Genomic DNA, 288,358 nt, shown 5'->3' on the forward strand with positions numbered 1-288,358 from the left:
ATAAATGTTTAGAGAGACTAAATGATACAGTAGCGAGAACTCTGGGTTTAGAGACAGGAAGACCTGAGTTCAAATTTGGCCTCAGATGCTTACTAGCATGTGGCCCTGAGCAAATCACTTAACTTTATTTGCCTCAGTTTCATCATCTGTAAAATGAGCAAGAGAAGGAAACATCAAACCATTCCATTATCTTTGTCAAGAAAATTCCAAATGAGGTCATGAAAAGTTGCATATGAGTAAACAAGAAGTCATTATTCTCCTCATTTTCTCTCCCCAATTTCTGAAAGTTATTATGAGTATTAAATGAGCTAAATTTTGTAAAGCGCTTGATATAGTGACTGGAACATAGCACGTACTGTATAAATGCTAGATATTATTATCACTCCTTCCCCTGTTCTCTGCTGTTTTAATAGAAATTGTAGCCTACCTAATTTCCATCCATCATTTTTCCTTATGTTTCTCTCATGCATTTTATAATTAATAATTTGTGCATGTGAATTAGACCACAGTGGCACTATAAGGCTAAAAATATTCTTTCGTATTTATATTTATCTCCCCTCTCATTGCATAATAGCATTGGATAAAGAAGACATTCAGGATACTTAAAGAAACTGAAATAAACATCTTTTGAAATGAAGTATGTGTTCACTCCTGACTTCAATATAACTTTCAAAATTTTTTTGTTCTTTTTCAAACTTTAATTCATTCAGACATTCTATTTTTGGTGAAATTGGTCTTATTGCCTTTTCTGAGGCACCAGACTTTCTTTCCAATGACAACTAGGAAAGTATAGACCCGTAAGGTAAAAATAGAGAGAATGAAGAAAAGAAAGAGCATTGCTGTTGCCAGGTTTAGTGGATAATGGTAAATTTGGAGAACAACAAACTGAAATTTCTATTGAAATGTTAACTCAGTGCTTTCTTACCCATGGGGCTTTGGGTAAGTCATTTCACTTGTCATGAATTCAGTTTCCTGAGGTATAAAATGGCAGGGTTAGCCAACATCAGAGATTCTTAAGATGACATCTATAAACTACTTTTTATTTGTTATTGTAGTTGTATGTTTTGATAATATTTTTTCATGGATTTCAAAAAATTATTCTAAGGAGTCTATAGAATTTACCAGACTAACAAATGATTACACAGAAACCAGTTCTGAATCCCTGACTTGTTTGATTTCCAAGGTTCCTTTCTGGTTTAGTTACTATAATTTCTTGTTCATTTTTATTCCTTTTAAGAGAATTCTACTTTTCTTTCTAAGATTCAGTTAAGTTTCAAGTCAAAATGTGAACAAATCTATATAACAGAATATTATGTAGCATTTTGTACCAAGGCTGTGAATTCTTGTCAATCTGATACCCATTGCTATCATACAGAACAAAAGAAAATTGCTCAAATAAGGTAATATTTATAAAGCATTTAGCTCAGTGATTGGCACAATGTAGATACTTAAGAAATGCTGTTTATCTTTCCTTTTCTTCTTTCCCCCAGGGAAAGGGATATAAATTAAAAAACCAGTAGTTCAGACAGTATTGGCAGTTTGAAAGACCCATTATTTCTATTTTTCTTCTGCCAAATTATCTTACATACCTGCGGCTAAAGAAATATTCTTAAATATCTTGTTCACCATTATTCTGCTTTAAATGTAATGTATGGTTTTGAAGATTTTCTATAATTTAATTCTAATATATCAATTCTTATCTCCCTTGATTCTGCCAAAGTCAACTTCAAACCCAAGCAAATATTTTTTTTCCTTCACAGAATCAGTTAATCGAAAGAACCCTGCACTTTGAGCTGTAATTAGTAAAAAGTTCAAGAGGCAAAAATTTGGGTAATTAATCATTGTATTAATTATGGCAAGAAAATAATAAAAGGATGGTCATTTGGCTCTCTTTTATGAATTAGATTATGGCTGCCTATTGATACTTATATGACCTCAGAAGAGATGGCAATAAACTCTGCAGGTTAACAATGAAAGAATATCATAACAAGAGAAAGATATATTCTAATGAAAGGCTGGGGGACATGATTCTGATCACTCAGACAGAAATGACTAGAACACAATGAGCTTGCTGTCACCTAGACTGAAATATCCTTATCTTTTGATAAGATCTAAACTTTCCCAATTGTATGGGCTCTGGACAAGATTGAAGAGAATCTTAAATTTAATCTCGTTATCAATCCTATTCTTTAGGGGCTGATTTGGTCTGGTAGAGAATGAAAATATAAGAAAGACAAAATTCTTGCTCAATGGTTATTAATAGAAGAAAGAAATAATCATTTCTCTCAGAATCAAGAGATTAAGGTTTGTTTTTTGAATCAACTAGTTATGGGACAGAATTTAACATGTGATTTTATTTTCTCATTTTAAAATTGATTTTGATAATTATCATTGTAGTTCCTATTGCCTATGGTTTTGTGAAAAATAATTCTATAATTTTCATTGCTCTAAAATATCAATTATTATCATTTTCTATGTTTTGTGCCATTATTAATGTTTCTTGTTGGTGCCTTCTCTATCTCCTTTGAAGAAAAATCATCTTATTCTTAATCATTAAGTGAGTTCTTTCCTCTAGAATTCATCTTGGGTTTTCGTTATACTGTAGACTTTGGAGATCATATCAGTTCAGAAATGCTCAATTATTTTCTCTATGTATATGTCTCCTAAATCTGAATCTCTAATCATAAAATCTTCTGAATTCTAATCACACATTACCAAGTGCCTGCTGGACATTGCCCAACACTGTTGTATTATTATTTTAACCAAAGCATATCCTCCAAAATTCAATGCATTTTCCTAAGACTCATACCTCCTTTAAATTCCACTATTTTTGGGTAATATAGTAATATATAAATTGTAAGAGTAGAGTAATAACCTAGCACCAAAAATCCCTTTCTTTTTCTTTGCACCCTACCTTAATCCCATTCCCATTAATCTGCATATTCTCCTATATCCTGCCACGAGTAGGGTTCCCTTAAAAATCCTTCTCTTATGCCTTCCCCTTTTCCTATTCGCTTGTTTATATATTTAAAAGACTTTTTTATCCTTGTAGATATACATGTATTGTTCCTTCTTTAACCCCTTCCTGAGGAGAATACAGTTCCAGAACTAGCAACCCTCCTCCCCCATCCAATTCCTTTGTATATGGTCTTTCTCTCAGTTGCAGAAAATGTTGTCAATATGAATATTTTGTGGCTTATTTTTCCCAAAATTTAGAGAATTATATTTCTCTTAGTTCTCTCAGTTCTCTCTTAATATTAGTTGCAAGCCTGAGAAGCAAATAAGCAGAATTTTAAAACAATTAAGTCATGTTCACTTTCCATATTCTGACATAGAGAAAAAAATGTCCATTGATTTTGCCTTTTAGAATCATATCATACTCAGCTTCTACCCCAATATGTCTTTTAAACTACCTAATTACTGATGATTATCTTAGGCATATGATTTATATTTCCATGTATAAAAAGTAAACAGCTTTTGGTTACTATTTTGAATCTTATTTTTTGCTCATTTTTAAAATTTTATTTTATTATTCATTTGTCTCCTATAATTTCTCTGGCTTCCCCTTAACTAATTCTAATTTTCAAGAAATCATTTCTTACATTAAGATTCTGCATTTCCTTTTCTACTTGATTGACTTTTTTTCATAATCTTGTTTTTGTTGTATTCTCTTATTTTTAAAAAAAATCTCTCATTTGATTTTTTAAGTTTATTTTTAAGCTCCTCTATGAATTCTTTTGGGGCAAGTGACCATTTGATGATACTCTTTAATATTACTCTTTTTGTTTAAATATCATTCTTTGAAGCTGAACCCCAGTCTTCTCAATACTCAAAGTAACTTTGTATAGCTGGACTTTTTCTCCTTTGACTACACAGTTTAATGAGAGTTTGTTCATTCAATCAAGTCTAGTCTTAGTGTGTGTGTGGGGGGGGTGGGTGGGTATCTTTCCTCTGATCATCCTTCAATTTTCTCTTCTGGACTATAATTAAAACCAAGAACTCCACTCTCCTGTAAGTACCCATAGTCGGCCATGTTTCAGACCCACTACTTCTGGGCTCACCAGGTATGTGTGGTTTCTTCTCAAACAGGGCTGCATCTCAGCAACAGAGCTGGGTTTGGAGTCCCTTATCAGCAAAGATTCCATCAATCTATTCCTTTCAGACTCCAAGCCCCCACATTGTCTAAGAGGACAATACGAGTGGGGCTAAGGTTATCTCCCAATCCAGTTAGCCCCAGAGCTCACAATTTGCTTTTTCTGTGGAGCAAGGCTGGAGGTGTTTACACTTCATCATAAGGCAAACCTCTGTCTTTGGATTTCTCTTTGGATCTTCTCCTGTTGTGCCAGGCAGACCACTATTCTGCCTCAGCTCTTTTCTTCTTTCTTTTTTATTACTACATGTTTGCCCCAAGACACTACTTTTTCTTGTTTGTGTGGGAAATTTAGAGAACTTGGAATTCTCTGACCTATTCCATCATATTCCCAGAATCCTCTCCAGTGGATTACTATTGTTCCTGAAACAGTTGCTGTTAAGCTGTTTGTAACCATTTGTAGTATGGTGATTAAGACTGATTAGGTTGTACCCCAAGGTCTTCTAATACTCCAAGTGAATTCTATCCTATTCTTGCCCCAACAGCTTAGTCCTTTCCTAGGAATGGTTTGCCCACTGAGGTCTTCTCTCACCATGGATGTTGTCTCCTGACTTTAAAGGTCTGCCCCTAAGAATAATCTTCACTTCCTTGCCTTAATATCCCATCTCTTTTGCCAGGCAACAGAACTTCTCTTTGAGCTCTTTTGCTAAATTTTTTAATACATTATATATTTTGTTTTTAAACATAGTACAAACTTCTTTTGGAACTGATAGGAAAATGTGGCCGCAGAAAATAGTGTTAAAAAGAATATTTGGGTTTTTTCCCCTGATATACAGAGGATCAAATATCATATTACTATTAATTAATGAAAATACTACTTTCAAACCTGAGACATCAAATGACCAGGAATTAAAAAGAATTAATTCATGTTCACTTTCACACATGGATAAATTCCCAAGATTAGTGGTATTAAGGCATTAACTTTGAAATAAATAATATGCTGTCTAGATGATTATAAACAATTTAAAAGCACTCAATAGATTATAGGAAAAAACAAGTATAAAGCACTGATTAAAATGGAACACAGAACATCACTCACATGTTACATATCTCCCTAATATAACTTGGCAACCTATCTTCTGTTCATTTGTTAGGAAAGCAAAAGACAATTTTAAACAACCATATATTATTAAGTATATTTCCTTAATCTATAGCATAATGTCACTTTATTCTGTGAAGAATCATTTGTCAATGGCATATGAAGAAAACACAGACTTAAATAATAGTTATATAATTTAATAACAAATAGGAAAAAGAATACAATTAAAGAGGAAGCAAGAAATTCTACATCTTGAGCCAGAGCTGAGAAGAGGTTGGAGTTTAATTTAAAGTCTTCCAGAAAATGTGACTGGATATTTTTAGGTAGTCAACCAACATCAAATAAATGCCATGCCTCTGAATTCTAAACTGATGGCTCAGCTGGGATTAAAAGAACTGGGAGGGTATGTATATTTTAGCTATTTAGAAATGACTTAGGAGGGGATTTAAATTTTGTCCAAGAGAAAAGAAACATGGGATTATATTTTTGGATATGAAGACTAGAGATTCTGCTAAATATATGGCAACTGACAAAAAGTCTTCTTCTAGCCAACATAACTGGAAGCCAGGCACAAATTGTCCCTAAGACCAAAGTTCCAATTAGCTGTCATGACAGATCTATGAAAAGAAGAGAATGTTTGAAACAGAATTCCTGATTGTCATACAATTTACGATTTTCCTGGATTTATTTTTCTTTATCTATCCTCAGACATGACCAGTCAGCAATATCAGGTTTATATTAATAAATGATCTATCAATCTAATATTGTCAAGGATAGTTACAAAAATAGTATTTTGTTTTAGTCATTTACATAGACTAGTTAGCTTACATTTCTTTTGTGTTCAAGGTCATGTATTTAAAGTCACACAAGCAAAGAAAGTCATAATTTTGTGAAGTGACCTGATAAACCAAGCACATTTTTAAAATATTCTGACATTTCTTAAATCTGGTAGAAATCTTTTCCCCTAGGACACAAATATAAGTTGCAGAAAAGCAGCCTGATCTAGTGGATGGAGAGATGCATTTGAAGTTAGGAAGATCTGGGCCCAAGGCATACCTCTTACACTTATTAATTGTGCAACCATGGGTAAATCAACAACTCTTAATCTTGAGTCTATTATTTTTAACACACGCACACACACACACACACACACGCACACAGCATTTAAGAAGTCCTGCTCTAAGACTTATCAACTAAATTAGAGATAGACCATCACCTATATGGATGCACCATCATATATGTATGACCTACGGAAGTTTTTTTTTTTTTTTTTTTTTTCTGTTACTGCCCTGGCTTTTCAGTGCTTCAGTATGTCAAAAATAATAGTCCTAGTTTCTAGAAGACTTGTATAATAGAATTCAAATGATAATAATAAGTAAATTGATGAACACATGGAGTAACATGTCTATGTTATTTCCTAACACCAGTCTATGTGTCTAGAACTAGGCTATCTTAATTTAGAGAGTAATCATTAAAATGTCAACAACCCAAAGAATTGGAAATTGAGTTGATGCCCATCAATTGGAAAATGGTTGAACAAGTTGTGGTATATGAATGTAAAAGAATGCTATAGTACTATTAAAAATGCTGAGCAAGTGAATTTCAGAAAAACCTGAAAAGATTACATGTTGAGTGAAGTGAGTAGAACCAGAACACCGTACATACTAACAATAATACTTTGTAATCATCAACTCTGATATTTTTAGTTTGTACATTATACATTTTAAACACATTTTCATAGTAGTCATGTGAAATATGTGTATGTCATTGTGAAATAAAAATCAAAAACAAAAGGGAAAAACAACTAGAAAGAAAAAAACAAACAAAAAAGTCAAGTTACTTTGTTGCATTGAAGAAGAAATGCATTTCCATATTTCACACTAATGAAATCATAGATTATGATAATTGTAGAACCCATAGTTTCCTTCAGATCTCAGCTTAAGGATCATTTCCTTCACAAATTTTATTTTTCCTGCTCCCCTCCAAACTACAATGACTTATTTTTACATATGTCTGTTCATATGTAATATATGTGTGTGTGCATGTGTGTATATATGTATGTATATATGTTTAAATATTTATAGGTTTTATTTTATTTTCCTCCTAAATAATGTGTCTTTTAGGACAGTCAAATAATCCAAATCAGCAAGTATTTAAGTACTTATTGTGTGCCAGGCACTGTATTAAATCTTAAATATATAATGACAGGGAAAGACAGTCCTTGTTCTCAACTAACTCACAATCTAGTGATATTGACAAGATGAAATTAATTATATAAACAAGATTCATACAGGACAACTTAGAGATAATCAAAAGAGAGAAGGCTCTAATATCAGAGAAAATAGGACAAGACTTCTTGTGGAAGATGATATTTTAGTTGGGACCTGAATGAAGCCAGAGAAGCTAGGAGGTAGAGATGGGGGGATACTATTATAGTCATGAGAATCAGCCAGACCAAAAAAAATATTTGAGTTGAAAGATGGAGTATTTTTTGTAACTAATAACAATTAGTCAGTTGATAACCATTTATTAGTTCTTCTCCTATTAAAAGACAGCTGTTTGGCTCAGTGGATAGAGTACTGGATCTAGAGTTAAGAAGATCTGGGTCAAATATGATCACATTTATTAGCTGTGTGATCCTAGGCAGATCATTTAACCCTATTTGCCTTAATCTTCTGGAGAAGGAAATAGCAAATCACCCCATTATCTTTGCCAAGAAAACACAATGGGCAGTTATTAGTATGCTAAGGTCCATAGGGACACAAAAAGTTAGATATGACTGAATTATAGTAACAATTAGGTTCAATAAGAACTGTGTTAAATGTGCTAGTAATGATTTATTTTCCTATTTTCTCTTTCTTGATAGGATATGACACCTTTGTGATATAAAAGGTACTTAATAATTGGTTATAGCATGAATGAAAAATACCAGAAGATAAGAAAGAGCAGAAAGTACTATTTTGATGGATCATGGGAGCAGAGAAAGAGAGAGAGACAGACAAACAGACAGACAGAGACAGAGATATAGACAGAGAGAGAGAGAAGAGAAAGACACAGAGAAAGAGACAAAGAGAGAGGTAGGGACAGAGAAAGAAACATAAAGTCAGAGACTGAGGCCAAGAGACAGACAGACAGAGATAGAAAAACAGAGCTAGAGACAGAGTTAAGGAGTAGTAGCTGAAGATCATGTTTGCAGTGACAAACATGAAGAAAATTGCACAAATTCTGGGCAAATCACCTCTTTGGGCTTCAGTTCCTCCATTACAAAATGCCATTGTTGAACTATAACAATAGCTACCTAAAAACTCCCAGCTTTAAGAGTCCACAAATGAGAATAAAAAGAAAAGGGGAGGTGGATGAAATTCCTATAATTAAATATGTTAATGACAAGTGCTATCTTACTTTAGGACTTCTTGGTTGTTGTTTTATTCAAGAAAAGAAACTGTTAGGTTCTCTCATTCAAAATGCAAAACTGACATTTTTGAAGCACCCCCATAGAAACTGAAAGTGGGCAAATTTATTTTGAAATCTGTGAGCAAGAAAGAGTGATGGTATCAGTGAAATTAATTCAATTAAATAAACATTCATTAAAATTACAGTAATAATATATTCAAGAAAAGCACAAAGTTATTTTAAGTATTTTAGGAAATTTGTACTTTTAATCTATAGGAGAAAAAGCAAAAATGTCATTACATTTAATCTCTGATTATTCCATGAGATTTGGGTGAAAAAAGTAAAGGACTGAGAAACAGGAGACCTGGATTCTTTGTCTAGCTCTGAAATGAAACTATCCTGGTGACTTTAGACAAGTGTTTGAAATTTCCAGATCTTTAATTGCAAATCTTCATTTTTAAATGAATGTGTTGAAGTCAATTTCTTCTAGTGTCCTTTCCACAGTTCAATCTTTGTATATTTGGTTTAATTGCATGTTCAAATAATAATTATTTGTATTTATGGAAGACTTTAAATTTACAAAATATTTTCCTTATAACAACTCTAAAAAGTAAGTAAAAGATATATTTTCATTTTTAGATAAGGAAATTGAAATGGCCCAGCTTTTTGGCCAAGACCACACAGCTAGCAAGAGCTTCAGTTGGGGCATTATCTGATTCTTTCTGTCTAAGTTGAGTTCTCATTCTATTTTATATGAAATTTAACTCAGCTTGAACTTCAATCTTTAAATAAATATTTTATAAGTGAGAATATGTACTTTTAAGTGTTAGAAAACAAATGCATAAAGTTTAGGAAATACAGGGATATCTACCATCATGCAATTTACACTCTTTGTGGGAACTTAAGTCATGTACACAAATCCATAGTATGTACATGGATTTAGGAGAAATGTAAAGTATTGTGTGATATCTGAGGGATGACAATATTGCCAACTAAGCAAATGAAGGTTCATCAAATGGAAATTGAATTGCATTTTACAAGATTTATAATGGGGAGGTATAATGAACTATAAGAAGAAAAGTAAAATGGTGGAAATGTTGAGAGATTAGTTTTTGGTAGATTATGGAGTTTGAGCTGGGTTAGATAAATGAAGAAAGACTCAGTATCTAGGATAAAGCCAGGTTTTATAGGGCCTTTAATTCAAGGCTAAGGTATTTGAATTTTACTCTGATAAGAAGATATCACTAAAGAATCTTTAATCAAATGAAGGCCAGTAGAGTTGAATCATATTCTACACTGAGAGGTGTATGGTATAATAAAAGTGGAGATGTAGGGAAAAGCAGGTTATGAAATACTTTCATCCAAACCACATGGTGTATTTCTTTGATTCTGGGAGTAAAAGTAAAAGAGATTTACTTTTTGTTCAGTCATTCAATCATATCTGATTCTTTATGAACCATAGCACACCAAGGTCTTATTTCCTTTACTTTCTTTCAAAGTCTGTCTAAGTTCATGTTCATGTTTCCATGATATTGGCATTTACCAAGTCAGAAATGGGACAGCCAAAGCTTTACTTCAGGAAAATCATTTTGTTCGCAAAGTGGAGGAGGTTTGGAGCAAGGAGAGATTTGAGGCAAAAAGACAGTCATGAAGATTTGTAACAGATAGCAACTGGTTGAGTGAAGAGGAGATATAAACAAAAAGTGTGATTTACAAAAGTATAAATGGCAAGATCTTACAATAAATTGGATATGTGTGATAAATGAAGACAAAGAACTGAAGATTACAACAAGGTTTTGGATAGGGATGCCTAAATGGTATGGCTCTTGATAGTAATAGGGAGTTTCAGAGGAAGGACAAAATGAGTTCAGTTTTGGTCATGGTGAGTTATAAATGTCAGGAGAATATCCAATTTGATATACTGCTCAGAAACTGGGGATAATGAAAGCATAATATCTTTCTTTTCCTCCATTAATTTTTATCTTCTTAGTCACTAAAGGAGATTAAATGTTGTTTCTAATTTCATGTCCTAAAAACTGAGGATGAAATGTCTGTTTTAATGAAACACTGCAACCAAGCAACCAAAATGTATTACAGTTTTAATATATTAATAATACAACATTTGTGTACTTAAAATATTGTATAAGAACACAATACACATTTACATTCTGGTCTCATTTTAAAGATGAAAAGACTGAGGCCCCAAGTGGCTTCAGTAAATATATATAACTTGCTACCATTACTGGGAGAGCTGAAAACAAATCACAGGTCTTTTAAAGATCAATGTCCAGTTGGTTCATACAGTAAAAGGTTGTTTGTTTTTTTTCACCAGAAATAATTATTCTAAATTAAAAGTGATCCATTTCACACTTTCCAGGATAAAATTGGTTTGAATTTAGAGGATCAATGTGAGATTTTAATGAGATTCTGTTTCATTCATAAAACCAAAGTTGGTATTTCTGGAAATGATTCTTTTCTAACCACCTACTGCCTAATGTAACTGGCAGAAAGACAACCATTATGGTTGCCAAAAATCTCTCCACAATTTATCATTCTTGAATAATTTACTTGATTATTTTTTTTCAAAATATATTAACTCATGTAATTAAACCCTACTTTGCCACTGTATTCTCCAAGGACAAGAAGAGATTACTGATAGACTTTCAAAATGCCAGCCAACTGAATTCTGTATTAATTATCTGCCCTCCTCTTACATATTTGTTTCAGGTTTATGTTATATTTTGAGGCTATTAAGACAAATAATTTATTACCATAATGTTAAAAATTTGGAAGATGTATTCCTTTTTACAAATTAGTCTTTTTTTTCTTTTTATTATTAAGCTTTTTATTTACAAAGCATATGAATGGATAATTTTTCCCATATTTTCCCCTCCTTCTCCCCCACCCCCTTCCCTAATTGGCAGATAGTCCCATACATGTTAAAAATGTTGAAACACATGTTAGATTCAATATGTATATACCTATTTATACATTTATCTTGTTGCATGAGAAAAATCAGATCAAGAAGGAAGAAAAAGAAAAATTGAGAAAGAAAACAAAATGCAAGCAAATAACAGAGAGAGTAAGAATGCCATGTTGTGTTCTATACTCTGTTCCCATGGTTCTCTTTCTGGGTGTCGATGGCTCTCTTTATCACTGCACAAGTGGAATTGGTTTAAATCACCTCATTGTTGAAGAGAACCACATCTGTCAGAAATGATCATTGTATAGTCTTGCTGTTGCTGTGAATAATGATCTCCTGATTCTACTCACTTCACTTACCATCAGGTCATGTAAGTCTCTCCAGGCCTCTCTGAAATCATCCTATTGGTCGTTTCTTACAGAACAATAATATTCCATACAAGCTAGTCTTTTTAAATGGATTTTTCAGTAATAGCATTGTTGTTCTCTCCCTTTTTTGATGGCCTCCTAAATCAGGTAATGATGAAAAATCTCTGGTTTGTTCATTTGAAACAAAAGCATAAATGAAAAGCAAGTAAACATTTCCAGGTCAAGGTAAAATGGAATAATGGTCAGCAATGTCTAACTCACTATTGGAAGTATTTAGCTTGCCATTCTCCTACAAAAAAATGCTCACCTTTTACTAGAGTTCTTGTAAGTCCACTGTTGTTGTTCAGTCATTCACTCATGTCTCATTCTTTGTGACTCATCGATTATACTGTGCATGGAGTTTTTTTTTTTTTTTTTTTTTTTTAAAGATACTACAGTGGTTTGCCTTTTCTTTTCCAGTGCACTAAGGCAGGGATTAAGTGACTTGTCAAGGATCACACAACTAGTAAATGTCTTAAGATTGATTTGAACTTAAGTCTTCCTGACTTCTGTCTTGGGATTCTGTCCAACAAGTCATCTAGCTTCCTTTGTAAATCCATTAATCATACGCTAATACTTATCCTACTTTTAACATATTACTTTTTTTCCCCAGACCTCTTGCTAAATGACCTCCTTTCTTCAGAATATGTTTCAAGATTCATTAGGATTATGCTAATTGGAAAACAATGCAATTAACATTGTCCTAAAGCTGTTTTCATATGGTAGGTTTTTTTTTCCTTGATGAAAGACTAATTCAACATTACAAAAAATCCATAATATAATTGGCATGGTTATTTCTTCCACTGATGTATTTCAAAACTCCTCTTATATCTTGATCTTCTTAAGTTGGCATGACAAAATAAATAAAGAACAATTTTAAAATATCAGTGTCTGGTACCTTTCTGCTTCCACCTTTCTGTTGATGATCTTCTCTCATCATAATAAGACGGATTCATAGATGAAAGTGATAGTCCAGTAGAGGATATTATTTTTATCCTATATAATGAGGCAATAGAGTAGAACTTGGTTCTCAACTAATAAATGTGTCAAGATATGTACTATGAGTCCCACTCAGTATGCCATGAAACTTTGAATGCTATGGTAGATTTCAAAAAAAATTATGGGTAATTTTACTTAATATAAATTATCCTTATCCCAAAGACATATAATGGTAGAATATTCTAAAGATCTAAAGATAAGGGGAAATTGCCTATTAATAAACACAAAGAATATTAAAACATGTTATACATAGAACTTACAAAAATATCTTTTATTGAAAAAAAAACTACATATTTGAATTATACTTCCTCACAGTGTGGACCACTTAAATATTTATTGTGCCATAGTTCCTCGGGGCAAAGAGTATGACATTGTAATCAAAAACAAAACTGAAAATGACTGACACTACACTTCATTTGAGATGACAAAACAATAAAGATATGAGGAAATTGGTCTTCCATAAATCTGATCACACAAAGGAAGGAGAGAAAGGTGTTCCTTTAAATAGTTACTTTAGAAATACTTTTAACTACAAGAATTTTCTAAACAGGGTAAACTCAGTGCAAATATAGATGTGAGGGAGCGACAGGGGAGAAGTAACCTCATTGATGAGACAATTAGAATTAACACAGAAATGGTTTGCAGTAAGTATTGTCTCTGGCTGGGAACTTGATGCTAACAAAAAGATAAAGAGAAATGAAGATCATTTGATACTACTTCCAAGAATGAGAAAGTGTTTATAAGAAGAAATCTACAAATCAGAAGTAGGGAAGAAAAAGCAACTGCAGAACAACTCGTATCACCATGTAATAAGAGCTCCCAGCAATTTTTGTCTAATAGTGAATTCTTATCCCAAAAGGTCGTTGGTTTTGTCAAACACTAGATTACTAGTCCCTACTACTATAACAAAAGAAAATAACTTGTGTCTTTTGGTATAATAGGGCATTGAATTTGACATTAGGTACAGACTTTGATTTCTAACTTTTTAAAATGGTTTCACACTGGTTGGAAAATCTCTGGTATTGAGCCAGTTCAGGCTGTCCTATTATTCTATTACTTGCTAATCTACTTTGTCACTAGGAAAAAATATATGAGTAAACACATCTGTCTCATTTCACAATGCCCAGAATAGGATCTTGAGTATAATAAACATTCAATAAATATTTGTCAATGAATTTTCTCCATCTATAAAATAACAAAAGTCTAAAGACGATACTATTTAAATGCTTCTACTCATCATTTCAGCCATCACCCAAAAAGAATAACTATAAAATACACTGAAATGCTCAGAAAGTAAAGGAATAAATGCACCTGTAATACGTAATATTATGTTCTGTCAGATTCAACTTCCTTTTGCTTCATAAACTATAATTAAATGTTTGTAAATAATAGATAGTGAAATAAAAATGAATAGAGATAACTTTTAATACATGATGAGATTAATATCATTGTGAGGACTGATTTAAAATGTCATTTCCTTTCATCACTATGACATTCATTAAACACAATGCATGAAAACTTTAAAATAACATTGATACTTAAAGAATTTCAGCATATATAAGAGGCAAGTTGGGGGTGATAGAAGAGAAGATTCTATAGATAACAAAGAATTTTATGGTAACTTGTTTAGATAATTGATTAAAACATAACCACACTAGGTTATTCACAAATGGTTTCACATTATGGAAGAAAGATCATCAGTTATTTATAAAGGGAAGCTCCTGAGTAGGTGATGCTGGAAACAGAGAATGTGTTCCAACATCATAAAATGGTGGAGGGAAGGCTTTAGAACTTTATATAGAGAAATATTTTATATGCAGATAAATTACATTTTTAGAGAAATACAAATTTAAAAGAATATTTTTATACATCTTAGCAAACCTCCTATTTAAAATTAGGTTATATTAATAACTTCCAAAAATACCAACAAAATCTTAAATATAGTTTTTCCTTTACTACATCAATAGGTCAATGATTTCAAAATAGGAATTCTCTGAATGCTATCTTTTCCTGATTACATTTTGTCTTCTGTTAAATCCTGCATAAGAAGGTCAACCAACAAACTAGAATGAGGTGGCAAAGTTCCTCTAATTCTCTGGGTATTATTTTGACATGAATGTAGCACTCATGATATCTAACTATTAGCCATCATTGTCACTACTTGATTACCCTGTCCTTTTTTCTTATCAGAGATCTTTTTGCTGATAGCTGCTTAACCACTTTTTGCAAGCCCTGTTTAGTAGATCATGGGTTGTAGTCAGATAGTATTTGATAAGATTCTCTATTAATTTTTAAGTGACTCACAATGTAACCACCCTAGAAATCTTTGTAATACTTGTTATATCATCATATAATATAACAAGAAGAATATTAATATTTAAAATATGAGTTTTTGTTTCAGGGAAAAACTCAAAGTCATTGAACAGAGCTGCATAATTATTCCAATGCTGCCCAGTCATTTCTATACTTCCATTCAATTCTGATTCAAGTATATTGTTGATTTTCCATGACTGCCCAAGAAATACAAATTAATAGACAAACTATATAATAGCTGCCTAATTACATATCATTATAGGACAATGGGAAAAATTTATCTGTTATCATTTCCTTTTTTGTAGATGTTTAAGTAAAACTAGATCTGTTTCAACCTTATCTTGATATATGGTGTTAGGTGTGGATCAGTGCCTACTTTCTGCCATACTTGTTTCCAATTTTCCCAGCAGTTTTTGTTATAGTGAATTCTTATCCCAAAAGTTGGGGTCTTTGGTTTTGTAAAATTCTAGACAGTCATACTATAGTCATTAACTATTTTGTGCTGTGGACCTAACCTTTTCTACCGATCAACTACCCTATTTCTTAGATAGTAACAAATGGTTTTGATTACCACTATTTTATAAAATAGTTTTAGATCTAATACAGCTAGACAACCATCACTTGAATTTTTTTTTCATTAATTCCCTTGAAATTCTTGACCTTTTTTTTTCCCAGATGAATTTTGTTATTATTTTTTCTAGGTCAGTAAAATAATTTCTTGGGAGTGTGATTGTTAAAGCACTAAATAAATAGATTAGATTAGGTAGTATTGTAATTTTTATTATATTCATTTGACCTATCCAAAAACACTTGATAATTTTTCCAATTGTGTAGATCTGACTTTATTTGTGTGGAAAGCATTTTACAGTTTTGCTTATATAGTTCCTGAGTTTCCCTTGGCAGATAGATTCCCAAGTATTTTATACTACTGACAGTTATTTTAAATGAAATTTCTCTTTGTATCATTTGCTGTTAGATTTTGTTGGTGAGATATAGAAATGCTGAGGATTTCTGTGGATTTATTTTGTATCCTATAACTTTGCTGAACTTGTGGATTATTTCTAATAGTTTTTTTAGTTCAATCTGTAGGATTCTATATGTATACCATCATGTTAAGTCTGGACTAACTCCCTGGAGGCCTAAGGATCAGCCAGAATCAGGATAAATTAAAGTCCTTGGTCTCTAGGGGGATAAGTGAAGGAGACAGACAAACTGCCACAAGGCTCACCATCAACTTCTCTCCTCCTTGTCCTGCTCCAAAGTGAAGTCTGGCTAGTCTCACACTACCCTCTAATCCTTGCCTACAATTATCTTAATGCCAAACATTGAGCCAGCATCAACTGTGAGAAGGGCTATTTTTCCAAACATATGCTAATAGAGTCATTATCTCACATTGAACAGGTAATTAGTCTTGAGGGCTCAGTTGTCTGATTCAAGTACACCTTTTCAGAGTTTCAGCCCTCTGTACCATCATATCATCTGCAAAGAGTGATAATTTGGTTTCCATATTACCTACCCTAATTCCTCTAATATTTTTTTCTTCTCTTTTTGCCAAAGCTAGAATTTCTAATGCAATATTGAATAGTAATGGTGACAGTGTGCAATCTTGTTTCATCCTTGATCATATTGGGAATAGTTCCAGTTTATGCCCATTATATTAGATGTTTGCTGATGGTTTTATGTTATGGGCTAGAACTCTGGACTTGAAACAAAGGATCCTTATAAGGTACTAAGTCAATAGAATTAATAGAGACAATAGTTATCTAATTTAACATGATACTTAACAGTTCTCTAGTTCAGTATATATACTTAGTACTTACTATAGTTCTACAAGATTCACACCTTTGATAAGAGAGCATATAAGCTCGGACAACCTCAGTCAGAATCAGAACTAGGGAAGACAGACAAATGGTGGCAGGCTGTCCTCCAATTCTGCCCTAAAACCAAAATTCAGAAAACTCCAGAAAAACTAGCCAAGCCCCAAGTGAAGGAGATAGACAATAAAGAATTTGGACTTTAAGCCCTAGCTACTTGTGTGGTGATTACTGAACTGAAATGAAGGCTATTCCCAGAGACCCCAAGAAAACTCAACAGAGAACATTACATTTTAGACAGAATATTACAGTTTTAAATAGAAGCTACTGACTATTTTAAGGAAAAGTCCATTTATTCTTATACTCTCAAGTGTTTTTATTAGGAATGGATGTTGGATTTTATCAAATCCTTTTTCTGTATCTATTGATATGATCATATGTTTTTTGTTAGTTTGGTTATTGATATAGTCAATTATGCTAATATTTTTCCTAATACTGAACCAGCTTTGCATTCCTTGTATAAATCCTAGTTGGTCATGGTGTATCATTCTGGAGATTGCTTTCTATAATCTTTTTGCTAATATTTTATTTAAGATTTTTACATCAATATTCATTACGGAAATTGATCTATAATTTTCTTTCCCTGTTTTTATCCTACCTGGTAGGAGTCTTCTTTTGCTAATTTTTCAGTAGTTTACATAGTATTGGAGTTAATTGCTCCTTAAATGTTTGGTAGAATTCACATGTAACTCCATCTGGCCCTGGAGGTTTTTTCTTAGGGAGCTGATTAATAGTTTGCTCTATTTCTTTTTCTAAAATGGGACAATTTAAGCAATACATTTCCTCTTCTGTTAATCTGAGCAATCTATATTTTTTAGGTTTTCCCCCATTTCACTTAGGCTATCAAATTTAGTGGCATAAAGTTGGGCAAAACAACTCTTATTATTACTCTATTTTCCTCTTCATTGCTGGAAAGTTCTTCCTTTTCATTTTTGAGACTAACAACTTGATTTTCTTCTATCGTTTTTCTAATCAAATTAACTAAAGGTTTATCTATTTTGTTCATTTTTTATAAAACCAACTTTTAGTTTTATTTATTAATTCAATCAATACATTTTTAACTTTGAATTTTATTAATCTCTCCTTTTATTTTTAGTATTTTAAATTTGGTATTTGGGGTTTTAATTTGTTCTTTTTCTAGCTTTTTTATTGCAAGCCCAATTTATTGATGTTCTCTTTCACTATTTTATCCAAATAGGCCTCTAGAGATATAAAATTTCCCTTTATTACCACTTTTGCTGCATCCCACAAATTTTGGTATGTTGTCTCATTATTGTCATTCTCGTGGATGAAATTGTATCTATGATTTGCTGTTTCACTCATTCATTCTTTAGGATGAGATCATTTAGTTATCAATTAATTTATGTCTATTTTCCCTTCCCTTTAATTGAATGTCATTTTTGATTGCATTGTGATCTGAAAAAAATGCATTTACTATTTCTGCCTTTCAACATTTGATTTTGAGGTTCTTATACCCGAAAATTTGTTTAATTTTTGTATTGGTTCCATGAATTGCCAAGAAGAACGTGTACTCCTTTCTGTCTCTATTTAATTTTCTCCAAAGATCTATCATACTTAACTTTTTTAGTATTCTATTTACCTCCTTAACTTCTTTGTTATTTATTTTAGGATTAGATTTATCTAGTTCTGAGAGAGCAAGTTTGAGAACTCCCACTATTACAGTTTTGCTATATATTTCTTCTCGAAGCTCTCTTAGCTTCTCCTTTAGGAGTTTAGATGCTCATCACTTTAGATGATGCATTTCTCTTTAGTATTGATATTGCTTTATTATTGATGGTACCCTTTAGCAAGATATAGTTTCCTTCCTTATTTCTTTTAATTAGTTCAATTTTTGCTTTTCCTTGCTCTGGGATTAGGATGGCTACCCCTGCTTTTTTTTTTTTTTTTAATTTACCTGAAGCACAATAGATTCTGCTCCAGCCTTTTATCTTTACTCTATATGCATCATTCTGCTTTAAACATGTTTCTTGTAAAGAACATATAGTAGGATTCTGGCTTTTAATCCAGTCTGCTATTCACTTTCACTTTATGGGAGAGTTCACCCCATACACATTTATAGTCAAACTACTTATTCTTTATTTCCCACTATCTTATTGGCCTAAATTATACTTTTCTCTTTTCTTTTCCCCTTTCTCTTCTTCCCAGTATTTTATTTGTGAGCACCACTGCCTGAAGCAGCCTTTCTCTTTTATAGCCCCTCCTTTTTACAGCTTCTCCCCCTTTCTTATACCTTTCCCTTACTGTTTCTGTTTTCCCTTCTATATCCTAACCCTTCACTTTTCCTCTGGTGGGAGAAGTTTTTCTATGACACCAAATATGTCTAATAGTGTCTCTTTGAGCCAAATCTGATAAGAGTAAGCTTCACATAATGTTCATCCCCCTCTTTATTTTCATCAATTATAATAAGTTTTCTTTGCCTCTTCATGAGATGTAATTTCCCTTATTTTACTTCCACTTTCCCCTTTTCTCAGTACAATCCCTTTTCCAACCTCTAGTTCCTTTTTTGTATTATAATCATAAAATTAAATTATGTGTGAAATCTCTATGTATGCCCATAACAGAGACACAATTCTCAAGAGGTCTTTGCTTTTTACCTTTTTATGATTCTCTTGAGTTCTATATTTGGAGATCAATTTTTTTATTCAGCTCTGGCTCTAATCTTTTCATCAGAAATAAATGGAAGCCACCTGTTTCATTGCGTGACCATCTTCTTTCCTGAAAGAAAATGCTCATTTTAGCAGGGTAGTTTATTCTTGGCTGCACTCCAAGTTCCTTTGCTTTTCAGAATATCAGATTCCAAGCCCTTGGATCTTTGATCTTTAAGGTGGAACCTAGTAGGTTTTGGGTAATCTTTATTGTGACTCCTCAGTATTTGAATTGTTGTTTGTTTTTTTTTTCCTGGCTGCTTATATTTCTTCCTTGCTCTGATCATTCTGAAATTTAGCCATGATATTCCTTGGAGTTTTAATTTGGGGGTCACTTTCAAGAGATGTTTGGTGAATTCTTTCAATAACTATTTACCTTCTGATTCTAGGACATCAGGGCAGTTTTCCTTGGTGATTTTCTGAAAGATAATATGTAGCCTCTTTTTTCATCTTGGTTTTCAGGAAGTTCAATAATCCTTGGATTGTCTGTCCTAGAACTATTTTCCAGGTATGTTGTTTTCCCAAGTAGGTATTTTACATTTCCTTCTATTTTTTTTGTTTTTTTTTTTATTTTGCTTGACTGATTCTTGATGTCTCATTGAGTCATTCATTTCAGTTTGATTTTTAGTGAATTATTTTCTTCATTTACTTTTTTAGGGGTTTTTTTGTATTTGTCAAATTGAATTTTTAAATGAGTTGCTTTGTTCTATCATTTTTTTTTCTATTTTTCTACTGCCCTGGGTCTGTGTGCTGCCTACACTTGGTGGCTTGCACTTGGCGTGCTTCCCTCCATGCCCACTTGAAACAGACCTTTTTGGGAGATCTTTGAAATTATCTTCTGCTGATAATTTGTTACACTCCCTATATTTGTAGGTCCAGCCAGTCCATAACTAATTCAGAGGCTGGATTTGCTAGTTAGTCTGGAGGTTGTGGGAAGAAGTCAGAAAGAAAAGGTTGTCCTTTTCACCATCTTGGCTCCTTCCCTAACTCTGTTATAGTCTTGAATGCAGAATTTCTCTATCAAACTATTACTCTTTGTTTCTATTACCCTCACCTGTCCCTGTTTTTAGTTTTCTTTCTTGCATTATCTTCTGTCATTAGAATGTGAGCTATTTGAGGAACTGTTTTATTGCTTATTTTTATATTCATAATGATTAATGAAGTTTCTAGAATATGATGATTACTTAACAAATGCATGTAGACTTAGATGAATAATGTACTAAATGTACAAGAATAAAAACAATATAAAAGTTATCCTCATTGTCAAGGATAAAGAACTGGCAGAAAAAGAGTATAAACATTAAATGTTGATTGAGCCCATCGCTAGCAATTTGGGTTCCAACTCTTCTACTAAGTAGTTATAAGTGTTTGGACAAATCATTTCTGTTTTCTTGTTCTCTTTTTCATTAAGTATAAAACAAATAAATTGGACTACAAGGCTTCTAACATTCTAACATTCTAGTCTACCTTTTTTTTCCCTGTAGCTATCAGAGGAAATATAATCATGATTCTATATTTTTAAGTGGAAAGTAAAAATAATGTGGATAGAGAATGCATGAGATTTGAAGGAACAAAGATTATTGAAGAGTGATTATGAACAATAGTAGATTGGCTGAGTGGGAGAAGATATTATTGAGTTCAGGGAATACTTGTATTCCTGAAAACTGGAGTAGCTTCATTCATGCAAATTATGATTTGTGAAATTCTGAAAAATCTGCCTGTTGTAAATTTTTCTCTTCCACTGACCTGTACTGGTCACTGGAAAATATTTGGGGTAGGATATTTTGAGTGAGCCACTTGTCAGATTGTTTCCCTTTTAAAAAATACTTGCCAAGGATCATTTTAAAAGGGAAACAATATAAGATTTTCAAGCTATAATGGATAAAAAAAATAAATATTAGTAACGAATGAGACTTTTACTACTCTTTTGGGTAAGACAAAATGCAACAAATGATTTTGAATGGTATTAACATAAATTGAAATATTAAATTGTAATTTGTTATGTTTTGCTATTATATTTTCTGTAATCATTATGTAAATAGTATTAAACAAATAACAACTTAGTTCTGTTTGCTAATTAATACAAATATATCCCACATCTATGAGTAGAATCAAGTTATAAGAGCTCTTCTCTGTTTACCTTCTGGAAAAATCTAAGATAAATATGCTTGTTATTTCTTGAGCATGTTTCTTCTAACAGCCTAATAGAACATCACTCTTTTGAGACCAAAGTGTAAACAGAGTAACTTGTTTTAATACATAGTTTTGGAAACTCCTTTCTTCATTTAGTGAAATATCATCCAAAGTACAGTCAAACTAGTAGGTTTGAATGCTGTCTCTAGTAGTAATCAAGATGGGTTATGTCCCAAGATGTTTCGCTAGACTATAGAATCTCATTTAAAAGAATCTTAGTGGCATTGCCCTTTCATTTAACACTTGAAGATAGAGAGATTAAAAAAATGTAAATCACCTTTCCAAAAGCCATAAGAACTAAGTACTAGCAGAGCTTCAACCCAGGCATCCTGACACCTACTCTAATGATCTTTCTGTAGTTATTGACCATTTACTTATGGCATAACCTGAGCTTTTCTCCACTTTTCAAGAAGGAGGTAGGAAGACAAAATGTAGAAAAAAGCAATAACCAGCTTGCTACTCCTGTGTATTCAACTTAACAGCCTATTACATAATTTGTCTAGGTTGCTTTGCAAACACAATGAAGTATTGGTGGTGGACAGTGTCACTGCTTAAATTTTTGCTGCACATATTAGTAACCAAAAAATGTAAAGATGATCCGGAGAATATTAAAGCTGAGAAGGCTTTTAGAATTTATTTCATTCAATCCCCTAATAATATATTTTAGGAATTCATGAGAAAGAGCAGGAGTGAACAAAAAAGGCAATATTTGCAACTAGCTGACAGTAGATGGAGCATAAAAATCTTTTTTATAGGTTGCTGTACTTGGAGACAGAAAAAATATGGGTTCAAGTCCCATCTGTGCTATTAGCTGCAACATCCTGTACCAATCAGTTATGTTCTAGGAGTTGTCTTCTTATCTATTAAATTGAGGAGATTGAACTTTATTTTGACACTGATCCTGCAAAAAACATGAAAAGAAAACAGGCAGAGAGCAGAAGAATTAAAAGGAAGTGTTGTCATAAAAATTCAGAGAGGAGAGAGTATGTAGGAAGATAGGATGTTCAAGTCAAGAGGAACAAAGACTAGGGGATAAAAAGGTCACCAATTGGGCCAATTAAGATACTGGGGAAGACAGACAGAGACAGAGAGACAAAAATAAAGAGAGAAGAGAGGGAGGGAGACACAGAGTCACATAGGAACACATAGAGACACATAGAAAGAGAAAGAAGAGAAAAACAGAGATAGAACAATTTTACATGAATAATCAATTTTGAAGACACATTTCAAATGCCAGAGAGAAATAAAGAGATAAAGGAAATGAAGGTACATGTTTTTCTTAAGAATATGTATAGGAAAAGTAGGAGCGCAACCAATATTAAGCAGCTTGGAGAGTAGTTGACTAAACTAGAGATTTTTAGGGATGGGGAGGTTTGAGAAGATTTTCAAATAGAAGGCAATGAATAATTAGATAGGAAGGGCTTTCTAGCTACAGGGGGTCAGGGACTCCTGGGGGCAGAAAGGAGTGCTTTTCATCAGGTCCCTAAAAGGATTTGTGAAAATAGCTGCACAAAACCCCTGTAGTTTAATAGAGCCCTACTTAAAAAAGAAAATTAAAAGCCAAGTAATGTGCTAGAAAACAGGAGAAGATTCTGACCATAGAAAGTTACTGTGGTGAAAAGAAAAATCAAAACACAAAACTCAGAAGATAACAAAGTCAAAGCACCTACATTTAAAGTTTCCAAGAAAAAACAAGAATTGGGTTCAATCCATGGAAGATATCTAAAGGGATTTTGAAAATCAAGTAAGAGAGAGAGAGAGAGAGAAGAAAAATTGAAAAAAATAATTGAGAGTGGTATAAAAGGAAATATAAAAAGCTAATGAGGAGTAGAATGCTTTAAAAGGAAAAAATAGCCAATTGGGAAAGGGGGTTCAAAAACTCACTGAAAAATTAATTTCTTAAAAGTTAAAATTGAGCAAATGGAAGCTAATGACTTTATGAAAAATCAAGATACAATAAAGAACCAAAAATAGTGTTAAAAGATCTCATTAAAAAAAACACTAACCTAGAAAATAAATCAAGTAAAGATAGCTTAAAAATTATTAATCTACCTGAAAGACATGATCAAAAAGAAATCCTTGATATCATCTTTCAAAAAGTTATCAGGGAAATTGTCTTGATATTCTAAAACCAGAGGGTAAAATAGAAATGTAAAGAATACCCTGATCACCTCCTGAAATAGATCCCCAAATGAAAACTCCCAGGTATTATAACCAAATTCCAGAATTCCCAGGTTAAGAAGACATTACAGGCATCCAGAAGGAAATAATTCAAGTACAACAAAGCCACAGTCAGGAAAATACAAGATTTAGCAGCTTCTACATTAAAGGAGTGGGCTTGGAATATGATATTCCAGACCAAGAATCACCTACCCATCAAAACTAAGTATTATCCTTAGAAGAAAAAAGTGGATATTCAATGAAATACAGGATTTTCAAACATTTGTGATGAAAAGACCAGAACTGAATGGAAATTTGGATTTTCAAATACAGAACTCTGGAGAAGCATAAGTAGGTAATAATGAAAGTAATATTATAAGAGACTTAAATGGGTTTATCTGTTTATATTCCTACATGGGAGAATGCTACTTTTAATTTATTAGAAATATTAATAGTAATTATTATTAGAACTTTCTCATAATTACCAAAAATGATTGTTAAATTGGCTAGGGAAGGAAAAGAACCTATACGTACAAAAAATGTTTGTAACAACTCTCTTTTTAAGGTAAAGAATTGGAAATTAGGGAATGCTTATCAATTGGAAAATAGCTAAATAAATTGTGGTACATGATTGTCATGCAATATTGTTATTCTATAGGAAGTGCTGAGCAGAATGCTCTTGGGGAAATAAAATCTGGAAAGTCCTCCATGAACTCAAGAAAAGTGAAATGTACTGTATGTATAATGATAGCTATGTCCTACAGAGATGTGGGCTCTGCACACCGGAGAATCTATCATGAAGAACCTTTAGCAGTGTTGGCTACTCTGTCCTAGTTGCAAGCTAGTATAGTAGAAGATTAGCTGTAAAATATCCAGCACAATCAAAATAAAAAAAGGCAAATAGTGAGTCCCTATACCCCAGAACATTGGGATATGGCTACACCCACCCAACATGGGAAGTTAGTCAGCACTGACTTAACACAGTTACTGTTGCCTGTAGAGAAAGCTTGGACAAACTCTCCTTTACCCTCAAAAGCAAATCTCAATCTTTAAAAAAATGAGCAAAAAGAAAAAAGAACTCTGATCATAGAAAGGTTTTGTAGAGAAAGAGAACAGATTTCAAACCTTGAGGACACTAAAAGAAGATCATTTCCAGACAAAGCCCCAAAGGGTGAATGAATTGGTCCCCATCTCACAGGGATTGTAAATTCAAAAAGGATCTTAAATGAGAGTTAGAAGAAAAAAGGGGAAAGAAAATGAGAACTTTGCAAGAGGGTTTGGAAAAGGAAATATAAATTATCTTAAGAAAACTCCTTACAAAATAGATTCAGTGAAATGGAAAAAAAGTTATATAATTCCTTATAAAATAGATTTAACAAAATGGAAAAAGGAAACAATTTCTTGAAAAAGAATTTGTGAAATTAAAAAAAAGAACTTCTTGCAAAGCAGAATTTGTAAAACAGAAAATAAAAATTCAGAGAATAAAACAATTTATTTAAAAATTGAATTGGCCAAATGGAAAAGTGTAATGCTCTGGCTAGCTCTCTGGAGGTCCTCTGAATGGGCCTTGGTTTCAGCAGAATAATCACCATGAAAATAGTCAAGAATAAAGTCCAAATTCTTTATTATCTCCTTCACAGTCTGTCTCCTTCACCTGGGGCCAGGCTAGCTTTCTGGGGAACCTTCAGATGGGCCTCGATCTTAGTGGAGAAGTGAAGAAGGACAGGCCAGCCGCTACAAGGGTCTCTGTTTTCAAGCCTCTTCCATTCCTCCTCTAGGTCTGACTCTGACCTATTAAATACTCATTTACAATTAAGTCCATTCATCATACTGAGTATAAGCCAATCATTATATCACTAGGGAGCCATTATTTGTTCTAAGATTAAATCAATCATATCAAACTAGAGGATTATTATTCACCATGCTAAACTAGATAACCACTATATTATCCATTCCACTGAGTTAACACCTTGCTGTAAGAATCCTTGTCTCAAGTATATTTCTCCAGAGTTCTGGTCCATTACAGAAAAGGAGTTGAAAAGGTAACTGAAGAAAATAATTTGCTAAAAATTAGAACTGTGCAAATGGAAATGAGAGACTCAATGTGACATCAAGAATCAATCAAACAAAACAAAACAAAAAAAAATAGAAGAAAATATAAATTTCTCATTGGAAAAACAAGTGACCTGAAAATAGATCTAAGAGAAACAACCTAAGGATTATTGGACTTCCTGAAAACCATGATGACAAAAAGAGTCTAGACATTATAGTTCAGGAAATCACCAAGGAAAACCCCTGATACCCTATAAAACAGAAGGCAAGATAGCTATGGAAAGAATTCACCAATAACCTCCTGAAAGAGACCCAAAATGAAAACTACAAGGAATATCATAGCTAAATTTGAGGATTATTGGACTAAAGTAAAATATTGTAAGCAACATGAAAGAATTCAAATACCAAGGAGCCACAATCAAGATTACTAAGGATCTAGCATTTTCTAACTTAAAGGATGAAATGACCTGGAATCTGATATTCCAAAAGGAAAAGGAATTTGGATTGAAGCCAAGAATCAACTATCCAGCTAAACTGAGAATTATTTTTCAGGGAAGAAGATGGACATTGAATGATACAGGTAAATTTTATTTATTTTTTAATGAAAAGAACAGAGATGAATAAAAAATTGATGTCCTAATACAGAAATCAAGAAAACATAAAAAGGTAAAAAGGAAAGAATTCTGTATCTCTGTTATGTATATACTTAGAGACTGCAGATATAATTTGATAAGATAAAAAAGAAATTAGATGTGGAAAAGGAATTGTACTGGAAAAAGAGGAAATTGGAGGTAAAATGAGGGAAATTATATTTCATGAAGAGGCAAAGAAAGCTTAATATAATTCAGGGAAAGAAGGGAGGGGGATGAACATTGTGTGAATCTTACTCTTATCAAATAGAGTATATTAGACATATTTGCTTTCATGGAGAAACTTGTCTTACCTTATAGGGAAATTAGACTTCTCAGGAAGGCTGAGATGGCCGTAGGGGAAAAGAAGAGCCAAACCACACAAGTTAGGAGGTACCTTTGCTGGGCTGGAGGGTCTTATACCTCACCAGGGCTCCCCCACTATTAGTGACACTGTACCTTTACCCTTACTTTAAATGTATCATGCTGCTTTAAATGTGTTTCTTGTAAACAATATATTGTAGGAGTCTGGCCTTTAATCTAATCTGCTATTCATTTTCATTTTATGGGAGTGTTCATCCCCTTCACATTCACAATTAAAATGACTAATTCTGTATTTTCTGACATCTTATTTACTCCAAGTTTTGCTTTTCTCTTATAGGGAAATAGGAAAGGAAACATCTGCACACAATAGAAAGTTTTTTATTTTGTCCTGAAAAAGCTGTATAAAGCTAGCACAGGAACAGTGTGCTATAATTATGTAAGAACATTAGGTATGTAAGACTGGGGGAATTTTGAATAAATGCACTTCAGTTTGGTATCTTTATGAGTTCCACCCCTTCACTTCTCACCCATGATCAGTATTCAGGCTGGTACTGAGCAAGTCCAGACTTGGTAAAAGGTAAAAGGCTGGAACAGAATCTCTTATGCTTCAGGTGAAGTAAAAAAACAAAAACAAAAACAAACAAACAAACAAACAAAACAAAACAAAACAAAAAAAAAAAAAAAAAAGCAGGGGTAGCAATCCTGATCTCAGATCAAGAAAAAGCAAAAATAGACTTAAAAGAGATAAGGAAGGAAATTATATCTTGCTTAAGAGTGCCATAGATAATGAAGTAACATCAAGACTAAACATATATGTGCCTAGTACTAGAGCATTCAAATTCTTAGAAGAGAAGTTAAGAGAGTTGCAAGAAGAAATAAAACAAAACTATACTAGTGGGGAATTTCAGAACCACAAAATAAATAAGAAAAAAGTCAAAGAGATAAATAGAATTTTAGAAAAGTTAGCTATGATAGATCATTGGAAAAAGTTGAATGGAGAGAGAAAGAAGTACACTTTTCTCAGCTGTTCATGGAATTTATATAAAAATTGATCATGCATTAGGGCATAAGGATTTCAAAATCAAATGCATAAAGGCAGAAATAGTAAATTCATTTTATAAAATCCATGATTCAATAAAAGGCCAGGTGAAAATAGACCAAAAATTAATTAGAAACTAAATAATCTAATACTGAAGAATGAATGGGTAAAACAAATCATAGACACAATCAATAACTAGTGTAAACCACATATTCCCCTCTATCTTATTCCTTCCATATCTGTTTTTATATGTGTTCCCATCTTATAATATAATCATAGAGAAACACTAATTCACTTACTATTGGATGATTAACAGATTTAAATAATGATGTTTTGGGCCTCTTTTTCCAGATCTGTTCTTCTATTTGTTGTTTATTTTCACCTGTGTCATGAATCGATAAAAATGGCTAAGCATCATTAAATATAACTCTATTTTTATAAAAAAGCATTATGGCATATTTGATAAGGGGAATGAATGATAGATTCAGGAATACTTGGTTTGGAATTCTATACTTAATAATAATGTAACATCATCCAGAAACATAGCCTCATCGGTTACTTTTTTGCTCATTTGCAAAATCATTCTATTATTTTTCATCTTTCCTTTTTGAACAGGATCAATGATATGATGGAATGATATATTGATATATGCATAAATTAGAACTGAATGAGGCTAAGTATCACAAAGTCATAAACCCTAATATCTCTTCCAGAGTCATTGAAATCCAGTGACAAGACAAATCAGAACAAGTGGGAATATCCCCAAATGGAATGGATGCTTTGGGCATCTTTGCTTTCTACCCAAGCTCTAAGTGCTCCACAACCGGGCCTGCCTTTAGATTCTTCATTCCTCATTCCACCGAAAATAAAGGGTATTGGTTTAAACTATCCAGATTTGCTGAAGAGGGGAAAGTATTCCTATATTTTATAGGATGAAGAGTTTTAATATGCATGTGGTATGAAACTAGAATCTTCTAGTCCATCAACAAGTTTGAAGCCTATTAGTTATCCTCGAATTAGTTTAGCTTATCTGCCAAGAAAGTTTCAAATAGTATGGCCACTGTCCATGTTTAAGCCCCTTGGACCATGTTAGATCAAGTGAAGAACAAAGGGATCAAAAGTCCTGAAAAGAGCTTGCAAGTCCTTACACCAGTGGTGCTATTCTTTCCTGTACAATTCATATACCAGAACATGTCTCGTGCTTTGGAGAAGATCAGACAAGTTGCTATAAAGTACTTTGTGGACAAAGTGCTATTTAAATATAAGGTATTTTATTATGATCATTAGAATATTTGGTAATAGGGGGGCGGAGCCAAGATGGTGGAGAAGACACACGCGACTTTCTAAGCTCTTCTCTTACCCTCTTTATCAATATTAATCAGCCCAAAATAGTCTTGACCCTTGTAAAGATAAGAAAACAAACTCCGGCCGAAAAAACCAAGTCCGCCAAAAGGTTGGTTCCGGGGGCCAGGGGGGTCCAACTGGGAGAGAAATGGTTCCGAGGAGAGTCTCAAACCGGGGTGAAGGCAAGATCTCCAGGGGTGGCCCCACCCCAGTACGGGTTTTCCTTGGGGAGTTGTGATCCTGCACAGCAGGAGGACAAGCCCGGGTTAGCCTCCAATCTGTGCAGGGTGAGCTGGCGGGGCCAAGAGGCTTTTTCCAGGGCCGATTTGCATCAGAGAAACGCTGGGCAGAGTTTGTGGCGGGTCGGTTCTGCAGTCATGCAAACCACATCCCACAAGAGGCTCCGGCCGGGGGTGACACCAATAGTCTCTAGCCAAGGGCAATCAAATCCCTCGCCTACTTCAGTTTAAGCTCGGCCGTGCTGAATCCACTTCCTGTTGGGGAAGGGGCTCTCCCCAGAGCCCCCCCTCGGGCCAAATGGTTTCACTTTCCCCCTCTGCAGAGGGGCAAACCTGCCTAGGAGACCACCCCAAAGGCTTTAAACATGAAAAAAAAGAAAAAGAATAATCGCAGCTTCTATGCAGAAAAAGAGCAGGTCAGCAAACCTGAAGAGAAATCAAACAGCAAAAGATCGACTGTCGTCCTTTTATAAACTCTTCCCGAAGAGACAATTAAAAAGTCCAAAAAGAGTTAGAAGAAAATGGGGAAAGGAAAAGAAGCCTTACAAAGAGGCAACAACCCTGAAATACATGGAAAAAAATAAAGAATTACTACAAAGTGGGATTTTGGAATTGGAAAAAAAAGAATTCAAGAAAGTGGATCCGAATTGGAAAAAGAAAAAGCAAAAAAGTGGGATCTATGAATTGGAAAAAGAAAATAATTATAAAAAAAAATTGTGAAATGGAAAAAAACCACAGACCAAAACAATACTTCAAAAACTAATTGGACATATACAGAAAAAGTAAAAAAAGCTATTGAAGAAAATAATTTTTAAAAATTAGAACTGAACAAATTGAAACAATGATTCATTGAGGCAAGAATCAGTCAACAAAAACAAAAAAATGACAAACGGAAAAAAACACGAATTATCTACTTGCAAAACGACGTTTTAAAATGAATCAGGAGAGATAATCTGGATTTTGGACTTTCTGAAAACTATGATGAAAAAAAAGACCTAATATTTTTACAAAAATCAAAAGAGAACCAGATGTAATAGAATCAGAAGGTTAAATGGCATTGAAGTTTCGAACACCTTCTGAAAGAAACCTAAAATAAAACCCAAGGAATATTGTGGCAAAATTTCAGAACTATAAGATTAAGGAAAATTTTACAAAGAAAAAACTTTAAATACCGGGTTGCCAAAATGGGATCCCCAAAGATCTGGCTGCCTCTACATTGGAAAGAAAGGCGAAATGATATTCGAAAGGCACAAGAACGGTAAAGAATAAACTACCACTAAGATGAGCATTTTCTTCCAGGGAAGAAGATGGACATTTAATAAACAAATAATTCCCATTTGTTTCTGAAAAAACCAGAATAAACAAAAATTTGATCTCAACCATAGAACTAAGAGAGAAAAGGTAAAAATAAGAGAATTGTATTTCTGTTGGGATATAAAAAGAAACATGTATAATTTGATTGACTGAATAACATAAAAAGGGAAGTAGATATGGAAAAAGGGAATGGAGAATAAAGTGGGAAGAAAGGGATAAAAAAGAGGGAAACCACATCCCACAAAGGGCTGGGAAAAAATTTTCAGGGTTTGGGGGGGGAACAGTGGGTTTTTTCATCAGGTTGGTAAAGAAAAATAATTGAATTTGTTTTTAGAGAAAATTTCTCTCGCCTCATTAAAAACGGGGAGAGGAAAAGGAAAAAAATAAAAAGGGAAGGAAGGGGAAAGAAAAGGGGGAGGGAGGGATTATAAAAGGATAAGTATCGTGAACAAGAGGGAAAAGTTTAAAAGGGGAAGAGGGTTGGGGAGGCAAAATAAGTAAGCACAATCTGGGGTTATTAGGATGGCAGGAAATACAGATATAGTAATTCTAACCGTAAATGTGAATGGAGAACTCCCTTAAAAGAGGAGGCAGATGCAGACTGGATCAAAAGTCAGAACCACAATATGTTGTTTACAAAACATTTAAAGCAGGGGGATACATAATAGAGTAAAGGTAAAAGGCAGCAAAATCTATTATGCTTCAGGTGAGTCAAAAAGAAGGGATTCCTTATCTAGATCAAGCAAAAGTAAAAATTGATCTAATTAAAAGAGATAAGGAAGGAAACACATCCTCAAAGGGGAAAACAACGAAGCAAACCTATTAAAACATATATGCACCAAATGGTATGGACTTTCCCCTAAAGGAGGTTAAAGAAAGTTGAAGAAGAAATAGACAACAAAACTGTAATGTAGGAATCTCAACCTTGACCTCAGAATTAGACAAATCAAACCAAAACAAATAAGAAAGAAATTGAAAAATAGAATATTGAAAAATTGGTATGTTGGATCTTTGGAGAAAATTGAATGGAGATAGAAGGGGAAATATACTTTTTCTCAGAGTTCATGGAACCATTAAAAATGACCATATATTAGGACATAAAGACCTCAAAATTAAATCAAAAAGCAGAAATGTAAATGCTTTCTTTTCAGATCATGATGCAATAAAACCTTAACAAAAAGGGGAAATAGACCAAAAAGTAATTGGAAATAAAAACTTACAAAGGTTGGGTGAAGAGCAAATTATAGATAATTAATTTTCCCTCAAGATAATGACAAATGAGACATCATAAAAATTTTTGGGATGCACCAAAGCGGAAAAAGAGGAATTTTAATCCAGAGGCTTACTTAATAAAACAGAGAAAGAAAAAGATTAATGAATTGGGCTTCAACAAAAAAAAAAGAAAATTAAAACCCCAATCAAATACTAAATTGGAAATTTAAAATTAAAAGGAGAAATTAAAATATTGAAAGTAAAAACTATTGAACTCATTAATAAAACTAAAGTTGGTTCTATGAAAAAAATAAAATAATGCCTTTTAAAATCTGATTAGAAAAAGGAGGGAGGAAAAGAAATTAGTAGTCTTAAAAATGAAAAGGGACACTCACCAATGAAGAGGAAATTAGAAATAATAGGTTATTTTCCAACATGCCAATAAATTTGATAACCAAGTGAAATGGATGCACCTCAAAATCGACTTAACTAACAAGGAAGAAGAATTTTTGAAAGTCCCATTTCGAAAAAGAAAAGGGCAGGCAATTTAAACAACTTAAGAAAAACGGACCAGATGGTTACATGTGAATTTTACCAAACATTTAAAGAACAATTGGCCCCAATGCTTATATAAATTATTTGATAAAAAGGGAATGGGAGTCCTACCTTCCTTCTTGACACAGACATGGTACTGAATAAACCAGGTAGGCTGAAAAAGGGAAAGAAAATTATAACCAATCTCCCTTGAATTGATGCTAAAATCTTAAATAATATTAGCAAAAAGACTACAGAAAATCATCTCCAAGATAATACACTATGATCAAAAGGATTTATACCGGGAATGGGTTTGGTTCAATATTAGGAAAACTATCAATATAATTGGCCATGTTAATAACCAAATTCAAAACCATATGATCATCTCAATAGATGCAGAAAAAGCATTTGATAAAATCAACATCCATTCCTATTAAAAACATTGGAGTATAGGAATAAATGGACTTTTCCAAAATAACACAGCATCATTTAAAACCATAGTAAGCACATATGTAATGGAGAAACGCAACTTTTTAAGTCTGGGAAACGGTTGCCCCATCACCGTTACTATTTAATATTGTATTAGAAACGCTATAAAAAAGAGCTGAGAAAGAGATTAAAGGAATAAGAATAGGGCAATGAGGAAGCAAATTATCCCTTTGCCCGATGACGGGATGGATACCTAGAGAACCCCAGAGATTCTCAAAAGTTATTAGAAATAATCCCAACTTTAAGTTGCTTTATAAAATAAAACATAAGTCATCGCATTCTTTTATATCACTAAAAAATCCAACAGTCAGAGTTACAAAGAAATTCCATTTTTAAAGTAACTACTGATTAAAAATATTTAGGAATCTATCTGCCAAGGGAAAATCGAAACTTTATGAGCAAAATTAAAGACCACTTTTCACACAAAATTAAGTCTGATCTAACCAATTGGAAAAATATTAAATCTCTTGGATGGGGGCAGAAAATAAAGTAAATATTACCTAAATAAATATTTTTTAGGCTATACCAATCAGACTCCCAAAACTATTTTAATGACCTAGAAAAAAAAAAAAGTTCTTGGAAAAACAAAAGGTCAAATTTCAAGGGTTAAAAAAAATCAAATGATGGTGGTTTAGCTGTACCAGATCTAAAATTATATTATAGAGCAGCAAACCAAAACCATTTGGTATTGGCTAAGGAATAGATTAGTTGATCGTGGAATAGATTGGGTTCGGGAAAAACAGTCAACAAAATGGGAAATTTTGAAAACCCAAAGATCCCAACTTTTGGGATAAGAACTTTTTTGATAAAATGCTGGGAAAATGGAAATAAATTGGAAACAGGCATTTTATCCAATTAACCCATACAAGATGGTCAAAAATGGGTTCATGACCTAGGCATAAAGAATAATTATTAATAAATTAGAGGAACCAAGGATAGTTTACCCCTCAGACCTTGGAAGGAAGTTTGCTGTTCGCAGAAAAGCAGAACAGAATCTTATCCAAAATAAAAAATTTTCCCGAATAAAACTGAAAATTTTAAAACCCAATCGCAAGATTAGAAGGGAGAAATAAACTGGGAAAATATTTTACAGCAAAGGTTCTGATAAAGGCCTCATTTCCAAAAATATAAGAGAATTAACTCTAATTTATAAAAAAATCAAGCCATTCTCCAATTGAAAAAATGGTCAAAGGATTGAACAGACAATTTCGTGAAGAAATGGAAACTAATCAATGAAAAGAAGTGTATTATTAATGAAAAGAAATTAAGACCTCTAAGATAACTAACACCTTCAGATTGGCTAAGATGACAGGAAAAATAATGATGATTGTTGGAGGGGTGGGAAAACTGGGAATTGATTCATTGGTGGATTGGTGAATCCAACCATTTTGGAAGTAGTTTGGAATATCTCAAAAAGTTATCAAAAGTGTGATACCCTTTGACCCAGCAGTTTTACTGGGATTATATCCCAAAGAGATTATGAAGGGAAAGGGGACCTGTATGTGCACGAATGTTTGTGGCATTTTATAGTGGCAGAAACTGGAACTGAATGGATTATGTTGGGAGAATGGCTAATAAATTGGGATGAAAATTATGGAATATTAGTGTTCTGGAAAATGACCCGGATGATTTGAAAGGCCTGGAGAGACACATGCGGGGGAGGAAAGGGGACCAGTCATTATACTTCAACAACAATACTAAGGCAGGGGCCATCCTCAGCAACAGATCAACAAATCATTTCTAATGGAGCAGTAATGAACTGAACTAGCTATACCCAGAAAATGAACTCTGGGAGATGACTAAAAACCATTACATTGAATTCCCAATCCCTATATTTATGCACACCTGCATCTTTGATTTCCTTCACAAGCTAATTGTACAGTAATTCAGAGTCTGATTCTTTTTGTACAGCAAAATAATGTTTTGGTCATGTATACTTATTGTGTATCTAAGTTATATTTTAATATATTTAACATCTACTGGTCATCCTGCCATTTGGGGAGGGGTGGGGGTAGAGGTGAAAATTGGAACAAGAGGTTTGGCAATTGTTAATGCTGTAAAGTTACCCATGTATATATCCTGTAAATAAAAGGCTATTAAATAAAAAAAAAGAAGAAAAAAAAAAAGAATATTTGGTAATAGTAGACACATAAGAAATGGATTTGTTATTGCATTCTTTATAATTTCTTGTGAATTTCAAGAAACATGTGTCCCTAAAACTATTTAATTGCTTTAGATATTTCAAAAATTGACTTGGAAGCACAAGACTGAATTTAAGTTAAAAATTAATCATCGTGAAAGAACCACAAATACCATTAATGAATTTGATTACAGTTACTACCTATTTATAGACATTGATCCAAATTTAACCTTTGAGGAAATTCCATTCCAACATATCAAAGGTCTGTTATATCAACCTTGCTATCAATCATAGATCAGAACAGATCTTTGCTTTAGAAAGTGTTCTTCATAATTATCTGTACTATCATCCTCCTCATCATCATCCTCATCATTATCATCATCTTGTAGTGAAACTACTCATGTTAAATTTCTCATAACTCAGATAATATATATACAATTAATTGCAGAGTCCATACTAAAATCATTTCTAGTTTGGCAGTCATTGCGAGAGCTTGTACTCAACTAAACTATCCATTGGGAATCTCCATAATAGAAAATATATAATAGGACAGTTCACTTTAGTGGAGGCTTTCACTATTAGACTGCAACAAATAGCAGCTGGCTATTTAAAATAAGATAGAGACTTGGACCTATGATTTCATTGGTATAAGCAATTCTCAAGTTAGAAAACTCTTTATCAGTGCAGGCTGGTAACTTTGCTCTTCCTTGTTATCTAAGAGAATTGTGTAGAGTACTGAGAGCTCCAGTAATTTGTTCAAAGTTGTACACTCAGTAAATATCAAAGGAGGATTTTAAAACCTAAGTTTTCCTGTCTTTAAGGTCAACTCTCTATCCATTACAGAAAGCTGACTTCTAAAACTACTTTAAATATATGAAAAGTATTAACATGAATATTTTAATAAAATATTTTGATGCAGTACCTGGCTTCTTATCTTTGAAATTGAATCTAGATTAGAATGATAAGCCTATCCCAAACTGATTATGCTGAGGAACAACTTCCATTTAAACAAAACATAAACCATAATTTTCTTGAGGAAGATGCAACATATGTTAATGCTGCACATATAATTACAGTATTTAGAAAGTCTCAAGTTTTGCTAAGAGCTACTGTTGTAAAATGCTACAGTAATACTCTTTCCTTTCACATAAAGGTCAATCAGACCTTCCCAATGTTCTAACTAAAACAGCTGCTTTAAGTGATTACTAGTGTTTACATGGGGCCTTGAGTTCTGAGCTAAATCCAAGTGACATCTAAAAATCATATTTCTATTCAAGGCTGCCTTGAGATCTAAGCAATGCAAATCAGTAATCAGTGCAATTCTTAACAAAGATCATCCTTGGTTAAAATATCAGTATACTGTATGAGACATTCTGAAAGCAAATTAACTAGGTTTTTTTGAAGTTTCTTTGGATATTGTCAAGGAGAAAATGATAGTAACAGAATGAACTTAGATGTGAATTGGTATTAGAGTTTGACTAGAGATTATCCATTTTTGTAAAGAATGCATTAATTCTAGTTCTCCTTCATGAATAGATGCATTTTATTCATACTTTCTAGAACACTAACAGTTGTTATCATGGCTTGCTCTCATCAGAATGATGTTTTTGTCTCCCCCAAATAGCCAATTTACAATGGCATTGAAGAAGTGTGGGGAGAGAATGCCATAGAACTTTATCTTGTTAACCAAAAAAATAAACAGCAACAACAAAAAAAAAAAACCAACTGTCACATTTGAGTCTAATCCTAATGTTTCAAACACTATTTAGATTCCTTATTGAGATTCAGCAAAGAAAATTCAAACAACAAACTTTTCTTTATATTGAAAGTGACTTCCATGTCATCCCACATTTGTGGTACTTGCCTCTTTGACTTTAACCATTTACATAAAGATATATATAAAGATTTACATAAAGATTTATATAAAGATTCAGAAATTCCAGCCTTCTATAGTGGAACATTCTAAGGAAGAGATAGATAAGTGTAATTACTTTTCTTTTTCTTAAGCTGAAATGGTTGTATTAGAAGGCAGATTAGTAGATTTTAATTGATCATCCTTTCCTGAAATGTAATTGGGGTAAGCTTTATAGAAATAAATTTTAAAGCAAAGCTTGAAGGGAAAAAAAAGAAAAATATCTTATATGAAGATATCCTTCCTCTCTGCTCCCTCTACATGTGTCATTAATCCTATTTTATCACTTCATTTCCATCAGATTGTGCACCCTCTGATCCCCAATACTTTACTAAATTTCTTTCTCTACCTATAGAAGCTATAGGAATTCCTCAGTAAGATTTATAGATTAAAAAATTTTGGCTCTCATAGAATCCACGTATAAAAATAAATTTGGACAAATATTATTATCCAGATTATGATATACAGTAATATAGACAATGAAATCAATTAGTCTTTCAGAATATTTTATTCACATAAATCTATATATATTCACTATATTATAGATTTCTATTGTTATAATTTTCTTTCACTATTTGATTCATATTATCTTATGTATTTATTTACATGTAATTTTGTGCATGTGTATTCATATGTAATGTATATATTGTAATTAAAACTTTAAAAAGAGAAGATTCTAACTACCATGGATAAAAATAAGTTCTTATTTGTTGATTTTTATGTAGTAGAAGGCAAGTAATAGGAATATATTTCAAGGCACTCAGTGACATATGAATAGCCCTATTTTTCTTCTCAAGACTTTGAGGTACATTCTTGGGGATAGAGTACCAGACATTAAGGTGTGGGGATCAGTGGAACTGTATTGAAGGAAGAGTAACAGGAAAACTACAAGTGAAAACAGATGCCTGATCATTCCATCCGTTGGTGAAGAGATCAGTTCTTCACTTTTCCAATGACTAGGTGGTTATCCTAACCCAAGATGACTGATATCAAAGATCAAGAGCTTCTTCAGGCAGATCAAGGAAAGAGTTAGAAAACCACAGTAGGTATCTTGTGTAGTTGGCAATAGTGATGAGAAGTTCTGCTCTGAATAAAGTTCTTAACTTATAGAGGGAATTGTCATTCCCCTGTTAGGATAGTGGTGGCAGGAGAGAGAACTGTTATCTCTCCATTATAATTCTTGAATAGATTCAGTGATTTTCTACAAATTTGCCTCAGAATTATCTTCATATATCTCTGACTTCTTTGAGTTGAAGAAGTTTTATACATAGAGGATCAGGTAAAATTATGTTGTAAAAATTAAATAGTAGATGATCAATAGCTTGTTTCACAGGAATCAATAATTCTTCATAGCTAAATTCCAATAAGTATGTATGTAGGAATATCAGTCTCAAAGAATATTATTCTGGGGTTTTAACTCAAAGGAGAGATTTCTTATTTCCAAGAGCTGAAATGAGGAATTTTTTTTCAGACTGACCTCCTTGTGGAAGCACACTTGAAGAGAACTTGAAAGAATGAAATAAAATTACTCAGAATGAGGAGATAATGTTTGAGAATAATGGGCAGGCTATGTAGTTGTGATATATATGTAACAGCTATGTACATTTGGCAATTTCCAAAGTATCCACATGTCTAACAGTTATATAAAACATTATGATACTGAAAAATTATATGTATACACACATACATATATACACACAGAGACAGAGACACAGAGAGAAAGCATTGAGATAGAGAGACAGAGACAGACAGAGACAGAGAGAGAGACAAAGTCAGAAACAGAGCTACAGGAAAGTCTCAAGGCCAATGTACAGGTACTTCTAGCTCATATCCCTTTCACTTAACAAATTCATGTTGAACCATTTAAATTTGCAGCAGATTCTATCAGTCACTTGGAGGAAGTCTATTCAATACCAAAAAGTATAAGAGAGATTAGAGGATCTTCTGAAATGTGAATGAGTAGACAAAGAAAGTGAGAATGGAAACATTTCTTCTAGTCCTTAAGTAGTTAGCTACAAGTTTCATTTTGTTCAGACTTTGTACCATTTCTCTCTGTGTTTTGCAAAAATGAGTTGTGCTAAGTTTAGAGATTTCCACAAAAAACAATATTGGGAGAATCTTAGATAAACATGTCCAAGAAAGTCATGAAGATACCTGGTAGCCAAGTATTAGGACCTAGTCACCCTTCCCAAAAGCCACATTTCTTAAACAATGGCCATGAAGCTAAGATTCCAAAGTCACTGTGCAGGGGACTACTTGATTATAGCAACATGGTATAAAATCTGGAATTAAATCTAAATGTAATTAATTTAAACATGTCTATCATAATGATATGAAACAGAAAGTGTTTATTGAGAATGAAGCCACTTGGAGAACTTTTCTTTGAATGTAGATTCACAAAATTATGCACCCAAATCTCAAAATTATACTAAAATAATCAGACTAATCTTAAATCCTATAAATGGTTTGAATTCCAGTGGCAAAAACAGAACATTCTTAAAAATGAAGGCAAAAAAGATTGATTCAGGAAAAAATGCTAGAGTCAACTAAAAATGTGTTGTTATCTATGTATATATTCTGCTATGCTGTTATTAGCACCAGTAACTTATCCAAGGGCATAATTTGAATCCAAATAATAAGGGTAGAGAGGCTCCCTTCATGAATGATGTTTTAAAATTTGCCTTCATTGTATCTCCTATTTGTGAAGACTGAAAGGAAAGCTATTTCCATAAGTAATTCCTGAGTTAGTCTGTTAGATGGAGCTGAATTTCTGCCATTGTTATCTTCTGTATGTTTGTCACACTTCCATTCTTCATCCTTAGTCAAAATAGTTAAATATATAAGACTAATTTTCCCTGACCAAGGGGCTCTAATCAAAGATTTTAGGGCCTTCTAAATTTATTCTTTTGTATTACTAATATATATATATGTATAATATATATATTATACACACACACACACACACACACACATATAATTTAAGGAATAAGGACTGTATTTCAATTTGACTCTGTTCTTCCTATCTCCTGTTCATCCTTCCTGGATTGGACCATCATTTGGGCCTAGTTAAACAGTTAATCAGTGCACTGCTTAATGACATAATGTATTTTGATGAGAAATATGAGAAGAGAATAAGAGAAGAGAAGAAAACAATTAAGATTGAGTGTTGTACAATTAATTACAAGGAATAAACTTGACCTTAAGGAAGAAATAAGATGCTTCCTACTGTTTTGCAGAAGTTTAATTTCATGGCTATAGCATAAAATGCCAGATTAGATTTTTCAATATTTTGATTGCTTTTAATGTTTTTTTTCTCTTATTCCTCTTTTAAAAGTTAATTTATTAGATAATATAATTTATAAGAAAGGAAAAAGGAGAAGTAAGGTAAAGAATATCAGAGGAATTGTGACACTAAAAATAAGATATCAATAAAAAAATTATTAAAAAACTCATCTTATTGGATTACATGACATCTAGGGGAAGGGGAAATGGAAGAGGGGGAACTGGAGCACGAGATTTTTCAAGGGTCAACATTGCTTTGGTACTAAATATTAAATAAACATGACCTCTGTTTTTGACGCAATATACGTGGGTCAGTAAGAGCCAGTGAGATGGTTATTGGGTTTGCAATCTATTTACATAATTCTCAGTGGAATATCACCCAGGATTTTTTTTCTGGGCCATTGAGAGTTTATTTTTTTTATTATTTCTTTTTTTTATTTAATAGCCTTTTATTTACAGGTTATATGTATGGGTAACTTTACAGCATTAACAATTGCCAAACCTCTTGTTCCAATTTTTCACCTCTTACTTCCTCACCCTCTCCCCCAGATGGCAGGATGACCAGTAGATGTTAAATATATTAAAATATAAATTAGATACACAATAAGTATACATGACCAAACTGTTATTTTGCTGTACAAAAAGAATCAGACTCTGAAATATTGTACAATTAGCTTGTGAAGGAAATCAAAAATGCAGGTGTGCATAAATATAGGGATTGGGAATTCAATGTAATGGTTTTTAGTCATCTCCCAGAGTTCTTTTTCTGGGCATAGCTAGTTCAGTTCATTACTGCTCCATTAGAAATGATTTGGTTGATCTCGTTGCTGAGGATGGCCTGGTCCATCAGAACTGGTCATCATATAGTATTGTTGTTGAAGTATATAATGATCTCCTGGTCCTGCTCATTTCACTCAGCATCAGTTCGTGTAAGTCTCTCCAGGCCTTTCTGAAATCATCCTGTTGGTCATTTCTTACAGAACAATAATATTCCATAATATTCATATACCACAATTTATTCAGCCATTCTCCAACTGATGGACATCCATTCAGTTTCCAGTTTCTAGCCACTACAAAAAAGGGCTGCCACAAACATTTGTGCACATACAGGTCCCTTTCCCTTCTTTATGATCTCTTTGGGATATAAGCCCAGTAGTAACACTGCTGGATCAAAGGGTATGCACAGTTTGATAACTTTTTGAGCATAGTTCCAAACTACTCTCCAGAATGGTTGGATTCGTTCACAACTCCACCAACAATGCATCAATGTCCCAGTTTTCCCACATCCCCTCCAACAATCATCATTATTTTTTCCTGTCATCTTAGCCAATCTGACAGGTGTGTAGTGGTATCTTAGAGTTGTCTTAATTTGCATTTCTCTGATTAATAATGATTTGGAGCATCTTTTCATATGACTAGAAATAGTTTCAATTTCTTCATCTGAGAATTGTCTGTTCATATCCTTTGACCATTTTTCAATTGGAGAATGGCTTGATTTTTTTATAAATTAGAGTTAATTCTCTATATATTTTGGAAATGAGACCTTTATCAGAACCTTTGATTGTAAAAATATTTTCCCAGTTTATTGCTTCCCTTCTAATCTTGTCTGCATTAGTTTTGTTTGTACAAAAACTTTTCAGTTTGGTATAGTCGAAATTTTCTATTTTGTGATCAGTGATGATCTCTAGTTCTTCTTTGGTCATAAATTCCTTCCCCTTCCACAGGTCTGAGAGATAAACTATCCTGTATCACCCAAGATTTGTAAGAAATTCTTGAAAAGAATTTGGTGAGTAGTTTTATTGTAAGAAGCTTAAGGAGAATATAAATTTTAAAAATCTGGAATTCCTTACCTTCTTCAACATGATTATTTTCTATAAATTAGCATTAATTGAATTATCATGAATTATATGTGTCATATTTATACACACACATAATCTTTGTGCCTGTTATCACCTTATTATATCTAGTTAGCTTCTAACTGATTTTTAAAATATTACAGATTAGGAATATTCAGAGAAATGAGGATTCCAAAACATAGCTCAATGCTCCAGTTCCTAATTAGCTTAACAAATTTGTAGACAGGCATGACATTTATATTGTGAATTCTAGAATCAAGCACCATTAGTGATTCAATGAGTAGAATCTTAAATTTATCCATAATGTGAAACACGAATCCTAAAATGCCAGGAACTCTTAAATCAAAGACCTCATTAGCACATTAAGATACCACCATTATCTCTTAAAATAAAGATAAATTTTCTGAATAGTAAAATATAAGACAGATAATTTGTATCAAATACAAATGTATATATATATATATATATTCTATCTATCTATTCACATGCATTATGTAACATTGTATATAGAGATATTTAACATATATAAGTATATGTGTTCATTTTTTCATCTTTAATTTGCTGAATAAGATTCATTATCTTAGGAACTGAATATATATACTTTTGAATATAATTGATTTGAAATCTCTAGGAGAAAGGCACAGAATTGATTTTACTGATAATGGTAACCTAATACTCAATGAGTGAGACTTTGTCTAGTTTTAAAAAGCCCTTCCATTAGATTATTATCAGAATGGCAAGGTATTGTAGAATAATCAACAATATCTTTGGACAGACAATATTATCAGAATAAATTTTTATGAAAGATATTTTTAGTAATTTTCTCAGTCACTTTCCTGATTACATATGCAATTTAATTCTATATCTTTGAAGGATGAACAGATATTCTCATAATATTATCTTAATAAATAATGCTCATAATTTCATATTGTATCTAGAGTGATAAGTATTGATTATAGAAGTAAATGGAATGAACAAATTGATCACATTGAATATTGGTTTATCTACCACATAAGAATAAATATCAAATATAAGAAAAGGAACCTGGAAAATATATTTTATATTGTATATAAGTGATTCTCAAACTTTTGTTCTCAGTATCTTTATCCTATTACAAATTATTGAGGATCTGTCCAAAGAATTTTTGTTTATTTGCCATATCAGAAATAAAAACTAATTTTGAATTGATAGACTCTGAAAGAGTTTCAAAGGCTACACTTCTCTGGACCACACTTTTAGAACTTCAGATATATAACATGTCATAAATATGAATTTTAAATGGCAATAGCCATATACTAGATTATATGTAAAATGACACAGTTGGCTGTTAATTTCTGTCTCTGAATCTCATTGAAATCATCCCTTTATAGTAACTCCTTCCTGGAATTATAGAATCTTAGAGCAGGAAGAAATTTTATACTGAGAAAGAATTCAGAGGCCATTTAATCCAAGTCATATCTGAATAAGAATTCCAAGCACATCAACTCCTCAAAATGGATAGACTGGATATCCAGTCTCTGCTTTAAGACTTCCACTTAAAGGAAAACTGCTGCCACCTGGGAATGTCTATTTTGGGGTAGTTCCAATGTTTAGTTTTTTTGTTTTGCTATTTTGTTTTTATTTCTTGTTATTTGTTTGTTTTTGCTGATAACATGCTTCAATTTGCTTCCTTGCAATTTCCACACATAGTTCTGCTCTAAGCAGATAGCATCTAATCTATCATTCATATGACAGAACTTTAGGTACTTTAGTTTATCATATCCTCATGAAGTACTCTCCTCTTCAACATAAAATCCTTACCTAAACTCAAATATCCAGATTTAAAAGTAACAATGCAAAAATGCTTGAGTTAGAGAAAGAAACATTTTAAAAGAAAATTAAAATATTTGGAGGCACCTAAAGAGGAAATTATTCACCTCAGATGGACCCAATACAAAATTTTAGTCATCTTTCCTCAGTCTAAAGAAAAAGTTAAGATGAAAATAATTACTAAAATATTATAACAATTTTACAATGGAAAAACATTTTAATTATGTTATTTGTAACTTGTATCAGTATAATTTATATTAAATAGAACATTGTGGCAAAAAATTTAGAACATGTTAAGGAAATATAAATTTAAAAAAGAAATTAATTTTTATCAAATTAAAATGAGTACAATTGTAACAAAGAAAAGTAATCTGGCAGGTTGATAAAAATAACTTTTGACAGAATATATTTCCCTCAATATTATGAAAATAATACCTATTTCAACACAAGGAAAAAAAAGTAAAGTATCTACATAGTAGAAATGTTGTAATGTTGTACTATGCTACTTAAATTTCATTTTGTGATTTTGACTTGTCACAGTTGAAATTTACTATAGAAATTTAATGGCTGTCTTGCTGATCTTTTCTGACCCCTCCCTAACCACACCACAACACCATTTCTTGATTGTGTCTTCTTTGTATATGATAAGAGACTATCCCTTATCCTGTTTCTTAGTGTAAAGCCATCACTGTGGGATATAGCCAAGGTCAGATCATTGGCTATAACTTTGTTTATTCTGCACTTGGAAGGCCAACTTTCTCCTTGAGATACCCAAGATCAGATTATTGGAGAGGCCTTCTCTGGAAAAGGAGATTCCTGACTCAGATGTCCAACATCAGGTCATTTTCTACTTAACCTCTCAAGGAAACACTACCCTCAAGCAGACAAATGGGAAATGTCCTTGAGTATCTACATAAAAGCCCCACTTAAATCCTTAGTCAAAAGAACAGTAATTACCAGTCTTTTGGGTACATGGTTATCTCTCATCCTTAACTGATGCTTAGAGATCAGTTATTATTTTTTCCATTCCAAAGTTATGATATAGTTACTCCCTGAGTAGAGTCCTACTATTAGGGGTATAAGAACCCTGTTCCTTTCTCTTTATCTTTCTATGTGTTTTCTATATGTTCATACCCATTGGCTTCAGGATCTTGATCACATTCATCACTGACCTCTAGTAGTAATAATTATACCTCCTTCATTATAATTCTTGGAATCCTTTTTTCCTGTCAGAATTCAATCATAGCTCTTAGATAGTTAATAGACTAAACCTGAACTATTAATATCTTCTTTTACCTTATAAATTGTGACCAAAGCTGAAACTACCTTTCCTGGCAAACATTCTTTTGCAGACAATATAATACTATGCATTCTTGCTATCCCCTTCTACCTTTTCAATAGAAATAAAAGTTCAGATTACTGACCCTCATGATTCAGCAATGGAGTGTAGAGGGCTGAAACTCTTGAGTCCTTGCACTGAGGTCAGTTCAAGCACTTAGGGCTAATTACTGATTGGATAATACTCTATGGGCATATGCTTGGACAATGGTCCTTTCCCCTATCCTGTGCTGGTTCAATGATTGGTGTATGTGAAGATTGCGTATTTTAAAATCAGTCAGAGTCAGGAATTCAGGTTAGGGGAAAATCGTCAGTCTTTATTCTCAGTGAAGAAGGATCGGAGGTGGAAGAGAATCAGCGATAGCAATGTGTGCAGCTGAGTCAAGAAGCTAGCTCGACCAGCAGCCACACAACCAGCAGCTCGGAGTCTCGAACCCAGGCTCAATCTCTCCCAGCTTCTCTTCCGGTCTCTCTCTCTGCCTCCACCCACCAAAATCATCATTTCCTATACAACACATCAGGACTTGCACGGAGAGTGGGCAGGGACCATTCTTTATCCAATCATGTATATTAATAGAGTATACCCCAATTACTATTTAGCCTCACGTACTTGGGACCTCAGTGCATCAACTCAAACCTCAGCCCATTACAGGTGTATACAGAGGATTGTAGGAGGGACTAGGGGGTGGAGTAAGACTAGCCAGAGTCACTCTTTGCGGTAGACAAGGAAGAAGGCTGTTGTGGAGATCCTGCTTCCATCTTGTTCAATCCTGCATCTAAAGACCAAGAATAAAGACTAAGGACTTTTGCTTATTCTGACTCTGGCTGATTCTGGGGTGTCCTGGGTGCTGGTGCAGTTGTTACATTTGGTGCCCGAGCGTGGGGCCCAAGGACACTAACTTCACAAGACCTAACAGGTCTTTGGTGACCAGGAAAAATAGTATTTTAATAGACAAACAGGGAATTTACTTTGTTAGGGGCTAACCTAGTAACCTTTTCTAGCTGCAATGGGGCAAATATTGGGAAAAGATTCCCCCCCAGCCCCAGCCCCACTCCCATCTCCAACCCCAACCCCACACCAAAGGAGATCTGCAAGAAGCATAGTCAGACTGATAAAGAGACAGGGCTTATTTATGACTTGGGAGCAGATTGATGGATTTCTGGATACATTAGAACATATGTCCCCTTGGTTTTTAAATGAAAAAGAGATGTCTAAATAATTGGAAATTTGCAGGAGATCAATTATGTGACTATTACAATGATAATGGTTCCAAGTCACTTTGCAAAGAAACACTATATATATATACAACATAATACAATTGGCCTTAAAAAATCCTGCAAGTTATAGAAAAAAGAAAAGGTTTCAGAATGGCCAGATGAGGAAGTATGAGGAAAATGAGGAGGACAAAGGAAGGATTAAAAGCGATATCACCAGAGGGCATGGGGAGTTAAGTGAAGATGAAAGGCATGGTAAAGGGCTGGTGATTCTTGCTCTCACAAAGCAGCTTCAACCCAGCCTAAACCAGAACTGGTTTTTGACCCGCCCCCATCAAGTTCACCTTTTTGGATGGATGGGGGAGGAGTAGTGGGAGGGGCAGTGATACCACCAGCACCTCCCCCCAAGAAATCACCCCCTCCTCTCACTAGATTGCAAAAGGCAGTAATTAAAGCCATGGAAGAAGGCCAGAATTTAAGTGATTTGCAATTGGAGATGTATCCTGTGATTCAACAGTTTGACTCTTCAGGTCAAGAAAGGTGCCAATGGTGCACCCAGAGAGTGCCTAGAAGTCCAGTACCCAGACATGACCAATCACCGGGAAGCCATATTATGGGAGAAGGGGATTGCACAATCAATCAGCCAGGAAGCAACCTGATGGGAGATAGGGATTCCAATTGGGGAGAAAAGAATTGTATGCAGCTGGGACTACTGAGATATCCCCTGGAAAGGTGAAATTTGTTCCTCTCCAGCCTATGAATCCCTTGCCTCCAAGAACAGTAGGCTTGACAATTTCACCTCCTGAGGGTACTTACAAAACAGTGTCCATCCACACACTGATGTGGGAAAATGGGGAATGTGCAGATAATATCCCAGTCACTAATTCAGATCGACAGTGTGTGACTTATCACTCAGGAGAAGTAGTAGAATCAGGCTCACTGATACAGACTCCTAATAGGCAATCTGGTGATAGTTGACAAAATCCAGGAATATACTGGACAGCAGCTGTGACAGCTGACCGACTTATGTTTACTATCTATATAAATGGGAAACACTTAGAAGGATTGATAGACACAGGTGCAGATCGTACAGTCATTAGAGATGCCAACAGGCCCAGTCACTGACCAAAGATTAAGGCAGACACCTATATGTCTGGTGTAGGGGGATCAATAGCAGCTGAAGTTAGTGCTGCTGCTTTGAGATTGATTTTTGAAGGTGAAACAGAAGTTTTTACTCTTTTTATAATTGAAAAAAATCCCCATCAATCTATGGCTAAGAGACATTTTACAACAATTAGGATTAAAAATGAGTTTTTTAGGCAGGGCTACTGTTGAAGGTCTGCCAACACTTTCATCTGTTCCTATCCAATGGAAAACTGATACACCAGTGTGATTAGAACAGTGGCCCTTAGGTAGCAATAAAATTCAAGCCTTATTAGATATAGTACAGGAGCAACTTGACCAAGGACACTTACAACCTTCTCTAAGTCCTTGAATTTCCCAGTATTTGTTGTAAGAAAGAACTCTGGAAAATGGAGGATGTTGACTGATTTAAGAAAAGTAAATGAACAGATGGAAACTATGGGAACTCTTCAGCCTGGGCTACCATCTTCTACTCAATTGCCTAGAGAATGGCCTCTTTGGGTTATAGACATTAAGGGCTGTTTCTATTCTATCCCTCTGGATAAGGAGGATATGAAAAGATTTGCCTTTTTAGTGACCAGTGTTAACTTAGTAAGCCTTATAAAAGATATGAAAGGATATTTTTGCCACAGAGAATGAAAAACAGTCCTACTATGTGTCAAATGTATGTTGCTGTTGCTCTTACTCCAGTAAGAAAAGCATTTCCAAAATTTATGTTATTACATTACATGGATGATACATTGGGATGTGCACCTGAGGAACAAATGTTAGAAGCATGTCTATAGAAGACCATGGAAACACTAAGGTACTACAAATTGCACATAGCTCCAGACCAAATTCAAAGACTTGCTCCTTTTCAATATTTAGGACATGAAAAACAACTCTGAGATACCACTACACACGTATCAGACTGGCTAGAATGACAGGGAAAGACAATGCAGAATGTTGGAGGGGATGTGGGAAAACAGGGACACCAATACATTGTTGGTGGAATTGTGAATATATTCAACCATTCTGGAGAGCAGTTTGGAACTATGCTCAAAAAGCTATCAAACTGTGCATACCCTTTGATCCAGCAATGTTACTACTGGGCTTATATCCCAAAGAGATCTTAAAGAAGGGAAAGGGATCTGTATGTGCACAAATGTTTGTGGCAGCCCTGTTTGTAGTGTCCAGAAATTGGAAACTTAGTGGATGCCCATCAGTTGGAGAATGGCTGAATAAATTGTGGTATATGAATATTATGGAATATTATTGTTCTGTAAGAAATGACCAACAGGATGATTTCAGAAAGGCTTGGAGAGACTTACATGAACTGATGCTGAGTGAAATAAGCAGGGCCAGGAGATCATTATATACTTCAACAACAATACTATATGATGACCAATTCTGATGGACCTGGCCATCCTCAGCAATGAGATGAACCAAATCAGTTCCAATGGAGCAGAAATGAACTGAACCAGCTATGCCCAGCGAAAGAACTCTGGGAGATGACTAAAAACCATTACATTGAATTCCCAAACCCTGTATTTTTGCCCACCTGCATTTTTGATTTCCTTCACAAGCTAATTGTACACTGTTTCAGAGTCTGATTCTTTTTGTACAGTAAAATAACAGTTTGGGCATATATACATATATCATATTTAAATTATGCTTTAATATATTTAACATGTATTGGTCATCCTGCCATCTGGGGGAGGGGGTGGGGGGAAGGAGGGGAAAAATTGGAACAAGAGGTTTAGCAGTTGTCAATGCTGTAAAGTTACCCATACATATAACCAGTAAATAAAAGGCTATTAAAATAAAAATATATATTTAGGACATGAAGTATATCCTAAGGTGCTCACAGTACAAAAACTTTCCTCAACAATAGAGAAGCTAAACACCTTAAATGACTTTCAGAAATTGATAGGAGATATCCAATGGATGCATCCAGTGTTAGGCTTGACTACCTATGAATTACAACCATTATATGACATTTTAAGGGGAGACAGTGCTTTAAACTCACCACACCAGCTTACAAAAGAAGCTCAAGAGGCTTTGAGAGAAGTCAAACTGACTTTATCCAATGTGGTTGAAAGAGTCACTCAAAAACCCTTGGAAATAGCAGTTTTTGCTACATTAGAGACACCCACAGCAGTCCTTCATCAAAGAGACAGTGTGATAGAGTGGGTGAACCTACTGGGATACCAGAACAAAGCCTTACTCCTTACCCAGTGCTTGTGACTAGAATTTTATCAAAAGCCATTAAGTAAGCAGTACAATTATCTGGGATAAGGCCTGACAAAATATACACTTTTTAATAGAGGAGCCTTATTTTTCTCCTAAGTCTATAAATCATAGAGGTGTACTGAGACAGAACCTTTGGTAGCAACACCTTCACAGGCAGCTCATGCTGCCTTTGCCAAACTAAACAAGGGCTGAAGGTTCAAGCCTCATACTCCAGAGAGGGAGATCACTTCTCTCTCTCCCTCCTCTCCAGGTCTATAAGTTGCTAACTAGAACTCACGTTAGGATTGTTAGCACCTTTGCCTTTATAAGGATGACTTCTTGCCTTTACCAAAAAGTGCAAGAGCTAATCCTGAACCCCATGTCTCACTTACAGGAAATTCCCTCCATGAATCATTGACAAGGGCTAGGACCAGGACTCCCAAATGACATGTGACACCCGTGCATCAGTAGGGGGGAGTTTCTCCCCTGTTATGGTCAAGTAAAGCCTTGTACCTCCAGTAAAAAAAAAAAAAAAAATAACACAATTCAAGTATAATATTCTTAGTTCTGTGACATATGGGTTCCTAAAAATTCACCACATTGTACAAAATTTCACAATAAATACCACAGAGCTTATGGGATAAATGGCAATAGGACACAACACTAAATATTTCATTGTTTTATTTTATATGCTTTCTCTGTTTTATAATTTAGATTTCATTATGCTTATTGCTACAAATACATCTCATCATCTGTCATTTATTTCTTTTTTTGAAGGTACATATAGCTTGTTTAATCCATCCTGTACTTCATCAGCCACCTCATACTTTATTTTTTTAAAGATAAAGCTTTCTATGTTTAATATATATATATATATATATATATATATATATATAGATGGATGATTTTTATATTCCCCCCTACAAAACCCTGTGTTCTAATTTTTCCCTCTCTTCCCCCAACTCCCTGCCCCAGTCAACAAATGATCCAATGTATGTTAAACATGCGAAATATCTCTGTACATATTTCCACAAATAATACTGCACAAGAAAAATCAGATCAAAAGGAAAACAATGAAAAAGAAAATAAAATGCAAGCAAACAACAACAAAAAGAGTGAAAATATCATGTTGTGGTTCACATTCAGTTCCCACTGTTCTCTCTCCAAGGGCAGGCGGCTTTCTTCATCATAAGATCATTGCAATTAGACTGAATCACCTCATTGTTGACAAGAACCATGTCCATTAAAATTGATCATCACATAGTCTTGATGTTCCCATGTATAATGATCTCCTGGTTCTGCTCATTTCATTTAGCATCAGTTCATGTAAGTCTCTCCAGGCCTCTCTGAAATCATTCTGCTTATCATTCCTTATAGAACAATAATATTTCATAATAGTTATATATTATAACTTGTTCAGCCATTGTCCAACTGATGGGCATCCATTCGGCTTCCAGTTTTTTGCCACTACAAAGAGGACTGCCACAAATATTTTTGCACAAGTGGGTCCCTTTCCCTCCTTTAAGATCCCTTTGGTATATAAGCCCAGTAGAAATGCTGCTGGATCAAAGGGTATGCACAGTTTGATAATTTTTTGAGCATAATTTCAAATTGCTCTCCAGAATGGTTGAATCAGTTCACAACTACACCAACAATGTATTAGCATCCCAGTTTTCCCATATCCCCTCCAACATTTGTCATTATCTTTTCCTGTCATTTTAGTCAATCGAAGAGGTGTGTAGTAGTACTTCAGAGGTTGTTTTAATTTGTATTTCTTTGATCAATAATGATTTAGAACACCTTTTCATATGACTAGAAATGTTTTTCTCCATGGACCCCAATTTAAGAGTTTATGTCTTAAAAATATTTGCCTAATAAAAGTGTTCATTGGGTAATCCACCTCTGAGGACATTAATTTGTAAATGGACTTTGCTCTCTGAATAGTTCTAAAACTCATGTAAGCAGTGTCACTTAATAGACTTAAAAATAATCAAGAAGCAGTTCCTGAATATCCCTTTGGTATATATTATATTTAAAGCTGTGAAGTATGAAAGAGATGAAATTGTGATGTCTGCCCATGAAAAGCTTATCGCCTAATCAAAGATTATAAACATTTTTTATGAATGAATAAATAAGATTATTTATGCAGATAGTATATTAAGATAACAATAAACTAAATTAAATGGCAAAATTATTTAGAGAATTAAATAGAACATTCATTAATAGACAGCAAGAGGTATCAAACTTTAGAGGAGGGAGATATTGTTCATTATCATTTGGATAGACTTCATAGAAAAGGTTCATACTTGAGCTAGACTTTGAGAAAAGTATATATAGAAACTTCAGAATATTGTATTTTATTTCAAAGAAAAGAGAGAAAAATCTTAGAATGGAAAAGGTACAAAATATATCATTTTTTATTTCTGTTTATGTAGAAGCAACTGTAAATACTTTTGTAATGGTAAAAATGCTTCCAAATAATAACATGGACATTTTGGCTAGTCCATGGACAAGCTTTCTCTTACTAAATAAGACAAACAGGTAGAGTAAGAGCTTTGTTTCTTAACTAATACATCAAGAAAACTGCTTTTCCCCAAAGAGTGCTCTTATGGTGTCAAGCATCCCATTCCGCCAAAAGAATGGGCTATTAATAGGAAAGTCCCAGCAAATTGAAAGTTATATAAAAAGTGTTAATCTCTAGCAAATACCTCAGTATATAACCTATGAGTACTTTTCCTTGTATCTTGTTCCAATCTAAGGCCTACCTTTAGTCTCACTTGCTTTGTGGAGGGTACTCTGATTTTTCTAGATGAAAGTGAGCTTTCTCTTCCCAGAATCTTATCCCACATAACTTAACCTATAAATATAAAGAATGTGATCTGTTTACCTATATTTACCAAAATGACACTGTGAATAGATACTTTACATTGAAAAAAAATCTTAGATAAATTGCTGACTTTTACAAATACTGTATGATAACAGATGTGTGACCAAGGGAAAGTTACTCAACTTCTCAGATTTCCAAGCAACTCTCTCTAACGCTATAAATTTACAGATGAGTTGTCATTTCCTATAAAAAATATTTCTACTCAGCAGACTAATACTTCTAAACTAATAATATTTCATGTAAAAGGCAGATAGATATAATTCCAGTCTTTTACCCCTCTTCTCTAATGAGAGTAGAGCCATTCTAATCATGCAAATAACATATTCTCATCAAATGTAATAATAAATTTTCCTTAGGAAAAAAATGAATAAAGTTATGTGTACATACACATTTACAGAGAGATACACATGCATAGATATACACACATGTGTGCATGTATTACCATATGTACACATATCTGTATTTGGATATTCATGTTCCCCTATGAACATCATTTAGACAAACCTATATGGACATATACTACATGATGGTCAATAAGTAAATACTATGCCAGATAGCACTGGTACACTCCTTCATACACTTTATGGTTTAAATTGATTTTATTGATTCTCATACATGAAATTTCATTTTCTTTTTAACAGACTTAGAATAAGTTATACCCTGTGCTTATATCACCTCCTCTCTTCTACCTTTTGGAATCCCTTGCTACCTTTCATGTCACCCATTTCATGAAATTCCCTTTCATTTATTTTGTATATATTTTATTTTTGTTCCCATCAGGAGAATGTAAACTCCTAGAGACCAAGATTCATGGCTTTTTCTCTCTGTGACCTCAGCACCTAGGACAGGTCCTGGCACAGAGTGAACATTTATTATATGCTGATTGATTGAATTGAGGTCATTCTTTCTTCACAAAGTCTAAGACAAGATGGTATATGATTTAGCTGATTTAACCAACCTGAAAAGTATCTAAATATGGACAAATTATATGTTTGAACAAATGTAGTCCAAGAAGCAATTTAGCTGAAATGAGAGAGGATAATTTTCAGAGATCAGATTAAGAATTTTCATGGGGGTAGCTACTATGACACAGAAGAATATGAGATGTATATGATTAAAGAGTGTATTTGTGCCAATAGTAGAGTGCAATAGGGTTACCTCAGTCATTATTGGTCATCAAATTTGATTTACATGTAATGTATCCAGGAATCACCATGAGACCACCACATCACCCTGTTGAGGACTTTATATGTTAACAAGAAATATCATTCAGTACAATGGAGCAGGTACAAAGAGAATGCCTGGGTTCTCAGGACTTCTTTGGTCTGAAGTCAAATCATTAAATAAGAGAAATTCTGGACTTTCACTGGTGACAAATGGCTATGGCCTTTATAGAACTTACTTGACAATGACAGGTTATGGACTAAGGATTAGGCATTACTCTGGAAAGCAGCAGTAGAGTGTAAGTTTGAATTTTTAGCCCTATCACATTCCAGTGGGTTTCACTGGGTCAGCTATTTAAACTCTCTGACCCTCAATTTCCTCCTCTGAAAGGTTAATGAATTAGACTAGATGGTTTCTAAATTACCCTCCTAAAATTTTTGGTTAATTAAAAACCTGGATGACATTAATATTAATCTCATGTGACCAAAGTCTGATTCCTGGAATCATTTTGTTAAGGAAAGACAGGGATATTTTCCCATTAAAATCCAAAAGGTAGCTTGAACTTTGCAAAATTATTTATTTGTTTGTTAGCTCCCATAGCTGACTTCATAAGGATTTCCCTGACATCAGTTTTCTTAGTTATCTTGGTGAAGTGTAAATCTTTTCTTCTCAATCGACCTATTATGAATCTTCAAAATATAATTGAATCTGTACCTGAATTAATTTATCTAATAACACAGTCTATTTAATTAGCTTTCCTTCCTAAAAGGATATATGAAATTATAATTCTTTTTAGTTAAGTTGATTCAACTTTTATAATATTGACAGAAAGATAGAATTGTAAATCTGTCTTTTCTTTAATTTTTATGGCCAAAGAGGAATGCACAGGATTGTAATATGTAAAAATATGTTTATTTGATATTTTAGAATTATTTTATCTATAAGAAGCCTTGTTAGGTTTTTTCTTTTTATGTAGGTTTATTTTTTGCCTGAGATCTGACCCTGTGCTTAAGTATAATAAAAAATACATTTTACCTCTATAATTTCTTCACTCTATAAACCAATTTCAGTAGCAGTTACCTACTGAATTGAGAAAGATATTTTCCCCATAACCACCTGAAGGGCAAACTGTGCAGGTGTTACAGCACTTACACTATTTCTTTTCCTTTTTTGGATGTTTTTAGTATTACATTTTCTCCAGTAACATGGAAAATAGTTTTTAACATTTCTTCTTAAAACTTTTGGTTGCACAATCTCTTCTTCTCCCCATCCTCTTCATTGATAAAGCACATGTGATGGCATTCAAAACGTAAAAGTCATGCTGTAAAAGAAAACATAGACATCTCCCAAAAAACACAAAAAATATAGTATAAAAAGTATACTCCAATCTGTATTCAGATACAATCAATTCTTTCTCTGGGTATAGACAGAATTTTTCATTCATAAGTCCTTCAGAGTAGTCTTGGATCATTGTATTTCTGAGAATAGCCAAATCATTAAAAGGTGATCATCTTACAATATTGTCATTATTTTGTACTTAGTACATTTCACTCTGCATGAATTGATGGAAACCTTTTCATGGTTTTTTTGCAAATATCTTGGTCATCATTTCTTATAGCACAATAGCATCTAATCATAGTCACATAACTCAAATTGTTTAATTATTCCCCATGTGATGGGCCTGCTCTAAATTTCTAACATTTTTGCCCTGAGAAAAGATCTGCCATAGAAATTTTTGTACATATATGTCCTTTTCTTTTTTATCAAAAATCTCTTTTAGAAATAGTATTTCTAGGTCTAGGGTATGCATCATTTCATAAGCAAAAATAATTATGAAAAGAAATCTGAAGCAAATTTTAAAGGCTTCCTTTCTCAAACAAATAGAGAACTGGGTCAAATTTCTAAAATTAAGAGCCATTACCTAATTGATAAATGATCAAAAAATATGAACAATTTTCAGATGAAGTAATAAAAGCTATTTATAGCCATAAAAATACTCTAACTCACCATTAACTAGAGAAATGCAAATTAAACAATTTTAAGATACTACCTCATACCTATTAGATTAGCTAAAAGTCCAAAAAAGGAAAATGACAAGTTCAGGAAGAAGTGTGGGAAAAGGACATTAAATGCATTATTGGTGAAATTATGAACTTGTACAATCATTCTTTAGAACAATTTGAAAGTTGACTATAATATGAACAATTTTCATATTGGGATCTTTGTTCAGCAGATAATTGGTTGGTTCACTCAATTTCTACTTTATCCTTTGGTGCTAGAATATTAGGACAGTTTTCCTTGATAATTTCTTGAAACGATGTGTAGGCTCTTTTTTGGACCCTGGCTTTCAAGTAGTCCTTTTTTTTTTTTTTTTTTTTTTTAATTATCTCTACTGAATATCTTTTCCCAGTCAGCTTTTTGTTTGTTTGTTTTGTTTTGAGGCATTTGGAGTTAAGTAACTTGCCCAGGGTCACACAGCCAGTAAGTGTTGTGTCTGAAACTGAATTTTATCTCATATTCTCCTGACTTCAGGGCCAGTGTTCTGTGCACTGTGCCATCTAGTGGCCCCTAGTTGTTTTTCAGTGGGATATTTAACATTGCAATTTATTTTTTCATTCTTTGGTTTTGTTTTATTGTTTTTTATTGTTTATTATTTATTGTATTCTCATAAAGATAGTAGTTTCCATTTGATCAATTCTAATTTGTAAGGAATTATTTTCCTCAGTGAGCTTTTGTACCTCCTTTCCCATTTGGCCAGTTTTCCTTTTTAAGGCATTATTCTCTCATTGGCCTGTCACTAAAGACTGCAACTGGGATCTGAGTATGAACAAAGCAACAGAGTACTAACTCAGTGCTAGTAAAGAGAACACTGTAATCTCCTTCTGAGAAGCTATTTGACCCTTCTTACCATCAAAGGGCTGATGCCTCCTGAAACATCCATTGCTGATTCAGTGTTTCTGTTTTGCCAGGATTATATTGGCCTGTGCTGACCTGTGCTCTACCTTCGGGTGACAGACCTTTCCTGCTGAACTTCTAAATTGTTTTGGGCTGGAAAATTGCTTCAAACCATATTTTTGTGGGTTATGATGCTCTAGAATGTATTTAGTTTCATTATTTAAAGGTTTTTGAAAAGTTTTGAGGGAGAGCTCTTGAGTCCCTGCCTTTAATCCACAATCTTGGCTCTGCCTCAAAATGTTTTTCCTTAAAGGAAGCTGCAGAAAGACCCCATGAAGGGCTGCCTGCCAATTTATTATTTAGAAGAGATTTCAAAGAAAATAAGACATAGTCAGATGATATTCTTTCTTGGGCTACTCTATAACTTTTGAGCATGATGGATCATTTGAAACATGTTCAAATAAAAATTTTCCTTAGAACTTTCTTCAAAATGTTCTATTGGGGAAGATAATCAGCTTCTGTAGGAAATGAGACTTGGACGAATTTCTTTCAGTATTTTTTTCTTTTGCAAAAGTCTTCAGTTAAGGGATGCTAATGGTGATGCTGTATGCAAATTTGTTTTAATGACAGTTTGATAGATAAAAGGGAACAGACACTTTATTCTTTCCAGGATTATGTGAGATCTTTCTTAGTACTGAGCAGATTCCCTCAAACTGAATTTTTTTGTTGTTGTTGCAACTGAAAGAAACCATAAAGGGAAGCTCTGAACATGTTTCATGAGGATGCTATGTTGGGATAACATTAAACTAAAATGGTAGTATCATAGTAAATATCAACAAAAGCATATACTGTTTTGGAGAGACATATCACATATAGGAAAAAATAAGGGGAATATTAGGCAACTTTTGGGAAAACATCAATATTCCAAAATACCACAGAGTTTGGGGAAATTAAAATAAAAAATTTGGTAGCTAAATTATAAATTATAATTTTGTTTGGGTTTTGATTTGGTAAATAATAATTATAAAAAACTAAAAACAATATGGCACTTAAGACCCTCTATAATTTAACTTTTACTTATATTTCTAAATTTATTTTGCATTAGAAATGAGAAAAAATTTATAAAATGTGCTTAGTACAATACCTGGCATACAGGAGAAATTGAATAAATACTTATTCTCTTCCCTTTCCCTTTCTATACTTTTGAGCTAGATTAGACTGTAGGCTATTTGCTGATCTCAACATTCCATCTCCTGTTTAAGTGTATTCCTATAAGATATCCTCCATGGCTGAAATTTATTTTCAGTTCACCTTTGTATCTCAGAACATGTGTTTCCCTTCAAGGTTCAACTCAGGTCCTATGTCCTCTATGCAGCTTTCCATTCATTAGTGTTTTAATTATTCTGAACTTAGCTCATATTTCCTTCTTTGGGTACATTTCCTCCCTGTTTTGGGAATGATATATCATTGAGTACAAGGGTGATTTATCATTCGGTTTTTGTCTTTGCATCTTTAGTACTCCTCACTGTGACTTACACATAATAGGTATCACCATGAAATATATAGTAGACTAGTCTATGCAAGTGGATAAAATATTGTCCCTGAAGACAGGAATAACTGAATTTAAATCCAGCTTTAGATTTTTACTGTGTGACCCTTGGCAGCCACTACCCCAGTTTGCCTCAGTTTACTCAACTTGGAAATGAAGATAGCAAATATTTGAGAATCAAATAAGATAAGATATGTAAAATACTTAGTGCGTAGTAGGTATGATATAAATGTTTATTGCCTTTTCCCCTATTTATTGAATTAAATAGAAATAATGATAATGATCAGTTCATTCTTTCTCATCATCCTCTATCATATTATAATAAGGATTTCGTTGGGATTTCTAATACATTGAACAGTTACTTAGAAAATACACAAATTAATTATAACATTGCCATAGGAAATCACATAGATTTATAGAATAACTGTTATACATAAATATAGATATAGATATTATATATGTACATACATATATAAACTTTTAAAATGTGTGGTTTTGCTAGTTAAAAAACAAAACAATGATAATAACTCTCTTGCTTTTATTGTCAACACTGTCTACAACATGAAAAATCTATTCTTATAGTACTGGCACTTTGTTCTGAACAAACTGGATTTTACATTTTCCTTGATGGGTGTTATGTGTGCTTGTATGTATACATAAATAGACATTTACATCTATATCTTGTATGAATGCATATTTTCAAAAGTTTTCAGGAACTAATTGAAAAATTCATTTTTCAATTTTCTTTCTTTTTCCATTTTTAGCTTTCAAAAATCATTTGGTTGATACAACAAATGATTAGGTACAACTGATGGTACAGTTTGCATCTATAAGATTAAACATATAAATTGTCTCTATATGTTAAGGAAAATGTCCTTGGATCCAGTATTATAACTTTTAAAGATATGACTCAAATGCAAATACTTTTCTGTATCAAAGCAAATAGGACTCTAGAAACCTGTAGTTGAGAGGAAAAGTACCTTAGAGACCATTGAGTCACACTGCTTAATTTTACAGATGGAGAAATTGAGTCACAGAGAAATTAACTGACTCATTGAAGATCACAGAGCTAGTAGGTATCTCAGGCAGGATTTTAATTTGGGTATTATTCCCTGTGATGCAATTAGATAGTGTGGTAGATAGAATATTAGGCCTGAAGTCAAGAAATTCAAATACTGCCTCAGGCACTTATAAAGTGAGTCTAGGGAAGTCAATTAATTTGTATCTATCTCAGTTTCTTTCTCTATAAAATAAGATTAATAATAATAGTATTTACCTCAGAGGGATGTTATGAGGATGAAATCAGATACTTGTAAAGCCCTTTCCAAAACTAAAAGTGCTATATAAATGTCTGCTATTATTGTTGTTAGCTATTGTTCCTTAGTTATACTTTAGAGAAAATACTCTAATCCACTAATTTTAAAATTTTTAACATTGAGGTCCTGTGAAGTTTAGTGATTTATCTAAGTTCATATAGGATGCAAATGATAGATCTGGTAAAAGAATGCCTGTATGAATCCAAGGCCTATCTTCTTTCCATTTCTCATACTTTATATCTTGAAGTCATTGGAGAGAAATCTTTTCTTCTAATCTTTTCCCACTATTTTCACATTATTTTAATATTTACCTTCAATTCATAGTTCTCTATCTAAATACATATATTTCTTTTTTTTTTTCCTTTTTTTTGATGAGGCAATTGGAGCTAAATGACTTTGCCCAGGGTCACACAGCTAGGAAGTATTAAGTGTCTGAGGCTGTATTTGAACTCTCTCCTGATTTCAGAGTCAGTACTCTATCCACTGCACATCTAGTTGCCCCTAAATACCTATATTTCTTTTTTTTTTAACTTAGCCATTTGCTTTTTTGTTTGTTTGTTTATAAGGATTCTTTAAATTTTTTTTATTATAGCTTTTTATTTACAAGATATATGCATGGGTAATTTTTCAGCATTGATCCTTGCAAAACCTTTTGTTCCAACTTTTCTCCTCCTTCCCCCCACCCTCTCCCAGATGGCAGGTAGGCCAATGCATGTTAAATATGTTAAAGTATATGTTAAATACAATATATGTACAGTTCTTTTGCTGCACAAGAAAAAACGAACTTAGAAATGAGGTAAAAATAACCTGAGGAGGAAATAAAAATGCAAGCAGACAAAAACAGAGGGAGTGGAAATGCTATGTTATGGTTCATATTCATTTCCCATAGTTCTTTCTCTGTGTGTAGCTGATTCTCTTCATTATTGAACAAATGGAACTGATTTGGTTCATCTCATTGTTGAAGAGAGCCACTTTCATCAGAATTGATCATTATATCTTGAAGTATATACTTGAAAGTATATACTTGAAATGTATAATGATCTGGTCTTGGTCATTTCACTTAGCATCAGTTCATGTAAGTCTCTCCAAGCCTCTCTGTATTCATCCTGCTGGTCATTTCATGGAAAATATTCCATAACTTCATATACCACAATTTACCCAACCATTCTCCAATTAATGGACATCCATTCAATTTCCAGTTTCTAGCCACTATAAAGAGGGCTGCCACAAACATTTTTGGACATATGGGTCCCTTTTCCTCCATTAAGATCTCTTTAGGATATAAGCCCAGTAACACTGCTGGATCAAAGGTTGTGTACTATTTGATAACTTTTTGAGCATAGTTCCAAATCACTCTCCAAAATGATTGGAATCTGTGGTATTCTTCTCTAAAGTATGATCTTCTCTGTGAGCAGGTTTCTTGGGGAGCTTCTGGAAGCAGCCTTTCTTTCAGTTCTGTGTAATGATCACCTCAAATGCAGCCAGGAGCTAAAATCCTTTATTGTCTCTTTCAAAATAGCCCAGTTAGCTTTCTTAGAGGCCTATCTCTCTCCTTGGTTCGGAAAGCTCTTGCCATTAGTCTTTTGTCTCTTCTGGCTTCAGGCTCTAGCTCTCTTTGTTTTTTTTTTTTTTTTAATGCCAATTTAAGGATATATACATGGTAACTTTGCATTAACAATTGCCAAATCTCTTGTTCCAATTTTTCACCTCTTTCCCCCCCACCCCCTCCCTAAATGGCGGATGACCAGAGATTTAAATTATTAAAATATAACAGATACCAAATAAGTATCATTAAAAACATTATTTTGCTTCAAAAGAATCAGACTCTGTTTTGTACAATTAGCTTGTGAAAGTAAAGATACAGGTGTGCATAAATAGGGTGGGAATTCAATGTAATGGTTTTAGTCATCTCCCGAGTTCTTTCTGGGTATAGCTAGTTCAGTTCATTACTGCTCCATTAGAAATGATTTGGTTGATCCGTTGTGAGGTGGCCGTCCATCAGGATGGTCATCATCTATATTGTTGTTAAGTATATAATATCTCCTGGTCCTGCTCATTTCCTCAGCATCAGTTCTTAAGTCTCTAGGCCCTGAAATCATCCGGGTCATTTCTTACAGAACAGTAATTTCCTAATTTTCTATACCACAATTTATTCAGCCATTCTCCAACTGAGGAATCCATTCAGTTTCAGTTTCTTCCCTACAAAAGGGCTGCCCAAAACATTCGTGCACATACAGGTCCCTTTCCCTTCTTTATAATCTCTTTGGGATATAATCCCATTAGTAACACTCTGGATAAAGGTATACAGTTTGAAACTTTTGAGCGTTTAAACTATTCCCAAAATGGTTGTTCGTTCACAACTCCCCAACAATGAATCTGTCCCAGTTTTCCCCATCCTCCAACAATCATCATTATTTTATCCTGTCATCTTAGCCAATCTGACAGGTTGTAGTGGTATCTTAGAGTTGTCTTAATTTGCATTTCTCTGTTTAAAGCTTGGAGCATCTTTTCTATGACTAGAAATAGTTTCAATTTCTTCATCTGGGTTGTCTGTTCTATCCTTTGTTTTTTCAATTGGAGAAGGCGATTTTTTATAAATTAGGTTAATTCTCTATATATTTTGGAAATAGGCCTTTTCAGAACCTTTGTTAAAAAAATATTTTTAGTTTTTGCCCCTTCAATCTTGTCCATTGTTTTGTTTGGAAAAAAACTTTTCAGTTTGTATAATCAAATTTTCTATTTTGTGATCCAGTAATGATCTCTAGTTCTGCTTTGGTCAAAACCTTCCCCTTCCACAGGTCTGAGGTAAACTATCCTATTTCCTCTAATTTATTAATAATTTCATTCTTTATCCTAGGTCATAACCCATTTTGACTTATCTTGGTGTCGGCGTTAAGTATGGATCAATCTAGTTTCTGCCATTTGTTTCCAATTTTTCCCACAATTTTATCAAAGAAGTTCTTATCCCAAAAGCTGGGGTCTTTGGGTTTTGTCAAAGACTGGGTTGCTATGTTGTTGACTGTTTTACCCTGAACCTAATCTATTCCAGTCAACTAATCTTTCCCTTAGTACCAAATAGTTTTTGGTAACTGTGCTCTATAGTATAGTTTTAGATCTGGTCAGCTAAGCCACCATCATTTTGATTTTTTTTTTTTTGAAATTCTTGACCTTTTTTTTTTCCATATGAACTTTGTTGTTATTTTTCTGGTCATTAAAATAGTTTTTTGGGATCTGATTGGTAAGCCTAAATAAATGATTGGTTTTAGGTAATATTTCATCTTTATTATATTTTCCCTATCCAAACTTTTTTTTCAATTGGTTAGTCAGACTTAATTTGTGTGAAAAGTGGTCTGTAATTTTGTATAAAGTTTCATTTTCCCTTGGCAGATAGATTCCTAAATATTTTATATTATCAGTAGTTCTTTAAATGGAATTTCTCTTTGTAAATCTGACTGTTGGATTTTGTTAGTATATAAAATCTGAGACATTGGGGTTTTTTAAAACAACTTTGCTAAAGTTGTGGATTATTTCTAATAACTTTTTAGAATCTCTGGGGTTCTCTAAGTAACCATCATGTCATCGCAAAGTGAAATTTGCTTCCTCATTCATTCTTTTTTTATCTTTTCCAGCTCTTATTCTATAGCTAGCGTTTCTAATACAATATTAAATAGTAACAGTAATGTGGCAACCTTGTTTCACTCCAGATCTTTTGGAATGGTTGGTTTGTCTCCATTACATATGATGTTACTGATGGTTTTAAATAGATGCTGCTGATTATTTTAAGGAAAAGTCATTTTTCCTATACTCTCAAGTGTTTTAATAGGAATGGATGTTTGGATTTATCAAATGCTTTTCATTATTGAAGGGATGATCATATGGTTTTTTAATTTTGGTTAGACATGGCCAATTATATTGTGTTTTCCTAATATTAACCCCTCATTCCTGGTTAAATCCTACTTGATCATGTTATTATCTTGGAGATGATTTTCTGTATCTTTTTTAATATCTTTTTAAATTTTAGCATCAATATCATTAGGGAGATTGGTCCTATAATTTTCTTTCTCTGTTTTTCAGCCTACCTGGTTTGGGATATCCATGTCTTGTCATAGAAGAATTTGGTGGACCCTTCATTCCCTATTTTTATAAATAATTTATAACATTGGGGGCCAATTGTTCTTTAAATGTTTGGTAAAATTCAATAAATCCATCTGGTCCTGGGGATTTTTCTTGGGGAGTTGTTTTTTGCCTGTTCTATTTCTTTTTCTAAATGGGACTATTCAAACAATTTACTTTTTCTTTAGTCTGGGAATCTGTTTTTGGGGATCATCCATTTCCTTGGTTATCAAATTTATTGGCATAAAGTTGAGCAAAATAACTCCTTATTTTTCTCTAATTTCCCTCTTCATTGGTGGAAAAGTTCTCCCTTTTCATTTTAAGACTACTAATTTTTTTCCTCCCTCCTTTTTCTAATCAGATTTCCAAAACTTATCTATTTTATTGGCTTTTTCATAGAACCAACTCTTGTTTTTTTAGTTCAATAGTTTTTACTTTCAATATTTTAATTTCTCCTTTTTTTTTAAATTTCAATTTAGTATTTGATTGGGGGTTTTAATTTGGTCTTTTAGTTTTTTTATTGCAAGCCCAATTCATTAATCTTTTTTTCTTTTTTATTCAATAAGCCTCTAAGGATATAAAATTCCCTCTTATTACCCTTTGGCTGCATCCCACAAATTTTGGTATGATTCTCATCATTTCATTATCTTAATTGAAATTATTAATTGTATCTATAATTTGCTCTTCAAATCATTCTTTAAGATGAGATTTTTAGTTTCCAATTACTTTTGGTCTTTTCCCCTAACTTTTTTGTTGAATGTAGTTTTTATTGCATCATGATCTGAAAAAAGCATTTACTATTTCTCTTTCTTGCATTTTAATTTTAGGTCTTTATGTCCTAAAATATGGTAATTTTTGAATTTCCATGAACTGCTAGGAAAGTATATTCTCTTCTATTCCATTCAATTTTCTCCAAAGATCCAACATACCTAATTTTCTAATATTTTTTACTTCTTTAATTTCTTTCTTATTTGTTTGTGGTTTGATTTGTCTAATTCGGGGGTGGGTTGAGATTCCTACTAAAAAGTTTTGTTGTCTATTTCTTCTTGCAACTCTCTTAACTTCTCCTTTAGGAAGTTGGTGCCATACCATTGGTATATATGTTTAATATTGATATTGCTTCTTGTTTATGCTCCCTTTAGCAGGATTAGTTACCTTCCTTATCTCTTTTATTAGATCAATTTTCTTTTGCTTTATCTGGATAAGGATGGCTACCCTATTTTTGCTTCACCTGAAGCATAATAGTTTTGCTCCAGCCTTTTTTTTACTCTTATGCATCCCCTCTTTAAATGTGTTTCTTGTAAACAACATATTGTAGGGTTCTGACTTTTGATCCAGTCTGTATCTCCTCCTCTTTATGGGAGTTCATCCCATTCACATTTCGGTTAGAATTACTAAATCTGTTTTCCTGCCATCCTAATAACCCCCAGATTGTTTTTTATTCTTGCCTCCCCAACCCTCTTTCCCCTTTTAAACTTATGTACCCCTCTTGTTCCCGATACTTATCCTCTTTATAATCCCTCCCTCCCCCGGTCTTTCCCCCTTCCTTCCCTTATTACTCTTTTCTTTCCTTTTCCTCTCCCCTTTTAATGAGGCGAGAATTTTCTCTAAAACAAATTCAATTATTTTTCTTTTGAGCCAACTCTGATGATAAAGATTCCACTGTTCCTCCCCTCTCTAAATTCCCTCAGATTGATAATTTTTCCTTAGCCTCTTTGTGGGATGGTTTCCCCTCTTTTATCCTCCTTCCCATTTTCTGCCATCTCCTTTTCCATATCTACTTCCCTTTTTTATGTTATAAGTACAATCAAATTATACATGTATTCTTTTGTATATCCACAACAGAAATACAATTCTCAAAGTTATTTTTACCTTTTTCTGCATTTCTTGATTCTATTCTTGGAGATCAAATTTTTTTGTTTAGTTCTGGTTTTTTCTTCAGAAAAAATGGAATTATTTTTTCATTAAATCCATCTTCTTCCCTGGAAGAAAATGCTCCAAATGGGTGTTTATTCTTGCTGCATCTCAAGTTCTTGTCCTTTCGAATATCATATTCAGGCCCTTCTTTCCTTTAATTGAGGCAAGATCTTGGGTGATCCTTTTTACCTCGTATTTAAATGGTTTTTTGGCTGCGAAATTTTTCCTTAATCTTATGTTCTGAAATTTTGCCACAATATTCCTTGGGTTTTTTTTTAGGGTTTCTTTCAGAAGGGTGTTCGATGTTTTCAATGCCTATTTCCCTGATTCTTTCATCTGGGGTTCTCTTTGATGATTTCTTGAAAATGTATCTAGGCTCTTTTTTCATCATAGTTTTTCAGTCCAATAATCCTCAGATTATCTCTCCTAGATCTATTTTCCAAGTCTGTCGTTTTGCAAGTGAAATTCGTGGTTTTCCAGTTTGTCATTTTTGTTTTTGTTGACTGATTCTTCTGTCTCAATGAATCATTAGTTTCAATTTTTTTAGTTCTAATTTTTAAAGAATTATTTTCTTCAATAGCTTTTTTTCTTCTTTCTGTATATGTCCAATTGGTTTTTTGAATGTTTGTTTTGGTCTGTGGAATTTTTTCCATTTCACTAATTTTTTTTTTTAGTGAATTATTTTTTTTCAATTCCAAGTCCTACTTTCTTATGTTCTTTGTCTTTTCAATTCACGGATCCTACTTTCTTGCAGGTTCTTTATTTTTCCAATTCACCAATTTGTTTCCTCACTTCCTGAAATTTTTAACTTTTCCAATTCGTATTTCAGGAAGTTTTGTTCTTTAAGGCTTTCTTTCCTTTCCCATTTATCTTCTCCTCTTTTAGACTTTTTGGTTCTTCTTAGAGCATTATGTAAGGAGGAAGTCTGATGCATTTTGCTGTTTGAGGTCTCTTCAGGTTTGCTGACCTGCTCTTTTTCTCATAGAACTGTCGATTTTCTTTTCATCTTTTTATTCATGTTTAAAAGCCTTTAGGGTGGTCTCTAGGCAAAGGGGTTCCCTTCCTCTGCAGAGCAGGGAAAGCTGTAAACCGATTTCCAGCTCTATATGGGAGTCTCTGGGTAGAGTTTTCCCTTCCCCAACAGGAAGTGGATTCAGCACTGGCCGAGCTATCAAAATGTTAGTAGGGGCTGGTGGATTATCGATTGCCCTTGGCTGGACTAAGTGGTGAAAGTGTACCGAGGTGGATCTTGTGGGACTGTGGTTTGCGTGACTGCAGAACGCAGAATGCAGACCCAAAACTCTGGCGTCTCTGCCCTGTTTCCTCGGCCTGGAAAACTCTGCTAACCGAGCTCCCCCTGCCGGATTGGGGCTAACCCGGGCTGCGTCCTCCTGCCGTGCAGGATCCAACCCCGGAAAAGCCCCTTCGGGTTGGGGTTTGCGGCTTGTGCGAGATCGTGCCTTCACCCTCGGTTTGAGACTCTCCTCGGAACCCTTTTCTCTCCCAGTCTGCGCCCGATCTCCCCCGGCCCCGGAACCCCTTTTTGGCGAGACCAGATTTTCTTGGCCGTGGTTTTCATTCTTATCTTTACAATTGTGATCAAGAATTTTTGGGCTCAATAATTTGATAAAGGGGTAAGAAAGGCTTAGAAGAGGGCGTGTCTTCTCCGCCATCTTGGCTCCGCCCCCTCTAGCTCTCTTTGAATCCAAAGTCTCCAGCCAGCAGAAAGGTAGAAGTCGGAATGAATCTGTCTTGCCACCGAGAGTGGGCTTCTGGGTATCTATGGGCTTGTGGGAGCTCCTTGCTTATATTCTGTACACTGAGTATACTCCAATCATTACATCACTAGGAAATCATTATTTGTTGTAGGATTAAATCAATGCTAAATTAGATTTAACCATTGTCTCCTTAATTCCATTTTGTACCTTGTTACAAGTTCTGCCCCATGACATCTCCTGGTAGGATCAGATCGATTCCACTGTCTTAGTACCTTGTAAGAATCATAACAGGAATCATTCACGATTTTACCAACAATACATCAGTGTCCCAGTTTTCCCACATCCACTCCAATATTCAATATTATCTTTTCCTATCATCCTAGCCAAACTGGCAGATGTGTAATGATATCTCAGAGTTGTCTTAATTTACATTTCTGTAATTAATAATGATTTGGAGCATCTTTTCATATGACTAAAAATAGTTTCTATTTCTTCATCTGAAAATTGTTTGTTCATATCCTTTGACCATTTATCAATTGGAGAATGGCTTGATTTCTTATAAATTAGAGTCAATTCTCTATATATTTTGGAAATTAGGCCTTTATCAGAACCTTTGACTGTAAAAATGTTTTCCCAGTTTTTTGTTACCCTTATAATCTTGTCTGCATTAGTTTTGTTTGTACAAAAGCTTTGAAATTTGATATAATCAAAATTTTCTATTTTGTGATCAATAATGATCTCTAGTTCTTTGGTCACAAATTCCTTCCTCTTTCACAGATCTGAGAGGTAAACTATCCTATGTTCTTGTAATTTATTTATAATCTCATTCTTTATGCCTAGATCTTGAACCCATTTTGACCTTATTTTTGTGTACAGTGTTAAGTGTGAGTCAATGTCTAGTTGCTGCCATACTGATTTCTAATTTTCCCAGCAGTTTTTGTCAAATAGTGAATTCTTATCCCAAAAGCTGGGGTCTTTGGGTTTGTCAAACACAAGATTATTAAAGTTATTGATTATTTTGAACTGTAAACTTAACCTTTTCCATGGATCAACTAGTCCATTTCTTAGCCAATACCAAATAGTTTTGGTGACCATTCCTTTATAATATAGTTTTAGATAAGGTACAGCTAGGTCACTTTCATTTGATTTTTTTTCATTAGTTCCCTTGAAAGTCTGAACTTTTTTCCTTCCAGAAGAATTTTTTGTTGTTATTGTTTGTAGGTCATTAAAATAATTTTTTGGGGACTTTGATTGCTTTAACACCAAATAAATAGATTAGTTAACGTTATTATCTTTACTATATTTGCTCAACCTATTCAAGAGCACTTAATATTTTTCCAACTAGTTAGATCTAACTTTGTTTTGTGGAAAGTGTTTTGTAGTTTTGTTCATATAGTTCCTGACTTTCCCTTGGCAAATAGATTCCCAAATATTTTCTACTATCAGCAGTTATCTTAAATGGAATTTCTCTATGTATCTCTAACTGTTGGATTTTGTTAGTGATATATAAGAATTCTGATGATTTATGTGGGTTTATTTTGTGTCCTGCAACTTTGCTAAAGGTGTGGATTATTTCTAATAGCTTTTTAGTAAAATCTATGGAGTTCTCTAAGTATACCATCATATCATCTGCAAAGAATGATGATTTATTTTCTTCATTGCCTATTCTAATTCCTTTCATCTCTTTCTTAACTATCTTTGCCGAAGCTAGAATTTCTAATACAATATTGAATAGTAATGGTGATAGTAGGCAATCCTGTTTCACTCCTGATCTTATTGGGAATGGTTCCAGTTTATCCCCATTACATATGATGCTTACTGATGGTTTTAAATAGATGCTACTGATTATTTTAAGGAAAAGTCCATTTATTCCTATACTCTCAGGTATTTTTAATAGGAATGGATGGTGGATTTTATCAAATGCTTTTTCTGCATCTATTGAGATGATCATATGGGTTTTGTTAATTTGGTTATTAATATAGTCAATTATGCTAATGGTTTTCCTAATACTGAATCAGCCTTGCATTCCTGGTATAAATTCTCCTTGATCATGGCATATTATCCTGGGGATGATTTTCTGTAATCTTTTTGCTAATATTTTATTTAGGATTTTAGCATCAATATTCATTAGAGAGATTTGTCTATAATTTTCTTTCTCTGTTTTCTTCCTACCTGATTTAAGTATCAGTACCATGTCTGTGTCATAAAAGGAATTTTCATTCCCTATTTTTTTCAAATAGTTTATATAACATTGGAGTTAATTGTTCTTTAAACATTTGGTAGAATTCACATGTAAATCCATCTGGTCCTGGGGATTTTTTCCTAGGGAGTTGATTAATAATTTGTTCTATTTATTTTTCTGAAATGGGACTATTTAAGCAATTTACTTCTTCCCTTGTTAATCTGGGAAACCTATATTTTTGAAGGTATTCATCCATTTCATTTTAGTTATCAAATTTGTTGGCACAAAGTTAGGCAAAGTAACTCATAATTATTGCTCTAATTTCCACTTCATTAGTGGCAAATTCTTCCTTTTCGTTCTTAAGACTAACAATTTGATTTTCCTCTTTCCTTTTTCTAATCAGATTTATCAAAGGTTTACCTATTTTGTTGTTTTGTTCATAAAACCACCTCAGTTTTATTTATTAATTCAATAGTTTTTTTTTTTTACTTTCTATTTTATTAATTTTTCTTTTTAATTTTAGAATTTTAAGTTTAGTATTTTATTGGGGGATTTTAATTTGCTCTTTTTCTAGCTTTTTAAGTTGCAAGCCTAATTCATTGAGCTTCTCTTAATTTTATTCAAGTAAGCTTCTAGAGATATAAATTTCCCCTTATTGCCATTTTGGCTGCAACCCACAAATTTTGGTATGTTGCATCATTGTTGTCATTCTCTGGTGAAATCATTAACTATGTCTATGATTTATTGTTTCATCCATTCATTTTTTTAGGATGGGATTATTTAGTTTCCAATTACTTTTTGGTGTATTTACCCCTAGCTTTTTGTTAAATGCAATTTTTATTGCATTGTGATCTGAAAAGAAAGCATTTACTATTTCTGCCTTCTTGCATTTAATTTTGAGGTCTTTATGTCCTCATATATGGTCAATTTTTGTTTTTTGTTTTGTTTTGGGTGTTTTTGTTTTCTGTTTTTTTTATTATTATAATAACATTTTATTGACAGAACTCATGCCAGGGTAATTTTTTACAACATTATCCCTTGCACTCACTTCTGTTCTGATTTTTCCCTCCCACCTTCCACCCCCTCCCCTAGATGGCAAGCAGTCCTATATATGTTGAATATGTCGTAGTGTATCCTAGATATAATGGATGTGTGCAGAACCAAACAGTTTTCTTGTTGAACAGGGAGAATTGGATTCAGAAGGTAAAAATAACCCGGGAAGAAAAACAAAAATGCAAACAGTTTACATTCATTTCCCATTGTTTTTTTCTTTGGTTGTAGCTGCTTCTGTCCATCATTGATCAATTAAAACTGAATTAGGTCTCTTTGTCAAAGAAATCCACTTCCATCAGAGTAGATCTTCATACAGTATCATTGTTGATGTGTATAATGATCTCTTGGTTCTGCTCATTTCACTTAGCATCAGTTCATTTAAGTTTCTCCAAGCCTCTCTGTATTCATCCTGCTGGTCATTTCTTACGGAACAATAATATTCCATAACATTCATATACCACAATTTACCCAACCATTCTCCAATTGATGGCCATCCATTCATTTTCCAGTTTCTAGCCACTACAAACAGGGCTGCCACAAACATTTTGGCACATAGAGGTCCCTTTACCTTCTTTAGTATGTCCTTGGGGTATAAGCCCAGTAGTAGCACTGCTGGGTCAAAGGGTATGCACAGCTTGATAATTTTTTGGGCATCATTCCAGATTGCTCTCCAGAATAGTTGGATTTGTTCACAACTCCACCAACAATGTATCAGTGTCCCAATTTTCCCACATCCCCTCCAACAATCATCATTATTTTTTCCTGTCATCTTAGCCAATCTGTCAGGTATGTAGTGGTATCTCAGAGTTGTCTTAATTTACATTTCTCTGATTAATAATGATTTGGAACACTCTTACATATGAGTGGTAATAATTTCAATTTCATCATCTGAAAATTGTCTGTTCATATCGTTTGACCATTTGTCAAATGGAGAATGGCTTGGTTTCTTATAAATTGGTCAGTTCTCTCTATATTTTTGAAATGAGGCCTTTATCAGAACCTTTAACTGTGAAGATGTTTTCCCAGTTTGTTGCTTCCCTTCTAATCTTGTTTGCATTAGTTTTGTTTGTACAGAAGCTTTTTAATTTGATGCAATCAAAATTTTCTATTTTGTGATCAATAATGGTCTCTAGTTCATCTTTGGTCACAAATTTCTTCCTCCTCCTTCCTTCCTCCTCCTGAGAGATAAACTATCCTATGTTCCTCCAATTTATTTATAGTCTCATTCTTTATGTCTAAACCATGGACCCATTTTGATCTTATCTTGGTATATGGTATTAAATGTGGGTCCATGTATGGTCAGTTTTTGAATAGGTTCCATGAACTGCTGAGAAGAAAGTATATTCCTTTCTGTCTCCATTCAATTTTCTCTAAAGATCTATCATAACTTTTTTTATATTCTCTTTACCTCTTTAACTCCTTTCTTATTTGTTTTGTGGTTTGATTTATCTAATTTTGAGAGTGTAAGGTTGAAATCTCCCAATATTATAGTTTTGCTGTCTATTTCTTCTTGCAACTCTCTTAACTTCTCCTTTAGGAATTTAGTTGCTATACCACTTGGTGCATATATGTTTAGCATTGATTTTGCTTCATTGTCTATGCTACCCTTTAGGAAGATATAGTTTCCTTCCTTATCTCTTGTAATTGGATTAATTTTTGCTTTTGCTTGATCTGAGATAAGGATGGCTACCCCTGCTTTTTTTTTTTACTTCATCTAAAATATAATAGATTCTGCTCCAACCTTTTATCTTTACTCTGTATGTATCACCATGCTTAAAAGTGTTTCCTGCAAAAAACATATCATAGGATTCTGGCTTTTGATGCAATCTGCTATCTGCCTCTGCTTTTTAGGAGTGTTCATCTCATTTACATTTATGGTTAAAACTACTAATTCAGTATTTCCTGCCATCTTATTATCCCCAGATTATACTTTTCATTTCCTTTCTCCCCTTACTGCCCTCTGCAACTTATGGGCACCACTTGCATCACACAGCTCTCCCTCTTTAGAATTCCTCCCACTCGCTTTGAGTCCCTTCCCCTTTCTTATACCTTTCCCTTATTTTTTCTGCATTCTCTTCTATTTAGGCTATCTTTTCTTTTTCCCTTTTCCTCTCTCACTTTTTAATGAGGTGAGAGAAGTTTCTCTGTAGACCACATGATGTCTAATATTTTCTCTTTGAGCCAAATCTGATGAGAGTAAGATTCACACAATATTTCTCCCCCTCCCTTAATTCCCTCAGATATGATAGGTTTCCTTTGCCTCTTTGTGGACATAATTTCCCTGTTTTTATCTCCCCTTTTCCTTTTTTTCTGATACAATCCCTTTTCCTTATGCATGTGCTCTTTATGTATGCCCATAACAGAAATGCAGCTCTCAAGACTTCTTTTTATATTTTCTGCTTCTCTTGAGTCCTATATTTGGAGGTCAAATTTTTTGTTTAGCTCTGGTTTTTTCATTAGGAATAAATGGAATTCACCTGTTTCATTGAATGTCCTTCTTCTTCCCTGCAATAAAATGCTCAGCTTATCTGGGCAGTTTGCTGCATTCCAAGTTCTTTGGCCTTATGGAATACCATATTTCAGGCCCTTCAATCCTTTAATAAAGAAGTTCCTAGATCTTGAGTGATCCTTATTATGGCCCCTTGGTATTTGGATTGTTTTTTTTCTGGCTGCTTATAATATTTTTTCCTTAGTCTGATGGTTCTGAAATTTAGCCACAATATTCCTTGGAGTTTTTTTTTTGGAGGGGGTCTCTTTCGGAAGATGTTGGATGAATTCTTTCAATGCCTATTTTACCTTCTGATTCTATTTATCTGGGCAGTTTTCTTTGATGATTACCTGTAAAATAGTGTCTATGCTCTTTTTTTCATCATCATTTTCAGGAAGTCCAACAATCCTCAGATTATCTCTGCTAGATCTACTTTCCACGTCTATTGTTTTTCCAAGTAGATATTTGATGTTTTTTTTCCCTATTTGTTCATTTTTTTGGTCTTGACCAATTCTTGGTGTCTCAATGAATTGTTCATTTCTAGTTCTTCAGTTCTGATTTTTAATGAATTATTTTCTTCAGTTTAATTTCTTTTTGTATATGTCCAATTGAGTTTTAAAATGAGTTGTTTTGTTCTATGCAATTTTTTTTTCCATTTCACTGATTTTTTTAATGAGATATTTTCTTTTTCCAATTCACAAATCCTAATTTCTTGGGAGTTCTTTATCTTTTCCAATTCATTAATTCTGTTTCCCTGGGGGCTCTTTACCTTTTCCATCTCACATTTCAGGAAGTTGTTTTCTTTTTGCACTTTATCAAATCTTTCTTGTAGTGAGTTATATGCTTTTTCCATACTCTCTTGCAGAGCTTCTTTCCTTTCCCCATTTTTAATTCTAGCTCTCTTTTAGGATCTTTTCTAATTTCTTCTAGGAGAGATTTGTTTGATGAGGATCAGGTTATATCCCCTTTTGGGGTTTTGTCTGGAGATTGACCTCTATTAGTCTTCTCAGGGTGGAAATCTATTCTCTTTGTGTATAGAAGCAATGTATATTTAGAATTTGCTTGGCTTTTTTACTCAGTCCTTAGGGTCTGTTTTCAGGGCAAGGAGATTTTCTGCTTCCTCTAAAGAACAAGGATAGATGTACAGTAGCTGTCCTGCAAACAGACTGAAAAGAGTGGCCATGCTGCTGCAGAAGTCATTGGCTTGGGCAGACCCCTGCTGTGCCAAAGTGTGACTGCCCTGGGTATAGCCCTGGGCTGCAGACTGCATGTTGGTTGTGCTGAGTCACTCCTGGTGCTGGGTGGGTGGGGTGTGGCCAGGTCCTGTTAAACTCTGGAGTTTGGGGGTATACTCTGTCTTTGGCATTTGTGTAACTGCTTTGCTGATCTACTGCTTTGCAACCAAAGTAAAGCAGTCAACCTGTGGTAGAGTCCTCTCTGCAAATTCTCCACCCTCAGAGATTTTTAAACATCAAAAAGATTGGGAAAAACTGTGCTTCATATACTATCAAAAATAAACAGAAAATATGTTGAGTTGCTGATCAGTTTCAGAGGAAGCTATTTCTACATATGGACTCTTCTACATCATTGGTATCAAATTCAAATAGACAAAGGGACTACTAAAACATAAGAATCCCCACTAGTCACCTATTGTCTTCAATTTAAAATGCAAGATTTTCTATTTTATTATATTTTTTCTTTATTTTGTTGAATATTTTCCAATCACATTTTAATCTGGTTTGGAGTATACTCAGAAGTATTGTGGGCTGCAGGTGGTCTGTGGTCCATGTGTCTGACACCTCGTTACTTCACTAATGAATTCACAAGTTGTTATATGTATACATACATACATTTATACTCAAACATTTATGCATAGACATGTTTATATATACATATATCTTATGTGAACATATTTATATGGCATGTGTGCTATATAACTGTGTCTATATATGTATTTCGTGCTTTATTTCTTTTCATAGACTGTTTTTCTAAATCCTAGCCATAGTGTCTACTGTGATGATTTAAAATATGGCCCTATATTACATAAATTTATGCAAATTCTTCTGAATTTGAAATACATTTGTCACCAATGATATTATAAGATCATTAAGTTACAATGGTTTTGTAATCAAAATAAGAATAATACTTAATGCAGCTTTAAAATTATATATACAATAACCACTGTCACATTAGTAAACAAAAATAAACATAAGCTGGCATTAGGGAAAGCCATTTTTGAATCTGGTGTCATAATAATAAGAATCATTCCAAACCCCTTGTAGCTATAATGTAACATAAATTGTTGATGGCTTTCCAGAGTCCTCTATTCTTAAGCTTCCCTCTTCATAGAAGGAAGGATAACAGAGCTTAGAGGAGCAGAATATTTAATCTTGGCAGGGCTAAAGCTTACTTTGCCATCTGTACTATTTGTAAGCCAGTAGATCCAAGCATGTCACTGTGGTGTGTACTGATTGTGACTTCATGAATCCTAGCCTGGTGTTTGGATTACTCTCTTTGAGCATCATAATCTACCTTGCGTGGTAAATCACATACTTAACTGGATTTGGAAAGATACTGTATTATAATACTGAGCTGATGCTGACTGTCAGGTTTTTTTTTTTACTCCTTTTAATGCACTTTTCATTTTCTTTTTCTTTCAGACCAGGCATTTTGAATAAGCTACACCATAGTGCAGATACAGAACAGCAAAGACTCTTGCACATTAGTTAGTTATAAAGGAAAATTATGGGGATCTCTTAATAACATCCTGCAGTTAGGGTAAATTAAACTGGGAAAAAGCCTGATTTGGGGGGAACCCCTTTGGAGTAGAGTAGAAACAACTCTATCTACTCCTGTTAATACTGATTCAGTTACCTACAGTGCCAGCTGGTAATTCCCAGCAGTCAAGAATCAATGCGCTGCATTTATTCCGTGATATCATGCAAGCTGCTCCAAAGGGTGGAAAGCATGATATATTAGCCAAGAAATGATGTGTGAAGAAAAGAATGATGAACACAAAACAGCCCCAAAAGGTACTAAAACTATGGTGATAAAAATCATCCTACTTTTTAAAGGCAACATGACAAGAAAAAGGTTTAACAAGATAATTTTGAAAGCTATGGGATAGAGCTTTTAATGAAAAGCAACCCATCAAGGAGCACAAAGCTTGCCATCTAATATCTAATTTCTTCATTTCTCATCTCCAAGATATTGCAAACAAAACCTGGAGTTCATATAATCCTTGTTCCTGATCAGACATAAGAATCCAAGTTTTTAGAGGGCTTATTCCAGCCTCTTTTTTTTTTTTTTTTGTTAGATATCTGTTTTCCAACCCTAAGGATTTTTCTTATACAAACATTAACCAAAAAACTTAATTGCTCTTGAATTGAAGATGGAAATTTTTCTTTATTTATTTTGTATGAAAGAAACTAAATGAAGGTACCAGAAATCTATGTTTTCTTCAATGTACTTTAGATGAAGAAATTGAAACCATTTCTAGGCATATGGAAAGGTACTCCAAATCACTCTTGATTAGAGAAATGCAAATTAAGACAACTCTGAGATGCCACTACACACCTCTCAGATCAGTTAAGATGACAGGAAAAGAAAAGATTATGATGAATGTTGGAGGGCATGTGAGAAAACTGGGACACTGATACATTGTTAGTGGACCTGTGAATAACTCCAAACATTCTGGAGAGTAATTTGGAACTATGCCCACAGAGTTATCAAACTGTGCATACCCTTTGATCCAGTAGTGTTACTACTGGGCTTATATCCCAAAGAGATTATAAAGAAGGGAAAGGGACCTGTATGTGCACGAATGTTTGTGGCAGACCTTTTTGTAGTGGCTAAAAACTGGAAACTGAATGGATGTCCATCAGTTGGAGAATGGCTGAATAAAGTGGTATATGAATATTATGGAATATTATTGTTCTGTAAGAAATGACCAACAGGATGATTTCAGAAAGGCCTGGAGAGACTTACACGAACTGATGCTGAGTGAAATGAGCAGGACCAGGAGATCATTATATACTTCAACAACAATACTATATGATGACCAGTTCTGATGGACCTGGCCATCCTCAGCAACGAGATCAACCAAATCATTTCCAATGGAGCAGTAATGAACTGAACCAGCTATGCCCAGAAAAAGAACTCTGGGAGATGACTAAAAACCATTACATTGAATTCCCAATCCCTATATTTATGCCCACCTGCATTTTTGATTTCCTTCACAAGCTAATTGTACAATATTTCAGAGTCTGATTCTTTTTGTACAGCAAAATAACGTTTTGGTCATGTATACTTATTGTGTATCTAATTTATATTTTAATATATTTAACATCTACTGGTCATCCTGCCATCTAGGGGAGGGGGTGGGGGGGAGGGGTGAAAAATTGGAACAAGAGGTTTGGCAATTGTTAATGCTGTAAAGTTACCCATGCATATATCCTGTAAATAAAAGGCTATTAAATTAAAAAAAAAAAAGGAACTATGCCCACGGAGTTATCAAACTGTGCATATCCTTTGACCCAGCAATGTTTCTACTGGGCTTATATCCCAAGAAATCTTAAACAAGGGAAACATACTTTAGGTACTTTATTTAGATTGACACTGGATTCAGGCATCATTTGATTTATCAAAGGGACTAATTGTCAGAATTGCCTATTGAGATTTCCTATCTGTAGATGAAACACAAATACTCTTTTAAAACCAACTTCATAGGGAGTGGAACCAAGATAACAGAGAATAGACAGAACTTTGCCTGAGCTCTTCCTAGGGTCACTCAGAATCAACACCAGATCATGCCTTTAAACGGATTTTAGAATGCAAAACCCATAATATTTGGAATGAAACAAATTTCTAGCAGAAGATATCTTGGAAGGAATTGACCATATATTAGGACATAAAAACCTCAAACTCAAATTTGGTAAGGCAGAAATATTAAATGCATTCTTTTCAGATCACAATACAATGAAAATTACATTCAATAAAAAGCCAGGGGAAAATAGACCAAAAAATTTTGGAAACTAAATAATCTTATATTAAAGAATGATTGGGTGAAACAGCAAATCATAAACATAATAACTTCACCCAAGAAAATGACAATAATGAGATGTCATACCAAAATGTGTGGGATGCAGCCAAAGTGGTAATAAGGGGAAATTTTATATCTTTAGAGGTCTACTTGCATAAAATAGAGAAAGAGGTCAATGAATTGGGCTTGCAACTAAAAATGCTAGAAAAGGAGCAAATTTAAAAACCCCAGTCAAACACTAAACTTGAAATTCTAAAAATAAAAGTAGAGATTAAAAAAATTGAAAGTAAAAAGAAAAAAACTATTAATAAAACTAAGAGTTGGTTTTATGAAAAAAAAACAAAATAGATAAACCCTTAGTAAATCTGATTTAAAAAAGAAAAGAAGAAAATCAAGTTGTTAGTCTTAAAAATAAAAAGGGAGAACTTGCTACTTATGAAGAGGAAATTAGGGGCAATAATTAGGAATTACTTTGCCCAGCTTTATGCCAATAAATTCAATAATTTACTATTCAATATTGTATTAGAAATGCTACCTTTGGCAATGAGTTGAGAAAGAGATTAAAGGAATTAGAGTAGGCAATGAGGAAAGAAAATTAGCATTCTTTGCTGATGATATGATAGTATACTTAGAGAACCCCAGAGACTCTACTAAAAAGTTATTAGAAATAATCCATACCTTTAGCAAAGTTGCAGGATACAAAATGAACCCAGATAAGTCATCAACATTCTTATATATCATTAACAAAATCCAACAGTTAGAGTTACAAAAAGAAATTCCATTTAAAGTAACTATTGATAGTATAAAATATTTAGGAATCTATCTGTCAAGGGAAAATCAGAAACTTTATGAGCAATCTGGAATTATGCCCCAAAAGTTATCAAACTGTGCATATCCTTTGATTCAGCAGTGCTACTACTGAGTTTATATCCCAAAGAAATTAAAAAAGGGAAAGGGACCTGTATGTGCCAAAATGTTTGTGGCAGCCCTGTTTGTGATGTCTAGAAACTGGAAAATAAATGGATGCCCATCAATTGGAGAATGGTTGGATAAATTGTGGTATATGAGTGTTATAGAATATTATTGTTCTGTAAGAAATGACCAGCAGGATGAATACAGAGAGGCTTGGAGAAACTTAAATGAACTAATGCTGAAATGAGCACAACCAGGAGATCATTATACACTTCAACAACAATACTGTATGAAGATGTATTCTGATGGAAGTGAATATCTTTGACAAAGAGAAGGTCTAACTCAGTTCCAATTGATCAATGATGGACAGAAGCAGCCCAGACTCAGAGAAGGAACACTAGGAAATGAGTATAAACTGTTTGCATTTTTGTTTTTCTTCCCAGGCTGTTTTTACCTTCTGAATCCAATTCTCCCTGTGCAACAAGAAAACTATTCAGTTCTGCACACATATATTGTATCTAGGATATACTATAACAAATTTAACATATATAACACTGCTTGCCATCTGGGGGAGGGGGTGGAGGGAGGGAAGAGAAAAGTTGGAACAGAAGTGAGTGCAGGGAATAATGTTGTAAAAAAAAATTACCTCCAGGCATATGTTCTGTCAATAAAAACATATATATATATATATATATATATATATATATATATATATATGAAGATTCACACTATGTTCATCTCCCTCTCTTCTTTCCCTCAGATATAGTTGGTTTCCTTTACCTCTTCATGAGATGTAGTACCTCCACTTTTCCCTTTTTCTGGTACAATTTCCTTTCCACCTCTAGATTCTTTTTTATAACAGTAATACCAAATTAAACATATACTCTCTATGTATATGTATATATGATATGAGTATACTCTTTATGTATACTCATAACAGAAATATAATTCCCAATATTTCTTTTTACCTTTTTATGCTTCTCTTGAGTCCTGTATTTGGAGGTCAATCTTTTTGTTTAGTTCTGGATTTTTTTGTCAGAAATAAATGGAATTCACCTATTTCATTGAATGTCCATCTTCTTCCCTGGAAGAAAATACTCACATTGGCTGAGTAAGTTATTCTTGGATGCATACCAAGTTCCTTTCCCTTTTGGAATATCAGATTCTAGGCCCTTTGATCTTTAATGTGGACACTTCTAGATCCTGAGTAATCCTTATTGTGGCTCATCTGTATTTTGAATTCTTTTTTTCTTGCTGCTTGTAGTATTTTTTTTCCTTGGTCTGATATTTCTGGAATTTAGCTACAATATTTCTTAGAGTTTTGATTTTAGGATCTCTTTCAGTAGGTGATTAATTTATTCTTTCAATGTCTCTTTTACCTTCTTTTTTCTGTAACATCTGGGCAGTTCTCTTTGATAATTTCCTGAAAATAGTGTCTCGGCTCTTTTTTTCATCATGATTTTCAGGGAGTCCAATAATTCTGAAATTATCTTTCCTAGATCTGTTTTCCTGGTCTGTTGTTTTCCCAAGTAGATATTTAACTTTTTTTTTCTATTTTTCTCTTTTTTTTTTGGTTTTGCTTGACTGATTCTTTGTATTTCCTCAAACCATTCATTTCCATTTGTTCAATTCTGATTTTTAGTGAATTATTTTCTTCATTTTTTATTTCGTAATTGTCCAATTGAGTTTTTAAATGAGTTGTTCTCTTCTATGGAATAATTTTTTACCATTTTACCAATTTTATTTTTAAGGAGCTCTTTTCTTTTTCCAATTCAATAATTCTATTTTTCAGGGAGTTGATTTCTTTTTTTAAATAGCCTTTTATTTACAGATTGTATGTATGGGTAACTTTACAGCATTGACAATTGCCAAACCTCTTATTCCAATTTTTTCCCCTCCTTCACCCCACCTCCTCTCCCCCTCCCCAAGATGGCAGGATGACCAGTAGATGTTAAATATATTAAAATATAAATTAGATACACAATAAGTATACATGATCAAACCGTTATTTTGCTGTACAAAAAGAATCAGACTCTGAGATATTGTACAATTAGCCTGTGAAGGAAATAAAAAATGCAGGTGGGTAAAAATATAGGGATTGGGGATTCAATGTAATGATTTTTAGTCATTTCCCATAATTCTTTCACTGGGCGTATCTGGTTCAGTTCATTACTGCTCCATTGGAACTGATTTGGTTCATCTCATTGCTGACGATGGCCAGGTCCATCAGAATTGGTCATCATATAGTATTGTTGTTGAAGTATATAATGATCTCTTGGCCCTGTTCGTTTCACTCAGCATCAATTCGTGTAAGTCTCTCCAGGCCTTTCTGAAATCATCCTGTTGGTCATTTCTTACAGAACAATAATATTCCATAATATTCATATACCACAATTTATTTAGCCATTCTCCAACTGATGGACATCCATTCAGTTTCCAGTTTCTAGCCACTACAAAAAGGGCTGCCACAAACATTCGTGCACATACAGGTCCCTTTCCCTTCTTTATAATCTCTTTGGGATATAATCCCAGTAGTAACACTGCTGGATCAAAGGGTATGCACAGTTTGATAACTTTTTGAGCATAGTTCCAAACTACTCTCCAAAATGGTTGGATTCGTTCACAACTCCACCAACAATGCATCAATGTCCCAGTTTTCCCACATCCCTTCCAACATTCTGCATTATCTTTCCCTGTCATTCTAGCCAGTCTGACAGGTGTGTAGTGGTATCTCAGAGTTGTCTTAATTTGCATTTCTCTGATTAATAACGACTTGGAGCATCTTTTCATCTGGCTAGAAATAGTTTCAATTTCTTCATCAGAGAATTGTCTGTCCTTTTACCATTTTTCAATTGGAGAATGGCTTGATTTCTTATAAATTAGAATCAATTCTCTATATATTTTGGAAATGAGGCCTTTATCAGAACCTTTGATTGTAAAAATATTTTCCCAGTTTATTGTTTCCCTTCTAATCTTGTCTGCATTAGTTTTGTTTATGCAAAAAATTTTCAGTTTGGTATAGTCAACATTTTCTATTTTGTGATCAGTAATGATCTCTAGTTCTTCTTTGGTCATAAATTTCTTCCTCTTTCACAGGTCTGAGAGATAAACTATCCTGTGTTCCTCTAATTTATTTTTAATCTCATTCTTTATGCCTAGGTCATGAACCCATTTTGACTTTATCTTGGTATATGGTGTTACGTGTGGATCAATGCCTAGTTTCTGCCATATTAGTTTCCAATTTTCCCAGCAATTTTTGTCAAACAGTAAGTTCTTATCCCAAAAGTTGGGGTCTTTGGGTTTGTCAAACAATAGGTTGCTATAGTTCTTGACTGTTTTGTCCTTTGAACCTAACCTATTCCACTGATCAGGGAGTTGATTTCCTTATCCACTCTATCTTTAAATGAGTGGGATGACTTATTCAGACACTCTTGCAAAGCTTCCCTTTCCTTTCCCCATTTTTCTTCAGGCTCTCTTTTCAGAGCCTTTTAAATTTCTTCTTTGAGAGCTTATGTGATGGGGACCAGTTTATATCACCATTTGTGGCTTCATCTGGAGACAATCTGCTTTTAGTCTCCTCAGGGTTTGAAGTTTGCTCTCTTTCAAGTTAGAAGCTTTCTATATTTAGAGCCCACTTTGCCTTTTTACTCATTTTGACAAAACAAACAAAACAACAACAAAAAACTGCAGTCTGCTTTTGGGGCAGTGTGATGTTATCAAGCTTCCAGAACAGACAACAGGAACTATCAGTGAAGCAGCAGTGGGACAGCAATGGCTGTGATGGGATCAGCATCTTCACTGGGATTAGCACCTGTGCTGTGGTCATTGTCTGTGCTGGAATCAGCAATTCCCACGCTGAGATGGTGCTCAGTCCCTCTTCAGTCCCTCTTGGTGCTGGGTGGGTGTGGCCAGATCCAGAGAGACTCTAGCATTTTGGGGTTATAGTCTTTGCCCCCTGTGTTTATAACTTCTTTGCTGATCTACTGGCTTGCTGCCAGAGCAGAGTAGCTCAAGTTCTCCCCACAAATTTTCAGCTGGTGAAGACCATGCTCCATCCCACTCCAGTTTGCTCATTGTGAGCTGTTTTCCATGCTTTTGCTGCCTATTTATCTGATTCTGTGCCTGGCCTAGCCCTGTTTGGTCTCTACCCATGAACAAAAACAGACCTTTTCTGGCATGAATTTTGAGATTATCTTGTTAGTAATGTGTTGTACTTTCAATATTCATGGGTTTTGACAGTCAAGCACTAAATTTGAGGCTGAGTTTCATAAAAAATAGTTTGAGAGTAAAGGAGAGCTTTGATAGATACATATATCCTCTCCACCATCTTGGCTCCACCCCCGCCCCCCCCCAAAAAACAAAAAGAAACTGATATCCTTGCTGTTCCTCACAAACTTTGTTTAATCTCCATTCTCTGGATATTTGTCCTAGAAATGTCCATGCTTAGAAATTATATTTTCCTGGTGTCCATCCATTGAAAACCCCTGTGTGTGGGGATGGTGATGTGGATTTTAAAACAGTACTCAAGTGCCAATTTGTAAGCAAGGATTTGCCTGATGTATTTAGAAGCTTGTGACTTCCTTGCCTAAAATGTGTAAATACATGTCTGTAAGTATATAAATGTTTATATGTATAGTATGCATGTCATTATTTATGATTCTTCTTGCTTTTGTTTAAATTCTAATCTTTGCCTGAAAAATTAGTTTTAAGACTACCTCTACACAAAATAGTGAGTCACTGATAATATGAGTCACAACGCCCACATGAATAGCAAAACATTCCTTTATAGTCAAAATATAATATACACAAATGCAGCTATACACACACACACATGCACACACACATACATGGTATGTGTGTATATAAATGTATATATATTTTTGGGGGGGAATATATATGTATATATAAAAATATTTGCCAAAAATGTGTATATGCACAAATATATATATATGTGTGTGTGTGTGTGTATAATGTATATATGTGTGTGTATCTGTGTTATATATAGATGGATCTGCCATATGTAGACATATATATATATACATAATACATATATTGATTTGTGTCATATATACATGAATATATATTGATTTTTTGCAATACATGCATATAAATGTATATACATTTATTTACATATACAAATATTTTTAAGGAGAATATTATCAATTATGTAGATCAGGTAGATGTTTGTACAAAAGTTGACTGTTGTATGGATAGATCAAACATATCTTTTTGTAGAAGTTGGCACTGGTGGAGATAAATAGATATGAATATTCCCATGTTATCTTCCCCCAACAGAACTGAATTAATTTGAAAGTAGAAATTCTCATTTTTCTCTTTGTGAACTCAGCATCTAACAGAGATTTGACACTTACCTAGTTAATAAATGGTTGCAGGTTGACTTGAATGTTCAGATCTTTATTTGTGAATGGAAAATTCTCATGAAGATATTTTTAAAGTGACTTAATAGTCATATAGTTTGATCATTTGGAGCATTTTTAGTAACAAAAGGGTCTTCTCCAGAAGATTGCTTCTGTAAATACTTGATTCATTATTGTTGCATCTATTTTATTTCTCTGTCTTCCTCCTCCATAGGCACATCTGGAAATGTAAGTGAAGATTCATTTATGGTGATTCCATTGTTTTTAATGATGAAGACAATTTGTTATAATTATTTTAACAAGGTTTTTCTATTTTTCTTCATTTATTTCTTACTCTTCCTTTATTCTTAAAGTCCTTGCATAATTTTGCTTAGTTTCTTCTTCTGTTTTTATTTAAACTGGTTGGAACATGAACTGTTTTTCTTTACATGACTTATTTTGTAATCATCTATCATCTTCCTAATACTTTTGCAGCCAAGTTTAAAATTTCATCCAGTTTCATTTTTATTTAACTTATTTCTACACACAGCAAGTAAATCAAATATTTGCTGAGTAAGCTTCTTTCTGAGCTCTTCTTGTCTATTTATTGATTTAATAAATTTATATTTCTCAAACTTGTATTTAAATTAATTATAATTAGTATTGACACTTGTGTCCATTTCTCACATTTTATTGATAATTATCCATTTAAATAATTTAGGATTGAGTTCCCTTAATTATATTCAATTTATTTTTCTCATTATTAACCTTTTTTTCCCCTTTCATTTTCTTAATTCTGATTTTTGTCCCTGAAAAGTTAGTGATCTGGCTATTTCTAGACAAAATAATGAGTTACTAATAACATGAGTTATAAGGGAGACAAACTAATGAATCAATGATAATGCCCACATCAATAATATGTTTTTTTCCTTCTACTTAAAATGTTTTGTAAGTATATGTGTGTGAAAGATATTATTACATATTATCCATTTCTATAATTTATTAATTCTTTTTCTAGAATATACAGTGAATGATATAAAGCAATGAAGCTTCTGTATAATTTACAATTCTTGATCTCTCTCATCCTTTTATTTTCCTTAAGCATGCATTCCCAAAGTATTTCATACACTATGAAAATTATATTCATCCCTATGACTTTCATAATTTTCCTTAATCTGTCCTGACTATAGATATACAACATTCTTGCTCACTTCTCACCAATATCATATTTTACTCTCATCCTATTAATCTCATTTTTTCACAGCAACAACAGCATCTGACACATCAGATACTTGATTGACATTACTAGTATCCCATATTACTAGTATCCCTTCCACCACATTTGTGTAAAATATTATCATTGAGGTCTTGATTTTCACCTGAACTTCGTAATTGTTGACTCTCCTCTGTACTTCCAGAAAATTTATAGCAGAGATTTGCGCAAATCCATCTCCTTCCCTGATGCTCAGTCTTGCTGGTTAGTTACTTATTGGTTGTAACTACATGTCCTTTGCCTTTCACAATCTAGTATTCCATACCCTCCACTCCTTTATGAAGAAGCTGTAAGATACTGGATAATCCTGACTGTTGTTCCTATAACTGATTTATTTTTGCCTGGTAATTTGTAGTATTTTTTTTCTTGAGATTATAGTTCTGAAATTTTGCAAAAATGTTGGGGGGATTTTTCTTGTGGGATTTCTTTCCAGCAGTGATCAATGGATTCTTTCAATATTATTTAATCCTCTGGTTGTGGTATATCAGGGCAGTTTTCCTTGATGATCTCTTGCAGAATGTTATCCAATTACTTTGTAGGTTATGGCCTTCAAATGGGCCAATAATTTTTTAAATTGTTTTCCTGGACATATTTTCCAGATTAGCTGTTTTTCCAATGAGGTATTTATTTTTTTTCATTTTTTCATTTCACTTTTTAACTAATTTTAATGTCTTATAGAGTCATACTTTCTATTTACCTCTTTCTCCTGGTTCTCATCGAAAAATAATATTGCATAAAACATTCATATGCCATAACTTATTCAGCCATTCTCCAATTGGTGGGGCATCTTCGCAGTTTCCAGTTACTTGTCCTTACAAAAATGGCTGCCACAAACATTTTTCCAGATGTGGGAACCCTTCCCTTCTTTATGATCTTTTTGGGTATATTTTTTAAGGAATTTTTTCAGTCAATTTTTTTCTTTCCTTTTCCAAAATGTTGACTTTCTCTTGCATATCTCTTCTTTCCTTTCTCTTTTTTTTTCTTCCACCTCTCATATTTGCCTTTTAAAATCTTTTATGCGCACTTTCAAGAATTCTTTGGGACTTGATATCAATTCATATGACTCTTTAAGATTTCCTCTGTGGGTGTTTTGTCCTCATCCAAGTAGGTGTTTTGGTCTTCCCTTTCACCATAGTTGCTTTCTATGATCAAGATTCTTTTCTGTTTCTTGCTCATTTTCTTTCTTTTTTAAAAAAAATCCTCTTTTGTGTCTTTTATGGTTAAGGTGTGCTCTTGGAGTAATGGGAGTGCTGTCCCAAACTTTCTGTGCAGCTCTGAGCCTTGGCTTTGAACAGAGGGGCTCCTTATGTTTGTTTTCTTCCTTATAGCAGATGATACATCCTCTTTCCATGAAACAGACTGGTTTCCTGAACTGGTAATTTGCCTTATGCCATTGAACTGGAGATTGTCCTATTGGTCTGCTTTGCTATTGAGCCAATACTATGGCTCTGAGTTGTTGATCTGCTGTGATTAAGACCTTCTCACTGGTTTTCCCAAACATCAAAGCTGAACTGAATACTCCTTTTACCATAGTGAATCTGTCCTTTCTTGAAATCCTTCCAAACTATGTGGAGATGGATAGAGAATTATTTTATTTCATCAAACTCTGTTCAAAGACTTGATTTCATATAGTTATTGAGGGAAACTGGGAAATGTCAAGCGGCTTTCTGGATTCACTATATCATCTTTGCTCCACCTCTGGAACTCTCCACTTAATTTTTGAAAAATTGATTAATCAGTTGGTTGTACACTTCACTTAAATGGAATGTGACTTACTACATGTGAAGTACCAAATCCGGAGGAAATTTGACTGGACTTGGGATAAACAGGAAGCTATTCAGGCTTAGATAAAGTATTAACTCTCCAGTCCAGAAAGCCTTGATAAAATCAGTCTTAGAAAAAAATATTCTCACTGTGTGCAATGGATGCTTAGTGAACATCTGGCAAATTAATGGAATTAAATATCAGCTGTGAATAATAAGTTTATTTTTGAAATTAATACCTTCTGGGAATATGAAAGTTATGAACAAAAATACTACCTTCTGAAATAATTGCAACATATGAAATCCCTACACTTTAGATAATATAATTTATGCATCATTCTCTTCTCACTGAAATATTATTTTTAACTAGATAGTAAATGTTCTAGGCCTTCATATTTATTTTCTCTACTTATCTTGTCAGATTGTTGTCTTTTCCTTTGTACCATATTTCATCTCTCATTAATTAATTGACAAAATTGTTCTTAGAAATATTTGAAACTTAATATTTAACTTTCTAACAATGTAGGAATTTCTTCTATATCATAGAATCCCACAGATTCTATGTGAACATATCCAATCTTAGAAAGCTCTATTCTTCTTAGGTTGCCCATTCTCTCTTTGAAAGCTTTAGGTCTAAGAAAGTTACTTATATTGATGAGAAAACTCTATTACTATAACTTCTACTCAAGGCCCTAGTTATGTCTGATTCTACAGTTATACATGATAAGGTTAATCCTACTTCTTTGTGTTATACTTTTCAATATTTGAAAATACCTCTCATCGCATGTGTCTTTTTTTAGTTTAATTCATCAGCTTCTTTTTTATTATTATAGCTTTTATTTACAAGATATATGTACGGGTAATTTTTTAGCATTGACCCTTGCAAGTCCTTCTGTTCCAACTTTTTTCCCTCCTTCCTCCCACCCCCTCCACCAGATAGCAAGTAGATCAATACATGTTAAATATGTTAAAGTATATGTTAAATACAATATATGTATACATATCCATACAGTTATTTTGATGTGCAAGAAGAATTGGACTTTGAAATAATGTACACTTAATCTGAGAAGGAAAGCAAAAATCCAAGTGGACAAAAACAGAGGGATTGGAAATGCTATGTAATGGTTCACACTTATTTCCCAGAGTTCTTTTGCTGGGTGTAGCTGGCTCAATTCATTGAACAAATGGAACTGATTTGGTTTATCTCATTGTTGAAGAGACCCATGTCCATCAGACTTGATCATCATATAATATTGTTGTAGAAGTATATAATGATCTCCTAGACCTTCTCATTTCATTCATCATCAATTCATGTAAGTCTCTCCAGACCTTTCTGAAATCCTCCTGGTCATTTCTTACAGAACAATAATATTCCATAACATTTATATACCACAATTTATTCAGCCATTCTCCAATTGATGCGCATCCATTCAATTTTAAGTTTCTGGCCACTACAAAGAGGGCTGCCACAAACATTCTTGCACATACAGGTCCCTTTCCCTTCTTTAAGATCTCTTTGGGATATAAGCCCAGTAGTAACACTGCTGGATCAAAGGGTGTGCACAGTTTGATAACTTTTTGAGCATTTCTGCTTTCCAGAATGGCTGGAAGTATTCACAATTCCACCAACAATGTATCAGGGTCCCAGTTTTCCCACATTCCCTCCAACATTCACCATTATTTTTTCCTGACATCCTAGCAATCTGACAGGTATGTAGTGGTATCTCAGAGTTGTCTTAATTTGCATTTCTCTGATTAATAATGACTTGGAGCATCTTTTCATATGGCTAGAAATAGTTTCAATTTCTTCATCTGAAAATTTTCTATTCATATCCTTTGACCATTTATCAACTGGAGATTGGCTTGATTTCTTATAAATTAGAGTCAATTTTCTATATATTTTGGAAATGAGGCCTTTATGAGAAGCTTTGACTGGGAAGATATTTTCCCAGTTTATTGTTTCCCTTCTAATCTTGTGTGTATTCGTTTTGTTTGTACAAAAGCTTTGAAATTTGATATAATCAAAATTTTCTATTTTGTGATCAATAATGATCTCTAGTTCTTTTGTCACAAATTCTTTCCTCCTCTCATTCTTTATGTCTAGATCTTGAATCTATTTTGACCTTATCTTGATGTACCATGTTAAGTGTGGGTCAATGCCTAGTTTCTGCAGTACTAATTTCCAATTTTCCCAGAAGTTTTTGTCAAACATCGAATTCTTATCCCAAAAGCTGGGATCATTGGGTTTTGTCAAACATTAAATTATTAAAGTTATTGACTATTTTGTCATGTGAACCTAACCTATCCCACTGTTCAACTAATCTATTTCTTAACCAATACTAAATGGTTTTGGTGACTTCTGCTTTATAATATAATTTTAGATCTGGTACAGCTAGGCCACCTTCATTCATCATCACATTCTTTAAGCAGTCTTCAGACCATATGATTCTCAGGTCCTTCATTATCTTGTATCCATGTCTTCTGGCTATAATACAGTTTGTGAATGTCTCTTCTTAGGTAAACAGAATAGAATAATTTTTCCAGATGTGCTCTGTTCCTTATTACTTAAGAAACTTACCTAATCTGTCTCACACAGAAGAACAGAAATCAATATGTCTATTAAATGGTTGAAAGTCATTAAAGGTGTTAAAACTATGGGAATTTTTCAACATCATGCCTTTTTCTTTCTTTTTTTTTTCTTTTCTAACTTGTATTTTGCCAGAAGATTTTTTAATTATTATTATAGCTTTTTCTTTAAAGATATATGCATGGGTAATTTTTCAACATTGACAATTGCAAAACCTTTTGTTCCAATTTTTCCCCTTCTTCCCTCTCTCCCCTCCCCCAGATGGCAGGTAAATCAATACATGTTAAAGTATATGTTAAATACAATATATATCATGCCTTTTTCAAAGCTCTTGCAGATATTTCATTAACATTTTATAGTTTGTTAATTGCATATGTTCATTCAAAATTACTGTACAAAATATTGTTTCAAAAATATCATTTTAAATCAAACAATTTATTTTAGCTTTGCTTATTTTCCTTTTTTGAACATCTAATGTAAATTGAAATATCAAAGATAACGAAGCTAAATGAAGACTACATATTATGATTTTACTTGCTTTAATAAATGTGACATACAAAAAGCACATTAACAATGTAGAAAAATTCTTATAAATGAAAATATGAGTCCAGGAAATTGAAAGATCATCTTACATATTTCCATCCTAAAAATTTATCAAAAATATTCTTATTTTTATATTTATGTAAGGAGTTCAATTTCAAAAAAAAGTGAGACACTTCTAAAACTTAGGTTTTTAATTTCATCAAACTGTTTGAAGCATCCTACAAAGTTACTAAGTTTCTGAAAAAAGAAGAAAAAAGCAAAGAAGTCAGGAATGTTGTATATTATTGGAGAAACTTTAATGAAGCCATGTACTGCACCTTGAAATACTGGAGATAATTTGAGGATGGAAAGAGAAAAAGTTGATATCACTGTGAAATGATTTGATATATTTTTGAACAGATGAGTTCTTAGAATATTTTAAAGCAGGTAATAAAGGCATTGGCAGCCTCATTATGGCTCTTTAATATACAATTGAATGAAGCTGTGGAAAACTCTCAGTATATCCAAATTCTTTTATATTTTTCCTCCACATGTGCATGTAAATGCTATCAAAGAAGAACTCCAATTTTGTAAGCCTCCTTGGATAATCACAATGGTCACAGGTATTTTGGAAGTAGAAGAAAGGTTTTTGTTTATTTTTTCCATGGTACACAAAACTCTGAATGGAAAGAAGAGATTCATGTCCTTTGTACAGATGAAATTTCTATGATCCTTGAAAATGAATCTAGTTTTCTACTTTGGCAAAAAGAAAAAAAAATTAGGAAGCTGCTCATGTCCATTGACACTCATTCTGTGCTTTTTATATAGTAGACCAGTGGCAACAAAAATACTTCCAAAAATTCTTAAAGAAGTTCTTTCAAAAGCCATGAAATGCCATATGTTTTATCATAAGCACATCATTAAATCATCCTATTCTAAAGTGATTTTGTAAAAAAAAAAAATAGGATCAAAATATGACATTTTCTACTGCACAAAAGTTGCATAGTTTTCAAGATGAAAGGTCTTTCAGTACTCATTCCAAATGAGTGTGAAAGTTGCATTTTTGAAAGAAAAAAATATTTTGTCCATTGATTTACTTATCTAGCAGAAAGACAACCACATTAATGATATAATTCAATTAAAAATCTTAATATCAGGGGCACAGCCAAGATGACAGAGTTCAGATGTTTCTTTTTGACTTCTTCCCAAAACCCTCAGACTAACTACCAAATCCAGTCTCTGAATTAGTTCTGTACTGGCAGAACTCACAAATATTGGGAGGATACAAATTACAGGAGAAGATAATTTTGAGGATCTTTGTAAAAGGTCTGTTTCAATTAAGAATGGGAGGAGGTGGGTCAAGCATAATCAGGCTGAGCACAGACATTGCAAAGGGTAGTGCACAGTCCCAGGGTGGTGTGGGTGCCACCACCCACATAATCTACAGGGAGGAATCTATAACAGTATTGGCTACTCTACCCTAGCTGAAGCCAGTAAATCAGCAGAGAAGTTATAAAACATCCAACACAAACACAAAAGGTAAACAGTGAACACCTGAAATGCCAGAATTTCACAGGACTTGGGCATGATCACTCATCACCAGAAGTCAAGTCAGTATAGCAACTGCCTCTTGTAGAGGAAGCTTGGACAATATCCCTTACCCTAAAAGCAGATCACAATTAAAAAAAAAAGAGTAAATAAAAAAGCAAAAAGAAAACTGACTACAGACAGTGTAGTCAGTTATAGTGAAAGAGAAGAATAGATTTCAAACCCTGAGGAGACTAAAAGCAGTTATTTCCAAATGAAGCCCCAAAATAAGGATACAAATTTGTCCCCATAACACAAGGCTCTCCTAGAAGAAATTAAAAAAGATTAAAAGAGACCTAGAAGAAAAATGGAGAAAAGAAATGAGAACTTCACAAGAGTGTTTGGAAAAGGAAACAGCAATTATCTGAAGAAAATTCACTAGAAAATAGACTTAGTGAAATCGAAAAAGCATATAATTCATTAAAAAATAGAAACAACAAAATGGAAAAAGCAAACAACTTCCTGAAAATGGAAATGGAAAAAAAAATTCCATAGAGCAAAACAAAGGAAAAAAAAAAAAAAAAGTTCAATATCTACTTGGAAAAACAACAGACCTGGAAAATAGATCTAGCAGAGAAAATCTAAGGATTATTGGACTTCCTGAAAACCATGATGAAAAAAAAAGAGCCTAGACATTATTTGTCAGGAAATCATCAAAGAGAACAGCCCTGATGTCCTAGAATGAAATGGTAAAATAGCCATTGAAAGAATTCACCAAACACCTCCTGAAAGAGACCCCAAAATGAAGACTCCAAGGAATATCATGATTAAATTTCAGAACTGTTGGACCAAGGAAAAAATGTTGCAAGCAACCAGAAATTAACAATTCAAATGCTGAGGAGTCATAATAAGGATTACCCAGGACATAGCAGCTTCCACTTTAAAGGATCAAAGGGCCTGGAATTTGATATTCTGAAAGCCAAAGGAACTTGGAATGAAGCCAAGAATAAATTACCCTGCTAAACAGAGAATTTTCTTTCAGATAAGAAGATGGTCATTCAATGAAATAAGTGAATTCCATTTATTTCTTATGAAAAGAGCAGAGCTGAACAAAAAATTTGACCTCCAAATATAGAATGCAAAAGAAGCATAAAAAGGTAAAAAGGAAATAACTCTTGAAAATTATATCTCTGTTATGGGTATATATAGACATAGAAAGGGGATTGACCAGAAAAAGCGGAAAGTAGAGGTAAAATGAGAATAAAAGAAAAGAACTCTTGAGAATTCTATCTCTGTTATAAGTATACATAGAGAGTGCATGTATAATTTGATTTTACTTTTATAATATAAAAAAAAAACTAGAGGTAGAAAGGGGATTGTACCAGAAAGGGGGGAAAGTAGAGGTAAAATGAGAAAAATCACATCTCATGAAGAGGCAAAGAAAACCTATTATAACTGAAGAAAGAAAAGAGGGGGATGAACATTGTGTGAAACTTACTCTCATCTGATTTGGCTCAAAGAGAATATTAGAAATATTTGTTTTCACAGAGAAACTTTTCTCACCGTATGGAAAAGTGGGAGAGAAAAGGGGAAAAGGGAAGGGGTAGACTAATAGAAGGGAAAAGAGAAATAGTAGGGGAAAGGTATAAGAAAGGGGGGGAATCTAAAAGGGGAAGGTTGCTTCAGGTAAGTGGTGCTCATACATAAAATACTGAGGAAGAAGGAAAGGGGAAAAGGCAAGAGAAAGGTATTATTTGGGGTAAATAAGATGGCAGGAAATACTGAATTAATTGTTTTAACTGTAAATGTGAATGGGGTGAATTCTCCCATAAAGCGGAAGCAGATAGCAGTCTGGATTAAAGCCAGAACCCTACAAAATGTTGTTTACAAAAAACACATTTAAAGCAGAGTGACCCATACATAATAAAGGTAAAAATCTGGGACAGCAACAAAATAAGTAAGAAAGAAGTGAAGGAGATAAATAGAATACTAGAAAAGTTAAGTATGATAAATCTTTGGAAATATTGAATGGAGACAGATAGAGTACACTTTCTTCTCAGCAGTACATGGAACCTGTGAAGTATGGGCTAGCTCTCTTCAGGATCAGCCAGAGTCAGGATAAACCAAAGTCCTTGGTCTTTAGGGGGAGAAGTGAAAGAGGCAGCCAAGCACAATTTTGGATTCTGGAGTCCAGAGCCACCAGCCTCTCCCCTCCTCCTCCTGCTGCAAAGTCAGTCTCTGGCCCCACCCTCTTTGTCTACAATTATTTTAAATCCAAACATTCAGTAAGCACCAAACAATGAGAAGAGCAATTTATCCAAACATATGCTAATAGAATCATTAGCCTTAAGTCCTAGATTGTCTAATTCAAGCACACTTTTTTCAGAGTTTCAGCCCTCTAAAGGAACCTATACAAAAATCGACTGTATTTTAGGACATAAAGACCTCAAAATCAAATGTGGAAAGGCAGAAATAGTAAATGCATTTCTTTCACACCACAATGCCATAAAAACTGCATTCAATAAAAAGCCAGGGGAAAATAGATCAAAAAGTAATTGGGAAAGAAATAATCTCATCCTAAAGAATGAATGGGTGAAATAGCATATTATAGATACAATTAATAATTTTATCCAACAGAATGACAATAATGAGTCAATACCAAAATTTGTGGGATGCAGCCAAAGTGGTTATGAGGGGAAATTTTATATCTCTAGATGCTTTCTTGACTAAAATAGAGAAAGAGAAAAATGAATTGGGCTTACAACTAAAAATGCTAGAAAAAGAACAAATTAAAAAACTTCAATATAATAACAAACTTGAAATCTTAAAAAGAAAAGGAGAGATTAATAAAATTGAAAGTAAAAAAACCCTATTCAATTAATAAATAAAACTAAGAGTTGGTTTTATGAAAAAACCAACAAAAATAGATAAAACTTTAGTTAATTTGATTAGAAAAAAGAGCAAAATCAAATTGTTAGTCTCAAAAATGAAAAAGAACTTTCCACCAATGAAGAGGAAATTAGAGCAATAATTACCAATTATTTTTCCCATCTTTATGCCAATAAATTTGATAACCTAAGTGAAATGGAAGAATACCTACAAAAATATAGATTGCCCAAATTAAAGGAAGAAGAAATAAATTACTTAAATAATGCCATTTTAGAAAAAAGAAATAGAACAAGCTATTAATCAACTCCCTAAGAAAAAAATCTCCAAGACCAGATGGATTTACATGTGAATTCTACCAAACATTTAAAGAATAATTAACACCAATGCTATATAAACCATTTGAAAAAATAGGGAAAGAAGGAGTCCTACCAAATTCTTTTTATGATGCAAACATGGTACTTATACCTAAACCAGGCTGGATGAAAACAGAAAGAAAATTATAAACCATTTTCCATAATGAACATTGATGCAAACATCTTAAATAAAATATTAGCAAAGAGATTACAGAAAGTCATCCGCAGGATAATACGCCATGATTAAGTAGGATTTATATCAGACATACAGAGCTGGTTCAATATTAGGAAAATTATTAGCATAATTGACTATATCAATAACCAAACAAACAAAAACCTATGTTTATCTCAATAAATGCAGAAAAAGAATCTGATAAAATCCAACACCCATTCCTATTAAAAACACTAAAGTGTATAGGAATAAATGGACTTTTCCTTAAAATAGTAACATCTATTTAGAACTGTCAGTAAGCAAATTATGTAATGGTGATAAACTGGAACCATTCCCAATAAGATCAGGAGTGAAACAAGGTTGCCCAGTATCACCATTATTATTCAATATTATATTAGAAATCTTAGCTTTAGCAATGAGAAGAAAAAGAGATTAAAGGAATTAGAGTAGATAATGAGGAAACCAAATTATCATTCTTGGCAGATCATATAATATACTTAGAGAACCCTAGAGAATCAACTAAAAATCTATTGGAAATAATCTACAACTTTAGCAAACTTGCAGGATACAAAACAATCCACATAAATCAGCAGCATTTTTATGCATTACCAACAAAGTCCAACAGCAAAACATACAAAGAGAAATTCCATTTAAAATAATTGTTGATAGTGTAAAATATTTGGGAATCTATCTGCCAAGGAAAAGTCATGAACTATATGAGCAACACTACAAAACACTTTCCACACAAATAAAGTTAAATCTAAACAATTGGAAAAATAACTTGGATAGGTCAAGCAAATATAATAAAGATGGCAACACTACCTAAACTAATCTATTTATTTAGTGCTTTACCAATCAAACTCCAAAGAAACTATTTTACTGACCTAGAAAAATAATAACATAATTCATCTAGAAGAACAAAAGTTCAAGAATTTCAAGGGAATTAATGAAAAAATGTAAATGAATGTAACCTAACTGTACATCTAAAACTATATTATAAAGCAATGGTCATCAAAATCATTTGGTATTGGCTAAAAAAATAGAGTAGTCAATCAGTGCAAGAGGTTAGATCCACAGGACAAAATAGTCAATGACTATAATAATCTAGTGTTTGACCAACCCAAAGACCCCAGCTTTGGGGATAAAAATTCACTATTTGACAAAAGTTGTTGGGAAAATTGGGAACTAGTATGGTAGAAACGAGGCATTGAACTACACCTAACACTGTATACCAAGATAAGGTCAAAATGGGTTCATGATTTAGACATAAAGAAAAACCAATAGAAGAATACAGGATAGTTTATGCTCAATTCTGTGGAGGAGAAAGGAATTTGTGACCAAAGAAGAACCAAAGATTATTATTGATCACAAAATAGATAATTTTGATTATATTAATTTGAAAAGGTTTTATATAAACAAAACTAATGCAGACAAAATTAGAAGGGAAACAAAGTGGGAAAACATTTTTACATTCAAAGGTTCTGATAAATGCCTCACTTCTACAATATATGGAGAATTAATAAATTTATAAGAATTCAAGCCATTCACTAATTGATAAATGCTCAAAGGATATGAACAATTTTCAGATGAAGAAATGGAAACTATTTCTAGTCAGCGAAAAGGTGCTCTAAATCACTATTGATCAGAGAAATGCATATTAAGAAAACTTTGAGATACCACTACACACCTCTCAGATTGATTAAGATTGCAGGAAAAGTTAATGACAAATGTTGGAATGTTGGATGTGGGAAGACTGGGACACTAATACATTATTGGTGAAACTATGAAAACAATTTGGAACTATGTTCAAAAAGTTATCAAACTGTGCATACCCTTTGACCCTGCAGTGATTCTACTGGACTTCTATCCCAAAGAGATCTTAAAGGAGGGAAATGGACACACATGTGCAAAAACGTTTATGGCAGCCCTTTTTTATTGTGGCAAGAAACTGGAAATTGAATAGATGCCCATTAATTGAAGAATGACAATAAATTACATACAAAAGAGTTATATAAAAGTCCTCAATCATAATATAAAGATATAATATTTACAGTGCTGTTTCCTTACTGAGTTTTTTCTTTCAATGTTGCAATTAATATTTAAAAGAGATTAACATAAAATTTTTCCTCTTCTCTGCTTCCTTTGTTTGATCTCAAACCATAGATTTCTCCCTAGTAGGTTTTGATTTGATCCATAAGATATTTAACATTCTTAAAAACATAGCACAGTAGTACCCAAAAGTCAGCTGGGATTAAGATATCTACAGTATAAGGGGGGAAAAGAACTAATGCAAATTTGCCTTGGTTGGAATTGTGTTATGAAATTTTAAACAGCTGTCTTTAGCACCTCTCAAGGAGGTGTTAATTACTGTGTGAAAAAACTACTGACTACTTCCTCCCTTGCTTACTTCTCCCTCCAAACTCCCCTTTGATGATTCCAAAAAAGGCCTGGATATTAGTTCCTCAGTCTTGGGGCCCAATGCAGAGTGCCAGCTAGCTGGCTAGCTGTGAAGAATAGTGACTATGTCAGAGCTGAAGAAAGAAGAGGAAACAACAGCATCCAACAACAGCATCCTGCTGGGCAGTAGGTAGAATGCTACTAAGAGAAAAGTTTGAAATATGTATTTTGAGGGGGAAAAGTGTTATATATATATATATATATATATATATATATATATATATATATATCCTTTTGAGTAGCTTCTTCAGCATCTTTTAAGAAGATACCTTAACAGTTGAATGTGTACTTGAGATTCACCCATTTCAGAGAAATAGCCCTGTCAGCAAGTGAAGTATGTGTAATAGAAAATAATAACTCAACCTGTCATTTGATTCTTTTCATTATTATTTTTATGTCACATTGCATCATTTCATAGGCTCTAGTAAGTCTGGTAACTGACAGCCTCTACCAGCCTGTGGTATTAGCACTGGGCTATTCTATTGTCACTTCTCTGTGGACTAGAGGTAGTTCTAGGACACCACAAGTTCTTTTCATTAACAGAAGTCCTTTTTTATGAAGTAAATTTTATTTTTCTTATTTTACCTATATTTCATTCATTTGGTTCCACATGAGTTTTCCTGCCTGATGAATGACATAATAGAATGGAATAACAGAAAAAGTCCTTGGGTCTGGAATCAATCCTATCTCTGAAATAACTACCTGTTATGCTGTTAGGCAAGACCCTATGACTACTGATGCTTCAGTTTTTTTCATTAGTCAAATAAGTTTGAACTAAATATGAAACCTAATAATCCTAAATTTATAACCCAATGAGTTCCTTCCCCTGACTGCCATATTTTCATAAGCTTGAGAGGCTCAGATTCACAAAAATTCACTGTTATGTGGGGTAATACTGGATACAAGTCATTCTGGAAATTAATGGAAATGACTCACCTTTGATGAAATATTCTAAGATTAGCATTAAATGTCTTAGGAGACACTACCATGAGCTCTTATGGAGAGGCTTTTGTTGTATCCCTGTATATTTGGAATGGTGTATGATTCTTGTATGCTTCTCAGACATAAGGAAATATTATTTCAGTTTCTTGCAAGGCATTCCAGGGCCCAAGAATATTGTTTCTATTCTAATATTGGACTGATATTCAAATGGCTTTACTTTAATCCAGTGAAATCATTAGTGGAGAAAATTCTATCTGATTTGAGTGCTGGCTCTCTTACTAGTTCCCCCAATCCTGATATACAAACATCAGAGATTGCTTCTAAGACTTTTAGGGATTCAGGAAACAAATAGAGCAGCAGAAGATCTAGGCCTATCTAATTGATGCCTGAAAGTTTTGGTTCATGGCTATTATTTGTCTTCTATATATCTCATCAGACTTAAAGATAACTGAAATAAATCAACTATATTCTGTTGTCAGTCAGAGGAGCTGGTGTGTAGTGATCCAGAGTCTTGACTAACCATAAAAGAATTGTTCTAATTCTTAAGCATCAGAAAATATTGGCAGTTGAAACATAATGTCAATAGAAAGATTGTGTCTGTTTAAACTCTGCTCTTCAGAAATCTTGGGAAATGAGTTTCATTCTGAACCGCAGAGCTTTCTGAATGTTGAGAGTTTATCTTTTAAGAATCAACAATTTTCATCCCCCATTAATTTTACTATTTTGATTGAAATATTTTCTACATATATGTATATATGTATGTATATATATATATATATATATCATTCATGCATACACATAGAGAGACACATGTAGAAATCAGAAAAATATGTCCTTATTTGCTTAAATTCCAAGCCACCTTTAGAAGCCTATAGAATCCATCCATCCATTCACACATGAATGCTCAGAGACCAAGAAAAATGTTAGAATTTCACTCTCTCATTCCATTGTCTGCTTCTTCAGCTCTATCAGACAATATAATACAGAGTAGAAGAAATGTGCAGAGGTTTGGGTTGATGATAGAGAAGGCCTTCCTGTATTAAATCTAGCAAAAGCTGCTCAACTATACTTATTCAGGATGATAGATTGAATTTTATTCTTTGAGCTCATGTTATTATTGATTTTTTCCAAAGAAGTCTAAGTATATGATGAAATGTCTTATGAGAAAACTAAACAACATGATGAAACATCTGAGGAGCTTCACTTGGCAGCTGACAGGTCAGGGTTTATTTGACTTCGGCCAAAGTTTGGGGTTCTTTGCCCTATTATCTTTGACAGAGACTTGAAAAATGAACTGATATTGAGGAAGTTTTAATCTTTTGATGGTGAGTAATGAAGTTTCTCCCACAAGTGGAAGAAGGTGTTGAATTGCAGTTTCCCCGTTGGGAACTAAGAAACTGAAATCACCTCAAGCTGGCTTGGATAAAGCAATGAGAGAAGAAGTAGAAATATGGACTTTGTTGAAATCTGACTGCAATGGCTTCTTAAATACACTTTAAAGAAAAATTGACACTTTAGTCCTATCATAAGTGTAGGATTTATTGCACGTAGAAACAATGCAGTGTAGTGAGAAAAGTGTGTAAGGGAGCCAGAAAGACCTGGGTTTGATTCTGCTTTGGGGCACTTTTAGTTGTATGACTCCAGGTAGGATATAATCTCCCTAAGTCTTTCTCAGCTATACCAATACTCTTACTGGCTCCTTTAGAGAAATTATTGTAAAATTCTTTTCTAACCTTCAAGCAATATATGTTATTATTTAATTACAAATTTAATTATTTATTTTTGATACATTGATATCCCATTGTTGAAATGATGTAATTGTAATTTTCAATATTATTATCATCAGTTAGTCCACCAATCTCATTTTGAATGTGAGAAAACTTAAGGTCAGTGATTTAAATGATTTTTTGAAATTCAAACCTAAATCCTCTAATCTCAAGTTTTTTTTTTTATTTTTGTTTTTGTTTTTGTTTTTTTCCCCACTACATCCTCTATCTACTTCTTTATGTATTATCATGAACAGGGGTTGTTGATTTGTTTTTGATTTCTTTCTATCCCTAGCACGCAATTTCAGGTACATAGTAAGTGGTTAATAAAGTGAATTAAAATTCACCTACATAAATCCCTAACTTTATAATACTCTATGAAAATGATTTTGGGGCTTATTATAGCTATTGATGTAAAGAAAGTTAAAAGATCTTTGCCTTAAGGTCTCTTTATTCTATGTAGTCTACCAATCAACAGTTACGTAGGAGTTCATATGTCCCCAGGTTTTGAGCCGATATAGAGTACAAAGATAAAAACACATGCTCTCTATCCTCTAAGAGTACAATCTAACTATACAGATAAAATACACATGAACTACTAGATTATAATGAAATGTTATATTTAAAGCATGGGAAATAGTGTCTTTCAGTCACAGTTGTATATACCAGTAGTATCCACTTTCAAATATAAATAGCAATGAATCACATAAATGAATTATTGCATTACTTTCAATTGCATTTTTTTCTTACAATTGTTTATCATCCATTTTTTAATTTTAGTTGCATTTTTGCTCTATATCCTGATTTTACCATAATAAACAATGATTTTTTTATAACATTTACTTACATATTTACTGACATATTTCAAAGTCCTCTATGTTAATTTACTTTGGAATTCTAAATCTGGACCTCTTTTATAGAATGCATGGTAGTGATGTTGTTCTATAATAGACACATAATGTGTTTCCATTATGGAAATCACAGCCCCTGATTTCATACATAGCTGAGTCCAACCAGGTAGCTACTTGTGAGAGTTCAGCAAAGAGTGCTAATGATGGAGCAGCCTCAATGTCTTCTGGGAAATTCAAGCTCAGGAATTCCTGCACTAACATTTAGCCCATTTGATTGCTGCTGTCAACTGCATGGCAGCTTTTTAATGGAGGAGGACTGATGGTGACGATAAGGAAACCTACTTCAAATGAAAAGTCTCTTTTGATTAAAAACAGGAGAGTATATGGAAGTATCAGGCACTTTCTACTGGTGCACATGAACATAATCTATTAAATTCCTTTCTTCACTCAGATAATAATAGGAAAAGAAAATGACATAAATGAATATATCCTTTTCATATAAATTGGAGTGAGACTGGAAAATGGTTATAAAATTTACCTTCTTGTTAAAAAATGGTAATCTGATTGTTCTCATCTCATTAAAATGTATCCTTTTAAAAACTCTGCTACATTTTTCAAGTTTAAATAAAATTGGTGATTAAGAAATCATCTGTTTTTTTTTTTAATATTTCAGGGAAGTAGGAGAGGGAGTTAATTACTAAAATGAACAAATCAGAAAGAAACCATCTTCAGTCTAGTCATTTAGGTCTTATTACTCATGGGACCACTAGACAGTCTAACAGTTTTGGAACAAAATTCAAATCTGATATTGAATTCATTATTTAATTATCTAAGAGTAACCTCTTAGATTGAACCTTGGGCTGTCTCACTAACATTTGGCCTCTTTGACATTGATATTTTTGTGATAGAAAAAAAATAAAAATAGAAAAATGAAAAAATGGCAAAAATATTTTATTAAAACAGCTGATACATCAAAATGAAACAACTAGTATGTCTCTGCCTTTTAGGTACCATAGAACAAAAGCCTAGGTCAAATACTATTAGCTCATGGTATGGTGTTTTTTTTCCAGGGAGAATCATAAATATCTGAATTAAGCTGGCAATACTTCAATGGGGGTGCAGGATGGAGGGGCAATAAAGAAGAAAGAATAAGAATTAGCATTTATTAAATGCCTCCTATATGCCAGGCACTGCACTAAGCACTGTAAAAATATTATCCCATTTGATCCTTATAATAACAGTGCTATTACTTATATTTTACAGCTGATAAAACTAAGACATCCATGTTAAGTGACTTAGTACTTAGTTAATCTAGTCCATTTCTATGGTCCTTTTGAACTTGGGTCTTTCTGATTCTAAGTCTAACACCCTATTCACTGTGCCACATGGTTGCAGATACATTTACATGTATTTTCTCTTAAATAACAGTGGCTTCTTTCATTGAGGTAAAAGCCTTGCCTTGAAATGAATGTGTATATATACTAGGCAAGTTGTGTTCACCTAATGACATTGTCTTTCTATATCACTTTGTCTCTGTCTATCTCTGTTTCTGGCTTTTACTATCACCGTCTGTCTTTCTCTCTGTTTCTCTCTTTTTGTCTTTCTGTCTCTGTCTCTCTGTTTCTCTCTGTCTCTCTGTCTCTCTGTCTCTCTCTGTCTCTCTCTCTCTCTCTCTCTCTCTCTATATATATATATATATATATATATATATAATTTACTATAATATATCCTTTGTTCTAGAACAGTGTTTCTCAAACTGTGTTGTAAAGAACCCTTAATTTCTTATTTTTATGAATATTTCTTTTTTATTAATGAGAATGAAAAACAATAGTTTTGGATGATTTTCCTATAAGAATTCTGCCAAAGTTTCATTTAAATTGAAGGCATTTTCCACTATGGAAAATTCTGAGAAATGTAGCTATAGAGTAAGAGTTCTTTATCAGGGTAACATGAACTTTTAAATACACAAACAGATACACAGACATATATATATATATATATATATATATATATATATATATATATATATATACACACACACATGTGTAAATACATGTATGTGTCATATATAATGTAACTATATTTCAATATAATTGATTGGTTTTTGTAATCCTATGTAATTATTTTAAGCAAGTAAAAATATTATTTTGAGCAGGGGTCTACAGGTTTCACCAAAATGCCAAAGAGTGCCAAGACACAAAAATACTTATGAACCCCTGGCCTACAGGAAGCTAGAGGAGGACAGGGATGAGGGAGAAATGGTCTTACATAAGGTCATTAAATGGAAAGTATTGATCCATAAAATTTGTGGTACAGAAGAAGAGTTAACAAGTTAAGGTCATTTCTCATGGTGGAAAGAAACTAAGCAGGAAAATACAAACTCAGTATAGATTTGTTCTCTGTTGCATTAAATAAGGAGCCTCTGCCTAGTCTGGACTAGCGTTTAGCTGAAAGTTTGATTTTTTTTTCCATGACAGCTCTCATGGAAATGCATTTTTCCCTTTATAAATTGAGTTCGAATAGCAATAGGGGTTGACACATTTTGCACTCAGCTGAGAAAGATGTTTTAATACATCTTTCAGCAGTGGGGTGCAAAGTTTGATGGTTTCTTTCCACTGCATGCACAAGAGAGATCCAGAGATAGTTTATGTGCAGGGTTTATTCTAAGTGAGCTTTGGAGTTGAGGGTTACCCTAGCTTCTTTATCTTTCTTATAGTCCCAAATTCTATTTGATATTCACTTCAAGGGAAGAGGGCACAGTTTTTTCTTCCCTTTTTTTTTTCCTGGCAGTTTGATATGAGCCCCACATGTAACTGATTACGAATGACTGAAATGAACTGATGTGACCCACTTACTAAGCAGCTTGAACCAACTGTGTTTCTATGAAATTTAATAGTTCTTTGTGCTGTTAGTGTGAACTATATGTTACAAGGCAGAAAAACCTTAGGGGACTCAGGCACTGAATATACCCCAAACCCATAAGTATTGGCTGGACAGCTCTACTATCACTTCATATCATTAATGTTTGATGACAAATAAATTATCTTTCTATGAAGTCTTCATGACCCTTTTTGTTGTCTGTCAATGGCTCAAACATCCTCCCAATTATCCAGACTCAAATCCAATTCGTTTCAGTTGTTTTATTTCTTTGCCACAATCCCCAGCCCCCACATCTAATTAGTCACCAAATCCTTCTGAGATTTCTGTTGTAATGTTACTCTTCCATTATTACCCACCTTCCATCATCCAAATTTGTGTCTTTTAGCAATTTATGCCAGAACTAGCACAATAATAGCCTAACAAGTCTTCACATACATACACTGACAAAAAATGCATCAGTTTCAAATACCATTATCATAATGACACACACTCTACCCTCTACCTCAAGAATATTCAATTATTCCCTAAAGAATAAAGTCTAGATTTATTATCCTGGCTTCCAAGGCTTTCCTTGAAAGAGTGGAAAAGACACCTTTCCAATATTAACATTTACTACTCTGCTACAAGATTCTTCCTTTACAGACAGGATGTTGTTTTATTGGTTTTTTTTAATTAAATGCAACAGGAATTTGTTAAATTCCTGTTATGTGCAAAGCACTTTGAAGGATGATGAGGATATAAAAACAAAAACAAAAAAACTTTCAGCCTTAAGAAACATTCCTTTGGAAGATACAGTAGAATATATGCCTTTATAGGCAGAGACTAGTAACACCTTAGATGATAGATAAGTTTCATTGTAGAGGGATAATAGTTTATTTGAGCCTTGTTAGAAACTAAATACTCTAAGACATAGAGGTGAAGAAAATGTGCTTTCCAATTATAGGGGATAATTTGTGCATGAAGGAATGGGATAAACAATTTAAAGATCATGTGTTAAACTATTTTGGTTATGGCATAGAATGGCTTAAGGAGTAGCATGGTTTAAAAAAAAAAAAAAACCTGAAAAGGTAAATTGTAATCAAATTATGAATAGACTTTAAATTCTAGCTGGAGGAGTTTTTAATGTCATCTTAGAGACAAGAAAGGGATGTTTTGAGCAAAAGAGACTTATGACCAGATATATTTTGGGGGAAGTTTAGGTAGTTATGTTGAGGAGAATTCAGAGAGGTAAGATACTGGAAGCAGAGAAACTAGTTAAGAGGCTCTTGAAATTGCTCAGGTGAGAAAGGAGAACTACAGTGAATTGTGCAATACTTTGGACAAGCAGTGGTTTAGATATGGTTTCATTTTGTGACAGCAATGTGTGTGTGTGTGTGTGTGTGTGTGTGTGCACGCGCACATTAGTATATGCACATGTGTGCAGTTCTACTGACACCAGGCTAAGTCAGAACATCTGACTTTAAATGGAACTGGATTGATTTGGTCTTCTCTATCATTTGAATGCTGCTTTTCATGTTATACAAGTTTTTCATTGCTCTCTTTCATCACATTTTTATTCTGTGGTATTGGGTTATAGATAATACTCAAAGGAAAATTACAAAAATTATAGTTTTCAAAAAGGATTTCCCAATACCTCCTCAGATATTTCAAATGTTTCAAGGCTTACACAAAGTCAAAATTAAACAGGATAAGTCACACTGAGTGAAGCATAAGGTAAAATGGAGTTGAAAGTGAAAAAAAGAAACTACCTTACAAGACTGACAAATTATTACTATGAAACAAACTAATCTCCTATGGGACTGTGCAGCTGGAATAGCCATTAATGATTTTTTAATAGAGTAGGATAAGCATCTTGAATTTGAAAGAATATTGAGAAGATCAGTGTAAAACAGTTTCTAACTGGTTGTGTAAAGAAACTGTTGTTTCTTCTGACATGAAAATACAAAATAAAGTTGGGAAACTAATTTTTACTCATGAAACTCATTTTTTCATTCTAGGTTATTGAAAAAAGTGTCCAAGGAATTCAAGCGAGTCCATAATATAATGCCCACTTCCAGTGCATATTAAAAAACTGCCTATTGAGATGATAATAAACTCTGGTAATTATGTTGATATATCCTTAGAAGCAAAATTATTTCCAAATTATAGAATTGTAAAATAGAGATAGAATACTGCACTGTGACCTTATACTATTTAATGCAGCTAAGACTTTAAGAAAATCCAAAAACTAGAAGTAGCCATGTTCCAGTAATTGAAAGCTTGGTTTAAACATTTTAGATGTGGGAAAATGGATAAACTAATACTTAATATTTGATATAGTAAAAGTGTGGTTTCAAGAGAATTAGAGAATATATGCTAAAGACATATGAACTCAATATTAAATAATGTATAACAATTTAAATACAGCAAAAGGATACATTGCATAGTTTTTAAAAAGATGTTTATTTTTAATATTATTTCATTTATTTCATTTTGTCTAAAGTAATTTATGCACTATTGTAGAATGATATCTATGTGAGTAGAGATGAGATGAATTCAAGAAACAATAGAACAATTCTGTAGAAGCAGAATTTACAGGATGTGAAACGGGTATCTGTAAAGATGAAGACTTCCACATCAAGAGAAAATGTGGAGATCGGTTGAGTTTAGGAGAACAGATAATAAGTTAGTGCCCTTTGGGGCACATTGATTTTTTGAGATAACTATATGGAAGCTAGAAGGACACGTTGTAAAGAAAGTTGGCATGTGAGACAAGAATTTAAGATGTATATGTGGGGGGAGGGAGAGCTTTCAGTTGTTCTCTGACCAAATGATTCTTCCCACATCTATGCTCCATTCCTCACACCCCCCCACCCAGAAAGTAAAGGGATAAGAGTTCATCAAAATTAATGTCATAATAGAATAGCAATCTTAACCCTCTTATAATACCCTCTTAACCTGTACAAACTCTAAAGGGGTTTACCTTGATAGAACTGGAAGGTTTGGCTAGACATTGATTTGTAATGGCTGTGGTAATGTTTAAAAGACTTGAATTTATCTGCTGTAAATTCAGGCAAGACCAAGACCAGGTATAGGAAATGTTACCCCCTTTTACCTAAACCAGAAGTCAGCAGCAGTGCTGGCATTCCTCAATGGAACCATTCTACCAGGAAAAGATATAAAATCCATCAGGGAGCAGAAATACATAGTGTCCAAATAAACAGAGGTACAGATAGAGAGTAACTTTATGCTGGAAATAGCTTCAAGAGTATGAAAGAATTGAAGAAGAAAACTGTTCATAGTCACAGAAGAGAACTACCCTTGGCAATTGGGAAGCAATTTGTAGGAAAGAATAGATCTTAAAAAGGCAAGTGAGAAACCTGCTCAGCAAAAGCCCAGGAAGAAGCTGTGAGGTGACTTTACTAGGACATAAAAGTAACTGAGACCCTATAAAATCATTGAAATATGTAGCCTTGACCTCATGTGCGATTTCAATTTATGAATCTCCTTACCATTGTATCATTGTGTCTAATTGTCTACTTCTTTCTAGATCCAGATGTATTTATGGAAGAATGAACACCACGTTTATGGGGGCAATATTTTTGCAGCCATTGTTCTCATAACATCATGTTAGATAATATTTTTGCTTTCAGCTATTTGTTTCTATTGATCTATTCTTGATGATAAACCTGCAGGAGGGGGCTTGCTTATAAACTATATTTTAAGCATATAACTCATATGATACCCTAAGTCTTGGTGGTCCCAGCTGTCATTTGAGGTCCCAACACATTAATATAAGTACATACTGAGGGAATAGCTCAAAGAGAGTGGCTACAAAAGCAAAGATCTGTGCTGAAAGTGGAAATTAGATAGTAATCTAGGTGGAGATCCTCCCACCCATCAGAGCAGAAAAGGACATCAAAACAAAAGATTTACAAGGAAAAAAAATGGCACATGACAGTTTTGGAAAACACCTAGTCTTAGAGAATAAGAGATCAAATGAAGCTACAACAAAGGAGACAAAGGGACAGGAGAAGAGAATCTGGAGAGAATAATGTCTTGAATGCCAAAGGAGAAGGGAATACCCAGGAGAAGAAAGTTATCACCAGTTCTGAAAGCTGAAGAAGATTCAAGGATTTAGAATAAGTGTTCAAAATATTCCTGATTAGCTTGATAAGGCAATTAACTCTTTAATAAGTTCACTCAATGAGAAAGTATTGGAGTTCATTCTTGGAAAAGAGAATTCCAAAGCATGGAATTATAAATTATAACATCTGGTTCCAGTTGTAGCTCTGCCATTATGTGTGTGTGTGTGTGTGATCTTAGACAAATCACATAATTTCAATGAACCTTATTTTTCTGGTATATAAGGCAGTCAAAAAGTCAATAATCATTATTAAGTGTCTACTATGTGCTAGGTACTATTCTAAACACCAAATATATAAATACAAATTAAAAGCAATGGCTGTCTTCAAAGTACTTGTAACTTAATGAGCGAGTATAATGCTCAAGAAGAAGCTGAAAAACAGGGAAGGGAGATTTAAGGGAAGAGAGGAAAGAAAAGGTGCCTGGGACAGAAACATGTTGTAGAATTCTGGAAAAGTTCAAAAGCAATGTAGCCAGTGAAGAATGGAAAGATAATGAATATGAGGGAGGGGCAAGTAGATAGAATAGATAGAATAGATAGATAGATAGATAGATAGATAGATGCACATAACCTGAAAATGATACATATGACACTAACTTCATAGGAACATTGTGGAAAATGTTTTATCTAAACATAGACTATTCCACATATTCGATGTATCATTTTAAAGGAAATCTCCAAGAGAAAACCATCCAGAAATCCGGATATGAGTGACAGAAATTAGTTAACTCGTGGCAAAGATCTGATTCAAGCCATATCCATCACATCCCATTATTGTGTAAAATAAAAAGACGAGGTCATTTCATTTTCCTCAGTAAGTCCATCACATGTGCACACATAGACATACGTATACACACACACACACACATGCACACACACAATCTTATATAACTGTTTCTGTCTTTAGAAATTCTAGTGAAGAAATGTTGTCCTAGAACTCCAGAACCCAAAATCATAAGCTAAGAACACTCAAGACTGAAAAGAATATCTGCAATATCTAAAAAAATTTTATAGGTGCACTATGAAAGATCCATGGAAGTACAAAAGTAAAAAAATTGAATTGCTGAATCAAATCGTTATTTGGACCTTCTGTTCCATATTCAAATTTTGAGTGTTTATCATAGCTTACCTTAATGACTTATTCTGCTTTGAGTTAATGGAATGTCTTACAGTGATTGTGGCAAAAATTACTATATCCATGAGTCTTAATTGTACTACACTAGAATTGAATAAATACCCTGCATAATATTATACTTGAATTTTTATATACACAAGCTTAATTCATAGGGTGTTAAAATCTAATTCAACTAAATCCTAAGAGAAAGATAGTAGGGGGAAAATGTCTCCACAGTCATGTATTAATGTCGGCAATATTCTCTTCCTGACCAAGAACAGAATGTATGTAATTAATATTCATGAATGCTAAATAACCAAAAGTTTTGTTTCCCTTTTCTTCTGTTTTTTTTTGTTTTTTGGTTTTTTTTGGTTTAAAAATACTTTCATTCTACCTAGTCTCTCTCTAGTAGTTGGCATTCTGTGAGCATATGTTAATTCTCTTCTAGGCTGCATCCTGGCACTGCTATCTTGACACTTTAAGTTTGTTTGACTGACAGTATATCTACATTCACTATGTCAAATACTTTCCATAAAGAAAGCACAGTTGGGGAAAATAAAGTAAAAGGTCTCCTTAAGTTACAATAAACAAGAAGCAAGAAGAATTATGCCTCTGGGTTGTCATATGTTCAATTACTTGGGAAAAGAGAATGAGATAAAATTTAGTGTTACTTAGTCTATAGTTGAGGTGTAAAGTTCAAGTGACCTGAATTTATCCAACTTAGTTACAAACTCAAAAGGGCTCTCTATCTGGTGGTGAAAAGTGGTCCATACTTTATTTGGGGAATCTTGAGCTATTCCTTTAAAATCCTAAAATTATTTGTTCATAATTCAAAGAAAAGTAACTCATTTAATAGAGAAAATTATAGGAACTGTCTGCTGGAAGTAATGATATTTAAGTTCTGATTTTATCAGTAACTCTCCATGTGACTTGAAACCAGCCCTTAGCTTCTGTGCCTCGGTTTTTCAGCTAATGAATATAGGAATATAAATAAAAATCTTACTCTAGTTCACAAAATAACTAATGGGTGAAGAATTGACTGGAGGAGAAAATTCAAAGGATAGCTGTCCTTCCATGACATTTTGAGGAGTTAATTCCAGTAAAGTAACTCAAGTAACAATCCCAGTGTTGATATCACATAATGTTTTTATGGGATGGAATGGGATAAGACCTGTAATTTCATAAGCATAAAGAACTCCCTCTAGCAATGCAAATTAGGCCTTCTCTATAAATTCCAGTTGCAGTGAGTTGCTTAGGATGTGGAGAAGTAAGTTATTTTCTGTCTTACTGGACAGTACTATATGCAAGACCCTAGCCAAGTTCATCTTGAAACTAAAGACAATTTTCTATTCACTATGCAACACTTTTCTACAGTTTTCCATTACTGGCTTTCTATAGGAAATAAAAAATAAGCATCTCAAGGTTGCTTAAATATCAGGTTGGTGAAATCTTGGAACACCTACCTGAGCTCTGTCACTCTGCACCATCTTGATATTTGTACTGGTATTGTGTATATTTAGTTCTTGTATCTCCAATGCCTAGTATAATGTCCATACACATAGGAGGCACTTACTAATGTTAAGTTTATTGATTACTTCATTGCACAAGTCACAACTTTTCTGGGTGTGATTTTCCCATTCCTTTAAAAACAAGGGTTTAAATTGGTTTAGGTCCTTTCTTATTGATATCAGTGATAATTAGATTCTTAAGTTGAAAAAACGAGTGTATTTTTGGATTTAACAAGCATTTCTTATATTCCTACTTTGTGTTACACTCTACTAAGTGATTTACAATGTTGTATCATTTTAATCTCCTTAACAGCCCTGAGAAATGTTCTATGATTATTATTTCTGTTTTGGAAGAATGGAAAAACTGAGGCACATGGAGGGTTTTTTAGCATCTTGTCAAAAGATATATACCCACTTTCTTTCTATATCCAAGTCCAGGATTCTATCCACTGTGCATCCTAGTTGCTCAGGTAGGGTTTATTAAAAATAATATTAAGATTAATCAAATGGGGTGAAATGATCCATAAAGCCAGCATGGTGAGGGACCAATCATCGATAAGCATGACAGACAAAAAGATCTATAGGCTCTTGTGAACTACAAACTAAATGTGGTTTATTTATGATACCTTTGCTGCTGTGGAATAAAAATAGAATTCTCTTTCACAGGAATAGCAAAATAATCCTTCCTCAAAAGACAAGCCATAATCAGCATGCTATTTCTAATTTGGGGCTCCTCAATTTCAGTGATTGATATTTGTTGGATATAGTGTTCCATCTGTTGCTGAGACCATGAAAGTACTGTGAAATCAAGACTCCCTTTTCTTCCACTTCTCTTTTGACTAGTTTGCCTGTTTATTCCATACCATTCACTTCTGTGACAGAGGAGTAAGATCTACTATAGTAGATGAAGGAGCATAGAAAAATTCAGAAATACTTTTCTTCAAAACCATAATAAAAAATCTTTACAGTTGACTGGGACATCTTCTAAACTATGTAAAGACTCCAAGCTTAATGAAGATAATTCCTGATTTGAAAGATTTTGAAAAGGTCAAAAAAATGAATAAAGGGAGAAAAGGCCAAACACACTATGCTAAGTGTTTCACAAATATTCCTTTTGATTTTCACACTCATACTGCAAGGTAGGTGATTACTTATCTATGCTTCAAATAGAGATTAAGTGATTTATTCAAGCTCACAGAACTTTAATAATATGGCTGAGGCTATCTGAACTCAGATCCTCCTGGCTTCAAGTCCAATATACTCTTTCCACTGAATTGTCCTTCAAGAAATAAGGTAGTGACTTGCATTATATGAGATCCAGGAGAGACTGTTTCATGGAGGGAAGATAGCATTTACTAAACTATTTTCTGCTCAGCACTGTGCTAAAGCCCAGGGATACAAATAAAGGCAAAAGCAAGGTACCTGGTGTCAAGGAGGGGTAGATAATAGATTAACAACTATATACAAAGCAAACAGAAGATAACCTTCAAGGGAACACACTAACAATGGTGTTACCTTTTATAGAACTTGATATTTGAATTTTTTCTTGAAGGAAACCAGGAAGCAGAGATGAGGAGATAAAACAAAAATGGTTACAACTAATCAAAAGTCACAGCAGCTAGAGAAAGAGCATTATGTGTGAAAAACAACAATAGTAGGTGTAGAGGGTCACAGATAGTGAGAAACCCTGGGCGAGGTAAAAACCCTTTAGTCCAGTAAGGAACCTGGCTGATGTGTCTGCTTTGGTGCCTCGTCCCTGCTAAGGGTATCTCAGCCTTCCTGAAAAGTCAGGAGGCATGACCACCTGTGTTGTAATTAAAATAGAGTTATACCAAAGTGCCAAGGAGACATCTACACACAATAGCAAGTTGTTTATGTAGTCCCACTGTACAGTACATAGTTACAGTGTACACAATATATTATGTACATAATACACTTATGTAAGTGTATTAGGGTATATAAGGCTGAAAAAATTTGAATAAATGGACTCCTATTTGAACTCCTATTTGACTATCTACATGAGTTTTGCCCTTTCACTCCCCATTCATGATCAGAATTCCTGCTGGTACCAAAATCTTCCAATGAGCAGGTCTGGACATTTGGTGCTCAGCAACAGACCCTGGAAAGCAGGGCACATGCAGCTCAACTGATAAGAGCAGTAGAGTTTAGATAAGGAGTCCCCATGATCCAGGAACAGGGTAAGTTAAAAAATAAAACGGGCAAGAAGGAAGATTCAATAAGGACTAATCTAGTGACTTTCATTTTTCAACTGAAATGGAGCAAGTACTAACAAAAGAGTGTCTCTCCCAAGGGAAGTATCAGAAATGTTTAGATTGATAAAGGAGTAAGGTTTGTTAGTGACTCAGAAGCATATCACTGAGTTCTTGGAGGTTGTGGAGTGCATGTCCCCATGGTTCTCCAAAGAGAAGAGGTTGGAGTCAGATGTGGAAAATAATGGTAGAATCATTAAATTTGGCTTTAAGAAATCCCATATATAAGGGCAAAAAAAAGCTTTCAGCATGGGGTGTCAAACAAGGAAGGGTGAGGAGGAGAACAAGCAAGTGGATGGTGCCCACAGCCCAGGAAGGTATGGCACTTGGGGCAGGGACAGAGTTAAGCATTGGGAAGTTTGGGGAGTGGGGATCTTCTTGGTTTCTCAGCCTGCCTTCACTTCAGCCTATGGGATCCTTGGGTATCCTCTTCTTCCTGATCCTCCTCCTTCAACTCCACTTTTGTGGACAGGAGAAGGAGAAGCAGGAGGGGCAGTGACAGCATCAGCACTGCCAGCATAATTTTGCCCACCTGTGTCCAGAATACAAGAGGCATTAGATAAAGCAAAGGAGGAGCGATAGAATACATTTCGGTTAAGATGAAAATTTGAAGATAAAACAGGAGTGTTTATTCCATTTGTAGTTTAAAAAAAAACCCATCAATCTGTTGGGGAGAGACATTTTACAGCAATTGGGATTACAATTGAGCACGTTGGCTTTTTAGGCAGGGACACTGGTGAAGGCCTACCAGCCCTTACATCTAGCCCCCCACCCACAGGTGTGGGTGGAAGAGTGGCCCTTAACCAGTGAAAAAAGTCAGGCCTTATTATTAGATATAGTACAGAAGTAACTTGACGAAGGACACTTACAACCTTCTCTAAGTTCTTGGAATTCCCCTATATTTGCTATAGAAAAGAAATTTGGAAAATGGAGGATGTTGACTGACTTGAGGAAAGTGAATGAACAAATGGAAACAATGGGAACTCTTCAGCCTGGGCTACCATCTCCTATTCAATTGCCTATGAAATGGCCTTTTTGGATTATATACATTAAGGATTGTTTCTATTCTATCTCTCTGGATAGGGATGATATGAAAAGATTTGTCTTGCCCAGCATTAATTTATCTGAGCCTTATAAAAGATTTCAATGGACAGTTTTGCCACAGGGAATGAAAAATAGCCCATGTGTCAGATGTATATGGCTGCTGCTCTTATTCCAGTAAGAAAATCATTTCCAAAAGTTATGTTATGACTCTACATGGATGATATTTTAGGGTGTGCCCCTGAGGAGTAAAATCATGCCTACAAAAGACCATAAAAACACTAAGGAACTACCAACTGTTTATAGATCCAGAAAAAATTCAAAAGCACACACCTTTTCAATATTTGGGATGTGAAGGATAACTCAAAGTACTTATGGTACAAAAATTTTCTTTAAGAGCAGAGAAGCTGAATACCTTAAATGACTTTCAGAAATTGATAGGAGATATCCAATGGATGCATCCAATATTAGCCTTAACTACTTATCAATTACAGCCATTGTATAACATCTTAAGGGGAGACACTGCTTTAGATTCAACCCACAAACTTGTGAAAGAAGCCCAAGAGGTTCTGAGAGAGCTTGAACTGATTTTATCCAATGTGGTTGAAAGAGCCACTCAAAAACCTTGGAAATATCAGTTTTTGTTATAAAAAAGATACCTACAGTAGTCTTTCATCAAGGAGTCATTGTGATTGAGTGGGTGATACTCCTAGAACAATTAGATCAAAGTTTTATTCCTTACCCAGTGCTTGTGACTAGAATTTTGTTAAAGGTCATTAAATGAGTAATACAATTATCTTGGATAGGAGCTAACAAGATATACACCAATGATACCAATGTACAAATTAATGTGTGCTGTGAAACCATCACAGAATGGCAAATATTATTGGCCACAGCTCCAAATTTTATGCATGGGTCCACCTTAAAGATAGCCCAGTTATTATATAATTGGCCATGGGTTCTTGAAGAAAAGTTTTCTAAGATGCCTCTTAAAGGACTGATCATTTTTATAGATGCATCCAAATATAACATTTATGCTGTATATTTTCCTGACTTCGCTATAAAAAGATTAATCAGAACTTCCTTTCAATCTCCTCAGCAGAATCAGTTGTATGCAATTATGTTAGCTCTTACTGATTATCCAGGAGATAATATCTGATTTGACTTATTCAGTAGGTATGGTACAAAGAATTGCCACAGCCCAAATAAAATTTGTAGCCTCTAACATATTTCAGGTTTTTTTAAGGAACTTCAGGAGCAAGTGAGAAACTAACCATGTCTTACCTCTTACATATCCCCTCTCATACTGGTCTTCCAGGACCTATTTTTTTATGGAAACTCAAAGACAAATTGCCTTCTTACCATGTTAGCCAATACTCCTCTATTTCAGGCCACCCAAGAGTCTCATTCTAAATATCATCAGGCTGTACAAGCTTTACACCTGCAGTTTGGGATAGCAAAAGAGGAAGTTAGAAAAAGCCTGTAAAGCTTGCCTCCCTTTATATGTTCCTATGCTCTCTCCAGGGAAGAACCCTCTTGGTTTCAGGTCCAACGAAATTTGGCAGATGAATGTAACCCATTATAAATCTTTTGGCCATCTCTCTTTTATCCAAGTTTTTGTGGACCCCTTTTTCAGGATTTACTTTTGCAGTACCAGAAGCAAAAGAGACAGCCCAGGTGATCACTGAATTCCTTACACAGGTCTTTGCAGTTATAAGCATGCCACAAGCAATAAAAACAGATAAATGACCTGTTTATACTTTCAAACATTTCTCACACGTTAGTGAACAGTATCAGATTTTACACACCACTGGCATACCCTTCAATTCTTAAGGACAGGAAATAGGAAAGAGGAAGAACAAAGATTTCAAGATGTTCCTTCAAAAACAAAAGAGATGGTAAGCCACAGGTAACTCAAGAGAATTTCTAAATTTAACCCTTTATACTATTAATTTTTTTTTAATTTTTTCTCTTTTTTGCTGAGGCAATTGGGGTTAAGTGACTTGCTCAAGGTTACATAGTTAAGAAGTATTAAGTGTCTGAGAGCAGATTTGAACTCAGGTCCTCCTGACTTCAAGGCTGGTACTTTATTTACTGTGCTACCTAGCTGTCCCCAATTTTTCGATTTTTGATGAAGATACACTGGCTCCAGCAGACAGGTTTCATAACCCACCAGAAGGGCAGTGTTCAATGCAAGCGGCTCCAGTATCTTTAGATAATCACCAGCTGATGTGGAGAGACCCAGAAAGTGGTGAATGGAAGGGACCAGATAGGTTAACTGCTTGGGGCAGAGGGTTTTCTTGTGTCTCTTACAAATGAAGAAGTAATCCAATGGGTGCTAACATGGCATATCTGCTTTGTCCAATGGAGAGAGATAGAAAAAGAGAAGACCCTTGAAATTAAGGAAAAGACACAGGAGACATCGAGAGCTTCCATCTCTGACTACATCCACTACTGAAAGAGCATGGACGAACATTATCATGACCACAAAAATAATTGCCATGGAGACTGATGTGAAACTTCAAAACCTGCAGGAATCATTGGATTCCCTGACACAGGAAGTGACAATAGACTGGCTTTGGGCTATCTCTTGGATGTTAAATGAAGTGTATATGTGGTTGTGAATTAATAGTTATTTTGTATACTTTCCTTCTGGGACTCATGGAAGTCTTTTATAGTATCTTGTTTATTCATATTGCTTGTTATATTATTGCTTACCTGTGTGATTCCTCCCATGCTGATGGATTTAACCACTGATGTATACCTGCTTCAATCAAAACAAAAGAAAGTAGGAGATCATTATACATGGCAACAACAAGACTATATGATGATCAATTCTGATTTTCAATAATGAGACAATTCAAACCAGTTCTACTTGTTCAGTGATGAAGACAGCCATCTACACATAAAGAGAGAATCATGGGAACAGAGTGTGGATTAGCATGGCATATCATTCTCACTCTGTTGTTATTTGCTTACATTTTGTTTTCTTTTTCAGTTTTTCTTTTTCTTTCTTGATCTGATTTTTCTTGTGCAGCAAGATAACTGTATAACTATGTATACATATATTGAATTTAACATATTTAACATGTATTGGACTACCTGCCAGCTAGGAGAGGGGATGGGGGGAAGGAGGAGAAAATTTGGAACAAAAGATTTTGCAAGGATCAAAGTTGAAAAAATTATCCATGAATATGTTTTGTAAATAAAAACCTTTGATAATTAAAAAAAAGGGAAGTAGATGTAGAAGGTCACAGATAGTGGGGAACCTTGGGTAAGGTATAAGACACTTTGGTCCAATAAATGAAGCCCTGCTGAAGTGTTTGGTTTGGTTCCCCATATCTCTAGGGGCATCTCAGCCTTCCTAATAAGTCGGGGGTATGAAAACTGTGTTGCAATTAAAGCACCGTTATATTAAAGTGGCAAGGCGACATCTGCACACAATAGCAAGTTGTTTTATAGGCCCACATGTGCAGTATCCTATAGTTAGCACATGCACAGTGTGCTATAGTTATGTATTAGGGTATATAAGGATGAGAGAAGTTTTAATAAATGGACTCCAGTTTGACCATCTTCAAATGTTCTGGCCCTTCACTCCATACTTATGATCAGCATTTGGGATGGTACCAAAATCCTCCAGTGAGCAGGTCTGGACAAATTAGCAGTCCCTGGCTTGGTATAATACTAGAGAGGGCCAATAATATGTGTGAAACAAGAGAGACAAAGTATTTAATGCAAGGACTCAGGCCATCACAAATTATTTGGAATTTCCATGATTGGCTAATGTGTGGAGGCACTAGAGGTTTCTGAGCTGAAAAATGATCAAAGTGGGGTTTGATTACTGCAACAGTGTCTATAGTTTGGAGACAAGAAGGACATTTAAAAATATGATGGAGTGATATAGATTAGTAGAAAAACTAAGAGGCAATTGGATGATAAAATATATCAGTAAATATATTGTGATATATGATATTATATATTATGATATATATTACATATATGATGTATGTGTATATGCGTTTTACATCATGCATATGTGTGTACATAAAATGGACACATGTATGTGTATATGCATATGTATGTGTATGTATGTATGTTCCTATAAGTGACTTTGCATCATAAAGTACATTAATAAAATTTACTTATGTAATACAATTTCTCAAATATCTCTTCATACATCTCCCACAAAAATTCATTCATGAAAATCAGAGAATTTTTCAAAAGTTGACTATTTTGTATCCTTTTTTTTTAAAGGCATGCCATTTTTTATTGTTTCATTAAGTTTATTGAATCATCTATTTTTAAGGCTAAAAGTATCAGTATATTGTTGATGAAGGCAGGCATCTATCTAGTGGCCTGTTTAAAACTTGAAGCAACATTGCTTGAGTGCATGCAATATTTAAATCAAAACATATAGCTCATACACATATGCATATATTTATGATCACCTGGGCAAATTAGCTAGTACTCACTTTGCCTGTGCTTAAAAGCAATGAAGCATCAGGTCTAAGATCAAATAAAGTAATAAAAAGGAACTGTTGAGGTTATTGAATCTAAATTTCATGTGAATGTACATCTGTGGAGAACTATGAGTACATTTCCTAAAGGCAGATGTTTGTGCATTCTTGTGAGGAAAAGAGGTAGGGAAAGGGAGAAACACACAAACACAGAGACAGAATCAAAGAGACAGAAAAAGAGAAAGAGACAGAAAGAGACAGAGACAGAGTGAAAAAGAAACAGAGAGAAAAATTGAAAATCTGAAAGAGGGGGAAAGAAAGCAGGATTAGTGATGAAAAAAGGTGGGGAACTGAAATTAGGAGAAATGCTAATTTAGTCAGCTTTTATGGACTCCATATCTATCATTATTATAATATTTATTATAACTAACACCTGTTTAACTTCACACCAACAGAGGAACTTGCTTCCAGTTGGGATATCAAGGGCATACATTCATGAACTTCATCAGTAAACTTACTACTTTTTGTTATACAAAGTGAAGCAGCATACATATCTGAAATAACCAGTGCCCTAGCAGAAGTAAACCCGTTGAATTGTATCAATAATAATTAAAATGATAGTGATAGTAATGATGATAAAAGCCTTCACCTACTATAGAAGTTATCCCAAAGGCTTTCATTTAGTCTACAAAAGATGAGCCTAAATCTCAATACTATAGTTACAAAAGTCCATTATGTATCCACTTGAGCAATAATTCACTTAACCCTAAGATAAAACAACAACAGGATAGCAATTTACCTGGACCTTTTGTAACTTAGCTCCATGCAACATGATAATGAGAAGAATATAATTATTATTATTGCTATTGTTTTTGTTAACATGCTTGCATACAATCCTGTATGGTTTACAACGTCCTTTTACATACGTTATCTCATTTACTGGACCAAACAGGCAGCACTTAGTGAATGAAGACACTTGAATAGCAACAGCACTTTTGTCAAGCCTTATTGGATTATTGATTTTGTTTCTCATTCTGGTTTATTTTGAGGATGTTCTTAAACCTGTGACCACTAGGGAAAGGAGGTGGGGTTATTTATTTCAAATAATAAAACAGGAATGTGGACAATTTATGCAGCTGTCCTTTGGAGCTGCACTCACTCTAGCATAACTGGAAATAGGAAGCCTTGTCATACTGAACTTTATATGAACCACAAAGAATGTTGAGTTAATTTACATTTCATTATATGCTGGTTATTACCCTACCACAATATAAGTTGGCATAGGAATGAGCAACAGTACGTATCCTGAAGTTGCTGCTAGTCCTTATGACAAGCAGTTCTAAAACTCTGACCAGAAGGATCAAAACTGAATTACTTAATCAATAGTACTCTGCAGACTTGGGGGAAGAGAGAGAGAGAGAGAGAGAGAGAGAGAGAGAGAGAGACAGACAGAGAGAGAGAGAGATCCATAGAAAGAAATTTTTCAAAATCAAATTACTGAGGTTTTCCCACCTCAGTGGGGAGAAAATTGTTTCCCTTCTCTTTGACAATTGAGATGGCATTTGAACTAATTAACTGGCAAACAATTATTTCGGGGGGGGGGATAAAAACAAAATGAAGCAAAAATATAAAGTACAACAAACTACGTGTCTCTCCCCACTTATCCATCTCCACTCCCAAAGTCTTATAACCTGTAATTTTACATCTATATTTTGCATGTATTTGATGGGAATACTGCTCAGCATTTGGCACTGTGGATTAAGGGATTTTGTTTTAAACTTTTCTAATTGTTTCATACATCCAAGATACTGGCCTCCTCCACATCCCAGGAATATCCAAATTAGGTGATGTCATTCAGCAGGAGTATAGAAAACAGTCACTGATCCACTTTCATGTGGTTAATTGAAAAACAGCCTCTGAGGCAGCAGCAAATGCAAAATCACTATGTAAGCTATTGACAAGAGGAGCTATCACTGCATGTACCCCCATCTTTGAATGACCCTGGGGCTCATACTCTGTGACCATAGTTGTCTAAATTCTTAATGTTTCTTAGCAATTAGTGAATCAAGATTTTTGTGTAAACACTTCTGACTTTTCTTAAATAGGCTGCGATCTGTTCACTTATACTTCCAAGTCTGTCAGATCGCAGCTAGCACAAATGGTGGTGATGTCTCCAAAATGGACAGCAGCAACTCCACTGAAAATCAATGTCACCCTGATGGAGGGTGACTCTGATGCCCCCAGCTATGTCACTTGTAACACCAGCTGTGACCAATTCAAAAAAATGAATTATCAAGTCCATGCTTGATAATCCCCCTGGCACTTGAACCAACAAATTTGGGCCATCAGTATCAAACAATTTGCTTTTCTTGCCCTTGTATGTCACCAGCAACTAGAATAAAAAAAAATCCAAATTAAGGAAGAGATCTGACTCTCCTTCAAACTTAATTCAACCTTAGTGAAGTAGATGAAAAATCAGAGCTGATTAGAACTATTACAAAGTGGCTGGGGTTAGACTCTTGCAAATCCTGCTTCTAAATTCTGTTTAGTTGCTCTTAACCTCTCTGGTAACATTGTGATGTTTTTACCAGATTTTCAGAAATAGAAATTCTGCCTAGGAAAATATATAGGATAGAATTAAGACTATAAAAATAAAAACTCAAACTGAGGTACCAGAATTCAAAAAATTAGATAGCAAGCTAGTCAAATATAGGTGAAATATCTATGTCTGTATCTAAATATTGAACTACTTATCTCACACACACACACACACACACACACACACACACAAAGTATTTTTTTTTCTTTTTACTCAGAATTCTATGGTACAGTGGGATTTATCTAGCTTTCTTTGCTTATATCTAGGTCATTTCCTTTAGCCATTACATAGAGGATAGTTGAGGAGCACTACATACAACTCTGCTCTCTTTCTGTTCTCCTCAATAACTGTTAGTTACCATTCAGGTCAGAAGTTTAAGTCCAAGTTTTCAGCTTTGAAATATGAGTTTCCACTGAATCCAGGCTTTGAGCTGCAATTTAAAATGAGTAGTTTGGAGTTTGATTTAAGTTTCTCTTGAAATACCTATAAGTAGAATCTCAAGACCAAATAGCTCCCTGTTCAAAACAATTAACCTGGTTCTCCTCAATGAGGTATCACTTCCTATCTAATGAAGACACTGCCCTGAAGGGATCAGAGTGAAATCTCTAGGTACTTCATCTTTTCCAAACTCTACCTGTATATGGTGGTGATAGCCACAACACATTTGAGCATTGACTGGCAGTAACACTCATGAAGAAGAAAGTTTTTGTTTATTCCAGTGGCTTACATTGTGCAGATAGATTCCTGGTTAATATTTGTACTGGTGAGATACCAGAGGTGGAGTCAAGATAGCGTTATGAAGCCTAAAAGCTATTCAAGCTCTCCCAGTTTCCCCTGAAAACCATATGAAACCAAGCCTCTGAATAGAGTCTGACAGAATGAAACTACTCTCCAGCTCAAGATAAAATGGAAAAACTACCAGAAAAGTCAGTCTCACTAGGGTGGAAAGGGTATTCAGACCAACTCAGGCATACTTTGGGAAATCCAGTGAGGGGTTCTTGCCAACAGCAAATCAGCAACTAAGAACCTCAATATTGGCTCAATAGAGGAGTAAATCAGTAGGGCAGCTTCCAGTACTATCTCAGAAGGCAAATTCTGGAAAACCAGATTGTTTGCTGAAAAGAGGAGGCAAAACTACATCCTGCAAATGTAAGATCCCTGTGCTCAAGGCCAAGTCTCAGAACTGTACAGGAAGTTTGGGATAGTGTCCTCTTTACCCTGGGAGCAGAGCTCAACCATAAAAGTAAAAAGAAGAAATACCAAAAGGAAAGGAAAGGAAAATGAGAAACAGAAAAGAACCTTGAACACAGAAAGCTACTATGATGACAGGGCAGATCAAAACACAAACTCAGAAAAGTTCAAAGTGTGCACAGAAGAAATCTCAAAGAGTTTTCTTGGAAGTGCTCATAAAAGATTTTAAGAGCCAAATAAGAAATGTAGAAGAAAAAAAGAGAAAGGAAATGAGAGAGTTAGCTGCTTGAAAAAGGAAGGAGAAATTGTCTGAAGAAAAGAATGCCTTCACAAGTAGAATTTACCAAAAGGAAAAAGAGATACAAAAGCTAGCTTAAGAAAATTGCACATTAAAAACTAGAACAGGGCAAATGGAAGCTAATGACGTTTGGAGAGATGAAAATCAGTCAAATAATCTAGAAAATGAAAAAAATGGAAGAAAATGTGAAATACCTCATTGGAAAAATAGCCAATCTGTAAAATAGAACCAGAAGAGACTATTTAAAAATTATTGGTCTACCTGAAGGCTATGACCAAGGGGAAAAAAAAGAGCTTGGATAGTATTCTTCAAGAGATCATTGAGAAACACTACCCTGATATTCTAGAAACAGTGGGAGAGGTGCAGAGTCAAGATGGTGGAAAGTAGACATATTTTTATCTGAGTTTCTTCTGGTATCTCTCAGGTAAACACCAGATGAAACTTCTGAACTAATTTTTTTGGGGGAAAGAACCCACAAACATTTGGAGTGTGACAAATTTCCAGCAGAAGATATTCTGGAAGAACATCAGAAAAGGCCTGCTTCAATTGAGCAAAGGGGTAGGCAGCTGGTTGCAGGGATAATGCAGGATCCAAGGCCATTTGGCAGCCACACTGGGGAATCTATTGGGAGTCTCCTTAATCAAAATACAGCAGCATTGGCTACTCTGTCCTGGCTAAGAGACAGTTGATCAGAAGATTATTGGTGAGACATCCAGCAAAAATAAAAAAAGCAAATAGCCTTTGAACACCAGAATAACATGGGACCTGGCCACTCCTACCCAGCAACTGAAGTCAGTCAGTAGAATCATCTTCAGGGCAACCCAAAATTGCTGGAGCCTACAGAGCATGAGACAATCTTCCCTTTGCCCTATGAGCAGATCTCAATCTTAAAAAAAATGAGCAAAAAAGCAAAAAGAACTGTGACTATAGATAGCTTTTATGGGGAAAGAGAAGAACAGATCTCAAATCCTGAGGATCCTAAAGGCAAATAATCTCCAGAAGAAGCCCCAAAGCATGATATAAGTTGGTCCCCATCTCACATAGCTCTCTTGGAAGAATTCAAAAAGGATCTTAAAAGAGAATTAGAAGGAAAATGGGGAAAGGAAATGTGAACTTGGAAAGAGAGTTTGGAAAAGAAAACAAAGAAATCATCTGAAGAAAATTCTGTAAAAAAACAGATTTAGTGAAATGGAAAAATCATTTCTAACCCCTTACAAAATACAGATGAGAAAATGGAAAAAGCGTATAACTCCTTACAAAATAGATATGAAAAAGAAATCAATTCACTGAAAAACAGAATTTGTAAAATGGAAAAAAAAAATACAATGAACAAAACACCCCATTTAAAAGTTCAATTGACCAAATTCAAAAAGAGATTTTAAAAGTTAACTGAAGAAAATAATTCATTAAAAATTAGAATTGAACAAATGGAAGTGAATGACTCAATGAGACTTCAACAATAGTCAAACAACCACCTCTCCCAAAAAAATAGGAGAAAATGTAAAATACCTCATTGGAAAAACAACTGACCTGGAAAATAGGTCTAGGAGTGATCATCTAAAAATTATTGGACTTCCTGAAAACCATGATGAAAAAAAGAGCCTAGACACCATTCAGGAAATCATGAAGGAAAACTGCCCTGATGCCCTATAATCAGAGAGCAAAAGAACTATTGAGAGAACTCACCAATGACCTTCTGAAAGAGACCCCAACATGAAAACTTCAAAGAACATTGTAGTTAAAGTTTAACTCTTGAGATCTGTATCTCTGTTATGGGTATAGTTAGAGGATGCAGATATAATTAGAAATAACATAAAATAGAAACTAGAGGAAGAAAGAAGATTCTATTGGAAGAAGAGGAAAATGGAGTAAATTACTTATGAAGACCTATTACAATTGAGAAAAAGAAGGGAGGAATATGGACATAGTGTAAATCTTACTCTCATCAAATTTGGCTCAAAGAAAGAATACCAGACACATTTAACTTCACAGAGAAGGTTTTTTTTCAATCTAGAGAAAAGTGGGAGGGGAAGGGGGGGGAAAGGAAAGGCTGATGGAAGGGAAAACAGAAGTAGGGGGGGAAAGGCATAAGAAAGGGGAAGAGGTTGTAACAGGGATGAGCTGTTTGAGAGAAGGGGTAGATAAAAGCAAAATACTGTAGAGGAGGGAAGGGGGAAAGAGAAAATTATGACTGGGGAAAAACAAGATAACAGGAAATACAGAGTTAGTAAATTTAACTGTGAATATGAAGAGGATGAATTTTCACATAAAACAGAAGCTGATAGCAGACTAGATTAAAAGCCAGAATCCTACAATTTGTTGTTTACAAGAAACACATTTGACATAGAGAGTTGTGTCTATGGAGTCAGGGTAAAAGGCTGGAACAAAATTTATTGTGCTTCAGCTGAAGTTAAAAAAAAAAAAAAAACAGGTGGCAAGTCAGATCTCAGATAAAGCAAAAGTAAAAATAGGTATTATTAAAAGATATGAGGAAGGAAAGTAAATCTTGATCAAGAATATCATAAATAATAAAGTAGCATTATATTAAATGTGTATGTACCAAATGTTAAAGCACCCAAATTCCTAGAGAAGATTTTAAGCCAGTTGCAGAAAGAAATAGACAGCAAGAAGATTAGTTGGAGACTTCAACCTTCCCATCTCAGAATCAGATAAATCTAAGCACAAATAAACAAGAAAGAAACTAGGGAGGATAACAGAATCCTAGAAAACCTAGATACGATAGATCTCTAGAGAAAATTGAACAGGGACAGAAAAGAATACATCTTTTTCTCGGCAGTACATGGCACCTACACAAAAACTGGCCGTATATTGGGCATAAAAATCTGAAAACCAAATACAGAAAGATTGAAATATTAAATGCTTCCCTTTTAGACCACAAAGCAATAAAAATAATATTCAATAAAGAGTTAGGGAAAGATAGATCAAAAACCAATTGTAAATTAAATTACCTAATTCTAAAAAGTGAGTGGGCCAAACAACAAATCACAGAAGAAATCCTTAATTTCATTCAAGAAAATGACAATAATGAGACAACATAACAAATTCTATGGGATGCAGCCAAAGCAGTTCTTAGGGGAAATTCCATATATCTAAATAACTACACTAATAAAATAAAGAGGAAATCAATGGTCTGAACATGCAATTAAAAAAGCTAGGAAAAAAAAAAACAAATTAAAAACCACCAAATTAGAAATTCTGAAAATCAAAGGAAAGATTAACAAAATTGAAACTAAGAAAACTATTGAACAAATAAATAAACTAAGAATTGGTTTTAGGGGAAAACACTACAAAACATAAATTTTGATTAATTTGATTAGACAAAACAAAGGAAAAAAATCACTAGCATCAAAAATGAAAAGGGTGAACATACCACCAATGAAAAAGAAATTGAAGCAAATATGCTGAGCATAACTAACATAGACAGGAATACTTTGTTCACAATAACAGCAAGAATGTGCACTGATCAACTATGAAAACTTTAATTCTTTTCAGTGATACAGTGATCTAAAACATTCCCACTCAACTTTGGGCAGAAAATGCCATCTGCATTCAGAAAAGGAACTATGGAGCTTGAATGTAGATCAATGCATGCTATATTTTTATTTCTTTTTTTCTGAGGCAAGTGGGGTTAAGTGACTTGCCCTGGGTCACACAGCTAGGAAGTGTTAAATGTCTGAGGCCAGATTTGAATTCAGGTTCTCCTAACTTCAGGGCTGGTGCTCTACCCACTGCCCCACCTAGTTGCCCCAGTTTTTCCCTTTTGCTCTGATTTTTCTGCCCCGCCATGATTCCTAAAGCAATGTGTATTAAAAATAAATAAATTATAAAAGGGAGTAATAGCATTTACCTTGCATAGTATGTAACATAATATATACCATGATAAAATAAGATGATATTTATAAAGTGCTTTGCAAAACAGTTTTATAATCATGCCAGCTATTATTTTTATAAATGTAGCCAATATTATCTGGTGGTTGTTGTCATTGTAATTCAATCATAAGCAGTTTTCCATGCCCCTATCTGGGGTTTTCTTGACAAAGGTTCTGGAGTAGTTTGTCATTTCCTTTTCCACCTCATTTTACAAGTGAGAAAACTGAGACAAATAAGGTTAAGTGACTTACCCAGAGTGATACAACTAGTACATGTCTTAGGCCAGATTTGAACTCAGACTTTCTTTAAATCCTCAGATGAGTTTAATAGGAGAGTATTTGCCCTATGCTTCAATTATGAGTTGACTAATTCTTGTCAAAGAATCCTTGAAGACTTCTATAAAGTTATCCTTATTGAAACTGATAAACCATCAATTTGGAAAGGGCAAGAAAATATAATCAGTGATTTATTCTTACCTATTTTTCTGAACAAAGTCAACAAGGAAGACTAAACAAAAGCTTTTAAATACAGCCTTACAGTGTGACTTGTTATATTATTCATTAGCAAAATTTTTCCTCACACAACATCCCTCCCTCAGGAAAAGAAAAAGAAAAAACAAAGAAAAGAAAGAAAATAAAAGAGAAAAGAAAGGAGGCAGTATGAATATATACAAATCAGCCTTGTATACAAATTTACCCAAATTTTGTAGTATAAATTCTCACATTAGCAACTCTAGCCCACAGGCATCAGAGCTGCAAGTTTGCTACTTATTTACTAGCTGAGAGATGAGAATCATCTCAACCTCCTCACCCACCCACTGCTACTATAAGATGAAGAAATTTCTGCTATTTACCTTTAAGCAGCAAGGAAGGACAGATAGCATGAACTCTGCCTTTAACTAGCTACCTAGCAGTGGAAAGATGGAAGCCAGATGGAAGAGGACCCAGGTGCCAGTTTATGTACTGTATATCAATCTCACATGGATATGAGAGTGGGAAAGAGACATTGTAAATTTAAAAATGTAGATTTAAATGTTATAATATGCAGGCAGGAACTGGAACAGGAATTGAGAATCATTCTTTCCCACATTTCAATTTAGGCTTGCTCAGGCAACAGACAGGTACTGATATAGTGAAAAGGTAAATGCCTGTTTGTTATGTTTGCATGTTCTTTATAATGGAAACATTAATTGAACAGTTACTGCATCAGCATGGAACAACTGTTAGCCATTTTTCATAAGTGAAGGTCACTAGTTAGACTAACAGGTTTCAGTAATTTGAAAGGGTGTGGAAATGGCTCTGTTGGTACCATTGCTAGAAAAGTGGAAGAGAATTAAGGAAGTTGCTTCTAGTATTTATTTCTATATAGTATGCAATAAAAATTATGTGTGTATAGGATATATGTTTATATCTATGTATATAGATATATATGTGTGTATGTATGCATGTACCTATTTAATTAATATTTCTATTATAAAGAATATGCAAACATCACAAACATCTGTTTCCATATTTTTGCAAGCCAACATTCTATAATTCTTATTACTGAGCCTTGAATATACCAGCTACATTTTACTGACAAAAAACCAACTGAAACAGAGGCTATTTCCCACTTCCTAGGAAATGGAATTTAAAAAAAGCTTCCAGATGCCTCTTTTTAATGTTTGGTTCAATCCAGTTTGGTCTCATGAAAGTCTATCAATCTGAGTTGTTTTCAGTTTAAAGAATTCCCAGGGGCTACCCAGATATTTTGATAATTTTTTCATCTTTAATGAACTCAAAGACTAAGAGTCACTATGAACTTAAACTATGGTCCACCACTTTTTAGAAGAGGTGAATCAATCCAAGAGAAAATAAACATTGGAAAGGCAACTTCATTTGCATCCAGAAAGAGAACTATATAGACTGAATGTAAATCAACACATGCTACATTCACTTTTTTTGTTTGTTTTTTTCTCTCTCTCTCATGTTTTTCCCCTTTTGTTCTGATTTTTCTCTCCCAACATGATTCATAAAGAAATGTGTATTTTAAAAGTTAATATACATGTATAATCAGAAAAAAAAAGTAAAGCAATTTTTTTTTTTTAAAAAAGTAGTGGTGAATCAATACTAGGCCAAACAAAATAGCATACTCCACAGTAGCTAGATGATAATTTTGCCTCCGAGAGGGAGATCTTAGACATGGAATAAAGGACTGAAAGTCAGGAAACCTGAATTCTGAGTTTAGCCTTGCCAGCAGCTAACTAGTTAAGTGTTATAGTAGTAGGGAGGCAGCACAGCTGACTTAAGTGCTGGATTTGGAGTTAAGAAAACCTGAATTTGAAACCTCCCTCACTTACTAATCATATTGTCTCTGGGCAGGTCATTTAAAAGATCTTAGCCTCAATTTCCTAATCTCCAAAATTTGAATAATAAGAACATATATCTCAAAGTGTTTTTTAAAGAAGATTAAATATCAATATAAAATACTTTAAAAGCTTTAAATTGTTATGTAAATGCTAAACCTTAACTGTAGGGTATTTTGTCACTTTGTAGAGTTTCAATTTCTATCTGTAAAATGAAGGGGCAGAGGTTGAACTAAATACTCTTTAAAAGTAACTTCTAACTTAGACATTTTAAGATTTTATAACTGAATAAATTGCTTCTGGATTTGGAGAGGACTACCTTTTTTCTACTCTTTCATCAAGAGTAGTCTGCTTCACTTTCCTACTACTTTCTTTTCACTATGATAGCAATATTTATAGCTAGATAAACATCTGTTTTACATAATGTTCCCTTTTATATACAAGATGAAATCTTGGTTCATGTACAAACCAAACGTAACATAATCCGCAGACAAACAATAAAGTGGAAATGTGGAATTTATTTTATTTATTTTTTGGGGAAAAACCTTTCATCCACTCAAGGAAAATCTGTTCTACTCTCCTCCTGGAGTTTCCTTTCCAAATCAGTTTGTGACTCTTCCAGTCTGTCAGATCTTTCTTTCCAGGTCCTGAAGTAAACTGAGTAAAAAGCAATCTCTGTGAGAAACTTAATTAGCACCCTCTAATGCCATTATCAACACTTCACAGATTATAAACCCATACATTGTGTGGGGCCCTCTATTATCATGGAGTATTGATGGGAAAAATCACCCTTGTGAAAATCAATGAAGCACTGTGTGGGGTAGACTGGTTACCAAGGGGCTTGATTCCCTAGGCATATGGCTGCTGCTGGTTCAGGAAAAAGACAGAGCAAATTAGGAACAAGAGCGGGGATGAGAGACAAGACAGATAAGGATAGAAAACTACCCCAAAACCCTGAGAAAACTTTATGTGTGTGTGTTTGTAGGATTTTTTCTTTTTTGAAGGGAAAAACAAAACAGCTTTTGGGAAGTTTTTCTTTTCTCAAGTTGCTCCAGTGGAGTGCCTGAATTGCTACTGAATATGTAGGCATTTGAGCCAGAATTAACAATGGCAATGGGTGAATAGCCCAAAGAGTCTTTCAAATATATGTAATATTTAGTATCTCCTTTAGTAATTGTAGGACCTTAAAATAGATTTCTGAGGAAAAATGATGGTACTTTTAGAATCTTGCTTTGAAATCATTCAACAAAAGAGATAATTATAATAATGTACACAACAGCTTTTTCTTCGGCAGAGCTTCCTTTTCATCAATCTTTCTATTGTTTTCCTGGGCAATATTAAGGGTAGCAATGAGAGGTCCCAAATCTTCTTTTCTTTTTTTCTCTTTACTCTTTTAATACCATTAATGTTCACCGAACCACATTTAATTAAGGGAATGTATATTGACATGCAGAACATAATCAGGTCAGGGACTAGAGCTGAAATTGATTGAAGACAGCTCTTTCACACTTATTTCAATTTATGAATGCTCAGATGCAGACGGATAGTGAAAAGGTTTAATTTCCATCTGTGTTGTTTGCACATTCTTTATAATGTAAGCATTAATTGAACATGCTCTGTGTAAGAGCAGGGCAATCAAGCATGTCCATTTTTCATAAGCGAAGGTCACAGGTCAGTCTTGAGCAAGGTCCAAGCAATCTAGTTACAGAAATGTATTTACATTTGATCAACTATGATATGAAAGACTATAGAGCTGGAAAATTAGCACCATGAGAATAATGGAGCAAGACTTAGAAATGGCAAATTCTGAATATTGAAGGCCTTTAGGCACCAGAGTCATAGGCTTCATAGCATACATTCATTTCCCTGTTATTTTTCCACTTTGCTTTCATCCTCATGAATGAAGATTTCAGTTTAAATTACATTCACCAAATTCTCCAAGTGCAATGTGAGTTCATGCATTAGTAACTGACATTTCTACAATAATCACAATTTTGCTTTTCTTTAATGCATAAAATGTACTGAAAAAAAAAACAAAACATTTTCCCAACGTTATGAATAGGGTAAGAGGATTTGGTGGTTAGATTCCTTATTAACTTTATAGTTTTCTAGTAAGTAAGAATTTGAATCCAAATAAGAATTTTTATCAATCATTTTTTCATAAGCAAACATTTTTCAAATTACTCTGACCATTCTTCTGACCATTATAATTTAGTGTTCCTTGTGACAGATTTTCAAGTGTTTATAACTTAAATGGACATAAGTTACTTAATATCAATTACTTTGTATTATGTTCTCAAATATGGAGATTTATTTGCTGTGAGACATACCACTAAAATCTGTCTCTCATTTCCAATTTTCAAATCCCATAAATTCTTATTCAGCAGTTATCACAAGGGATAATTATGTCACATTAAATGTCTTCATGTCCCACAGGACTTCTTTTGACCTACAAAGGAATAATAAGAAAAGGAAATATTTTAAGACTTTATTAAGGTCAGCAAAACATTAGAAAAGCAATTGCTTTAGTTTGACTTCCTATTCATTATCTTCTCTAATCAAAGAAATTAATAATATTTTAAAAGTAAATATATATAAAATGAGGTGAGAGATATAACTAAAACTTTTAAATACCAAAGAGCTCCTATTCCTCTTAATTTGAGACAGATGAGCGAACCATTCTGCTACTGTCACCATACATTCTTGTCTACACATTTGTAGCAGATTTGGAAAAGAACAAAAAATATAGCATGAAAAGTTCATGAATTATAGCCAATGATCACTGAAGAGGGTAAAAGTGACTACACTGGATATGTCAACCAAAGCCTTTATCCTAAAACATAACTGAAAAGAAGAAAACACTTTACAATTCTTTGCCAGTAGATACCCATTTCAGAAAGAGAAGACATGCTTCCCTAAGGGAAAAGGACTAAAGTTTGTATTTCCATTCTCTGTGTGACCTCAGACAAGGCAATCCATATGTTCATGGCTAACTATATCAGTAATTCAAGAATTCTTTGACCTACCTGTCTAAAAATGATGGTGTTTTTTAAATGAATTAATCTTTATAAAGTATTTTGTAATTCTTAAGTGAAGAATATTGTTACCCTTGTCCATAGAAATTTTGTCCATATGCTTATTGTTAAAGTGAAGCAAAATAAATAAAGCAATGGAATTAAGCCCTGAAGCCAGGAAAGAAATAGATGACCTGAATGTCCAGGCTCAATGAGAAATAGAAATATATGTCAGGAACAGTCCTATAGTCTGTCAGCCTGAGATATTTGCCCTTGGGAAATGAGAAGAAATTTTCAAACTGACAGATTTTGGGGAAAAGACAGTGACAAACTCTAATTAGAAGAGAGGTGATGGTGAAAAAATGGCCTCTAAACATTTAGGGAGATTGAGGGTTGAAAATAATGTTGCAAATAGTGTCAAAATAGCAAATTGGAAAAGGGGGGCATCTACACATGAGCTAAGGAATGAGTTATTAACTGCATCCAGGAACTGCTTTGTGGTTTGTTAAAATGACATTGCAACTATCAAATTTATATGAAAATGATCCACAAAGTATCATACTATATTTAGTAAATGATTAATTTGGAATAGATTTAATGAGATGGTCCATTGTTCTATAACTGAAATGCCTTGATTTTAACTTACATTCTCCCCATCCAACCAAAGAATAGGCTTTAAAATCAATGTGCATGACATACATATACTATGTGTATGTGTATAGAAATACATAGTGTTTGTACACATTTACATATGTGTGTATGTATTATATATAATATGTAGTATATATGGAATGAAATGGTATATTATAGGCTTTTCATTCTTTGAATTATATTAGTCATATGTTTTCATTTTCCTTTCTGGATTAAGATAAATAAAGAGAAGGAAAATTAAGTGTTCATGTTTAGTTCTAATTTAACAAATTGTTGTAAGACTCAGACGAGATCATAGATGAGAATATATAAAGTATTTGTCAAAATCTGTAGTGTTTTACAAGTATGACATTCAAATGCTGATTTTATTCTTTGTCTCCTTACACTGTCTTAACTTTCTGTTTTCAATTACTGATTAAATAATCTGAAATTTCCAGAATAATTTAACTTGTTGGATTCCATTCCGCATGTATCTTTCTTTTCAATCTCTTTCAGTTGGTCTAAACAGAAGTCAAATTTTCTACTGCACCTGCCAATTATATATTTATATCATCATCAATCCCTTTCTGCAGATTTTCAATAAATCTGTTATTTCTGCCATGATGATCTTTGATGCTATTCTTTAGGAATATTTACTGACAATCTACTTTATCTTCTCTGACTCTTATTGTGGCAATATATCTTTCTTTTGCCTGTGCACAAGTTGTGAAATGTATTTACACTTTCTGACAAATGACACGAGAAATGTGTTCACTTAAGATAGTTATGGAAAATTTTTTAAATTATTCTTTTCTAATTTAGATGGACTTTTTATTAGATTAATGGAATTGAACATAAAATAGTTTTAAAATTCTAGTTAAAGTATGCCCATCTCTTATTCAAAAATCATTTGAAAATAAATATTATTTTTGACTTTTTAAATTTGTTTCATTATGTTTATGTATGTTAGTCAATAAGTCAATAGTCAATAAGAGGTAAATTTTTCTCTATATATTATTCACTTCTATATTTCAACTATTATTTCTGCTTATCCAGGCTTGGAAACAAAGGGTTGTTTGTTTGTTTGTGTGTTTCTTCCCAAGTACCCTGCATAAGGAAAGTAAGCAGAACCAAGATAACAATACACACAATAACATTTTTTTTTAATTTAAGCTTAAAATCTCTGATGAAAGTAATAACAAAATATAACTCCATGAGTAAGATCATGGAGGATGCTCCTCTCTTGTGACTAAATGGGAATGGAGTAGAAGTGTCAAATGAGATATGCACTTTCAGATAAGGCATGAACTTCTTTTAATTAGCTATTAAGATATATTTCTAGTTTTGTTATGAGAAAGTATTAGTACTAGAGCATGATTAAAATCTTCTATAATGACTGTGCTAGCACCCAGGACACCCCAGAATCAGACAGAATCAGGATAAGCAAAGGTTCTCAATCTTTATTCTCAGTCCCCTTACACAGGATTGAACAGAATGGAAGCAGAATCAACGTGATTGCCTTCCCCCTTATGTACCCCCCAGAGTGTGTCCCTGGCTAGCTTTGCTCCAACCCCTAGTCCCTCCTACAATCCTCTATATACCAATCATTGAGCCATTATGGATAGTGGAAAGGACCATTTTCCAAGCATATGCCTATAGAGTATCGTCCAATCAGAAGTTAGCCTCAAGTGCTCAGCAGTCCCGAAATCAGTGCATAGTTCCAGCCCTCTACAATCTTAAATCCATTCCATTAGTAATCATGATTTTTTTTTTCATTTTAATGGTCAATACCACTCACAGTGAAGCATTTTGAGCAATTGAAATATTGATAAATTTTATTTTTTTTCTGCCTTCTAAAGGTGCCACAACATAATGAAATAACATAATTTTCCTCACTATAGTCCATGTCAAACTGGTCACCATGATAGTTTTAAGTAAAGTTGCAATACTAAGTCACACAATTTGTTTCTTTGACTCTTAGGAGCAATAACATCACACTATCCAGTATAGTGGTCCAATCAGATGTATCAACATAGCTTACATTACCAGTATTTCATTGTTTTGATAGTTCTTCAGAATCTTTTAATCATAGATAGGACACATGAAGTTTCCACTATAGAAAACATGGCTGGAATGCTTCTACTTTTATCATCTGTTCTAGAGAGAATGGATTTAATTCAATTTGGCAAGTATTTAGTATGTACCTACTTTAAGCATACCACTATATGTGTATATATATATATATATACATATATATATGCATTTATATGTGCATATCCATGTATAGAAAACAAAATGACAAAGTTGAAACTATTCTTCATCTTGAAAAAATAAATATAGGTATAGTATGACTTTTGGTTCTGTACACATTTCTGCTGAATTTAGTATTTCAACTAGATTCAAACAAAAGTCTCATGCTGGATTTCTAGGTAGGGGACTCTGCATGGAACAAATACTTTTTTAAACAAACTTTTTTCTTAAATATTTATCTTTAGCACTACAACATGAGATGACCAAAATACCCTAGGAAATAATGTTTTTTGTTGCCTTTGATCATACAATAAAACCAGTTTTGCTAAAGTCCTTCCTTAGACTTTATAAGGATAACCTGTTAGCCCCCTCCCATATATTGTGGAGATAATTTCTTCTGCTTCTCTTTTTTATCAAGAATTTAAGGCTAATATGGTTTAACTTCTCTCCAGAAGTGTATCCATTTTTGATCAGGGGGTAAGGATATCACATTTAGAGTACCAATAGCCTTTATATTATGAACATTCCCTTCAAAAAAAGTGATTGGGAAAACACATGAAACCAATCATCTGAATAGAGTCTGGTGGAGTGAAATAACTCTTCAGCTTATATAATTGGAAGGACTTCACTAAAGGGCAGGCACACTGTGATGAAAGGGGTGTTCAGTGCAGATCAGATGGAGTCTGGGAAAGCCAGTGAGAGGCTCTTACTCAAGAAATCAGAAACTGAGATCCTTGATCCTAGCTCAATAGCTGCACAGGCCAGTGGGGCAGTCTCTTCAGATTAGAAGCAAATTCTGGGAAACCAGCTTGTTTCCTGGAAAGAATAGGTAAAGCTACCTCTGTAAAGGTAAAGAGACCCCTGTGCTCAAAGCCAAGGCTCTGAGCTACACAAGAAGCTTGAGACAGAATCCCTTTTACCTCAGGAGCAGAGCTCAACAATAAAAGAAAAAGGAAAGAAAATGACCATGAAACTTAAAAGAATCTTAACTATAAAAAACTACAATGGTGACAGGGAAGATTAAAGTACCAATTCAGATGAGGACAAAATGTCCACAAAAGAAATCTCAAAGAGTGATATGAATCAGTCTCAAGCCCAAAGAGGCTTGTTGGAAGTGTTCATAAAAGATTTTAAAAGGCAAATAAGAGAGGTAGAAAATAAAAAGAGAAGAAATGAGAGTATGTAAAAGAGTCAACAGCTTGAAAAAAGAAGGCAATTCCTTAAAAAATACAATTGATTTGATGCAAAAATAAATCAACTGAAGAAAAACACCTTGAAAAATAGAATTAATCAAATGGAAAAAGATGTAAATTATTTACATCCCTAGGTGGTTAAATGATATCTATAATTCTTAAGAACTGTATCTTTTACTGGGGCAGTTAGAGCAGATACATAGACAAAGGGTATGGTTGTGAATGGACTCTGACATAATGATATCAAAGAAAAAGGCTAACTGAAGAAAATCATGCATTAGAAACAAGAAAGGGGTAAATAGAAACTAAAGTCTCTATGAGAATCAGTCAAACAAACAAAAAAGAATGAAATAATGGAAGAAAATGTAAAATACCTCATTGTAAAAATAGCTGACCTAGAAAGGGAGAGACAGTGGGAGAGACAATTTTAAAATTATTAGTCTATCTGAAGGTCAAGACCAAAAATGTGCCTGGATAGCATTCTTCAAGAGATCATCAGGAAAAACTGCCCTGATATATCAAAATCAGAGGGCAAAATAATTATTGAAAGAATCCATTGATCACTTCTGGAAAGTGATCCTACATGGAAAACCCCAGAGAACATTGCTACAAGATTCCATAACTATAATCTCAAGGAAAAAAATACTGCAGACTGCTAAACAAAAACAATTCAAGTGTCAAGGAGCAACAGTCAGAATTACCCAGGATCTGGTCACTTCTACAATAAAGGATTGGAAAACCTGGAATACCATAATCTGGAAGACAAAGGACTTGAGTTACAACCAAGAATTAATTATTCAGTGAGACTTTGCATCATCTTTCAAAGGAGGAAATTGATCTTCAATGACGATTTAATGAAGATTCAATAATTTCTATTGAAAAAAACAGAACTATACAGAAAATTTGATCTTTAAACACAGCACTCAAGACAAGCATAGAAAGATAAATGGGGAGAAAATATGTGTGTACATGTATTATTAAAGGTTAAATTGTTTACATCCCTAGGTGGTTAAATGATATCTATAATTCTTAAGAACTGTATCTATTACTGGGGCAATTAGAGAGAGCATACATGGACAAAGAGTATGGTTGTGAATGGACTTTGACATAATGATATCAAAGAAAAAGACATTAAGGGGTAGAAAAAGGATTGTACTTGGAGAAGAGGAAAGGGGTGGTATAATGGAACAAATTGGATCACATAAAGAGACACAAAAGATATTTTATAATAGAAGGAAAAAAGGGAGGGGGTGAGTATTGTCTGAGGTTTAATCTCATCAGTTTTGGCTCAGAGAAGAAATATTTAATCTGAATGATTATTCAGCTGGGTATAGAAATTTATCTTGCCCTATGAACTAGCAGGAAGAGAAAGGGGAAAGAAAAGGGAGGGATTGGATAGAAGAGAGGACAGAAATACTCGGAGAAAAAGGGAGGGGAAAAGAAGAAGGGAAATAAGAGGTAGGGCATTGAGAAGATGGGGTGAGTTAGAAAAAACCCCACTAAGGAGGGACATGGTAGAAAGACAGAACAAAAATATATATAGGGAAGGAAATAGAATCAAGAGAAATACAGAGCTGGTGATCATACCTGTGAATGTGAATGGGATGAACTCTCCTATAAAATGAAAATGAATAGCAGTGTGTATTAAAAAACAGAATCTTACAATATGTTGTTCACTTCTTTTTTCTGTTTATTTTCTCCCTCATGGTTTTTGTTTTGATTTTTCTCTCCCTACATAGTTCATAAACAAATGTGTGTTTTAAAAAGTTAATATACATATAAAACCAAAAAAAAATGATTAGTAGATGCAAAACCTTTCCAGTAGAAAGAAAAATTGGATTTTAACATTCTGTGGAAAATAATATTGTGAAAGCTATCTCTAAATCAATTATGTATAGTTAGAGTGCTGAAATTTTGGAGTAAAGATCATAGTTAATTTTTTTATTACTAAAAATGTTCGCATTGATGTAATCCAGTTTCCTGTCAAACTTAGGGAATTTTGTTTTATGTTCTCTTAGCTGATGGAGAGAATGCTAACACAATAATGTACCTATTTGAAGGATATATTGGTGCAAAAGCTTTAGAAAGGGAAATATTATTTATGTTATCTTCAAAAGGACTCATGTGGTGCCTTAATCTATTGAGGATTGACTCCAGACATATGGATAGAGAGACAGACTTTGACAGTGCAGACATAAAAAATTCTGGCTTATCAATATACTACTAATTCTCAGCTTCATTACCTAGATATGTTGGGAAACTTGTTCTTTAGTTAAATTGGTGATTTTCTCTTGGTTTTAGCTGAGGTATCTTGACTTCATTGAGAGAGCTCTTTCATTTTGTATATTTTTTGCTATCGTAATCTCTAAATTTTTCTGATGGTTGCTTCTTTTTGCTTAGAAAAAAAATCACTAAAAAGAATCTAATTTGATCATCCACAAAGGAAAGGTCAAATAGAAAAAATGTCTATTATTAGGGTTGTGGCATTAATTTGGCATTAAAATGTATAAAGCTTGTACCTAAATTTGTATACATGGAAAAGACAATACAAATAGCCTGCAAGTATATACCCAGAGATGAACAAGAGGGGAAAGGAAAATAAATCATTTTTTTCAATATTCATTTCTTCTTTAATTTTTTTTCTTTTTATTAAATCTTTTTATTTTCAAACATATACATAGATAATTTTCAACATTCACTCTTGCAAATTGAAAATCCTTGTGTTACAAATATTTTTCTCCCTCACTTACTCCCTCCCTTCTCCCCTAGATGACAAGTAATACAATATATGTTTAACATATGCAATTCTTCTATACATGTTTCCATAATTATACTACACAAGAAAAATCAGATCAAAAAAATTTTTTAAAATGAGAAAGAAAACAAAATACAAGCAAACTACAACAAAAAGGGAGAAAATGTTATGTTGTGGTCCATACTCAGTCCCTACCATATTCTCTCTCGTTACAGATATCTCTCTTCATCACAAGACCATTGTTAACTGGCCTAAATTACCTCGCTGTTGAAAAAAGCCATGTCTAGGATTTCCAGGGGTGGAGCCAAGATGGCAGAGTAAAGTCAGAAAGCTGCTTGAGCTCTCCCAGTTTCTCTCAAAAACCACATGAAACCAAGCCTTTGAACAGGTTCTGACAGAATGAAACCATTTTCCAGATCAAAATAGAGGGAAATTTGCAATAAAAATCAGTCTCACTAGGGTAAAGAGGGTGTTTAGCCCATCTCAGATAGACTCTGGAAAAGTTGATGAGAGCATCTTAACCACAACAAGACAGCAACTAAGACACTCAGTTCTATATTAGTATATAGATATCAGTATAGACGCAAATATCTCTATATCAGTAGAGAGGCAAATCAGTGGGGCAGCTTCCAGTCTCATTCAGAAAGTAAACTCTGGGAAACCAAGTTGTTTCCTGGAAAGAGTGGCCAAGCAAACACAAGGGGTCTTGTGCTGAATGCCAAAGCTCAAACTGCACAAAGAAGCTTGAGGCAGTGCATTCTTTACCCCAGGAGTAAATCTCAATTATAAAAGTAAAAAAAAGAAAAAGAAAAAAAGGAAATACCAAAAGAAAAAGAAAGAAAACAAGCAAGAAACAGAAAAGAACCATGAACATAGAAAGCTACTACAGTGACAGGGCAAACCAAAAGACCAACTCAGACAGAATGTCCACAGAGGAAATCACAAAGAGAAATATGAATAGAGCTAAAGCTCCTTCAAAAGCAAAATTAACCAAATGGAAAAAAGAGATACAAAAGCTAACTCAAGAAAATCATATATTAAAAACTGGAACAGGGCAAATAGAAGCTAATGTCTCTCTCTATGAGGCAGCAATAATCAAACAAACTAAACAGAATGAAAAAAAATGGAAGAAAATGTGAAATACATTAGCAAAAACTATGACCTAGAAAACAGATCCAGAAGAGAAAATTTAAAAATTATTGTCTACCTGAAGTCCATGACCAAACATGACCCTGGATAGCATTCTTTAAGAGATGATTTAGGAAAACTCTCCAATATTCTAGAAACAGTGGGGGCAAGACTGAATGAAAGAATCCACAGATCACCACTGGAATGAGATTTCACAAGGAAAACCAAAAGGAACATTGTTGCAAAACTCCAGAACTACAATCTCAAGAGGAAAATATGGCAAGCTGCCAGACAAAAATGATTCAAACATCAAGGAGTAATCAGGATTACCCAGAATCTGACAGTTTCTACAATAAAGGATCAGAGGGCCTGGAATATTCCAGAAGGCAAAGGACCTAGTATTATACTGGTGATAACTTGTTGTAATCTCTTTGCTAATATTTTATTTAAGATTTTAGCATCCATATTCATTAGGAAAATTGGTATATAATTTTCTTTCTCTGGTCTGATCCTTCCTTATATCAGCACTCTCTGTGTGTCATAAAAGAAATTTGGTAGGACTTTTTCTTTCCTATTTTTCAAATAGTTTGCATAGTACTAGAAATAGTTGTGCTTTAAATGTTTGGTAAAACGCATACATAAATTCATCTGGCCATGGAGATTTTTATTAGGGAGTTGATTAATAGGATGTTTGATTTATTTTTCTAAAATCTGACTATTTAAAAAATTTATTTCTTCCTCTATTAATCTGGACAATGTATATTTTGTAGGTCTTCAACCATTTTGCTTAGATTATTAGATTTATTGGTAAACAGTTGGGCAAAATAACTGCTAATTATTGCTCTAATTTCCTCTTCATTGGTGGAAAGTTCACCCTTTTCATTTTTGATACTAACAATTTGATTTTCTTATTTCCTTTTTCTAATCAAATTGAATAAAGGTTATTTACAAACCTTTATATCTATGAGACGTTTAGTGTTTTTCATAAAACTAATTTAATTTTTTTATTAGTTCAATAATTTCCTTAGTTTCAAGTGTAGTAATGTCCCTTTTATTTTCAGAATTTCAAATTATGTTTTTATTCAGGGGCTTTTAATTTGTTTTTTCTAGCTTTTTTAGTTGCATGTCCAATTCATTAATCTCCTCTTTTTCTATTTGATTCAAGTAAGCATCAAGATATAAAATTTCCCCTAACAACTGCTTTGGCTGTATCCCATAAACTTTGATATGTAATCTCATTATTGTCATTCTCTTGGATGAAATTATTGTGTGTCTATGATTTGTTGTTTCATTTACTTATTCTTTAGAATTAGATTATTTAGTTTCCAATTAATTTTTGGTTTATTTTTACCTGCCCCTTTATTGCAGATAAATTTTATTGCATCATGATCTAAAAAAAGATACATTTTCTATTTCTGCCTTTCTGCATTCGATTTTGAGGATTTTATGCTCTAATACATGTTCAAATTTTGTGTAGACTCCATATACCACCGAGAAAAAAAGTATCTTCCTTTCTCCAAATGTCTATCATATGCAACTTTTCTAAAATTCTATTTACCCCTTTAACTTCTCTCTTTCTTATTTTGTGGCTTAATTTATCTAGCTTGCATAGAGGAAGGTTGAGGTGTCCCACTAGTATAGTTTTGCTGTCTATTTCTTCTTGTAGATCTCTTAATTTCTCTAGGAACTTTCATGCTAAATCATTTGGTGCATACATGTTTAGTACTGATATTACTTCATTATGTATGGTACACTTTTTTGATATAGTTTCCTTCTTTATCTCTTTTAATTAAATCTAGTTTTGCTTTTACGTGATCTGAGATGAGCATTGCTACCCCTGCTTTTCTTACTTCAGCTGAAGCATAATAGATTCTGCTCCAGTGTTTTACCTTTATTCTGTATGTATCACTCTACTGTAAATGTATTTCTTGGAAACAACATATTGTAGAATTCTGTCTTTTAATAAAGTCTGCTATCTGCTTTCATTTTATGGGAGAGTTCATCCCATTCATATTTATAGATTAAATTGCTAACTCTGTATTTCTGCCATTCTATTTTCCCCAAGTTATATTTTTCCCTTTGTCCCTTTCCCCACTCATCAGTGTTTTGTTTCTAATTACCATCTCCCTCAATCTGCCTTTTTCCTTTACAAACCCTCTACTCTTTCTTATCCCTTTCCTTTCTTCTTCTGTTCTTTCATATCCCCTTTCTTCTTCCAATTCCCTAAAGGATCAAATAAGTTTCTATATTAAACTAAATATGTCTGATATTCTTTCTTTGAGTCAAAACCAATAAAAATTAATATTCACAAAATGTTCACCTCCCCTCCCATCTTTCCCTCAACTGTAATAGGTCTTCTTTGCCTCTTCATGTTATATAATTTATCCCTTTTTATCTCCCCTTTCCTCTTCTTCCAGTACAATCCCTTTTCCACTGGTAGCTTCTTTTTATGTCATCACAGTAAAGTCAGATTATACCTATATTGTCTAAGTTAACTCCTAAAAAATATACAGTTCTCTAGAGTTAATTAAACCACCTTCCCTATCAACATATTAAACATTTTATTAGTTAAAAATATAGGTTTTTTCCCTTCACTTTTTTGTTTTTTATGTTTCTCTTGAGTTCTGTATTTGACGATCAAATTTTTTGTTCAGATCTGGTCTTTTCATCAAAAATAAAGGGAAATCTCCTATTCAATTGAATATTCATTTTTTCCTCTTAAAGAATATTCTCAATTTTGCTGGATAATTGATTATTGGCTACAATTCATATTTCTTTGTTCTCCAGAATGTCATATTCCAGATCCTTCAATCCTTTAAAGGGGAAGCTACTAGGTCCTGTGTAATCCTGATTGTGACTTCTCAATGTTTGAATTGTTTCTTTCTCAATGCTTGCAGTATTTTCTTCTTAATCTGATAATTCTGCAATTTAAGCTATATATTCTTTGGAATTTCCATTTTTGGGTTTCTTTCAGGAGGTATTCAGTGGATTCTTTCAATTGCTATTTTACTCTCTAGTTTTCGTACATTAGGGCAATTTTTCTTGATGATTTCTTGAAATATATTGTTTAGGTTCTTTTTTCCATTTTGGTATTCAGGGAGTCTAATAATTCTTAGATTGTCTCTTCTGGAACTCTTTTCTAAGTCAGTTGCTTTTCAGATGGGCTATTATAAATTTTCTTTTTTTCATTTCTTTTTAGTTTTATTTGACCGATTCTTGATGTTTCATTAAGTCATTTACTTTCATTTATTCAATTCTAATTTTTAGTGAATTATTTTCTTCAGTTAACTCATCTCTTTTTGCATTTGGCCAACTGAATGTTTAAATGAGTTGTTTTCTTCGTTGGGTTTGTTTTTTTCATTTCAGAATTTCTTTTTTTTCAAGGAGTTAATCGTATTTTCCATTTTGTCAAAACTATTTAAGAATTGATTTTCATCAGATTATTTGCTTCCTTTTCTAGAGCTCTCATTTTTTATTATCATTTTTACTTCTAACTCTCTTTTAAGATCCTTTTTTGAATTCTTCCAAGAGAGCTTTGTGAGATATAGACCAATTTATATTATTCTTTGAGGCTCCATCTGGAGATGTTTTGCCATTGGTATCCTCAGGGTTTCAAGTCTGTTCTTTATCTCCATAAAAGCTATCTGTGGTCAGAGATCTTTTTCCTTTTTTGTTCATTTTTAAAGATTGAGGTCTGCTGATAGGGTAAATGAGAGATTGTCCCAAAATATCTCTATAGGAAGTCTTACAGCTAGTCTGTGGATCCAATGAAATCTGAATCAGAACAGAATAACAAATGCTGCTATAATTTGACTGAGAGCTTCCAGGCAGATTTCTCCACTGCGTGCACAACACTCCACCATGGGTCCCTGCATTATGCCTGTGCTTGGCTGCCTCTGTGCCACTCCTACCCATAACTTCAGCCCAATTGAAACATATTTTTTCTCAAGTTCTTCCAAGATATCTTCTACTGGAATTGTTACACTCCAAATATTTGTGGGTGCTGTCACTCCAGAACAGATTCAGAGGCTTGATCTAGTGTTCATCTGAGGGAAGCTAACAATAAGAAGAGCTGTCTACTCTCTACCATCTTGGCTCCACAACCCCCTCTTCCTCCCAATGGATTATTTTCAATCAATTGTAAAGCTCTTTTAATGAACCCAAATTTCTCCAAGAAATAAAAGCATATCTTTATAATATCAACATTCTTTCAATGTTGCTTTATGAGAACAAGACATGAAATGCAATAATCTTCTAAGAATAAAAAAATGAATATGATATAAAGCCAAAGGAATAATAGATGGTTGAAGGGAAGGGGTGGAGGGGAGAAAATAAATTAAAAATATTTAACCAATAAGGAAATTTGAAGAAAGATTAAAGATGATATCAGGGAAATATATGAAAGGAAGAGATGAACTGTTCAGTTGGTGAATTGAGGAATGATAGGTAAATATAGAGATATTTTGTCTCATATCCTTAGGATATTAGGCTTTTGCTGTTTGTTGTTGTTCAGTCATTTTTATCATATATGTGTATTTGTGACTCTATTTGGGGTTTTCCTGGCAACGATACTGAAATGGTTTGTCATTTCATTCTCATTTTACAGATGAGGAAACTGATTCAAACAAGATTAAATGATTTGCCCAGAGCCACACTACTAGTAAAATGAATGAGTCAGGATTTGAACTCAAATTTCTTGATTTCAGGCCTGAAGCTCTATTCATTGCAATATCTAGCTACAATATATCAATACAAAGGGATAAAGTAACTGAGCATTATTGATAGGCCTCCTTACACCACAGCAATTTTGTGGGAAGAAATGGATGAAAACCTCAAAAGATATCACATACAGATGGCATATGATTGATTAGTGGTAATATAAAAACTCATATTAAAAATATGAATTAAGTACTTATTATGTGCCAGTTATTGTGCTAAGGTAGCAAATAGATAGAAAGGCCACAGATAAAACAAAACAAATTATCAGTTCTCCAATTCCTAAAAAAAATCGCAATTTAGTGAGGGAGAAAACATTCAAACAACTCTATATCAACAATTGTTCATACCAGCTGGGTAGTGCAAGTATTATTATTCCCATTTTATCAATGAAAGAACTGAGTCCCCAAAATAGTAACTTATTTAGCTACAATCAAAAAGCTATAAAATGTCAGAATTAGTATGTAAGCCTCTAGCCTTTCACTGCAAATTCAGTGAGCTGTTCATCTAATAAGTGTTTCCTAAATATTTGAAAAAAAATCTTTTCTACCACTTATTTTTACTTAAAAAAAAATTCTAGGCATAGGGAATTTCCCTAATAAAAGTCTTATGATAGATTGTGGATAAATGTCTCAGGGTCTGTTATTGGGTTTTAATCTTTCTTAGATACCTCTTTTCCTGCCTTTTTAAAAAAACACTTTAGACTTAGCAATACAAAGAAAAGAAAATATATTTCAGGTTCAATGAAGCTGTATAGTTGGAAAGAGTTGCCTCAGGTTAGCCTGAGCTGAATGCAACCTGTTACTAAGATGCTAGTTGCTGTTTTTCAGGGTCCCTTAGCTACTGTATAAAAAAGGTCAAAATTTAGCACCTTTGGAAAAAGAGGAAAACACCCCAAAAGGCCCAAGGAAGCATATGTCTTTGCCCTTGTGTGACAGAATCATCATCTAGCCTCTGGTATATTCCATTTCTAAAGTTTAAAGCAGATTAAAGCATACCCCAATGCACAATACAGGGATACAAAAATACAAACACAGGGAAAGCATAGATTGGCATACTAATGTCTCCCATGGCTCCTGCTTTTCTTCCTTGATCCCTCTGCAGCCAGCAAAACCAATTCTACCATCATAATATGAAGTTTAATTTAAAAACACCAGGTCAGAAGTTTACTTCCCATATTTATGTGCAGAATTAAAGTAGCTATAGAATGCTTCATTTTTACTACTTACAGCAATTGTTGCTCTTCTTCTTTCACCATTCAACTTCCATTGCTCCCTGACTTAGTTAACAATCCCCTCTTCTATGCATTCTTCTTTCCTCTCCCATAACTTCACCTTTCTGGCAGATAGTTTGTGTTTGGTTCCTCTATAGGTTTCTAGTTAAACAAAAATACTTGTATAGACATGGATGTTCCCTATCTATTGAAGCACAATTGTCATTGTTTCTATAATTATAGTTGGTTAATTTCCAACCACTTCAAGAGTTAGCTATTCTGTTCCACTCAAGATTTATGTCTCAATAATCTCATGTCCAAAAATTGTTCAACTTTTCTTTTGTCCTTCTCTCACAGAAATTATGTTAAAAAAACATTCCACTTAATCTTGAGTTCTGCTGTGATGAAAACATTGCTAATGTCTATAGTTTTGTCTTTTTATAAGACTTCCTATCCAAGTTAGAAAAAATGAATTTAAGATTTTTTTCTGGTAGGGAGATAGGGACAATGAACAGGGGAATAAAAACATAAATATAGGGAAAGCAGAGGAAGGAAAGAAGGAAAGGAAGGAAGGAAGGAAGAGAGAGAGAGAAAGGAGAGGAAAGAAGGAAGAGAAAAAGGGAGAAAAAGAGAGGGGGAAATAGAAGGGAGGGACAGAAGGAGGGAGGAAAGAAAGAAGGAAGGGTGAGGCAGTTAATTATCAATTATTATATATTTAATTTATATACATTTTATATATAATTTATATTTATATAAATATATTTGTAAATAATAATTTAATAATAATCATTTTGAATTGTTTTAGACACTGTGCTGGGCACTTTGGGATACAAAGATGTGAAACATAAAATGAAACAAGTAGCTTATTAGATAACCTTGCATTTACAAATACTTTTGGAGGGGAGACATTAGTCTAAGGATCATAAAGGGCTCTTGTAGGATATGCTACTAAGGATCTTTGCCTTAAAAAAATAGCAACTTTGCAAGGCAGAGATAAAAAAGAAATGCATACAGAGATAGCAGAGAGCCTCTGAGTGAAAAGGGTTCATATTATTTTCATTTATTATTTTTGGCATGAAATGGGCTTCATTCTTTTAAAAAAAAAAATGTTTATTTAGTTCTTTGATATGAAGTCCGGGTTAGTACCCTGGATGCCTTAGAATCAGCTAGAGTCAGGATAAGCAAAAGTCCTTGGTCTTTATTCTTGGTCTTTAGAGGAAGAAGTGAAGAAGATGGACAAGACTCTGCTACAAGCTCTCCACAACTTCCCTTCTCTTCCTCCACAGTCAAAGTGACTCTGGCTTATCTTACTCCACCCCCTAATTCTGCCTAAAATTATCTGTATACACCAAAATATTGAGCCAGCACAGAATAGTGAGAAGGTCCATTTTCCAAGCATATGCTAATAGAGTATTGTCCAATAGGTAATTAGCCTTAAGTGCTCGGTTGCCTGATTCCAGTGCACCTATTCAGAGTTACAGCCCTTTATACTTTGGCTTTCAGCCTATTTCTGGTTATATTTTTCTATCTTCTCCTTTTCTGTATTCTGCTTATGCCTAACTAATTTTATTTCAGATTGGTAGGCTGAGTTACCCAAAATAGAGCATAAAAGAATCCTTAAGATCATGACCATTTTCTCATTGGTCTTTTAATATAGAAATGAGTTATGAAAAATTCCAAAGAATGGATTAAGCTACCTTGGTGACGTTGTTTGTTTGTTTGTTTGTTTGTTTTTAATTCTCTCTTTGTCTTTCTCTCTGTGTGTCTTTCTGTCTCTGTCTCTGTCTCTCTGTCTCTCTCTCTCTCTCTCTCTCTGTTCAATGAACTATATCAATTTCATATAATCAATTTGCTTAGTTATCATAATTGGTTAGACTAAGCTATAATTTGGCTTCTAAATCTTCTCTTGTTGGCAAAATGTGTTAATTCACATAAAAAGGTTAGAGTAGAAATGAAATCAAAACATCAGATGTGAAAGGGCATGCTTTCCATGTAAACAGAGAATTTTGTTGATTAGAGTATGTGACTAAAGGTCTAAGAAGTTTGTTCCTTAGAAAATTATTCATATTCTATGAAAGCAGGAGTGCTTATATCAATAAGGGAAAAAATAGACAGATGCCTACCAATTTCCAAAGGAATTTACAATAAAAATATTGTTTTATTTTGCAATTATGTGATTGCCTTCTAATTCCCTTCACTTCTACAGGTTGTTTTTTTTTTTTTTTTTTTTTTTTTTTTAGATAGAGACACATTTCTTTCTTTCTTCTTCCATTTTTAGATAGAAAAGATAAGTATAATTGGTTTGGGCAAAAGAGCATGAATATTATAAAAATATTTACTTATAAATCTATATAAAGTCTTGTAGGTATTTGGTAAAAGAAGTTTGTAATCAATCTGCTGTCTGAGTGCTCAAAATGAGGTCCATGTGTAAGAGGCATCATAAAGGAACAGACATTACAAATGTAAAGTGAAAAGTGATAAAAATGGTTTCATGACATGAAGAACACTGGTTTGTGTATTATATAGCATTTTATTTATATACATACACACATATTATCTTACAACACAGAAAGGACTGCTCTTTGATTCAGGAATTCCTGAATTTAAATCAAATCTTTAATATTGACTAATCATAAATCCATGGACAAGTTCAGAGCTTCAGATTCACCATCTGTAAAATGGAATAATGATACCTCAAGTTCTTATTTCACAAGGATGCTATGAGATTCAGTAAGCGAATTTACATGAAACATATTATAGATCTCAAAGCACTACATAAGTATTTTTATTCTATAAACATTTGTATATCTTGTGTATACATGTACATATATGTGTATATATGTATACATGTATATGTGTACATGTGTATACACACATGTATGTGTGTGAGTGTGTGTGTATGTGTGTCTTTGTGTATCTGTGTCTGTGTGTCTATGTCCCATCAAGGTGGTACAGTGAATAGAATGCCAAGCTGTGATTCAAGATAATCTGACTTCATATTTGGCCACGAACACATACTAGCTGTATATCCCTAGGCAAGTCATTTAATCTCTGTCTGCCTCAGTTTCTATATCTGTAAAATGAGGAGGATAATAATATCATGTATGTCTCAGAGTTGTAATGAGTAGCAAGTGAGATAATAATTGTAAAGCATTTAGCACACTGCCTGGCACATAGTAAATATTATATAAATATTAATTATTGGGACAGCTAGGTGGTATAAGTGGATAGAGCACCAGCCCTGAAGTCAGGAGGACCTGAGTTCAAATCTGGTCTTAGACACAACACTCCTAACTGTGTTTCCCTGGGCAAGTCACTTAACACCTATTGCCTCAACAACAACAACAAAAAATATTAGCTATTATTGTTATTACTATTATTGCATGTTATAATTTAATACAATCAGTTATTCTGATTATATTAGGAGAAGAAACATGATTTTTACATTCATATAAAATATGAAGAAGGATCATAAAGGGCACTTTGTTTTTGAATTTCTAAAGTCAGAAACATCAGTTCATCATATCAAAGAGAAAATGTGAAGTTTTGGAGAAGGTCACTTGATAGCAAAGATATAGAAACAAAGTAGGTGCCGATTAAATGAATGTAATAGAATATCATGTTTTTATAATAAATGATAAAGTTAAAGAATTAGGGGAAGAATTATAAGAATTATAGAATAAAGCAAGCAGTAACTGGAAAATGCAATAACTATACAATAAATGGGGAAGAAATTAAAACAATCAATCCCATGAAATTTTAATAGCCAACTTTACCCAAAAAAAAAGATAGATATGTTTCCTTCCTTCTTTTAGGAAGTGAAGACCTATAGTATAAGACATTACAAATAAGATTAGGTTCAGTTGATATTTTGGTTAGATTTGATGAAATGCTTAATGATTATATTTGAAAAATAAGGGAATATAAAAATAAAAATATTTGTCAATAAAAAAATTAAATGTAAAATCTTTAATGAAAAAATCAGGAAAAAGGAAGAACTTGGCATATTTTACCTGTGCAACAAAAGACTCAGAGAGACATCAAGAATCAATCAAACAAATTCAAAAGAATGAAAAAATAGAGGAAAACATAAAATACCCAATGGGGAAAACAACTGACTTGGAAAATAGATCCAGGAATGACAATATCAGAATCATTATACAATCTGAAAGCAATAATCAAAAAGAGGGCCAAGACAGTATCTTCCAAAAAAAATTATCAAGAAAAACTGTCCTGATGTCCTAGAATCAGAAAGTAAAATAGGTGTTGAAAGAAACAACCAAGCAGATCAGGATTTTAGTATTAAAAGTAAAAATGGGGTAATCATCTTTAGAGAGAGGAAATTTTGAAAAATCATTAGGAAATATTTTGCACAATTATATGCCAATAAATCTAACAATCTGAGTGAAATTGATTAATACTTGCAAAAATAGAAATGATCTACATGAACAGATCAGGAAGTAGAGATCTTAAATAATCCCTTCTTAGAAATAGAAATGGAACAGGGCATTAACAAATACTGCAGGAAAAGATCCCTAGGGTCCAATAGGTTCACAAATGAATTCTACCAAACATTTAAAGAATAATTAATTCCATTACTATATAATTTATTTGGAAAATAGGCAAAAAATGAACCACCCTCTGTTTATGACACATATAGGATACTCATATGTAAACCAGGAAGAGACAGAGCCAATTTAAATTAAACATACCAATTTATAGACTAATTATATAGACCAATTTCTCCAATGAATATTGAAAAAATTTTGTACAAATTAATAGCAAGGCAATTACATCAATATATCACAAATATTATATGCCATGACTAGATAGAAATTATACCACAACCATAAAGCTGGTTAAATGTTTGGAAAACCAACAACATAATTGACCATATTAAAAAAAAAACCCACACAACAGAAATCATAGGATTATCACTTTAAATGCAGAAAAGTCTTGACAAAACACATACCCATTCTTATTAAATTATAACATCATTAGAATCATAGGAATAGAAGCAAGATCTAGCTAAAGTCATCAGCAAGCATTATCTGTAATGGAGATATAAGAAAGCAGTCTTCCCAATAAGGTCAGGAATCAAACAAGGATGCCCTAATGGGGAATAATAATTTACCAATAATTATTTCATTTAGTGCTAAAAATATTAGTTTTAGCCATAGGGGAAGAAAAGTAAATTGAAGGAATTATAATTATATAAGAAATTATAATATAATTTGCAAAAACAAAACTACTATTGAAGATGATATGATCAACTAAAAATTACTTGAAATAAGTAACAACTTCAGCAGAGTTGCAGGATGTAATATAAACCCACATAAATCATTGGGATTTCCTTGTTGGACCAACAAAGATCAGCAGCAAGAGACAGAAAGAGAAATTCTATTTTAAATAACTATAAATATTATAAAATACTTAGGAGTCTACCAGCCATGACAAACCCAAGAATTATATGAACAAAATTATAAAATACTTTTTACACAAATAATGTTCAATCTAAATAATCAGAGAAATACCAATTGTTCATGTTAGATTGAGCCAAAATGATAAATATGATAATTCTGCCTAAATTAATTCACTTATTCAGTGCCATACCAATCAAACTACCAAAAAATGTGATAGAGCTAGAAAATACAACAAAATTCATCCAGAACAACAAAAAGTCAATAACATTAAGGGAATTAATGGAGAAAAATCCTCAGGAAAATGCTATCCATAACCAGATAAAGAACTGATATACTTTTAATGTAGAGCAAAGCTTTTTTTCTTTTTTAACTTACTTTGTTCTTTCTCAGGTTTGTTTGTTTTTTCTTTTGATCTATTTGTTCTTTCATTACTGAGACTAATATATAGATATTATGATGTTTTACATGATAGCACATGTATAAACTATTTTAAAATGTCTCCCATCTTCAGAAGAAGGCAGGGGAGGAAGAGGGGAAAATTTGGAACTGAAAATTTGTAAAAATAAATGTAAAAACATTTTTGACATGTAACTGGAGAAAGTAATAAAATAGTAATTTTTAAAGGGAGAATATAGCTTTGTTCCAAAGACCAGAAATAAAACTCATGGGGAGTACTTATAGGAGTATAAATATTGGCTCAATTCACAAAGAATCCTCTAATTAGAATTGGTTTTAAAATGAGACAATTTGCTACACTATAAATATTGAAGCAGATGCTGGATAACCATATACCAGAATTGTTTTAGACTCCTTTACAAGTTGAAATTTCCATAATTTTAAGAATTAAAATGAGAATTATTTTGTTATACATAATTATTTCATGTTTGAAAAGAATGTTATCATTTCTGTGAGGTCCTTAACCACAAGGTATCCATAGCATTTTAGTCTAAATCTAATTTTCTCCATTCCTAAATACAAAATAAAGTGGCAATCATGAAGACTTGGATTGAAATCCTAGTTCTGACACTAACTGTAAAACTGAAGGTCAGTGATTTTGTTCTTATTGGGTTGTTTTTCAGTTCTGTTTGTCTCTTTGTGACCCCATTTGGGGTTTTCTTGACAAAGATATTAGAGTTGCTTGTATTTCCTTTGTCAGGTCATTTTATTGACAAGGAAACTGAGGCAAACAGGGTTAAGTGACTTCACCAGGATCACATAGCTGGCAAATATCTGAAACTGGATTTGAACTCAGAAAGAGGAATCTTCTTGACTTCAGGCCTGGCACTTTATGCACTGTACCACCTAGTTGCCCAGTAGACCAATCACTTAACCTATTTGAACCTTGGACATCTCCATATGGCCAAATAATTCTGGAAATACTTTCACAACTTCATTTGCACAGGTGAGTTGGCCCCCAGAACTGGGCTCTATCTTCAGCTAAGGGGTTATGAGTCTTTCTCTTTATCAGTTTAAGTTCTTATTATATTGTGTCCTTCCCCAACAGCAGTTCATCTAGATGAGTTTAATTTATCCTCAATATCATCAATAACCAAATAATATTGACTATTCTTTACAAAGGAATCTTTATTGAAAAGATTCAATAGCAAGAACAAAAGTCAAAATAATACAAAACATGTTTCAGAACTTTGGCAGGCTCACCTTTCCATGATATATGCCTCTGGTGAGAATAAACTAAATCTTAAAGCAGTTTGTACAAAGCATTCATCCTTACAAAGCTGACCTCCAGATTCAGCCTCACAGATGGATAGAATTGCGCCCTTTCTTCAAGGGTATCAAGTCTCAGCTGCTGGGCTGATCTACTGCCACATTAGATCAAACAGTTCACAACTCAAGAAAGTGCTGACTTGCCAGATTTAGCTGAACTCTAATTTCTATAACTATAGTTGTTCTTCTGACTTTTTAAAACTCACAGTATCATAGCCTAGGCTTTCCATTTTCTATACTATTTCACCTGACTGGGAAAGAATGAAATATTATTAAGATAGAAAACCAATATCATATGTTCAAAATCACATAGCAACTTATGTGAAAAAACCAAAGCCCAAAGCCTCTTTCCCCTCTCCTAGAAGTTTACACCATATCTTTCATTTATCACAAATTGGGTAACGAAATCAAATTTAGCTTTTTTGAGTCCTTTTGTCAGTTCTGTCTCAGCGATCAATTAAAATGCTTTTCTGTACCACCAAACAAGCAAAACCAAAATAGTCTTAGATTACCTGTACATTCTCAGAAAAGGAAGGACCAAAATATAAATTTCCCTAGTATTTCTGGGTTAACACTAAGCATAGCAGATTGTGCATACTCTAAAGCTAAAGCCTAATTAGTCATACCTTAGTTATAAGTTATATATTGATGAAATCAGAACTCATGGGGAGATTCATAACATGGTACTTGATGCATTGACATAAATTAAGCAGTATTGCTTTAGAATTCTTCTAAGATAGTATAATGTATGTCCTATGGAGTTTAAAAATTGTTTTGAATTGACAAATTATATATGTAAATTTATCAAACTTGGGGCTCTTACCTTGTTATTTTATAACTCTAAACATCATTGAAAGAAAAAAATAATCTTTATAGTGCATGTCTTGCTTTGTGTAAAAGAAATAAAGAGAAATGATGAGTCATAGTAAATAGAATAGACTTTAATTCTGATATAGGTTATAGAAAGAATAACATTTCTATTAAAATAACAGCAGTTTAATTTAATGTTTTTTGTTACTATTTAAAAACAACCAAAATGTTGAATTTTAAGAGCATATTTCTAAGATCAATCCTGACAAATTTCAGAGCAGAGAAAGAATTGCTCTCACAAAAGTCATTGGATGAAATTTCTTCTGGGATTTCTACAGCATACAATTATTTCAATGATTCTTTAGCCAGGTAAACTAAACTTCATAATAAATAAAAGATTATTCAAACATCTGTGTTCCCATGGATGTGAGGAACTATATTTAGATATACTGTAGAACCAGTCCATCATAGATCTAGATATGGAAGGTATCTCTGAAGCATTTGGAATGGTTGGACTCTCCATTTCTTTTGTTTTGTCCTGTTTCTTTTCTCCCCTTTAATTTAAAAAAAAGCAGGATAATTTTTTTTAATTGGAATATCATACTATGGGGAAAATATATTAAAATACCAAGAACTTTTGAATAAGTTGATAATGTACTGATTGAATAGATGATATACAAATTACCTGCCTCCCCCACCCCACCATTTTCCTTCCAGATCACTTATAATAATAATGTGTTCTACTGATCTTGGGGAGAGATTTGGTAATACTCCTACCACTCCATTGACATTTCTAGATTCTCTATTACCATTACCTCTGTTCTTTTGAGATCAGTCAACTGATATGTATCATTGTCAATAATCCAGTAGTTGTTATCTACTGCTCTCTAGGATACTGGCTCTCCTTCAATGAAGTCAGTGCCTAGATCATGTACTTTCTCTCTACTCCAACTCCTGTCCTCACAGGATATTTCAACATATATACATATACATATATATAGATAGATAGATAGATAGATATTGATATTCTTTCAAATATCCTAACTTTACAATAGCTCAATTTACCCATTGTTCTACTTCATCTTTGCTATATGGAGATGGTCATATCCTTGATCTTGCAATCACTCACAACCTCTACTTCTATTTTTGAAAACTTTGAAGTTCTTAACTTATCATAATATTTTATCATTCTATTTTTCCTCTGTCTTATGATGCCTAAAATTGCTTTAATCTCACTCTGACTTCCAATTCATATACCCCTTGCTTCTTTCTTAGTCCATTACTTCTGTAATATATATACTCTCCTCCCTTTCCTGGATGGATCCAGTGGTGGACTGGTTCAGCTCAACACTGCATTAGAAATTTATAAGAAATCAAGTTTCTATCCTACCTTTAAGCAGATTTTTAAAAAGTGAATTAAAATCATGAAGAAGTAGGTCATAATTTCTGATGTCTTTTAAATACCTGTGTTATTTTTACTCTCATATCCTAAAACTGGTTCAAAATAACTTATTTTTGAACTTAAGAGTAAATGTCTAGTTTTAAAAATCAAGGATAACATCTGTCTAAGATGCATGTACTCCAGAAATAGTCATGTTTTAAAAAAGGTTCCTACTTTATTCTCATGCTTGTAGCACATTAACAATTGATGTGTCAATCAGTCCAAACTTATTTTAGTTGTCATCATTTGTGAGACATTACAAGAATCAATATCATTGGACATTTTTTTCTTCCAGGCTTGGGAGGTACACATTAACTGTGACTCATAGATATTTTCTTTTTGAAAAGGATGTCAGGATGGCTTCCTGAGCTTTTGGTTTGTTTTATAAGATTTAAATCTTTTATTTGTTAAGATTGCCCAAATTTCAGGTCATGATAGGTTTTCATGTCTACTTCTAAGTATTTCTGTGGTGATACAAAGATATGTATCATGAAAGAAATTGAATGAAATTTTAAATCTCCACCATCCTAGGTCATTACCCTTCTTTACTTCACCTGTTTTAAATAGATAATCAAACATAAAAGTACTCTCATCCAATAACATTCTCTCTTTTTCTTAGAATTCATGTAATTCAATAAGCTGTTCCAATAAATTTAGATTGCTTTAAATACATCATACATGGAGCAAGTAGAACAAATATATACCAGTGCTATGTATAGTAAAAGTCCCAAACACATTATAAATCAACAATTGACCAATAAAGCAGCAAGTATCCAAAGAGATTTTTTTTAAAAAAATAACTCAACTTAGCTAAAAGTTTATATGTAATACAAAGAAAATCATATATTTATTTTGTAGATATGAAATGGGGATAGGCACTTTTTTTTGCTAAAAATTAAGGGAAAAGGAAGATTGACTTTACCTATTAATAGTTTCTGTGCTGAGGCTATACATATCATTTTCCTTAGAGAACTAGGCCAAAGCAGGTGAGGTGTAAAATGGCTCACAGTGACAAAAGGCTTGAAGTTGACAGTATTCTTCAAAAAGGAAGGAGGAGAAGAATGTCAACTGGAGCTCCAGGGGAGGGAAGATTTGGATATTGTTCTTGTGTGAATACCATGCTTCTCTCTAGGTATGCATGTATATGAGACTATAGAGAAAAGATTGTCACACAAGCAGCTTTCATATGTATCCAATTAGTGATGACTTTTAGTCTGTGAACCCCAAATGAAAAGTCGATGTCATTCTCAATGTCATTGCTTATGGGATTTCTTCAAACTTCAAGGAAAATGTTTCTGCTTCCTGAGACAAATAACCACATTCAAAAGCTAAGTATTTTGGTTTACTTGGATTTGAATGCTTTTTTCCTTTGAATCTCTAAGGCTTAGATAGGGAATCACTTGGAGATTTTTGTTGTTGTTGTTCTCTTCTATCAAAAAAAAAATGTTAGAACATGTCTAAGTAGAATAACTTTATTTAGTCCATATCATTTTAACTGTGGGGACTAAGATAATCAGGAGATAATATATGTAAAGCATTTTTCACATTGTAAATCACCATATAAGTGTTAGCAATTATTATTAATTTTTGATAATTAATTATTTTCATGAATTTAAATATGAAAAAGGACAACAAATTACTCTATTCTCGGAGGAATTTTGTTCTTGAGAAATAGTATTGCCAACTTAAAATGTTACTACTTGTTTCTCATATCCATTCACTGGAAAGAATAATTTCATTCTTGGTTTCATGAATATTTTAATAATCTCTACCATGTAAGCTTGTTGTTTTTTTTTTAACTGAGACTAGTTTCAGAAAACTACATATTAGAAGAGAAAGTGGACAATTTAAATGTGGTTATTTTATTTCCACTATTATTTATAAATACAAATGAATAAAATAGATTGCATTTCTGGATATTATGGTAATGAAGCAGACAGTAATTAAGGAATTTGTCTGAGTACAAATGACTTTTAGCTGGCATCATATTTAGTATGAATACAGAAAAGGCCAGGATTATACAGGTAACATGTCACTCCATGGAGGTCTTTACCTCCTTTTCAGTAACATGATAAATAGAGTTACCCTCAACTTTGTCTGGTTCTAAGAGTTTCATGTAATTAAGAAGTTTTACTAGTGACTTTATAATTTGTTTTGAAATATCTTAAGGCATAAATTATTTTCCTGCTATCAAAATGGCCTATCAAAACAAGATAAACATCTGACTTGACTATCAGTATGATAGCATCAGTGAATTTCCTAATTCAAAGTTAGATATCTGCATTAAGGCAAATGGAATGAAGGTTTTAACTGGAAAGAGATAATAGAAGAATTAGTAAGGTGACATCATTAAAGAACTGAGCTTGAGATATGTGACAATGCCTTTAATAGTCTGATTTTCTTGGTAACAGGAGAAAAATGTAACATTCTAGGAGAGAACTATCCTTGTTCATGAGATATAATTTGCTTTTTAAAAATATTTTTACTGAATCATCATCATAATCATATTCTGAAAAAAAGCATAGTTTCTATTTTTTTTGAGTTGGCATTGTCCTTAAATTAGAATTGTGCTTTTAAAATTGATCTTATGCCCATTTTGCAATCATTTATTTAATAAAGCTAACTAATGGTTTACTTCAACTACATTTCCCTCTTTATTGAGTTTTTTGTTTTGATTTTAAAGGCCCTCCAGATACTAACTTTTTCTTAACACTTTACATATGCGATGGATACATATATAATATGAATATAACACATGTAGCATGCCATACATATATAATAAGAAACATAGTGAAAATTTATGAAAAAAATTTAAAATAAACTTTTGGCACATAAATTATTAAATACTAGTATTATAAAATAGAAACTATTCATTATTTTGAATCATAAAAATATCACTTTATATTTAAATGTAAACTGCAATTTTTTTTAGCACAGAATTAACGAGGTCATTTTAGCAAATCTTTGATGATCCAAATATTTTGCAATATTGTCAGTCCCCAAACCACCATAACTGTCTTCATGAATAGTGATAAATATTTATGTCATACTTACTAAGTGTAAGACAGATACTACACATATGAAGAGGTAAATATAAAACATGGCTGCATATAACAAGATATATTTGTACAAGAATATATGGGCCTTTTAAAGACAACGTTGAAAGGCTTAAGAAGACTGACCGATACAATAACAAATCACCATTCTAGAGGTCTTGAGATGAAGTATGCTACCTACCTTCTGATAGAGCCATGATAGTCTCATAAGTCTCATTTAGAGACATTTTTTTAAATCATGGCTAATGTGCTATTTTTTTCTTGACTATCCATATATGTCACATAGGGGAGTTGTTTTTCTTGCTTTCTTTATTAGGGCAAGAGAGAAGAAAAATAAATAAATTTTAATTTAAACACAAAAATAAATTTATACAGGCAAAAATGAGGATTGGTTGGGAGGGTATTATTGGTACCTAGTTTAAAAAATAAACCCATTATATTTAACTTCAAATTGTCATAATTAAGTAAAAACATTTAAGATTCCCATTTAAAGTTCTTTAAATATAAAACTTCAGAATTCAAGAGATGGAATCCATTCAATAGTAATCCATTGTAACCAAAGATGATATTATTATTTCATCATAATACCATAATAACTTGTTTTAACCGTAAGGAACTTATGGAAATAACTTCAGCAAAGTATATCAGGAGGAAAATGTGTATATTAAAAAGATGGACCTGGCATGTGGAAAATATTACATAATGGGTAGATATCACCAGTATATTCCTATCATCCTCAAGGAATCAGGAGAAGCAGAAAAAAATGTCAACATATTGGCTGAATACCTGTCACATGTTTATTGGAGATGATAGACAAGAATTGTATACACTGAGTAGGCATGGGAGGGTTGTGAGCATCATCAGTGAAAGAAATAAACAAATTAATTAGATAACAAATCCTTTAGGGAATCATGACATAAATTTAAAGTAAATTACTAAATTGAGAGTAGAAAAGTCCTAAGTATACAGAATATAGAACATACTTGCCTTTCCCATAGGATGGAGCCAAAGTGGTGGAGTGAAGCCAGGGAACTGCTTGAGCTCTTCTAGTTTCCCTTGAAAAACATATGAAACCGAGCCTCTGAAGAGTGTGACAGAATGAAACTATTCTCCAGCTCAAGATAGATTGGAAAAACTTTAAGGAAAGTCAGTCTTACCGGCATGAAAAGGCTGTTCAGCCCAGTTCAAAGTATGGGAAAGCCAATGAGAAGGTCTTAATCTCAGCAGATCAGCAACTGCACCCTTGGTCCTGGCTCAATAGAGGAGCAGACTAGTGGAGCAGCCTCCAATCCCAGGTCAGAAGGCTAATTTTGAGAAAATAGGCTGTTTCCTAGAAAGAGCAGGGAAAGCTACTCTTTGCAAATACGAGGAACCCCCAGGGCTTAAAGACAAGGTTCAGAGCTGCACAGGAAGCTTGGAAGCATTTACTCTAGGAGCAGAGCTTCACCATATAAATAAAAAAGAAGAAAATACCAAAAGAAAGAGAAAAAAATGAGCACAAAACAGAAAAGAATCTTGATCATAGAAAGCTACTATGATGACACAGAAGACCAACTCAAACAAGGACAAAATATTCACAGAGAAAATCTTAAAAGAGTGATATGAATTGGTCTCAGGTTCAAAGAGGCTTCTTGGAATTGATCACAAAAGACTTTAAAAGGCAAATAGAATAGAAGAAAAAATGAGAAAAGAAATAAGAGGTATGCAAGTGAGAGTCAACATCTTGGAAAAGGAAGGTAATTCCCCCCAAAATACAATTTGCCAAATGCAAAAAAAAAAATCCACTGAAGAATACATTCAAAAATAGAATTAAGGAATTGGAAAAAGACATAAAAAAGTTAACTGAAGAAAATCACACATTGAAAACTAGAAAGGGGTAAGTGGAAACTAATGACTCTATAAAACATCAAGAATCAATCAAACTAACTAAAAGGAAAAAACAATGGAAGAAAATGTTAAATATTCCCATTATAAAATAGCATACCTGGAAAACAGTTCCAGGAGAGACGATTTAAAACTTACTGGTTGGAACAGCTAGATAGTGCAGTGGATGAGTACTGACCCTGAAGTCATGAGGACTTGAGTTGAAGTCCAGCCTCAGACACTTAATACTTCCTAGCTGTGTAACTCTGAGAAAGACCTGGGGTTACAATCAAGAATTAACCATCCAGGGAGACTGAGCATTGTCTTTCAGGGAAGGTGATGGATCTTTTTTTATTAAAGCTTTTTTATTTTCAAAACATATGTATGGATAATTTTTCAACATTAAAGCTTGCAAAACATTGTATTCCAATTTCTCTTCCCTTTCCCCATCCTCTCTCCTAAATGACAAGTAATCCAATATATGTTAAATATGATAAAATATATATTAAATGCAATACATGCATACATATTTATGCAATTATCATGTTGCATATAATATCATGATATCATGCAAAAAAATGAATAGATGCCCATCAGCTGGGAAGTGGTTGAACAAGTTGTGGTTTATTAAGGTAATGGGATGTTATTGTTCTATAAAAAATGATGAACAAGCTATTTTAGAAAGACCTAGAAAGATTTATATCTGATTTAATGCTGAGTGAACAAGCAGAATCATGAATATATTGTCCACAATAACAGTAAAAATGTGTAATTATCAACTATGAAAGACTTGCTTCTTTTCTCTTTCTTTCTCTCTCTCTCTTTTTGCTGAGGAAATCAGAGTTAAGTGACTTGCTCAGGGTTACACAGCTAGGAAGTGTTAAGTATCTGAGGCTAGATTTGAACTCAGGTCCTACTGACTTCAGGGCTTGTGCTCTATCCACTGTGCTACCTAGCTGACCCTGACTTTCTTCTTTTCAGTGATTCAGTGATACAAGGTTATGCAGACTTTGAATCAAAAATGCCATATGCATCCAGAAAAAAAAAAACTAAGGAGATAGAATGTAAAACAACACATGTTCATTTCTTTTTTTTTCTATGTTCATTTCTTTTTTTCTGTTTTTTTTTCTCTCCCATGTTTTTTTTTCCTTTTGTTCTGATTTTTCTCTTCCAGCATGATTCATAAATCAATGTGCATTAAAAATAAATATATTAAGTAATTAAAAGAAAAAGAACATATATAATCATATAGCATTAGTTACTTCCACTTAGAACATATCATTCTAGAAACAGGATAAGTTAAATTCTCTGTTTTTTGAAGAAAAACATTATGAAATTATATATTTAGAGATTCATTTGGCTATAACATAAATCAAGAACATTTTTATGATAATAGATTTGCAGTTTGATGAGCAATTATCCTTTTTATTACACTATTATAGAAACATGTGTTTTATTCCATAAATTATCTTAACTTTATTCCACCTAGGCCCTTAGTTAGAGATCTCTAAGTAGCAGGTATAGGGGATTCAGATTCCCAGATCCTAGACTCAAACAATGCAATACCAATTTCTATCAATTTTCATTATTCAGTAACATTTTCTCAAAAGATAAAAATGGGACTAGACCCATAAGTGAATAGAATGGGAACTGAGCTACCTCCATAATCACAAGTGGAGTCAGTGTGATTCATTCAATTCTCACTATAAATCATATGCTGTTCTAATCCTTCCAATTCTCTCAGGTGGAATTTTAGAGTTGTCTTTTGTTCTCATTGCTCTAATAATGATTAAAAACATTTTTATGTAACTATAAATAGCTTTGATTTCTTCTTCTTAAAATTGTCTGTTTATATACTTTGCTCTTGTTCAATTGTTTTTTTAGTCCTATCTGACTCTTCATGCCTCTGTTTGAGGTATTCTTGGCAAAGATAATAAAATGTCTTGCCATTTTTTTCTCCATTTCATTTTAGAAGAATAAACTGAAGCAAACAAGGTTACATAACATGCTCAACATCACAAAACTAAGAAGTGTCTAAGGCCATATTTGACCTTAAATCTTCCTGACTTCAGATTGATCCACTGCATCACCAACTGATCATATCCTTTGACCATTATCAATTGGGTAATGTTCTTAATATTTAAAAAGAAATTTGACTTAGTGTTAGTATATAATTGAGAAATGAGATCAAATCAGAGCAAATTGTTTTATTAACATTTTAATATTATTTCATTTTCTAGAGTACTTTTAGCAAAAATATATCTTTCCCAATGAATTCTTTTAATTAGATCTTTTATTGCTTTAGACGGAGATCATGATTGCTACCCCTGCTTTTTTAACTTCAGCTATCCACATTATATTCTATTCCAGTCCTTTCCTTTAATTCTGTGTGTATCTTTCTATTTCAAATGTATCTCTAATAAATAACATATTGTTAGATTCTAGTTTCTAATTCATTTTATTATGTGTTTTCATTTTATAGGTGAGTTCATCCCATTCAAATTTAGAGCTATGATTACTGTATATTTCCCTCTACCATATATTATACTTTTTCTCTCCTCTCTTTTTTAATTCTTTCTCTCTTCAAAATCTATTTTACTTCTAACCATTGTGTTCCTTAATCCACATTTCTGTTTATTATCTTCACCTCTTTCTTTTAACCCTTTTTTCCCATTTCCCTCTTGGGTAAGTTATATTTCTATTTTCAACTGAATGTATATATTACATATATGTGTGTGTGTGTGTGTGTATTTTTTCTTCTTTTTTCACTAATTCTACCCTTCCTATTTTCTTCTCCATTGTAAAAGATCTTCCTAGTACACCTCTTTTCTATGAGAAAATTTCTCCCATTCTAACTCTTCCTTTCCCATTTTCCCAATGCATCTCTCTTTCTTAGTCATTCATGTTTTTGACATCATTGACATGATATAATTTGACATTATATCCATACCCTCTGTCTATGTAAACTCCATTTAACTGTCCTATTAATTATACAGTTCTTTTGTATTACATATCATCTTCCTACATAGGAATGTAAACAGATTAATATTATTGAAATACTTATGATTACTTTTTCATATTTTCCTTTTTATTCTTCTCATAATTTCAAATTTTTCTATTTAGCTCTGATATTTCCATTTGAGGAGAGCTTGAGAGTTCTCCAACTTTTTAAATATACATATTTACACTTGAAAATTACATTTAGCTTTACTGAGTAGGTGATCCCTCTTTATAATTCTAGCTTAATTCTTGTATTCTGGAATATCATATAACAAACTATCAACTCTTTTAATGTGAGAGCCACATTTTTCCAAGAGTTTGAATTCCAATTTTTTCTTCCTCCCTCCTCCTTTGCTTTTCCAAAAATTGTAGGCAATTTGATATATATTATATATTGCTACTATGTACAATATATTTCCATATTAGTCATGGTTATGAAAAAGAAACAGATCAAAAGAAAACAAAAGGATAAAATCAGTGAAAAAAGTATGCACCAATCTGCATTTATTCTATCAGTTCTTTATCTGAATTTGGATAGCATTTTCTTTCCTGAGTTCTTTGTATTTATCTTATATTGTTGTGTTCCTGAGAAGAGCTGAGTTCTTTATAGTTGGACATCACACAATGTTGCTGGAACTGTGTACATTGTTCGCCTTGTTCTGCTAATTTCACTTCGTAACAGTTCATACATCTTTTCAGGTTTTTCTGAAATCGGCCTGTCATATCTTGTTGCACAATAGTATTCATATTCCATAACTTGTTCAGCCATTCCCTCCCATCAGTTTCAAATATTTTGAAAATGGGCTGGAAATGAAAATTTTTTTAAAATGAAAAGGGCTACTATAATTTTTTTTTTTTCTGTATGTAGGTCCTTTTCCCTTTTTATGACCTTTTTTTCAATTTACTTAGTATTGATATTGCCAGATCAAACTTTGGTTGCCCTTTGGGCATAGCTAAAAGTTGGTCTCCAAAATGGTTGAAATGGTTCACAACTTCATCAACAATACAATAGCATCCCAATTTTTCCATATTCTCTCCAACATTTATTGTTTTTGCCAGTCTTAGAGGTGTGGGATTTAGAGTTCTTCTTCATATGTCTATAGATAGATTTGATTTCTTAATCTTAAAACTTCCTGTTCATATCCTTTGACAATTTATCAGTAGGATAATGAGTTTTATTCTTATAAATTTAATTACTTCTCATATATTAGAGAAATGAGGCCTTTGACAGATAGACATGGTATAAGGATTGTTTTCCACTCTTCTGCTTTTCTTTTATTCACAGTTGCATTGGTTTTGTTTGTACAAAAGCTTTTCGGTTTTACTATTATCAAAATGATTTGTTATACATTTCCTAATGTTCTCTGTCTTGTTTATCATAAATTTTCTCCTTTCTCAGATCTGACAGGTAGACTATTCTTTGCTCTTCTAATTTATTTATGGTGTGGTATGGCTTATGTTCCTTTATATATAAACCATGTACCCATTTTGACATTATTGGATTATTTGCTGTGAGATGTTCATCTATAACTAGTTTGTGTCCGACTTATTCCAACTTTCTCAGAATTGTCAAATTATGAGTTGTCAAAGGCTGGGGTCTTGAGGTTTATGAAACCCAAGATGAATATTATCATCGCTTACTGTGTCTCAAATACTTAATATATTCTACTGATCTACCACTCTATTTCTTAGCCAATCCTAGATAGTTTTGAGCTTTAATGACTAATGGCTTGAGATCTGGTATTGCTAGACTACCTGCCTTTGTATATTTTTAAATTAATTCCTTTGATCTTCCTGATCTTTTGTTCCTCAAAATGAATTTTTTTGGTTTTTTTCCTATCCCTGTCAATAACTCCTGATCTTTTGTTTAATATGATATTGAGTAAACAAGTTTGTTTAAGTAGAATTGTCTTTATTATATTGGTTCAATCTACCAATGAGCAATTGATATTTTCCTAGTTGTTTAGATCTGACTTGTGTGAAAAGTATTTTGCAATTTTGTTTATATAGTTCTTAGCCTTGTTTTGGTAGGTAGACTTTTAAATATTTTATATTATTTATAATTATTGCAAATGGAATTTCTCTTTCTATCCCTTACTCTTGGGGTTTGTTGATAATATAAAAAAATGTTGATGATTTATGTGGGATTAGCTTATATTCTGCAACTTTGCTAAAGTTTTTTAATTATTTCTAAAAGATTTTTAATTGATGTTCTCTGGTTCTCTAAGTATATCATCATTGGAAGATTGCCATGCTATACCTTAACTATATTAGTTTCACATAGTTCCAATGATCTGAAAGTAGCTAAGAAGTGTTGGCATCAAATAGGTTAGCAAAGAAACTCAGAAGAGATACAGGTGATGGTGTGTTTAGATTATCTCATAAAAGAGTCTAGAAACATCAAAGCTTTAGTTCAGAGTCACAAATTGTCCTGGAAATATTGTTTTTCTTACTCGTATGCCTCATTTCTAGGTTTGTATAAGTTATTGCTCATTCTCCTCATGACTGAAAAAGTCCAGGTTTATGAAGGAAGTATTATGTTATTCATGTTTCTGCCTTTTATTAGGAAAATATTTTTATCTTCTATCTAGTAATTTACTTGATTCTAAGAATTAGTAGTATCATTGTGACTGTGTAAATACACTAGTATTTTACATAATACACCAGTAGGATTACAGGAGCCAAAGTTAAAAGTATGAGGAATGATTTACACACACACACACACACAAATCTAGCTCTCTTCCTAGGACCATAGAAAGGAATAGTATCTTTTATCTATGTGTCTAACCCTCAGGGACTACCACTGTGATCTACAAAATGTGTGCAATTGATATTAACAAATCAATCCCAACAAAGGAGGAGAAAGCCCAATGCCTGGGCTACAAATTCAATGATTAATTAAACCATTAATTCAGAAAACTAAAAATGATTCATGATTCCTAATTCTTGGCAGAGAAATAATGCAATAAAGAACCATATGAGTCATATTTTAAATATAAACAACTTATGGATTTCTTTTACTTGAGTTTCTTATTTTTTACAAGGGAGATGTTTTTGTTAGGTGGATACACACATACATATAAAAGCAAGACAGTGAAATATTTATAAAATATAGCAAAAAGAGTTATGAGTTTAGAAGGAAACACAGAGAAGTATCAGAAATACAATTTAAAATTTTATATTTAAATATGTGTATAATATAAATTTTTGATGTCATATATAATATACTCAGATGCTATTTCCTTTAGGAAACTTTTCTCAGTCCTTGAGTTGTTAGTGAGCTTTCTTTTCTCAAATTCTCTTGTAATTATCTTTTACATGTTGTACTCTTTATTAGAATGTTAAGTAACTTGAAGTAGTTACATTTTGTCTTAAATTTTGTCTATAAAATTCCCTGCATAAACATAGTAAAGATTGCACAAAAGTTTGTTTAATCGAAGTATATTTGCATTCTAATTATCTAATAGGTCATTCAATAGTGTTAGCCTTACCAAATATTTATTTAGTTGAATTGAATTTGGCCTTTTAAGTCTAGGAGGGTTAAATTTTCCAGAACGCTCACCATGGTAGCTTCAAAAAGCTAGATGCAGAGATGATAGATTATCATCAAAGTGGGAGAACAGTAGTACTCTTCACCAAATCCTCTCTTAACTATACTAATGTGATTTGATTTATCTTGTGAAAATAAGCTATAGGATTTCTCAGTTTTCCAACTTTAGCCTCATTTTTCATTTCCAATTGTCACATATCTCCTATCCCTCCATTTCTACTGCAGCCAAACGTCTATCTACCTCATGTTATACATTTGGGATCCCATTCCTGAACACTAAGGGAAAACATTCCTTTTAGCTTGGATCATTGTATCATGCAGAGTCATCACTGGTTTTTAAAAATTTCAGAAAACAACTGGCTGATACACTGATAAAGCATGATTTATTCATCAAGAGAGTAAAGGGGATGATGCAATAACTCGTTCTAAAACATTCGCCTGAATAAAAAAAATTATAAAAAACAAGTGCTTAAATCTTGACCTAATGAATGTTAATTTTAGCTTTGAGAATATCCATCATCAGAGGTAATTTATTAAATACAAGTTTATATATTAAAGTACTATCATAATATACTTTTTAAAAAGATAGGATGCATAAAAACTGAGGTTTAGGAAAAATCACTGTTACTTTTCAACTAGAAATATAACCCTTGTTGGAAATGCACATTAATTCAGATTTCCTTCAGAGACCTCTGATTTGAGGGGTTTACAAAAGAGCATGAGTGAAGCATTTCTTGAAGAAAGGATGACCTTGCAGCTTTTTCAAATTAAAAATAAGATTGACAAAAAAGGAGAAAGAAAATAACAAGGAGGAATAAGAGAATCTAATATACAGAATAATAGGAAGAGAACTATGCAAAACTCATTTAATTTCCTCAAGCTTCAATCTTTGACACTTCAAAATGATGCAATGAAGATGCTGAATTAATTGAAAAATTCCAATTCAGAAATTGAGATCTATGATTGACCAAATAACAGTCACTTCCCTTTGCTAAGCCTCATTTTCAGCAATAGTAAATTGAGAGTAATAATAGCCTTTCCCCTGCATGATTATGAACTCATATATAAGTATTTACAACCCTAAAAGCACTTTTAGAAATGTGAATTATTTTTATTGTGGTAGTGATTATGATAGTGGTGATATTGATGAAGAAAAAGTTTGGGGAGGCAAAATTTAACTCAAGAATTTTTACATAATATTGAAGCCTAAATTGCATTCATCTATTATTATAGCATTCTAAACAAACAATATCTTTTCTACCAAAGCTATTAGAAATTTTTTTTCTATTCCATGTAGCATATCCATTTCCTATTTTAAAATTTATCATAAAATCATTTTTATAAAGCCTTAGCCTATTAATTTAAACTTGTTTGTTAAACTGGAAATAAGAGCCACACCTATTTCAGAATTATGATTATGTATAGATTTGGACATAAATATATTTCTTTATGCAACAAGTTCCCAAGCATACATACTAATAATGGGGAGCAATGGAAATATATTTAAAATCATGATGCATCCAACAATGAATTCCATTCAAATTGTGTTTTGTAGATATAATTACACATGAATGTTCTCTCGGACATTCATATGTAATTGTGTGTGTGTGTGTGTGTGTGTGTGTGTGTGTGTATGACTTTGGGAAATAATAATACCATAAGTCAAATGAAACTATGTTGAAAGAGTGTCAGATTGGAAGAATTTTTTTAAAAAAGGTTTAAGATACCCCTTATTATAGTCATTATTGAATTATAAGATTATAGGAAAAAATCTTGATAATCATCTATTCCAATGACCTCACTTTAATAAATGAAAAAAAAAAAACTGAGGCAAACAGAAAGGAAGTGACTGACACAGGGCAACAAAAGTAAAAAAATGGAAGAGTCAATATTTGCATCTACATTTTTAAATTTCAAATGCTATTTCAATGCTTTTTTAATCATATAATGTTATCTTTATTTATCTTATCTAAATTCATTTATTTTCCCTTTTCCAAGTCATTAATTGGAGTGAATTAGTCTATCAATGACATTAAATATTCACTATGTAATAGGCAATAAGTATTGAGGATACTAAAAAAAGACAAAAAAAATCTCTTTTTTCAAAGGGTTATTCTTCTAAGAGAAGTACAACAGCAAAAAGAGAGAGAGAAAGAAAGAGAGAGAGAGAGAGAAGAGAGAGAGAGAGAAAACTCTTGAATATATCCAATTTTTGTTAGTTTGATTATTAATATAGTCAAATATGCTAATAGTTTTCCTAATAATTGAACCAGCCCTGCCTTCTTGGTATGAATCCTATTTGGACATAGTGTATTATCCTGGGAATAACTTGCTTTAACCTCTTTGCTAATATTTTGTTTAAGATTTTGGCATCAATATTCATTAGGGAAAGTGGTTTGTAATTTTTTTCTCTGTTTTGACCCTACCTGATTTGGATATCAGCACCTTATCTGTGTCATAAAAGGAATTTGGTAGGAATTCTTCTTTCCCTATTTAATAGTTTGCATAGTCTTATAATTAATTGTTCTTTAAATGTTTGGTAGAATTCACATTTAAATCTATCTGGCCTTTGAGATTTTTTTCTTAGGAAGTGGATTGATAGCTTGTTCAATTTCTTTTTCTAAACTGGGACTATTTAAGTAATATATTTCCTCTTCCGTTAATCTGGACAATCTATATTTTTAAGTATTCATCCATTTTACTTAAATTGTCTTTTTCTCTGTTTTATGCAAGTAAGCATCTAGAAATATAAAACTACCCCTAAGAACTGCTTTGGCAGCATCCAATAAATTTTGGCATGTTATCTCACTATTGTCATTCTCTTGGATGAAATTATTGATTGTGTCTATGATTTGCTGTTTCATCCACTCATTCTTTAGTATGAGATAATTTAGTTTCCAATTAATTTTGGTCTATTTTCCCCTGAACTTTTATTGCATATAATTTTTATTGTGTCATGATCCTAAAAATGCATTTGCTATTTTTGCCTTTCTGTATTTGATTTTGAGGTTTTTATGCCCTAATACATCATCAATTTTGTATAAGTTCCATGTAGTTCAGAGAAAAAAGTATATTCATTTTTTGACTCCATTCAATTTTCTCCAATGGGGTATCATACCTAACTTTTCTAAAATTCTATTAACTCCTTAACTTCTTTCTAACTTACTTTATGGTTCAATTTATCTAGTTCTGAGAGAGTAAGATTGAGATCTCCCACTAGTACAGTTTTGCAGTCCAATTCTTCTTGCAGCTTTCTTAACATTTCCTCTAGAAATTTGGATCCTATACTACTTGGCACATATATGTTTAGTATTGATAGTTCTTCATTATCTATGTTACTTATTAGCAAGATGTAGTTTTCTTGTCTCTTTTGATTAGATCTATTTTTACTTTTACTTGATCTAAAATTAGAATCACTACTTCTGCTTTGTTTTTTTTACTTCAGCTGAAGCATAATAGATTATACTCCAGTCTTTACCTTTATTCTGTACCTGTCACTGTGCTTTAAATGTGTTTCTGATAAACAACATGTTGTAGGAGTGTGGCTTTTAATCCATTCTGTTATCCACTTCCATTTTATGGGAGAGTCCATCTATTCACATTCATAGTTAAAATTACTAACTCTGTGTTTCCCACCATTTTATTTCACCCAAGTTATACTTTTTCTTTTCTTCTTTCCCTTCTCCACAGTATTTTGCTTCTGACCATCACCTCCCTCAAGCAAACATCCTCTATTACAGCCCCTCCTCCTTTCTCATATCTTTCCCCTTCTATTTCTATTCTCTTTTCAATTAGCCTCTCCCTTTCCTTTCCTCTTTCCTCTCCTGCTTCCTTATAATATGAGACAAGTTTCTCTGTAAAGCTAAATATGTCTAATATTCTTTCTTTGAGCCAAATCTGATGAGAGTAAGATTCACACAATGCATATGCCCCCTCCTTTCTTTCCTTCAATTGTTATAGTTCTTTTTTTCCTTTTCATAAGATGTAATTCATCCCATTTTACCTACATTTTTCTCTTCTTCAAGTACAATCACCTTCCCACCTCTAGTTTCTTTTTTATACCATCACAATAAAATCAAACCATACCTGCACTCTCTAAGTATACCCATAGCAGAGATACAGTTCTCAAGAGTTAAAAATATCATATTCCCATGTAGGCATGTAATAGTTTTAACTTTTAAAAGAAAGTTATTCCTTGTCCCCCCCCCACACCTTTTACCTTTTTATGCTTCTCTTGAGTTTGGTATTTAAAGAGATCAAATTTTCTGTTCAATTATGATATTTTTCATCAGAAGTAAATAAAATTCACCTGTTTTGTTGAACATCCATCTTTTTCCCTGAAAGAAAATGCTTAATTTTGCTGAATAGTTGATTCTTGGCTACAATCCAATTTCCTTTGCCTTATGGAATATTAGATTCCAGGAACTTTGATCCTTTAAAGTGGAAGCTGCTAAGTCCTATGTAATCCTTATTGTGGCTCTTAAATATTTGAATTGTTTCTTTATGTCTGCTTGCTATATTTTCTCCTTGATCTGATAATTCTTAAATTTAGCAATGATTTTCCTTGGAGTTTGCATTTTGGGTTCTCTTTCAAGAGATAATCAGTAAATTCTTTAAATAGCTATTTTTACCCTCTGGTTCTAGGATTTCAAGGCAATTTTCCTTGATGATTTCTCAAAAGATCATGTCTAGGCTCTTGTTTTTCCATCATGGTTTTCAAATAGTCCAATAATTCTTAGAGTGTAGCTCCTTGATCTATTTTCAAGGTCAGTTGTTTTCTCAATGAGGTCTTTTTCATTTTCTCTTATTTTTTCATTTTTTTACTTTTGTTGAATTGATTTTTAATGTCCCACTAAGTCATTCTCTTCCATTTGTTCAATTATAATTTTTAGTGAATTATTTTCTTTAGTTATCTTTTTTTAACTCCTTTTGTATTTGGCCAATCAAACTTTTAAATGAGTTATTTTGTTCATTGGATTTTTTTTTCCATTTCACAAATTCTATTTTTCAGTGAGTTGGAGTTCTTTTCAAATTTATTTTGTTAAGGCTTTTATGTTTTTTCTACTTTATCAAATCTATTTTGTAAGGAGTTATATGATTTTTCCATTTCACTAAATCTATTTTAAGGAGTTTTCTTCAGATAATTCCTGTGTTTTCTTTTCAAAACTCTCTTGCCAATCTCATTTCATTTCTTCATTTTTCTTCTAACTCTCTTTTAAGATCCTTTTTGAAATCTTCCAAGAGAGTCTTGTGAGGAGGTGATAACCCTTTAGGGCTTCATCTGGAAATGATTTGCCTTTAGTGTTCTCAGGATTTGAGGTCTATTCTTCTCTGTCTCCATAAAAGCTATCTTTGATCAGAGTACTTTTTGCTTCTTTCGCTCGTTTTTTAAAGGTTGAGATCTGCTTGTAGAGCAAAGGGGAAATTATCCCAAACTCCCTCTATAGGTAACAGTGGCTGTATGATGCCCTGGGCTGCTGCTGATGATTTTTTCCTGGTATTGAGCAGGCATGGCTAAGTTCCTCATGTTCTGGGATTCAGAAGCTCACTATTTGCCTTTTGTTTTTGTATTGGATGTTTTAATCCAATTATAATCTATTTTGCTCATTCACTGATTTCTGAATCGGGACAGAGTATCCAATGCTGCTGTATTTTGGCTAAGAACCTTCCAGTAGATTCCCTGGTTGGATGCTACAATGCCTTGGGTCCTTAAGCTATGCCTATGCTCAGCTGCCCTCCCTATGCCTGATTGAAACACCCAAACTAGTTCAGAAGCTCAATCTGGTGTTGATTTTAGGGGAATCAGGAAGAGCTCAGATAAAAATCTGTCTACTCCCAGCCATTTTGGTTCTGCCCCTCTTGAACATATCTGAATATTTGAAAGTTCTCATATCAACAATATCATTTCTGCATGCCAGATTTGAGATATTTTTCCTAAATTTATTGTCTAATTGGCTGTGCTACACAAGTAATTTTTGAAACTATTTCCTCATCCTCTTTTATGTTTTTATCCATATACTCTCCCTCATATTTGCCCACTCAGTTTTCCAGATTTTTTCACATAAGTGTATTTTCTTAATACATAGTACTATTCTGCTCTATTTCATGTTTACCTGTTCCATTTCTTTTGAATAAGATATATCTTTAGCTATATTCTAGTCATCAGCACTAAATTTTAGGTGATGTCTGTGAATTCTAATGTACTTTCTTGTGTGGAGATCTCTAATTCATTTTGCTTATCCTCTGTATTTTGTACACTTGTATATAGATGTGAGGTCATTTGCTGTTAGGACCTTTCTAGGATTTAATATCTTATGAATTTTTGAGTGTCTACCTTATTATTCTTTTTACTCTATATCTACTCTAAAAGATATCCAGTTTTATGGCTATGGATAGGAACTGGTCTGAGATTTTATTTTTAGAAAAATTACCAAAGTGAAGAAGGAAACTTCCTGCCAATGTATATGTCAGTTGTTCAGTCAATAAATATTTATTAATCAGCTACTATTTGCCAGGCATTGAGCTAAGCACATTATCTGCAACACCCTGTCAGAGTTAGTCCAGTTTGACATGACTAATACATAGTTGCTTATGGAGGATTTGAGCTCAAGAGAGAGAGGGAGGTTGGATGACATAGATCTGAGAGCATGCTGCATTGAGACTATGATTAAATCTGTGGTAGTAGTGAGGTCATAAAATGACAGCATGAGGAGAAATTAGATCACTCAGGTCAGAGATTAGGAAATATTACATGGATATTGTAGAAGTGAGGGAGGTTGAGTAGCAGCCAGATTGGGAAAAAAAACAGGACATAAAAATATATGGAAATCTGGAGAAAAGAGAAGATCTAAGAGAAGGTTGCAGAGAGGTTAAATGACTTTTTCTCCTCAATTACCCTCTATTGTTACACACTTTTATCTTCATCACAATTTCAAATCATTAATTTCCTTCTCAAATCTCTTTCCTTCTATAAACTTAATTTCTTAAATTTCAAGACCTTCTAAAATATGAGCCTTCATTTTTATGTTTATAGATTTAGCTGTTTCCTAAATTACAATACAAATAATATTATTATTATTAATTATTCACTCACTGTATGAAGTGCTTTCCTTATAACTATTTTCCTAAGTAATCAGAGTGATAGTGTAATCAATTAAAAAAAAAATAACACTGGTTCTGGAATCTGAAAACTTAAATTCTAATCCCTTTTTTATGGCTAAATATTTAAAAAAAAATTTCCATTTAAAGAATACCTCTGTAACAATCATCTTTTCATATCTTACCTGGCTGCATTTCTTTGGGAATCTATATGATGCCTCTTCAATGCACAATTCAGAAAGAATTCTGGAACAGCAGGGAGGACACACTATTTCTATATAGTTAAATATATAATGATTTCCCAGTTTCAGAAATGCAATTTAAAATTTTCCCACAAAGTCATAATTAAGAAGCCTGTATTACAAATATCAGTGAATCAGTCAGAGAGCTTTAGAGTTAGAAATTTTCCTCTACAGACAAGCAAACACCAATAAAGTTGGCCCTCATTGTCTTCAAAAAGGACAATGCTAATCTAGAAGAATACTTATAGTAACTTAGCTTTCTGATGACTACTTCAGAAAGAACAAGACAAAAAAAAAAAATGAATGCTGCAAAGATAAGAAAAGATGTGAAAGGAAAATACTCTGGGCATTTGTGATTCCTCTTGTATCCAGAATCATGATTGCCAACTAGTTGAGAGGATTCAAGGAAGAAACTATTTATGATCCAATATAAGAATAATTTTATGTCTGAAAACAGAAAGATGAAAAAAAAGAAAACTGCTGTTGCATGAAAACTTACAGGAAATCAAAGAATTACTAGGAAGTTGAATGGACTTCAAGAAATTTCACAGGATATATGTATCTGCATTTAAAGGTCAAAATATGGGCAAATTATTGAAAAAATATAACTTGAGGCTAATGCTAAAGAATTCTCTATGCCACATCATGAACATGAAAGATCTTCTTTCTGCAAAGAAGAAAATCAAGAAGTCTTATGCTATGCTGGATGGTATTTATAAAGAGACTTCTTACCTTGAAGAACATAATGATAACATTCCCATAAAATATAAATTTAAAAAATACTACATCTTATTAAAAAGAAGCAAAGAGTCAGAAAATCAGTTTCCCTCTGCACATACACACATTGAGGACAAGGGCTGTTTAATTGTATATTTTTACACTTGGTGATTAACACAATTTCTTGCACCTGAGAGGTGATGAAAAATATTTATTGAAATTAAGCAAATTGGGGGGCGGAGCCAAGATGGCGGAGAAGACACACGCGACTTTCTAAGCTCTTCTCTTACCCTCTTTATCAATATTATATCGAGCCTCAAAAATAGTCTTGACTGCTACAATTCGTAAAGATAAGAAGTAGAACAACTCACTGGCTGAAGAAAATCTGCAGTCTCGCCAAAAAAAGGTTGGTTCCGGGGCCAGGGGGGAGATCAGCGCAGACGGGGAGAGAAATTAGGTTCCGAGGAGAGTCTCAAACCGAGGGTGAAGGCACAGATCTCAGCAGCAAGCTCGAGCCCCAACCCGCAGTATGGGGCTTCTCCTTGGGGCAGTTGTGATCCTGCACGGCAGGAGGACGCAGCCCGGGTTAGCCTCCAATCTGCGCAGTGGGGAGCTCGGCTTGGGGCCATAGAGCTTTTCCAGGGCCAATTTGCATTGGGCAGAGACACTGGGGCAGAGTTCCAGGCGGTCTGCGGTCTGCGGTCTGCGATCTGCTGTCTGTGGTCTGTGGTCTGCGGTCAGCTGCTAATACTCACAGTCCCACAAGAGGCTCCGGCCTGGGGCAGTGACACTTTCACCCTTTGTCTCTAGCCGAGGGCAATCGCTAACCCACTCAGCCCTACTAAGCAGTTTGATAGCTCGGCCAGTACTGAATCCACTTCCTGTTGGGGAAGGGAAAACTCTCACTCAGAGCACTCCCATACCTCGAGCCAGAAATGGTTTACATCTTTCCCTGCTCTGCAGAGGAAGCTGGTAACCCCTGCCTAGGAGACCTACCCTAAAGGCTTTAAAACATGAATAAAAGATGAAAAGAACGATCGACAGCTTCTATGCAGAAAAAGAGCAAGTCAGCAAACCTGAAGAGACCTCAAACACCAAAAATGCATCAGACTGTCCTCCTTTATATGATGCTTTCATAGAAGAGACCATTAAAAGTCTCAAAAGAGAGTTAGAAGATAAATGGGGAAAGGAAAGAGAAGCCTTACAAGAGAGCAACAACTTCCTGAAATACAAATTGGAAAAAGTAAAAATCATCGTGAAAGTAAGAATTGTGAATTGAAAAATAAAGAATTACTAGAAAGTAGGATTTGTGAATTGGAAAAGACAAAGAACACGCAAGAGTAGGATCTGTGAATTGAAAAAGAAAATAATTCACTAAAAAAAATTAGTGAAATGGAAAAAATTCCACAGACCAAAACAATACATTCAAAAACTCAATTGGACATATACAGAAAGAAGTAAAAAAAGCTAATGAAGAAAATAATTCTTTAAAAATTAGAACTGAACAAATAGAAACTAATGATTCATTGAGACAGCAAGAATCAGTCAAGCAAAACAAAAAATGACAAACTGGAAAAACATGATATATCTACTTGCAAAAACGACAGACTTGGAAAATAGATCTAGAGAGATAATCTGAGGATTATTGGATTCTGTAAACTAGATGAAAAAAAGAGCCTAGATACTATTTTACAAGAAATCATCAAAGAGAACTGCCCAGATGTAATAGAATCAGAAGGTAAAATAGGCATTGAAAGAATTCATCGAACACCTTCTGAAAGAAACCCTAAAATAAAAACCCCAAGGAATATTGTGCATAAATTTCAAAACTATCAGATTAAGGAAAAATTTTACAAGCAGCCAAAAAAAACCATTTAAATATCGAGGTGCCACAATAAGGATCACCAAGATCGGCTGTCTCTACATTAAAGGAAGAAGGCCTGAATATGATATTCCGAAAGGCACAAGAACTTGAGATGCAGCCAAGAATAAACTACCCAGCTAAGATGAGCATTTTCTTCCAGGGAAGAAGATGGACATTTAATGAAACAAATGAATTCCATTTGTTTCTGAAGAAAAAACCAGAACTAAACAAAAAATTTGATCTCCAAGCATAGAACTCAAGAGATGCAGAAAAGGTAAAAATAACTCTTGAGAATTGTATTTCTGTTGTGGATATACAAAAGAATACATGTAAAATTTGATTGTACTGATATAACATAAAAAGGGAAGTAGATATGGAAAAGGGATGATGGCAGAATAAGTGGGAAGGAGGGATAAAAGAGGGAAACCACATCCCACAAAGAGGCTAAGGAACTTATCATATCTGAGGGAATTTAGAGGGGAGGAAATTGTGTGAATCTTACTCTCATCAGAGTTAGCTCAAAGAAAAAATAATTGACATTTGTTTTAGAGAAAATTCTCTCTCGCCTCATTAAAAACGGGGAGAGGAAAAGGGAAAGAAGAAAGAGTAATAAGGAAAGAAGGGGAAAGACTCAAAGGGGAGGGAGGGATTATAAAGAGGATAAGTATCGTGATACAAGAGGGGTACATAAGTTTAAAAGGGGAAAGAGGGTTGGGGAGGCAAGAATAAGTAAAGCACAATCTGGGGTTATTAGGATGGCAGGAAATACAGATTTGGTAATTCTAACCGTAAATGGAATGGGATGAACTCCCCATAAAGAGGAGGCAGACAGCAGACTGGATCAAAAGTCAGAACCTACAATATGTTGTTTACAAGAAACACATTTAAAGCAGGGGATACATATACAGTAAAGGTAAAGGCTGGAGCAAAATCTATTATGCTTCAGGTGAAGTCAAAAAGTAGGGTAGCCATCCTTATCTCAGATCAAGCAAAGTAAAATTGATCTAATTAAAAGAGATAAGAAAGGAAACTACATCCTGCTAAAGGTGTATAAACAACGAAGCAATATCAATATTAAACATATATGCACCAAGTGGTATGGCACTCAACTTCCTAAAGGAGAAGTTAAGAGAGTTGCAAGAAGAAATAGACAACAAAACTGTAATAGTAGGAGATCTCAACCTTGCCCTCTCAGAATTAGACAAATCAAACCACAAAACAAATAAGAAAGAAATTAAAGAAATAAATAGAATATTAGAAAAATTAGGTATGTTGGATCTTTGGAGAAAATTGAATAGAGATAGAAGGGAATATATTTTCTTCTCAGCAGTTCATGGAACCTATTCAAAATTGACTCATATATTAGGATAAAGATCCTCAAAATTAAAATGCAAGAAAGCAGAAATAGTAATGCTTTCTTTTCAGATCATGATGCAATAAAACCACATTCAAAAAAAGTTAGGGAAATAGACCAAAAAGTAATTGGAAACTAAACAACTCTCATCTTAAAGAATGATTGGGTGAAGAGCAAATTATAGATACAATTAATAATTTCACTCAAGATAATGACAATGGGAGACATCATACCAAAATTGTGGGATGCAGCCAAAGGTAATAAGAGGAATTTTATATCCTTAGAGGCTTACTTGAATAAAACAGAGAAAGAAAGATTAATGAATTGGGCTTACAACTAAAAAACTAAAAAGACCAAATTAAAACCCCTAATCAAATACTAAATTGGAAATTTAAAATTAAAAGGAGAAATTAAAAATATTGAAAGTAAAAAAACTATTGAACTAATTAATAAAACTAAGAGTTGTTCTATGAAAAGCCAATAAAATAGATAAGCCTTTGGTAAATCTGATTGAAAAAGGAGGGAGGAAAATGAAATTAGTAGTCTTAAAATGAAAAGGGAGAACTTTCCACCAAGGAAGAGGAAATTAGAGAAATAATAAGGAGTTATTTTGCTCAACTTTATGCCAACAAATTTGATAACCTAAGTGAAATGGATGACTACTCCAAAAATACATGATTCCCAAACTAACAGAGGAGGAAGTAAATTGTTGAATAGTCCCATTTCAGAAAAAGAAATAGAACAGGCAATTAAACAACTCCCTAAGAAAAATCCCAGGACCAGATGGATTTACATGTGAATTTTACCAAACATTTAAAGAACAATTGGCCCCAATGCTATATAAATTATTTGATAAAATAGGGAAATGAAGGAGTCCTACCAAATCTCTTCTATGACACAGACATGGTACTGATACCTAAACCAGGTAGGCTGAAAACAGAGAAAGAAAATTATAGACCAATCTCCCTAATGAATATTGATGCTAAAATCTTAAATAAGATATTAGCAAAAAAGACTCAGAAAATCATCTCCAAGATAATACACTATGATCAAGTAGGATTTATACCAGGAATGTCAGGGCTGGTTCAATATTAGGAAAACTATCAATATAATTGCCATGTTAATAACCAAATTAACAAAACCATATGATCATCTCAATAGATGCAGAAAAGCATTTGATAAAATCCAACATCCATTCCTATTAAGAACACTTGAGAGTATAGGAATAAATGGACTTTTCCTTAAAATAATCAGCAGCATCTATTTAAAACCATAAGTAAGCATCATATGTAATGGAGACAAACTGGAACCATTCCCTAATAAGATCTGAGTGAAACAAGGTTGCCACTATCACCGTTACTATTTATAATATTGTATTAGAAACACTAGCTATACCAATAAGAGCTTGAGAAAAGATTAAAGGAATAAGAATAGGCAATGAGGAAGCTAAATCATCACTCTTTGCTCGATGACATGATGGTATACTAGAGAACCCCAGAGACTCTTAAAAAGTTATTAGAAATAATCCACAACTTTAGCAAAGTTGCTGGTTATAAAATAAACCCACATAAGTCTCAGCATTCTTATATATCACTAACAAATCCAACAGTCAGAGTTACAAGAGAAATTCCATTTAAAGTAACTACTGATAATATAAAATATTTAGGAATCTATCTGCCAAGGGAAATCAGAAACTTATGAGCAAAATTACAGACCACTTTTCACTACAAATTAAGTCTGATCTAACCAATTGTAAAAATATTAAATGCTCTTGGATAGGACGAGCAAATATAATAAAGATGAGCAATATTACCTAAACTAATATATTTATTTAGCGCTTATACCAATCAGACTCCCAAAAACTATTTTAATGACCTAGAAAAATAACAAAAAGTTCATATGGAAAAACAAAAGGTCAAGAATTTCAAGGAATTACTGAAAAAACATCAAATGATGGTGGCTTAGCTGTACCAGATCTAAAATTATATTATAGGAGCAAGAAGTTACAAAACTATTTGGTATTGGCTAAGGAATAGATTAGTTGATCAGTGGAATAGATTAGTCTAGGGATAAAACAGTCATCAAAATAGCAACCTAGTTCTTGACAAATCCCAAAGATCCCAGCTTTTGGGATAAGAACTCATTACTGTTTGATAAAAATGTGGGAAAATTGAAACTAATATGGCAGAAACTAGGCTATTGATCCATACTTAACGCCGTACACCAAGATAAGGTCAAAATGGGTTCATGACCTAGGCATAAAGAATGAAATTATTAATAAATTAGAGGAACATAGGATAGTTTACCTCTCAGACCTGTGGAAGGGGAAGGTCTTTATGACCAAAGCAGAACTAGAGATCATTACTGATCACAAAATAGAAAAATTTTGATTATACCAAACTGAAAAGTTTTTGTACAAACAAAACTAATGCAGACAAGATTAGAAGGGAAGCAATAAACTGGGAAAATATTTTACAGTCAAAGTTCTGATAAAGGCCCTATTTCCAAAATATATAGAGAATTAACTCTAATTTATAAAAATCAAGCCATTCTCCAATTGAAAATGGTCAAAGGATATGAACAGACAATTCTTAGATGAAGAAATTGAAACTATTTCTAGTCATATGAAAAAGATGCTCCAAGTCATTATTAATCAGAGAAATTCAAATTAAGACAACTCTAAGATACCACACACACCTGTCAGATTGGCTAAGATGACAGGAAAAATAATGATGATTGTTGAGGGGATGCGGAAAACTGGGACATTGATGCATTGTTGGTGGAGTTGTGAACGAATCCAACCATTTTGGAGGAGTAGTTTGGAACTATGCTCAAAAAGTTATCAAACTGTGCATACCCTTGATCCAGCAGTTTTACTACTGGGATTATATCCCAAAGAGATTATAAAGAAGGAAAGGGACCCTAAATGACGAATGTTTGTGGCAGCCCTTTGTAGTGGCTAAAAACTGGAAACTGAATGGATGTCCATCAGTTGAGAATGGTTGAATAAATTGTGGTATATGAAAATTATGGAATATTACTTCTTCTGTAAGAAATTACCAACAGGATAATTTCAGAAAGGCCTGAGAGACTTACATGAACTGATGCTGAGTGAAATGAGCAGACCAGGAGATCATTATATACTTCAACAACAATACTATATGATGACCAGTTCTGATGGATCAGGCCATCCTCAGCAACGAGATCAACCAAATCATTTCTAATGGAGCAGTAATGAACTGAACTAGCTATGCCCAGAAAAGAACTCTGGGAGATGACTAAAACCATTACATTGAATTCCTAATCCTATATTTATGCCCACCTGCATTTTTGATTTCCTTCACAAGTCAATTGTACAATATTTCAGAGTCTGATTCTTTTCTACAGCAAACATAACGTTTTGAGTCGGGTATACTTATTGTGTATCTAATTTATATTTTAATATATTTAACATCTACTGGTCATCCTGCCATCTAGGGAAGGTGGGGGGGTAAGAGGTGAAAAATTGGAACAAGAGGTTTGGCAATTGTTAATGCTGTAAAGTTACCCATGTATATATCATGTAAACAAAAGGCTATTTAAAAAAAAAAAAGAAATTAAGCAAATTATTAAAGAATTGTGAATTACTGTGAGAAGCCACAGTCAAAGTCCCCTCTTCAGCTAAGAGGGGTGCAGTCCTCTGATAATAGTGGCCTACAAAAAATTAAGCATTGTCAAGAACACAAGTTGAGTGAGCCATGTTAGAATAAAACAGGGATACTCCCTCTTCTTCTCTACTGCTTTGGTCTTTGAGCAGCTCTACTTTAATGAGTTCAAGCAATAAATCAGTCAATGATTATTTATCCAACACCTATTATTTGTTCACCAATATGCTAAATACAGAGGATCAAAATGTACACAAAATTAAATAATCTTCAGAGTTTATATTCTATTTTAAAACTATATTTTAAATTATAGTATCTTTCCCTTGTATCACTTAAATTATTTTCCAACATTTTTTCTCCTTTTCCCAGAGAGCCATTTCTTATAAAATGAAATAAAAAGGAAAAAAGTTTATTAAAATTCAGCAATGTCTACCAAGCCTGTCATATGTCAGATTCCACACCCATAATCCTCTATTTCATTTTTAAAAGAGTGGGGGATACTATATATCTTTTTTCAGGTCAAACTGTATCATTATTATTTCATAGCACTGGCTTATAATTTGTGCTGTTTTTGTTCTTTCCATTTATATCATGAGCATAGCATATATTTTTCATCATTCTGCTTCACTTTGCATCACTTTATATGTCTGCTTATGTTCCTTTATAGAGTTCATGTTCATAATTTCTTACACAGCAGAATCAATCCAATATATTTAGATGCTGCAATTTATTTAGGTATTTCCTAATGGATAGGTATCTAATTTATGTCAAGATTTTTTTCAACCACAAAGAATGGTACCATCAATATTTGTCTTTGTGGGATCTTTTTTTTTTTATCAATGACTTCCTCGGAGTATGTGTGTGGTAGTGGACTTTTTAAATCAAAGACTAAAGAGAATTTAATAACCTTCTTAAGCTGAAAACAAATTTTGTTTCTCTAATAGGAGTCAGTAACATGTATAGCCCATGCCATTCCCCATTGGCATGTGTGATCTAAAGAACTATGTCTTCAGTATATATGGGAAAAATTAGGTGAGCTTTTAGCATCAAGATGACAGTCTTTTCAACATTAATATTATTATATAATAAATTGCAAAAAGTAAAATAAAAAGATACAAAGCTTGAGTCATTAAAGTTGAATCAACAATAAAAGATTAAAAATCACATAAATTCAAAATCATAATATGACAACATAAGAAAAATTTTAAAAGTTAAACATTTATTCAGCTTATTCATCCCCAGACAATGCTGAGGCATGCACAGCACAGATCTCTCAGGCTCTCAGTTGATATAGGGGTTTGCTTGCTAATGTGACTTCTAGGCTCCTTAGAAGTGATTCAATGTAATCAAGCCATTCTCCAATTGATAAATGGTCAAAGGATATGAACAGACAATTTTCAGATTATGAAATTGAAACGATTTCTACCCATAGGAAAAAGTGTTCCAAATCATTATTAATCAGAGAAGTGCAGATTAAGACAATTCTGAGATACCCTGAACACCTCTCAGATTGGCTAAGATGACAGGAAAAGATAATGATGAATGTTGGAGGGGATGTGAGAAAACTGGGACATTGATGCATTGTTGGTGAAATTGTGACTACATCCAGCCATTCTGGAGAGCGATTTGGAACTATGCTCAAAAAGTTACCAAACCGTGCATACCCTTTGATCCAGCAGTGTTACTACTGGGCTTATATCCCAAAGAGATATTAAAGAAGAGAAAGGGACCTGTATGTGCAAAAATGTTTGTGGCAGCCCTCTTTGTAGTGGCAAGAAACCAGAAATTGAATGGAACCAATAAGTGGTTAGAAAAGTTAGAAAGATTAATCACAACATAGCATTTTCACTCTTTTTGTTTTTGTTTGCTTGCATTTTATTTTTTTTCTCTTTTTTCCTTTTTGGTTTGCTATTTTTTGTGCAGCAAGATAATTATATAAATATTTATGCATGTATTTGATTTAACATATATTTTACCACATTTAACAAATATTGGATTGCTTGCCATATAGGGGTGGAAGTTGAGAGAAAAGGGGGGAGTATATATCCTGTAAATAAAAGGCTATTAAATAAAAAAAAAAAAGGAGAGAGAAAAGGGGGGAAATTTGAAACACAAGGTTTTGCAAGGATTAATGTTGAAAATTTTTCCACACATATGTTTTGAAAATAAAAAGCTTTAATAAAAAATAACAAGAAAAACAAAGAATTTTTTTAAGCAAAGAAAAAATAGTGGTAGTAAATTGATCTCAGATAAAGTCTTCAATCCAGAGAGAAATCTACATTATATGTAAGATGTATGTATATATAGGAATATGTGTATGTACCTATATGTATATGCATACACATGTGTATACACATATATGAATATAGACATACACATGTGTATACACATGTACATAAATAAAATATATCTATATCAGCTTTATGTCAAAAAGAAACTCCCTCACAAATAGAACTGTCCAAAAGCAGAATAGGCCATCTTACGAGGTGGAGTGTTCCTGCTCTTTGTAAATCTTTAAGCAAAGTCATCATGGACACTTTTAAAATGTGTTAATATAAATTTCTTTCAGGCATCAGTAGAATTAAATGGCTGTGAAGATCATTTCCATCTCTAAAATTCTGTGACAGAAAATAGGCAGATAATAAAAGAAAAAGTTCAGAGTATAATGTGAAGCATTTTAATTAATCATGAAAGTCTGAAGTGAAAAAACTACCCAATTACCAACTTTATGCAGATTAATGAATGACACATTACCTTCTTCAGGTTCTATCTTATAAGCAATAAAAATTCAAGAGTTTGGTACATCTAAACTTAATAGATACTTAACCTTGGTAAAGAGGGGAAAGAAGAGCTTTTACCTTTAGAATGTGTGAGAGGAGGAAGAGAATGAAAGTTCCCTTATAAAAGGGACATAGAGTGTTCATAGGAAAGCTGTCCCCTTTTGCATGTGACTCCTGTATCAGATTGCAACCATTTTAGCATCAGCAACTGAATAGTATTGTGAAAAGTCAGGCAACAGGGACCTCTTGGATATCTAGCACTCTGGCTGAGTTGGTTTCCTTTGAAAACCATGCTGCAATGAACTATATGAAGACCACCAAAGAAATTTCTGTATGAACCTATAATTACTAATTATTAGAATTTCAAACCAGATTAGCTAATCTATTTTTTGGTCTTTTTCCTTAAAAATAGGATATTTTGTTATGTGCTCATTCAATGTTTGAAGTGAGTTCTAGTAATAATCAATATGTCACTAGAATTGATAGAAAAGAACATGATTCATTGAGCTGTTTCAACATAGTAATACAATTATTATTATACAGGATTATGATAAATTAATCTTTTTAAATTATACAAACTGAAATTATATACAACCATAATTGTATCTGGATCTCTAAAGGCAAATTACACTAAGGCAAGGATTCTTGACCTAGTGTATTTAGATCCCTATCCCCAAAATAGAGAAATGTTATATTTCAGGAAGCCTATGAATTTAGGTGTGAAAAACAAATCATTTTTAATAGAAAAGTGTCCTTGTAATTCCATATTTTTTCATATATTTAATAAAGCAAAACAAATAACATTGTGAGGAGACCATAGCCTTTTCAAGACTGCCAAATAGAGAGGATTTCCAGAAGATGGCAAAATAAGTCAGAAAATTCTGAGCACTCCAGGTTTTCCTCACAAACAAAACAAAATTCTAGAAGGAACCAGCACTATTCTGGTTACTACAAAAAAAAGTCAGGGAAGTAGCCAGTTGCAGGAATTTGTAGGATGATGGAGTTCTTGGTTTTGGGTTCCAGGGCAGAGGGGATAACTAAAGTAAAACCTGAAGCCAGGGGCACAATCACACATTCGCTGTCACCCTCCAGAATTAGAGATGATTGCATAAACAAGGTGTATCTTAAAAAATGAGAAGACAAAAGACAAAGCACCCAACTATATAAAGTTCTATGGGAATAAGGAATACCAGGGTTCATGTTCATGGGAGGATGCTGAAGTAAAAAAGCCTCCCTTACCCCAAAAAGTAAAGTAAAATGTTTACCTGGCCAAAAAATTTTTATAGAAGAATTCAAAAAGAAAATCTCTAAAATCAATGCGAGTTATTGAGGAAAACTAAAAATTAATAAATAAGAACAATCCAAGAACATGAAGATCAAAAAAGAGAGTCTACCAACTAGAAAAAGAGATTTAGAGTTTTAAGGAAGAAAGTAACTCTTTTTATGTACAAAACATATGCAAGGGTGATTTTTCAACATTGATCTTTGCAAAAGTTTCTTCCAAATTTTTCACTCCTTTTCCTCCCTTCTCCCCCCCTCCCCTAGATGGCAGGTAGTCTAATATATGTTAAATGTGTTAAGATATATGTTAAATACAATATGTATACATATTTATACAGTTATCTTGCTGCACAAGAAAAATCAGATCTAGAAAGAAAAAAAAAAACCTGAGAAGGAAAACAAAGTGCAACCAAACATCAACAGAAAGCATGAAAATGCTTTGTTGTGGTCTGTTGGAATACATGGGAGAGCAGTTAGAATACATGAGAGCATAAGAATATTAATAATGGCACCTTTCTATCCGGTTATTGTGAAAATAAAAGAAGCATAAAAAGTACTCCATAAACTATAAAGTGCTTAATATATCTGATCTTTCATTTTCAGTATTTCCATCTTCCTCTTCATCATCATATCATCATCACTCATATTTACCTTGGGACTTTGAAGGCTACAAAAGTATATTTTATATATGCATGTACATATTTGTACATACATGGATATAGATACTTATTTTATTTTTCAGAAAATTCATGCATAGTAAATGCTATTGTTGTATCCATTTTCAAATGAGAAAACTCACATTCATAGATCATAATATCATCAACACAAATACTGTTACCACCTAAAAAGCCTCTAAAATTCCCAAACTCTCTTGGATTTAACTACTCTATATATTTCTATTTATTCACATTACATTATTAACATATATGTGTATGTTTCACCCCCATTAAAATGCAAATTCATTATGCTTAAAAATCATTTTATTAATTGTATTTGTATCTCCGGGGTCTAGTAAGATATGTAGCATATAATGAGTACTTGTTGCTTAGTTGATTGATCAATCAATTGTTTGAAAGTTAAAAAAAAAAAAAAAGAAAAGTACTCTAATTGTCTTGTGTGGTTTCCCATCCAGTGTCGTCTACATGTTGACATTTAATGTCTTTGACTATAAATTACTTTTTGTATTATTATAAATATTGGGGAAGATTCTTGAAAAATGGTAAATAGATGAGAAAATGTTAAACTCTTCAGATTTCCCCATAAATGGAACAAATTTGCACCTATGTTATCATAAAACATAGACTGATGAAAAACAAAGAAGACTTAGGGCAAAACAGAGTCCTCCTGGGATAACTGAAGAAGACCCAAAGAAAGACCCCAGGAGAGGACTTAACCAAGATAAGGAGTAAACACTTCCAGGGTACCTCCATAGAAATAGCAAAAGGAGAAGCCCTGGGGTCAGTTGGATTCCACTGGAGTCTCAGTTGAAACTACAGGAACTCCCACATCTCCCAACAAAGTGAGGAACTGAGGGTCTGAGAAAGTCCAAGAAGACTGAGGAAACTTCAGCTGATTAGGAATGCCTGGCCCAGCTGTACTATTGAAACATGGCCCTAGGTAAGAAAGAACCCTCACCCCATTGAGTACAGAAGCAGTGGGAAAGGTAATGCTAGATGCAGACATTTGTAGGAGAATAGAGCTTTTGATTAGGAGTTCTAGGGTGAAGCTACGGGCACCATCTTCCCACTCCAGGATTAAAGGTACTTAAATTAATAGTTCTTATTTTTAAAAAAATGAATACAGAAGGAGCAGCTAGTTGCTGCAGTGGTAACAGCACCAGCCTCAAAGTCAGGAGGATCTGAGTTCAAATCTGGTCTCAGGCACTTAACACTTCCTAGCTGTGTGATCCTGGGCAAGTCACTTAACCCAAATTCCCTCAGAAAATATATATAACATGGAAAAAAGGAGTAAAAAAAACACAAAAACTACTATAGGAATAGAGAAGACCAGGTTCATCTTCAGAGGAGGATATTAAAATTGGGGGGGGGGGGGGGTGAAGCATTTTCTACCCAAAAGAGTGATTATTAAATGGCTATCTGTCCAGAAAAAAAATTATAGAATTCAAAAAATACTTTAAAAATCAAAAGCATCCACAAAAACAATATTATATTTTTTAAAAGTTAACTAATTAGAAAAGAAGCTCCAAAGTCTTGAAGAAGAAAATAATTCTTTCAAAATTAAAATTGGGCAAGGGGAAGCTAGAAAGCTATAATAAACCAAGAAATAAAAGAATAGAACAGAATGTGAAACATCTTATAAGAAAAACAACAGATCTGGAAAATAGATCAAGAAGAGAAAATATAAGAATATTTGGACTACCTGAAAGTTATGACCAAAAAAAGAACTTTAACAAAATAATGCAAGAAATATTCAAAGTGGTAGAATATGAGGGGAATAGAAAAAATTTATTAATCATGACCTCAGAGATACTTTGTGGAAAACACATAGGAATGCTATCACCAAATTTCAAAACCCTCAGATCAAAGATAAAATTTTGGAAGAAACAAGCAAACAAAAAACAATTCAAATAGCAGAAACTAGAGTTACAATTGTAGCAGCAGCTACAATTAAAAAAAAACCCACAAGCCCTGGAATAATATATATACTGGCAATCAAAACAAGGAGGCTTGTGGCCAAAAATATAACCAAAAATATATTATCCATATTATTGAAGAGAAAAAATGGATATTTAACAAGCTTACAGATTTTTCAGGACTTTGTCTTAACCAAAACCAAATTTAATAGAAAATTTAACACATAAGAGCCAAGATCAAAGAATAACTTCAAGGAACTGAACATGGATAAATTATTTATGTATTGTACATGGAAATGTTATGACATATATCTAAGATTGCTCAAAACAAAGACTGGGACAGAATTGAGTATGATCTGATTTAAAAAAAAACAAAACTGTCTAGGAAAAAATAAAAATAGTAATTAATGTAATCCAAATGAGTTACAGAGAAAGAACCAAAACAGAGGCATTGGGGAGGATAAGGCCTATTCACATTGAGAATGAGTTAAATTGGGAACCCTACATATAAGTATATAGAGATCAAGAGAGAGAGAGAGAAAGAGAGATCAGATCATTCAGCTCCCTAGTAGTGGGGGAAGCGGTAACATATTTCATTATGATCTACAAGATAATGAATTCCCTAATTTGGAATATCCTTGGAGTTTTATTCTAAAGGTCCTTGAGATGATGGTCAATATTATCTTTGAATTCTGGGGAAAATACACCTTTGCCCTACAATTGCAACAACAACAACAAAAATCTAACAACATAGTCTGAGTTTTCTTTTTGCAATTATCTTCATATCAATAACTACACATGGAATTTAAACCCTTTGGAAGGAGCACATTCTAAATAACTTGTACTGCAAATGAGTTAATAAGCTTCACCAGAGCATAAGATAAGCTATAGAAATAGGAGCCCCAAAGAGTAGTACATGTGGATGATTAGTCAACAGCTAATTCCATTTTTAATGGTTTCTGTAAAATATACAAACTACTTGAATAAATGATTGAATCAGTAAACTATTTCCCATTTATATCTCATATAGGCATGCAAAATAATAGTTGTATAGTCCTACACATTATATACAAAGCTGCTCAAGTTCCCTGTAGAACACATTTATTAATTTTAGCTTATTTAGTTTTAAATAACCCTGATTTTATCTATTCTACACAAACAGATTAGCTTTTAATTGCATTTACCCTATTCCACATAGATTTTGTTTGCAGTAATTAAACCTATTTAAAATTCTAACATACTTATAAAAAATGCCAAGGAAGAGAATTAAGGAAAACTATATTTTTCATTCACTTGATAATGTCTTAAGCTTTTTAAGTTCACATGAGGCATTCTTGCTATTAATTACATATAATTAAAAAGTAAAGGAAAGTTGAAACCCTGGTCTTTCAGTGAGCAAAGGAAGTTAGTTTTACTAATCAAGGTTTGTATTTGCATCTGGATGATAAGCAGAGTCCTATTGACCCTGGATTGTAGCCAAGGAGTCAATGATAGACAATGAGAGATACTTTGAAGAGCAATTGCTCAGGCTTATTGAAATGTCATTTGGTTATTACAGATCTTATAATTAAAAAGGGTCACTTAATATTATCTAGTACAATCTTGCTTTCATTCAATTTAAGGTATTGCTCAAGTAAAATAAACTCTGTTGCATAGAGAAACTGTATCTCAGTGAAGTGGCTAATGGGAAATATCAGGTAGCTGGCATCTAGAGGGACTGAATATGTATAAGAAACAAACCCTGAAAAGTTCTTGACCAGTCTTGCTGAAAACTCAATTCTTTCAGAAGGTAGGGAGATATAAAGCTGAAGTAGATTGCTACTCATACCTCTATAAATAAGGAATTGTTGAAGAACATTCCAAAGAGAAAATTATCATGTCACTTTTAAATTGATAATACCTAAAAATAGAAAAAACTGAACATAGTCGCAGATAAACATGGTGCAGAAGGGTGGTATTAAACTCAAATAAAATGGGAGCCATTAAACTTTATGTAAAGATCCCTGTGGGTCAAATATTGGCTTAGAATATTAACTATATCTATGTATTCTATTGTTAAATTTTTATTAAGTATTTCCCAATTACATTTTATTTGCCTCTGGCTATATTTGAAGGTATTGGTGATCACATGAGACCTATGGGCTACATGTTTGACACCTTTCACATGGAAAATAGAGTGCTAGGATAGTGGGTTGAAATCCTACTTCAGGTACTAAAAATGTGACCCGAGGCAAGCTACTTAATCTTACTTAGTCTCAGTTTAGTTATGTGTAAAAAGAAAATAATATCAAAAAAATCACAATATTGTTAGGAGGATTAAATGATACATATTTAAAGCACTTCAGAAATATTAAAATGCTATTTAAATGTTGTTATTGTTTTTGTTATTATTTTATCTCTGGAGTTTAAGAAAACTTATTTTTCAAATTCAAAGAAAATATTGGAAATAAATACACACACATAATGCATACTTTTATTTATCAGTTCTTTCTCTGGATGCAGATATCATCTTTTTTATGTGTCATTAATTTGGTGTATTTATAATACTCAGAGTGACTTATTTGCTTAAAAATTATTTTTGAAACAACACTGCTGTTACTGTATACAGTGTCCTGATTCTGCTCATTTCACTATTCATTATTTCATGCAAGCCTTTCCATGTTTTTTTCTAAAATCATCAAGCTCACCATTTCTTATGCCACAAGAATATTCTATCACAGTCATGATAGAACAAAAAGAAAAAGAAAAAGTATCTTAATAAATGCTTTTTGATTCAGTGTACAAAGATTTATGTAGTAGTAATCAAGGCAGTTAATCCATGCCTCAATTTCCTCTTCTATAAAATGAGAGTGGTTTGGGCACAATGAATTTCTAATATTCTTTTCTTTTCCAAATCTCTGAGTCTGTGAGAAATCTAGTTTCCATTTTGTAAATAAAGGCCTCAATAAATAATTAGAGCCTCATTTTATTGGCTCATTGTTTGAAATCCCTGAGGAGCTAACAGGTTTGACAAATAAATTGTCTACCATTGTACTTAGCCACAAATGCTCCCACAGAAATAATGGAAACCTGAGAGTCTTGCTTTCAGTATTCATGGAGGCCAATGGAAATTTTGAAGTGAATTTCAGTAAGTCTAACATGATTGTGTTTCTACAGTGACAAGTAACATTTGTCTTTTTTTGTAAAGCTTTTTATTTTCAAAATATATGCATGGATAATTTTTCAACATTGACCCTTGCATAGCCTTGTGTTCCAAATTTTCCACTCCATCCATCCACTCCTTCCCCTAGATAGTAAGCAATCCATTATGTGTTGTATGTGTTAATATATAAATTAAATCCAATATATGTAAATATATTTATACAATTATCTTACTGCATAAGAAAAATCAGATGAAAAAGGAAAGTAAACGAATAAGAAAACAAAATGCAAGTGAACAATAATAAAAAGAGTGAGAATGTTATGTTGTGATCCACACCCAGTTCCCACAGTCCTTTCTATGGGTGTAACACTTGTCTTAAAAGGTGAGGGAATAAGCATATGTCTAGCTCTTACCACATGCCAGTTACATTTCTTAGATTGCATTTTAGAAATATTGCTTGTTAGAAATACAATCCAATAACTCACTAACTGACAAAAATTGCTGGGAAAATTGGAAATTAGTGTGACAGAAATGAGACATTCACCCACACCTAACACCTTATACCAAGATAAGGTCAAAATGGGTCCATGATTTAAACAAAAACAGTGATATTATAAGCAAATTAAAGAACAAAGTATAGTCTACTTCTTAGATGTGTGGAGGAGGAAGGAATTTGTGGCCAAAGAAGAACTAGAGAACCTTATGAAATACAAAATGAATAATTTTGATTATATTATGTTTTTAAAAGGTTTTGTCCAAACAAAACCAATGAGGCAAGATTAGAAGGAGAGCAATAAACTAGGGGGAAATTTACATTCAATGTTTTTGATAAAGGCCTCATTTCTAAAATATATAGAGCATTGATTCAAATTTGTAAGAATTCAAGCCATTCCCCAATTGATAAATGATCAAAGGATATGAACAATTTTCAAAGGAAGAAATTAAAACCATTTCTAGTCATATGAAAAAAATTATCTAAATCACTATTGATCAGAGAAATGCAAATTAAAACAACTTTGAGGTTGAGATTATGCAGATTGACTAAGATGACAGGAAAAGATAGTGATGAATGTTAGAGGGAATGTGGAAAAACTGGGACATTAATACATTGTTGGTGAAGTTGTGAACTGATCCAACCATTCTGGAGAACAATTTGGAACTATGCCCAAAGGCATATCCTTTGATCCAGCAGTGTCTCTACTGGGCCTGTATCCCAAAGAGATCATAAAAAAAAAGGAAAAGGACCCACACATGCAGAAATGTATGTGGCAGCCCTTTTTATAGTGGCAAGGAACTGGAAACTGAGTGGATGCCCATCGGTGGGAGAATGGCTGAATAAGTTATGGTATATGAATGTTATGGAATATTATTGTTCTGTAAAAAATTTTCAGCAGGATGATTTCAGAAAGGCCTGGAAAGACTTAGATGAACTAATGCTGAGAGAAGTAAGTAGATCTGGGAGAGCATTGTATATTGCAGCAGCAAAATTATACATGATCAATTCTGATGGATGTGGGTCTTTTCAATACTGAGGTGATTCAAGCCATTTCCAGTAATTTTGTGATGGGGAGAGCCATTTGCACTAGGAGAGAGTACTGTGGGTACTGAGTGTGGATCACAATATAGTATTTTTCCTTTTCCTTGTTTGCTTAAATTTCTTTTCTTTCCCATTTTTTTATCTGTTTTTTTTCTTGTGCAGTATGATAATTGTAGAGGTATGTGTGGAGGAATCCCATGTTTTGCATATATTGGGTTACTTGCCATTGCGGGGGGAAGGAAGGAAAAAATTCAGAACACAAGTTTTTGCAAGGGTGAATGTTGAAAATTACCTATGTGCATGTTTTGAAAATAAAACATTTTAATAAAAAAAACTAAAAAAAAAAGATTAAAAAATAAATATAATCTTATTTTATCTTTAAATAACCCTTACATTTTATTCAGTGAGGAAAGAGGCAAAAAGATTAAGTAACTGACCCAGGGACACAGACCTAGTAAATACGAGATCAAATTTAAACATAGTTCTTTCTGACTCTAATACCAGAGCTTATCTACTGTGTCACTAACTAGCTGCCTCAAGACTGGGACAGGTAACTCTCATGGTCAACTCACATGCATAAGACCAAGAATTATAAATAAGTAAAGATCCTGAAACCCAATATGTATAGAAAATGGAGATTGAAGTGGTAGGTATTGATGGCCACTTGTTGGTCATCACAAGTGATTTCAGTTCAGATGTGTTTGCCCATATTATCTTTGAAGTTCTTTCCATTTTTTTTTAAATTTTCCCCAATTACGTGTATTTTAAACATTCTTTTAAATAAATTTTCAGTTCCACATTTTCTTTTTCCCTTCTTCATTTCCCCCCTCCCTGAGAGAATAAGCAATTTGATAAAAGTTATACATTTTCAAACACGTCAAATATATTATCATATTGGTTATGTTGTGAAAGAAAATACAAAAGAAAAAATACAGAAAGTGAAAAATAGTATACTTCAATTTGCATTCGGACTCCATCAGTTCTTTTTTTTCCTAAAAGTGGATAGCATTTTTCGTTGTGAGTCTTTTAAGAACAGTCTTGCATTACTGATTTGATGAAAAGAGACAAGTCATTCATGGTGGTTGATCATTGTACAGTATTGCTGTTGATGTATATAATGTTTTCCTGGTTCTGCTCCCTTTATTTTGCATCAGTTCATGTAAATCTTTCCAGGTTTTTTCTGAAATCATCTTGTTCATCATTTCTTAAACTACAGTACTATTTCATTATGATCATACAAAACAATTTGTTCAGCAATTCCCCAGTTGATGAGGATCCCCCAATTTGCATTATTAACCACTATAGAAAGAGCTGGTACAAATATTTTTGTACAAATAGTTTCTCTTAATAGAACAGGCAATTAAACAACTCCCTAAGAAAAAATCCCCAGGACCAGATGGATTTACATGTGAATTTTACCAAACATTTAAAGAACAATTGGCCCCAATGCTATATAATATTTGATAAAATAGGGAATGAAGGAGTCCTACCAAATTCCTTCTATGACACAGACATGGTACTGATACCTAAACCAGGTAGGCTGAAAACAGAGAAAGAAAATTATAGACCAATCTCCCTAATGAATATTGATGCTAAAATCTTAAATGATATTAGCAAAAAGACTACAGAAAATCATCTCCAAGATAATACACTATGATCAAGTAGGATTTATACCAGGAATGCAGGGCTGGTTCAATATTAGGAAAACTATCAATATAATTGGCCATGTTAATAACCAAATTAACAAAAACCATATGATCATCTCAATAGATGCAGAAAAAGCATTTGATAAAATCCAACATCCATTCCTATTAAAAACACTTGAGAGTATAGGAATAAATGGACTTTTCCTTAAAATAATCAGCAGCATCTATTTAAAACCATCAGTAAGCATCATATGTAATGGAGACAAACTGCAACCATTCCCAATAAGATCTGGAGTGAAACAAGGTTGCCCACTATCACCGTTACTATTTAATATTGTATTAGAAACGCTAGCTATAGCAATAAGAGCTGAGAAAGAGATTAAAGGAATAAGAATAGGCAATGAGGAAGCCAAATTATCACTCTTTGCCGATGACATGATGGTATACTTAGAGAACCCCAGAGATTCTGCTAAAAAGTTATTAGAAATAATCCACAACTTTAGCAAAGTTGCTGGTTATAAAATAAACCCACATAAGTCATCAGCATTCTTATATATCACTAACAAAATCCAACAGTCAGAGTTACAAAGAGAAATTCCATTTAAAGTAACTACTGATAATATAAAATATTTAGGAATCTATCTGCCAAGGGAAAATCAGAAACTTTATGAGCAAAATTACAGACCACTTTTCACACAAATTAAGTCTGATCTAACCAATTGGAAAAATATTAAATGCTCTTGGATAGGGCGAGCAAATATAATAAAGATGACAATATTACCTAAACTAATCTATTTATTTAGCGCTATACCAATCAGACTCCCAAAAAACTATTTTAATGACCTAGAAAAAATAACAACAAAGTTCATATGGAAAAACAAAAGGTCAAGAATTTCAAGGGAATTAATGAAAAAAAAATCAAATGATGGTGGCTTAGCTGTACCAGATCTAAAATTATATTATAGAGCAGCAGTTACCAAAACTATTTGGTATTGGCTAAGGAATAGATTAGTTGATCAGTGGAATAGATTAGGTTCAAGGGATAAAACAGTCAACAAATATAGCAACCTAGTCTTTGACAAACCCAAAGATCCCAGCTTTTGGGATAAGAACTTACTGTTTGATAAAAATTGCTGGGAAAATTGGAAACTAATATGGCAGAAACTAGGCATTGATCCATACTTAACGCCGTACACCAAGATAAGGTCAAAATGGGTTCATGACCTAGGCATAAAGAATGAAATTATTAATAAATTAGAGGAACATAGGATAGTTTACCTCTCAGACCTGTGGAAGGGGAAGGTCTTTATGACCAAAGCAGAACTAGAGATCATTACTGATCACAAAATAGAAAATTTCGATTATACCAAACTGAAAAGTTTTTGTACAAACAAAACTAATGCAGACAAGATTAGAAGGGAAGCAATAAACTGGGAAAATATTTTTACAGTCAAAGGTTCTGATAAAGGCCTCATTTCCAAAATATATAGAGAATTAACTCTAATTTATAAAAAATCAAGCCATTCTCCAATTGAAAAATGGTCAAAGGATATGAACAGACAATTCTCAGATGAAGAAATTGAAACTATTTCTAGTCATATGAAAAGATGCTCCAAGTCATTATTAATCAGAGAAATGCAAATTAAGACAACTCTAAGATACCACTACACACCTGTCAGATTGGCTAAGATGACAGGAAAAAATAATGATGATTGTTGGAGGGGATGCGGGAAAACTGGGACATTGATGCATTGTTGGTGGAGTTGTGAACGAATCCAACCATTTTGGAGAGTAGTTTGGAACTATGCTCAAAAAGTTATCAAACTGTGCATACCCTTTGATCCAGCAGTGTTACTACTGGGATTATATCCCAAAGAGATTATAAAGAAGGGAAAGGGACCTGTATGTGCACGAATGTTTGTGGCAGCCCTTTTTGTAGTGGCTAGAAACTGGAAACTGAATGGATGTCCATCAGTTGGAGAATGGCTGAATAAATTGTGGTATATGAAAATTATGGAATATTACTGTTCTGTAAGAAATGACCAACAGGATGATTTCAGAAAGGCCTGGAGAGACTTACACGAACTGATGCTGAGTGAAATGAGCAGGACCAGGAGATCATTATATACTTCAACAACAATACTAGATGATGACCAGTTCTGATGGATCAGGCCATCCTCAGCAACGAGATCAACCAAATCATTTCTAATGGAGCAGTAATGAACTGAACTAGCTATACCCAGAAAAAGAACTCTGGGAGATGACTAAAACCAGTACATTGAATTCCCAATCCCTATATTTATGCACACATGCATTTTTGATTTCCTTCACAAGCTAATTGTACAATAATTCAGAGTCTGATTCTTTTTGTACAGCAAAATAATGTTTTGGTCATGTATACTTATTGTGTATCTAAGTTATATTTTAATATATTTAACATCTACTGGTCATCCTGCCATTTAGGGGAGGGGGTGGGGGGGGTAAGAGGTGAAAAATTGGAACAAGAGGTTTGGCAATTGTTAATGCTGTAAAGTTACCCATGTATATATCCTGTAAAGAAAAGGCTATTAAATAAAAAAAAAAACAAAAAAACAAAAAAACCAAATAGTTTCTCTTTACCCCATTGGGAAGGTATCTTTGGAATACATAGCTAACAGTGGTATTGTTAAATCAATGGGGATGTACAATTTAATTGCCCTTTGGGCACAGATTCAAATTGCTCTCTAGAATTATTGAATCACTTCCCAACTCCACCAACAAGTTATTAGTGCCCCAATTTCTTCATATCCTTTCCAACATTCATTATTTTCCTTGTTTTTGTCATATTAATCAATCTGATAGCTGAGGTGGTTATATAAAGTTATTTTAATTTGCATTTCTCTAGTCAATAGTGATTTAGTACATTTGATATGATTATAAATAGCTTTAATTTCTTCATCTGAAAATTGTCTCTTCAAATCTTTTACCAATTGGAGAGTGATTTACATTCTTAAAAATTTAGATTCTATATTTTTGAGAAATGAAACTTTTATCAAAGACACACATTGCTTACCTTCTAATCTTGGTTGTATTGGTTTTGTTTATGTCTCACATTTTTAGCTTAACATTGTCTTTTTATATATCATAAAGCTTCATATGTCTTATTTGTTCACAAAGGCTTCCCTTCTCCATGGATCTGACAGATAAATATTTTTCCAATGGTAAGAATTTAATACTATTTTAAAATTTGTATTCACTTAACTCTTCACTCATTGATTGATATGAGCATCAGTTGAAGAAACTAGAGATGTTTTGTCTGAATAAAAAAATATTTGACTGAAGGAGTTACAGAGTTCGCAAGTATCGTAAAGGCTTTCCTGTGGAACAGTAATTAGAATTGCCCTAAATGGAGAATTAGGAGCAATAGGTGGAAATTAGATAAAGAACGACTTAGACTTAAGAAAAAACAACTTCCTAATTATAAAAGTTTCACAAAAGTGAAATGTAATTGCCTCCAGAAATTGTTAAGTTTTCCTTCACTGGAAATATTAAAACTATGACAAGCTTGAAAACAATCAGATAAGATTGAAGTACAATTCCCATGAGGGAATTCATGAGGGTAAGTAAGGATCTGCCCAAGGTGGTAGAGGGCTGAAACTCTGAATCAGAGAAGAGAGTACTCAAGGCTACCTATTCCATGTGAGCCAATGGTTCTATTAGCATAGATTTGGATGATTGCTTTCCTCACCATTGGTGCTTGCTGAATGTTTGGTGTTGAGATAATCATAGGCAAGGACTGAGGGGCTGAGAGAAGAGAAGTCAGAGGCCTTTGGTGGAAGGATGAGGAGGAGAGAGCCTGGAGACTCCCAGCTCTAGAATCCAGGATACATCTTTGGCAAGCCACATGGCAGCTTGCCTGCCTCTTTCACTTCTCCCCCTAAAGACAAAGGACTTTGATTTATCTTGACTCTGCTGACCCTGAGGCCCTCCAGGGAGCTAGTCTGTACTTTATACAAGGTCATAAAGATAGTATTGAAGTAGGGGCTATATAACCACTTCTCAGAAATGTTTTAAAAGAGATTTGTGCATTCAATGAATGACTTCTAAGGTCTTTTAGAGTTAGAAGAGTATTCACATCAATAACTTCAAATATTATAAAATTCTATGGCAAATCTACCTTGCTTGATTTTGTTTTAACATAATGGTGCTACAAAATGTTGATCTTTAGACTAATATTTGCTGTAAACAATTTTCTCACATAGAAGTAAGTCAAAACTGAAAGAGAAATTACAATTTTTATTTACAAAAGTGTGTTGTATGTCTCTGTGTGTGTGAATTATACGTGTTTGGCATTCTGTACAATCTACTTAGTAAATAAGAAAATGTATCTTATCTGTGGATACCTACTAAAATCCACACTCATTTGGACTACAGTGTTTTTTTGTTTTTTTTTTTTTGGTTTGTTTTTATTTTTTATTCAGTATGAAAACTCATTATGCAAAATAACATAAGAAAAGACTGTGCAAGTCACTTTCTTGCCCTAATTTCAGGAGTCCTTATATACTAGATGCTAATCTGGCAATTCCCTCAGTCTCTGAAAGTAAAAAAGTCCAAGCTTCCTTTTGTATTTACTTCCTCAGTATCTAATCTGCTGTATATCAATGAATTATTTCCCAAGTTTGAAGCCTTTGAGATAACTGGAAAATGAGCAAAATTTTTCAGAGCTATACTTCAGGGAAGAGGAGTAAGGTGCTAAGAAATTATTGAGACTATTTGCTTCACTAAATAGTTTAAACAGCTCTAAAATCCACTCCTGCACCTGGAAGATAAAAGTCAAATAGTAGCGCTCTCTCTCTCCAGTGACCTTCCAGCCATCAGACCAAAGAAGAAAAAGAGGTTCTAATTCAAATTCCATCACTTTCCCCCTTTTAACTCCAAAACAAGTGAAGGTCATTTACACACCATTGATATGATAATATCCTTTAGTATTGGAGACTTCACAGCCTAAAGACATACTGAACTGCTTTTCTAATGGTCTCCTAGAAACCTGAAGTCATTTCTCTATAGTCTGGAGTGTACTTTTTTTTCTAAAGATGTTTCCCCACTCTTAAGAGAGGGATGCTATTTGTTATTTGTGTAGATGATTTTTGAATCATTTAATGAGAGTCATCATAACAGTGGATACACCCAAGACTTTTAGTTATTAATCATATATAATATACATATATATATAATCATATATAATTGTGTGTATTCATAATCAAATCTCATAATCCCTGAGAGCTTCAAGTACCCACTTTGTAAAATGGGTTAATACTACTTGTATTATATATGATTGATTGATTATATCTCACTGAATGATTATAAGAAAAGTTGTTTATAATTTTTAAACTGCTATGTAAATATGAGTTATTGCTATTTCCTCACATTAAAATGTCACTTTCTGTGTTATAATGACTACTCTGTGTCATAAGTCTTGAGCTGGAATCTCATCTTAACTTGAACAATATGTATTAATCATAGGATCACAGATTTAGAACTGGAAGCAATCATAAAATTCATCTAGTTTAACCTTCTCATTTCAGAGAATGAAAGAAAATGAGCACTAAGGAGGAGGAAAAAGAAAAAAGATCATTGGGTTGCATAAATGGGAAGTAAAAGAGCCAGAATTTAAATTCTAACTTAATATCTGATTTTAAATCCTCTGACTTGATCCAGTCAATGGGTTTTGTAAGATTCAAATGAGATAAAGCACTTTGTTGCCCATAAAGGACTTTATAAATGCCAATTATTGCTGTTGCTGCTTTTATTGTTTTGATGGTGATGATAATGATGGTGGTGATAATGGTGGTGGTGGTAGCAGCCTTCGGTCACCAGGTCTTTAGCTTAGTGAAGACTTCAAACCCTTAGCCTTCTTCTTGCTCTCCTGCCAAGCCCAAGTAAGATTTATAAAGCAACATAAGAGTTTTCTTTAAATTTTTATTAACTGTTTTTTTTTGGGGGGGGTTAAAAAGAAATCTATTTACACTCACTCTTGTCAGTTTAACCTCCATTAACACTTTATTAAGTTCAGTAATTTAACAATATAATAAATGAAGTCCTGATTTGTAGCTGTCCTGATTACTGAGTTTGTAAATGCTTTCACCGAAAATTTAAGAACACAGAATCCCTGGATCTGCTTTTGATTGTGTAGTACAGAAATATTTGCAAAAATTGTTATCCTTACCTGCCTAGTAATTAAATATGACTGGTTCAAGAAATTCCTCTTTCTAAATACTTACTAGTGAGATTATGGATTCTAAAGTGAATCTTTCTTTTTACTCTACTGGGAATCAGAGGATTGAAGGACTATTAGGTTATAATTCCCTTGGAGATATATAAAACTAATGAGTTTTGCTTATGGGTACTAGGAAAAAGATTTTATTGTTGTTATTATTTGTAAAGTTGGATAGCTTCCTGATCATAAATGGAAAAGCCTTAGAGAAACTCAAAATTCATTTAGGGAGGTTGAGTCCCATAGCCAAAGTAAGACCACCAGTAAAGGACTGAGATACTTTTTATTTAAGAACCTAGTTCCCCAGTAGTTTTTGCTCCTTCCACTAGAATGAATCTTTACAAGTTTCCTTTTGAGGAATTTTCTCTCCCTTCTCCCAACATCTGGTGGTTTTAGATCAAAATAAATAAATGCCCTTTTAAAAAGTAGGCAAGTTTTACTGGATTAAAGAGATGCACCCCATTCTCTTGGGACCCCATGAGAGTACCTAATTACATCTAGGACCCCAATAGACTGTCCTGCATACATTATCCCTGATTATTACTTCATTTTATATCTACCCCCAGTACAGCTAACTTATTTTATTTTCTTGTTTTAAGTTCCACACTTGCAGTACTTTTGTGTTTAGGTATTCAAACTTTTTTTGAGGCTGCATATAGATATTTTCCTTAATATTTTTTTTATTTTTATGTCTAAATTAAATGCTTTTGTATATATGTATATATTTCTAATATTGTGTCTCTAGGCACAAGAAAGAACATTTCTGGCAAAATCTGGCAAAAGAAAGAACATTTATTAGATTAATATTGTGTCATGAGTTCAATGATTGAATGTACCAAATAACCACATTGAATCTGGAAGAAGGAATGTGTTCTACCTTAGTATAGATGCTAGTTGGTTTTATGAACATATTTATAACTTTCAACCATCTCTCTTTACTCTCCTAGACAAAACCAGTACTGTGGAAAAAAACAAATCAGGTATAATTGGAGGTGCTGTCTTTTAAAAGAGATCAATCTGTTATAACAAAATGTTACACACTGACTGGTTATTTCCTGAAAAATGTAAACTGTGTAACTAAAGGTAGTAAGTATAGGTAATAATATCCTAGAATCATATATTAATACTTTTCTTTTCATAAATGTGTATTTTTGATAAAATATGAGTATTAGAGTATTATGGGACTTTAAAGATATTATAAAATATTATATACTTTATTAGAGCTTATAATGCTTTAATTTATTTAGAGTGCATAAACCCTCAAACAATATAGAATACAGCCCTTCTACTCTTTAGTAGTTGCCTATGCATGAATTGTGGCTCCCTCCCAACTCCTATCCCTCCTCCCAAAAAAAAAAATTGGTTGACTTTCTGGTGACAAATTTCTTAATCTTTGATTTGTTTGTTCCTGGAATGATAAACATGTTGTCTTCCACTGGGCTTGTAATCAAAGTCTTTCCAGCTTGGTAGAAGCTGTCAGATGTTATTCTCTGCTGTTCTGATTTAGAAGAATCCAGGATCACCCACAGATCATTATGAGGTATTGGAAAATAATTTTCAAGGAGGAATGAAATGAATAACCTCATTAAAATCTTTTCTTACAAATGCAGCTCAGTAATTCCTTTAAGTAAATATTAGACTACATACACACTTACATGCTTATGTATAAGAAGGGAGACAGAGAATAAATTAGAGTTAATCAATATAAAGAGGGGGGCTATCTTCCAAAGGAGAGTCAAGAAATGCTTTTTTAATAAATGATGCACTATAACAGGGGCTTAAAAGAAACTAAAAGGTGGAGAGTAGTAGGGAGAACATTTCAGAAATTTGAGACAGTCCCGGAAAATGTCTACAGTTAGAAATAGAGTGCCTTGCTTTGAAAATAGCCAGAACATTATCATCCAATATATGATGGAATCTAAAACATACAAATAGACTGGGAGGATAATTGGGAAGGTTGTTTCAGAGGCTTAAAGATCATGAAAATCTTTGAATATCAAACAGAGCACACTATAGTTTATCTTGAAGGTGATAAAAAATCCCCCAAGGAGTTTACTGAGTAAGGAAGAAACATGAACAAGGATGTGCTTTGGAAAGATGTCTTTGATAATCATATGGACCAAAGTGGAAGAGACTTGGACCAAAGTGGAAGAGCAGGAAGACAAATCAGCTGCCGCAATCCAAATGTGCCTGCATCAGGATGATGGCAGTGTCACAATAGAGAAAGGGGCAGGTTTGAAAGCTGTTATAAAGGTAAAATTGAAGACTTTGGGGGGGGGGGAAATGGGGCATGAACAGTGATGAGAGAGAGAAATAAAAACAAGGTTTATACTCTTAGGATCCTCAAAAGTAATAGAGAAGTTAGAAAAAGAAAGATTTGGGTGGAAATATACTGAAAATATAGTAAGTTCCATTTTAGACATGTAAAATTTAAGATGCCTATGGACTCTCCAGTTTGATATGTCCAATAAGTGGTTAGAAAGGTCAGAAAGATGTGACTGAAGATGAGCAGAGACATTAATTAGTGTTATATAAAACTGAGAATTTGAGAATCATTAGCACAAAAAAGATAATAATTTATAAAGAAGAGAAGAGAGCTCATGACAGAGTATTATAGAAAAGCCCTGCTTAGCAGGCATGACTTGAATAAAAATCCAGCAAAGGAAACTGAAAATGAGATAGGTAAATGAAGAATCAGGAGAAAGTATTGTTTTAAAAACCTAGAGAAAAGAGATTATCAATGAGAAGAGTGATCAAAAGTGTCAAAGGCTGCTGCAGAGTGGTTAAGAAGGATAAGCATAGAGAAAAGGTCACAGTATTTGTCAATTAAGAGATCATTAGTAATTTTGAAGAGAGCAGTTTCGATTGAATTATGAGGTTAGTAACCAGTGTTTAGGAGAGAGTGAAAGCAAAGGAAGTCAAAGTACTGATTATAGATTATCTTCTCAAGGAGTTTAGCCAAAAATGGAAAGAGACATATGGGAGGATAGATAGATCAAGTGACTGGTTGTTTTGTTGTATGTTTTTTGAGGACAGAGGAGATAGATACTAGAAGAATATTTAATAAACTGGGAGAAAATGAAAATAAATGAGACAGTAAGGATAATAGAAGGAGAAATATATGAATGGATAAATTCAATATTTTTCTTTGAATAGTAGAAAATATTCTATTGGTATTAGTAAAAGCAGGACTCATGAGAATTAAGTTAACAACAGATAATTTGCTCTGCAGTTCAAAATGAGAAAGAAGAGATCCAGTTATTCATTTTCATGTTACTAAATAAATTACATACACTTATTACCTAATACTGGATAGATTCTTTATAATTGAGGGTGTTTTTTAATATTTCAGGAGCATTAGAATGAATTTCTGTAGAGTTCTAATTTGCATAATGGTAACTTTTCAAAGATGAATGTAAAGTTCCCCACTTACTATGTTCACTCAGTATTCCAAGAAAGGGCAAATCCTGAACCTGTAAAGAATTAAGTTTAGACTATTCCATAGCTCAGATTTAAAACTATCTAAATTTGGATAATGATGAATGATTGCCATCATCACCTTCAAGAGTGGGTCATATTATATTGCTTATGAAATGTAAAATTCATGGCTGGAGATGAGTAGAAGAGCTCAAGACTATCTTCCTTCCAGTCCCAGCTAAAGCTACATGTTTTATAAAAATACTTTCCTTATCCCCCTGACTGGTCCTTCTACTTGGTTATCTTTAAATTTTCCTTGATATATCTTGTTTATATGAAAAGGTATACTTAAATCAAGTATAGTTAAGCATATACTTAGTACTTAGTATGGTGATGTAATGGTTGCATGTGCTCAGTGTGGTGTAGTGATGTATTCATACAGAAGTATTTAGGGGCTGGGACAACTGGAAATGGTCTCTTAGCCACAGCTTTCGGCCATAGACACAAGAGAAGACTTCAGATTGCACATTCCATTTTTGACCAGCCACATGGCCCTTCTGCCTCCTTCACTCCTCCACTAAGACCAAATACTCAGGCTGATCCCAAGGTCCTCCAGAGAGCTAGGCCAGACATTACAATAATCACGTCCCAGACTATTTTGTTTGTATATTGTAAACCTGGAACTCTTTATCAGCCTTCATAGTGTATCTTTGGAAAATCTGCTTTCAGAAGGATCAGATTTAATCTATAGACAGCTGACTACAAATGAAGCTGTCACCAGGTCAAAAAACACACTAACTTCATCCCGCACCTTAGAGAAAGTTCCAGGACTCTGATCCAGAAGATCAGAGGACATTCAGCTGACCTCTGGAGCAGGGTCTACAGACATGAGTCCTGGGAAGTCTACCAAATCACATTCCTCTCCTGGTCATGCAAATGGATACACTCTGGATCTGCTAGGAGCCCAGAAAAGGGAAAGAAGAAAAAAGAACTCCAACAGCGGTTCAATGAAAGGCTGAAAATTCCTCTAAGGGAGGGGAGAACATAACTGATTTCTTCAGGTAAACTCCAAGTTATTTTCTTGCAAAGACTGTCCTTCCTGAGGACAGTGCAACCTGTTGTCCAGGTAGACCAGAAACCTACCTGGCCATTGGGGTGACCCATGAATTACAATGGAGAGTGTCTAAAGCTTGATTCAGACCATACTGAAAATCTAATGTCAAGGACCTGCCCATGACATGTTTGATGGATCATTACAGGAGCCAGCAGGGAAGGTGTGGAGAGATTGCAGAGTTTCTATCAGCTCAAAAAAAAAAAAAAAAAAAAAAAAAAAAAAAACTGCCCATCTAGTGTCTGCAAGGGTAGGAGGATGGAGTTAATACAAACTGAACCTAGAAATGCGTTTCTCTTTCCTTTTCCCCTTTTCTTCCTCCCCAGTATTTTACTAATGAGTACCACTTGTCTCAACAGCCCTCCCCCTTTAGAGTCCCTCCCCCTTTCTTATACCCTTCTCCTATTTCTGTTTTCCCTTTTACTTAGACTACCCCTTCCCTTTTCCTCTTTCTCCTCCCACTTTTCTATAAGGTGAGAGAAGTTTATCTGTGGAACCAAATATATATAACATTTTCTCTTTGAGCCAAATCTGATGAGAGTAAGATTCACACAATATTCATTCCCCTCACTTCTTTCCCTCAATTACAATAGGTTTCCTTTACCTCTTCGTGAGATGTAATTTCTCTCATTTTACCTTCACTTTCCCCTTTTTATGGTACAATCTCCTTTTTACCTCTAGTTTCTTTTTTATATTATAACAGTAAAATCAAATTATATATATATATATATATATATATATATATATATATATATATATATATACACTCTATGTATACCCATAACAGAAATACAATTCTCCAGGGTTCTTTTCTTTTAACATTTTTATGCCACTCTTGAGTTCTATATTTGGAGATTAATTTTTTTTGGTTGTTGTTTAACTCTGGTCTTTTCATCAGAAATAAATGGAATTCACCTGTTTTGCTGAATGTCTATCTTCTTCCCTGGAAGAAAATTTTCAGTTTTGCAGGGTAGTTTATTCTTGGATGCATTCTAAGTTCCTGTGCCTTTTGGAATATCAGATTCCAGGCCCTTTGATCCTTTAAAGTGGAAGCTGCTAGATGCTGGCTAATCCTGATTGTGGCTCCTTGATATTTGAATGGTTTTTTTCTGGATGCTTACAATATTTTTTTCCTTGATCTGATAATTTTAAAATTTAGCTACAATATTCCTTGGGGTTTTCATTTTGGGGTTTTTTTCAGGAAGTGATTGGTGAATTCTTCCAATGGCTATTTTACCTTCTGATTCTAGGACATCAGGGCAGTTTTTCTTGAAAATTTCCTGAAAGGTAATGTCTAGTCTCTTTTTTTCATCACGGTTTTCAAGAAGCATCCTTAGAGTATCTCTCCTAAATCAGTTTTCTAGGTCAGTTGTTTTTCCAATGGGGCATTTTACATTTTCTTCTATCTTTTCATTTTTTTTTTGGTTTTCTTTGACTAATTGTTAATGTCCCATTTGGTCATTCACTTCCATTTGTACAATTTTAATTTTTAATGAATTCTTTTCTTCATTTACCTTGTTTAGCTTCTTTTATATTTGGCCAACTGAATTTTTAAACAAGTTGTTTTGTTCATTTCACAAATTCTATTTTTCAAGGAGTTGCTTTTTCCATTTTGTTAAATCTCTTTTGTAAGGTGTTATATGCTTTTTTATTTCACTAAATCTATTTTGTAAGCAATTTTCTTCAGACAATTCGTATTTCCTTTTCCAAAAGCTCTCTTGAAAAGTTTGAAATATGTTCTTTTCTTTGTTCATAAAAATTGTCTGTGGTCAGAGTTCTTTTTGCTTTTTTTGCTTATTTTTTTAAAGGTTAAGGTTTGCTTTTAGGTCAAAGGGGACATTTTCTAATATTCCTCTACAGGTAACAGTAGTTGGGCTGGGTCAGTGCTGACTAACTTGCAGTGCTGGGTGGGTATGGCCAGATTCATTGATATTATTGGTTTCACTATTTGTCTTTTGTATTTGCATTGCAAGTTTTACAGCTAATCTGCTAATCTGCTGCTTTGCAACCAGCACAGAGTAGCTACTACTGCTGTAGGTTCCTCCCAGTAGAGTTCCCTCACCAGCCTGAGTCTCTGTACTTCCTGTATTCTGGTGCCTGCACTGGGCCTGCCTATTTCTAGACCAATTGAAACAGATATTTTCTGAAGTTCTTCTAAATTGTCTTCTATTGGAAATTTGTTACCCTACAAATATTAATGGATTCTGTTATCCAAAACCAGTTCAGCTTGATTTGCTATTAATTTGAGGGATATCTAAGAGAGCTCACATAAATATGAGTCCCATCTCTGCCATCTTGGCTCTGCCCACTTAATTTTATTTTAAAAAATGTCATGCTGCTTCCCTTATTACACTCTGCGCTCCTTTTCTTTTGTCTTTCTTTGAATCCTCAGGACTTAATACAGTGTCTGACCTATAGTATGTGCTTCATAAATGCTTATTGATTATTTGGATGAGAGAGTGATTTCCTAACTTTAACATGCCTGCATGTACTTGTACATGCCTTGTACAATAGATTCCACCATTTGGTCTACTCTTATCACCATTTATTAGCTTTTCCACAACCAGACTGATGCACATCCTTGTTCTGCTCTAATGATTATGAAACAAGGAGTGGCTGAAGAGGACCATTTTCATACCCCCTTCTTACTGTAAAATAATTGAACAGCTAGGAAAGATGATTTTTTTTATCATGAGAATAAAACAAAATCTGTAAAGGTCACTGCCAGGGTTGTGACCATGAGGACAGAATAAAATTTCCTTGTTCCAGGCCATATACAGATCAGAACATGGGGTCAAGAGTCAGCAAAAGATATCATATGATTTGTCAAATTCAGAAGTATATGCATGTTTTTACATAGTTGACCTTAGATCTTTTCTGAAGCTACCCATGTATTTTCTTTCTATGGACACTACAATCTATAAAAGGTAAGAAATGTTTAAAGGTGTTAATTTATTGATATCTTGATTTAAACAATGTCTCATAATATTCAACTTTTTGAGATCAGAAAGCTGCCCTTATTTAAGGTTCCCAGTGCCTGATAGTGCCTGAACATTATAGATACTTAAAAAAATTTTGTCTCATTGAGTTGACTTTTTAAAAACTATATAAATAATTGGAAAACTCTGTCTTATATAGCCATTATATAAGCTCATTCATCATGCAACATACCACCATGGGACATACCACTTTTCTTCTTCTTTGTAGTTTATAATAAAATCACATGAGGTGTAGATTAGATTTTTATTAGCTTAAGCTTATTAAAATTGCCTAACAAATAAATACCCAGGCAATATTAATATTAAAAGTGCATATTATAAAATCACCTACAATATAAACTAATTCCCTTGTGTAATATAGAAAGTCATTTTGTCATTTAACAGAATACTAAAAGAATGGAAATTTGATTAGATATAAAGTAAAATGTATGCATAATAAGAGTTTGTTTCAGGAAATATATCTTGTCATTCTGTTTTTAATATTTCTATTTTTAATATTTCGATTCATAGTATTTTAATGTAGTCTTTATAAATTCTGACGGGTATTTCTCCCAACTCCCACTAAACTCCCACATATAGTTTAGTCCTTGGGGAAAGGGGAGAAGTACTACTGTTTTTCAAGATTCCAGGAGTTGGTTCCAATGAATTGGGGGTGTTTTGATTCTACTGTCTTGAACTCTCATTCTGGTATGTTCTTCATAATATCATTATCATTTAATGTTAATATCTTCACTGTATCATTGTTTGATTCAGTGATTAGAGCTCCAATATCAATTTAACAAGTTAACATCAATTCATTTTTACAAAGAGTTATTTACTGAAAATATATAGCAAGAATAGAAATCACATAGTATTCTCCAACACCAGGGACTCATTAAGGAAAATTTCTAAATATTTTGTAAAATACACCTCAACCAGTTATTCCATCTAGTGCTACATTTAAAAGCAAATTTCCTGAAAGAAACCAAGCTCCCATCGCACCTCCACTCAGATCACAGCAAAATGTACTTGATATTTTCTCAGTATTTTATTAAAATTGATATCCTTTACCAGTTGAAATTGAAGCATAAATGTAGGTTGTGGATCCTTGGTGCATAAGGGCTTGTGAATATGTGTCTCTCAACCATAGGAAGAGGCATCTTGAATATGAGTAGGAAGCAAAAACCTTTTGAAAGCATGAAAGCAGCTGAGCAATGTAAGTTTCCAAGGAAGATGCTGGTTTCTATCAAGTGAATGGAAGAGAGAGCTTACTGGTGGTGTTATGACCAAGTGGAATAAAACAATGAGAGAAAACCATTCAGCTGTGATAAAAATAATCAATAAAGACCACATCAGACAAAATATGAAGTTCTTTAGAAAAACTACATCATTTCCAATGGAGCAGTAATGAACTGAACCAGCTACACCCAGCGAAAGAACCCTGGGAGATGACTAAAAACCATTACATTAAATTCCCAATCCCTATATTTTTGCCCACCTGCATTTTTTATTTCCTTCACAGGCTAATTGTACAATATTTCAGAGTCTGATTCTTATTGTACAGCAAAATAACAGTTTGGTCATGTATACTTATTGTGTATCTAATTTATATTTTAATATATTTAACATCTACTGGTCATCCTGCCATCTGGGGGAGGGGGTGGGGAGAAGGAGGGGAAAAATTGGAACAAGAGATTTGGCAATTTTCAATGCTGTAAAGTTACCCATACATATAACCTGTAAATAAAAGGCTATTAAAAAGAAAAGAAAAGGAAAGAAAAGAAAAGAAAACAAAAACTACATCAAGCACAAGGAAAATAGCAAATAGGAATACAGGCTATACTAGACACAAGTTTAATTTTCCTTTAAAATTGTCATCCAAGAATCTTCCAATGGCAGGCAAATACCTTGTATTTTGTAAAAAATCTAGTAAAATGGAAAAGTAATAAAATATATAATTATTTGTATTGATATGCAGGGTCAAATTTCTAATAATATATTTATTTTAAAATAAGTCATTTATGCAAAATTGTACGTCCATCATTTACTGTTTCCAAACTTCCTTCAAGTTATGTGAAATCTCTTCTTCATTCTCATTCACCACATTGCCTCTCTTAATTCATCACTGCCAGATTCAGTTGGAAAATTAAGAATTATCTTTCCCTCATCTGATATCATAGCACATCTTTGTAGATATAGACACAAACATATATACCTGAAGTGAACAAAGGCATGGAGATTTTTCTAAGAAAGAGTCTAAAGAAATCTACGTGTATTAAGAGATAGAGATGCCTACTGGACTGACTTTAATTTTGCAATCATTTGTAAGGAAAAGCAGCAGGTATTTCTTTCAATATAATGATTATTGTATTGTTTCTGTTTTTATTTTCCTTCAGAAAGATGTTAAAATATATGAATTATGAAGTACGTCAAATCCTGTACACTAAGTGAAATATAATTAATTCATTTTCAATAATGAAATCAAGTGATCACAGAAAATAAAATTACCTGAGTCACATAGTTCTCTTTCTTTTTCTCTCTGATATATTTCATTTTTTATGTGTATATGTATGTATGTATATATATATATATTATTACATCAATGTGCATTATATATTATATAGTATACAATATGCTATTTATACTCATGAGTAATATTAATGCACGAATCATATGTGAATATTATATTATGTTCTTTATAATACAATTATATAGATTGCTATTTTGGAAGTATTTTATAATTTGCTATAATACATTAATATAATACAATTAAATATGTAATTAATATAATTATAATGCAATTATCATAGCATATATAATGTAGAACACTATTAAATATACAATTAATAAAATTATGATACAATTACTGTAACAATTGTGTATTACAAAGCAAAAAGAGAATAAAAAAGAGAATAGCAGCATATGCACTCTTCATGTTCCTACATATACCTTATCATATACTGCATATTCAATGCTCTCTGAAGTCAAAAAGCCAGGTTATATTTACCTGCTATATATATTAACATAGTATATTTCACCTATTAGATACTGAATGAATGAGTTTACCTGTGCCATCTTGTAACATTGGATGCCTATTTCTCAGATATAAAAAAAAAAAATGGTAGATCCTTATTCATGAGCTTATTATTTTTATTCTTTACAGTCATGAGTTAAATTCAATTTTTTTCATTTATGTTTTATTCATATTGCTCCTGATGTTGGATTGTTTCTGTTTAAATGATATCAAGAATAAAAATGGAGTAGTTAATTAAAAATATAATAGTGTTGAAACAAGGAAAAATGGGTGGAATTTGCTTTTATCATAATTGGGATGTATATGAAGATAAGTAAATGAACATGGAAGAAAGGGAGAGGGAATGGCTTTCATTTGAAGTTCATCCTTATCAGAACCACACGAAGGTAGATAAAACACAAAATTTACTGTAGAACTTAAAAAGGAAACAAGTATGGATATTTTGGGTAGATGTTTAAGAGGCAACAAAAAAATATTGAGAAGGAAATAGGTACAAGAAAATCAATTTCTTAATCCTGAAGAAGAAATGAAATATAAAAAAAGGGAAAAAGAACTGGAAAAAATGGAGGATTATGAATTAGTGAATATCTGAACAAATTGTGGTATATGGGTATTATAGACTATTACCTCATAAGAAATGTTGATAAAAATAATTTGGAGTATTCGGAGTAATATAAACTGATGCAGAGGGAAGAGAGTAGAATTAAAGCCATTTAAATAATTACAACAAAAATGTAAAGAAAAACAAGTTTGAAAAAGTTCAGAACTCTGATCAAAGTAATGAGCTACTACACCTATAAATAATCTAAGATGAAGCATGATACCCATTTTCTGATATAAAGGAGATGAACTTAGATACAAAGAGTCATACAGTTTTTCGCATTGCATTATACGAATTAGTCTTTCTTGCTTAATAGTGGTTGTGTTCCATGATTTTTTTTTCCTTTTTTCTCTTGATTTTTATTTGAGGGGGTAAGAATAAAGGAGAATGGTTAGCAAGAGTGATGCTAAAGAGACAGACAGAGACACAAACAGAGAGAAAGAGATAGAGACAGAGACAGAGAGAGATAGAAAATCATTGATGTGTTTTTAAATTGCACAGAAGAAATCTGAAGGAAGTTCAGAAAGAAACAAAGAGAAAGGACAGTTTGAAATTGATAGCTAACTTAAAAAAAAAAACATCAAGAGGGATAAAAATGGAAATTTGTAGTGTAATATACTATTCTCTTTTTCTGCTCTGTGGTTTATATGAAAACACTAATGAAGAATGAAGTTCAGAGCAAAACTTAAGAAAAAAAGAAAAGGGAAATTAAATTTAAATAATTTGTGTAGAGCAAAAATTGCTCTCTCTTCAACCTGTTCTCAGACTCCCACCCTACTTCCTGCTTCAAGGAAGGTTAGAGAAGTATGTTATTGTTGTTTAGTTATATCAGTCAAGTCTAACTCTTCATGATCCCATTTGAGTGATTTTTCACTTCCTTCTCCAGCTTATTTTGTAAACAAGGAAACTGAGGCAGACAAGATAAAGTGACTTTGCAAAGGTATCAAATTAGTAAGTGTCTGAGGCTAGTTTTGAACTCAGGTCTTTTTCACCCCAGAACCAGTACTATATCTACTGTGCCACCTAACTGTCACAAGAGAAGCATGAGTACATATCTAATCATAAAAGTAAAAAGCTTGAAGTTTGTAAATTACCTTAGCAATTACCTAGTTTTACCCATACATACTATAAAATATCTCATGAGTGGTATCCAGTTTCTGCTTGAAGACTTACAAAGAAAAATCTACCATCTCTTAAGACAGCTTACTCTATTTTGCACAACTCTAATTAGAAAATGTTTATTATAAAGTACCTGGCACATTGCAAGTGTTTAAGAAATGTTTCTTGACTGACCGACACAAAGAATAAAAGATCCTCTTTTTATCTTGAACCACTTGCCCTGGTTCTGCATCTAAGCTTATCAATACCCTCCTTAAATCATAGTGTCTAGAACTGAATGCATTATTATTTTTATTATTATTATACCTTTTTTACTGACAGAACATATGCATGGGTGAGTTTTTCAACACTGACCCTTGCAAACACTTCTGTTACAACTTTTCCCTTCCTTCCCTTCACCTCCTCTGCTAGATGGCAGGCAGTCTCATACATATTAAACATGTTAAAGTATATCTTAAATACAATATATGTGTACATATTTATATAGTTCTCTTGTTGCATAAGAAAAATAGGATTTAGAAAGGTAAAAATAACCTGGGAAGAAAAACAAAAATGCAAGCAGTCCACATTTGTTTCCCAGTGTTCTTTCCCCAGATGTAGCTGGATCTGTTCATTACTGATCAATTGGAACTAATTTGAATTCTCTCATTGCCAAAGATAGCCACTTCCATCAGAATTGATCCTCATATAATATTGTTGTTGAAGTGTATAACGATCTACTAGTTCTGCTCATGTCACTTACCATCAGTTCATGTAAGTCTCTCCAATTCATCCTCCTGGTCATTGCTTACAGAACAGTAATATTCCATAACATTCATATACCATAATTTACCTAACCATTCTCCAGCTTAATGGGCATCCATTCAATTTCCAGTTTCTAACCACTATGAAAAAGGGTGCCACAGGCATTTTTGCACATGTGACTCCTTTTCCCTCCTTTAAGATGTCTTTGGTATATAAGCTCAGTGGTAACACCACTAGATCAAAGGGTATGCACAGTTTGTTAACTTTTTGAGCATAGTTCCAAATTGCTCTCCAGAATGGTTGGATCCATTCACAACTCTACCAACAATGTATCAATGTCTTATTTTTTCCCACAACTCCTGCAACATTCATCATTATCTTTTCCTGTCATCTTAGCCAATCTGACAGGTGTGTAGTGGTGTCTCAGAGTTGTCTTAATTTTCATTTCTTTGATCAATAATGATTTGGAACACCTTTTCATATGAGTAGAAATAGTTTCAATTTCCTCATCTGAAAATTGTCTGTTTATATCATTTGACCATTTATCAATTGGAAAATGGCTTGAACTATTATAAATTTGAATCAATTCTCTATATATTTTGGAAAAGAACCTTTAACTGTAAAAATATTTTCCCAGTTTATTGCTTCCCTTCTAATCTTGTCTACATAAGTTTTGTTTGTACAAAAACTTTTTAACTTGATATAATTAAAATTTTCTATTTTGTGATCAATAATGATCTCTAGTTCTTCTTTGGTCACAAATTTCCTGAATGCATTATTCTTATTACATCTTTTGAGAATAGAGGACAGAGAGATTATTATCTTTCTATTCCTGAAAGCTATGCTCCTAACCCAAGATCAAATTAGCTTTTTGTGGTTGCCATATCACACATCTATCTGGCTCATATTGAACTTGCAGGCCACTAAAACTCTAACATAGTTTTGACAACGGTAATCTATCCTTCATTTCTTCCTTGTATTATACTTGTGAAGCCAATTTTTTTTGTACTGAGGAACAATACTTAGATTCTTCCCTACTGAACATAATTTTATCAAAATTACATCATCTAGATCCTTTTTGATCAGGACCTGTTATCCAAAGATATCTTTTTCAACTTGGTGTTTTCTGCAAATTGGGTGAGCCCTTATATATGCCTAATGGTTTCATTGATGAATATGTTAACCATTGCAAAGTCAAGCACATATCCCATACCCACTGCATTGAAAATCATGCCAATTGACAGAACTAATAAAAATCCTTTTTTAGTTCTGACATCTGCTCAGCTTTGAACCATCTCATTGTATTTTTAAGATATATCTCTATCTTCCCAAAAGAAAGTATTTTATCCAAAATTTTTCTAATCAAGAGTATCCAAAATTTTCAAAATTAATCCAAAATTTTATCCAAAATTTATCCAAAATTAGGTCAACTAAATTCATAATATCCCCCTCTTCTACCAGTATAGTAATCTTGTGAGAAAAGTACATTAATATTAATCTGTCATTATTTATACTTAATTAAATTCCAATTTTGTCTCAGGTATATACTAGATAAGTGACCCTGGTAAGTCCCTTAACTGCATTCTACCTCAGTTTTATGATTTACAAAAAGGGAATAATAGTAACATATACCTTCCAGTATTGTTGGGAGGATAAAATGAAATAAGGTATGCTTTACACACCTTAATGTTATATATAGATACTTTTAAGCACCCCTGTATATTTGCAGTCACCATTTTCTTTTAAACGTGTCTGTTAATAATCTCTTTATTGAACCTTTTCTGAAATTTCCCAGGAAATGAAGTCAAGTCACTATTGCTAAAAACAAAAGGAGACAAACTAAAAACTGAGGGAGAATTAAATAAGTAGAACCAGGAAAACAACTTGTGCACAATTAATCTATAGATTATTCAAATTTTAAAAAAAAGAAAAATAGGATTTGAATAGAATTTTTTGAAAATTTATGTAGTGTAGATCTCTGGCAATAATTGAATGTACACAGAAAGAATATGCATATATCTCAGTGATGTATAGCACTTTTATAAAAATAGATCATATCTTGGGGGAGGAATATCATAAATATATGCAGAAATCTAAATTTATTATAGTGCAATAAAAGCATATTTGAAAGATCTCTGAAAAAATATAAGAAATCAATTTGAAATTAAATAAATTCATCTTAAATAATGGCTGGGTCAAATACAAATCATAGAATTGTTAATTTTATCAAAGAATATAAAAGAATAATAAAACAACATTCTACAGTTTGGGAGATGCAGGTAATTTAGTCCTTAGAGGAAATTTCATGTCCTTAAAAACTTTTTATTTACCAAAAAAAGGAGAAAATAGATAAATGAATTGATAGTACAACTAGAAATACTAGGAAAGCTATACTAATATAGTCATACTAAATATTCCTTATTAGTTATTTTGGTATTTATTATGCTCTTTATACTACAGTAATATTTATCATGCTAATATATACTAAAAGTTAACTAAATAAACACCAACATAAAAATCCTGAAGTTCAGAAGAATTGATTCAATTGTATAGTTTACCATCACACAATGTTACTGATATTATGTGCAATGTTTTCCTGATTCTCCTCATTTGATTTTGCATCAATTCATATAGGGATTTCCAGGTTTTTTTGGAGTGTGTCTGTTCATCATTTATTGTTGCACAATAGTATTTCATCATTTTCACATACCACAGTATGTTCAGCCATTCCCAAGTTGATGTGCATCCTCTTAATTTTCAACATTTTTTTTTTCACAAAATGGGTCAGTTTAAATACTTTTGCACAGGTCATTTTCCCTGTTTTTTTTTCACTATTGTTTTGGGATATAGACATAGAAGTGGTATTTCTGGGTCAAAAAATATGTAGTTTGGTTGCCTTTAGGCATTCTTCCAAATTGTTTTATAGAATGGTTGGATCATTTTACAAATCCACCAACAGTGAATTCGGGTCCAAATTTTCTTAAAGCTTTCCACATTATCACTTTCCTTTTTTTGTCATATTGGCCAGTGTGACAGATAGGATGTGATAAATCAGGGTTGTTTTAATTTGCATTTCTCAAATCAAATGTAGTTTAGAATGCTTCTTCCTATTCCTAAAGATAGCTATAATTTCTTCACTTAAAAACTTCTCATTAACAAGCTTGGAACATTTGTCAATTAAGGAATGACTTTAGTTCTTATAAATTTGACTAAGTTATGTATATATTTAAGAAATAAGGCTCTATCAGAAACATTTGCTATAAAGATTGTTTCTAGCTTTCTGCTTTACTTCTAATCTTGTTCTCATTGTTTTTGTTTGTATAACAGATGTTTAGGTGTTAGTATAATAAAAATTATTCATTTTGAATTTTACAATGCTTTGTATCTGTTTAGTCCTGAAGCTTTCCCCTTTTTATAAGTCTGACAAGTAATCTATTCCTTGCTCTTCCATTTTGCTTATGGTATCACCCTTTATGTCTAAATCATGTACCCACTTTCACCTTATCTTGGTTTACTGTGTGAGATATTGATCTATACCTTCTTTTAATATAGTTTAATATCTAATTAGTAGGCTACTTTCTTTGTATTTTTTCATTGGTTCCCTTTATATCCTTAAATTTTTGTTCTTCCAGATGATGTTTGTTATTTTTTTCTAGCTTTATGACATACTTTTTGTATTTTGATTGGTTTATCATTGAATAAGTTAATTAGTTAAGGTAGAATTTTCATTTTTATTCTATTGGCTTGATCTACTCATAAATTATTGATATTTTTCCAATTCTGTAAATTTAACTTTATATGAAAAATGTTTTGTAATTGTGTTTGTATAGCTTGTATAGCAGACAGACTCCTAAGTATTTTATATTATTTTTAGTTATTGTAAGTAAATACAATAAGTTATCTCTTGCCACTGAGCTTTGTTGATCTCATAATAAAGTTGTTAATTGTATAGACAAACTAAAACTAAAATTAATTAACAAGAATGAAAAAATGGAAGAAAATGTGGAACACCTCAGTGGAAAAATAGCCAAATCTGGAAAATAGATCCAGAAGAGACAATTTAAAAATTACTTGCCTACCTGAAAGCCATGACCAAGAAAAGTGTCTATTTAGCATTCCATAAGAGATCATTAAGGAAAATTGTCCCAATATTGTAGAAACAGAGGGGAAAATGCTTATTGAAAGAATCCATTGATCACCTCTGCAAAGATCCCACAAAGAAAAGCCCAAAGAACATTGTTACACAACTTCAAAACTACAATTTCAAGGGAAAAAATACTACAGGTCGCCAGACCAAAATAAAAAAAAAATTCAAATATCAAGGAGCAACAATCATAATTGCCCAGAATCTGGCAGCTTCTACAATAAAGGATGAGAGGACCTAGAATACCATATTCAGGAAGGCAAAGACTAGTGTTACAACTACATAGCTAGATTCAGCATCATTTTTCAGGGGAGTCAATGGAACTTCAAATGGATGAAATTACAATCATCTTTGTTTAAAAAAAAAAAAAAACAGAATTAAACAGAAAATGTAATACAAATAGAGGACGCAAATTAGCATAGAAAGGCAAAAAGGGGACAATACATATTATTTAAAGGTTAAACTGTTTACATCTCTAGATGGTAAAATGATATCTGTAACTCTTGAGTTGTATATGTCACTGACTCAGACAGAGTAGGGCATCCCTCTCTATAAATGGTCCTTTGATGTGATGACATTAAAGAAAAAGATATTAAGGGATGAGAAAAGATCTATAATTGAAATAAAGGAAAGAGGAGCTAAAATGGGAAAATTAGTTCACATGAAGAGGTACAAAAGATCTATTACTATTAAGAGAAAGAAAGAAAGAAAATAAGAATTGTATAAAGCTTAATTTCATTGGTTTTGACTCTAAGAGGGAATAATGTAATCATTCAATAATTCAGTTGGGTATAGAAATTTATCTAACTCTATAAAGACATAGCAAAAGAAAGAAAAAAAGAAAAAGGAGGGACAGAATAGAAAGAAGGGCAGAAATACCAGAGGAAAAGGTATGGGAAAGGGGGAAGGATTAATAGAAGATAAGATAGTGGGTGAAGTGGGGTTAAAATAACATTACTAGGATAAGGGGGAAGGGGTAATAGAAGATAAGGTAGTGGGTGGAGTAGGTAAAATATAGGAATAAGGACAGGATGGAAAGAGAGAACAAAAGTATATACAGGGGAGAAAATAGGATGGAGGGAAATAGAGAGCTGGTAATTATAACTGTGAATGGGAATGGGAGGAACTCTCCCATAAACCAAAAGCAAATGACAGATTTAAAAAAAAAAAAAAAACAGAATCCAACAATATGTTGTTACAAGAAACAAGAAAAAAAATTTTTTTTAAAGCAGAGATAGCAATTCTGATTTCAGATAAAACAAAAGTAAAAGTGGATTTTATTAAAAGAGATAAGAAAGGAAAATATATCTCTATAAAATATACTGTAAATAACGAAGTAGTAATGATACTAAATGTGTATACACCAAATGGTAGAGCAGGCAAATTCCTAGAGAAGATTTTAAGTCAGTCACAGGAAGAAATAGAGAGCAAAACTATTCTAATGGGGAACCTCAACTTTCTTCTCTCAGAATCAAACAAATATAACCACAAAATAAACAAAAATGAAACTAGGGAGATTAATCAGGTCCTAGAAAACCCAGATATGATAGACTTCTGGAGAAAACTGAACAGAGACAGAAAGGAATAGCCCTTTTTCTTGATGGTACATGGCACCTACACAAAAATTGACCATATATTAGAGCATTAAAAACTTCACAAACAAATGCAGAATGACTGAATTAGTCAATGCATCCTTTTTAGACCACAATGCAATAAAATTATGTTCTTTTTTTTTGGAAAGATAGGATAAAAATTAATTGAAAATTAAATAACTTAATTCTAGAGAATGATTAGGTCAAACAACAAATCACAGAAACAATTCATGATTTCATTCAAAAGATTGACAATATTTAGAAACCTATCAAAACCTAGGTGATGCAACCAAAGCAGTTCTTAGGGAAAATTGTATTTCTCTAAATAGCTACATGAATAAAATAGAGAAAGAGAAGATCAATGAATTAGGAATGCTACTATAAAAGTTAGAAAAAGAACAAGCTAAAAAACCTCAATTAAATACCAAATTAGAAATTATGGAACTTAAAGAAGAGCTTAATAAAATTGAAATTAAGAAAACTATTGAATAAAACCAAGAGTTCATTTTTATGAAAAAATCAGCAACAAAAATAAATACATCTTTGGTTAATTTGAAAAGAAAAAAGAAAGAAAAAACCAAATCATCAACATAAAAAATGAAAAGGATGTACCTGCCACCACTGAAAAAAATTAAAGCAATAATTAGGAGCTATTTTGCCCAACTGTATGGCAGCAAGTATAATAATCTAAATGAAATGGATGAATAATTACACAAATATAAATTGCTCAGGTTAACAGAAGAGGAAATAAATTACTTAAATAGCTCTATTTCAGAAAAAAATGATCAAGCCATTAATGAACTCCTGAAGAAAAAATCTCCAGGACCACATGGATTCAGAAGTGAATTCTATCAAACATTTAAAAAACAATTAATTCCAATATTATGTAAGCTATTTGGAAAAATAAATAAGGAAGCAGTACTGCTAGATTTCTTCTATGACATATGTTAAGGAGCATGCCTGGGTAAAAGGGAAGGTCAGTTCTCTGAGAGCCTCCACAGCTGTGGATTGTGACACTTCAGGGAGTTGCAAGGCAGCCTTTAGTGACACAGGTGTTGCTTGTGGACTGGGAATGAGATAAATTGTAGGTAGAGGGAAGAGGAGAGAGTCAGACAATGCAATGGCCTCTCAGTCAGAGAAGTCAGAGAACAGCAACTGCCTCTCAGTCTCCTTGTATCATTCTCTCACACGAGGAGATCCATTCTGCAGGTCTGGCTTGGATCTCCAGCAGCTATTGTCAGGTGGCTCCCACATTACTACAGACACAAATATAGTACTTGTTCAGTACCTTACCAATCAAATTACAAAAAAAAAATTATTTTATAGAACTAGAAAATATAAAAACAAAATTTATCTGGAAGAATAAAAGGTCCAGAATATCAAGGGAATTAATGAAAAATAGAAAAGATGGTGGCTTAAAACTCTATTATAAAGCAGCAGTCATCAAAACCATTTGATACTGGCTAAAAAATAAGAGTGGTGGATCAATGGAATAGATTAGATACCCACAACACAATAATCAAGACCTATAGCAATGTAGTGTTAAAATAAACCCCAAACTCCAATTTCTGGAACAAAAACTCAGAATCTAACAAAAATTGCTGGGAAAATTGGAAAATAATATGTCAGAAAGTCAGCATGGATCTCTATCTCACATCCCATACCAAAATAAGGTAAAAATTAATATATTATTTGTACATAAAAATGATATCATAAGCAAATTAATAGAAGGAATAATTTACTTATGAGATGTTTGGAGAAGGGAGGAATTTATGACCACAAAACTAGAGAACATTTTGAAAGCTAAAATGGACAATTTTGATTACATTAAATTAAAAAGATTTTGCACAAACAAAAGCAACAAACATGACTAAAAGGGAAATAAAAACTTGAGAAAATATCTTTACAGCCAATATTTCTGATAAAGGTCTCATTTCTAAAATATATAAAGAACTGTTTCTAATTTATAAGACTACAAATCATATCCAATTGATAATTTGTCAAAGGATGTGAAGAGACAATTTTCAGATGACAAAATTAAAGCCATCTATAGTTTTATGAAAAAAATTTCTAAATCACTATTGATTAAATAAATCTAAATTAATAACTCTGAGATACAACCTCACACCTCTCAGATTGGCTAGGATGACAGGAAAAGATAATGATAAACCTAGGAGGGGATGTAGGAAATCTGGGACACTAAAGCATTTTTTGGTCGAGTTGTGAAATGATCCAACCATTCTTCAGAGCAAACTGACACTATTCCCAAAGGACTTTAAAATTGTGCAAACCTTTTAATCAAGCAGTGCCATTATTCTGTCTGTATCCCAAGGAAATCACAAAGGAGGAAAAAGGACCCACATGTGCAAAAAATGTTTGTAGTAGCTCTTTTTGTGGTAGCAAAGAATTGGAAAATTAGTAGATACCAGCTGATAAATTTGAAGTATATGAAGGTAATAGAATATAATTGTTCTATAAAAAGTGAACCAGCTGATTTTAGAAAGGCCTGTAAAGATTTACATGAATTGATTCTGAGCAAAACAAACAGAACCAGAAATACATTGTACACAATAACAGCAAGAACATGTTATGATCAACTGTGAAAGAAGTGATTCTTCTCTATAGTTCAGTGATTCAAAGCAATCCTAATAGACTTTGAACAGAAAATGCCATCTGTGTCTAGAAAGAGAACTAAGGAGAATGAATATAAATCAACACATACTATTTTCACTTCTTTTTTTGTGTGTTTTTTTAAGCTCTCCCCCCAAAAAAGCTTTTTTCCTTTTGCTCTGATTTTTCTCTCCCAAGATAATTAATAAAGCAATGTGTATTAAAAAATAAATTTTAAAAAAAGAAAGAAATGATTAGCAGGATGATTTCAGAGGCCTGGAGAGACTTGCATGAACTATTGTTAAGTGATGTAAGTATACACCCAAAGAAAAAACACTGGGAAATAAATGTAAACTGTTCGCATTTTTGTTTTTCTTCCTGGGTTATTTCTATTTTCTGAATCCAATTCCCCCTGTGCAACAAGAGAACAGTTTGGTTCTGCACACATATATCGTATCTAGGATATACTGCGACATATTTAACATATATAGGACTGCTTGCCATCTAGGGGAGGGGGTGGAAGGAGGGAGGGGAAATATTGGAACAGAATTGAGTGCAAGGGATAATATTGTAAAAAATTACCCTGGCATGGGTTCTATCAATAAAAAGTTATTATAATAAAAAAAATTTTAAAAAGTGATGTAAGTAAAAGAACATTGTTCACAGCAGCAACAAAATTATGCAAAGATCAATTCTAATGGATGTGGCTCTATTCAACAATGAGGTGATTCAGGCCAATTCCAATAGACGTATGCCTGTCCTTCAAATTTCCTGGGCTAACAGATTGTTTCATTCTATCTCCACTGGTTCCACCACTCCAGGAACTGTCTTACAGCCCTATTTTATGGTTGTCCAGAGGTGATCATGGGAGAGTAATTCACTGCATAGTTTGCTATATTGGTTCCTGCAAGTAGAATTTTCTTTAGATAATTTTTTTTTTAATAAAAGAAAGAAGAAAAACAAATTCAGTATCAAACCTGATTAGGGAAAACTGACTTCAAATGAAGAAGAAATAAAGGTGATGTTATATTTGTAAACTATTTTTGTCTAATTTTCTGCTAAAATTGATGATTTAAGTGAAATGAAATAATATTTATAAAAATATGAAGTTCCATGTTAACACAATTAGATATAGAGAATTCAAACAATTGATTTTCAGGGGAAGAAAGTGAACAACAAAATGAACTTCTAAAAGAAAGAAATTCTAGGAACAAATTGATTCAGAAGTGAATTTGATCAAACATTCAAAGAACAACCAAATACACGAATATTTATAAGAGTAACAAAGAAGAGATACTACCAAATTCCTTTTTGAAACAGATCTGTTCTTAACACACAAACCATAATGAGTTAACCAAGAAAATTAGACCACTATTCCTAATGAACATGAATGCAGAAAAAAATTAGCAAAGAATCTAAAATAACATATCATAATGACTATACCTTCTAGTATCATTGAATTTAAACCCGGATTTAAGGATTGGTTTAATAATAGAAAATTATAAATATACATTTTATATATATATATATATATATATACATATATGCATACAGTTACACATAAAATATATAAGAAGTACTACTATATGAAACAAAAATACTTTTCAAAAAATGTCATTATTTGTTTGACATTGTACTAAAAATGTCAACTATAACTATGACCAAAAAAAAAAAAGAGAGAGAGAGAGAGAGAGAGAGAGAGAGAAGAACCATAGGCGAAGACTAAACAAAATTAGCTCTTTTTGAAGATGACATGATGGTGTACTTAACTCAAAAAAGTAAAACTTTTAAAAAATGAAGCAATAACTTCAGCAAATTTGCAAAATATATTATAAATACAGACAAATCATCAACATTTCTATATAATGCTAATCAAAACAGCAGGAAGAAAAAGAGAAATTCCATTGTAAATTATATAAAATGTATAAAACTTAGAAGTCTATCTTCAATATACACTTAATATCTGCAAAAAAAAGCTATAAATAATTGCTTACAGAAGAACATAGACCAAAATAACTGTAAAAAATATTAATTCTTCACAATAGGACAAGACAATGCAATAAAAGTAGTAATGCTACATGAATTTATTTTCTTATTCAGTGACATCAAACTAATAAAAGTTTGTAGAACTAGAAAAAATAATGACAATTCATGTGGAGGAAACAGAGGTCAAGAATCTCAGGAGAAATAATGAAAAGAAACATAAAAGGAGCTTATCAATACCAGAGATCAAACCATATACAAAATAACAATCATTCAAACAATTTTGTTCTGGTTGAAAAATAGAAAAACTTAAAAAGTGCAATGGGTTCAGATAACTATCACATAGAAGCAAATAAATGTCTTCCCTTAGTATGGCTTACTATATATCAGTTATTCTAGTCAATTTTCTAAAGTTATACTTTGCAAATTCAGTTATCTCAGTTGAATTACCACTTTGGCAGTTCCCTACACTGATGAAATCTGTTCAATGCCAAAACAAACAAGAAAATTTTGAACTGCATTTTTTTCTCATAGCAACCACATGTGATAGGTAGTTCAATTACTATCATCTCAAATGTAAAAGTGCTTCCCTGAGATATTAAGTGACTTATCCATAAACACATATCCAGGAAGTGTTTAAGAAAGAATTTAAACCCTACAATCTTGATTACAAGTTGAGATAACACTCAACCCCTTTTTTCCTCCTTCTGTCTTCCTGACTCTAACTGCTTCTCTGAAGTGATTATAATATTAATGATAATAATAATACACATCATCTGCAGATACTTCTAATTTTATTTCATCTCTACCTACAATTAATTTCCTCATATTTTTTGTTGTCTTATGGCATTTTAAGAATAACAAAGCATTTTACCTAAAACATTTTAGGTAACAATAGAAGTGATATTTTTTGCATAAAAAACTGAGATTCATTCAGTTAAAATGTTTCTTCATTTTCTTACAACAAATGTCAGGACTAGAGTCTCCTAAAGCCAAGCCTACCTTCCACCATACTATACTAAAGCTTCTAAATATAAAACTAGGGAGACAAATATTTCCTTTTTTTCCCTTTGAGAGAAGGAGGAGTAGAGAATTGTGTTGGGATTGAGAGCTGTCTTTTGAATTCAGAGGTCTTTTTTACTTTGTTTCTCAATCCCTTGGCTATTTGGGAATTTCCATTTAGTCTATATGGTTAGGGAATTATCATGGTATATTTAATAAAGTCAAATAATTTGGGAGATAGCACAGGTTAAGCACAGGTAATAATACTTCTAATAAATACTATCTAGAATCTGGATCACGGGAAAGTCATATAACTTCTCATTGGCAAAGATTATAATTGCTTTACAGAATTGGTAAATTGATAGAGCAGTTCTTAACTAAGAATATTCTGTAAGCATGAAAACAAAACAAGAAAAAGAGATTGGGTAATGTTAGCTCTTTCTCTCTCCTCTCTCCATCTTCTCTTACTGTCATCCTCTTGCCTTCTTCTCTCTTCTCCCACCCTTCCTTTCCCTCTATTTCTTTCTTTCTTTCTTTCTTCTTTCTCCCTTCCTCTCTTCTTCCCTCCCTCCTCTCTCTATGTGTCTCTGACTGTTTTCCCGTCTCTGTCTCTGTCTCTCTGTCTCTGTCTATATCTGTCTGTCTCTGTCTCTCTCTGTCTGTCTCTCTCTATAGGTCCCTGTCTCTCTATCTCTCTCTTCCCCACTTCATATTTACATCTCTTCCTCTTTATCATATTTTTTAACCTGAGTAGAAATTTCAGTGTACCCCAGACCCAGACTTCAGTAGACTTAACAAAGCTTTAACCTTATGTATTTCCTTTCTATATGCATAGTTTTGTGTGAATGCACTGCAGAAAAAAAGCTGTTAGGTTTGAAGTTTAAATCCTTCATGCAAGTAACCTGTTAGATCAGGCATATTGGCTTCTGAACTAAAATTTCTGTACACTTAATCCTTATGTATTTTAAGTCTGTGTGTTCGATAAACAGAGAACCTTATTTTATTTTTTTACATAATCTTATTTTAAAGGAAAAATGTACGTGTGAGAGAGATTACATAACAGTTGCCAAGATGCACTACTGCCAAGGTCAAAAATCTTGAGTTTACAAGATTCTTAAAACGTATAAAAGCAATACACATCTCTGGAAAGACAATCCTATGCTATTGGGGAATGTAAGGAGTCTTTAGCAAAAGATTGCAAACTATCTGTTAAGTTGCCCATTATGAGCAATACCCAACTCTGGCCATCTAAACCTGAAGAAAGTATAGCTAGTATTGCACAATTCAGACAAGCAGTGCTGGTCAGAATTTGATAAGTCATCATTGACCCTGATTACTGTAACATCCTTATACATGCAGAAATAGTTAATCCACCAATCAACACAAAGTGTTGTGTTGTGGAAAGAAAATTGACTTTGTGGTCATAGACCCTGGCTTCAAATTCTAGTGTAACTCTTACTACTTGTCTGACCTTGGGAAAAAGCTCCTCATGCTCAATTTTCTGTTTGATGAAATAAGCAGTTAAATTAGATGACCTCTGAGATTCCTATATCTAGGATCCTATGACTTCTAAATATACCCCACACACAAATACACACACACACTAACACACATATACACACACCACAATTATCATAAATGGAAGAACCCCTAAAGTTAAAATGACGTAGTAAAGCCCCTGACATCTCTCCCTTTTTTCTCAATCCTTCTACTTAACATAAATTGATTTCTTCTTACATGACCAAAGCCAGATTATTCAGATCAAAGCCAATATCCACACTCACCCATTACCACCAGCAGTAAACTTCCTAGAATCTTAACAACCCTAAATACACAGTACAGAAATTCCAAGGTCAACAATCCTACTCTTTGTAAGATGATTCTATGTAAGAAGATTAGGACTACAGGAAAATTCCTTTGCTACTACAAATAGCACCTTGGTGAACTTAAAGACTATTATTGTTGCCAAATCATTTTGATCCTGAACAAATCTTTGTGATGCTACTTGGGAATCTTGGGATTCCGTCCACTCTGCTATGTAACTACTTACCAATTAAAACAGTAAGTATAATCAAATACTTATTATATGTCTGGGAGAGTGCCCCTGACTGCATGTGCATATACATATACAAAGAGAAACAAAAAGAAAAAAATACACTCCAGCTCACAAGAAACCCACTGTTTAATGGAAAAGACATGAAACTATGTAGAAACAAAAGATGTACAGAATAAATAGGAGATAATCAGCAGAAGGAAGGCACTATTATTAGGAAAAATGGAGAAAGGCTTCTTCTGGAAGGATTTTGCCTCAAACTTGAAGGAAGCCAGGAAATCCAGAGTGTCAAAAATGAACTGGGGAAAAAAAATTCCAGACATGACAGACAACCAGTGATAGTATCTAGAGTTTAAATATGGAGTATACAACTGTGCATACCCTTTGATCCAGCAGTGTTACTACTGGGCTTATATCCCAAAGAGATTATAAAGAAGGGAAAGGGACCTGTATGTGCACGAATGTTTGTGGCAGCCCTTTTTGTAGTGGCTAGAAACTGGAAACTGAATGGATGTCCATCAGTTGGAGAATGGCTGAATAAATTGTGGTATATGAATATTATGGAATATTACTGTTCTGTAAGAAATGACCAACAGGATGATTTCAGAAAGGCCTGGAGAGACTTACACGAACTGATGCTGAGTGAAATGAACAGGACCAGGAGATCATTATATACTTCAACAACAATACTATATGATGACCAGTTCTGATGGACTTGGCCTTTCTCAGCAACGAGATCAACCAAATCATTTCCAGTGGAGCAGTAATGAACTGAACCAGCTACGCCCAGAGAAAGAACTCTGGGAGATGGCTAAAAACCATTACATTGAATTCCCAATCCCTATATTTATGCCCACCTGCTTTTTTGATTTCCTTCACAAGCTAATTCTACAATATTTCAGAGTCTGATTCTTTTTGTACAGCAAAATAATGTTTTGGTCATGTATACTTATTGTGTATCTAATTTATATTTTAATGTATTTAACATCTACTGGTCATCCTGCCATCTAGGGGAAGGGGTGGGGAGTAGGAGGTGAAAAATTGGAACAAGAGGTTTGGCGATTGTTAACGTTGTAAAGTTACCCATGCATATAACCTGTAAATAAAAGGCTATTAAATAAAAAAAAATAAAAATAAAAAAATAAATATGGAGTATACTGGGCAAAAATGCCACTTTAGGATTGCAGAATGGTGAGGATGTAAGGATAAAGCAATTAGAAAGGCATGAACAGGTCAGACTATAAAAAGTTTAAAAAGCCAGAGGATTTTATATTTCATATTTAATTTTATATTATATTTCATTATTTTATTTTTATTATATATATATATATATCATATTATATATTATATTATATTTTGTATTTTATTTTGAAAGTTACAGAGATTCCAGTGCAATATCTTACCTCCACTAGTATTTCAAAGCCTTGTCAACTGGGAGTAGAGAAGAAATGTGATTGTGCAGTTCAGTCATCAAAATGTCTATCCAAGCACTATATGCACAGGGATACTTAGAATCACAGATGTAGAGCTAGAATAGATTTCAGATACCATGGAGTCCAACCACTTGTTTTTCAAATGAGGGAATTGAGGTACAGGATGATAAATGGATTTACCCTATGGTGCTATAGGTCCTAAACATTAGAGCCCAGATTGGAACCTAGGGTCCATTGATATCAGACATAGTGTTCCTTCCAAACTACAACTTACTGCTATTCTGTCAACATAGTCTGAATTCCTTCTATCACTGCTATATTTTTAAAATGTATTCTTTTGGCAAACATAAAGAACAGACACTTTGCCACCCATAAATAAATGTTTCATAATCATCAGGTTAATTACCTAATTAGAGAACAATAGAGAATATCTAACAATGGCAGACCCCCTGGTGAAAAGTGCTTTTGTGACCTGTAGTGAAAGGAGGGATAGTCTAAAATACATTATTTTTGATGCTGAAAAAAAAATGTAGCCTAGTAGCTTCTCAAATTGGTCTTCAATGAGCATAAAGTTCCTGAAATGTGTTCCTTTTCCTAACCTCCTTTAAGGGGTTTATTGTTGGTTGAAGTGGCTGTCTCTCTCTTACCCAACCCTGCAAAGCTCCATTTTTCAAAGTCATCTATATATGTATCTTGGTTATAGCTGTTAGCTTCCAAATAGGCTTCTTTCCCATATATTCTTCAGGAAATCTCACTCCATCCCTATCCTACCTGAGTAAAGAAATCTCACTTGTCTGAAGTGAATTCCTTTCTTTACAATACAAAAACCATATTCTGTTCTCTTGAAATAGCAGCCCAGCTGACCCTGGACTTGTTACACCACACTCTACTCAGTATCCTTGTCAGAGAATAAGAGTGAGTCATTTGTCTCAATCCATTTTCGACAATGGACTGGCCTAGTCATTTACTTCTTTCAGTAAGACATATGAGGTCTGGCTATGTACCTTCCTTCTTATTGATTTCTCAAAATTCTTAGCTTATTTTAATTTTTGTAGGTCTGATGATGTTAATATAATGACAAATGATTGCTTGCCAAAGGCTATAAATTCCCCATTCTCACTTGGGAAATGTGGTTTTTCCTACTTTACATTTCCTTTCCCTTCCATTCTGGACAATATTTAGATCACATACTGAAATGAATCAGAGGCTTTGCTTGTTTCCTTAATGAAATGTTCTGTAAGAAGCATGGCTTGTATGTTTGCTTTGGTTGTTTTGTCTTCTCTCTTGCTTACATTTTTTTGCATTTCTTATGCCTTTATTCTCCAATAATCATCTGTCACATTTCTTTTTGAAATCTTCTAAGGAAGATCACTTGGTAAAGCAAACTTTTGATGATGGTCTTCATTGGTACAGCTAACATGTGGATCATAATTAGAATTTTGAAAATTCCATTTTATATACATCTAATGAGACTAGCTAGAAAAATAAGGATGATTTTAAAAAAATAGCAGAGAAGATATAATTAGTATAGTTTAAGAGCTAGGCTGATCAAGAAAGAAACTACAGTTTAGTTGAGAAATGTTTTGTCTCCAAGAAAAAGATTGATCAGATTCCCTACATGGAAATTAATTGGAACCTACTTATTTCTCATTCCCATTTAATATTCTCCCACCAAGAGTATAATTTCTTTTTGCTGACAACATAAAGCTTTTGAGTGTTAATTTTGTTTCTTTTTTTCTTTTCTTTTACATGAAAAGATAATTTTCAACATTCACCTTTGCAAAAGATTGTGTTTCAAATTTTTCTCTCTCCCTCCCCTCCACTCACTCCCACACATAACAAGTAATCTGATATAGGATAAACATGTACAATTCTTATAAACATTATTCCACATTTATCTTGGAAATACTATGCCTTGATGTATATTCAATCTCCATAGTTCTCCCTCAGGAGGTGGATGGCTCTTTCCATCACAAGTCTATTGGAATTGCAAAACTATTCTTTTTAACAAAGAAACATATTCACCAGATTGGAAAAGTCTCTAAATGAGCATTTCTTGTGGAAAAGACAAGAGTATTAATTTGGAGATTATTGTACTTCCTTCTTTGTTTTTCAATGGAGAGATACATCTAATACTTATCATATTTGAGTAATGATAGTCCAATCTGCTAGTTGTAATGATTGGTAATTTGGTAATTATTTCCTTAGATGTTAATCCTCACAAGAAATAAAATAGGGAAAAAGGCTACCTGAGATGATAACCCAAAAAAATCCAGTTTTATCAACAGATAAATCATAACTATTTATTTCTAGGGCAAGTTAACTATGGATGATTTAGCCATCAAAGATGATCTTAAAAACATAGGATTATAGAATGGTAGAATTAAAAAGAATATCTATCTATATCTGCAACCCTCTGCATTATGCAATTGTCCAAACCAAAAGATTACTTATGTTCAAACTTTCTTGATTATGACTAAGGGAGTTCAAATTAAAGTAAGCATAGATTTACTTTAAACCCTTTCAATGGATCTGTGATCTTATCAATATGGATATTCCTTATGATAATACAGTTTGAAACAAACCCATGCCTGTACATACTTTGCAACTCTTAATCACATTCTCCCATAAGTTCATTTTAAGTGGTCCATTCAATGTACAAGGCATCTTCCTTACTTCTCAAATCATGATTCACACAATTTACCTAATCCATACCCTAACCATGTGTCCACTTCATCTTCATTTACTATTACATATTTCACTACCAAAATATTTTACTCCTATTCTCTCCTCCTTATTTTTATGAATCAATCTGTTCACACTTGTCATGTATCACTCCCCCCTTCAGAAGTTATTATGTTGCATTTGTTGTAGGTATAAAGCACTCTACAACACTTAACTTCATCTGACTTCATGGTCATTCGAACAAATTGTTCTCATCCACTCATAATACCAAAGAAAGTCTTTACATGTTTGGGGATAGACAACCCCCTAATTCACCATAGGGTAGGAGGCCTTTTGGTTACCCTCAACCTAGTTTAGCCTATTTGCCAAAATAGGTTACTGGGGTATAGCTGCTATGCATGCTATAGCTTCTTAAAGTCACAGGTTAAGAGTAGATGGATGAGGTGGACACCAAAGGTAGAAAGCAGCCCTGTAAAGGGCTTGGCAACCTTCACCTCAGGGGCACTAGTCTCTGAACACACCTCCATAGACAGACCTAGCTCAGTATTTGGGAGGCTCTGAAGGAAAGTGTGGGACAGGAGAAGTATTGGACTACCAAATTTAAGGTCCACAGAACTATTGTGCTGATCTCATTGTATACCTGTGAAACCTGGACTGTATATAAGCACCATTCCAGGAAACTGAATCACTTTCATTTGAATTGTCTTAGGAAAATTCTGAAATCACTTGTCAGAAAAAGATACCCAACAGTGAGTTCTTTCCTGAACTAATTTGCTAAGCATTCCAACTCTATGGCAGAGAGCACAACTCTGTTAGGCTGGCCATATTGTTCAAATGCCAAGTATATGCTTTCCAAAAACATTATTTTATGGAAAATTCATACAAAGCAGGTGTTCACAAGGTGGTCATAAAAAAAAGATACCAAGGACACTCAAGATCTCCCTTAAGAACTTTAGAATTGATTGCATGACATGGGAGACACCACCAGAGGACTACCCTCATCAAAGAAAGTGCTGTGTTCTATGATCAAAGCAGAGTCGAATTAGCTCAGAAGAAATGTGAGAGATGCACTAAGTTAAAGAAACTAGCCCAAATATCTATGGGGACGATTTCTATACAACTTGTGGAAAGCATTCTGAGCTCATATTAGTTTGATGATTTACACTTGAACACACTGTAATTTGACTCTAACATAGTAATTTTGGTCCTCTCAAAATGAAGAACAACTAACAACCAAGTATAAATCAACCTTAGAGGATGCCAGGATTGAAAAGATTTTAACCTTTCTAATAGACCCTATTTGATCAAAAACATTAAATTAAGAAATAAAAAATAAGATCTATCTATCGATAAGTGTATAATACAGCATATATTCATTCATATAGCACAATTTGTACAACCATTCCCCAGTTGATGGTACTCATTTTGATTCCTCCCTTTTGCTACAATAAAAAAGAACTGCCTTGAAATTTTCTAAGAAAGGAATGACAATCATGAGTAAAAGAGTCTTGAGAAGACTTTTTATGAAAAAATGCTAAGTGAGATGATCCAAGAGAAGTTCTATAATTATCACATATTGTAAAGGGTAGATGATTTTAAAGACTTTAGAATTCATATCAGAAAAGTGATGGATTGTGTCTCTAAATATCTAATGTGGAAGCATGTTTACTATCTTCTGAAAGAAAAATGTTGGTTACTGAACAGAATGAGACATTCATTATAAAACCTGATTAGTATATTGATTTGCTTAAATGTGACTCTACTTATTTGCCACAAGGGAAGACTTCTATATTTACATAAAAGGTGGTGATAGAGATGTGATAGAGATGCAAAAAGAAAAAAGAAAAGAAAGGGCAAAAATAAAACATTTTAAAGTTATACAGAAGCAGGAAAAATTAGGAAAGGAAGACAAATTAATTTTGAAATTACTTTCTTAAATGTAATAATATATAGTAGAGTTCATAATTTAATATGCAATCCACTTTTTGGTTGCTTTCTATGAGATTTTGTTGATGATTGTTAAGTAGAATAAAATGACAAAAAGACAAGTCTTTTCTAAAAATAGGATTTTATACACATATGTGGGTATATGTATGTATGTGACTGTGTATGTGTATGTATGTATTTTAATTGTGGAATCTTAATCAAGTGGTGGGATTACAAAATAAATGATAATTTATGACTTTTCTTTTGATCCCCTAGCAAAGTACTTTACATGAATACATTCAATAATTACTCAAATTCTTATGGATGAATTGACTAAGAGGTATGATAAAGAAGTGTGTGTGTGTGTGTGTGTGTGTGTGTGTGTGTGTATGTGTGTCCCATTTAGCATTAAAAATTAGCTCCCAGTCTTTTATATTTATGTTAAATCAAAGTCATATTCATTACTAACTGTATAAAAGAGGAAAAGAGAAGATTTAATAGTAAGAGCAACAAAAATAATGTGAAGACACTTAAGGAAGAGGGTATTTTGTAAAAAAGTAGTCCTATTTCTTAGGAAATGATGCAAAGAGAGCTTGGGTGAGTATTCAAAGTACAAATGAAGGAGTAATGGGTGTATTTGTATTTTTCTTCTTTTAAAAAATTTGTTTTATATAAAAAATGTATTTTTTAGATATTAAGGACAATTCACAAAAATAAGGTTAGGAAATATTAATGGATTTTCAATTAAATTCCTAAAAATTAAAAATCTACTTTCAAAAATTAATTAATTAATTAATTGAAATAAAATTTAAAAATTAATTTAAAAAAGATTTAGGTTATTTTTATGTTGTCTGTGCCATGATTATATCTATCTTGTTGTTCTATTATAACAAAACTGGTTGAAAAAAACTAAAATATAATAAATCTTATGCAATACAGCAACACTTTGTCCCTTTTCTCATCCCTTTCACTAGATCGAGGAAGAAAGGCACCCAAACAAAAACAGATATTTTAATGACTAATAGATCCATAAGTGCAACCATTTTTAGTGCAATCGTTATTTTAGATTGGGATGATTTGTAAAGAAAAACAGCTGCCATTTTCTTCTTGGTATAAAAAAGTTCAAGCTACAATTGTCATGAATTGCTCAGAAGTAACATGCCCTGGTTATTCCTTGCAATTCTGTGTTCCTGGAATTATTGCATATTCATTTTTATTTCTTATTTCCGGGACAAAGACTATCACAACATCAACATAAACATAGATAGTATTTATATAATGAATTACACAAAGCATTATATATTTTAAATTTTCACAAAATGTTTTAGAAATATGTAATGTTCTTCTCTAAAATATAATCTTCTCTGTGAGTAGGTTTCTTGGGGGGCCTTCTAGAAGCAGCCTTCCTTTCAGTTCTGTGTAATCCCCCCAATTGCAGCCAGCAGTTAAAATCCAAATCCTTTATTGTTTCCATCAAAATCTTATCTCCTTTACTTGGGACTCAGCTAGTTTTCTAGAGGACTTTCAGATCTTGCCTCTAGTCCTTTGCCTCTGCCAGCTTCTGCCTCTAGCTTCCTCTGAATGTCTCCAGCCAGCATAGAGGTAAAAAATGGAATGAATCTGTTTCTGCCTTTGAGAGTGGGCCTGTCCTTTAGTACAGTCCAGGTTTCATAGGTATACAAGCAGCACAATGGTTCTGTAGTTTAGTTTAGTTTAGTCCCTCTCCTCCTTATATATGCTCTCTTAAAGGTGTGACTTGTGGAATTCTAATAAGCATTAAGTACATTAGTGAACTAGAGAACTGTTAGGTACCATGCAAAATTAGATAATTATTGTCTCTATCAATTCCAGCGACTTAGCACCTTGTAAGAATCCTAACAGAAATATATCATAATAACCTCACAATTATAAACTGGTGAGGTGGATGCTGTTATCCCCATTTTGCAGATGGTGAAATTGAGGCAGAAAGAGGCTAAATATCTTGCACAGGGTCACAAAACTAGTATATGAATCCTCATTTGATTTTAAGTCTTCCTTTCTTTATGTCCAAGTGCTTTATCTACTTTTCCATTTGCTTCAAGATTAGAATCCATAATTGTAAAATGATCTAACCATTCTGGAGAGCAATTTGGAACTATGCCCCAGAGATTGTAATATTCTACATAACCTTTGATTTAGCAGTGCCACTACTGGAGCTGTATCTCAAAAAATCATAAAAAAGGGGAAAGGACCCATACGTGCAAAACAGTTTGCAGCAACTTTTTTTTTTGATAGTAAAGATTTGGAAAATGAGTAGATACCTATCAAATGGAAAATGACTGAATAAGTTATGGCATATGAAAGTAATGGAATGTTATTGTTCTATAAAAATTAAGAACAAGATAATTTTTAGAAAGACCTGGAAAGAATTGCATGAAGTGATGATGAACAAAACAAGCAGAACCAGGAAAACATTGTACACAATAACAAGACTGTGCAATGATCAACTATGACAGAGTTGGTTCTCCTCAGTAGTTCAGTGATCCCAAGGCAATCCCAATAAACTTTGGTTTTTAATTTTTTTTTCCTTTTGAAATTTTTTCCCCTAGATATACATGTATATTACTTTTTTAGACCCACATTTATTTATGAATCATGATTGGAGAGAAAAATCAGAACAAAAGGGAAAAACCACAAAGGAAAAAAAAAAACACAGAAAAGAAGAAGTGAACATAGAATGTTCTGATTTACATTCAGTCTCGTTTTTTTTTCTGGATGCAAAGTTTATTGATATTGCCTTGGGTCACTAAACCTCTGAGAAGAATTGTAGAGAGCCAAATCTCTGGAGTATACTTGAAAGTATACTTGAAACAAGGTATTAACTCAGAGGAGTTGATGAGATGATTGTTCTCTAGATCAAGGAGTTGATGAGATGATTGTTCTATAGATCACATATATACTTAGTACTTAGTATGGTGGTGTAATGGTTCTGTAAGTTTATATATAAACAGTGCTGTAATGATGTAATTACAATGAGGTATATAAGGGCCAACAGGGACTGGAAGAGAGACATTCTATCTTTAATCATCCTCATGGTGACTCTCCTGCTTCCTGCACTAAAATCAGACTGTGAAGGGGACAATAAAGATTTTGGACTTTAATCCTGACTATTCTCGTGGTAATTATTCTGCTGAGACCAAGGCTGGTCCTAAGGCCCTTCAGAAAGCTACCCTGAACATTACAAAGAATGAAGACTTTCATAGTTGATCAAGGCACAATCTTGCTTTTACTGTGTACGATATTTTCTGATTCTGTTTGTTTTGCTCAGCATTAATTCATATAAATCTTTCCAGACCTTTCTAAAATCATGCTAGTTCATTAGTATTTTTATCTAATTTTTTTTAATTTTTTATTTTCCCTAGTTACATGTGAAAACTTTTTAAATTATACATATACATTCATTTTTTTACACATTACCTAATGAAGAAAAATGAGAGCAAAAGGGAAAAAAAAAAAAGCACAAGAATTTGATAGCCCTTTGGACATAATTCCAAATTGTTCTCCAGAATGATTGGATCATTTCACAACTCCACTAACAATGCATTAGTGTCCCAATTTTCCCTTATCCCCTCCAAAATTTTATCATTATCTTTTCCTATCATTTTTGCCAATCTGAGAGGTGTGTTGTGGTGCCTCAGAGATGTTCACAAAAAGTAGTTTGATGAAAAAACAGCCACTGACAACTAGGAGTGTCAGGAGAGTCTTTCCATACAAGGTGGAAGCTGAGATGAACCTTGAAGGAAGCTAAGATATCTAACACTCAAAGGAGAAAAATAAGTACATCCCAAGTTTAGGACACATTCTAGAAAGTAGCATATAAGTAAAAGTTGGAAGGCTGAGTATGGGGAACTGCAAGTAGACCAATTTGGTCAGAACACTGAGAGAAATCATGTGAAATAATTCCTTAAAAGTAAGCTAGATCTGAACAGCACTATGAAAAACCTAAAATGTCTAATTAGACATTTGCAGAGGCTATTTATTCAGGGAGATGGGGAGAGACAAGAAAAAAAAACAAAACAAACAGAAAATATTTCTGTCTTCACAGAAGTGGCCAAGTCAGTAAATTGAGTAGCTAGATGGAAGAATAGCATGTTTCCCTCTAATGCAGAAATTCTAAAAACCTTTTACAGAGCACTCTACTTCCTGTGGTTTGCTGTAACTAGTTGGCCAAGTACCTAAATTGTGTAAGTGGAAGGTAAAGTCCTGTTAGGGTCTATTGAAAGATCTTTATGCCTCTCCTGGAGGAACTGCAAATACAAACATAATCCAATTCTTCCAAAAAGAAAAAAAAAGTGGATTAGGGGCTGAACTTGTGATTCATGAGTACTGGGTGTTTTACATGTGGAAAAATTTGATACCAATATGGGTTGTTAACTTCTGTGTCCCACAGAGCCTTTGAGGTTGATCTAGAGAACAAAGAGATTAGGTGGCTTGTTTGTAGGGTCTGAAATGAGTTATGGCTAAAACTTCTCTGAAGACAATCTCCCCTTCTCATCTCCTGTTTCTGGAATCAAGACCCGAGTTTATATTGAGCCTCAGATATTTATTATCTGTATGATCCTAAAGTTATCACTTAGCAGTTGTCTGCCTCAGTTTCCTCAATTGCACCTAACATTTAGGGTTGTTCCTTTCTTTCTTCCTTCCTTTCTTCCTTCCTCTCATCTTTCCTCCTTCCCTCCCCTCCCTCCTTCCTTCACTCTTTCCTTCCTTTCTCTAATTCTCCTGGTAATAAATAATAAGAAGCAAATATTTTTGATAATTTTATTTAAATCAGGAAGAACCCTTAGAGTGAATAGTTAGCCTAGTCTTTGTTTTTTCGTATGATGTAACTGAGTCTCAGAAACATCAAATAACTTATCCAAGGTCACATAGTTAATTGGTAGTAGAACTGGGGGAAAAAATCCAGATCTTTTGATGCTAATACAATGCTCTTCTCCACACAGAAGCCAAAGCAGCCCTGTTTCCTCCTAAAGACAATGTACAACTCACATGCAATATTTTTAATATTTTTAATCATCTGTTACAGTGTTAAGTATGATATACAACATAATGAAGATCTTCACTTCAATATTTTCTCAGTTTTTGATGTTACTTTAACCTTGAATTAATTGAATTTTAGAATTTAATCTATGCATGTTCCATGAGGCTAATACAAATTTTATGCCTGCTATCCACAGCTGCAGTTTCTTTTATTGTATTTCTGGCAGTCTAAGTAATAATTATAGATAGAACTTGCAGAAAGCTCTGTACCCTTTCCTGAATTTATAATACCTTTCCTGTTCATCTGGAATTCTCTCCAATAGTTTTTCATGGTATGTTTAGTGAGAGTAAAGAATAAGTTTTCTTATATCATGAAATATGAAAACATAGTTACTACTTTTCCAGGATGAAGTATTTCATATTTAACTTTGGGACCATACATTTAATCACTAACTGGTGGATATCTAAGATGTGTTAAAGCACTACCCAGTATAAAAGTGTGCACATCCCTTTATCCAGCAATATGTCTACCAGGTCTATATATCAGAGATCATAAAAAAAAAAAAATGGAAAGGACTCCCAAGTACAAAAATATTTACAGCAGCTCTCTTTGTGATAGAAAAGAGTGAAAATCAAGGGGATGCCATCAATTGGGAAATGGCAAATTGTGGTATATGAGTGTAATAAGATACTATTGTTTTGTAAGAAATGAGGAGTAGGTGAATTCAGAATAATCTGGAAAGACTTACATGAACTGATGCTGAGTGAAGAGGGCAGAATCAAAAACACATTGTACACAGTAGCAGGAATGTTTTATGATAATTAACTATGACAGATTTTGTTCTTCCCAGAAATACAATGATCTAAAACAACTCCAAAAAATTCATGATGTATTTTCTAGAGACTGAATGCAGATTGAAGCACACTAATTTTGCTTTTTTTTTGTTTTTTTCTTTCTCGTGTTTTTTTTCCTTTTCTTCTGATACTTCTTTCACAACATGACTAGTATAGAAATATGTCTAATATGATTGTACAGTGTAACTTATATCAACTTATTTGCTCTCTTGTTGAGTGGAAAGGGAGAGAGAAATGAAGAAGAAAATCAAAATCTTGTAAAACTGAATGTTGATATTGATTAGAGAAATGCAAATGAAAACAACTCTGAGATACCATGTCATATCTCTCAGTAATGCTAAGATGACAAGAAAAAATAATGATAAATTATTTGAAGGGGATGTGGGAAAAGTGGGGTGCTAATGCATTGTTGGTGGAGTTGAAAACTGATTCAACCATTGTGGAGAGCAATTTGGAACAATATTTCAAAGATATAAAACTCCTCATACTCTTTGATCTAACAGTGCCACTACTGAGTCTGTATTCCAAAGAAATCACAAAAATGGGGAAAGGATTCCCATTTACAAAACAATTTGTAGCAGCTTTTTTTATGGTGACAAAGAATTGGAAAATGAGTGGATGCCCATCACTTGGGGAATGGCTGAATAAGTTATGCTATATAAAATAATGGAATATTGTTGTTCTATAAAAAATGAATAGATTAATTTGAAAAAGCCTGAAAAAATTCACTTGTACTGATGTTGAGTGAAGCAAGAAGAACCAGGAAAACATTGTATGCAGCAACAACAAAAATGTGTGATTATCAACTAGGATAGACTTGTTTCTTCTCAGCAATACAGTGACCCAGGGCAATTCCAAAAAGCTTTGGTTAGAAAATGCCATCTGTATCCAAAGAGAGAATTATGGAGATTGAATGTGAATTGTAGCATGGTATTTTTCCGTTTTTTTTTTTCTTTCTCATGTTTTTTTTCCCCTTTTGGTCTGATTTTTCCTCTACACCATGACAAATATGAAAATGTATGTAAAAGAATTGCACATATTTAATCTATATCAGATTGTTTGCTGTATTATGGAGGAGAGTAATGCATACTGTTTTCATTATGTTCTGTATTTTTTCTTGTGGTTTTTCCCCTTTGTTCTGATTTTTCTTTTCCAACATGATTCATATGGAAATTTGTAAAAATGAATGTACATGTATAATCCCCAAAAAATAAATAATAAAAAAGTAAATGTTGAAAAAAATTTTAAAAAGAACTATCCCAGTTCTGTGACTCATCTTTTTCTTTTTGCAATTGAGGTAAATTCTGACACAATTGTCTCATACCCAGGTATGAATTATGCTCATCCTGAGAGACTAAACAAAATCATTTAAAAATATGTATTTTTTTAAATGGACAGGTAACTTGCCTCAATGACTAAATGGCTTAAAACTTAAGAATCCCATAGCTTCATGAATAATCTTGTTGGTCAATTTTCTAATTTGAAAAATGAGACTTATGATTCATCTTTTACTTCATGCAAATACTGTGTAAATACAGGAGAGGCCAATAATTTTGTTAATTTGGGGGCCTTCCAAAGTGGAAACATCCTCTACAATTGCAGATTGCAATTCGTTGGAGCTAACTCATAAAAAATTACTTCAAGTAAATATATGGGAATTATTCCAAATCACATAGTTAAAACACCACTAAGGTGGGATTTGAACCCAAATATTTCTAAATAGAAGATCAGAATTCTATTGATTTCATGAATCCAGAAAAATAAAAGTTTATATATATGTAGTAGTTAAATCAAAATACAGATTCAGAGTGAATTGAACATTTTTTAAATGTCTATTATGTTCAAGGTGCTATATTAGACAATGAAGATAGAAGATGACAAATGGAATAATCTCTGGCCTCAAAGATCTTACTATCTAATAAGAAATATGAAGACAATATGAAGAAATGTAACAATCACACAAACTCATATGAGAAAGCAAAATTTAAAGAGAACAAAAGACAGAAAGTCAAAGATTTCTGAGAAACTTGAAGATATAAAGATTCTTTTCACCTGGGTTTACAGAGAAGTGCTGAAGAAGCCCTCAAGGAAAAACTGGAATTTGATGTAAGGACTTCAATAGATAAAAATATGTAATTCTATCTTAAGTGAACTCTTAATTCTACTTAAATGAAATACTGTACCATATGAAACACTCAAGGACCACACATAGACACAATGCTTCTCCACTAGGGAGTGTGGTTTCAGCAACATTTATAGAAAGTTTTATCTGCACAATCCATCAGAATAAGTTGGGGCTAGAAGTTTGAACTTGTGCTGTAATGCCAGAGAAACTGAGCAAGATAGAGATTAGAAAACAATTTAATAATTTATTTAATGGAGAGATTTACTGGGATCAAATGGATCCATAATTTGGTTCCAGGGCTGAATGAGACTATGTCTCAAAGAATCCAGCCCTGAATGTTGGATACAAGATTCTTTTATTATAGAGCAACAAGAACAATGACATAATGAGGGAGGTACCTGGATGGGGATAATCTAATGGGGGGAGGCACCTAGAATGACACAATGGAGGGAGATACTGGAGAGATTACTGATATTCTAATGGTGTCTAAAATGGATAAAGACCTTTATCCCATCCCATTTAGACCATTATTCCCAATGGACTTCTCCTAAGCTCCAACTTGGCCAGAGTTGGAGCCTTCAGAAAAGTCAGATACTTTTTGCTACATAGTTTACCTAATTAGAGGCACATGACTCCTTTCAGGCAAGTTAACAGAACTTCTTTAACAAGTATTGTTCTTTTATACTTAAAGATAACTAATTCTAGCCTGCATAGGCAACAGTAAAATTATTTCCCACAATTTTAAAACTACCCAAAAGAATACTAAGAACAAATATGGCATACAAAGGCATTTTCCAAATTTAGAATCATCCTAAAATTCCTAATTAAATGTTTTCTCCAGCTGGAGTTCAGCGCTAAAATAACCAATTCCCAAATTTGATCATTGTTCTTAAATTTAACAAAATTCTTAAAATAACAAAACAAACAAACAAATCACAGAGAACACAGAACACACATAGACTGTACAGTCAAAACATTTAACACAGACCAGGGGCTATCTAGAAAGAATAGCCCTGAGGGAAGTTGTTGGCTCTAGTCTTTCCTCCCATAATCCAAACGGAGCCTTTTTTTTTTATCCAGATGGTGTCTTTAAAAAGACACCCAGATTTATACTCTGGAATGCTCAGAGTTGTGTCAACTAGCACACAGAAGCAGATGTGTTTTAGAAACCCAGGTAGAATACCCTGCATCCAGAAGACCCTACTCCCAGAATTTATGCTCGTCAGCATTTCATAATTCTGGGAATTCAGATGCTAGTATACAGACTGGTCTGTATAACAGAACAGGCCTTAAGACATAACTAGATGGTACCCCAAAAGGTACCCAGACAGACTTACTCTCCTGTGGCCAAAATGGGGGTGTCTCCCATCAGGCTGTTGTGTGGCTGGAAACTGCTCTCTTTCCTGGAGGGTCTGAGAAAAAAAAATCCAGAGGAGCCCGGCCTCTCCAGGCCAAGAATTCAGATCCGTAGCCATCCTGAGGCCCAAGGCTGAGACCCGAAAGCCTCTTATCTATAATCCTGCTCATTTTCTAACATTTCGCTGGGGAGCTCCAAAATGTAATGCTGGAGAAACTGAGCAAGGCAGAGATTAGAGAACAATTTAATAATTTATTTAATGGAGAGATTTACTGAGACCAAATGGATCCATGGTTTAGTCCAGGGCTGAATGAGACTATCACCTCAAAGAATCAGCAGCGAATGTCAGATACAAGATTCTTTTATAGGGTAACAAGAACAATGACAATGGGAGAGGTACTTGGATGGGGATGACCTAAAGGGGGAGGCACCTAGGATGACATATTGGGAGGTACTGGAGAGGCTCCTGATATTCTAATGATGTCTAAAATAAAGACCTTCATCCCATCAAACATTAAGAGGGAATGGTTATAACCTTAGGCAGAGTAACTAAATAGGACAATTAGGGAAACGGGGTCAGGACATTAAAAGAGAACTGTGGTACAACAGTGCAGGCAGATATTTTTTTCTGTCTTCAGCCTCTGTGAACTCATGAGTACTCTGAATTTAAATTTGAATCAAGAACTTTGGGTTAATTCTCTTAAAAACCACTTTGAATAAGTTGTCACCCTTACTTAGGTTTATACTTAGGGTGATAAATCTTTCTTCATTAAAGTCTCAAGAAATTCACCCACCTAGCATATAAGGCCAAAGCAAATAATTAAACATTGTGTGTGTGTGCATACCCACATACATACTCATGATTGATTTCTATGACAATACCCTTTCTCAGAATCATGTTCATTTGTTTTTTAAATTCATTTTAATTAAATTTGAAGGAAAATTGGAGGAAATTCATTTATAGATAAACATGTAGACTAGATATAGATATTATTTTCTACATGTAAATTCTGAGATTCCTTAAAATCTATCTATGGTTAAAAAATGAATTAAAATTTACTCAATTAAAAAATAAAACAAGAGTAACATCCAGCTGAGTTAATGAAGTTAGTATGGTAGTGTTTGAATTTTCAATCCTCCAAGTCCCTCATCCTGCTTTCTGTTGCTGTTGTTATTGTTGTTGCTGCTGCTTTGGTGGGAACAGGAGTGCTATCAATTTCTCTTGGTCTCAAAGATAAAAAAGAAAGAAACCATTTGAAACTATCTGATTTCCTGGCTATCTGCCAGGCAAATGCAGCAGTTCAATATTTTATCATACTGGCTTCAGAAAACCCCTCTACCCTATCCAGTCCATTGCCAGGTTAGCCTCTTTCTCCATATCTCTTACTAATGATTAACAGTTGCATCCCAGAATCCAAAGAGATCAAAAGTCTAACTTGTTCTTTAAAAAAAGTCTCAGAAGTTCCAGATAGAGTTTACCCTCTGATAATATAGGGAGAGATAGATTCTTTGATTGTTGATGCCATTAACACTTACAGTTCTACATTTCCAACTCTCATGGATACCTACTTATCTATAATATACAGAAGATAGGTAGTTGTGGATTAGTTGGAGGTTGCTTCAGTGAGAAGTTAAGTAAATAAATGATATATTGTAAACAGCCATGGAGATGAGAAAATGCAGGACAAGTAAAAAGGAAGTAAAATAGTTTGATGTGCCTTCAATGTAAGGCAGAGTAATAAGAAATAAGTAATATTTGTAGCTTAGAGTTATTGTAGAAAGCCTTGAATGTCAAGTGCATAAAGTGGTAAATTAGAGATAAAAAATTAAAACAGCTCAAAACCTATTTGCATAAGGCTATATTTGTAGTTGAGATTGGTTACTTAATGTTCAATGTTGAGAAGAGGAGAGTTTAAGAGAAGAGAGTCCCTGGTCTTCTGAGTTCCAGCATAAGAGAGAAGTGATACTGTTCCAGGGTCCCTTGATGGAGAGGAAAACTCTGGGATGAAGTTGATTTGTAGAAGAGTCAGCAACCTCAATCACATCCATATTGTAGACTTCAGAGATTTTCTGTCTGGGTGAATTCTGAGATTCTATCTTGATTGAGCTGAGTCATCTTGCTCCCAATGAGAGATTTCCTTCATTCTATATTGTTTAGTATATATTTTCATGTGTATACTTTTTTTATTTCTCTTTTGCTGTCAGCTTGGATCTATTTTTATGTTCTATGCATGAATATTTTTTAACATGCAACTGGTAAAAATATAGTCAAATATAGTCTCTGAGTTAGGAAAATATTTCCCTTTTAATCAGGAGTATCATTTAAAGATAAAATTATTTCCCCTAAACTGACAATATTTAAGGAAGCTTATGTATATAATTCTAGGCTGATACCCCCTCCCTCTGAAGAGAACTAAGTGGAAAGCAAAATTTTCCTCTGATAAAGATTGGTAGAAACAGCCTAGAAATATCTATGCTTGCCTTTTCATGAATTATGCCTAGACAGATCCATCAAGAAACACATAACCTATATGGACATAGCAAACAGTACATAGACACACATACACATTACACATCCAAACTTTTGAGTAGTGATATAGCCACAGTAGAGCAATAGGAGATTACTTGGACAATTATGTTAAGAGTGGATTTGAAAAGGCATAATTTAATTCGTTAGGAACTTATGATCATAATCTAGGCAAAAATGAGGGAATGATTACTGTCATAGGACTAGAAAGGAAGAGATAGAATTATAGTGATGATATGACTTGGCACCTGATTGGATATATATTAAGGCAAAGAGAAAAGTTAAAATTACTAAGATTATAAATCTGGGTGACTATGAAAGTTTGTTTTCCATCACTATCATAGATGTAACATTTTTTTCCATGGCCTGTGATTTCACAGAAAAAGAAATACATTATAGAAATGCCTCCAAGATTTCAGGTCTTGGAGGATTTCTTCTAGCACTGAGAAGTTGTGACTTCACTACAGTCACACAGTTGTCTTGTATTAAAGGAAAGATTTGAAATAAGAACTTCACTGATCTTTCTGCTTTCCCTTTCTGCCTTCTTTCTGTCCATTAATCAGAAGTGACTCCAAATATATTTGCTGTGCTTCTGTTCTTAAATCTTCATTCTCTCAAAAATGATACAAATTTGTTTTTATCTCTTTTATTGGTTCTCATCATCCATCATGAAGTTCAGAAAATTATTTTTCCACAATATTTCTTTGATTTGTCTTTTCTTTTCCATTCCTATTGCCACTATTTCTACTTATCTCATGATGTCTTGTCTGGGTTATTACAATAGTCTATTTTTCAAGTAAAAATTTATTGATATCCTTTTTTATTATCACCAAAATTTTTTCAACTATACCTCTGCCACCCTCCTCCCAGAGTGCCATCCTATAGAACACTTACATTAAAAAAAAAAAAGAAAAAGGTAAATGGGAAGTAAATAAACAACAATCAGACAAACCAATTAATATAGGAAAAAAGTGGGAAATTGCAATACAATAGACATCTGTGTGTCATTCATCTTCAATAGTCTCTTTGCTAGGTCTAGTCTCCTGTTATTCCAATTCAAATAACACATGGGTTACTTGCTGATTTTCCCCAACTTTTATAAATATCTGATAATCAAAAATTTTCAATGGTTTTCAAAGGCTAATAAATAAAATTTAAATATTCAGGGCCTCAGTGTTCAGGTCAGGCAACAATTGGCCACTTGCTATGTCACCAGCTACATTTCCCATTATTTGTCATTAGGTTCCTACATTCTATTACAACCTGAGAAAAAGAAGGGAGCCGGGATGAGCGTGATCCCATCAGTTTTGGCAGTTTAGAATAACTTAATTATCCAGATGGGTATAGAAATGTATCTAATCCTATATATAATCCTATAAGTAGGAGAAAGAGGAAAAGAAAAGGTAGGGAGATGATAAAAGGGAGAGCAAAAACACAAAGGAAGAAGGTAAGAAAAGGGGAGAAGGGTAATAGAAGATAAGGTAGTGAGTTGGGTGGGTAAAAAAAAAAACACTAGTAAAAGAAGGGGGAGGGGTGATAGGAGATAAGGTAGTAGGTGGGGTGAGTTGAAAAAAAAAAAAAACATCTTCCACTAAGGACAGGGTGGAAAGAAAGAAAATAGGATAAAGGGAAATGAAGAGCTGGTAATCATAACTATGAATGTGAATGGGATTGACTCTCCCATAAAACAGAGGCTAATATCAGAGTGGATTAAAAAACAGAATCCTAAAACATGTTGTTACAAGAAATATATTTGACATAGAAAGTAAAGGTAAAAGAATGGAACAGAACTTGTTATGCTTCAGCTGAAGTTAAAAAAGCAGGAGTAGCAATTCTGATATCAGATAAAGAAAAAGTAAAAATAGATCTTATTAAAAGAGATAAGGAGGGAAAGTTGACAAAGGATACCATAAACAATGAAGTAGTAACCATACTAAATGTGTAAGCACCAAGCACCAGAGAAGTCAAATTCCTATAGAAGAGCATAAGCCAGTTAGAGAAAGAAATAGACAGCAAAAGCACAATGTATGTATGTATATATTGGTTTTAACATATATTTCTACCATGTTTCACATATATTGGACGACTTGTCATCTAGGGGAGGGTGTGGAGAGAGCAAGAGAAAATTGGAACACAAGGTTTTGCAAGGGCTAATTTTAAAGAATTGTTCATGCATATGTTTTGAAAAATAAAAAAAAACTTTAATAAAAAAAATAAACAACAAAACTATCCTAGTGGGGGACCTCAATCTTCCCCTCTCAAAAGCAGACAAATCTAACCACAAAATAAACAAAAAAATAGCTAGAGAGGTTGATAGGATCCTAGAAAAAATAGATAAGATAGACCTCTGATGAAAATTGAATAGGGACAGAAAGAAATACATCTTTTTTTTTGGCAGTACATGGCACTTATACAAAAAGTAACCATGTATTAAAGCATAAAAACCTCACAATCAAATGCAAAAAAGGCAGAAATAGTAAATGCTTCTTTTTCAGATAGCAAGGCAATAAAAATTAGATTAAAAAATGAGCCACAGAAAGATAGACTAAAAACCAATTGGAAATTAAATAATCTAATTCTAAAGAATGAGTGGCTCAAACCACATATGACAGAAACAATCTATAATTTCATCCAAGAAAATGACAATAATGAGACAACATATCAAAACCTATGGGATGCAGCCGAAGAGATTCTGAGGGGAAATTTTAGATCTCTAAATAATTATGTATATATAATAGATAAAGAGGAGATTAAAAAATTAGGTATGCAACTAAAAAAAGCTGGAAAAAGAACAAATTAAATACCCCTAATTAAATACCAAATTAGAAATTTTGAAACCCAAGTGAGAGATTAATAGAATAGAAACTAAGAAAATTATTGCACTAATAAAAAGAATTGATCTTTTGAAAAAAAAACTATTAAAATAAACCTTTTGTAAATTTGATCAGAAAAAAGAAAAAAAAAATTACCAGCATCAAAAATGAAAGGGGTGAATACACCACCAATGAAAAAGAAATTAAAGCAATAATTAAGAGCTATTTTTCCCAATTCTATGGCAGCAAATCTGACAAACTAATCAAAATGGATGGATATTTGCAAATATATAAGTTGCCCAGGTTAACAGAAGAGGAAATAAAATGCTTAAAGAGTCTGATTTTACAAAAAGAAATTGAAGAAGTCATTAATGAACCCCCTAGGAAAAAAATCTTGAGGGCCAGATCGATTCACAAGTGAATTTTACCTAACATTTAAAGGACAATTAATTCCAATACTATGGAAACTATTTGGAAAAATAGGTAAAGAAGAAGTACTGCCAAATTCCTTCTATCACACAGTTATGGCACTGATACCTAAACCAGGAAGGGCCAAAACAGAAAAATAAAATTATAGACCAATCTTCCTAATGAATATTGATGCAAAAATTTTAAATAAAATATTAGCAAAGAGATTAAAGTAACTTATCAGCAGAATAATACACTATGACCAAGTGGGATTTATACCAGAAATGCAGGGCTGGTTCAATATAAGGAAAACTGTTATCATAATTGACCATATCTCTTAACAAAATCACCAGAAATAAAATGATAATTTCAATACATGCAGAAAAAGTTTTCGACAGGATACAGTATCTATTCCTATTAAAAATATTAGAGACCACAGGGATAAAGGGAGCTTTCCTTAAAATAATAAGCAGTATTTATCTAAACTCTTCAGAAAGCATCATTTGTAATGGAGATAAATTGGATGCATTCCCAGTAAGACTTGGGATGAAGCAAGGATGCCCATCATCACCACTACTATTCAGCATTATACTTGAAATGTTGGCTTTAGCAATAAGAAAAGAAAAAGAAATTTAAAGAGTTAGAATAAGCAGTGAGGAAATAAAACTATCACTCTTTGCAGATGATATGATGATATATTTAGAGAATGCTAGAAAATCATCCAAAAATCTACTGGAAACAATTCAGTTTTATCAAAGTTGCAGGATGTAAAATAATGCCACACAATTCATCAGCATTTCTATATATTATTGACAAGTCCCCTCAGCAAGAGATAGAATGGGAAATTCCACTTAAAATTATTGTAATCAAAATAAAATACTTGGGAGTCTACTTGCCAAGACAAACCTAAGAACTATATGAACACAATTCCAAAATACTTCTCACACAAATAAAATCAAATCTAAACAATTGGAAAAATATCAATTGTTCATGGCTAAGCTGAATTAATATAATAAATATGACAATTCTGCCTAAATTGGTCTGCTTGTTTATTGCCATACCAATCAAAGTGACAAAATATTATTTTATAAAATTAGAAAAAATTATAACAAAATTCATCTGAAAGAACAAAAGGTCAAGAAGATCAAGGGAATTAATGAAAAAAAAAAAATACAAAGGATAGTGGCTTAGCAGTACCAATCTTAAAACCATATTATAAAGCAGTAGTCATCAATGAAATAATGCTGAGCGAAACAAGCAGAACTAGGAATACATTGTATGCAAATAATAGCAAGAATATGTGATGATCAACTATGAAAGGTTTGATTCTTCTTAATAGTTCAGTGAACCAAGGCAATCCCAATAGATCTTGGACAGAAAATGTCATTGGCATCTATCAAAGGAACTAAAGAGACTGAATGTAAATCAACATACACTATGTGCACTTCTTTTCCCCATTTTTAATCTCTCCCATGGTTTTTTCCTTTTGCTCTGATTTTTTCTCTCCCAACATGATTTATAAAGCAATGTGTATTAAAAATAAATAAACTTATTACAACTGTATATTACCAATTGTTTAACCATTCTCTAGTTGATGGACATCCTCTCAATTTCCAATTCTGTGCCACTACAAAAGAAGTACAATTAATATCTGTATGTAGTTCACAATTGCTCTGCAGTGTGGTTGAATCAGTTCACAACTTCACCAACAATGCATTAATGTCCCATTTATCCCACATTTCCTCCAATATTTGTCATTTTCCTTTTCTGATCAGTATAAGAGGTGTGCAATTATTTTAATTTGCATTTATTCAATCAATAGTGAATTAGAGCATTTTTTCATACGGTTAAAGATAACTTTGATGATTTCATCTGAAAAGTGTTCATTTTTTTTGATCCTTTGTCAATTGGGAATGGCTCTCTATATATTTAAGAGATGTTCTTTATCAGAGAAACTAGCCTTAAAATTTTATTCACAGTTCTGTTTGTTAATGGTATTTTCTTCCATCCTATTTCCCCTGTTTATTCTAATTTTTCTTTCCTCTTATTCTGTCCCTCATCACAAGTGTTTTCCTTTTGACTACTGCCTTCCCCAATCCACTTTATTTTTTTCAGTGAAGTTTTGTACTGCCTTTTTCATTTGGCCAATTCTATTATTAATAAATCTTTTCCTTTAGTGAATTTTTGTGCCTCTTTTTTATTCAATCAATTCTGTTCATAAAGTATTTTTTCTTTTCATTGAATGGGTGTATCTCCCCCCACCCAATTTGGCATATTCTGCTTTTCAAGGCAATCATCTCTTCATTTTACTTTTTTTTACCATTTGATCATCTGTTTTTATGTCATTTTCTTCAGTATATTTTTTCTTTCTCCTTTACCAAGTTCTTTACTTTTTCATAATTTTCTTGCATTACTTTTATTTATTTTCCCATTTTTTCTCTCTACTTCTCTCACTTTTTAAAATCCATTTTAAGCTTATCCACAACCTGAGACCAATTCACATTTTTTTAGGCTTTGAATGTAGAAGTTTTGACTTTGTTGTCTTCATTTGAGTGTTTTTTTTTCCTTTACAGATTTTGGTTTGTGTGCATTTTGATTTTCTTTTGTCACACAGTAACTTTCTAAAGTCAAATTTTTTTGTTATTGCTTGCTTATTTCTCTAGTTTATTTGTTGATATTTTTCTCTGCTAAATTCTTTACTAAAGTGGAGTTCTACTTCCAGGATGGAGAGCACACCATCCCAAGTTTCAGAGAGTTTGTGCAGCTATTTTTAGACATGCTTCCTGAGGCCTACTGTGAGTTTTTAGTTCTTCCAAGGTCATATATCTAATTATACTATGCTCTTGGCCTGGGCTCTGGTCTGAGTGACCACAGAAACTCTTTTTTACCCTGGAGCTATGATGAGGTTCCTTAATCCATTGTCGTCACAAGTTCTGTTACGCTAGTGATTCTCCTCATTCTGGAACTGCTGCCCAAGGCAGGGACCCCAATCTGAATACAGGCAAAGCAACAGAGTCCTGGTTCCAGTGACAAGAGATTCCAGGGATCTCCTTTTAACCTGTTGTTCAACCACCTTACTGTGAGATCTCTAGAATATCCACTACTATTCTCAAGGTTTACTCCTGGTTTTCTGGGGCCTGGCTGTGATCGAAATTCCCTGACAAACTTTTAAGTGGTCTTAGGCTGGAAAATTGTTTTACCCTATCTTTTTATGGTCTCTGCTACTCCTGCATTTATTTTAGGTCATTTTTTCAAGTATTTAGTATGGGATACTACATAGTATAGGAAGAGCTCAGGCAATCTCCTTCCATTTCTCTGCTATTTTGACTCTTCCTTCTCACAAATATTTTCTTTTATATATCCAAGATTTTCTACGTATTTTATTTTTTATATATCTAAGATCCTTGAGAACAAAGATTTTTTCATTTCTTTTGTTTTGTTTTGCTTTGTTTTGGAATCCCTAGCATCTAGTACAATGATTAGCACATAACAGATTATTAATAAATGCTGCTGATTGACTATTGATTAGTTTGTGATAGCATTAATTTTTTTTTATGTTTCCTCTTATAGCTCCATGCTATTGCAAATTTTCTCTCCTCAGTGAAATTCTAGGAAATTCCTAGCAAGTGCCTATGTCTTATTTTTGTTTTGGCTCTAAGACTGCTTACAGTCTGCATGCAATAGATGCCCAATGCCCTACTTGAAGATAGGTACTGTCTTTTGTCTCCTTTTATGTCCCTGCCACTTAGTAAAGTGCCTGGACCCTAGTAGGTGCTTAATAAATACTGATTGTAAAGTACTGTTGTTAAAAAATGTAAAAAAAAAAAAAGTGTTATTGACTTCATGGAGCAAAAGCTGGGAAACCTGATTATGATTCAAAGTTATTCCATATGGTAAAGAAATGAATATAGATGACTTCAGGGTATTGATTTTTTTTAAGGTTTAATCTCAATGTCACTGGCTAGTGAAGCAGTCTTAGTGCTATTCAAGGCTAAGAAGGAGCTGCTGTTACTTCAAACTACACTTCTTTAAATGAAAATGCACAATCACACAATCTTTAGTTCATTGGATTGTGAAGTTTATTGCGTTCTCTCTGCATTTCATTGATTGGCCACTAATGATGTGCTTTAGTCTGAATGCTAGATTATTCCTCTGTCAAGAGAACATAGTGATAGGTTTAGCTTTTCTCTAATTCTATTGTTTTTCTTATAAAGATAAGAAAATGTATTTATGTATTTATTTTGGGTAAGAGGTTTACATTTAGAATATCAAGTAATAGCTAAAATACTAATTTTTTTCTTCTGAAACATACATCTTTAAAATCTGAATATTTTTCCCCAAATACATCAAATTTCTTGGAATAAACCAGCTGATAATCTCATTTGTAAGAAGGGAAAAAAGGGAGAAGTCTCTGTAATGAATTTTAAATTAATGACAAATTTAACTATACAGTTTAATTCCTCATATGGGGGAAAGAAGTTTTCATGATTCCCAATTGCAGCTTTAATTTGACTTCTTTCCTCATTGATTTGAAAGAGTAAACTTTGCTACAGTTTAGGAGAGACTTTGTAGTATAGTAGAAAATATACATGACTCAGGATTAAGGGTTAAAATAGAGCTCTAATTCTCACACTGTGTGTGTGTGTGTGTGAGAGAGAGAGAGAGAGAGAGAGAGAGAGAGAGAGAGAGAGAGAGAGAGAAGAGAGAAAGAGAGAAAGAAGGAGGAAGAGAAAGAGGGAGGGAGAGAGGGAGAGAAGGAAAGACAGACAGAGAATCTATAAGTCATCTTTCTCAGTAATAAGAATTTCTTCTGAAATTCTTTGTAGCTCTAAATGGAGGAGAACCTATGCTTTTAAATAGGCTATGACATAACCATAATAACTGAACCTATGTGTACTTAGAATAGATATTGTCTGGCCAGAGGTGATTTAACAAATATATATAGATAGATAGATATACACAAAGATATGTGTGTATTTATTTGTGTATGTGTGAGAGAGATCTGTGTCCATTTAAATTTTATTACTTTACAAGATATGTGATTTTACCTCTGTGGATACTCCCTCCACTGACATAGATCACAACTCCAGCATGCCTTAGTAAATGGTTTTATGAGCTACTATGGATTTGGGGGAAAGCCATCACTGGGTGGCCAACCTTCTGGCAATAAGCTTGTCTGAATTTAACTCAATGAGTCCTTAGATAGCAGACACATAGAGTTCATGTCTTTTTCATCCTTGAAAATTTTCCAGCTTCTTAGAATGTGCCAAAGTTTCTAAGCTGCAAGCATAGTCTATGAGTAAACAGGGTCACTTCCATGTTATGATAAGGCTTCAGATTTAAACTTCAGTGCAGGGTGCAGAAAAGCAAAAAGACTGAAAACACACAACTTTAGTGGGCCTGGACAGAATCCATCTGGGTTAGTGACTATCATCATCAACAAGATGTTAACATTAAATGAGGCTAATCATTCCATGTGGTTGAGGTGACCTTAAAAAGCAGATAGTTCCCAAGCAATATTTGAATAAAGTATTTTCATTGCTTCCATTCCACAAATTCCCTTCCTACTCTGTCTTGTTCATGGTTCCTTAACACAATATGCAAACTTTGCTTGAAGATGACGGTCTGCTTCTCTAGTCACATCCTCCTCCTGTGCCACATAGACAGAATCTTGGCAAAAGAACTTATTTAGCCTTGGCAGCATACCAACTCTGTTCCCTCCTTGATACCTCTTAATGGTTTTTCCTTCTTCATTGTCCATGAGAGTTAAATTACCTGCAGGCCTATGAGTTGGATTTAAGATACTTCCTCCTGTTCCCCAAATCCACAGTAGCAACCAAAATGGGTAGCAACAAAAAGCACACTGGGAAAAACAATGTAGTTTGAAAATAATCATGAATAAATAAATGGATAAAAATCATTTCATAGGAATTTATTAAATGCAAACTATTCTGCTAAGTTATGGGAATATAAACACAAATAATCATCTCTGCTATTTATTTTTTCCATTTCCTTTTTTGTTTATCTCAATAGTTTCTTATTTTTCCAATTACATGTAAAGATAATCTCCAATGTTAATTTTTATAAGATTTTGAGTTCCAAAATTATCTCTCTTTCAATTACTTCTCCTTCCCAAGAGATTAAACATTCTGATAGAGGTTGTACATGTGCACTGATTTTAAATATATTGCCATATCAGTCATGTTGTAAAAGAAAACAATAGAATCAGGAAAAAAAATCTCAAAAAAGAAAACACAAACAAACCAAAATATGTAAATATTACACTTTAATCTGTATTCAGTCTCCATAATTCTTCCTCTGGATCCAGATGATATTTTCCATTGTGAGTCTATTGGAATTATCTTTGATCACTGTTGATGAGAAGAGCTAAGTCCATCATGGTTCATCACCAAACAATATTGTTACTACTATTTACAATGTTGTGATTCTGCTCACTTCACTTAGCATCAGTTCATGTAAGTCTTTCCAGACTTTTATGAAATCAACCTGCTCATCATTTTTTGTAGAACAATATTCCATTACAATTATATATTATAACTTATTCAGTCATTCTAATTCCTTGCCACCACAAAAACAGCTGCTAGAAACCTTTTTACATTTTGAGTCCTTTTTCCCTTTTATGAATTCTTTAAGATATAGGCCTGGTAGAGACACTGCTGGATCAAAGCTTATGAATAGTTTTATGGCTTTTGGGCATAGTTTCAAATTGTTCTCCAGAATGGTTGGATCATTTCACAACTCCTCCAACAATGCATCAGTGTCCCAGTTTTCCCACATCTCCTCCAACATTTATTATTATCTTTTCCTGTAATCTTAGTCAATATGAGAGATGTGAGGTTGGATCATGATCAATTGACACTTTTTCAGTTGTTTAGATCTGACTTTATGTGAAATCTGCTTTATAATTGTGTTCATATCATTTCTGGATTATACTAGCAGTTGGGTACCTAAATATTTTATATTTTCTACAATTATTTTAAATGTCATTTATATTGCTGCAAATAAAGTCTTTGTTGGTAATATATAGAAAGGCTGATGATTTATGTGGGTTTATTTTATATCTTGCAGCTTTGCCAAAGTTGTTCATTGTTTCTTGCAATTTTTAGTTGATTCTCGAGTATTCCCTTAATATACCATCATATCATTTGCAATGAATGACAGTTTTGTTTTCTCTAGTCTAATTCCTTCAATTTCTTTTTCTTCTCATTACTAGTGATAAAATTTATAGTACAATGTTGAAAAATAATGATTATGAATGTTGTTTTACTTCTGAACTCATTTGGAATGTTTCTAGCTTATCCCCATTAGATATAAAATACTTGCTGATGATTTTAAACAGATGCCACTTCTCTTTTAAAGAAAACTCCACTATTCTCATGCTCTCTAGTGTTTTTATTAGGAATGGATATTGTGTTTTGTTAAATGATTTTTTCTGCATTAATTGATATTAATAAGAAGCTGAAGCCTGTAGCATCTGAAACCTTTAAAAGAACTAGTTTTGGGCAGTTTCTAAGAAAAAATGTTTTCAATGTGATATCCTCAAAGTCCATAGAAATTTGACATTTTGATATTGTGACAGATCTCTTGTCTGAGATATGGACTTTCTATAAAGACAATATATAATATAAAATATTCATACTATAAAATTATTACCCATATTTTACTATATTTTTGTAAAGTATTCTACCTTGATGAAGGCTCTATAATGGAAGATTTCTTCTACGACTTTTAACATGGATTTTACATATTCTATATTTATTCTTTTAATATAGCCAACATACTTTCTAAAGATAATGTTTTAGACAATTTCTTGCATGCAAATTACTTTAAGGGCCATATGCTGCTTCCTACGTATGTCTACTATACTATACATCTACTACTTATGTTTGATGCACTTACCTCTCCTTTTTCCTAGGGAAAGGTCATAACAGTATGGTTAAAATCAACTGAAGATAATTCTGATCCCTTTTCTATCTTAAGTGGAAAAAAGTAGCAAAAATAATAGGACCCAGTCTTATTTGATATATAGTAGGCAGCTAAGTGACACTGTGGATAGAAAGCTGGTACCTGTGGCAGAAAGATCTGAGCTGAAATTTCATCTCATACGTTAACTAGCTGTGTGATATTAGACAAGTTGCTTAACCTCTGCGAGCCTTAGTTTCCATATCTGTAAAATGGAGTTAATAAAATATCCATTTCTCAGGGCTATTGTGAGGATAAAATGAGATGTTTATAAAGTACTTTGCAAAGCTTAAAACACTATATAAATGTCAAGTAGTAATAGTAGCAGCATCAGCAGTAGTAATAGCAGTAGTAGTAGCCAAACAATAGTAGTAGCAGCAGCAGTAATAGTAGTAGCAGTCTCATTAGTATTATTCAGGATGCAGGATCTAAGGATGAGCAATAATCAGTAGAGGTCCTTGAAATTGAAGTAGAATTTTTGCCTTTTTATTATTTTTGTGTTCTCTTGTTTTTTTCCTCATTTTTTTCCTTTTTGTTCTGATTTTTATTGCACAGCATGATGAATATAGAAATATGTTTGGAAGAATTGCACATGTTTAAATTATATCAGATTGCTTGCTGTCTTGGGGAGGAGAGAGAGAGAGAAAAATCTGGAACACAAAGTTTTCCAAAGGTGAATACTGAAAACTATCTTTGTATGTATTTGTAAAATTAAAATATTATTTTAAAAAGAAACTACCTTCATGTCCTTTGACCATTTCAATTGGGAATGGCTTTTATTTTTATAAATTTAATTAAGTTTCCTAGGCATTTATCAGAGAAACTTGCTATAAAGTTTTTCCTAGTTTCCTGCTTTCCTTTTTACTTTGGGTACATTAGTTCCATTTATACAAAAAATTTTAATTTCAAGTAATCAAAATTATCCATTTTACTTTCTGTAATAAATACTCTTTATTTCTTATAGGTTATAAACTCCTCCCCATTTTTATTCATTCAATTTCTTTTTTCTTTCCTTATTGATATTATTTCTAATGTAATAATAATAGTGCTGTTAATAATAGTGGTGATAGTCATCCTTGCTTCACTTCTGAGCTTATTGAGAAGATTTTTAATTTGTCCCATTACAGATAATGTTTGTTCTGAGTTTTAGATAGATACTCTTTATTTAATTATTATTGGGGGCAGGAAGGGGTAATCTATTTTTATTGAAGCTTTTTATTTTCAAAACTTATGCAAGGATAATTTTTCACCATTGACCCTTGCAAAAGCTTGTATTCCAATTTCCCCCCTTTCATTCACCCCCCTCTCTTAGATGGCAAGTAATCCAATATATGTTAAACATAGTAAAATATATGTAAATCCAATCTAGGCATACATATTTATACATTATCTTGCTGCAGAAGAAGAATCAGATCAAAAAGAGAAAAAAATGAGAAAGAAAATAAAATTCAACCAAACACCCACAAAAATAATGAAAAATGCTATATTGTGATCCACGTTTAGTTCCCACAGTTCTTTCTCTGGGTGTAGATAGTTCTCATCATCACAAGATTGCAACTGGCCTGAATCATCTCATTTTTGAGAAGAGCCACGTCCAACATCAGAACTGATCATTGTATAATCTTATTGCTGTGTACAATGATCTCCTGGTTCTGGTCATTTCACTTAGCATCAGTACATTTAACTTTCTCCAGGCCTCTCTAAAATCATCTTACTGATTGTTTCTTAGAGAACATATAATTCTTATAGAACAATAATATTCCATAATATTCATATACCATAATTTACTCAGCCATTCTCCTAATAATGGGCATCTACTCAGTTTCCAGTTTCTTGCCACTACAAAAAGGGGTGCCACAAACATTTTTGCACATGTGGGTCCCTTTCCCTCCTTTAAGACCTCTTTAAAATATAAGCCCAGGAGAAACATTACTGGGAGGGTTGCAGTTTGATAACCTTTTGAGCATAGTTCCAAATTGCTCTCCAGAATGGCTGGGCCAATGCACAACTCCACCAACAATGTATTAGTGTTCCAGTTTTCCCACATCCCCTTGACATTCACCATTAACGTTTTCTGTCATCTTAGCCAATCTGAGAAATGTGTAGTGGTATCTCAGAGTTGTCTTAATTTGCCTTTTTCTGATCAATAATGATTTAGAGCACTTTTTCATATTTTTTCATATAATTTGACCATATATCAATTGGAGAACGATTTAGCCAACGAAGGGACCCACTAAGGGACTTTGCCCACTAAGATACTTTGAATCACAACTAGAAAAACTTGCGGTGAAGGTTCAAAGTCTTGGAATTGGTTCCAGGTGAGAATCTACAACTCTTATTGAGTTGCACAATCCTTCTGAAATTGTTCAACAGATTACTTCAATCAGCATTGAACCAGGTATAGAAGTGGATGTCTCCATTGCAAATGCCTCATGAGTCATCTATTTTAATAAATTGATTGCAACTTTAAAAAAAAAAAAGACTCATTGGTAGGGAAAGCAATAGATGGAAATAAAAAAATGAGGACGTGATATGGATAAAAATTCATTGAGTCAATGCACATTTTATGAGCTGAGTAGTACTTTTGTGAGACAAATTTTATTTGAAAACCATTTTCAAGGCTGAATTAAACCCTCTGAATTTTATTATTTTTTTCTTTGCTGGGATAGGAGAACTATCCAAGGGATCTCAAATGGCACATTCTAATACATTTATTCTGTAGTTTGTAAAAATCTGCTAGCTTTGATTTCACAGAGTTTGCTTGGGCTTCCAGGGTAGCTAATGGCAATGTGGTCCTAATCTTTAATATAACAAAACAGTAAATTCTCTTGGAGAAAAATTGCTGCACTGACCATGCTGGGTAAATTTGACCAATGTTCTCTTTTTCAGCAACTCAGTATCTAACATCATTCTATATCAGATTCACACAAGTCATAGAGGGACAAATTGGTCCATGGCTGAGCAAATAGCGTTTTTTAATTGCCTAAATTGGTGGAAGTGGTTTTTAACAGGCAGGGAGAAGAAAGAACTCCATGTACCTCTGTGGTCAACTAGAGTACTTAGTAATCTGTGTTAAAGGAGACTGAGGACTTCCCAGACGAGAAAAGTGAGTGTAATATCCGAGCAAAAAGTAGGATGTAATCATTTTCTCTCCTTAGGTGTAACACACTGTCATTCTTAGGTACTATTTTTGGCTCAATGGAACAGCATGAACAAAGACATAAAGATAATGGGGAATAATACATAATTCTATCAAGTACAATCCCATTTCATCTTGACACATGTTGCTCATAGTCAGGTACACAATATCTAATATTTCATCAGATGAAGAAAGAGTTGCCTATGTGAACAGTTTAAAGGTTATATTCATGCCTTTATTTGGGGTGACATAGTTTCATGGAATGGATCCATAAATTGCAGTCAAAGCTGGAGACTAACAGAAAATACTCATGTCTTTGTACATATTAGGTTTCAATTTAACCAATTATTTGCCTGGAATTCAAATTCAATAAATGCTTTGGAAATAAGTGATAGCATATATGGCAAAAGAGTAAGAGTTTATAGACTCAGAAACACCAATGATGTGTCACCCTGAAGGTCATCATTGAATTCCAAATAAAATTTAATCATTGCCACTTGAGTCATGAGCCAATACTCTAATAGCATAAATCATGGATTACTGTATTTTGCATGGAAGAGGGTATCTGGGAACTGAACTCATGCTTGCAAATATCTTTAATATATAATTTGTTTTGCCCTTGTGATTGCAAAAGGAAAGACTGATGAGAGCCATACAAAATCAGATCAGCAATACAAATTGAATTTTAGAACTTTAAAAGAAATTACTTTTCCTTTTTTAAAGCATAGATGATAACCTACAGCAGCAATCCTGATGATCATCTGAAATCTAAGGTCTAAATCCTCCTCCTTGTCAAGGTCAAGTTTTATGTTATTTTATTCTTTTCTCAGAGTCTGTATTTATCTAAACTTTCTATGTAACCTCAAGCCACCTTTTTTTATCGGAGACCATTGTTGAGTTGTATAACATTCTTTGTTGGCATAGAATGTATACTCAAGTATAAAATGGAGTAGCAGAAAAGGATAGCAAATCATCTACTGACATATTTGACAGAAGATTTTTAGTGTTCCTGAGTCCAAAGTCTGTCATTCTGCTTTATACAAGTAACTAGTATACTTCCCTCCCTCTTTGTTACATCAATATTTATAAATTGGAGTTAGTTACATGGCTTGGCATTTTCACTGAACTGTGAACCTCTTGATTACTTAATAGACTATCTGAAAAATCTGCTTAATATATAGCAGAAATTAGATATGATTATTGATAACCATAAAGGGTTGCCCTAGAACATAATTTGAAAAGCAACCTACTATGTTATACCTGCCAGTTTTTCTGCTTCCTGAGAAAGTACAATTTCATTTAAAAGAAATTTGTAGTGTTCATTGAGAACACCAAAAGGCTATGTGAATCATTTCTGATTCAATAATTTGCTGTATTCTTAGCTATAATTTTATCATTTAGTAATTTAAATGTATTCTTATTAATATTAATAAATTTGCAACAAAAGGTCCATGTGATGTTCTCTGATAATTATGGCTATCTTACATAAGATTATAAAATGTATTTCTATTCACAACACCTATGATTTGTAGAGAAACCTGAAGGAGCAATCAAAACAATGAGACTGATTTAGTATTATTCTTTCTTGGTCTCAGAACACAAATATATAACTATCTAAATGAAGAAAATACAAATCTAACCGCTAACTCTGCCCAAATGGGCCCAAATGCAGAATGTGGGAATAAGAATGACCTTAACAGCAAGAAATACATTCAAAATGAGCTTCCAATAACCCTGTAAAATAATGTACTCAAAAAAACTGATTATTTTTCATCGTCATCTCTTTTGAACCTTATGTGAAAATGTCTTTTTGAAGGATGAAATTCCTTTCCTTCCCCAGGATTTTCCTGAAATAATAGAAGTTTGTTTTGCCCTCATTCCTGGTAATTAGAAATCACTTTCATGAAAATAGCTATTAATTTCATGTTAGGGGGAGAGTGGGGAGTTCATTGTTATATTTTGTTTTTTTCTAAAAAATCTCTTAAAAATCGTACTGACAGTGCTTTGTTTTGAAAAGCTATGAACACAAATCAAGTGCTTCCAGAGTTTATTTTCTAAATGGAGACTCTTTCATTTGCAAATAATTATCTTTAATATAGTTCATCAAAGAGACATTCCTTGATGGAAGGAAAAGAAATATGTTGCCATCAACGTATCAGAAGAACAAAGTCAACAGATATTAATGTAATAGCTGTTTTGTACCAAGTAATGTGTAAAGGATAACAGAGTATTGATATATACATGTTGGAGGCCTTCCTCACTTTGTCCATATAAGACAGGGATAGGAGCAGAGCACTTGTGCTGTCTCCTGAAATGGTTTATTCCCACCATGATGAGTCTGTTACCAGACTATCTTTTCTTTGTAGCATACATTTCTATAATGATATCTTTTTCTTCTCTGAAGTTTTCACTGGTTATTTGTTATAGCTTGTTGACACCACCATGTATTTCTGTTGTCTTTTGCATAATATTTATTTGTAATTCTTAGAAGACAGTGTATATCATATCTTGTGGCTGCACAGTAACAGAATATTCAGTTTAAAAGAGGGACATTCATTTCTACAGATTCTATAGATTACAGAGTCCTTAAAGAAGGCTTGTAATTTTCTAAAGGTAGTTGAGCTTAATTCTCTTCCTTCTATTAAATTCCAGGGCACAAGTCACTGTACTTCAGCATTATCTTTCCCAGATATACATTCTTATGGAAGGATGAGCTCTTTATATTGTTCATCTAAATGCATATAATAATTAAGGGTAATAAACATCCTTCATCCACCTGATCTTTATTGTAATAGGCTAAAGATCTTTTGCAGAAGCACTGTGGTATTCTAAGGTTTAAGGAAACAAAGATAGTATCATTCACAAAAGGCAATAGTTGGAGGACTTCACAATTTCGAAGAATTCTTTTTAATTTTCTATTCTGTGATATCTCCATCACAGTGGAGAAAAATGTACATCTCCCTGTTTTATGTCTTATTTTATGTTTATGATTGAAGGTTGTTGAATAGGCTTATTTCTATTTTTATCTCTTTCAAATAATCTTGAATAATTTTGACATGTGGTGGGACACACTTTATTGGAAAAAAGACTTCAAGCATTTTGCTGTGTTGAATCAAATGCTTTTATAATTAAAAATAACAAATACCATGAAATTCTATATTTTTGTCTCTCTCAGTCATTAATTATAAATGTGTGGCTCATTGTTCAGTGTAGCTTGCAAAAGATTTTTTTTCCTACTAATACTCTGATTGATGTTGCCCTCCTTTCACAGATAAATGACTTACATCAAGATTCTTTAAAGAGGGAGAGTAGACATATTGGTTGGTAACTGATGATTTTGTTTTTGATATTAGTAAGATCTGCTCTATTTTCTTTGTCTTTGGTATTTTCTCCCTTCAGAAATAGTATCTATTATTCCATTAACACCCTCACAATTATTTCCTCGAAAAGTTATCTTCAGGGTCCAATTCATCTTTCCTCAATCTATTTCTATGTTCTCTACAAATAGTACACTTGGGACTGTGAGGTTAGGATACAAATGTAACATTACTATCCTTGTCCCTGTCTCTTTCCCTGTCCCTATTCCTGATGGTAAAAGAAGGTTATTGCAATAACTGTTAGAGATCTTTTTCATTTTTCTTCTATTTGTTATGCTCCTTCGATTTTTGTCCTTAAATAGAATGATTTTATTATGTTGGATCTCCTTGCAAAGTTTCTTTAAATTTGCTTTATTCTTCATGGTATTTGCCCATCTTTGACTTGATATTGCTCATAATTAAATACTTCTTTTTTGGAAGATTTAAAAAATGAGTTAATATTCTAAATCTTGAATTCTAAATGCAAATTCATGGCCCACAGGCTAGATGTTACCAGCCACTCTCTTAAATCATTTTGCTTTTATCAGCTATCTCTCTTTTTACTCTGAAAGCTAGTAGAATGTTAGCTAAGTAATTTGCTATCTCTATATCTTTGCTTTCATCAAATAAAATGTCATGGTTGCAAAAGATTTGCAAAGCTTAAACTTCCATTTTTACAGATATTTGCTTGTTTAAAAAAATTCAGAATTAAATTGTTTCATTTGTTATTATTCAGTCATTTAATCATGTCTCATCCTTCATCATGACCCTAAGAACAATAGGCTGCCAGTCCCTTAAATACACCTCTATCTCTTAAAGTATGTACAAATTCATGTTTGCTATTTCCATGACACTATCTGTCCATGTTCTGTGCTATCCTCTTTTTCTTTTGTCTTCATCATTTTTCAACATTAGGGAATTTTCTAATGAGTTTTTGTCTTCTTCTTATGTGGCCAAAGTATTTGTGTCGGCTTCTGTATTTGACTTTTTGGTGAACAGTCTAAATTAATCTCTTTAAGTATTGACTGATTTGATATTTTTCTGTCCAAGGGACTCTCAAAAATCTTCTCCAACACCACAATTTGAAAGCATTGATTCAAAAGTATTCAGCTTTTCCTATAGTCCAACTCTCACTATACATTGTACTATATATTGTTATTGGAAAAAAACATACCTTTAATTACATAGACCTTTGTGTTGGCAAGGTATTATCTTCTTTTTGGTATGCAATCTAAATTTATCATAATTTTTCTTCTAAGGAGTGTCGTAATTTCATGATTGCAGTCACCATGTACAGTGAACTTTGAGCCCAAGAATACAAAGCCCGACACAGCTTCTATTCCTTCCCCTTCTATCAGCCAAGAAGGGATGGAACCAATCACAATGAAATTCATTTTTATGTTGTTTTTCATACTTTCTTATCTCACTGTCATGAAGTGGTATCTTAATTTTTCTCCATTTTCTTCTATTAGAGTGATATCATCTACACATTTGATATTATTAATATTGCTCCCAGAACCCTAATTCCAGCCTTTGATTTGGCCAGCCTGGCATTTTGCATGATATACTCTGCAAATAAGTTAAATAAATAAGCTAACAATATACAGCCTTGTCACATTCCTTTCCCAATCTTAAACGAAGCAGTTATTTCATGATTATTTCTAACTGTTGCTTCTTGCCCTCATACAGGCTCCTTAGAAAATGAGTGAGGTGATCCAGTGCTCTCATCTCTTTGAAATGAGATTTCATCTCACATTTTGTGGGATAATATAGTATATCAAGGAAGTAGAAAATTTTTCCTCTTAGAATTCCCTTGTTTTCTCCATTACCCAGCAAATATGTTTCAATTCTGTGATGTTTTCTCCTAATTTTTGCTATTTTTTAATTTTTATTTATACTGATCTTAGTTCTGAAAGTCAAACATTTGACTGTACAGCAACAGTTCACATAGCAAATATTTTCCTATTGAGATATATTCTATTTCAATTTCTTGCAATCTCATTTGGTATTAGTCATGTCCAGTAGTTGACAAATCTTTTCAAGAAGAAAGCATTTATGATATAAAAAATGAGCTTCTGGGTGTCCCATGGGTCTTTTACCTTTCTCTTTCATTTTTCTGAAATGTTTTCCTTAATATTTCTTATAATTCTCACCTTTACCCATATTTTGTAGTACATTCCCTGTCTATTCAAAGTATACTGGTTTTAATTAGCAGTTTTAATAGCATCCTAGCATTGGTGATTTTTGCAGTGATTATTTTGCAAATATTTATTCTCAGTTCGAGATAATCAAATCCCCTATAAAATAGTTTTCTTGTATTGGGGTATATGGTAAAATTAACTCTGCCATCTCCTTTATTCACCTCTCCAAGGAGTATCCTTCCATTTTCTTGCAATTTCTTTTTTTCTGGTTTAATTTATACTAAGAATGTCAAAATTTATTTGATTCATTTCCTCTAGCAGTAAATATATTTACTGCTCAAATTTAGAGATATGTCAAATTAAAATACAAAGATTATTTAAAACCTTGTTTTAAATTTAAAACTTGATTCTTGGTAACTTGTATTTTTTTTTCTTCCATTCTAACACTGTAACTGCTAAAGGATAAGGGGATTTTACAATGGTCTGATGATCATTTTACAATTTTCTTTGTCTCAGGGATAGTTATGTAAAAATACATACATATACACATTCATACCTATATACATACATACATACATCAAAGCAAACCAATGTAAATTTTCAATCAAGTTGCCAGATTACCATTAATGAAGAGCTACTCCTTAGGTTAGTTGGTCTATAAAATGCAGAATTCATCCTTAACCATGGCCATATTCATAGTCTTCCTAGTATAGTAAAACCAATCAGAGCTTTCATTCTAGTATAGGACAAAAAAACTCAGTATTATTTTCACACTATGATGAGGTATCAGAAAAGTAGTCTGTTTTTCAATAAAAAGGGCTATTTTACTTATGTGAGTAAAATGCATCCCAAGCAAAATGAGGCAACCCTCCCCCCGCCCCCAGGGCAAGATAACAATTACAGTGATGTGAATTTTTGTTAATAAAGTGGGTTTGACTGGCCTCCTTAGTTAGGTCACTGACTCTGAAGGGAAGAAAAAGACCATATTTATTGAATCCCAGAAGGGGGAGGAAGACACTTTATGATTAGATGAAGTGAGGGCAAGTGGATTGGCTTTCAGATCATGTTCTTCTCTGACAATTAAGGAATGTTAATTGCTTTAGGGGCCTCAACTACTTCTAGTAATCTTGGTTAGGAAATCAGATCTATCTTGTAAGGATCATCTCAGTTAACCATCTACTTGGGGAGACTATATCACCTCTACTTTTTACAAGAACAGACAAGGACAGGAGAGCTGTCTCTTTAGCTTAAACTGGTTTCTGATTACAGATAAACAAGAGTCACAGGTTAAACTATTTAACAAGCAAATGTTGAGGGGGGTACAAGGAGCAATCACCCTATTAATTACATTGTTTAGTTCAGACTGGGAGAGGTGATCTTTTAAGCTACACTAATAAATAGAATTTGACAAAATGAGGGATAGAATCAATTACAAAGTGTAATCAGTTATTTCATACTACAGGGTAATTTTAATTTTCCTTTGTAGCATCTGGGATCCTTCTGATTTGCTTAACTCCCCCTAATTTTAGGTACCACATAAGTCAGAATTCTCTGAAAAACATAGTTTATGAATGCCAAACAAAATATTTGCTTATATTAGTTATCTATGATACACACTTGTTTCAAAGCAAAGGCATTTATTATTGTAGATACTAATAAAATAAAAACAGAACCTTGTTCCCAGAAAATGTTAGCTCATTCTCTTAAAAACACTCTCACAATAAAAAATAGTAAATATACATGAGAATCATGAATGATTTACACGAACATGGAATTCACTACTGCATCTGTATGAAGGCACTTGCACAAGAAGCACATGTAGCCATGATATACATGTGGAAGGTGACTTATATAACACAATTGCTGATGTTTTGTACTGAGGATATCATGTAAAATCCTTGCCTTGCATCCTATATCAATTGTATCTAGCTTTATTCTCCATAGATATCTTTACAGCTGTACTGGGACACTAAAAAGTGAAAAAGGTACTGAAAAGACAGAATCGAGAATACTTTGTAACCATAAATGGGAGGAGAGACTCAGGAGAGGCATCAAACTTTGAAGATAAAAAATTAAAAGTATCATAAATTGGAGTAGGGAAATCAGGGAACATGCTTTAAAATCCCTTTGTCAACAGGAAGCTGGAGGCTTTGTAAAACATTTTACATTTAAGAACAGCTTAAAGAATGGAGGGTGTTTAGTCTGAGAAAAGAACAGAATTAAAGGGATAATAATTGCTGTCTTCCAATTAAATCAAGGCTAAGATTCTCAAGAACTATAAACTGTTTTTTGATAGTGTCTGAAGTAGAGGAAAATCAATATGAATGAGGTGCATCATGGTACAGTAGAAATAATCCTAGATCTATAGTCTGAAAAACTGGATTCAAATGCTCATTGATACTTGATAACTGTGTTTCCTTAAGCAAATCATGTAATTTTTCAAGGCCTATTTGATCATCTTTAAAAAGTGAGTAGGATTATATCATCTCTATTCTTTCTTTCTGTAAGCCAGAAATTAATATGAAAATAAAATGAAAATAGATTTTGAAATAAAAAAGCTATATAAGTGTTATATTTAAAGACAAACATGAAGCTGTAGAGAGATGTGATTGTCACCTAAGACATCGTCCTAGAAGAATCTTGCAAATCCAATAATAGCAATCTTTTCCTTTGCTCCACTACAGTCCTATTGATCACTTTTCTTCAAAAAAATCAATAATAGACAATTACTAATTCAAATTGTGATGTTGAACTGGTAAGTTCAAGAACTTGAATGTACTATAAAGTAGAGACCCCATTTAGACTAGTTATGGAATTTACATCAATTATGGAATCACATCAATTAGAAGGGCAACAATCAAAGTCAGGGGTTTTATAGAAATTTTTGACTAATCAGGAGCAAAAAAAGTATTGCATGAAGATAGCTAAAGAAACTGAGGCCCTGAGAACTGTGTAGCATATTCAAATGACTTTTGTACCTTAAGATAGAAAGACTACTCTTCCATAATTAATAACTCGTCCTTGAACACATTGATCAGAGAAGTTATAAATTGGTTATATAAATGGGCCTGGATATTTGTACCAAATCAGAGTTAATATTATTGTCACTACTTGCCACGTACAGCAATACTGAAAATGGTAATTAACAATGAAGATGGGCTCAGTGGTTTGTGAAATTGAGAGTGCATATGTTTCTTAGCAGGCATTCTTTCTCCTTTAGAAGGTTTGGGGGGAAATCCTGAAGATCCAAATAAACTGTGAAACACAATAAAACCCTGACTATTTGATAAAAGAAACTTAAAGTGTTTTCTATATACCTACATAGGGCAAAAATGGGCAATAAAAAGACTTTAAAATTATATATATGTTTATATGCAGAATAGAAAATCATTTTTAAAACAGAGGGAGATGGTATAAAAGCTTGATGTTTCATTGGCTTTCCCTCTTTCACCCTCAATCAGATTCAGCACACTCCCCTGGCAAGATGGGTTGAATATTTTTTTCAAGATGAAGAGAAAATGAATTATCCAAGCACAGGTACAACCTTGACAAATGTAAGCACAGTGTTCTTTCTATACAATCTGTCTTCCCATCAAATGAAATATTCTGTAAAAGGATATCCTCCTCATTTCTCTATGCTAAAACATGTAGCAAATTCAGGTTGACAAAACTATTTCAAGAGGCGTGGATATATATAGACAGAGATAGATATATAATACACACACATATATATATATGTATGTACACTATTGTTTACATTTTAGAACCTCTCCTTACTATTGTCTTTTGGGGGATTTTAGGACCAACTATGATAAAATAAATATCAAAATATTGTTAATTGACCTAGGACAAGTATATGCTATTAAGTGTCTAACAATCAATTCTTCAGAAAGAAAAAAATATATATAATATGCTCACAATACACTTTTAAGTTTAATTTGCACTATTGTTAACATTTTCTACATAAGAAAGTGCCATCCACATCCAGAGAGAGAATTAGGGAAACTGAATGTGGATCAAAGCATAATATTTTCATCTTTTGTTGTTGTTTGTTTGTTTGTTTTTTCTTTCTTGTTTTTGTTCCCATTTGATCTGATTTTTTAGCAGCATGACAAATTGGATATATGTTTAGAACTGCACATGTTTAACCTTTATCAGCTTGAGAGGAGAGGAAGAAAAAGTTGAAACATAAGCTTTTGTAAAGATGAATGTTGAAAATTATCTTTGTATATATTTGGAAAAATAAAATATTATAAAACATTTTCATCATAATATTCTTAAGTGGTATAATCAACAAAACAATAAATCAAACCTTAATTGATAGTACTTGTTCATTTCTGAGATATAAATGCTCACACTGACATTTTAATATTTGGCTCTTGCCAACTAGCATGAGCAGGCTTCAGGCCACCTCTGGTAGGGTCAAATGCAGAAATTTGATTTATGATAAGATCTCCATATATATCCTGAAGGGCAGGAACACCTCAAAGATAGTATATTTGAATGCCCCTCAATTTAGAAAAGGAATAATATAACAGCACTCACTATAAAGAAAATCCCTTTTTTTTTTTTTCATTGACTTTCCACATAAAGTAAGACATAAAAAATCCTAAATGACAGACATAAAGTTCTGGTGAGGAAGACATTTTGGTGGTCAGCCATTTGACAAAACTGCAAAGATTTTGGGAGTATTATCCTTACTGAGAACTGCAGTCATATCTGGGCAGTTTAATTTTCCTTTACAACACTCCCAACTCTCAGGTTTTTTTCTCATTGTTAGCTCTTGTTTTCCAAAACTAATAAAGATTTCTCAAAAAATCTATAGACCACCTTATTAGATATGTACATAAAATGGAGCTTTTCCTTTTGGATTATATTCTTTTTTGGGGATTGCAATATTGTATAGAATAAAACCATAGTATTCCACTCTAGCAGGAATATTAGTTACAATTTCAATAATACTTTAAAGCCTGCAAAGGACTTTCTATATATTTTCTCACTGGAGTATCATACAAAATCCCCAAGAAATAGGTGAGAATGACCTATTACAGATGAGGACCTAGAAACTCATAAATAAAAATTTGCCCATGGTGAACCAATCTATGAGTGCCAGAGTTGGAATGTCTACAAACCAGATCTTACTGATTCTTGAATTCAGAACTTGATCTATTCTATCATCTAATCTTTCATTAAGCACTACATGATTTGATTCAAGATGCTGTAGTTATTTAATAGTAGACACAAATATTAAGACCCCATGTTTCAAAAAAAAAAAAAAAACTTGCTTACTCCAGCCTGAAATTCCCTCATATTTAAATTTTATATTATTTAGAATAAGTTCATTTTTAAAAGATCTTCATATTTAAAGTTTAAGCAATATAAAATGTCTCTTCACCTCTCCATTTGCTTAACAATCTATAAATCCAGAATTTTAGATATTGCTTGCTTACAGAAGAGGACACTTTTATACATGTCTTTCCCCCATTTCCTTAACACATTCTGATTTGTTTTTACCATTAAATGAAAATATAAATTATGGATATTGATGGAATTGTGCTTAAGGAGTTATGTGAGGATGTGGCTAGACAATTAGCTCAAACTTTAGGTGACCGAAAGCCTCAAAAAGTGGAAATTTGCTTCTTCCCACCTCCCCCCTCTACTCTGTCTCTGTCTCTGTCTCTCTGTTTTTGTCTCTCTGTGTGTGTCTCTGTCTCTGTCTCTCTCTGTGTGTCTGTCTCTGTCTATCTCTATTTCTCTCTCCTCTCTCTCTCTCTCTCTCTCTCTCTCTCTCTCTGTCTCTGTATCTCTGTCTCTCTCTTTGTCTTTCTGCTTTATGGTCCTGGTCAAGTTACATTCTCAGTTTCAGTCTTCCCTCCATTATCTCATAGTGCCCTTGTTATCCTTTTCAAAATCAATTTTTAATTAGTTATTTAAATCATTACTTTTAAAAAATAAGTTTTAGTGCAAAATATTTTTATTGTCTGTTGTTATCTTCCCATTACTTGAGAAACTGTTACTTTTGTAATTGTTAGAGAAAATTCTTTAATTTCCTTTCTGTAAAGTTATGGCCAACCTAATTCTAATAGAGATTAAAAATAAAAATTTATCTCTCCTCTTTAAACAATCTATACCAGCAAATATTTTGTATCACCAATTTAGTATAAATCTAAGGATCCTGGACCCTAACCATAACAACTAAATCTGAAGTGCCTGATCCAGGCTTCCATTTGCTTTGAACAGCTAGCAATTGCTCCATCTCAGGAGTTAAGCCAATTTATCACAAAAATTTATTCTTAGATCCATTTCCCCCTTCTTTGCACTTGAATACAACTCTTCCCACCATTCTAGTTTCCACTGAGTGGCTTTTCATGGCAACCATCTTGCACAGGATAGCCGGAGTGAGAAGCCACTTTATTTATTTGAGCCATACATAAAACCATACATTTGTCCCAGGAGACTAGAAAAGCATGGATTAGTGAGTATATCAAACTTGGCAGCCCAGCTGCCTACTGTTAAAAATCTTCATTTTGGACACAAATATTTGGAATTTTAATGTATTTTAGCAACAAGATGCCTGATACATTCTTGGGACACTCAATGACTCTATCCCTGGTACTACAACTGATCTCCATTAAAATGTCACCTAGGTAAAGGCATTGTAGGACTCTTTCATTAAAGCTGAACTAACTCTTTTTGCAAGACAATCAGAGTTAAGTGACTTGGCCCAGAGTTTCTGAACCTGGATTTGTACTTAGGGACTGTACTGTATCCTCCTATATAATAAGCCCACTAGATGTTCAGACATCTTTTGATAAAGAAACTGCAACTACTCCCAAGCTGGAGGACTTTTAGATGGGATGTGTGTGTATGTGTGTATGGGAGGGATAGTATGAACTGCTCTACAAATTTTCTGTAATATAGTGAGGAATTTCCATGGGGGTATAAAAAGTGGTGGGGATGATAATACTCTGTTTGATAAACAGTTCTTGGCAACAGAAGGAAGCTGAAGTTGGATAAGCATGGATTACCGATCTTCTTTGTGAAATTGAAGGTAATTGTTTTGAGAGTGTAAGGATTAAAGGCAGTGTCAGTCACTTCAAAGAGAGATGGATATTCTGGAGATAGAATCATGATTATTTGTGGGGAATATATTTTTTAAATTAGACAGTCTCCTTCATCTGTTAACAAAGGTTAAATCACAAAACTAAATTATGAGAGGAGCCTCTATCTTCTATGATATAAATATGGATGAACTGTTAATTTCATTAATTGATTATTCATTCCTTATTTCATTGTGGTCTAATTCAGGGAGTATAATTTAATCTGTTCTTTAAGAAAATGTGAGGAGAACCTTGAGATGTTTCTATGATATGGCCAAGAGAATTAACTAGACTCGGGAAACCTGGATTCTAATCCTACCTCTGTAATTCAGACAAATTCCTATATCTTTCTCATATCCTTTTTTTTTTTCTTTTTTCTTTAAAACAATTTAATCCAGGCTGTTAAATATATTTAATTGTAAAGACTGACATTGTTTCTACAACAATTATAGCTGTAGTCTGGTGGAAATCCTTTATCAGTGGGGAAGATAGTTACTACTTGCTGCAAACTGTTTTCCCCTGTATAAAATGGGATAAGGAAGCAGACTCAGTAACTTTTGTGGTTCTTTCCATATTGAAATCTATGATCCTAATGAAAATGTATTAATTTGAACTCCAAATATCCTTATGAAAAGATTTCCATTCTGTCCAATGGCTCTGGTTTTTTAAAACTTGAATTTTAAAGTATGAGTATGCATAATATCTTAGCAAATTTCTTCCACAATATCATTTTTTTCTCCATCATGTAAATTTGGCCATTTGAGTAAACTAGAACCACAAGATTATATATTCAAGAAGGAAGGATTCTTAAAGGCTATGGAAGTCAACCCCTTTGTTTTCTAGGTAAGGAAACTGATGCTAAGAAAAGTTAAATGACCCATGGTAGTTTAATAGATTAAATCACAAGAGGATCCTCCATCATTTATGAACAGCCAGACTTGTGTTTTTAAAAGATTACTACAGTGTCATAAACTTAATATGGAAGGTGGGCATAGGCTTATCAAGCATCTATGGTTTCTTGAAAATACAGTAAATCAGCTTTTACTAGAAAAGTTTGCAAAGCACCACTCAGAAATGTCACCATTGTCACTGATTGACACCCAATGCTCTTTTTTTGGCCTTCATCAAATTGATGTCCAATACATCATCCTACTGAAATTGATCTTTTAAAGAGAACTAATCATGAAATCCTGAGAACTTTCCCTAGTTTTCATTCTCATTGTCCTTTCTGCAGTATTTGATATTGTTTCTCATTTTTTATAAAAACTGTCATTTTTTTTTGTTTTGATGAAATATAATATCCACTTTAATTCCTATTTAACCACTATCTCCTTCACTATATTTCCCCTATTTTAGGATTCTGTAAAGTTAAGTTATTTCAATTTTCTTCTCTTTTATTCTAAATTTTCTTATTCAGAGAATTAATCTATTACCATTACTTAAACCAACTTTTACCATAGATATCTCCAAAATCTGTAGTTCTATGCCTAACCTCTCTCCCAAATCTTCCTTTCTATTTTCCCACCAGTGTCTTGGTAATTGCAAGTTATTGTCCATCATTGCTTCTAACTCATTGCTTCTGATAAAACCCATTTTTCCCACTTCAAATTAGCACCAAAATTCACTTTTCAATGATCAAAACCTCAAAGTTATCTTTTTTCCCCTCATATGTATTTTTATTCCCAGTTTTAGTATGATACTTTGCATATTGATTCTTCTTTCACAGCCATTCTTTCCTTTTCATCCTCTTGTGATCATCTTATTTCAGACCTCAATTACCTTGTATCTGTGGTACTATAATAGAATTCTTACTAATCTTCTTGCTTCTAGTCTTGCCACAGATCAATCATTTCTATGAACAGCAGATGGATTGTTTTTCCTAAAATAACATTTTGTTTGTCACTCCTCAACTTAAAAGCCTTTGAGGACAAAGATAACTCAGATACTTACTTGTTGCCATTAAATTCAAAGCCCTCTACACTTAGGCTCCAAAAAGCTTTTCTATTATTTTCATAAATGTCTTACAAGAATCTTGTCTTCCACATATATTGGTAAATTTGATGTTCCTCAGATAAGCTTGAAACATTTCTATCTCCATATCTTTTCCCATGCTGATCTCTTTACTCAAGAATCCTTCAGCACTTTTTTCCAATATGTTCTTCTAAACTCTTTTTCCTCCATATAACTTTAACTGAACAGCCAAAGCCTAACATGGTTTCTTCTTCCATCAAACTCCTGAAGTAACACTTTTTGATATTTTAGATATCTTTTTTTTTTTTTTTTTGCTGCTTTGTTTTGGTATTGCCTTATTTGTTGACATCTTTTCTCCTGAATCTAGAGTGTGGGCTCCTCAAAAGCAAAAGCCATGTCTCATTTACATTTTTATTTCCTTCAACACCTTGCAGAATACTATGCACATTCATTCAACATTATTTTATGACCAGTAGAAGCTTTCCAAAGAACAAACCAGAGTTGCTTAAAGTAGGCAAACAGTGCCAGTAATGAAATCTGAGAGAAAAGCAACAGAGAAAAAGCAAGATAAAAAATATATTCTTTGTTAGAAGATCCAAGCTGAGTTGGTTTTTGTTGTCCGTGGTTTTATTTTTTTTTTCATTCACTTGAAACCACTAAGAGACTGGTGGGAATATAGAAAAAGAGATTTGGGAGAGATGTTAGGCATAAAATTATGGGTTTTGGAGATATCTATGATAAAAGTTGGTTTCAGTAATGGTAATAGATGAATTCTCTGACTAAGAAAATTTAGAATAAAAGAGAGAAAAATTGAAACATTAGAATTTTTATGTTTTTGACATTTTCGGTTATTCAACAGTATTAAATGAACAATTTTCTTGCTTAGAATTATCAGACAATATACCGTGGGTGTTTGTTACAGTTTGTTTTACCTTCCTTAGAAAACAATGAGTTCATTATTTTATGTTGCCAAATAAAACGTCAACTTTATCAAGTAAAAAATCATTACATAATGCAGAAGTATGTGCAAAACTACTATATGTAAAGTGAAGAAAACTCATCACTTCTTCCTAGTTCCAGATTGAATTGTAAGTGACATTATAAGGCATCTTTTTAATTGCATATGAAGAGTTGACTATAGCTCTAGGATGGAGAGTGGATAGACAGAGATGGTGACCTTAACACATACATCAAGCGATGTATAAAAGGTTTCTTTTTCTTCTTTTTTGCTTCTCTTTCCAGATTGAACTGGAAAGTAAAAAAGAAAATGACTGTGAATGTTGAAAGTGTTTTGAGAATTCAGTCTCTCAGAGGGGCCAGAATAATGGTGTCAAATTCAAATAGAAAGGAGGCAATAAACCATAAATAAGGATACTAATAGCAGTATATTGACTTAAAAAATCATATATTAACATAATCTATGTTCTACTTTATTTTATTGATTTTGCTAAGTACTTCCCAATTACAATTTAATCTGTTTGGGTAGCACTAAGGAACATTTCAGGGTACATGGCAGAGTGGGGTAAGAAAAAATAGGGCTAGAGAATTCTGAATTTCCCAGGCAGCTGAATGATGCCTTTAACCAAGTACATCCTCCAAAGTAGCAGATCTGAGAAATTTGAAGTGGGATATTAAATGGAAAAAAATAATGTGGAGAACACAAATTTGGTCATTGATTTTTTGGTATGCTATAACTGTATACAAATATATCTGTATAAATAAAGTGACTGAAACCACATTGTTAGCTCCCCATAGAACAGAAATTACCCAAAACACCAGCAAAACTCAAACTCCAACAGATTCTTCCTATAAAGCTAAAGGCTATAACAAAGTTTCTTTTTTTTAACTTTTTTTAAATTTTTATTTTTCTTGGCCTACCAAACTTAAATATTTTAATATAAAAGAAAGGATTGAATGTGAAACCATTAATTTCTATTATAAGAAATGTCTCCAAGTTAATCAAAAAATTAAGAAACATTTCTTAAGAACTTACTACATGCCAAGCACTGTATCAAGGCCTGGAGAAACAAAGGATCTTCAAAAAGCTCATGTTATAATGGTTCAGAGGAACAAATAATATTTATATACAAGATGAATATGGATGTATATGGAACAGAATCTCAGAGGGAAAACACTAATAGTGGTAGGAGACTGGCAAAGTTCTACTATAGAACAAAGCTACATATAGTGTGGGGAATCATCTTCATAGAGTTGATCATTGAACCTGTGAAAGAGATCACTATTCAAAATTGTGTAGAGGAGAGGGATAAAAAGAGCATAAAACTGGCCTTTGATGGAAACCAACATTTATTAAGCATGATTTGGATAAATAAAGAATATACAGAAAGAATAATAGTGAGACAGGAAAGTCCAGTGTCATAGAAACTAAGAAGGAGAAGAATATTGCATAGAAAAGTATTCTGGGATTTCTAATTGACTAGAGAAATGTAAAACAATTGCCTTGATTCAGAGAGGGGTTATAAAATAACATTTTACTACTTAACCCTGGGCAGTCACTTCATCTGTGAAAGCTCTAGCTTTACCTGATATTTCACATTGCTAGTCTTTCCTAATTCCCAGGGTGTCAGGGTATCTCTGGCCACTGACCTTTGCAGTGTCAACTAATTTTACCTGGCTCGCCTCCTCTGAGGCCTTTAGAGGTCTCTGGCTACTTTTTCTTGAATTGTAGTTTAATAACCAATAGCATGCTCAAGAATAGCTATGTGCAAACTTAAAGCCTTTATTATACTTGTTCACATACTGCTCTGACTTGTTAACTTCCTAGTGAACCCGTGGTCTAGAGACCCACGTGTTTGCTATCAAGCTCCTTACCTCTCTCGGCTATCCATCCACTTAGCTCAGCTACTCCAGGATAAAGAAAGTGACCTCCTGCTTTCAGTGGGCTTATAGAGGGTCTGTGAGGTCACACACACAGCCAATCAGAGAGGGAGTCATCTCCCGTTATGAAGCTATCTTGATATGACAAGAACCTGCCCATGGGGCAGTCATTAGCCACAGAAATTACTTCTGGGCCACTCAAACCTCCTGTTGCACTGTGCCGGCCCATTTAAAGAACCCTTACAAGGAGTCAGTTAAAATTATGTAACATAAGTTTGTAGTGGATCCAATCAGCACTATTTTGTGCTCCAGTTCCATTCAGCAGCATGGACTAGGAGCAATGAAGCCTAAAGAAGTAAACATTCTTTTGCTCTTTTCTATGGACTTTAAATATTTTATTGATTCTATTTTTTTCTTTTCTTGTTTTATTCCATTACCGTCATTACTGACTCCTTTCTTCCTAAATAGAAATCTTGTTGTATAAAAGTAAGTATAATCAAGCAAATAAACTTCATATATTAACTGGGAGTGAAAAATATATTTCATTCTATATCTCTTAAACATATTTCTATTGTTCAAAGATTGGCAAAATCAAATGTAAGGCTTCCTATACAGAACTAGGCAACTAGAGAATGGTTTATGTTTGGGCCACACTAAATTATGAAGTCTATTAGGGCATGAAGGTTTGAGTTTGGCATCTATGGAATGAAAATCCATCCGTACTTGATATATAGTGTACATCCATCTATATCTATATTTACATATGCCTCGATATACATACCTATATACACATACCTGTATATACAACATGTATATCATCAATCTGATGAATATCAAAGTAGGAATTAAGATGACCAGGTCAGAAAACCAGTTTGGACAGGGAAATATCATTAGTCCTTGCACTTAGCTTTCTTTTATTCCCATCACTTGGACATGCAACCTTTTTCTGTTTCTATTCAAGACCTGAATATGTCTCATGATCAGACTACTCTGTACTTTTCCATTTTTGCCTAAAGCAGAAGTGGAACAGAATATGTAACAGGATGGAAATTCTCTTAAAATATTAAAATATGATTAAATAAATGTGGGCAGTGGATACAGCACTGGACTTAATCAAGAAAACCTGAATTGAACCTCAGACACTGACTAGCTGTGGATCCTTAGCAAAATATCTAACTTTCCCTCATTTTCTTTCTCCAATTCTGTTTGAGTTACTTATGATTAGAGCTAATAAGAGTATCTTCTTCAGAGTTGTTGGGAAAGTCAAATAGGAAAATAAATGTAAAGTATTTTGCAAACTCTAAAGTGTTATATAAATGCTGTTATTATAGTTCCACCCTCACTCCCCAAACAATCAAGACTTTTCCTTAAGAAATCTCTTCTTGTCCTACTTTGATGAGCCATTTGGCTTACCAGACATAACAATATGCCTTACTTTTAAGGATATAACTCTTCAATATAATCTTTTTCCCCTCAAATGAATTCTATCACTGCCAGCTTTAAAGTGCTCTGCTTTTGAACTGGAGTTAGGCCATCTCTCCAAAGCAAATTTGCCTGTAGGCAGACTACTCAAGAGCATTTCAAGGCCTGACATACCACTGTAACAGCTTCTTCATCTCAGTACCAAAGGGGGGGTTACTTCCCAGACCACCAGACAATATTTAGATGCCCTTTGAAAAAGTTACACCTCATAACCATTATGTCACAATTATCATAGTACTCAGTGACTTTTATTATGCAAATGGACACCTACACTAAAAGAATTACAAATCCTCTTTCCTGATGAAAAATTCTCTAAAGCCTATTCTAACCTAATCTTCAGGCCATCTGTCCTTGAATATCACCAGAGTTTTCTGGCAGGAAATATGAGGGTGAATCTCTCCTTCTTACCTGAAAGAGAATCTTTGCATAAAAAGAATCTCTGGGATTACATGATTCTTTGGCAATACGGATCTCAGATGAAATCTGGCTTCCTTCAAATGATTTTTAGAACTTTTGTATTGTCTCTTTCTCCTCTTCCTCCAAGAAAATCAGAATCATTTCCTAGTAAGAGCCCTCTGGATAGTAGTTAAGGATACATGTCCTTGTAAGATCTAATATAAAAACAATCTTATTAGATTAAAGTAAAGATGACAATATAGTATGATAACTATACCAAGGTCCACAATATATTTCTAATGATTCTTTTACTATTTAATTAATCTGTTTGTTTGCCGAAGTGTTCTAACATTTAAAAGTTTTGGTTCATATTGTTCCTTATGAAATATGGCATTGGCTGGAATGAAATGGGAAAATATTGTTCATTTTGCCACACAAACTATGTCAGCACGTATGGAATATGATATATAACATTATGAAAATTTCAGACCCTTGACTGTCTTGAGTCTAAAGGGAAACTATTTCTTTATATTTTGGTCCCTGGAAGAGAGAGAGAGAAAGACTGACTTAATCCAGGCCAGTGATCACTCTTAATAAATATCAATAAAGCAATTTTTTTTATTCCCACCAAAAACAACATTTGTGCAACAGGAAAACAATAAAATATCTGTTAGTATCTCAAAAGATAAGAGTGAAGAGAGTCCCTTCCTTACCTCTTCCCCCACCACACTAACAAAAACCTTGAAGAGAAATCATGGTGCTTACTGACCTGTCTTAGAAGTTATAGATTGGTCTGTGCCATCTTAAAATGTGAAGATTTCCCAATAGTCCTGATCTATCACAAAGCAGTAAATGTTATATTCAGTGACACAAGCATCCACTGATGTGATGATTGAAGACAGAGCAACAGATCTTAGCTCTGGGCTCCATTGAGGCTCCTGAGGTACAACATTGTCATTTTGATGTCATAACCATTAATCTAGAACACTTAGAGATAAATTTATCCCAAGAGGTGATAAATTCTCTTTAGACAAATCTAAAACAGCAGTCATCTCTATAAATATATTTATTTTCCCTAGTGTATGAAATAATCTTGCCCCAGATATAGTAAAGATTAAGGGAAAAATTTTAACTACACTCAAATGAAAAGGTGGAAGAATCTCATGATAACAGAAAAAGCATAGAATAGTGGATAGAGTTCTGGACTTGGGATCAGGAAGGCCTTGGTTGCAATTCTGCCTTTGCTGACTCTGTGACTCTGACCTCACAATCATCCTTGAGTACCCCTGTGTCTTGCCATCTGCCCTGAACCTTCCATAGAACCATCAGGTCCTTCCATTCATCCAGGAGCTAACATATATATATATTAGTTGTGAGCTTCTTGACAACAGGTGTTTTCTTGCTTTTTTGTTTATTTTCTAAGCTCTTGGCACAGTGTTTGGTGCATACTTAATCCTTAATAATAGTTTGTTTAAAAAAATCATTTATTCCAACCATTTATTTGTTCCTATGATGACCAAATTTTTCACCGGAGAAGATAGGGGAAAGAATATAAAATATCTTTTTGTTCATTTATTATAGAGTCAAGGGAATGTCAGTATGGAATGATACATACACTGTCTGATAAAGTAAATGCTTTGATGAGTTTTGTTGAAATGTTTTGTTTTTAAAATCTTTGTTGCAAACAATCAGTTGCTAGATAAAGGATGACATTGCTGTACATTTGGAAAGTACTACAAAGTCAAAAATCAATAAAATATATTAAAAATCCCCAAATAATGAATGTTTATTTTGACTGGGAGAGGCAGCATGACATCATAGATGAAGATTTCCATGAAGGCCAAAAGACACAAGTTCAAGTCATACTTCTGACACAATAAATATGTGATCTTTAGGCAAGTCATTTAGCTCCTCTGTGTGTCAGACAAACTTCTCTAAAGCTATCCAGCCTCCATCAATCAAGGGAGTTTCCTCATTAGCAGTTCTCTATACCAATAAAATTACAGATCTAGTCCCTATCACTAGGTGGACTTCTACACTTAATATAACATAACCTTTTGAGGTCATCTAGCTACCTCTAATACACATTGAAGTAATTAATAATAATAATCATTTTTATAAATAATACTTCAATATCTCAACACTTAGTCATTTCATCAACATTGGTGCTCTTATTATGACTAGATAGTGTATTCTTTCTAGAATTCAATACAAGGAAGTTGATAGATTGGAAATGCATTGTTCTATAGCTCCTTTGGCAATACCTCTCTTAAAGTTTACTCATTTCAGACATTAGCTATGTGACAAGGAGTAAGTCACTTGACTTCTATATGCCTCAGATTCTTCTTCTGTAAAATAGATATAATACAAGATTGCTGTAAGAATCAAATACAATTATATTTTTGATGGATTTTACAAACCTTAAAGAATTGTATTAATGGGAGTTATTACTATGGAGACCCTTATGAGATGTGAAATTTTTAGTAGCAGCATGTACCATCAGTTTTATCAATATGTTGACAGATCTTGACTTTATTCTAGATTTTCTCTATCATGCCCCAACTCTAGATCTGTAATTCATATATTGCAAACTCTTTCAGTTTCTCCCCCTGATTGTATAGTTTCTCCTAGAATCTCCACATGAGGATGTACCAAGCAGTGATCTCTTGGCTGTACTCATCTTTTCCTATAATGTCACTATATTGGGTATTTTTATAACTTCCCAAATACTTTTTTTAACTTTCTTGTATTAGTTGCATCCCTTCCTTAGAATGTAAACTCCTTGAGGGCCAAAACTCTTTTTGCCTGGGCATGGAATTGTATACCCAGTATTTAGCATAGTACTTGACACAGATAAATGCTTATTGATTGTTGACTAATCATGATATCACATTGAGCTTTTGATCCCATGCCATACATTGGTAATGGATTGGCATTAATTTTTTTCAGTAACAGTTAGGAAAAACAAAGAAATTGACTTTTTTGATACATTAAGCAAATGTCAGTTTTGAAACACAATGATTAGTAAAGGATTTTCTGTGCTAAAAATCAATAAAATATTTATAGTTTTTTTTAAATCCATAATGCTGAATTATGAATTTAATAGTTATTTCCTATTATCAAAGAAAAGTTTGAAACTTCAAACATTCTGTTAATTCATTTGAGAATAATAGCAAATGAGATTATAAAGATTGGTCAGATTAAAAGTATTAGAAACCAATTCATTAGCATTATTATGGCATATTTTTGTTATATATATAAACCAGCAAATTTAGAAAGACTACAAGTTCTACCCCCATTTTGGGAAATCTATATTTTGGAAGATAAGACATGCGCATCATATGATTAAATAGTTACATTGTCTCTTAATTTTCTTTACTTAGTGAATCATAGGCCAGATGTTACTACCTTCCTATTTCCCAGTACACTTCATTTTCCATCTGCTTCTTAGAATACTACCAAAAACTCTGTTAGCAAACATTACTACAACTACTTTCAGCCATTCTTTCTTTTTTTATTATAGCTTTTTATTGACAAAACATATGCATGGGTAATTTCTCAACAGTGACCCTTGAAAAAACTTCTGTTCCAACTTTTCCTCTCCTTTCCTCCACTCCCTCCCCTAGATGGCAGGCAGTCCCACATATGTTAAACTTGTTAAAATTTATGTTAAATACAATGTGTGTGTGTGTGTGTGTGTGTGTGTACACACATATGTTTATACAGTAATCTTGTTGCACAAGAAAAATCAGATTTAGAACGTAAAAATAACCTGGGAAGAAAAACAAAAATGCAAGCAAACGACAGAGAGTGAAAATGCTATGTGTTGTGGTCCACACTCATTTCCCAGTGTTCTTTTGCTAGGTGCAGCTTGTTCTGTTCATCACTGATCAATTGGAACTGATTTGGATCCTCTTATTGCTGAAGAGAGCCACTTCCATCAGAATTGAACCTCATATAGTATTGTTGTTGAAGTGTATAATGATCTCCTGGTTCTATTCATTTCACTTAGCATTAGTTCATGTAAGTCTCCCCAGGCCTCTCTGAAATCATCCTGCTGGTCGTTTCTTACAGAACAATAATATTCCATAACATTCATATACCACAATTTATTCAGCCATTCTCCAATTGATGGGCATTCATTTAATTTCCAGTTTCTAGCTGAAAAAGGGCTGCCACAAACATTTTGGCACATACAGGTCCCTTTCTCTTCTTTAGTATCTCTTTGGGTTTTAAGCTGCTGGATCAAAGGGTATGCACAGTTTGATAACTTTTTGAGCATAGTTCTAAATTGCTCGCCAGAATGGTTGGATACATTCACAACTCCACCAACCATGCATCAGTGAACTAGTTTTCCCGCATCCCCTCCAACATTCATCATTATTTTTTCCTGTCATCTTTTCCAATCTGAGAGGTGTGTAGTGGTATCTCAGAGTTGTCTTAATTTTAATTTCTCTGATCAATAATGATTTGGAGCACCTTTTCATATATAGTTTCAGTTTCATCATTTGAAGACTGTTCATACCCTTTGACCATTTATCAATTGGAGAATGTCAGCCATTCTTTCTTTAAATATCCTTATGATATGAATCGTAGGCTAATAATTTTCTCCTATAATAGATTTAGAAACTGAATTATCAAGGAATGCCTTGATCCCAATTATATATATATATATGGGAGAAGGCAAGAAATATAATACCTCCTGTTATAAATATGAAGTCCTACAAAACATGCCAATAAATGTCTGCCTCTGCTTTGCCATTCAAGGAATAGTGGTCTGATTGCAATTTCAACAAAAAGGAGTGTCAGATCTGAATTAATCAGCACATACACACAGCTAGATAGATAAAAAGACACATACATACATATATACATACATACATATATGTATAGAGAAAGTGAAAGATGAGGGAGGAGAGAGAGAGAAAGACAGAGTCACAGAAAGAGACAGAGAGAGACAGAGAGACATGGAGAAAGAGAGAGAGAAAGAAAGAGAGAGAGCGAAAGAGAAAGAGAGAGAGAGAGAGAGAGAGAGAGAGAGACATAGAGACAGAGAGAGAGAGAAAAAGAGAGAGAGAGAGAGAGAGAAAGTTGTTTACATATTTCACCTACTTTCAATTACACTATATAATCTTTGTGAAGCTAGGGAACTTCCATCCTGCTTTCTCTGGCTAAATTTAATCTGACATTGACATTTTCATTTATCATAAATTGGAAACAATTCTGAATCCTTATTTTCGTGTTGTCTCCTCCCTATTAGAATGTGAGTTATTTGAGAGCAATTTTGTATCTTGATTTTCTAGTTTATAGGAAGTACTTAATAATTGGATTTTTAAATTTTGTTTTGTTTTTCTATTTCCATCTATTCCTTGAGTAGATTATCTATTTATGAGTGTAGATAAAGGTTTATAACATTTACACAGAAAATGAGATAGAAGATAATGTAAGAAGGAAGAGAACACTAATGTGTTTTTTTTTTCCTTCCAGTTTCATTTATGTGTTCTCTGAATAGATTGTTTAATGTGATTTTTTTAACTAATAAAATTAGCTTTCTCTTCATCTATTTTTCATCTTTTTAAGAAGGGATAGGGTCTGGATCTGTAATTCGTTGATATATTCACTGATATTCCAGGTGAAAAAGTTACAGCTCATATGCAAATTTTCTGCAACATATAGTCTTAGATACTTGCCTAGGACAAGAGGTGGTACAACTTGTTCAGAATGTGTAAAAGGCATAATTTGAACTCAGGTTTTCCTGACTCTAAGATCAGCTCTCTGATCTACCATATATACCTTTATTATGAAGTAAGACTGCCAATGTTTTTGGTCATTTTCTACATAGTTTGACAAATATGCTTGTACTAAAAAATGATGCTGCCCTTTGCTTCCATGGTTCTCTAATTGTCAAAGAAATTAAATAATGTCTGGCTGAGAAAATGTATATTTGTTTTTGTTTTAAAATCTTTATCTCTTTAATCTTTTCATCATTGTCATTATTTAACAATCAATTAATAAATAGTATTCAAAATTAGTCTAGAATTAGCCAGTGGTTTTTTTTCTTACTTTTATCTATTTCATGGTGGTTCCATCTGTTATAATTTATATAAAGTGTGCAAAAATAGAGTAGTGGGTCTGGAGGTGGGAAACGAAGTTTAAACCCAGCTTGAAATGCTATGTGCTCCTGAATAAGTTATTTACTCTTTATTAACTTTAATGTCCTCATCTGTTTAATAGGAATAATAGTATTGTGAGGACAAAATGTTGTGAAGATAAAATGAGAGTATATTTCTGAAGTACTTTGCAAACCCAAGAGTGATATACAAATGACAGCTGGTAGAAGCAGTAGAAGGAGTAGCAGCAGCAGTAGTAGTCATCTTTCTTGTAATTCAATGTTAGTTTTAATGTTTGTTTTAAGTGGTTTTAATCTAGTAGCAATTCTAAAGAAGGTAATCATAAAATTAAGAATATTCTTTTTAAAGAATAGGATCATCAAATATAAGTAAATTTTCTGAAAAATTAGCAAACTTATGTTCTAAATCAAAAGAAAGTGGGAGATATTAGAATTCTTACAAGGTGCTAAATCAGTGGAATTGATAAGAGACAATGGTTGTTTAGCAGGGTGTTTAACAGTTCTCTAAATGTACTTAGTACTTAGTACTAGTTCCACAAGATTCACACCTTTACAAGAGCATATATAAAGAGGAAGCTCACTAACCCACAAGCCCACTCTTGGAGGCAGAATCAGATTCATTACAACTTCCATCTTTGTGCTGGCTGGAGACATTGGGAGGATGAGAGGCTGAAGCTGGCAGAGGCAAAGGACTAGAGACAGGAACCAAGGAGAGAGATTGGCCTCTAAGAAAGCTACATGGCCCCAAGGAAGGAGACAAGATTTAAAAGAAAACAAGAAAGGATTTGGACTTTAACTCCTGGCTGAATTTGAAGTGATTATTGAACTGAACTGAAATGAAGGCTGCTTCCAGAAGTCCCCTAAGAAATCTATACCCAGAGAACATTATATTTTAGAGAAGAACATTACAGTTTGAATCGGGCACAGAGGGAGATGGGCAAAGAACAAGTAGGTTGAACACAGATGTCGAGGGAGTGCAGGCAGCACAGAGTCCTGGGGTGCCAGAGAATCTACAGGGAGGAATCTACAGCAGTATTGGTTACTCTGCCCTGGTTGCAAGCCAATAGATAAGCAGAGAAGTTATAAAACACCCAACACAAACACAAATGGTAAATAGCGAACCCCAAAATGCCAGAATTTACAGAACCTGACCAAGACTACCCAGCACCAGGATTGAGTCAGCCCAGACTCAGTGGAGCTGCTGCTGCTAGTAGAGGAAGCTTGGGCAATCTCCCTTGCCCTAAAAGCAGGTCTCAACTTTTTTTCTTTGTTTGTTTATTTGTTTGTTTTTTGCTAAGGCAAATGGGGTTAAGTGACTTGCATAGGATCACACAGCTAGGAAGTGTTAAGTGTCTGAGGATAGATTTGAACTCAGGTCCTCCTGATTTCAGGGTTAGTGATCTATTCACTGCACCACCTAGCTGGTCCCAGATCTCAACTTGAAAAAAAAATGAATAAAAAAGCAAAAAGAATCCTGACCATAGACAGTTTTTTTTTTTTTTTTTATGGTGAAAAAGAAGAACAAGAGACTAAAAGCAGATTGTATACAAATGAACCACCAAAAGGTTATACAAAGTGGTCCCCATCACACAAAGCTCTCCTAGAAGAAATTAAAAAGGATCTTAAAGAGATCTAGAAGAAAAATGGGAAAAGGCAATTAAAACTTTTTAAGAGGGTTTGGAAAATGCAACATAGAAATTATCTGAAGAAAATTCACTACAAAATAGACTTAGTGAAATGGGGAAAAAGCATATAACTCATTAAAAAAATAGATTTGACAAAATGGAAAAAGAAAACAACTCTCAGAAAAACAGAATTTGTGGAGGCAGAGCCAAGATGGCAGAGAAGGACACACGACTTTGTAAGCTCCTTTCATACCCTCACTACTAATTACTGAATTCAGCCTCAAAAATAGCGCTTGACTGATAAGTCTCATGAAGATTGGAAGTACAACTTACCAGCCGAAGAAAATCTGGAAGATTGCCAGAAAAGGTTTGTTCTGAGCAGTAGGAACAAGCCAGCACAAGCAGGGAGATAAGAGAGGCTAGCAAATGGAGCACACTAGGGGGTGGTCTCTGTGACTGGAAAATTTGCAGGGAGGGTTCTACCACAGGTTGGCTGCTCTGCTTTGGTTGAAAAGCAGTAGACCAGCAGAGAAATTAAAGCCAAAGGTAGATGGTACTCTAAAAAATGCCAGAACCTAACAGGATCTGGCTATACCTACCCAAAACTGGAAGTGAGTGACTCAGCACAGACCACAGCACAGTTGTGCAGTTGCACTCTGCAGCACAGCATAGATATTATATCTACAATAGTTTATGATAATACAGTTTGTAGTAGTGAATGGTAGTTTGTGGGCTTGAGTTTAATTACTGTTCACATATGTTTTAGTACCTATTTCTCTGTGATATTTAATTACCATACTCATTGATCTAAGCTGCCCGGGGCAGTCCAAATCTGCATGGCAAGGGGGCATAGCCCTGGGGCAGGCTCTAATCTGCACAGTGGGACCTTGGCCTGGAACAATAGAACTTCAACCACACGACTTCCAGTGCCCTACAGGGCTATTCACAGGACAACTGCTAATACCCACAGTGGGCTTTTGCCTGGGGTAGTGACAATTTCACTGCTCAGCCTCTATCCCAAGGGCAGTCGCTAATCTGCACAGCAGGGCTCTTTGTAAAGCACTTTGGCAGTTCATCTGTGCTACCCAAGCCTGAGACACTTCCAGTGCAGAGGTTTTCCCAGAGCACTTC

This window comes from Sarcophilus harrisii, chromosome 4 (genome assembly GCF_902635505.1).
Source record: "Sarcophilus harrisii chromosome 4, mSarHar1.11, whole genome shotgun sequence".
NCBI lineage: Eukaryota > Metazoa > Chordata > Mammalia > Dasyuromorphia > Dasyuridae > Sarcophilus > Sarcophilus harrisii.